Source organism: Mixophyes fleayi, chromosome 2, assembly GCF_038048845.1.
Source record: "Mixophyes fleayi isolate aMixFle1 chromosome 2, aMixFle1.hap1, whole genome shotgun sequence".
Taxonomy (NCBI): Eukaryota; Metazoa; Chordata; class Amphibia; order Anura; family Limnodynastidae; genus Mixophyes; species Mixophyes fleayi.
In genome coordinates this window covers 66,493,747-66,768,893 of record NC_134403.1, presented here as the reverse complement: position 1 = coordinate 66,768,893, position 275,147 = coordinate 66,493,747, and the positions used below count along the sequence as shown (strand labels likewise).

General features: G+C 40.9%; 3 protein-coding genes and 1 long non-coding RNA gene across 8 annotated transcripts; 1 reads left to right on the top strand and 3 right to left on the bottom strand.

The window, feature by feature from the left end:
* Window positions 1-33,987: 33,987 nt before the first annotated feature.
* On the bottom strand, window positions 33,988-66,048 carry ZNF740 (zinc finger protein 740). Of its 2 annotated transcripts, none has more exons than XM_075199162.1 (10): window positions 65,989-66,048; window positions 59,677-59,825; window positions 56,552-56,731; window positions 54,552-54,635; window positions 54,349-54,472; window positions 54,137-54,255; window positions 47,264-47,340; window positions 37,796-37,863; window positions 37,585-37,703; window positions 33,988-35,473 (listed from the first exon to the last, which is right to left on the bottom strand). In XM_075199162.1, the coding sequence occupies exons 2-10, from the start codon at window positions 59,734-59,736 to the stop codon at window positions 35,372-35,374; spliced, it is 933 nt and encodes a 310-aa protein (XP_075055263.1). In that variant the 5' UTR covers window positions 59,737-59,825; window positions 65,989-66,048; the 3' UTR covers window positions 33,988-35,371. The 2 variants fall into 2 exon arrangements, with proteins under 2 accessions (XP_075055263.1, XP_075055264.1); XM_075199163.1 differs by having other exon boundaries at window positions 59,713-59,825.
* Window positions 66,049-97,826: 31,778 nt separating this feature from the next.
* CSAD (cysteine sulfinic acid decarboxylase) lies at window positions 97,827-134,919 on the bottom strand. The gene is made up of 14 exons (XM_075197991.1): window positions 134,712-134,919; window positions 133,993-134,119; window positions 133,817-133,907; window positions 132,593-132,699; window positions 132,372-132,487; window positions 129,505-129,584; window positions 127,613-127,667; window positions 121,421-121,537; window positions 114,710-114,774; window positions 111,342-111,423; window positions 106,799-106,998; window positions 106,028-106,079; window positions 103,389-103,478; window positions 97,827-99,178 (listed from the first exon to the last, which is right to left on the bottom strand). The coding sequence occupies exons 1-14, from the start codon at window positions 134,826-134,828 to the stop codon at window positions 99,005-99,007; spliced, it is 1,473 nt and encodes a 490-aa protein (XP_075054092.1). The 5' UTR covers window positions 134,829-134,919; the 3' UTR covers window positions 97,827-99,004.
* Window positions 134,920-153,696: 18,777 nt separating this feature from the next.
* On the bottom strand, window positions 153,697-270,481 carry SOAT2 (sterol O-acyltransferase 2). Of its 4 annotated transcripts, XM_075199172.1 has the most exons (16): window positions 270,402-270,481; window positions 253,209-253,346; window positions 239,942-239,994; window positions 230,724-230,851; window positions 228,470-228,529; window positions 191,052-191,159; window positions 190,265-190,547; window positions 188,716-188,791; window positions 180,261-180,345; window positions 178,682-178,727; window positions 174,845-174,974; window positions 163,494-163,591; window positions 163,315-163,413; window positions 163,092-163,227; window positions 161,879-162,024; window positions 153,697-154,302 (listed from the first exon to the last, which is right to left on the bottom strand). In XM_075199172.1, exons 1-16 carry the CDS (start codon window positions 270,475-270,477, stop codon window positions 154,252-154,254), a joined length of 1,713 nt encoding a protein of 570 aa, XP_075055273.1. In that variant the 5' UTR covers window positions 270,478-270,481; the 3' UTR covers window positions 153,697-154,251. The 4 variants fall into 4 exon arrangements, with proteins under 4 accessions (XP_075055273.1, XP_075055271.1, XP_075055272.1 ...); XM_075199170.1 differs by lacking the exon at window positions 270,402-270,481 and having other exon boundaries at window positions 253,209-254,529; XM_075199171.1 differs by lacking the exon at window positions 270,402-270,481 and having other exon boundaries at window positions 190,361-190,547; window positions 253,209-254,529.
* On the top strand, window positions 207,986-273,872 carry LOC142141081 (uncharacterized). The gene is made up of 3 exons (XR_012688611.1): window positions 207,986-208,141; window positions 269,539-269,687; window positions 273,689-273,872. It is a non-coding gene; the product is annotated as an uncharacterized LOC142141081 (long non-coding RNA).
* The last annotated feature ends 1,275 nt before the right edge of the window (window positions 273,873-275,147 follow it).

Sequence of the window (275,147 nt, the reverse complement as noted above, 5' to 3'; positions counted from 1 at the left end):
ACTATATGTGCAAGGAGGAAATGTGATGCCTGATACAGACAGGTATTTAGCCAAAGAAGGCAACAGGGCTGGTGTATGTAAATGGTAACTATGAAAAGGTATAGTGTATGCCCAAAAAGATGTATGAGCAAGTATTTATACTTATAATAGATGGCGGTGGCCATCTTGGAACAGGGCAAGAGATACAGCAGTAATGGATTAAAATAGAAATGTGGGCCAATGCTTATACTTATAACAGATGGCGGTGGCCATCTTTAAACAGGGCAAGGAATACAGCAGTAATGGAGAACTTCTGGCATGTAGCCCAAAGTACATAAATAGTAATATAATATAACATATCCACTCATATGTTATTCTAAGGTGGACACAACAGTATTACTACCGTATTCCTTGCCCTGTTTAAAGATGGCCACCGCCATCTGTTATAAGTATAAGCATTGGCCCACATTTCTATTTTAATCCATTACTGCTGTATCTCTTGCCCTGTTCCAAGATGGCAACCGCCATCTATTATAAGTATAAATACTTGCCCATACATCTTTTTGGGCATACACTATACCTTTTCATAGTTACCATTTATATACACCAGCCCTGTTGCCTTCTTTGGCTAAATACCTGTCTGTATCAGGCATCACATTTCCTCCTTGCACATATAGTGCAAGCGCTGAACCGGAAGTCAGCTATGCGCATGCGTGAAATTGCGCTGTACTGTGCATGCGCAAAATGGCGCTCGCCATCGCTATTTAAGACAGCACTTTGTGCTGTTCTATAATATTCCTCCTGATGAAGTCTATATGACGAAACGCGTTGAGGCTGTTCTCCATCATTTACTCCTGGTATGCTTAAGGCTCTACTGTCTACCTGGTCCCTGAGAGTTACCCCATTGAGAACTTCTGTGTGGAGCCCATTGGTGTTTACTTCATATACTATCCAGTGATCTACAGTGTGTAGCAGTATTTCTTTACTACAGGATTACAGATAAGCTTTTAAACCTTTTTTACATTGTGAGTGCGTTTTTTATACGATACATGCTGAATAAATCTTTGTACATAAGTACTACACTATATGGCTTTTTCCTCTCTAAATACACCGAATGAGTGGAGTTTGTGAGCAGTGACTGTGCTGTGGCCTATGTTCCAGTTATTATATACCTGCACAAGTTATCTATACGCCTGTTCCTGACTTTCTAAGCTAATTGGAGCCTACTTCCAAGCACCTCTGATACAGATAAGGGGGTAAATGTATCAAGCTGAGAGTTTTCCAGCGGGTTTGAAAAGTGGAGATGTTGCCTATAGCAACCAATCAGATTCTAGCTGTCATTTTGTAGATGGCACTAAATAAATGATAGCTAAAATCTGATTGGTTTTTCAAACCCGCCGTAAAAAACTCTCAGCTTGATACATTAACCCCAAGCTGTTTATTCATATCTTTTTGGTACGTTACCACCTATTACTTTAAACCGTTTATCACGGATACATCTGATACGTTGTCTTCTGCTTCCTTCTGTCTTTATTTCGGTATATGGTCAGAGTTTATGGAAACTGGTTGATACTGCTTTTACCAGCCTGACATGATGAACATTTCACTCTGTATTTGCATCTTTATATACAGTATATATTGACTGTCTGGATGATTTGTACCAGCTAACACTACCTCATTTGGCACCATTTTTCCCTCTTTATATGTTAACATATATATATATATATGCCTTGCATGAATTAAAATAATAATCAGTGCGACATTATGAATTAAAATAATCCTCTGTGCCCCTGAAAATTAAAACTATAAATATCTGCTACCTTATGATTAACAGTAAAGATGTGTGTCGCATTAGCAATGTATATAAAGTATTAATATGTCTCCTTTTGTATTTTTAATGTTATAATGCCTATATTTTATTCTGTAGTGCAGTAGGCCTAATAAGTACTTGCTTGGGATCTTCTGCTCTTGAACCAATGTAATACCTATTGAATGAAAACAAATACCCATATAGATAACACAGAGCACTCCAGAGGAGCTCCTAGTGCAAAATGAGTTTGGTAAGCCCGCCTACTTAATAGATGAGCAGCCAATCAGGAGAGGTCTGTCATCTCTCACAATCATTAATATTTACACCAAATACAACAGCATGAGGAGAACAGTGGTGATAGCTTGGGCACAGATAATCAGCTGATTGAGACCACTGATACTGTAACCTTCAAGTCTGGCATTTTTTTGGCTACTTTTGAGCCAGAAGCACAGAGTTTCCAGAGGGGAACAAATGGGTAAAGGCAGCAGAGGGGTACAAGAGGTTAGAGTTATCACTGTGGTTAGCCCCATCTGTTCTGTTCAAATTGCTATTGCAGCCAGGGTCGCCATCAGAAATCATGGGGCCCAGTACAAATGACGCGGGACAGGCCCACCCCCCGATGAGCGGCCCCCCATGATGAGCGCCCCCCCCCACCAAACAGAAAAACCTGAAAAAAAATCTTTAAAATATACTTACAGTTTGAGATGTTGCAGCTGCTGCTCGCTGCTCCCTCTTCTTCTGCGGTGGCAGGAACAGTGGTGTGACGTTAGGTCACACCACACAATCAGTGAGAAGGGAAGATCACATGATCGCAGAGGCGGAGCAATGATTCCCCTGCGATCATGATTGACAGCTGCCTGGCTGTCACAGGCAGATCACATGATCGCAGGGGAATGATTCCTCCACCCCTGTGATCGCATTCTGCTGCCTGGCTGTCCCGCTGACAGCCAGGCTGAAGACAGCAACAGACAGCAGCGGAGAGCAGCGGAGACTGGAAGACAGTGGTTTCACACATTACAACTTTAGCAAGCGAGCCAGATATGGAGTAAACCTGTATTAGCCAGACGAGAGTCACTGTCTCTGTATAAACTGTTTGGGTATAAAGTCCGGCAGCCGGATCACCCTGCATATATCTTTATCCCATAACAAGTTAACCCGTGCATGATACTCATGCATTCTAGTCAAATCAAGCTACTTAAGGTCTTAAAAAGGTTCTTGTCATGCATTTGGGCCTAGCCCAGGCCTCCTCAGGGGAAGAGCGTTACTTCCCGACGCAAGCGCCCTTTTTAATGTGTGTTCATGAGGTAAAATTTTCTCACGAAAATGAGTTTGACCCCTCAACTCGTAAATTTTGCCTTTACTACCCCTCCCACGGGGGGAAGGGGGATGATGGAAGTTAACTGACTTCACTATTCTAATTTTTTTGTCAAATAATGTCAGTATACCAAATTTCAGGTCAATTGGATGAGCCCTTTCTGAGAAAATAGTTTTTTCCACACACACTATCACACGCCGCTAGGCTTTTACTTTTATATATTAAATAATGCTAAGAATTTAGTAGGTCAGTGTATAACTCCGCCCAGCAGGTGGCGCTGCAGCTTGTTTGTTTTTTTTCCACACACAGACTAACACACGCCGCTAGGCTTATATATATTAGATATGCAGTAAATGGTATATACTTGGTATCTCACATACAGGACAAGAAGCTGAGTACAATTTGTAGCACATAGCGCCACTTGCAGCCTAGTTAATATTCCATAGCATTACTGAAAAATGTCTGTCCCAAAAATAAATAAATACAAATCACTTGGATACCCAAAGTAACAAGTTATTCTCAATTCAACAGAAATAAAACCAAGATGCAGACAATGGTCTGGTCATGTAGTGGTCAATATGACATATTAATAGATTGAAAAATTTAATTTCGGAAAAGTTACATAATTTAAAACACATTTTTGGACATTTTGACCTTCACCTATTATATATATTCACTATCTTAGCTGCATGAGCCGCTGGTTTTACTTTAGTTACAGCTGACAGAACAAGAAACGTCCAGCATATAATGCTAATCTTACTTATGAGTTATAAACCTGATATCCCCTTACTCTCCTTATTATCACAGTGTAACTTGCCTCACCCAATAGCAGTTAAACAGCTGACTATGTCCTTCTCATTCCCCTCGTTTGTACAATCTGTGCTATGTAATTTCGTCAAAGGTTTCTGGAAGAAGGTAAAGGGCCATGCCATTGAGCTACAAATACATTTGCTGCAGTGAAAGAGAGAACTGGAGCAGGAGTGATAAGACAAAACTGACAAAAACAACTTTAGAATTATTTTGAAAAATGCTTTATTTTATATTTCATAAGATATATGTCAAATATCGTACTTTAGTTCTCCTCTAAAACATGTTTTTAATATTTAACGTACTGTATTTTGAGATTATTGGCTGCATTTACTTTCTGTAGTATTACAAGCTTTTTTGTACAACACTGTTCCTTTTGATATGTTACCTGCTTATGTCTTTCTGTGTGTCCATATTTTCAAGGGTGAAATAAAGAAATACAACCTTTTCAAAAGCATCACGGCTATTTTTTGTCAACTCCATTTTAATCTCGGGTGTTACAGATTTTTATATCAAATCTGACCATGACCCTACATTTCAGTATAGTATGAGACTTAAAACCATTTAGGTGTAATAGAAGGAATTATTTCTAATGATGAGTTAGTTTTGTATTCATTAACAAACCTAAGATTCCAGTATTCTACCAGCTGCAGAAGTTTCCTAAAACTCTCCAAAACACCCCCAGTTATTTTGGCTTTAATTCCTTGAACTTGAACTTATTAAAATTACTTGACTAGTTAGAAAAAACATTAGTCCTCAAGTTGCAGTCTTTTATAAAAGACCCTTTGGAATATCAATCTGTGTGGAAGTTTTAAATGGGAATATGGCCACCTATTGGAAAGTTATGATGTAAAGTCCCTTTATGATATTAGTAACCATTACCATTGCCTAACTGCTGTCAAATGGTACATGTACACCATACTTGACATCTCTGTTTCATAATTACTTTATTATTGCAATGCACATATTTTATCCTCAACAATAATTATGTTCTACAGGCAGCATATCATGTTGCCCCGGAGCACATGTGGCTTTTAGCCTAGCAAATCTAATTATGAGGTTTTGGGAAAATAAATTAAATTGGGACATTAGTCCCTTCCAAGCATCAATTGGTTACTTGGATATATCGATGATGTTCTATTTACATGGAAGGTGGGGAAGGGGCACACATAACTTTGATCAAATTATTACATATTTGAATGATAAAACGTTTAACTTTACCTACACCTATAGTACAAATCCAGAACGTATTAGGGGTTTTTGGACTTTATTATTATGGTTGATATTACTGAAAACCACGTACTTACTAGCATTCATTTTAAAAGGGTAAATGCTAATACATATGTAGTGCCCTACAGGTAAGATAGGGTAAATAAGTGCTATTTAGTCTTAGTCTTAGGTTTTCCTGTGTACGGGTATTAAAATGTAAAATGATAAGATATAATAGGAATAAATTTAAGAAGACAGAGACAGACTCTGGCCTGTGAAAAAGAGAGAACTACTGAGTGTACATAAGACCAAAATGCAGTAACTTGAAGTTCCGGAACAGGACTTACAGAGAGTACTAACATTGCTGGAGGACTGGACATCTTAGGCCTCAATGCCTGTTACGAATACTTACCTCTCCGCATTCCCCCGCCGCTCCGTCGGACCCGGAAGCCGCACTTCCGGATTCGGCGATCACGTGATCGCTACCTAGGGCGGTCCCATGATCGCTACCTAGGGCGAGGAATTCAAAAGTGGACACAGTATAAAAGCATAGCTCTGACACTTGTTGAGTGTCGGAGCAACTTACCAGTTCCTGGCTCCTGATTACTGTGTCCTCCTTGTTCCTGCTTCCTGTGTGTTTGACCTTCTGTTTACCGACCCGGCTTGCTGACCTTTCTGGATTCCGTTTCTCCCATGTACCGACCTGGCTTGCTGACCTTAATGACTGCCTGTGCTCCTGACCCGGATTATCTCACGCCTCACTCACTATACGTTTATCTGCCATTCCTGTGTACCGACCCGGCTAGCTGACCACGCATCTGTTCTTGTGACCCGTGTACCGACCCGGTTTGATTGACCCCAAGATTGCCTTCTGATTCTGTCTGCATTGCCTGCCTGTGTACCTACCCGGCCTGTCCGACTATTCTCATCTTGCTCCTATTCCGCTGTACTACATCTTGGGGCAAACCTGAGGACCGCGACCTGCGACTCCTGGCAGCAAAGCCCATCCCGCCTTGTGGCGGTTCTTGGTGAATACCGGGGAGATCGTTAGACTCCGCACCTCAGGTAAGCCAGCGCTAATCAAGATTAGTAGTGTATCCAGTAATCCGTAACAGTTTGCTCTGACCATGGATCCAGCGGCTAAAGATCTACTGGAGCATTTAGTGGGAAGAATGGACAAACAGGAAGCGAACCAAGAGCAACTTTTAAAATTCCTCCAGAGCTTATCTACTCGGCTGGACGTTGTTCAGAACACCTTAGTGGCCGCCAGACCTCCTGCACCAGTGAGTGCGGCTCCGGACCCTCCTCCTGCAGCAGTAGCTTCTTCCTCCCAATTGCGGATTCCTAATCCGCCTAAGTTTGATGGGGACCCTAAACTTTGCAAAGGATTCTTGAACCAATGCTCCATTCAATTTGAACTGTTACCCGGGAATTTTCCTTCTGAGAAAGCTAAGGTGGCCTACGTAATTTCGCTGCTGTCTGATCAAGCCTTAGCATGGGCGTCTCCGTTGTGGGAGAGAGATGATCCCATCCTGCATAACCTTTCCACCTTCCTGTCCACATTCAAGAAGATCTTTGATGAACCAGGAAGGGTCTCCAACGCAGCTACCGGGTTATTGCGTCTTCGCCAAGGCAACCAGTCTGTGGGTCAGTATGCGGTTCACTTCAGAACTATGGCCTCTGAGCTGCATTGGAACGACAAGGCTCTTGTGGCCACATTCTGGCAGGGTCTTTCCGATCGGATTCAAGATGAGCTGGTGTCCCAAGAACTCCCTACATCTCTGGATGATCTCATCCATCTCTGCGTTATGATTGACTTACGTTTCAAAGAGCGTAATTCCGACAGGGAACAATCTCGACGTAGTATGATCCGTTTGGCTCCTAATTTCCAGACACCTGTTCTTCCTCCCGAGGAACCAATGCAATTGGGGAGGTACCGCCTGTCGGCCGAAGAGAGGGAGAGAAGATTCCGGAACAAGTTATGTTTATATTGTGGAGAGAGCGGTCATCTTCTGAACACTTGTCCCAAACGTCTGGGAAACGACAGGGCCTAACGTGTTCGGGAACTGTGTTGTTAGGCCTCCTTATCCCGTCTCCCTCAGTTCCTTATAGTAATGATTGTGTCACCATTCCCATTTCTTTACAGTCTGGACGATATACTTTTTCTCAGTCCGCACTCCTTGACTCTGGAGCTGCTGGGAATTTCATTTCTGCTGCCTTGGTAAAACAAATCTCCATCCCCACTCAAGCTTTAGAACAATCTGTCTCCCTTTTAGCCATCGATGGGGGAAGAATTCCTGAAGAATCCATCTTTTTACACACAACTCCTCTTCGTCTTCAGATTGGAGTACTTCATCAGGAGAGTATCTCCTTCTTCGTAATCCATAAATCTACTAATCCGGTTATCCTTGGACTTCCGTGGCTTTGTCTCCATTCCCCTAACGTGGACTGGCAGTCCGGCCATATCTTATCTTGCCTATCAAAGGTAGTTCCCAAAGGGGGATCACAAATGCCACATGAGGTTACCCTTGGCACTCCTTCCTGAACCCTACCAAATCTTTTCCGATGTCTTTTGTGAACAGGAGGCCTCGAAACTCCCTCCACACAGAATTTAGGACTGTAACATAGATGTCATTCCTGGCAAACCAGTACCCCGAGGCAGAGTGTATCCACTTTCCGTTCCTGTATCCAAGGCCATGGATGATTATGTCCAAGATAATCTGGGAAAAGGCTTTATCCGACAATCCTTTTCTCCTGCTGAGGCAGGCTTTTTCTTCGTAAAGGAGAAAGACGGGGGCCTCCGCCCTTGTTTTGATTATCAAGGCCTAAATGCCATCACCGTAAAAAATCGGTACCCCTTACCACTAATCTCAGAATTATTTGATCGTATAAAGGGGGCTACCATCTTTTCTAAATTGGACCTCAGAGGAGCCTATAACCTGGTGCGCATTAAGGAGGGGGATGAGTGGAAGATAGCCTTCAACACTCGGGACGGGCACTTTGAATACTTGGTCATGCCTTTTGGGTTGTGCAATGCCCCGGCTGTTTTTCAAGGTTTCATGAACGAACTCTTTCAAGACCTATTATATCAATGCGTGGTCATCTACCTAGATGATATCCTCATCTTCTCCCAAGACTTAGTATCACAGCGCAAACATGTCTTGGAGGTTCTGTCTTGCATTAGAAAGAATCATCTATATTATAAATTAGAAAAATGTATCTTTGAACAGAGACAAGTTCCTTTCTTAGGTTATATCATCTCCGGCACTGGATTGCAAATGGATCCTACCAAGTTAAAAGCCATACTAGATTGGCCTCAACCCTCGGGCCTTAAAGCTACACAACGGTTCCTAGGGTTCTCCAATTACTACCGCCAGTTCATTAAAGGATACTCTACCTTGGTGGCACCCATCACTGCCTTAACCCGTAAGTCTGCGAATGCCAAAGTATGGACTGAAGAGGCCACCCAAGCCTTTGCTACTTTAAAATCTCTCTTTTCCTCAGCACCCATCCTCCAACAACCTGACTGTTCTCGCCCGTTCATTCTAGAGGTGGATGCATCCTCTATAGGTACGGGAGCAATACTCTCTCAACGAGATTCTACCGGTAAACTACATCCATGCGGATTCTTTTTCCTTCGCCTGCTACCTGCTGAAAAGAACTACGGTATCGGTGACAAGGAGCTCCTGGCCATCAATTTGGCTCTTTTTGAATGGAGGCATCTCCTAGAAGGAGCCCAGTTTCCTATCACCATCTATACTGATCACAAGAACTTGCTATATTTACGTACTGCACGCTGCCTAAATCCTCGACAAGCAAGATGGTCCTTATTTTTCTCCCGATTTGACTTCAACATTTCCTTCCGTTCTGGATCTAAAAATATCAAAAGAACCTGTCCTCCAAGCAAGACCTTCATTTCTGCACCTCTTCGCATCAAACTCCTACGATGGGCTCATCGTTCTCTCTTCTCAGGTCATGCTGGCATTCGTAAGACTTGTGCCCTGTTATCTCGCAACTACTGGTGGCCTTTCATATGGGAAGATGTAAAGAGGTTTGTGTCTTCATGTTCCATATGTGCCCAACACAAGACCCCCAGGAGGAGGCCTTATGGTCATTTACTTCCATTACCAGTTCCTGATTACCCGTGGTCACAAATCTCCATGGATTTCATTACGGATCTACCTCCCTCCAAGTCTTGTATGGTGGTCCTAGTGGTCACGTACCGCTTTTCCAAAACTGCCCACTTCATTCCATTGAGAGGTCTTCCATCTTCCTCCTCGTTAGCTGATATTTTCATTAAAGAGATATTCCACCTTCATGGTTGTCCTCATCACATTGTCTCCGATCGAGAATCTCAGTTTATATCTAAATTCTGGAGATCCTTTTGTCACAAATCTGGAATCAAGCTTGATTTTTCCTCTGCATATCACCCCCAGTCTAATGGCCTCACAGAGAGAACCAACCAGGAATTGGAGAAATTCTTAAGAATATTCATTTCTGCCAATCAAGACAACTGGGTGGATCTCCTTCCATGGGCTGAGTTTGCCCATAATAATCATTTTCACGAGGCTCTCTCTAATTCTCCTTTTTTCGTTCTCTATGGCTGTTATCCTAGATTACCCACCTTTTCCCAAATTTCTGCTACTGAAGTCCCAGCAGTGGATTTATTATTTCGAAACATCTCGCATATCTGGGAACAAACCAAATCAGGTCTCAGAAAAGCCATCACTCGTTCTAAGGAAGCCTATGATAGAAGGAGAAGAGCCGGCCCTAATGTCTCCATCGGTGATAAAGTTTGGCTATCTACACAGAACATTTGTCTAAAAGTTCAGAGCAAGAAATTTGCTCCCAGGTTTATTGGTCCTTTTACCATCTCTGAGATCATCAATCCAGTAGCTTTCAGACTAAGCTTACCACGTTCTCTACGTATCCCAGATGTTTTTCATGTGTCATTGCTGAAACCAGTGGTTACTAACAAGTTTACCACCCCTTCTAGGGCTCCTCCTGTTATTATTCAGAATCAGGGTGAATATGAAGTAAAACAAATCCTGAACTCCCGTAAGAACAGAGGTGTCGTACAATTCCTAGTAGACTGGAAAGGATATGTCCAGAGGAACGCTCCTGGGTAAGAGCAGTCAACCTTCATGCCCCCCGTCTACTAAAACTCTTTCATAAAAGATTTCCCTGTAAACCTGTGTAGGTGTCCGGAGTCCACCTTTAAGGTAGGGGGTACTGTTACGAATACTTACCCCTCCATGTTCCCCCGCTGCTCCGTCGGACCCGGAAGCCGCACTTCCGGGTTCGGCAGTCACGTGATCGCTACCTAGGGCGGGGAATTCAAAAGTGGACACAGTATAAAAGCATAGCTCTGACACTTGTTGAGTGTCAGAGCAACTTACCAGTTCCTGGCTCCTGATTGCTGTGTCCTCCTTGTTCCTGCTTCCTGTGTGCTTGACCTCCTGTGTACCGACCTGGCTTGCTGACCCTTCTGGATTCCGTTTCTCCCGTGTACCGACCTGGCTTGCTGACCTTACTGATTGCCTGTGCTCCTGACCCGGATTGTCTCACGCCTCACTCTCTATACGTTTATCTGCCATTCCTGTGTACCGACCCGGCTAGCTGACCACGCATCTGTTCTTGTGACCCGTGTACCGACCCGGTTTGATTGACTCCGAGATTGCCTCCTGATTCTGTCTGCATTGCCTGCCTGTGTACCTACCCGGCCTGTCCGACTATTCTCCTCTTGCTCCTATTCCGCTGTACTACATCTTGGGGCAAACCTGAGGACCGCGACCTGCGACTCCTGGCAGCAAAGCCCATCCCGCCTTGCAGCGGTTGTTGGTGAATACCAAGGAGATCGTTAGACTCCGCACCTCAGGTAAACCAGCGCTAATCAAGATTAGTAGTGTATCCAGTAATCCGTAACAATGCCAGACTCCGTCCGGACAGAAAAGTGTTAATACAATAATTAAACACTGCAGAACATAATTTAACTCACTATCTTTGCAAGTCTTGGCCAGGTGAACAGTACCATAATTATACTTAAATATATTAATTTCACTATTTGGAGCAGAGACTGGCCCAATGTCACAGAGTAAAGAAAGGAAAAGAACACAGAACTATGCAAATACACAGAGTAATTGGACCCAGAGAAGCCTGGAATTTGTGATTTAATATTACCATTTATTTATCAATCTGGTCACTAAGAGTATTAAATGTTTAATCTCAACATATTAAGTTTATCTCTAATGAATAGCATCAGTGATGTTATACTTGGGGTAACCTTATTTATTTGCCACTGTTGGGGTAATTGGAGAGATTTATTATCCTTTATTAAACCTAAGTCTAAATCAGAGTAAACCCCACCAACTAACTTTTCCTTTCTATTGGCTAAAAAGTCTGTAACAAAAAGTGGTCTGGTTCTTGCTGCAAGCGGGGGTTCACATGTCTCTGTTTTGGGGTTCATTAAGCAATTCAAGGAAAAATGGCTATTTCTAAATACTGTGAATCAATCAGTGGATAGTATATGACTTGGCTGTCATCTAAATAAACATAATACACTGGTTGAGGATAATAGTATCCACTTTTATAAGGGGCTTTAATAAAGTTCTCAAGTGGGTTGAGAATATCGTTAAGAAAAACTCGGATATCCTCTTACTGGATCCAATACCACATTCTGTCTTAAAAGATAAAACCTGATTTTATATACAGTAGGGCTGTGAATCTTAATAAACGCATAACCCGTACAATAAGAAATATCCCAAGTGAAGCTATTCAGAACATATGAGAATAATGTCACTCCTCTACATGTGCAATCATTGTACTGATATCAAAAGCACTTTTAATCTTTTATTAATGATAAACTGATGGTTTTAACGATTGCTATTATTTTAATGTCTTTTTTTTTTAAAAAAAATGTGTTTAGGTTACATTTATCATCATCATCAACATTTATTTATATATCGTCACTAATTCCGCAGCACTGTACAGAGAACTCAGTTACATCAGTCCCTGCCTTATTGGGGCTTACAATCTAAATTCCCTAACATATACATACACACACAGACAGAGAGAGACATTTATATTTCATTTTTAGTGTTTTCTTATATACAATTTATAGATATATTCTTACCTGTGTTTTGTCATCTTAAAATTCTCCAAATTAATATGGTAATCTTGTATGGCAATTAGGTATAACAATTCTCCCAATTTAGTGTGGACATTTTTTAAAACATATTCTGAACTCCCATGGCCCCCGTGATCATGTAAATAAGCAATTGTTATCTGGAGCCTTTTGAAGAAATTAATACCTTTTAAATTTGTAAGTTAATATAATTATTACCTGGTCTAATTATTGACAGAGAACAGCCCATTTTTTGTTCCAATGTGCATGATCCATCCACATATAACTTATAAGTGCAATTCAGCATTCAGTCCAAACATTCCACACTGACAAATATTGATTAGGTAAGTCCTGAATTATGCCTGTGATGTACTCTAGTCAGTGGATCTGACAAACATTATTGAGCATTATTGATAAAAACTGGAATTGTGTGGGGGTCAAACTTCTTCAAATTCTAGGCAACAAGGCTTCTAGCCGCTGTAAGTATATGCTCAGCAAGTTTCATCTGTTTAGGGACATCTGGAGGTGGATGAGAGAGCAGATGGAAGGAGAGGTTTGGAGGGAGTTGTAGATGGGTGATCTTGTTTACAAGATCCTCAACTTCTTGCCAGAAGATCTCAATATTCATTATATGTGGGACAGAGGCCCTGCAACTTTGCCAACAGAGGTCTGAGGTAGTCAGATATATTGCTTTTAATTTGGTGGGTACCAAGTACCCACTAAACAAAAGTTTATACAAATTTTCCTTGATCCAAGTGTAGAATGAAGACTTGGAAATAAGGCCTCTGGATGGAGATCTACGTAGACAAAATGTCTCTAGTGGGGGGTTGATAGGCGAATCGTAACTTGATCTTGCTATTATAGAGATGGTGGATCTTCTGATATTGGTAGAGTAAATTGCTATAAAGCCATAAGGGCCTGGAGCAGAAGCATTTTTTGAGAGACTTAATAGTTTGCTTAAGCTCTTCACGGATTTCCGTGTTAAGGGAGGAAACCTGAGCTTCAGAAAGAGAGGGAGGATGACCTTCACCTAGGAAAACTTTAATTCTACCAGTTAGAATAGTATTCTTAGAAGTGTTCCACATTTTTTTGGGGTCATGGATCCGATTATCAGAGTCTTTTATAGAGACTATTCTAATACAAGTTCTGTTGGTCCTTAAATATTAGGCCAGTATAAAGCCTGCGTTGTCGCCCGTCTCATAATATTTCTGGCAAAGCCACTGCAGGGTGTTAGCTGCCTTATTAAGAATTTTATTGAGCTGGCCCTTAAGAGCAAGAAGTTTTAAGTAAATTCATCAAAGAAGCCACTCTGGTCCTCATTGCAGGCGTAGACTGAGGCTATTGTGACAGCTAACTGAGTTATCATCCCAATGAGGATTTTATATCTGCCCTGATCCTCCAGAATTATACAGTCCAGGGTAAAGGGGACTGACTTACACAAGGGCAGATTTGCAACTTAAAGTGGCCCTAGAAAAAAATCTGAAAGTGTCCTCATGTAGGTGGGACCAAATTAATGGTAGTGTGGCCAATACAAAGTAGGTGGAGTTAGAATACCATTAGCCCTTGCCACCTCAGTTTTATGTGAGGCCAATGCAATACACATAGGTAGGCAGAGTCGCAGCAGCAGCAGGTGAGCCTGTCACAGTTATCAGAGCTAGCACACACGTAGGCAAAGCACTGCACTGGTAGGCGAAGCTAACACAAGTAGGTTAGCACATCAGTGGGTGGAGTACACACATCGATTATGTGAGTAGAGCAGCTTAATCCAGCAGCAGGAAGTTCCCAGGGTTAGCATTAATTTAACAGTAGTTGGGTCTCCCACCGGTTCAAAAGTCTCCCTAGAAGTATAAATATATTTTTTTTTTTTAAAAAAACAAAGCAACACATTGCCTCTGCCTACCTGTATGCAAAACTTTAGTGAGTCCAAACCATGGTGGTGTGTGTGCCCTTATCCCCAAAAAGAAGTTCCACCCTGCCAATACCCTCTATTCCTCCCAATGCCCTCTGTGCCTCTTTGTGGGGGTAAGGGTGGTTTACATATAACCGCTTAAATGCAAACACATTAGCATGAACAATTACAAAAATGCTTTTTTTGAATTAAACAAAATATACAATGTAAAGACCATTCTTGTGTCCGCCACAGAATAAAGAGAGAATTCCTATGACTCCATACAATACAGAAGGCATTTCTATGACTGCCATACAATAGAGAGCATTCCTATGACCACCATACAATAGAGAGCACTCCTATGACTGCTATACAATACAGAGAGCCTTCCTATGACCGCCATACAATACAGAGAGCATTCCTATGACCGCCATACAATAGAGAGCATTCCTATGAGCACCATACAATAGAGAGCATTCCTATGACCGCTATACGATACAGAAAGCATTCCTATGACCGCCATACAATACAGAAAGCATTCCTATGACCGCCATACAATACAGATAGCATTCCTATGACTGCCATAAAATACAGAGCGCATTCCTATGACCGCAATAAAATACATAGCGCATTCCTATGACCGCCATAAAATACAGAGCGCATTCCTATGACCGCCATAAAATACAGAGCGCATTCCTATGACTGCCATACAAAACAGAGAGCATCCTAGTGACTTGAAAAAGTGCAAAACTTGATACCCTGTGCTTAGAACTGTAAAGCTAGTGTTTAAAATAAAGTCACCTATTATGTTGTTTTAAATGTTTTGTTTATAATGAGGGGTTGCTAACCAAGCAATAAGGCACTATGAAATAGTTGTCAGACTGATATAGGATGTCTAAAATGAGGCAATATGCTGTGTTTAAACACAGTGTTAACTGGTATGTTTAAAATATAGTCTTGTGAGTAACAAAGTGATACAGATTTTCTCTGTACTATTAATGCATTAAAAAATAAATGCTGCAGCAATGGTATATATGAGGATGCATTAATTACCTATGAAAAAAGGCAGATGGAAGAATTAACTTCCCTATATGCTAAAAAATAGAATTAAAATAAGGAAAGGGAAAAAAAGAAAGTCTTTAAAAAATAATAATGTCCGGTTTGGTAATTCCAGTTTGCAATGAAGAGTTGGCACTTAGATTTGACGTCACTTACAATGCAGGAAGCGAGATTTGGCGTTTTAAAGCAGCAATGCCAGGAGCATAACCATAACCCTAATGGTAACCCTAACCCTTAGATAACTGTCCCACGGCGCTCATTCGGCTTCCATTACTGTCTCTCATTAAGCATACCCCAGCTCTTGGCATTGGATCTGCACATGCGCAGACTTAGTGCCTGTCTGTCCGTTTCAAGTTTCCTATTGGTTCTTGGTTCTGGCTCTAAACTTGAAAAGACACTTCCTCCCTTTCCTTTGGGCCTGTTGATCAAGTTACCTGCCTGATTAGGATTTTGTCTATTCCCTGTGTGTCTACTTGGATCGACAGTGCCTCTGCTGTGTGTTGCTGTTCCATGGCCTATACTGCTCAAGCTGCACCTGTCTCCACTGTGTTGCTGATCCACGGGCTATACCACTCAAGCTGCACCTGTCTTCACTATGTTGCTGTTCCACGGGCTATACCGCTCAAGCTGCACTGGTCTCCACTGTATTGCTGTTCCACGGGCTATACCGCTCAAGCTGCACCTGTCTCTGCTGTGTTGCTGCTCCACGGGCTGTACCGCTCAAGCTACACCTGACTCTGCTGTGTTACTGCTCCACGGGCTGCATTACTCAAGCTACACCTGTCTCCGCTGTGTCGCTGCTCCACGGGCTCCTCTGCTCAAGTCGCACCAATCTCCATTACCGTGCTGTCTGGATCATCTACTCTGCATCCGTCCCTGTGGCCCGGCTGCACTACAGGTTGTATCCCTCAAGCTGCTTGATTTCATCTGCCTCTGTTGGCTGGACTGTTCCTGCTGCATTTGTCTCTATTTGCATAGCTGTGTTACAGGTTATTCCACTCAGGCTGCACTTATCGTTATTACCCTGCTTGCTGGACTGTTATCTGCACCTCTCTTATCGTGCTGCCATATTGTGGTCCCAAATACCTAAGCTGCACTTGTCGCTACTATTCTGCTGCTGGTCTGTTCATGCTACTACTACTCTTAATTATGCCATTATACTGCTAAGCTGTATTTATTCCTGTTATGCTGCTAGTGGAACTGTACACGTTGCAATTACTCTCCTTGTGTCAATATACTACGGACTGTTCTGTTCAAACCTCTAGTCACCATTAAACCACTACTTGCATTGCTCATCCTGCATCTGTCTTCACTCCGTTGCTTGGTTGTAGAGCTTACATCACAATATTTCCAGTGTGTCTGCATACCACTTACACCTACTCCCCTGGGATCTCTTCTAACACTCCTGGTAGGGACCGCGACATGCGGGCGGATGCCACTAAGCCCAAATCACCTTGCGGTGATCCCTGGTGAACACCATCCTCCCGTTAGACTCCACGCCCTGCTCGGAGTAGCGCCAAGTTGGGCAGATCCAAGAGTCCAGAGTATCAAACCGTGACAATAACCTTATCTAGGCGGCGGGTTCTTGCATTGCCGCTTTAAAACCGGAAGTGTCACTTTCTGCATTGTAGGTGACTTCAATTCCAAGTGCCGGCATTTGCTGTGTTTGGAATATATAGGAGGCATGGAGAAGGTGGGTTGCTCATGTGGTCTGTCTTACTGATAGTAAGTCTGCATTTTCTGTATATCGTCATTATTGGAATCGACTTTATTTTATTGTTATACCAAATGTTGGAATTACAAGCTTTGGTATAATGAATACCACACGAACAAACAGGTTAGGTCTTACAATTTTACTGGATTGAGCAACTGCACTTACTCTATATAGAGCAATTAAACTGTGCTGTCCAATGGAAAAAAGCAGAGGATTTCTATCTCCACTTCATAGTAAAATGTCAATAAACAAAACATCGGTCAAGGGAGAGAAGCACAGCTAGTAATACACCATAGACGAAATATGACCTATGTGAGTATACAAACTAATTTTAATTACTATGAAGCTTTAAAGTTTTAAAATATAACGAAGGAAAACATTGATATGTGAACTAAAGAGTCTCATTAAAGGACATTTGTATTTGAATAACAATCTTTCATTTGGATCACATAGTCCCTAAAAGACTCATTTGATAAGCCTATTTTTTTAACCTTCTTTTCAATTGTGTCCTAAAGCATATTATTTTATTATATTATTCTATATTAAATGTATATGTTTTATACTACGTTTTTAATATAGTTTGTAAATAAATTGTATTAAGAGTTGCATCCTAACATCAAACAGGAATTCATTTATACAGCTGACATAAACACTATAAGGGAAAACTGAAACCACCTGGACATTTTGTTTAGTGACATGGGTATTACTGTTTGTTGAGGTTACACCAACCACCTGAGTCAAGAAGTCAGTGTTAAGTAGAGAGCTGCTCTGCAGAACCTGCGAATACAAACTTAGCATAGTGGGTAACAACATAGTCTCTAGATCAATTTGGTATTAAACCTTCTTGGGGGTCAGGCTTTGGACCAGTCAGGAGTCAGCACCTTCTGAGCAGGTGGGAAAGATAGACCCGACAATATGGAAGGACTCAATGGATTTCCAAGATTCTTGAGCATGGTAAGGCCTTCTTCAGGTGTTTTGACTGTATGGACTACTTCATTGGTAACTAGGAGGTGAAATTGATAGTAAAATTGATCAATAGCAGATCCTGTGATTTCTGAGGGCTTTCATGATGTTGATGAGGTTCCTCCTTTTTTGTAAAGTCGAAGGAGCCAAGTTTCAGAACTTGAGATTGTGGTCTGTATAACCAGTGTATATCCTGGTTGAGGTGATGAATTGTTCCTTGATTCTGAAGGAATCAAAACTGCACTGTGCACACGGTCAAGCTGGAAGTCTGAGACTGGCTAGTCAGGACTGCATTTACTGTATTACTGAAATAGACCTTCCAAGTATTGTGGAAGAGTGTCTGTATCTACTGACTCTGGGATTTATTTGAAGCTGATATTATTCCGGCTTCAACGATTTTTGATGTCCTTTGGATTGTCCTTCAAGGCTTTCATTAATTTATGGACATCTGTCAGTTCTTGTATTACTGTTTTCTAGTAACTGTATATGTCATCAACTTTGTGTTTCAAGGAATTCGTTTGAGTCACCACCTCTGATATTAGCTCTTGGATGACTACTCTCATTTCAGTTTGTATCGTGATCTGAATGAGTTTCATCAGCTCTGGAGTTAAGCAGATCATTCCTGAATTGTGGGTCTCATCTAGTTCTATTTCAGGGGAGGGAGAAGCAATTATAATGTAGGTGTCTGGACCAGACTTCTCTTTTCTTTCAAACATGCCAGGTTGCACAGTCTTTTCTTGCCTGCACAACATTGTTGGGGTAGAAGAGCACCCCAACAATGGGGGAGTCTAGGTGGAACTCAGGAGTATGACTGTTTCGCTGCAGTTAGATCACTGGAGATCAGAACGTGTGCACCCAGACCTATCGAACATTCAGATCTGGAGCAACATGATTGAGATGGGTAGATAGAATCTGTTCATTTTTCGGGGGCGCTTACTAAGTTGTGCATATGGTGATGATACTATGACCAAAGACACAGCTGTTATTAGATGTCACTGCGCAATGTATTGGTAATTGCAAACTATATATAAGAATAAAAAGTGAAGTAGTGAGATTCAGTCACCAGGAGGCAGCAAAGCCACACAAATATTTGGCTAATAGGGGAGACAGTGATGAGAGATTGAAATGTTTTATAAAACAGCTCTGGCCCTAGTAGAGCTATGCAGAGTGAGGCTGTACAGGAAGCAATGTCACTCACACTGAGGGGTCTCAAAGGGGACCCCAGCAGAATTAGTAGGGATGTGAATGGATGATGTGATGGGAAAAAATCATTTTATTTCTATTAAGCTCTTAAAGAGATATAGTATGAGCCCAGATTTAACAGAAATGGTGGTGCACGCTCTAAATATTATTTGTTAGAGTTTTTTTGTTACGAGTATTCCTCAGTGAAGTTGTGAAATCTGGGCACTATCATTTGCCTGAGTTAGGTGTTAGAACAGAAGCTTCAGGTCCAAAAATCAGGTGAAATCTGGGCTATACTGCCTATTATAAGGTGACTGTCGAGTTAAGAGTTTCAAGTTAAAAGTTGACATTGATCAGCCGCTCACCTAAATTAAAGTAGAAACATGTAGGCCTCTGGTGCGATAAGCAGGAGCTGACTGTTGTAGTGGGTAGCCGCAGAGGACTAGTGTAGTCCTGCAGTCTGTGGTCGATAAACCATTGTGAGGTCTGATAATCACAAGGAACTGAGCCTATCCAGGACCCACGTGCTGAGGAGCTGCAAGAGCTAAAATGGCGCCTGAGGTCGAGTCCTGGTGGCCTCTGTGAACAAGCAGACAGACCACAGCATTAATTCGTGACCAGAGCTGTGTTGCCAAGGTGATGCAGGGATGGGAAAGGGGCAGAATTTGCCCAATGGAAAGGTAATGGTGTCAGGAAAATCACTGTGGTGGGCGCAGTTCCACTGAAGCATGTTTGGTCTCATTGGTAGTGTTATGTTAGTCTAATTGCTGTCCAATAACAATTGTCCACTTCCAGTGATGTGGTTCCAAAGCACAATTTGATTTATTAACAAAAAATAGCAGAGTAACAAGTGAGAATAAAATAAGTACAGCCGTTACTTATTGCAGGCGCTCTGGATCCAGTGTACAGTCATTCAAGTCTGAAGGCTGGCGGTCAAGTAGACTAGCTACTGGGTCCAGAGCTCCTGCTTATATACAGTCAGTGAATACAGTAAAACAATAGAGATGATGTGGCTTGCTTCCATAGGTCCAGGCTTCAGGAGGGTTCAGTGTAATGTAGGTCATTGGCCAGTTCAAACGAAAATATCCAAGGGTGGGGGTCAGCTCTCCTGGAAATGCATTCCAAGTTTCCCGCCAAGAATCCAATTTAAACTAGTCTATTTACATTACACAGACAATATCATTCTAATCGCTTATTCCCTTCAATATATAACTACCATACGCAATGTGCGTTCTGTTCGGCAATTGAACAGGACGTCTGCGAATAAATTGGGGATTAGAATGATACCAGACATGATATGTTTCCTGTAACCTGAACCCTAGATGTCACTAACATGTATATAACTTATAATATCAACTATATACACTGCTACATTTCGACATAAATAACTATGTGTTGCAACTACATTTAATATGAGCTACTTCCAAATGTGCATGTTCGTGTGAAAGTGTGTAAATGTGTGTAAAACTGTTATTGTCACGTGTTGCGGCTGAATACCCTCCTCCCCACCGTAGCGTGCTATACGCATAATTTCGGAAAAAGACAATCAAGTTGTTAGCTATTAATTGAAATTACTTTATCCAATTAGCTGACTTCGACAGCAGTCAGATCACTCCCTTCCATAAGTGCAATTCTTATTCTATCCTTGTAATAAAAAAAGATTGATCTATCGGAGTTTACCATCTTAAAACAACACCTGGGGCCCCAAGTCAACTAATTTGTTCTGAATTCCACTGTAAAACGTCACATGAGTTAAAGCAAGCAACAGAGGCAGAGGTGGTATAATGTTTATGAGAATGAGAAAACAATGTATATCCTCCATAGGCCCCATTGCATTACCTTAACACATCAACCAACCTGTAAGACTCCAATAATGATGCAATAGTTTTAGTGTAGGAGGATGGGATAAGGTTCCTAGTTGAGTGAGATCAATCTAATGCTAGATTGAATATCAAATAGAAATCTCCACACCACAACGGGTTCTGAAATGATAAAGTAGTTAAGATTGCTGTCATTTTAGTAAATAATTGAGAGGTGTATGTACACATTAGGCAGGTAAGTTGGTCATACTACATGCCCAATAAGGAATGTAGTGGCCTTTCTAGTCAACAATACAATGGTTTACCACAATATTAAAATGTTGGTGCAGCAAGAGGACAACTCCCATTTGTTTTCTAAGATCTGATGATAACTAAATAAATTGTTACTAGGGTGACAGTATTTTGTGGTTGAAATAATGTAAAAATGTATTTCCTGGGTACATACATATTCAACAAGGAGCAGATGTAAAGATATGACTGTTGATGAATAGGGGTATAGGTGCGCTCTGCTCTAACAGACAATATACTGCAGGACACATCCAATCGTTCAATACATATGAGGAATATAAAGTCCCAAAAAATGCGTAGAAAAAATTCAATCAATGTCACCTGTTAATAATAAATTAATAAATGCTTTTATTAGGATGTTATGAATGTCTACTGTACATAAAATACAATTTTACAGTTGCTCCTAATTGCAAACACATGTTCTAGCATGCTTACAACCGTCATCACTAGTAATTAGTATTTACAGCTGAACTGTAGCTGCTGCCAGTGATACAACAAAAAAATACCTTAGAGATGCCCAAAGCATGAAAGGGACGCTGCTGCATCTGCTCAAGCTTTGCATACTCTTATTGTACATTGACTACGTGCATAGGCCCAGTCCACCCCTGAAGTTGTATGATGTAGTAAGGGTCCTTTGTGTTGGAAGATGAATTCGATACACTTGTGTTCTCTGGCGAGTAGTTAATTTCTGTACTTAATTAACCTTTCAGGTTTCTGTATAAAAAATTAACCTTTCAGGTTAATTTTTATAGTGTGGGTGGAAATTTGTCTGTGGATGATATGCAGACGAGAAATTGAGATCTATTCCAAGCTGTTAATTGTGCTTCCCTATCAGATACAATATTCTCAGCCTCGGGGATATGCTAGACAAATAATGGGGCTAACTGGTCAGCAGTGGAGTGTGACTGGATCACTTACAAGTAACTTATGGTATACATTTATTTAAAGGAAATAGCGCAGAGTGCTTATTTATATAATTGCCAATGCACTTATTTTTTTATATTGTGTATATTTTGATATAAGAAATCTTTATTTCTGAGACCAGGGGAAAACATTTGTTTTTTCTGTTTTAACCTTGCTAGAGGAAATTTATTATTTCCGATGTATATATCTAAAACAATAAGCCTTTGTTTAGAAAGTCTTTTGTATATCTTGGTGTAAGGAAATGCCTTGTTTGGGGTTTGGAACTTTTCTTGGGGAATTCTTTTCTTTGGAGGAAATGTGTATTCTGCAACTGTTGGAAGAAAGCACCCATGCTAATCTCATGTTGATTAGACATGTTGATGTGAGTGTCCAATACCCCTTAAGGGAAAGGAAGGGGTAATTAAACTTGCTCTCAGATGTCCACTGTAAGATGCAGAAAATCACAGCAAGGTTTTAGGATATCACAGATAAGCGTAAATATTGTTAGCTTTGTATTGCATATTAATCCATGTTTGGATAAACAAATTGCATCCTGATTCTAAAAATAGCCTGTGAGGCTGTGTCTAAAACTGTATAAAAAGAGAGCCCATGTACACTGAAATGTATCATTCTGATGTTCCATCTGACCTGTCCACTGATACCTTTAATCAGTGGAACTGTCCTTGTCAGGACCCTTGAGCGAAATAAACATCACTATTTGCTTCAAGACCCTGAACTTGACAACTTCTTCAATATTGCTGTAATCCTGTGACCTACAGATTAGACCCTAAATCTAATCCATCCACCGGCTGTTTCTGAGGTTTGAACCCAGCTCTCCAGTACCACCGCTCTACCGCTATCCAGCAGCTCTGGCCAGTGTGATAGGCCAGGAGGGACTCATCCACAGCACCCTGATCCATAGTAAGCAGTCAGGGATACCAGCCCAAGTGTACCAGCACGGGAGTACACTAGCAGCGACAGTTACCCAGAAGGAATGTGGTTCTGGATGCAATGAAGGAGTCCAGTGGTGGCAGCAGGCTCCTCCTACTGCGGCAGGAGGGGTGTATTCGGAATAACGAAAAGGGACAGTGGCAAAGTAAGACCAACCGGTTCCAAGCAACAACAGACAGGGTGGCATAGGCGGTCCATTCTGTCACACTTGAGTTCTCTGGTGAATAGCCGATTTCTGCAATTAATTAGCCTTTCAGGTTAATTTTTACAGTGTGGGTGGAAATGTGTCTGAGGATGATATGCAGATGAGAAATTAAGGTCTATACCAAGCTGTGAATTGTGCTTCCCTATCAGATACAATATTCTCAGGGATGCCGTGGAGCCTCGGGATATGCTGGACAAATATTGGGGCTAACTGGTCAACAGTGGGAAAATGAGACAGAGGTTCAAAGTGGGCCATTTTGCTAAATCTACAACTACCTAAATAACAGTGGAGCCTTTGGAAACTGGAAGAACATTTAAGAAATCCATGGAAATGTGTTTCCATGGACACTAAGGTTAAAGTAATTTATTTAGGAGTCCATATGGTTTGTCAAGTGGAACTTTGTTGCCAGGGCATACCTCACAGGAGAGTGCAAAGTCACAAATGTGTTCAAGGGTGGGCTGGCCCGGGAGGCAGGGGGGCATCGGTCCCCCGGGCCGCTCAGTCTGACCCGTTTGGGCCGCCTCCCACAGTGGATGTCAAATTTCATTATTATTATCGGCGGCCGCATCGCAAAACACGCGATGCGGACGCGTCAGCGGACAGGCGGCCGCATCACATGACACGTCATTGATGACGCGGCCGCATCGCGTGTCATGTGATGCGGCCACCTGTGCGCCCCCCTGGCTGAGACTTGCCAGCCTGCGCCTATATGTGTTGTTGCTAGGTTGGCCATCATACTGATCTAGAATAACAGGGTGTCCAGATAGTCTTTGATCATGGAATTTTGACAGGACTTGTTGTCAGAAACAATCAGGGACAAACAAGAGATTCCCAGGAGCCTCAAGTGGTGCCATGCCTTGGTTGAGTCTCAAAGTCTCAGATAGATGAGGAGTCAGGGAAGCCAGAATTACTGTGTATGGAAGGACTGGGGTGCTATTATGAATGCCCTCATGAGATGACAGGAAGTTCCTAGAGTGAGTCAGCTTTGAGATTTTTGGACTCTGGCCAGTTTGCCATCACAAACTTAAATCAGTGAGGAAGGTTATTCTGTGATTTTTACCATACAACCAGTTCCACCATTCTTCTATATCCCATTTTACTGCTAAAAGCTCTCTGTTGCCCACATTGTAATTATGCTTTTGAAAGAATACACAGAGATAGAGTTTCTGAATGTATGGCACTGCTTGCGAGAGAATAGCTCCAGCTCCCACATCTGACCTAAACAAAGAATCAGGTGACCAGGAGAACAGATCTGCACCTTTATTTGTGAGTTCTGTGATTGGTGCTACTATAGAAGAAAAGACTGGTATGAATCTTCTATAGTATCTAAAGAACCTCAGGAATCTTTGGTTTGCCTTGAGATTAGCAGGCACTGCCCAATCCAATATGGCTTGGACCTTGATGGGAGAGTATAATTGATGAGGTCTGCAGGAGCATTGCAAAGGCCAAATGGCATTATCATGTATTCATAATGTCCTAAATTGGTATTAAAGGCTATTTTCCATCCATCACCAGCTTTTCTTCCAATCAGATTGTAGGCCCCTCAAAGATCAATCTTAGTGAAGATGGTAGCTCACCTAAGCTGGTCGAAAAGTTCAGTAATTAATGGAATTGAATATTGGTTCTTCATAGTTATTTAAGTTCATGGAAGTTGATGCAGGGGGGTAACCCTTCATTTTTCATTGAAACAAAAAAGAATCCGGCTCCAACTAAGCCCCAGGAACAGGTTAAGGGCACATAGATGCACAATCAATATTATGTGGAGGCAGAGTGTAAGCAGTAGAAAAGTGATCAGTTCTGAGTGAAAAATCACAATGTTCACAGTCACAAAAGGAAATATAAACTTGATTGGACTCACAGGAAGAGGTAACCATCCACCTCATTTAAAGAAATGTTGTTCTGTAGAGATAATTACAGAGTCTTAGCTAAATAGTAGTCCAGGGAATGATGTTGTGGTTTCCCAACATCTTATTTTTGTTTGGACAAGAAGAAGCATAATGCCCACCAAGACCAAAGTACAAGCACATTCTTAACGTCCTACACTGGTGCTTCTCTTCTAGAATGAGATGAGATACATCTAATTGTATGGATTTGGAATAATTCATTGGTGTAGGATAAGGAAAAGGTGTAGGAGGTACCCATTGCCTCCTCTCTTGATCTCTCTCTTCCTGAGTCTGTGGTCAATCTTGATGGACAGATTCATGAGTGTGTCTAATGTCTTGAATGGAGGGTATTCCACAAGGACATCCTTTCTCGCATCGGTTAAGCCAACATGGAACTGCCTGTAGAAGGCTGGATCGCTCCAAGAGGTGTACGCTGCCCACCTACGAAACTCTCTACAGTATATTTGTATATTTCGGTACAATTGGCTTGTTTTAGAGCATGTAGTGAAATTTCTGCAGAGAATCTACTACCTGGGTCATCATACATGATGGATAATGCAGAAAAGAATGTCTCCATTGTCTGTAATGCAGGATCATGAGACTTTAATGAAAAAAAAACTAGGGTTGTGGATCTCAATGAAATAGTAAGATAATGACAATGAGCCCCACTCGTTGTTATTCAGCACCAGAGAACACTGATTACAAATGTAAATACAATATGCAACTGTTTATGAAATTATTTCACTGTTGACAGAGTTTGCTTCAGCAATCTGAAAGGTGCATTTCAGGCTCAAGAGGTGTAGTTAGTATAGTAGCGATGCTCTTAACACTGTGGGGGAGCTAAAGTCTGTACTGCTTGTTGTAGTTCCACAATTTGATTTTATTAAAGGTAAATAAGTGGATGTCCGATCAGGTTGTTTTGCAAAAGCACAAAAAAGCGGTTAGAGAATGTCAATGCAAACCAACACGGTTAAGATTTCTACAGATTTCTAATTGTATGAAATCAATCTGAATTACTGGGAAAGGGCCATCTGTAGGAGGGATGTGGGATGGTTTGGTTGGTATTGCTTTCCCTGTATTGTTTCTCAGGCAAGGAAGGCATTAAACAGCTCTCTTACTATGATCAGAGTAGAAACCAGGAGCACACCAGTACACACCTACTAATCTACACATATATTCTTTTCCTAAATGCGTTAACCGATGCTTCCACTTAGCTTGTAAATTATGTTTTCTGAGCTACCAGCCTACCATTCCCATCTTTCAACAGTCCAGCACTTCCTGTCCACATCCCTTCAATTTTCAGAGGGTCTTTTCCTGTTAGGAACACATCTTTGCATGTTAATTAACTTTTGAGTGCGGAGAGCGTGGAACACCATTACATTTGTATTTTCTATGGGTATGTCTAAGTTTAAAATCACAGTCAAAGCTGTAGCTCTCTTAGCAGCTTTGTCTGCTCTTCTATTACCCATAGAAACAGGGTCTTGGTTGTGACACTTGATTACTGCCATTGCCCAAGGTAGTTCTATGGCTGTTAGTAGTCCTTTTATGTGATGTGAGAGTGCTTTGAGTGTACCTGCTGTTGTCAAAGGGATTTTTTAGACTCCATAGATACCCAAAATCATGAATTTCCCCAAAGGCATACTTTGAATCAGTGGAGATGTTCCCTTCCCTTCATCCAATTCCCATGCCCTCTTACGTGTAGTGACCCTAGGGGTTCAGCTTCTATGGTGTCTCTTTCATCTACGCTATAACCGGCAGGGAGGCTAAGCCCTCCCTGCCTTAAATACTCAAAAGGACCAATAATGAAAAAGAGGGGAGGTGAAACTAAATGAGCCCCAGGAGTAATTTGATTAGGTCATTAATTAGCCCACAGGCTATTAAAATTAGAGCACACGCACCCGGCTACCCAGCATTGCCGGGGCGTGGCGCTGACTAGATCAGCGTCCCAGCCATTTCCCTGACAACGACTGGGACACAGGACCCAGAAATGAGGTCCCAGCTGTTGTAGCAGGGGCTTGCTGGAGCCAACGAGAGTCTGGCTATGTTGACTTTAGCCATCATGAATAATTGTGAAATATAAAGTTGTGTTAGTTTGTTGACCTTGCCCTTCAGGCGCAGCCCGTATAAACAGGTAGCTGGTGACTGGAGGCGAACCTCAATTCCAGTTTTTTGAATACAGTGAGTAACCCTGTGCCAGGAAGATTGTATGTGGGGGCACTCCCAGAGAAAATGCCAAAAGCTACCAATTTCTGAGTTACATTTTGGGCAATTGGGAGTGTTGTCAGGGCGGAGTTTTGCCAATCTAATAGGGGTTATGTAAGCCCTATTTAAAATGAAAACTTGCATTTGTTGGAACTTTAAGGATGCTGGGTAACCACTAGCTGTCCAGGAAAATCCCCCAGTCCTTATTGGTTAGAAGACCAATATCTATTTTCCACTGGTTTCTCATGTCATCCAAGTCACCCACTGTGGATTCATATAGGAGATGTTAGTACATGTATGAAGTAAAACTCTTGTACCCAAGAGCCTGTAGTTACATTTTCAGTAGGGCTATAGCAATTACTGGTGTTTCTCCTTTAAATTATATTATAGCATGTCGAAATTAAAGGTAATAGAAGCACATTGTACAAAACTTTATATTTAAGAAAAGAAGCAGTGCTTTATTGGAAAAACAATAATTAAAAGCACATTTAAGGCTTTGTCACTGATGACATCACATAGAACATATCAAACATTAGTAAATTATGGTGTGCTATTCTAAGTCCGCAGTAATACACCAGCTGTACGTCTACCGTCATTTAATAAACAATATTTTATTTGGATGACCTGTTTCATCAATGTAATTGCAAATGTAATCATGTCATAAAGCATGTTGTGTGAGGTCAGCAATGTTCTATGTGATGTCATTTTATTTTGTGAAGTCATCAGAAAATCGTGTGGTGTGCACAGTTTAGGTGCACACACGCTTAACAGCCCACTTTCTTGTGTTTTTCAACAAAACCTTAACTGTGCTTTTAACAATGTTTTTTTTTGTTGTTTTCAATTACTATATAAAATCATAGTTGCAAGCTGGCTCCTGTGTCAAGCACAAAGAAGAGAGAATTATCTAGACTCAGAAATTATATATTTAATTGACATGATTTACGCTACAAGAACATAGAGGTTTTGGCTTATCATCATTTATTTATATAGTGCCACTAATTCCGCATCATTGTACAGAGAACTTATTCACACCAGTCCCTGCCTGCCCCATTGGAGCTTACAGTCTAAAATCTCTAACATACACACATTTATGACATTTAATAAATATATACTGTGCAACAAGTGATGGTGTTTTAGGGATTTTTAAAACCTATGATTACATTCTTGCCTGCCAGTTTAGAGCACATTAAAGTCCAACAGATCTAAATTACTTCATGAAATTTTCCGGGACATCACATTTTGACACATACTAAGTTGTGAATAGGTATGTGTGTTGTCACAGGGATCAATGTAGGCCACCTGCATGATAGAAGCAGATTTAAGATTATTTGGCTGTGAATAATGCACCAGTAGGCAGCTGTCTAATGTAAATATACTTTAACACAGAGGGAGGTGTGAGCTTAAAGGGCACCATTTGCAACCTTTGGTTTAGGTATCAAGGTACCTAATATTGTTCTTGTGTTGCAAATAAACAGGCTGTGGCCAAATGTTCTCACCCAGGGTTCTAAAATGTCTACTTACGGATCTAGTACCTGTTAGGAAACGCAGAAATCTGTCCAATGGGATGACTGATGATATTTCTAGGCAGGAAGCAGGCCATATTGCTGGGCACTATGCTGTGCATTTTTAGGGCACAGTAATGGCCAGCTGGCTGAGCACATTATATGACATTACTGGGCATCTTGCTGGATATAATACTTTGTAATATTACTTGGCATACTACATCTTGTTGTCCATATAACATGTTTTGGAATATTATTGATCATAGTATATTTGCTTGCATATAGTACTCAGCATATATCTTGTTGGTAATACATCCTGCTCTGTATATTAACATAGAACTGTATTGCTGACCTTGTGCTTTATATTGTAGCACTGGACTACTATTCCAGCCATGAAACAGTATATGTTAAGGTATGGGTGTTATGAAAATACACTTCAGATAATAAAAACGATAGAACCGCTTTACATGGTCTTCACCTTCTGCAGCCTCCTTTCTTGTAGAACACCATATGTTTGAAAATACTCAGGACTTAACCCATAGTAGTAGGGGTTTATTAACTTAAGGGTATTTAGGTAATGGACAGGACACAGTAGGAGACCAGCAGTATACAGAATAATTAATAGAGCGGAGGTGGGAACACCACACTGAACGACGCAGGACTCCAAGGTTACTAACAGGCTAAATCCAGAAGTGAGGTCAGTCAGTCAGACAATGGCAGCGGTCAAAACAGAATCATTAAAGAGGCAGAGGTTAGTGGTAGGCAGTGGTCAAGAGCTAAACCAAACAACAGGCTAAGGGCCAAAAGGCAGCAGACAAAGGCCAGTTCCAATAACAATCACAACAGAGAATCAAACTAGAATAGCATAGTATACATCACACAGGGTCAAACTAAACTTTCAGCAGCACAGGCGGTAGAGAGTGGGGGATTAATAACGTCTGAATGAATCAATAACATTTACACACACTACCATAATACTTAATTTTGCCCACGCTTTATTAACACATAGCAGTTGCCTAATAACACTAGGCAACTGACTGAGCGAGTGGTGGTGCCTGCTGACATTAACCCCCTTTGATGAGGGACCAATACTGAGGTTTCTGAGAGTGTAATTTATGAAAGTCCCTCGAGTTTGTTTATATGCAGATTTCTGGCTGGAACCCAAACACCTTTCCTTAGGACCACATCCCTTCCAGTGAACGAGATAACAAACTTGGTCTTGAACTTTTTTGGATGCTAGGATCTTCTCACTTATAAACTGTGGTTGACAATCCACCAGGACTAGAGACATTTTGGCTTTGGTTCTGGACCTGAATATCCTTCTACAGTGCACAGTCTTGAATAATAAACAAAGTTTCTAGGAATCTACAAAAATTGGGGAAGATCCAGTTTGTAGCAGATGGGGTTAATTTTCCTGATCATCTTAGAAGGTAAAATAAATTCAGGTCCAAACTTTACCAATTCAATTTGATATTGTTTGTAGCCAGCCGTATCTTGTCACCGACCTCAAAATTTACCACTCTATTATGTCTATCTAGTTTTAATTGAACGGCTGCACAAAAGTAAGGATCTTGGACATTTTTCCCAAATAACCCTATGCAGAGACATTTTAAGCTCTGTGGAGTCTAGGTAATGGAGTTTAAAAGAGCAGGCCTTTCGAGATTGAACATATATACCGAAAAACGGAGAAACCCCAAATGAGTATTGTTGTAAGCAAACTCTGCCCAAGGAAGTGACCCTGCCCAACTACAATTTTCTTGTAAGTCATTTTTAAAGAACCCTGAACTGTCCATATGTAAGACCGTGTTTTGCAAAGTAGAACTAAAATAGGAACAATCATACTGAATGTATCACATTCAGGGAGTATGACTAGGATCCAGTCAAGAGCGTGGGATGAAAGGTAGAATAATACATTCTATAATATATAAATACATTTTTTTATGTTTAGAGTTTTATCTTAATCATTTTTGACACATTTTATTTAATTTAGGTGTGACATTTTAATTTTTTTGTCAACATTTAAAAGCATGGGCGTAAATGCAATAACATAAGCTCAGCTGTCGGTAGCACTTGTATAGCTCCCCAGCTGGTGTACAGGAACCGCAGACTGTCAGTGACAGAGCAGAGGTGGCACTTTGTTAAAATGGAGCGCAACGTTCTGCTTCCCATCTTGATAGTGGTGTCCCCTATGATCTAGTGAAGAAATGGGGAAGCCTCCAGTTATTCGTATCAGTCTGAGCATGCACAAACAGGAAGTACAGCTGTCAGCAGATACTTCCAGTTACAGTTGAACTGTAAAGACATGATAACTGGAGCTGCATCCTTTTTGCATTCTCTTACACACACATTATATATATATATATATATATATATATATATATATATATATATATATATATATATAGTGACCACAGGCACAAAATATATATGAGCAAAATGTTCTCCGACACAATTACCCACAATATAAGCTTACTACAGTCTGTATATATTAGTGTACTATAATAGTGTTAAGTAAATTAACTGTATAAGCTTGTCTGCTATAGTCAGTATCAACTATGAGCAACTGTATATATCTGTTAGAACAAGTTCTGAAGTAAAATCAACAAATTGGTTAAGTCTAAAAGCTTCTTGTGGTTTAACATCTACCACCAACAATACTGCCACCTATTACATATAACAGCACAAGTACCCCGATAATAGGTTTCTGCCAATACACTTGAATTTAAATAGTGCAAAGGAACAATGAAACAGGCCATACATTTACACTCTGTTGTGTAAAAGACTTCATGATGGCGCAGACAGTCTTTTTTTTTCCTCTTTTAACCTTCTCATGCACAGGGAAAGCACAATGAGTAAACAAAAGCACCTGAAGAGAGACAGTTCAGTTGTATGATGGAATTGTGTGCAGTCAGCATAACAAAGAAATAAAAGCAGGAGCCCTACATCTATATTTAACAGCTTGTAAGAACATTGATTTACTAATTTGATCATTGGTGTTCAAGGGTTAAAACCTATGCATCTTAAAATAACATATGGTAGTCTGAACATTTATATATAAAAAAAACAACTTTATTTAAATATTCTACATACACCGGCAGTAGGAAGCAAAAATAAAATACAACAGACTGCACAGCATTAAAAAACTACAAAATAATCTTATACTCCAAAGCTACTGATAAAAACATAAATGTGAAAATAAACAGATAAAGAAATTATTACAGTAGTTAAATTTAAAGCTTTGGACTAGATCTCTTGAATACACATGGCTTGGGTTCAAAAGACCCATAAAGAAGGATATCGCACACTATTAAAAATAAAATAAAAAATAAAATAAAAATTACTCTTATAGTTATACTGAGGTTGGAGTATAAGAAATAAGTTGTGTAAACTAATTAAAAATGCTCCGTACTTCTGATTTGGGGCCTGGAAGGCTTAAGTCTGGCAGCCGAGGATTAGAGCAATAGTTTCTGAAGGATCTGCCATATTGTAACAGAGGTTGTTATTACAACAATGGAATTTACTGCATAATACAAAAAGAGCAGTTATTGAATTCCTGCGATATTTGATTGAAAGTTAACGTTAATTTCATTGAGTAGTGCCACAACACATATTTAACACAATATCAAAAACCTTGTTAAGTATTAATTAAAAAAAACATTACATTTGTTAAAAAAAAATAAACTAGACATAAAATATTTTCAACATACATTATTGAATTAACACAGGTGCTGACTTCTTATAGGGTAGCTGTGATTAAGCCACTGCTTGTAGACAAAAGGTACACCACCCTTAACCTCATGTGAAAATATGATCATTCATTAACATTGCACAATAAACTAAGTCGCTTACTAAAACCTGCAACATCTTGTTCTTATTGATTTGTTTCAATTCATTCATTTGCAGCTGCAAAAACCTTAAAGTCATATTCACATTCCTGTATGAAATGTGTAAAGGAGAAAATTGCTTTACTGTAAGGTAAAAATTATACTTTGTCCTGTAAAGCAGCTGGGAGTCTAATATGTGTGTTATTGGCAGGACAAAATATAGGTTAATACTACAAATATACTTGAAATGAAACGCAACTTGCATTTATGCCATTTTTGCCCAAATAGATGACTAAATGGCTCAGAAAAGCAAAATAATTAAATAAAAATGTGTTTACAACTGTAGAAATGTATACACCAATGGTGTACAGTAGTATGATTACTCTATTAAACTATATCGTTTAGTTTTATTTACAAAAGTTACTCAAACAAATTCATCTATAACCATAGAAGTGTTAAGACAGGTTAAATGTCTTTTATTGGATTAAAAATAATAATTTTAAAAATACAGTTAATTCTAGCTCAGTTGGCATTTGGTAACACCAGTCTGTTGACCAGACACAAGAACCATTTTATAGTACTAAATAACAGTAACCATTATTAGTTAGCAGCCATGTGTGTGATGGAAGTTCAAAGAATGTTATTTTATGTAAATTATATGGAATAAAACTGCCTGCTAAATTTGTCTTCTCCCACTCATTTGCATAAAATACAACTTAGATAGGAGAAACACAAAATAAAGTAAAAGAGTAAGCTTATTATTTTTATTTTATTAAGATCACAATTGAAAAGGTTAAAATGGGTTATCCAGCATAAGATAACCCATACCATTTAGCACCACCCATCCGTGTAACCCAAAGGTGGAAAAGGAGTACCATTCATATTAAATTCTAATATTAAATTATCCCTGCTCTAGCTAACTCCAGATAATATTGATGCCCAAACAGCAAGAATACATCTAGAAAAACACTGCTTTTCTGTGAAATGTTCATTATACCTTCAGCAGGATTTAAGAGGCTTTTCCATTACTGATTCTTATTAAATATCCGCTCCTGACTATCCTCCCAAGCACACATATACAGCTGGGATATCTGCCGCTACTCTCTCTGGAGCTGGATAGATCAAAAGCAGCAGCTAGAAATAAAAGCCGCCTGCTGATTGGAAGAGCACCTTCTTTAGCTGCAGGTCAGAAAATCAATGGAAGTCAATAGTACACAATTATTTCAAAGATTTTAGGAATCTATAATAGTTACACAAACAAGGAATAAGATTAAGGGCTAGATTTACTAAGCTGCGGGTTTGAATAAGTGGGGTTGTTGCCTATAGCAACCAATCAGATTCTAGCTTTCATTTATTAGTACCTTCTACAAAATGATAGCTAGAATCTGATTGGTTGCTATAGGCAACATCCCCACTTTTTCAAACCCGTATCTTAGTAAATCTAGCCCTAAGTCTTACAAACAACCTCAATTAGTGACATTTTTTTTGTAACCCCTCAAAGTCTTGGTCCCTTCAAGTCTTCCTACATTACTCCCTTCTCATGCTAAATGAGTACTCCCTTTCATGCTAAATGAGTAACATTAACTTCTAAATGTCTGAAAATCTAATTACTGAAATAAAGCATAGTCTAAAGCTTAAAATTATTACATGGTAATAAGAGTTCTAATACAGTTACTAGAAGTGTTTCTCCTCAGTCTTTGCTTCTTTCAACAGTAATGTATCTATAGTCATGTTCAATCACTGCTTCCAAGAACCAGTTATAACAGTAAAAACAAAAAAACAGCTGTAAATGGAAACAGCAGCTCCTTCAGGCGGCTATAATGAGACATTGTACAGAGTTAAAATAAAAACAGAGCATTTACCAGCTATGCTCTTTTTGATGGATCTGCCGGGGTCCCTAATGGGTCTAACCGTCCCACACCACAATCCACTCTCCTCTTCCCACGCGGCCTGTTTGAAACAAAGTGAAGTCATTGTCAATGCTCTCCCCTAAGTACCCCAATTCCAGTAAGCAGGAAGTTAATGTGGGAGGGTCAGCAGGTAGCGGAGGAATAGGAGAATGGAGTGTGACCTGGCACTGTTAGACACATCGTGGACTATGGAAGATCCAGCTAACAGAGCATAGCAGGTAGTTAAGAAATTGTTTTTTTTTTTATTTTGGCTCTTCTTACTGCACCCAAAATGACATTATTCATTTTTTTGTACCTGTCACACAGGTAAGTCAGTATTGAGCTAAACCAATATTAATTAGAATGTAGTCTATAAACCAATATTCATTAGAATGTAGCCTATCACTTCATTATGGGGGTTATTGATGTCAGAGGCACTTTAGTGTATTGGTAGCTTTGTAAATTACGGTGAGGTTAGTGAATGGATAGGCTGCATTATCACAAATATTGTTTTTTTAAAGATGTGTCAGCCAGCAATTGTGAATCTCTTATTTGAATGGTCAGAAAGAGCCCCATAATATATTTAACGAAATCTAATTAATAATAGAAGTATGCTATACTGGACTGGTTATAGATTATTAATTTCATCTTCTCAGAACACATACTTGCAACCTAATTTTGCTAATTTGGGGATTAGAAGTGGTTAAATATGACACCTCTCCATACTGCCAGCCATGTGCCTTCCGGTAAATCTTCCCAGATGTCCAGGATTCTCTAGTACTGGTGGTAATGTCCTGAGTGAAGAGAGAAATGCTGAACACAGTGGTGATAGGAAGCCCTGATGAAATCCACAAGCTACAACACATATTCTATCTCAGGAGCAGTTATGGATCTTTTTGCGTGGCATCCCTGGCAAATTCTTTTATGTTTCAGAAGTCGGTCTGTCCTCGAGAAAGCCTAAAAAAAAAAAGACAGGCCATAAGGAAAATGAGCAAACATGAAAACCATCCGCCCAGCCTAACAAGAATAAATGCAACCGATTGCAACTGTTCTCATTTCAATCAAAGACAGAAATAGAGTCTAAAAATAAGAAGCAATCTCCGGCCCGTAAATGCTTATGAATATAATTTATCGGTAATAGGTCTACATGGTAAGCATTGCATTAGGCTGGGTACACACTACAGAATTTTCTGACCAATGTGTTGTCTACAGCGATTGTACCAACGACTGGGAAGAAAAAAAAATCCAGATCAGTATGCCGATTCCATGTGTACACACTATATATGTTATTAAAGATTTACCCTCAGATCTGTGCTCTTCACCTGTCTTAAACATCGGCTGAAAAGATCACGACTCTGTAAACTCTACGTAGATCCATACATACTGCAGGATTGGAACGAGATTTATAGTTCTGCTGAACAATCAAATCAAACGACAAACGGTACTTTGGAACAACGATTGTTCATTGTTTAAGTATATAGACTAATACAATATTGGCCCAAAAGGCCACTTATTGCTCGATTGACCCAATTGTCAGCTGGAAAAACCTGTAGTGTGTACCTAGCCTTAGACATGTGAAGGGGCACTATGTTTTATCTGTAATCATATTTTTTTTCTATTATAAGGAAGAGGTACAGGAAATATTTCTGGTTACTGATAATCTAAATAGGGTGGGGTGGGAGTTAAGATGCAAAACACAGTAAGAACCTCGTTTACTAGAGATATATTCGTATGCTCCCAGCCAAAGCAGGACTAGAGTAGAAATGTTTGGGAACATGTTGCAGGAGCAGGGTTCTCCTCCCACTGCACAGAGACTAGTATAGACTACTAGCAGGAATAGTAAGACTTCTCCTGTGCTGCTCTCCACTTATGGAATTCTCTACCACGCCCAATCAGGCTCTCTCACAGCCTTCAAATCTTTAGACGTTCTATGAAAATCAATCTCTTTTTTTAGAGCTTACCTTGTCCCTGATGATACTAATACACCCTTACCACTGTCCCAATCTTCACTCTAAGCCACACTCGCTCCTCTTGTTTCACCCGTGCCCTCTTCCACCTAGAATGTAAGCTCTTTAATGAGCAGTGGCCTCCATACCCTTTGTTTTCATGTCTGCGTTTATTTTGTTTGCTTTGAATGCCCATGTTTTATGTGTCCTGTTATGTGTACTGTACGGTGCTGTGGAGCACTGTGACGTCTTACAAATCTACAATAGTAGTAGTATAGGAGCCACAGTTCTGTGATTGACCCTTATATTAAATACCTCTGCAAGAAAGAAGGATCTAATGCAATGTCTGATATAACATAGTCTATTGGTGGTTGTCTAAATCAGGACCTGGCTATCTTTTCAGACAGTACGATGAAACCCCACTTTCCTACAGCAAGAGTGAGATAAAGTACCACAAAAACGATCTTTTCTATGGTGTCCAACCTTTTCCCTTATAGCCAAGAAGATTATACTAAAGAAGCTATAGCATAATTCCACCAACGCAGCTAAAGAGACATTTTACACTTCATACTTCAGCTACTTACTCCTTTAACCTGACCATCAGTTGACAACCCACCCCTTGACCTCAATTCAGTCAAAGAGATTACTAACAAACGTGACTGCAGTTTAAACTGCAGCTACCTGTATTGGCTGCCACACAGCAGCTGCAGCGAGACATATTTGCAGGGTGTGAAAGGGGCAAAATAACTGGAGCGGCTGCTCCAGGTATTTGTCAGATAGCGAGGGAAGAAGGTGGTGAGTGCTACTATTTCTCTATATACTGCCCACAGAAAATAGCTTTTTATTTTAAGTGAAAAAGCACTATGATCTTGATCTTGTCTAAATCAGTAGAATAAACTGCAGAAGCCAACACTAGTTTACTATACAAATCAAACCTTTTAAACTGCTTTCTATAGTACACAACTATTTATTTTTTTATTTGATAATGGTCTGAAACAGGCATTTCTTACAATGTACTAAGTATTTATTTTCCATCACTAAGAATTTTGCAATGAAGCAATTACAAACACTGAAACGGCTAGGAGGGGACTGGAAGAGAACAGAACTTGGGACACTACTCACCTGCTGACATTGCTCACACTGATAAGGTTTCTCCCCACTGTGGACTCGTTTGTGTCTTTCCAGATGATACTTCTGGATGAACTTCATGTCACACATGTCACACTCGTAAGGTCGCTCTCCTACGACATAACAGGCAGCCAGACTAAGGATCTATACATCGAACACAATCAATAATAGTCATTATCTGCAGCATAGTGTGACCATGTCTTACCTGTGTTAGGGAGTATGGCTCTCTCAATACGGAAAGTTGGGGTGTATGAAGGTAAAAGTGTCGGAGACCTAAAATATATATATATTTCATGGTGAGTTTGCAGGAAAACACCCCAATGATACTTTCCCCAGTATGTCAAGTGCCAGTTTCCCTATGTCATGGGGGCTAGAGATTCTAAATATATATATTTTTTGGGGGGAGAAGGGGGGGAGGTATGCAAAACACACAGCATAGTCACTTGGGAGGGTTTATCACCAAACCTGTAAACAGGGCTCAACATTTTTTAAAATAATAATTGGCAGCAAAGGGTTAAAGATCTATTACACATAGGCCTAGATGTGAGCACACAATTTCTTTTAAAATACAGAACTTTTCAAAGTATACTGACATCACTTTATTCGACAGCACAAGTACAGGAAAATATCACAGGAATAAAGTGTTTGGTAGCAGGATCTGAATCGCTTCATTATAGGTAATTGTACCTTGTTGCTCTGTTATGCTTTAATGAAAAGGTAAGGTCTTTTATACACCTATATCATTTATATATAAATGATGACCTGCAAGGCATGAGATATGATTTGTGCTCCTATTGCTTCTGCATTTTCGCTTTTAATCACCTACTTGAATTCAAGTTTGGGATGGTTGAATCATAGACTTGCCAGAGTTTACATTATGCCTTTTGCATTTCATACTACATGTGAACTGTGAATGTTTATTTGGGCATTTTGGAACAAAGATGACCAGATATCTGCTCTATAGCATAATATTCACAGGAAAAGGCTAAAAGGTTTGTTTTGTTTGTTTGTTTTTAAAAAAAAAGGTGTTATTGAAAGTGAAGTGTTAACAGTAAACGGAGACTTCGTGTCTGCAGAGTGATCTGCAGATTAATGTTTACATTCTCATACAGTAAAAGCCAATGATACAATCTAACAAATGACATTCTTATTTGAGAGCATCATTTCATGACGAGATGGTAAGGTGTATTATCTGAAACGCATAGCAGGTATGCAAGTTCAATAATGTATGCTTTCCTTAAGTTTTGGTATTTACTTGAAAAGTATGATTTGCTTATAAGTACTTAAACAATAAAACATTGATAGTGGTCATAAACAAGGTATGTATGGTCCAGAGTAATAAGTCCTCCCTTTCTTCGTTACTCTGTCAGTCGTTTCCAAATCCAGCCCTCAATTCCTCCTAACAATCATCCATCAGAAATCTTCCTTCATCCAGAAAACGAGCAGCTTTCGGTTGGATGCATTAACCTTCAAATCCAATAACTATTCCCCCATCCCTTCTGTATAAACAAAATCGACTGGCTCAGCTTGCAAACGCCAAAATACAGGACTTGTCCAGATGATTGTCTACAGTGTTCTAATAGTCTGACAAATTATTTTACCCAAGCAAAAATGACTTCAATTACTTGCAACAAAGGCTTGAAAAATGTATTTCTTCAATTCTGAGCTGACCGATAGAACCTTTCACATGTTGACTGCTAATCAGTTGTTCAAAGTCCAGTAGTTAAAATGTGTAATACCATCATTATCTTGTTACAAGAATATGTCTTGAACCCTCCAGTCCAGTTTCCTTGGGCTAGATGATGCTTGTTAAGCACACTCCTCCTGATGTGGTCAGACAGATGTGACCATATCCAGTTTATCTGTGCTGCCTAAATTAACAGGTTTGGTTTTTGATTAAGTCTGCCCCCAAAGACTCCGGAAGTCTACCATCAATGGCCCATCTAAGAGCAGTTACTACGGACACTAGAATCCCAATTATAAACAGACACTCACCATGGTTTGTTGTGTGGTGTCAGAATGTTTTTTTGTCAGCTGTCCTTCCTTCTGGCAGGATAAGGTTCCTGTAGATGAGGATGTAAACTGGACTGGGACACTGGTATATAGGATACTTCCCAAATATACAGAAAAATAAAAATTGTGAAGTCCAAGAGAAACACTAGAACTTCGGGGAATCAATTTAGGACAGTTGATGAAACCAAAAGGAAAAGCTGCACAGAAGCATTGCCTGGCACACAAGCGGGCACAAGTCTAGAAAGCAAGAGGTTGGTAAAGTATGGCAAAATGTAACGTGTCAAATGATCTGGTCTCGAGCATCCGAATGTCCTGCATTATAGAACATATTTCCACAGACTTTTGTAGTTTTGAAAAGGTAAGGACAGATGTTTCCATGGCTACCATTTTTTAAACACTACCAAGGGTTGTGCTCGCAGTAGCTCAAACACTTTTACATGTGTGGATTTGGTGTGGGGTTCGTTAGTGTGTAACTTGATTCTTAATCATCTATTCAGAATCAGCCTTTAACCTTAAATTACTTTTTCTTTTTAAATAAAAGGTTAAAAATACAAATACAAGTAATGGGTGCCCACACATATCCCACCATTTGGAGGTTATATATTATGTATAAGACCCCCTACCGAAAATTATATTAGATACATGCCAAATCAGTTGTCACTATATAAAGTAATCTAGATTTTGCCATTTCTTGTCCTTCACATAGCACAGAGGTAAATCACAGTACTGCCTTCATATTTCTACAGCTTGCTTATTTGACCTAAAAAAACAAACAAAAACACTTATTTTTTGTGCCCATTAATGATTGAATGGTAAAAGTGAGGTTTTACATGGCTGTTGCAAAGAACAGGTGCAGTACTTGATGGCTTATGTCCCATCTCAGTTTTCAATCATTAGTGTCTCCTCTGCACATGTTAAAGCAGCACACAACCCGCATCTTTCCATACGTTAGAATTCCATGACCTAGTTTATTTTGAATTCTCCACTGCTGTTTTGTTAAACATATGTAAACTTTAATTATTTCCTTCACATTCTATTCTTACAGCTATGTAGCTTCCCAACAAAAACAAGAAAAATCTGATCTAGGACAACATAGCATGGCTGTCATGCACTTATAGTAACATGATCAGTCCTGACCCTGTGTGTAAATCCACTGATCAACAAACTATAAAGAACATTTAAACAAGGTCATGGTTCTGAACCGTCCCAAAATGAAGATGCAATACCTTCACACAGTTGTATAAAAATGTCAGCATTCTGTAAAATGATATTAGAGGCAGAATTCTAGACAGATTTAAAAGGAGTCTTTTTAACCAACCCTTTAGCCAAGCAAACGCCTGTGTATTCCTTCAGTGTATCATTAACCCCTGGGGGAATCAGATCAGAATAATATGTGCATCTGATACCATACAGAAGACGTGTTACCAGATGCAGCAGACTGAACCTGCGGCAACACTTCAGTTATCGCAGATATTTTATATAGATCAGTAAACAGAAGGTGTTGATATAAACCGGCTTTACTTGTTCTTTGAAGCCAATAAGACTTCTCATAATTCTTCAATGATCTCTAAACACAAACTAATCTATGCACTGCAGAGCCGATATTGCAGCCTGTACTGATCATTGTTATTTACTTATTATGTGTGCCATACTTTCTTACAAATTGTGGACATACTAATAGTATAACTTCATTTAACATCTTTCAAGCAGGTCATTCATGTTATAGTTCAATAACTGTGTTTCAAAGGTTACTTAAATAGATCTTAAAAAAACGCAGCTGAAACAGTGAATATGTATCAAAAATCACAAGTTTATTTAAATATTCTACACACACTGGCAATAGGAAAGGGGGAAAAAAAAGTACAACAGACTGTACAGCGATATAAAACTACACTGATTAAGGGGAAAAATGTTCCTGCTACTGTAATGTTACAAAAAAAAAAATATTAAAAAGGTAAAAAATAAAGTTTAGTAAAAAAAAAAAATCTAGACTCTAATTTAAAACTAGGCAGTCTAACAGCGGAGCAATAGTTTTCAAAGGTTCTGCTAAAATGTAACAATGGAATTGACTAAACAATGAGTAAACAAAGAGCGCAGTTAGGCGAGTGACAACTTGTTAACATTAAGGGCTCCTTCACACTTAACAGCATTTGTGTGCTTCTGACATGTTAATAAACACATTAACGATAGGACAAAGGATTAATGTTGCCTTTCCCACCATTGCATTCTAAAATGTTACCGGGCATTTGAAATGTTACAAAGCAGCATGACCTATTTCACGTGCTGCCAGTGCAATGGATTGTACCAAAGCGCAGCAACAAAGTTTTCTCATTATTCCAGCAATTTGTGTGAATGAGCCCTAGAGCTGGAAAGAAACCCCATTTCACTGGAAAATCTCTTTACAACGGGTTAAAACAAAATACCTTTTCAAAATAATGAACCGGGCATAAAAACCTCTTTACATAAATAACAGATTTAGTAATAATGACTTATTATACAGTACAATGGACACTGTAATTAACCAGCAGCTCCAAGACTTCATTTATCCTTCAAGATTAAATTAGTCCACACATAGTGTCATTTGTAGACTTATAAATCTAAGGTCATTTCTATATTCCTGTATGCAATGTGTATAGGCCTATATAGGGTGACCATCATGGTTATCAAGTCAGTCACCCATCATAGGTTGTACTGTAAATCCGATGGCTGCTCTATAACCAGACTAGAGAAACTACAAGGCAGCTGATATTAGGTCTCGCAAGGAGGGAACTCACTACCCCTAGACTCACATCTGTGCCTTCTTCACCACCCTCGTCTGTTACTTCTCCTCCTGTGTGTATTTTGTATGATTTGTGAATGCCCAGGCTGCAGTTTGGTGGCGCCTTACAAAAAAAATGATACGTAATGCAATTACTTCACCCGCTGTCTGCTATTTATGTATAACCGAGGCAAAATTTAATTTTAAAATGATCAACAAGCACGAGGGGCTCAAGATGTTCACCAGTTATATTAATCACATGAATTTGGCTTTAACAGTTAATTCTATAAAAATTAGAACTCCCAGACAAATGTTAAATATGACTGGATGTACCTGTATATAACTAAAAATTCACTAACGTTGTTTATTTTCATAAACCACAATACTGGGGGCTGTTTGAAAAGAGTATTCATATAATACTTGTAGGATTTATTTTCTTTTCAGTAGTAAAAGACCTAGAAAATCAATACTCTTTATGCTTGGTCTGGCTTCATTATGAAACATACCAATTAAATGACTTATTTACTCTTCATGATACATGACGGGCAAACCTTTTTTGAATAAATAAAAAAAATATTTTTTCTATCCAGATTTTACATAGTGAATCAATAATTATTTAATAGCAATATAAAATATATCTAATTTATGGGCTTTTTAATTTCAGGAGGACAAGCAATAAAGATCAGCCAGAATTGTGGACTATTTTTCAGTTAACCAGATACAGTCAGGTCCATAAATATTGGGACATCGACACAATTCTCATATTTTGGGCTCTATACACCCCCACAATGGATTTGAAATGAAACTAACAAGATGTGCTTTAACTGCAGACTTTCAGCTTTAATTTGAGAGAATTAACATCCAAATCAGGTGAACGGTGTATACAACGGTTTCTATATGTACCTCCCACTTTTTAAGGGACCAAAAGTAATGGGACAAACTAAACAATCCTGCATCAAACTTTCACTTTTTAATACTTTGTTGCAAATCCTTTGCAGTCAATTACAGCCTGAAGTCTGGAAGGCATAGACATCACCAGACACTGGGTTTCATCTCTGGTGATGCTCTGTCAGGCCTCTACTGCAAATGTCTTCAGTTCCTGCTTGTTCTTGGGGCATTTTCCCTTCAGTTTTGTCTTCATCAATTGATGCTCAATCGGATTCAGGTCTGGTGATTGACTTGGTCATTGCATAACATTCCACTTGTTAGCCTTAAAAAACTCTTTGGTTGCTTTTGCAGTATACTTCTGGTTATTGTCCATCTGCACTGTGAAGCGCCATCCAATGAGTTCTGAAGCATTTGACTGAATATGAGCAGATAATATTGACCAAAACAGTTCAGAATTCATCCTGCTGCTTTTGTCTGCAGTAACATCATCAATAAATACAAGGGAACCAGTTCCATTGGCAGCTATACATGCCCACGCCATGACACTACCACCACCATGCTTCACTGATGAGGTGGTATGTTTTGGATCATGAGCAGTTCCTTTCCTTCTCCATACTCTTCTCTTCCCATCACTCTAGTACAAGTTGATCTTTGTCTCATCTGCCCATAGGATGTTGTTCCAGAACTGTAATGGCTTTTTTAGATGTTGTTTGCTAATCTCTAATCTGGTCTTCCTGTTTTTGTGGCTCACAAATGGTTTACATCTTGGGGTGAACCCTCTACATTCACTCTTGTGAAGTCTTCTATTGATTGTTGAATTTGACACATATACACCTACCTTCTGGAGAGTGTTCTTGATTTGGCCAACTGTTGTGAAGGGGTTTTTCTTCACCAGGGAAAAAATTCTTCTGTCATCCACCACAGTTGTTTTCCGTGGTCTTCCGGGTCTTTTGGTGTTGCTGAGCTCTCCGGTGCGTTCTTTCTTTTTAAGAATGTTCCAAACATTTGATTTGGCCACACCTAATGTTTTTGCTATCTCTCTGATGGGTTTGTTTTGATTTTTCAGCCTAATGATGGCTTGCTTCACTGATAGTGACAGCTCTTTGGATCTCATATTGAGAGTCGACAGCAACAGATTACATATGCAAATGTCACACCTAGAATCAACTCCAGACCTTTTACCTGCTTAATTAAAGATGAAATAATGAGGGAATAGCCCACACGTCCATGAAATAGCTTTTGAGTCGATTGTCCCATTACTTTTAGTCCCTTAAAAAGTGTAAGACACCTATAGAAACCGTTGTAATTCCTACACCGTTCACCTGATTTGGATGTAAATACCCTCAAATTAAAGCTAAAAGTCTGCAGTTAAAGCACATCTTGTTAGTTTCATTTCAAATCCATTGTGGTGGTGTATAGAGCCCAAAATATGAGAATTGTGTTGATGTCCCAATATTTATGGACTTGACTGTAGAAAGATTGAAGAATGAAAATGAAGGAGAGCGAGATCAGTATTGTTCACATCTATTGATCCAACCCACTAAAATCAGATAAAATACACATGTAAAAATGGATCATACTGAAGGACATTTACTAACATTGTTCAAAGGTGCAAATCTGCAGCAAAAGCCTAGAAATCAATCCAATTTCTTATGGCAGGTGGCTGTGGTTTTAGTGTAAATTTGCACACTGGAGCACCTTTTACAAATATGTAGGCATTATAGTGCATTGCTTTTCCTATTCAAGGTATACAAAAGCATGATAAAGGTAGACATTTCCGCCCTGCTACAGTGGCATCATTGAATCAAAATGCCTGAGCTTAAGTTTTTTCTAAATGTTATTAGCTTATACAGAAGCCAACAAAAATACAACATAATATTCAGTTGGAGGATTAACAAAACCACATAGATGTGAACAAGCCCCCAGAGAGCTACTCAAGTTTCCTTTGCCGTTTAAATTTAATCTGTCTATGCTGACTAGTTTTGTACCAAACACCTGGAGTAACAGGATGCCACGATCACCAAAGATTCAGATAAGATAAGATTCAGTAAGTAAAAATCACTTGATTGATACAGAGGTTCTTAGGCATGGCTACAGTATGTCATGAATATACTGAGAACAAAAAGTAATACCTCCCCTTTCACATGTTATTGGTCTGCTTAATTGCATGACACACAAACTTTTTTAAAAAAAAACAAATAAAAAAAACATGAAATGTACACTTCAAACACAAAGTAGGATAAGGCCCAGTATAACAAGCATATATTAGCTTGATGTCAGTGAGATTTTGGTTTTTATAATGTTATGAATACTTGGCCCCTTAAAAAGACACAAACCCATTATGAAATGCTCCTACTACAAAATAAAATAAGGAAAGTATTAACTATATAAAAACAAGGTGATCTGTGACTTTAAATATAAAATCTAAAAATTGTAATAAAAATGTTACACAGTGAAACTGTTCTGATACAATGGCACAACAGGGCTAATTGTTCCCAAAACCTAGGATTAAAGTAAACAGACAGAAAATGTTGTAGATTACTTTTTTGATTAGAAAAAATAGGGGGACTCTCATTGCTAGGACACTATTAATGCAAAAATTTTCAATGATTTCTTCCTACAGCCTGTGCCCAAACATATACTGATCAGCCACAACATTAAACCACAAAACATCAAAACCTGTGAAGGTGTCCTATGGTATCTGGTATGTTAACAGCAGATGCTTTAGGTCCTTTAAATTGCTTGGTGAGGCCTCCATGGTTCTGACTTTTTCCAGCACATCCCACATATGCTCGATCGGACTAAAATCTGGAGCATTTGAACTCTGTCATGATCCTCAAACCATTCCTGAAGAATTGTTGCAGTGTGGTAGGGCACATTATTCTGTTGAAAGAGGCCACTGCCATCAGGGAATACCATTGCCATGAAGGGGTGTACTTGGTCTGCAACAATGTTTAGATAGGTGGTACGTTTAATATGCACATTAAAGCAAAAACCCAAGGTTCTCCAGCAGAACATTGACCAGAGCATTACACTGCCTACGTCCGCTTGCCTTCTTCCCACAATATATCCTGGTGCAATCTCTTCCTCTGGTTAACCACACACACACACACACTCGGCCGACCACATGATGTAAAAGAAAACGTGATTCATCAGACAATGCTACCTTCTTCCATTGCCCAGTTCTGGCGCTCACATGACCATTGTAGGTGTAGGTGGACAATGGATCCTTGGGCACACATGACCCTGTCGCCGGTTCACCGGATGTCCTTCCTTGGACCACTTTTGGTAGGTACTAACCAATGAATACCTGGAACACTCCACAAAACCTTCCGTTCTGGAGATGCTCTCACCGAGTCGTCTATCCATCACAATTTGGTCCTTGTGAAAGGCGCTCAGATCCTTACGTATGCCCCTTTTTATTTTTTGCTTCCACCACATCAACTTCAAGAACCGACTTGCTGCCTATTATATCCCAGTCATTGACAGGTGCCATTGTAACGAGATAAATAATGTTATTCACTGCACTTGTCAGTAGTTTTAATGTTGCGGCTGATCGGTGTATAGTTTAGTGAATTGAAAATCAGCTGTAGATAGAAATAGCACTCCTGCAGGATATCAATAACATACTTAAGAACATCACTGAAAATATCTGCAATTAAGTTAACGATATTTCTACAATGTTGCCAGCAGTGGGTTACCCTTTCAAAGAGCCCTTCAATATACATATATATACATATTTATATTTAATGAAATGTGTTTAATCACAGACCCATGTTAATCTGCCGCTGGTCTATTGTATGTGCGACCTTATTTTGTACATTTGGGAAGTAGAAGTGGTTCATTATGAGTAAAGAGTAATCTCTCGCTGTTACCAGTCCTGTGCCTTCAGGTTAATCTTTTCAGATGTTGGAACACCCTAGGACTGAAGATAATTCTGTCTTGAGTGAAAGGAGAAAAGCTGGACACAGATTACAGGACGTCCTACACAAGTGAACAAGCTACAACACATACTCTGTTTCGGCAATTTTGGAGTGGCACCCCTGGCACATCCTCTTATGTTTCAGAAGTCTGTCCGTCCGTGAGAAGGCCTGGTAAAAACAAGTGTTGAGAAACATTAGAAAAAGATGTAATGATATAATTGATCAGTAGAACAAACATAGCTTCTTTGCACAGTATGGTGGATATTATAGACATCATGTTAGTTTAAGTGTAGGATATAATAGGTGGATGCATTTTTCCTTCTGGAACATACATCTTTGCATTGCAACAGAAGGACTCAATCATTGGTATGAATAAAACATTGTGCTGAAACGGTTCTTTTGGTAAAAAATATCTAATGCAATGAAATGCCATGGATGATCTCTGAACCCAGTGAGCACTAGATAGTAGAGTGTGCCGACATGTTATGTTATATGAACCAAACATCTTGCACACAGGATTGGTGAAAGGTCAATTTTGAAGGATTCATTTCTCTTTTCAATCTAACAAACTAAAGTTGAGCCAGAGAAAAACAAAACCTAGTGAAACATTTGACATTTTAGCCTCACAGAATGAAAACAAATCCCTTCGATAACCCTAATATAGAAACTGGATAAATTCCCTAGATTAATTCACCTCCATCTAGGTTTTGTAGGAAATCCATAAATTTTAAATTAAACTTCTGTTTGAATTGTAATCAACACCTCTTGTAGTAAGGAATTTCACAGATTTATCACCCTTACAGTAAAGAACCCTTTCCTATGCCGATGGTGAAACCACCTAATCCCCCCATTTGCTACTGATGACCCCTTGTCGTCTGTATGGTCTTTGGTACAAAAAGATCATTAGACAAATCTTTCTATGGTCCTTGCATATATTTATACATATTAATTTGGTCACATCTTAGGCACCTTTTCCTCCCACAGGAAACAAACCTAATCTTTCTAATCTATCTTCATAATGTAACCCTTACTTAATCTAACCCTTGTTTAAAGAGTGTGCCCACCTCTGAAGCCACAAGTTCATGTTACTGCGAAATACCTCAAACTGTATGCCATGTTCAAGATCTTGTCTAACTAGTGACTTACAAAATACTATTTTGCTTTACCCCTCTTACACATCCTTGGATTGTATTCACCTTTGCAGCTGCTGCCTGGCACTGCCTGTTGCTACTCAGACATCTGTCAGCTACTATTCCAAAATCTTTTACCAACTCTGTTTTTCACAATTGTATTCTATTCAAGGAGCACCTTCAAGTACCATTGTTATTACCACGGAGAAGCATAACACTACATCAATCTATACAAAGCTTAATGTAATGGAAGCCCCTGCGCACAGAACCAAATGCAGCCTCTTTATCCTTTTGGCACAAATCCCCTTCCTGTGCTCAAAGTACTGATACATGCAAAATTAAAAGGAACAAGATGGCGCTATTGGTGCACTATAAAGCACAAGTCCATAAAAAGTCTCATGTAAAAAAGGTCAATGCTGATGAGGTTTTCCACTTTACTTCCAATTCACTTGTTTCTCATATCAGTCCATTGAATATGAAACGAAAAAAACATCCAGAAATAGGGTCTTAGAATAACTTTGATAAAAGCTTTTAACAGTTGCACTCTTTATGGTTCCCCTAATCACCAGTGGAGTATACCATACAACATGCAACACCCCGTGTTGAAAACTGGAAGTTTGAATAAATAAAATGTACACTTACACTCAAAACGGATGAACAAGTCCAGTTAGTGACTTTTTTCTTAAAGTTGCAGTTTTAGTGTACACCGTACCAATATAGAAAAAGGAAGAAAATTCCTCATGTGTAAAAACGTAGATACATTTATTTCAACAATGGGCGCACATCCCGATAAAACAATATAAAACATCTACTGTACAATCCACGACTCTCTTGTGAAGGTGGACTCTTACCCTCACTCAGAGATAAAACGGGCCCGTAAGGAGATGTTTTCTGTCCGGGTCCGGATCACCGGCTCTATCACTCACAGATCCCGCTGTTCCTGGGTAGAGGGGAGTTCCCTTTCACGTTCTGCTTACGTCACCTCCTCCTTGCCAACGCGTTTCGAATACCAAATCTTTATCAAGGCATGATAGGCAGACATTCCCACGATCTTAAATAGTGTTCTCTTAATTGATAATCCATACAATCGCCGCTTCTCACATAGCGGTTTAGTCATATAATATAAGGATACCAATGGTCTTATAAACAGCTCTTATGTACATGAATAATAAAAATACAGACCAAATATAAAAAAATATACAAGCCAAATATAAAATTATATAAAAAATAAAAAATAAAAAATCTATAAATAAAAAAATTCTTTACATTTGTAAAAACATTTAAATAATCTCTGCTATGAATATACATTTGTATCCTAACACTCAGAATTCCTTTTCATATCCCTCTTTAAGAAATGGGCTTAAAATGCCACAAAGTCTATTAACAAACGTCTAAAACTACCATATATGTCTGGATATTGACCATTAAAGTCTCCAGGTTTTATACCTGGAGACTTCTGTCCGGACCCGGACAGAAAACATCTCCTTACGGGCCCGTTTTATCTCTGAGTGAGGGTAAGAGTCCACCTTCACAAGAGAGTCGTGGATTGTACAGTAGATGTTTTATATTGTTTTATCGGGATGTGCGCCCATTGTTGAAATAAATGTATCTACGTTTTTACACATGAGGAATTTTCTTCCTTTTTCTATATTGGTACGGTGTACACTAAAACTGCAACTTTAAGAAAAAAGTCACTAACTGGACTTGTTCATCCGTTTTGAGTGTAAGTGTACATTTTATTTATTCAAACTTCCAGTTTTCAACACGGGGTGTTGCATGTTGTATGGTATACTCCACCGGTGATTAGGGGAACCATAAAGAGTGCAACTGTTAAAAGCTTTTATCAAAGTTATTCTAAGACCCTATTTCTGGATGTTTTTTTCGTTTCATATTCAATGGACTGATATGAGAAACAAGTGAATTGGAAGTAAAGTGGAAAACCTCATCAGCATTGACCTTTTTTACATGAGACTTTTTATGGACTTGTGCTTTATAGTGCACCAATAGCGCCATCTTGTTCCTTTTAATTTTGCATGTATCACTACATCAATCTACATTACATATCAACTGCCATGCCGCGGACCATTCATTTTTATAAATCTTTCTGTAGCAAGTTACTATCCTACTCTACATAGTTTAGTGTCCTCAGAAAATATGGACACCTAACTTTATACACCATCTAGAAGGTCATTAATAAAAACCCTGAAAATAACAGTGCCAAATACTGAACGCTGTAATACACCAATACAAAATTTAGCTCAATCTGAATATTTTAACATTTATAACTACCCTTTCTTTCTTCTAGCCTTCAACCAATTCTCTACCTACAGAAATACTTTATTCTGCCGACTAAGTACTCTCATTTTATCATCCCCAATGTTTGTCAGAGTAACAATCATTCAAAACATATATAAAAAAAGAACAAGTACGCAAGGTTGAATAAGGAGGTGCAGACGTGAGACAGAGGTTAGAAGGGGCCCTGCCCGTAAGAACTTACAGTACAGTCATTTTATGTATCAGATTATTACGTGGAATGGTTTTAAGCAGCTTTGACACTATATACAATAGATCAATTGTATTACATCAATGGACTACTAACATCCGATCTGAAACTTACTTTCTCATCAAACTCACCACATGTTCTCCCCGTATTTGCGTGGGTTTCCTCTGGGTGCTCCGTTTTCCTCCCACACTCCAAAAACATACTGGTAGGTTATTTGGCTGCTGACAAATTGACCCTAGTCTGCGTGTCTGTCTGTGTGTGTTAGGGAATTTAGACTGTAAGCCCCAATGGGGCAGGGACTGATGTGGCGCTTTTTAAATAAATGGTGTTGGTGATGATGGTCAGGCACAAAACCATACTGACACGGCGTTATCAAGATATCAGTAAATCCAGTGTACAGATGACCACTATTTGCCTGTGTCTATGGTCATCTGTCAACAGTAATAACAGGCACGCAATGCGATCAGGCCATTTGGCCTCTGCATATAATGGCTGTACATGTCCAATTCGGCAATCCACTTCTGGTCAAATTGAATAGTTAGCAAATAGGGCTGAGAGGCAGGAGCAGCCTGCGTGTGGCACGCTTAAGAGCTCAACAAAACTTTACAGAGGCAGTAAATGTAATAGCATCACAGAAGATTCTAACCACAGAACCGGCAAATCAATCAAGTTCACTACCTTTAAATGGCGGCAGAGGGGTGGTGTGAACGGGATGACCAACACACGCTACTATCTCTTGACCATGGTTTACGATTGATCCTCCTGCTCACACGACCACATGGTTAAAAAGGTAAAAGAAATTGAGAAGAGCTAGGGCTTTATAAGGTTATATAAAAGGTGGGAATGTAGGTGAGGCAATTGTGCAGGTTCAGATGACAGTAAAACCACACATAGAAATTCACACTAAATAAATTATACAGTGTTAAAGGAAGCATTTTGCAAGAGTAAATAATAGCGATGATGCATCATCTCTTGGCATCAAGATTAATAATGACAATAACACTGTAGTGTTACTTTGCTAACACTGTAGTCATGAATGGTTGGGTCAGTTGAAGTGGTTTCAAAGAGATATGGAATTCCACCATGGTGTCACTTGTTTGCAACAGTCTGAGCAGTTTTTAAAAACTAGTTCTATTTCATCTCAATTCTTTGTTATGGAAAGTCAGTGGCCTAAAATTAGGTCACTAAAACATTTGAGGATAATACATGATTTATGCTAGTAATTCATCATCATCACCATTTTGTTATATCGCCACAAATTTGGCAGCGCTGTACAGAGAATATTTGTCACTCACGCCAGTCCCTGCCCTAATGGAGCTTACAGTCTAAATTCCGCAACACACAGACAGACTAGGAGTAATTTAGTCAGCAGCAAATTAACCTACTAGTATGTCTTTGGAGTGTGGGAGGTAACTGGAGCACCTGGAGATAGACCAGACGCACACACAGGGAGAACATAAAGCCCTATTGGGGAATCAAACTCATGACCCCATCCCTGTGAGGTAGAAGTACTAAGCACTCAGCCACTGTGCTGCTCTCTTTAGTGGAAAATAATATCTGAAAGTTATTACTAAAAACACATTTTTTAATAATTGTTGCTTATCTATCAAATATAGTGTTATATAATTTCATATATATAACCAACAATACTACTGCACTTGAGCAAGGAGGCAGGAAGAGATCTACAGCAGATCTCAGATTAATGAAGATTAAAAGCAAAAAAAACCAACAAAAAAAGTGTACACTCTACAGACATCACTACATGGCCAAACATATGAGGACAGCGGAACATCACATCCGTATGTGCTGTTGAACATCCATTTCAAAACCATGAATATTAATATGGAGTTGGCCCCACCTTTGCTACTGTAACTGCCTCCACTCTCCCTGGAAGGCTTTACACTAGAATTTGGAACATGGCTGCGGTGATTCCCATTCATTCAGCCACAAAAGCATCAGTGAAGTTGGCACTGAGGTTCGGTGATAAGACCTAGCTCACAGTGAGTGTTCCAATTCATCCCAAAAGTCTTAGATGAGGTAGAAGTCAGGGCTCTGTACAGGCCAGTCAAGGCCTTTCACAACAAACTCGGGAAACCATTTTTTCATGGGCCTCACTTTGTGAAGAGGGCATTCTCATGCTGAAACAGGAAAAGGCATTACCCAAACTGTTTCCACAAAGTTGGTAGTACTAGCACACAATTCTCTAGATTGTCGTATTCTGTAACATTAAGATTAAGATTTCCTTTCACTGGAACTAAGGGTCTCAGGCCAAACCATGACAAGCAGCCCAGGACCATTACTCCTCCTCCACCAAACTTTACAGTCGGCCGCATGCATTCAGAAAGAAAGTGTTCTCCTGGCACCTGCCAAACCCAGATTCATCTGTCAGATGATGAAGGACATTTCGTTCCTCCAGAGAAGACATTTCCACTGCTCACCGGTCCAATGCAAGTGTGCTTTACACAACTCCACTCGATGTTTGGCATTGCAAATGGTGATCTGGAGGCTTGTGTGCGGCTGCTTGGCCATGGAAACCCAGTCTATGAAGCTCATCACGAACAGTTCTTGTGCCGATGTTGCTTCCAGAGGCAGTTTGTAACTCAGCAGTGAGTGTTGCAACTAAAGAGATGATTTTCACGCTCTTCAGCATTCGATTGTCCCATTCTGTAAGCTTGTATTGCCTAACGCTTCATGGCTGAGCTGCTATTGCTAATAGACATTTCTTCTTCACAATTATAGCACTTACAGTTGACTGGGGCATCTGAGTGTTGAAAAGGTGGTCTCCTATAACAGTGCCACACTGAGCTCTTCAGTACAGCTCGTTCTACTGTTAATGTCTGACTATGGAGATTGTATGCCTGTAAGCTTCATTTTATGCACAAGTTAGCAATGGCTGCGGCTGAAACAGTCAAACACACTTATTAGATACTAATTAGAAGGAGTGTCCATATACTTTTGGCCATGCAGTGTATATGCAAAGGTAATAGTGTGATCTCCAAGTAATTTTGTTTAAAAAGCAGCAAAATGCTGGAGTAAGTAGAGAATAAACTTCTAGCAGTCTGTCCATGTACATCAGACATAGCAACTTTCTTCAAAGATCATAATTCAATGAATAACACAGAGATGGTGGTAGACCAGGATAGAATAACTGTAGGCTTTGACCTGCAACAGGCTAGATTGTTTTACTTTTTAATATTTTTAACTAATCACTGTTCCAGTAAATAGAACTGCTTCACTGAGACACATAACTCTGAGAAAACGGAGGCTATCCCAAATATCCGAGGCCCGTAGCTGTACTGCTCTAAGAACACATAAATGAAGGACACATTACCTGCTGACATCGCTCACACTGATAAGGTTTCTCTCCACTGTGGACTCGTTTATGTCTGTCCAGATGATACTTCTGGATGAACTTCATGTCACACATGTCACACTCGTAAGGTCGCTCTCCTAAATAAAATATAATACAATGTGAAACCCTACTGAATGGAGACACTTCACAATAATCTTACAGATCTTTTAGACCACGTAAACCGGTCTTACCTGTGTGGATGTACAAATGTCTCTTGAGATGGTAGCTGCTCCTGAAAGCCCCATAACAATGTTCACAGATAAAATTTTTGGGTATATTGAGTGAAAATGGATTGTTCTCCTCTACTAGGACCACCTGCAACACATAAGAACAGTCTAATTAGCCGCAAGACAAATGTACAAGTATTAACACCTCCATTAGAACAGTCTCATACCTTCTTGTGGCTCTTACTGGCTTGAGGAACCAACGAGGCTTGATTTCTAACAAGAATTGGTTTTGTTGTATCTTTATGTGATTCCTACAAAAGAAAAACTTAAATAAAGGAAAAACCCACACTACAGAGGAAGTAATTGGTCACATACATCTCTAGTGATGATAGTGTAGCTCCCTACACAGAGCATTAACGCAGTATAAAATTCATTTTAAAGAGTTACGAAACCTACAACAAAAGTGGAGTATGAAACACAACATAAAAAAATATTTGCATCTTTAGAGGTAAAAGTTCCCATGCTGCGAGTTAAAACCTTTGATATTTTATGTACACTGGTTATTTAGAGGAATCCAATCTATGTAACTTTAATAATCAGTCATTTATGCTTTCATGCTCCAACAAATTGTTTTGAACAGACTAAAGAGGCAGGGAGTCTTCTGTGCATAGGGAACCGTGTACCTGGTAAAAAGTGACTGTGGCACTGTATGGTATAGAAAGGCAACGCAAACACAAAACTGACAAAAGTGCATGCTCCATATTGGAGAGTTTATTTGCTTAAAAGTGATGGAAGATACTAATCAGATCATTATCAGGCACTCTCATAAATCTAGTCTGAAGATGGCCGCTATTGGCCATATAATAATGTATAGTATGTTGGCAGCACGGTTCCTTAGTGGTTAGTGATATGGATAATCAATTCACACAAATGGAAGTTGAATTAAAGCTGATTATAAAATTAAGTTAGGATGCTTAAGAGTTAAGAAAGCTACGTGCATAAAATATAGGTTGACAAATTAAGCTGTTTTACTTCTATAGAAATATTGCTGTATGTGGAGAAACATGTCTAAAAAGTATTGCAGTAACGTATCTAAAAGAAATGTGCCCTCCATTATACATATTAAGGGAATAGGGAAGTTGTGGTACAGTAAGGTACCGTAAGTTAGCGTCTTATAAGATGTGGCAAGATTCATTTGGATTAATGCCTATATCTGGGGGACGAGGGGAAGATATTGATAGTTTCTGATATGTGGAGTGATATTATTGGTTTAAAGTTTTATATGATGCTCTATCTACGTATTAGTTTGTGGTTTTAAGGCATAAAATGCTTGCAGAAGTAATATGAAATTACCATTATTCCTTTTGAATTGAATGGTCTGTATTGTGCATACATAAATAAAGAACATATTCTGAAGAGACTTCGTTTTTGGATTAATTCTATAAAAATCCATATCAGTTAGCACTTCTGCCTCACAGCACTTGGGTCATGAGTTCAATTCCCGACCATGGACCTATCTGTGTGGAGTTTGTATGTTCTCCCCGTGTTTGCGTGGGTTTCCTCCCACACTCAAAAAACATACTGGTAGGTTAATTGGTATTGCTATTAAATTGGCCCTTAGTCTCTCTTGGTCTGTGTGTATGTTAGGAGATTTAGACTGTAAGCCCCAATGGGGCAGGGACTGGTGTGAGCATGTTCTCTGTACAGCGCTGCAGAATTAGTGGCTCTATATAAATAGCTCATGGGTGCAGTCATCTTCCTACTGCACTAGTGATCCTACTGCCCTGTCCATATATGGCCAGCATTAGGAGACATATTTGCACCATATGTCTGGCTAATAAGGTATGACACTGACCCTAAAATAAATGATAATAAAGACGACATTGCAGTGAGGTAGGTAACAATAATCCATTTTAAACCAGTGATGGGTACTCGGATATACTTTGAGGGCCACATATTAGCCTTAATTTCAAAACACCCACTTGCTCCAAAATAATCACCCCGAATGTCGCCACATTTACATGTTTTCAGATGTTTCACATTATATAAACACCATATGTTTTAGGTTTGGCATTCCTTCTACAAATGGTGTTGGATCAGGAGTTTAGATTTAGCCATGCAAATGCATATTGCTCTTTTTATGGAGTCTATTAGAGAAATGCAGCCATGCTGCACAATTACTTAAACCTTTGTAAAATGGGATGGCATATAAATGTGTTTTTCATACCGATGTTGTGCAGCTCAGCTCCTCTGTGTCTGATATTTCAGTTATTTCCTCCACATCGTCGTCTCCTTCATCGCTTCCTATTGTATGTGAAAGGCTGGCACTCAGCATTCCCAACTTCTTACCCGCTGCCGAATGGAGAAGACTCAATCCAGAAATTCCTTCACAGCCCAGCAGACGGCGCTGTTAAAAAAACATTATATCCACATAAATACCACAAGGGAAATATAGTCACGAGGCAAACAAGTCTACAAACACATTTACATATAACAGTGATATTTCTCCTCTGCTTGTTCTGTTATTATACATTAAGGCAAAAGGTGAAGAGAAAGTAACATACAATGTAAGAAGGAAAAAACTCAGAAGCTTTCCTTAAAACATTAAAGAGGTTACCCATCATAAGGTGATAGGGAGGATTTTGATGGAAATCTCTCACCACCCAAAACTACTAAACAGACAGTGGTCTCTTTCACACTCCCAACAATTTGCATATTGAGACTGTCCCATTAGGTGCTGAAACGGCTGCAGGAGCACTTTCTGTGCCTATGGGTCTAGTGCTGTGGGTAAAAGAGGCAGCCCTAGATTGGATGAGTGACATGGCCAATCAATTAGAAGCATTAGACCTGGAAGATCTGCTTCAAGGAAAAATATATACATCTGTCATGGGGCTGCTCGATTACGCAACAGCAGGGAATTATTCAGTTGTGTGATCTTAATAGATTCATTTCATAAATTGCTCCCAATGTACTGTGTCCACCATAAAGCTCAAGTGATTGATCTGCTCCATAGTGTTTAATGTGAGGAGTGATTAATTGCTCCTTCAGGTCTTAAGTGATTATAATAATAATAATTATAATTTCTATAGCACCTTTCTTCCAATAGGACTTAAAGCACTTTAAATTGCTGAAGGTTGAGACAGTCATCTTGGGAGTGCATAGCTGCTATTCTATAGAATCATGCAAATCAGTCCCTACCCCTTTCAAGGATTTCAAAATAAATACATATGTCAGTGAGAGATCCCACAGTTGGTTAGTACATACCCAAACAAGTGCTTCATCAAGAAGAACAACAAATATTCAAAACAAATGCTAGAGAATGACATTGACAAGCACCAATCAGGGGAAGAATATACAAAGGTTTTAGAGATGCAATATTTCCCAGAACAATGTCCACCATAAACAAATAGGCACAACTGTGAATTTGTCCAATACAGGTTCCATGCAAGAAGCACATTTGTTACATAGAACATAAAAGCACTCCGACAGTCCTACAGCGGTAGACACAGGAGAAACTGTCCATGGAACAACAATAACCCAACCACTTTACAGAACTCTACTTTATGGGACAGTGGCAAAAAAGACAATCGTCACTGAAGAAAACTTAAATGAAATCCTGAATGCCAGAAAGCATGTGGCAACCCCACATATCAAGTGAAGGAAGATAATACCAAGATTGAGCCTTGTGGCCTAAACACTAGTCATTATGTTGGAAGAAAAGCTGCCACCTTGCATCAACAAGAATGTTATCCCAACCATCAACCATAGGGTGAGTGACTGTATAATGCTACGGGGATGCTTCTCTGTTTCAGGACTGGAAAACTTGTCAAAAAATAGAGAGTAAAACTGAAGGAAGAAAATACAGATAAATTATGGGAGGCAAAACAGCTACACTCTGCTGGAGATGTAGAGTTTGGGAGAAGATTTGTATACCAGAAAGACAATGACCAAAGGCATAGGGCAAAAACCACAATGGAATGCCAAATCACTTTATTTATTTAGTATAATCAACTGAGATAAAGGTATCACAAAACAAAGACTGCTATGTTGCACTTACTCTTAAAGCCCTCAGGTTTCAGATCCAGGGAATATGCTACATGATAAAATTAACAAGCCAGAAACATAATAAAAACATAAGACATGTCCAGTACAAAGCAGCCCCACAGTGGAGGTTGACAGACCTGGGTACCACATGGGAACAGGAAAGAACAGGGGAAGCCAGTTAGTCACCTCATGAAGAAGTGAGAACAAGCTATAAGCTTCAGTCAGACCAGGCTAGTCAGTAGGAGGAAAGAACCATACCTAACCCCATTTACCTAGTCAACACTAGAAAGGGAAAGGGGTGCCTTGGAGAATCCTCATCAGAACTTTTCACAAAATATCCTAGCCCAAGAAATTGCGGATTGTCACTTGTCCCACCAATTTTCACTAAATATATCACTTTATAATTCAGGCTTCTTATTCTCCTATGCTTTCTAGCTATGTCTCTACATCACCATTGTTTATTTTTGTTGCCCTGCCATACGCTCTACGTTGGATACAGTGCGCAGACAGAATGTTTGTGTCATATCCCAGGACAAAGAAAATAAACATCTCTATTGTAAACACACACGGCTGAAAAGCACAAGAGGAAGCCAGAAAGAAAACAGAATGTATTTATAAAAGTTGCAGGAGGGTATATAAAAGCCCCATAAATTAATTTAATCTGAAGGTGGAAAAACACTTTAAATGCACTAATTAAGAGTACCATACATTTCTCTATGTTTTACAAAATTATCAATATTTTTGTTTTTATGATCAGTCAAAGAATAATAAGATGTTCTGTAAAAATCGAAACTTTTCATTTTAGAAAGATGATGTTACCTCCTGGAAGGCAACACAATCTCCAACAACAAGCACCAGTCAATGAGTAAAGCAACCTAATATTTAATGTTATAGACAGGTTACACATCGCGATCCTGTTAATCATCAAAACTACTGCCCAGCCTGATATGTGGGCAGTTTGACCATGTATAAAGCCAAATTGGACATCTGGTCATTCAGTAGGCAAGCCAACAAATAAGATGGCAACAATGTTTCCTGCCAATGACCCCACTCACAGACCAATATGGGTACTGGCCAAGAAGATTTATATGTCTGCAACCAATGTTATTGGATTCTGACAGCACCAGTTTAACTTTTTTGGCCGACAAATGCTGACTTCGATGTGAGTTGTCCATTTAATTGGGGGGACAGTCTAAGCCAACAAAAAGTTATAGCATTCCTTGCTCTCTTATTTGAAGACTAGCAAACAAAATACAGGCTAAAAAAAGAGATTTGAGATTTCTATAGATAGGTCATGAGGTTCCTCACATCTAGCAGGGAGATGGGAATATAGTGGCTACTAACTGCGTTTCTGTGCAAATGAGCCATCTTCAGTCACTCGGCAATATCCTGTGGAGGGAGTGTGGCCGCAAAGTCTCTGTCCCAATGTCTCTCACCACGATCAATTCATAACAGTCCTAAGGTGAGAAAATAGAGTCAGCTGGGTATGAACTAATTATCTAACAAGCAAAAATAATGTTAATATAAAAGAAATCCAATTTCATGTCAAATTTACTGCAGAAATACCTTACTGTAATTTCAGTCTCAATGCAAATCTACCTTAACTACAATATCTCAAGAGCTAGTTCACACCTATGCATAGGGAAAATAGGTTAAAACGCATGAAAACTCTTTATTGATGCATTTTATGGGCTTTTCATGTGGTGTACTTCAGCCAATACAATCTTTGTACTGGTATCACGTGTTAAGCAATTAGAAATAAGACGTGTTGTGTTCTAGCATTTTTAAACGTGGCATTCAAATTTAAGAATGCATTTCTGGGAAGGCCTTAATTTGTCCTAAATTTAATGTGCTTTTCATGCACTTGTTAACTTGTAAGAAAAAAAAAAAAAAAAAAAGCACAAAAAAGGCAGATACAAGTGCTAAAGAAATTGTTCACTCAATGTTTTATTTAAATAAATATCCTTCAGTTCAGTTGAAAATACAAATACGTGAAATGTTTCAATTATTTTTGTATTTACAAACAAACAGGAAATAACAAGAGAATGAAAAAAAATCAGTAATTTTACATTTCCGTAGACATAACATAGTTAACAGAATATAATTAGGGGATAGGTAAAGGGGTGCTGAAAGAGAAAAAAAGGGAAGGGAGGAAAGGAAGTACTATAGGTAGAGATATACAGTAACATAAACCATCACAGTAAAACACCTCAACACTGTTATTATAGCTTCCACAGGGCCTAGATGCAGGATCAGGTGTGCACGATAGAGGCAATGGAGGAGAGTGCTGAACTGCACCAGGGTGCAGTGTGCAAGTCCTTTATGTATATCACTGGGGTTGGAGACTACTTCAACAAAGGAGTCCAAACTAGATCAAATTTGGCTTCCTTGTCATGTAAATAGTATAATATTTCCTCCACGCCTGCGATGTGCCACATAAAATTTTCATAGGGTGGTTAGCCGCTGCTATTCATTGTGAGCTCCCTTTTAGTTGAAAACAAGATATAAAATGATCAGCTTCTCTGCAGCACTAAGGCTGGTTACCCACTGCCATTAGGTTGAACCACATGTGATGGATAAAAGACTCTACCAAGAGGTCGCCTCTGCAGACAGCGGGTGCTAATGGTTATGGGATCACTGGAACTAATAGGTTCTAGCCCTATGGCAATTTAAATTCTTACTTGTGTTAGAAAACCACAGTAGAAACCCGATTTTAAATGTGGGTGGGCAAGGAGACAAATTATTACTGTTTTATAGAGAGCTTCAACATAACATATTAAATTAAAGGTGTTGCCAGCTATAACCCGACTATCAGAGAGGAGTGGGTAGATTCCCCCTCCACCAGCAGCCCATAAGCAGCTCATTTTTACTGCAGCTCAGTGAAGCCATTGTTCTCCCCACAAAATGTTGCCAGCTGGGTAGCATTAAGAAGCAGCTAGGTGGGGGAAGTGTAATACTTTACAATAATATTGAAAAATGTTGAAGGTTATTGCCCACACCTGCCAGGACTGGTGGTCAGTTGTCCAACACACACTACTGGCTGTAGTGCTAACATGGCCCCTGTTAAAACAGGAGTAACAATGGTTTATTCAATAACAATAGTACTCTATCTCCAAGACCTGGGTGGTAAGTAAAAACAGCCAGGTGAAGCAACCGGGAAATAGGTGCTGGGGAGAACACTGGACGCTCAGTATTACAATTTGTCCAGTATTCTTAAATAGAGCTATATGGAAAATACGCGCTTTACTTTGCAGACTAGTTGTTCAGCCCAATATGACCAAACTGTTCATAGATTCTGTCATTTGGAGATCTGCTAATGGGCACTATAGCAGGCACCCTAAAAGCGGTGCTTAGAGCTAGGTACCAAGGTATTGCAGCTACTTGTTTTTATAAGCAAGCAGTTGTAATGGATACAACTGTAAAAGTTCAAAATACGTGGAGGTTCCATGATGGGGGGTCAGGTCTTCCTCAGACACTAATCTTGTGTTCCTGTGGTTGATTAAGGACTATTTGCACAGTCAAAACTCTTGTTTGCTTTAGTTATCTGTATTTACTTTCTGATAAGACAAGAACATTTATACAATTTTTATAAGAAGAAAAAAAAAATCTGAGCTTTAATTAAGGGTGCACAGAGAAAGCAATTATGTTAGAGTTAATTCGCTCCCAGAGGATTATTTTCAATTTAAATCAACAGAAAATTGTATTGTGGCTATGATACAAACATTCAGCTTAGTGTCCGTTTATGCAATTTGGTCATATGTCTGGCCAACATTTAAGATAAGGGTACTATGTTAATCTTTTTTCACCAACCAACACTCTTTGTGTGGCTTCTAAATAACCACCAAATATGTCTTCCCTTATCTTAAATCACAATTATGATTGTACGGTGTGTTAAATCTGGTGGGTTAATGAGCATGTGTGCATGATGTCATCAGCACAGCATGGAGACCCGAGAAGCTAACCTGTCACCAAATGTAACCAGTGAATGACCAGATCTAACCAATTTGGTTAAAATGTGGTTCTACTTTATGTTGTCAAAATTGAAAGTGCCGGAATGATCAAACTGAATAAAAGCTCATAGTGTATAGCTAGCCTAGCTGTAGCCTACATATTAAAACAGGTAGCTTAGACTGAAACCAGAGGATAGGTCTTGATAAACAGCTATAGCACAGCAAACGGTATTCTCTGTACTGAATTGGACATTGTCGGATACATAGTCACAGGTAAATTAAAGAGGCAGCTGATTCTTTATAGGAATTGCTTTGCCATACTATGTATGTTTGTTTTTAGCAGCTATACCTGGCCCTTCCTCCATCAGTGATGTACAGAACACAATCTGTTTCTGCTCAGCAATAGAACACATGAGTAGGATGAAACTTGAGGATACATTATTGGATTTGACTGTGTAGCACAATTTCCTAATGACCAGAGATGTAGCATTCTGGTAGTATCTATGGGGGTTCAAAAATTGACTAGGATAGCGGGATCCGGCAAGCCCACTTGGAACTTCCTTGTAGCGGTAACAGGGTAATCGATCATACCCCATTTTGAATTGGATTTCAAATTGACAGGATGGTGACCTAATTGGCCATACATGCTACCATTAAGACATAAATGCTGACATTAAGACAATCTTTACTTCCCTGTTTAGGGATAGCTGAAGAAACATTTATAAAAACTGGCGCTAATTTTGACCAATATGTTATCTTCAATGATTGTACCTATGACTGAATTCCGATTCATGCATACACACTATACACGTTTTAAACAATTTTTTCACAATTTTGCGTGCTGGCCGTGTTTTTTGTCTGTCGTAACCACATCTCAACATATTGCAACTCCATACAAACTGAAGCAATATATGGCCTCCCAGCAGCAATAAATTTACATAAAGCACATTATTCCAAATAATTAACATTTTGACACCGCACCACATGGGAGATCATCATCATCATAAATTTAAATATACAGGCCCAGAAAGGAATCGCTCTTTGAGGAACTATCTGCAGTTGGTAGAGCAACCGGTCATAATTTTGTACACACTGCAGGATTGGAACGATTTATAGTTCTGCTGAACAATCAAATGAAACGACGATCGGTACTTTGGAACGACTTTTGTTCATCATGTAAATGTACACACTAATGCAATATTGTCCCAAACTGCCATTTATCAATCGATTTACCCAATAGTCAACTGAAAACACTGTAGTGTGTAGCCAGCCTAACACTATTTACAGATGGCGTTAGCCATTCAATCATATGGGAAGAGCATCGCAGATGAGGGATCCGAAGATCCCTCTCCCAGCAGCAATTCCTGCTCTCCCCTGCGCATGCGTGACCCTAAAATATGACCTACTGCACTTGCGCAGTAAAGATTCTGGGTCATAATCTGAAGATTTGTTTAGGAAAAAATAATCGCTGGGACAGCCTCCTACAGATGCACTGTTCTGACATGACTAATAATAAATTGCCCTATTAATTAATCTGTCATCACTGCAACAAATAGTTAATGGGGCAAAAGTGCAAATAATTGTAACTAGGTCCCTAAGAATGACATTTATAATTGAAAATGCTTTTTCTCACCATTGTGGCATATGCAATAGTCTGCAGATTCTGAGAGCAAGAGGGGACATAAAAGACAATTGTGAGGTGTCGTGACTAAGGATGATTCAATTAGCTACAAACATCCGCAAGACACTTCATGGCATAAATCTCTGCTCATTTCTCGTTGAACCCCATAGATGTGCGGGAGAAAATGAGCGGATGTTTCTACTGCAACTGCCGGCGATGTGCGTGGTGCGATGTCCATGTGCCCCAGCAACGGCAATTGAATCTCCCCCTAAGTGTCATTTATGAAAAAATATGCAAGGTTCAATGCATTTATAGGTGTACAAATGCGCCTCATTATCCACCTCATGCATAACAAGGAGCATTCCTACTACCACCTTCATTACATTTTGGGAACTGTTCTGCAACAAGGACTCTGCATGAGCTTCTGAGGGGTTTTACTGTCTGCCTGTAAATGTGCATGGTAGAAACAGTAAAAACATTACTAAGTCCATCCTAACAACTACCCTAAACCTAGTGCAGTTTATCCCTCCTCTTGCCTCTTATATATACGTTGTTAGTCCTATACTTGCCGTTGCCGAGTATTAGTCAACAACTGAGGTTTCCGAATATAGAGACATCAGCGATTCAACTAGATGGTGGGATGAAGTTTTTGGATAAACTTGTATTGGATTCTGTAGCTTTCTTTAAAAAAAATGTTTACTGCATTATTTTTGTAATAATGTCTCTATATTGTTAACCTGCTGCTGTGGTCTCAGAAGATGGTTACTTTCAATAGGAAAGATTAGGTTATTATGAACTAGTATCAATAAATCATTATTTGTGCCTCAGTAAATGAACACGATTCAAGCAACTCAACACAACAAAAGATTAGGTAGGTAGTCATAAAGGGCTTAAAGAAAGACACTGTGGATAAAAATGCGTTTTCTTAACAGTAACATTCACCATACTATTTATTAAAGATACCAGTTTTCACAATAAGTCCCATTCATTATGTTGCTTGCAATTAATCACATTTCTTTATGTATGTCTGTCTTCAACAGCAAGTGACTTACTGACTTTTTTTCTTTTTTACTAGGTCTGTTTTCTGCTGCTTGCCGTCTTACATCTTACATATAATCATCACATCTTCCATTATGGTCTATGGGTGCAATTTTATTTTTCTCAAAATCATGTGTGATAAAACATAGACACAGCAAGCAGCGAAACATTCAGACTGCGGCTACAGTACAGAATGATGAGATTAATAGAAAAACCCTAGTTTGTGTCAGGTCAAATATGTGAGGATCGGTAATGAGGAGAGACGTAGTATACTTTGCTCTCTACACATTCATTTTGCTAAAAAAAATATCAATAACCCACTAGGGCAATCAATATCAAGTTACCAAATTAAATCACTGTACCACTACCACCATTAATTGTCTGTATGGAAAATTGTAAGTCAGGAAGAAGAAACAAAATCATCTATGCTCTTAAACTGCACACTAAAAAACTGATAAATATGTGAGATGTTGTAACACATCTGCAGCAGGTCAGGTGGAGGGCTCACACACATAACTCTGCATGGCAATGTAAACACACAGCAGTGTCTGGTACAGTACAGATCATACTGAATAGACATAAGACAAAACCTCTACAAACTAAACACGTATACCTCACTGTACAAGACACATAAATATACTTAGCACAGGACAGCCAGTATAACTTGCAGCTAGACTTCCTATTTGTATTTCTATGATGGGGGTGGGTGAGGAGCTCCCAAACTATATAGTTTTATACATTATGAACGATTTCCCTATAGCCTGAGCATCACAAGTATGTCTGTATAAAGATCCTGTGAGCTGTGCAGAGGATGCAGACTTGTGTACAAGGGACACAGCGCTAATACATTACAATAACACGAGTTCTTCGTACCAGCTATTGCATGTTTAATAACCAGAGCCGCCCCCCTCCCCTGTGTCGGCTGTATCCGTTACTACTGCACCTAGAGAAAAGTCTGTGAGACGATACCGTTAATAATGGAAGCATTACTCCCAGGCCCAACTCATATACCTGGCCAGCCGCGACCTGCTTCGTAAACCACTTCTTCCGCTGCCCCGGAAGCTGTCCCGCCAGCTTCCTGTGCAGCGGAGCATGCGCACTGAGAGTGCGGAGGACTGTAGCCGCCATCTTACTAGAGGCTCTACAGCAAAACTACAAGACGTGGAATTACCAGTTTGTACACTTTGCTGCCGTACATAATGCATGTAAGCACCACTTGGTGCAGTAGTAGGACAGTTTCTGACTGTAGGAATGCTAACCGAACATGGTTTATATGTAAATGCAGAGCAGTCAACTTGCAATTGAAAAACATTTGTATGGTGAGATTGTTGGAGTAAGGCAAAGGTGTACAGCTTACTTTGATGGGGCAAAATAATTAAATGTAGTGTTGAACTGGGTCCACCAAATAGTTGTGATGATGCACTGAAGGTTGAGTGGCCAGCTGCCAGAGGTGGTGTGGCAGACACCAGAGAGGCATGGTCATTCACTAAACAGAATGTTAAGGAAAGGAAAATCGCTGCCCCAGTCACTAACTGAGTGATTGTTGCTTCTGGGACAGTTGTGAAACCCTACTGGTCTGGTTTTGTTTAGAGTTGTGAAACCCTGTTGGTCTGGTTTTGTCTAGAGATGTTCACTGACACCCGTGTTTTGGTTTTTGATCTGTATTAACTTCGTGTTTTGGCAAAACCGCCCTTACGTGTTCTGGTTTTGGACCCCAATTTTTTTCTAAAATCCTAATGTTTTTGGTTAAAAATCACATAATTTTGCTTTTTTTTCCCTACATTATTATTAACCTCAATAGCACTAATTTCAAGTCATTTGCAGTCAATTTGGACCATCTCACAGGTCACAATATTATTTTCATATACTTTCAAACAAAGACTGCAGCGCCCTGGCTGGATGCTAAGCAACAGAGCAATGACTCAAACAGGGCAGTTCCTAGCACATCTAGGAAACATTGCCACACAGCAGTGTCACTAAAGAAAAGCGTTGCAAGATGGAATTGTCCTTGGATCATGAAATCAATTATAGATCATTTGATTGCTCCACCCGTTCCTTGGATAACTGTGGTAATTCTACAGCTAATGCATGGCGACGAGCGCTGACTCCAGAATGTGTGCTTTTATCAGACCCAGATCAATCCAGGGTGCCAGACAATGCACTGAAAAGAGCCATTGTAATTCACAGCAAAAAGCAAGTTCACACTGAGCTTCGAATCAGCCCCAATTCACAAAAAATTATCATATAGCTATGCACCTTTGACATAAAGTGCAGGTTATTATTATTATTATTATTATTATCATTTATTTGTTAGGCGCCACAAGGTTTCCGCAGCGCCGTACATAATACAAACAGGAGACCATACAGGGTGACATAGTACAGAACAAAAAACACAAAGTACCAATACTTCAGAACTCCGGGCAGACATATGAGCGAAGATGGAGCAGAAGAACAGGTATGGAGACAGGAGGGGAGAGGGGCCCTGCTCGTACGAGCTCACATCCTAAGGGAGGGTGGACAAACAGGCACAAGAGGGAGCCATTAAAGTAAGGGAGAGAAAGGCGGGGCTGGTGGAGAGAGGGGAGATCGAGAGAAGGAGGTTAGCGAAGGAGCAACAGGTTGCAAACACTTTGTGCAATAGTGATGAAACAGCAGTGGACTGGAAGGTAATACATATACATGTCTATTTAGACATCCATGCTTACATTATTTCTGCAAGCAACGTTGTTCTTTGTTAATAAAACTGTTGTCTTTATACCGTTCAAAAAAATTAAAAATAATCCTCCACGATTTGTTGGTTATTGATAATAGGATCAGGTGGAGTTACAGCAGAGGTGTCACTAATTCTGGTTATTTCTTTTACAGTAGACAAGACCAGATGTCAAAATGTTGTGCTGAGTCATCTGCATCAATGGGTGTCTAAGATTTTTGCAAAGTATACAACAGTATATAGCACATGTAGGTAGCATTGGCACACAGCGGTAGCTGAAAGGAAAAGTGGTGCAAGATGGAATTGTCCTTGGACCCTCCCATCCACCCTTATGTTGGATCTTAAAAAGGACATGCACACTTTAACAAACCAAACATTTCAGCGACAAGGACTGCCACTTTTGAGGCTGATGTGCTTGGTTTTTTGGGCCCCCACAAAACAAGCTAACAATGAGCTTAAGGCACCTAAGGTAACAGTGCTGTTAATGAACTCTACTGTGGCAAGATGTCATCATCCTCAGCTTCATCCTCACTCTCATCAGTGTGTACAGTGTCCTCACACATTATTTATTCATCACAGCTGGAATCCACCATTACAGAAGTCTCTGTATTTTGAAGTAATTGACGAGAAAGGCCATCCTCGTGGAAATTGTAGTTAATTTTTATGAACATCATCTTTTGCATTTTCAGGAAGTAGCCTCCTACGCCGATCACTGACAAGGTTCCCAGCTGTGCTGAAAACTCTGAGTACACACTGTAGGGTGGGAAGCTTAGGCAGTTGGTACATGGATCTTTAAATTCCATTTTTTTCCTCCCAGTATGTAATGGGACTGTCTGATGTGTCTATTTCTATGCTGTCGTGAAAATAATGCTCCACCATCCTGGATGTTGATAGTAGGATCAGGTGGAGTTACGGCAGAGGTGTCACGTTTTTGGTCAATTCTTTTAGACCAGACCAGGGGGTAAATGTATCATACCCCAGTTTTTGCAACTCGCGGGAGATCGGCGTCTTCGCAGCTTAAATTTAAAGCAGCGCTGCCTTGTAAAGGGAATTTACAAGGCAGCGCCGCTTTAAATTTAAGCTGTGAAGACGCCGATCTCCCGCGAGTTGCAAAAACCGGGGTATGATACATTTATCCCCAGATGTCAAAATGTTGTACTGAGTCATCTGCATCATCCCTGGGTCTCTTGCTTGGGAAAGCTAAGTTTTTTCCTAGCAGCAGTTGAGTGAGAAACTGGAGGAGAAGCCGTCCTGTCACGTAACACTTGAGCTGTCATCTTGCTCACCAGGAGCTCCTTGCATCTCTTCAGATCTGGGTCAGTAGGAAACAAAACAAAGAGAAGACATAGCTCTTAAACCAAGGATCAAGCACAGTCGCCAAAATGTAGTGATCCGATGTCAAGATTTTGATGACTCTTGGATCCTGGCGAAGCGAATAAAGAACTTGATCTACAAGTCCGACATACTTGGCGTTATTGCTTTGTTTAATCTCCTCCTTCAGTTTCTCAAGCTGCTTTTCCAAAAGTCTAATTAAGGGAATCACTTGACTCAAGCTAACAGTGTCTGAACTCACTTCACAGGTGACTACTTCGAATGGTTTCCTTTCCCAATGTCATGGCTTGTGGAGTAAGCGTGGATGGCTTTTCCCTGTTCCTCCATTCGCACAAGCATATACAGGGTGTAATTTCACCTTGTCACCACCTTTTGTTTCAGTTGGTAGCAGGGCAAATTAAATTGCTCTTGTAGCTGTTGCAATCTCCTACATGCTGTTGCCGAATGCCGGAAATGTCCAGATATTTTACGGGCCACAGACAGCATTTCCTGCACGTTCCTGTCATTTTTTAAAAAGTTCTGCACCACTAAGTTTATTGTGTGAGCAAAACTAAATGTGATGGAATTCACCCATCTGTAATGCTCTCACAATATTGGTGGTGTTATCAGAAATTACATATCCTGAGGAGAGTCCAAGCAGGATAAGCCATGTTGCAATGACATCCCTTAGTTTTTGTAACAGATTGTCAGCTGTATGCCTCTTAGTGAAGCCGGTGATACATAGAGTAGCCTGTCTCTGAAAAATGTGACATACTTGGGTACATGCTGCTGCTGTTCCTGCTGGTGAAGGTGAATCACCAACCCAGTGGGCTGTAACAGTCATACAATCTTTAGTTTTCCCAGTTCCGCTTGTCCACATATCTGTGGTTAAGTGCACAGTGGGTAAAATGGCATTTTGTAGCCCAATAATTACATTTTTACGAACCCTCTAGAGGTGAGGAATAGCTTTCTAGTAAAATGGTGTTGTGATGGAATTTGGTAACGAGGACACAAGACCTCAAGTAATTGTCTAAAACCAGCTGCATTAATAGTGGATATTGGACGCAGATCTAATACTAACATAGTCGCCATGGTGTCTGTGATCCGCTTTGCGACTGGGTGACAGCTTTCATACTTGCTAGAGATTGTTTATTAGTTAGTTGTTGTAAACTACTAGTAGTCTTCTCCTTGGTCTGCTTCTGGGATGAAGATTCACCCCCAGCAGCAGCAGTGGGACTAAAGCTCAAGAATTCTTCTGAGGAATCGAGGATAGTGAAGTAGTCCTCAAGACTTAGCAACTTGGATGCAGGACTAACGCCGACCGCTACTGAGGATATTGATGAGGATGGTGTTGTGGGTGTAGATTGCAGGCATCGGGATCTAGCTGAGAGAAGGGACCTAGCTGATGATGGACTGCTTGTTTTTTTTTTAGCATGAGTTTCTGATTTTTCCAACAGCTTGCCATAAACTCACTTCAAATTGCGTAACATGGATGAGGTTCCTAGATGGTTAAGGTCCCTACCTCTACTGACTGTGGCTTTACAAACGCTACAAATGGCTAGACAACTGTTGTCAGGATTTGGGTAAAAATAATTCCACACATAAGAGGTTGATTTCTGGTATTCTGCCCAGGCATGACGATGCCCTTCTTCTTATGTGTAAGAACTGCTTCCACTGGTGCAGGACTTACACAAACAACATCATCCTCATCAATTCCTCAGTGCCCTCGTCAGCTACACAAATATCCCCCTCATCCCGGAGTGCTGACATTGGATTGCTGTTTGGAGGCTTCTGGGGTACCTCTTTGGTAAGTTAGCTCTCAATTTAAAAACACATATGTATGGCCCAAATATATGGGACTCTCATTGTTTAGAGTTAAGACCACCCTATTAGCAAAAGCGCCGTGGAGAGGTGGGTGGCTTTAACATTTGCAAATGTGTGCAACTAAGACTTTTGCATTTTTATCTACAGTAGAAATAGCAGATCTGTTGCTGGCTATAGCAGTGTGCTGTGGGTTCTCTGTGTGTTTGTTTCTTTTAGGATAACCCCACCCTTTCATGCACCTGCTATAGCCTATAAATTGATTAAGCAACTTCCATTTCTTTATTTGTCTGAGAGGCATGTTGGTGTCAGTAGCTGAGGGGGAGTGCTGACATTGGATTGCTGTTTGGAGGCTTCTGGGGTACCTCTTTGTTAAGTTAGCTCTCAATTTAAAAACACATATGTATGGCCCTGTCGAAGTAATAATTAACAAAAACCCTATATTACCAATTAGTTCAATAGAATGAACAAATGAACTTGAATTTTGTTTCTGTGTGTTTTTAAGAGAACGTGTTGCTCAATATAGAATTGCATAACAAGAGACCTGCTTTTAGTAATTTTCCATCACTGCACATTCATGAGCAAAACAGATTAAATAATGGTCATATGATTGTATTTAGCAATCATCTCCGGATATGTCCATATAAATGACCGTCCAATAGAACATGTTATTTTAATGATAGAGTGCCAGCAGTGATGTAAGCTGGGAAGGTGTGTTTTAAAGTAAGAAGGAGTTTCATATTCTATAAAAGAATAAGTTAATCAAATATAGGGTGTCAATTGGCATTTGAGACCCTGGGCGTATGTCTGCTTGGACCAGTATGGCTGTATCTATGTATAATACCTTTTTAATAAATTATAGAAGTATTATATTTTGGAAACCTGCTCATCTCATGTATTATTAAAAGAGATGGAAAGAAAATAACTTATACAAGCTGGGGTCGATCATCCTATGAGTATCACATACCACACCTTACTCTCTTCATGACTGCTTCAACAAGGGGAATGACCTACACTCCTCTGCACTGGTGAGTTATCAGATGTGTTTAATATAAATATATCTGTCCTCCGAAGTGTATCAAGGTACCGAGGCAGTGAGTGAAGAGAGGGTGGGGTGGATGCTGACATGTAAAGTAACCTAGGACCTTATTGCTAAATGTGTAGTAGTTAATTTAATGTGTTTCTGCAGAAATTTAGTAACTTAAGAAAATATTATTGGTTTAAATATTGCTAAAATGTGCTTTTTTCCAGTATGGACTGGCCACCCATAAACTGGCAAAAGACATTTTAGTGCTCAACACTGTATATCTGAATGCAAAGTTAAGAGATGTGACTTGCAAAGTTAATGTGTTAAATGAACTGCTTTTGCAGTATAGGCTGATGACCTATATTTGGCAGAAAGCATTGTGATGTTTTGTGATTTACTCTAGACTTATTTGAGGAAAAAAAATAAGTTATAATATACGAGTAGAAATGCCTGTTTCTCGTGATGGACGCATCCCTGATGAATTGAGACTTTAAGTCTGGATAAAGTCTGCTTTTCATAAGGAGAGAAAGGGCGTGGTCCCCCCCTCGGGTAAATAAGTAAGAGTGCCTATAGAGTTTTAATCCTGATTGCATGAAAACTCTAAGAAGGGGATGCGAGGAAAAAATAACGAAGATGTTATAAAATGTGAACCTAGACGTAACAAGAGATTAAATTCTCTTATAAGAGTAAAGTGAAAAAAAAAAATAAGACGGTTAAAATGTTATTTAATTATTAGTTGTTAATAAATGATATGAGCAGAAAAAAAAATGCATACATTTCAAAGCAGAAATAAATGTATAATTATACAGTCAGCGCAGCGTATATTGTTAATACTGAATGGGTTGAGGTTTTTTTAAATAGTCCTAATGGTTTACAGATGTTGGAAATACATTGAGCTAAGCTTCCAGATGACGGGACTGGTAAGAATCTGTTTAGATGTAAAATACTTCAGCTGTTTTTAGAAGTGCAAACCTTATTTAAGAATACCATTGAAAGGTGAATTTTTTGTTTCATACATCTGTCTCGTACTTTTGTTATCTATACTGATACTCAGCTCTATTGCGGTAAATGCTGGACATTTAATTTTGTGAAGACAATAGGCTAAAGATAGTCTGATTTTTTTGTAGTGCCTGTTAAGACTTGTGTAATGATTATATATGGTTTTAAAGCATAGATAAATGTCCCGTTGCAAGTGTAAGTTTATTTTGTAAGAGTGCATACTAGAGGTTTTTTTTGTGTGATTTCAGTGTGTGTTCAGTGAAGCATCTGGTTTTAATATGCGTAGTCCGTATGAGAAAATGATGTGTTTAATTTTCAGAACGACAGGGAGATAGGAGAATATATATATATATATATATATATATATATATATATATATATATATATTGTCAGAAAATAAGTTGGTTTTATGAATCTGGAAGATGTACAGATTAAATTTTCTATGGAGGTATTAAGTAAATAAATAGTATTTGTCAGTTGTATAGCGAGCAACTGCAAAAGACAGGGTCACACCAAGATTGGAAGGGACTTTGCTGGGTGAATCGGCCGAAAGGCATGAGATGAATATTTAAATAAGGTCTTTAATGTGTGTTAAATAGTGAAATAGTGATTTTGTAGATGAATGTATGTTAAAATATTTTCAGAGTGATTGCATAATATTTTTGGCATGTAGTGTGAACCGAATCTCCGGTTACACATAGAACACAATGTGTGTGTGTTTAAACTTCTTTGCTGTTTTGAAGTAAAATAATTGTTATTTGAAATACGGCAAACAAAATCTGTGTTATGTTAGCTTTATCAGAAAATAGTTGCATTGAAAATGATAGTGGTTTGCTTTGAAAATGGCATCTGTGTAGTGATTTACATAGGGAGATTGAGAAATAATAGCTGTGTCAGTGATCCATTTGTTTTTTTTTGAGATTTCGCCATTTTGCAAAGATGTCTCTTCTCCCATCTTCCTCGTCTTATGGAATGGGGTGGATTACTCATTTTTCATGCCAAGAGGAGGAGTTCAGTGTATGGAAAATTTTCTGTGTTCTGAGCTTGTATCATCGAACAAACAAATGACTGGACCCCGTCCTGCATACCAATGCAGACTTCAGTCATAGATTGCGCAGCTATGATTTTTAATGCTAATAAGAAGTATTCAGAATTTTGTTTTTGCTGTTGCTAACAGGGGGGTTCAATCTTTATAAAGTTTTATAGACAGTTCTAATTATTTGTTATAATGTGTGCAGAATAATTTGCAATCTTTTGTACCCACATAAAACCGGAATATGTGAATGATTTTCTGCAGTGAAGAAACTAAATAATTATTGTGTTTTCTTTCAGAAGTATTCAAGAAGGAGAAAATTAATTTATCTATTAAAAATATTAAATTGTTGGACACCTGGCCAGAGATATTTAGATTTACTAAAGGGTGGTCCTGATATTTGAACACCCTCTACCTCAGAATAATGGGAAAAAAAAGAGAAAGAAATAAAAGCAGTACATTTATTTCTTGATATGTCACAATTCTGGAGCCAGTGAATATTAGGATTTTCAGCCACAGCTGAATGCTAGATGAAGTTGAAAAACATTATCTAGCATACACTCCTTAATACATTGAGGTAGTTGAAGAGATTAAAAGACTCTACCCTGGCATCAGGCATCTAACATTATAAGGAATGTTTTGGGTTTTTTTGTACTGAAGATAACACTGTTTTAAGATATTTAAAAGATAATTAGTATACAATTAGATAGGTCGCAAAAGCATTAACTTCATGTTTAAGGTTTATAGCCATAGGAGCTATTATTGTGGGAAAGACACAGGATATTGTGTTGCAGCGTGAGTTACATTTGTTTGTCCCTCGTGTTGTCACACAACTCCTGAATAATGCACAGACTAGACATGTGTCTGTAGCAAGGTTTATACAATGGGAAATTAAAAAAAAAATTTAATTGCTTTAGTTCTTCTAACATTACAATATGCAAATGTCAGAATCTCAATTTTGCTACATCATTGCCTTAGAAACCTCATATGACAAGGAAGACAATCAGCATTATTGAACTAAGTAAATGTGTAAGTTTTTTTCTGTATTAACAGACATTTCTGAGACTACATTGGAGAATTTAGATTGACGTTTGTTTACTGATGAAAATATTTTATAGATAATCGCATGATAGCTCACTAGTTACAGTGACAGGATGTGCAATCACTATACATAACGAGATTGCAGTTCGCATCTGAACATGTCAGCTAGGTAAAGAAAAATGAGTAAACATTTACAGAGTTACCTTACGCGTAGTAACTAAACGCCATAGTTTATGATTTTGGAATTATTTAAAAATATAGGGGTTACCTAACATCAACAGGAACACCAATATAACATGCACAAATAGTCAAGCAACTAATAAGAGCCTATACAGTTGCCAAAAGAGGTTGAAGCCATTAAGTGCCAGGCACATACCAAACAGACAGGTAAAGTCTTACTAGAAAATAAACTAATAAAATAAAGTGGAAGTTACTCAATCAATTTATAGGGTCTAGCAGGTGTTTGAAAGGGAAGGGTTATTCTGAAAGGAATAAATGCACAGAGAGATCTCCCAGTACACTGCTATAGCAAGCAACAGCTCTGCCCGAAAACAAACTAGCAGACTCAGCAACTCGAGAAAGGGCAGCCACATACCCAATTGATGATTTTTAATGATATCACATTTGAGAACTTACGACAATGTCAGTAAAAGGCTATATTGAATGAAATTAATACATGGAAATTGAAACAAAGGATGAAATTTGGGTAGATATAGAAAATAAACCAGTAGCATTAAAAAAATGTTGTTATTAGCTTTACAGAAAGTGTTCATGGGTTAGTTAGTCTACATGGGATCAGATAACAAGATTAAAATTGTTATATCTTGTTGGAATGCCCAGACATACTGTAGATGCTAAGACTAAATGTGAAATATGTATAATTTGTTTTAAGATTAATGAAGGAAAGATAGTACCTACTAAGGTCAAACAGTTGCCTAATATAACCTTTTCAGAGGTTACAAATTAGTGTATTGATTTTATTTAATTAAGAGAAAAAAGAGTTAAGAGGGTTACAGTATGTGTTAGTTGGTATTGACACGTGTTGGTGGGATGAGGCCTAGTTAACTGCCTCAGACATAGTACAACTTATTGCTAAGAAGATTTTGCCAGAATTTGTATATAGATGTAGTTCACCCATAGAGTGGACTCATTTCAGAAAAAAAGAAAAAGTGTTTTAAAGAATGTGTAATATGATAGGAATATATTCAAACTTTATACACTATATCATTCTCAAGCTTCAGAGAAAGTTGAAATAATAAATGGAGTAATTAAATAATAACTAAGCTTACTAAAGAAACAGGAATGGCACTTCTTTAGTTTATCATGGTATTAGAATCACTTCTAAACCTCTTCTCAATCTCTCTCAATATGAACTGTTATTGGACTCCAGCCAAGATACGTTATTAATCCACAGACTTCAAGCTGCATCATGATCTAACTGCTCAATATGTCATATAGTTGTCTGAACAGTTGCAGAAGGTCCAGAAGAACACTTGAACAAAGACATTCAACTAGAAGCAGCTCTTGGGCCTGCTCACAGAAGAGACAACTTAGACACTATTTTATGGTAAGAAATCTCTTACATTCTGGTTCCCTTACAGATCGATGGGATGGTCCTACTAAAGACAAGTTCTATAACGACTGATACTGCTGTAAAAGTTGCAGAGAAAGACATTTGGATCCATAGTTCCCATTGCAAACAGGTCAAAGACCCAAGCTTAAATGAACCAAAGGACTCAGAACTGAATACAGATAAAGAGACTGAGTTATGTTTAAAAGAACTCTTCAATCAAGCTGGAAGTGATGTATAATCAGCTACAAGGTTATCGACTTATGACGCAAAGAAAGTTCAACCTTGTTGCCTTTCTTATAGGAACAACGATATTTGAAGCCTCAATGTGTTATTTATATATTTTGGAAAGGAATTGAGGAGAAGGTGGTAAGGTGATAGCCCATCTGATATATTAGATGAGGATGATTTTAATAAGACCATTTCTGCTACTTTTCTAAACAGGAAAACCAGAGAATTCAGAAATTGTAAAGGATTACCACCAATTCCAAAATGTATTTGTGAGTATTGTGGTACTCCACCAAAAGAAAGGTGGTTAATATGGTGGTCTGATAATAAGGAATATTGCTAGAGAGAATATCCAGTTGACCGATAGTATGCTATGTTAAGTGAAATGTTAGGAGTTACAAATTGTTGGGCATGTACTAAAACTCTTTTATTGAGTAAAAATATGCCAATGTTACCATTTCCAGTACCTTATGAAGAATGACACACATTAGTCCTAATATAATATGTCACGGACAAAAGTGAGATCTTAGTGATTATGGTCGAATTGTTGAAAATATATATAACTTGACTAAATCTCCGGGTTTAGCACCATATATAACTGAATAATTTTTTTTTATGTTTAATAAAGCAATAAATGAGGTTAAAACGATAACACCTCAGATAAAGGACAGCATCAGGTATATACATTGCTGCCGTAAAACAATAAGTACTTAAAGTGTAAGAATTAGCAAGAATAAGTGTGATACAGTGGTTATAGTGCCCAAACCATATGGGCCCGAATGTAAAGAACCGTGTACGTTTGATGTAGACAGAAGTTTAGAAATTACGTATAATGAAAAAGCTAAATTAAAGATAGAACTTCAAACAGATGTAACTAAGTTTGAACCGTATGCCACCGAAGCACTAAAGAGTAAAATACGGACACCATGCACTTTCTATTAGTATAATTAACTTTTTAAGCATACACTACTAGAACCAGACTCAGGCGAAGAGAAAACGATACTAGATAAGAAATGTCACGTGGTTATGATAATCTCAACCATGGTGTTAGAATATTGTGGTTCATTTCTTTTACCAGGAAACATTTATTATATAAATATATATTGAAAATATGCATTTAAAAGCTTATTAATTAATTATGAATTATGCTGTTTAAGAAGAGTGGTTCCTCAGTTTGATACAGTGTTGTACGATGAGTTGAAAGAGATAGTATTAATAAAAATATGTTCTACTCATTAATAAGTCAGTAAGACATAAAATGGAAATAAATATTGATAATATGTTACTTATGGAAATTATGGATTTATGAAATTGAACGTTTTCCAGGATTTAATTGATAATGAGACTGAAATTTATCATGATAACTTTCATTATGTTGGACTTGAATTACAGGTATTTAAATATAAACTTTTACAACATTGAGTAGTTTTGGACTATTTAGCAGCCCAAACAGGAGGATAAAGTTTAATCCTTGAGACTGAACTTGGAGTCCATTGTTTATTACCTAATCAACGACACTTCCGATCCAGAACCTATAATTATACGTTATATAAACAACGCCCATAATATGAAGAAGGAATTTGATGACAAAATTATTATAAAGACTTTTAAAATGATTCATCATGGACATGGTTATAGCCAAGCATATGGTTCTGTGGACTTGGAAAATGGCTATCAAACCAAATGTATATTTACATGAAATTTATTGTGATAATAATTGTGGCAATATTGTTTCTGTATACTTGTTTAAAGTATGGTTTATATTGTATACAAATATTTGTGAAAGTCAAACCAATCCGAGAGCATCAGTGCTGACAGAAATATATACTCCTATTCAATTAAGTATAGTCACATGAAAAAGTACCTTTTATGGGTATACAAAAGGGTGGAAAACTGTCAAAGTAATAATTAACAAAAACTCTATATTACCATTAGTTCAATAGAATGAACAAATGAACTTGAATTATGTTTGTGTGTTTTTAAGAGAACGTGTTGCTCAATATAGAATTGCATAACAAGAGACCTGCTTTTAGTAATTTTCCATTACTGCACATTCATGAGCAAAACAGATTAGATAATGGTCATATGATTGTATTTAGCAATCCTCTCCGGATATGTCCATATAAATGACCGTCCAATAGAACATGTTATTTTAATGATAGAGTGCCAGCAGTGATGTAAGCTGGGAAGGTGTGTTTTAAAGTAAGAAGGAGTTTCATATCCTATAAAAGAATAAGTTAATCAAATATAGGGTGTCAATTGGCATTTGAGACCCTGGGCGTATGTCTGCTTGGACCAGTATGGCTGTATCTATGTATAATACCTTTTTAATAAATTATAGAAATATTATATTTTGGAAACCTGCTCATCTCATTTATTATTAAAAGAGACGGAAAGAAAATAACTTATACAGCCCAAATATATGGGACTCTCATTGTTTAGAGTTAGGACCACCCTATTAGCAAAAGCACTGTGGAGAGGCGGGTGGCTTTAACATACATTTGCAAATGTGTGCAACTAAGACTTTTGCATTTTTATCTACAGTAGACATAGCAGATCTGTTGCTGGCTATAGCAGTGTGCTGGGGGATCTCTGTGTGTTTGTTCCTTTTAGGATAACCCCACCCTTTCACGCACCTGCTATAGCCTATAAATTGATTGAGAAACTTCCATTTCTTTATTTATGGGTACACTGTCAGACAGGTCAGGATTACACATAGCATTTGTAGATAGACTCTCCTCAGGGATTTGTGTCATTTGTGAATCTGAACATACACTTTCCTCTAATGCCTTACTGTTTTCTTCCAGCTCGGCTTTTACACGTAAAAGTATTTGAACACCTCTTTTTGACTCCGAATGACAAGGTCTTGTATCGTCATGACTGACCTTATAAGTAGATGCCTCACTGACAGTTGCAGAACTAGCACTCGTAGTGAAAGGCGAAGGCCTGATTCTTTCCTTGCCACTGCGTGTGTAGAATGGCAAATTTATGTTTTTCTGCGGTTAACTTTCCCTTAATTAGAGGTATTATTTTCTTTACCAAGGTAAACCCTTTTTCATTTTATTTCTGATTGCCTGATTTAAAACCACTATGCACTGTAACATAAGCTTTAGCAGATGACGTAGAGGGATTAGTATCATCATGACTGGTGCCTGCAGCTGTTTGATGCTCCTGGTCTTTTGTGGACTGATCTGAATCCATATCGATGGCATAGAGCAATGTGACTGGAGAGTTCAAGAACACTGTCTGCTACCCATGTTTCTATGGCACAGAGCAATGTCACTGGAGAAGTTTAAGACCACTGCCACCCTTATTGTTTGTTTCTGTGTGAGCAGTGGCACTGAGGAGACTGTAGACTGATAAAAACACTGCCACCCCTATTGTTTCTGTTTGAGCAATGACACTGAGCAATGGCACTGACACTGTAGACTGCCAAGAAAACTGCCACCCCTCATGTATCTGTGCGAGCTATGGCACAGAGCAATGTCACTAGAGACTGCCAAGAACACTGCCACCCCTATTTGATTCTGTGTGAGCAATGGCAGTGAGGAAACTGTAGACTGATAAACACACTGCCACCCCTATTGTTTCTGTTTGAGCAATAATGCTGAGCAATGACACTGTAGACTGCCAAGTACACTGCCACCCCTTCTTTCTGTGTGAAAGAAGGGGTGTCACTGGAGACTGCCAATGTCACTGGAGACTGCCAAGAACACTGATACCCCTCCTGTTTCTGTTTGTGCAATGACACCTTCCAGCTGCACTGGAGTCTGCCAAGAATTAACCTACCCCTTCTGTGTCTGTCTGTGAAATGGCGCTATGGAGGCGGTACTTGTAGAATCCAGAACTCGCGAGTTCTGACGATGCAACAATGACGTTTTTATTTGGTTTCAGTTCAGAGTGTGCAAAAGTACCGAGCCGGCTCGGCTCAGTACTCGGATCAGTGATGTTCTTGTAGACTCGGTATTCTGAAAGCCGAACCTGAGCATCTCTACTTTTGTCACTTACTTGGGGTGCCCAGTTGTTGTGTGGTATCCCACTTACTGTCGTAAGATGTAAAATTGCTATTTCAATGCACAGACTCCTCACTCCTGCACAGAACTTGTTTCAAAGATGTTACATAAGCAGCTTTTACAGTAATAGTATTACTGAGAGCAGTAGTTTCACATAGCTCTTATATCACAGCCAACAATCATCACCTAACCCAGGCACTCCTTCAATTCTAGTGTCCACGCTCACCATATGGGAGTAGTTTTCAAGGGGGCTCTCCTGATGCTGCACTGTTAATCATTCCACATATCCAGGGACTCTCTTTCTCACAGCAGCACAGTTCCTGGCATGGCTCTTCTCATAATGAGGGTCATCCATACTTCTACCCTTACATCTATCCCAATATCCAGGGACTTTCCTACTGCAGCTACACTGCTCTACACAACACTCTCCTCACTAAGGGTAACTTCTCTCCACTTGCACGACTTTATAGATGGAACTTTACAACTGACTCCTCACTACTGTAACTTGTAAAACATTCCCCGCATTAAGAGTTGTACATGTGAAAACTCTTCACTTGGAGACTTAGTTGTTGGAGACCATTTCTTTCCCTTCTGGTGCTGCTTCGCAGTGTACTCCTGATGGTGGAGATTCCCCTTTATGTATGCTTCTCTTTTTCTTGGGGCTTAATAGCGGTGTGGTCTTTAGACTCCCTTATAGCGATTACCAATTTGCAGTACCCCTTTTGACATTGGGACTTTTCCTCTCCCAATCTCTGTTTGGATAATTTAGACCTCGTGGCTACTGATCATGCACCCGCTCCCCAACACACTGGGGAGCCTGGGACCATCTCCTCACCCGTCCTGGGTCCCCAACAATTTGGCCGCTTCCCTAATAGTGAAAAAGTTTTAGACTCTTGTCCCCACCTGAGACTAACATTGCCAGCGCTGGCACTTTTGCGCCCCACTCCCTAATCTTGTAATGATGCGGCTCTTCGCGCTCTCAGTGCATGCCTGCCCGTGTGTCTTCATTCTACAATCCTTGCCTGCTGTCACCATAGGCATTACACAGAGTTAGAGGGAATGAAGATTAACTCACGTCACCATCTTAATTCCTTTTCATATACTTTAAAGCCACGTCCCTAAAGTGGGCATACCATCATGCAAGGGACGTATCTATCATTTTAGCAAGTGCGGTGCTTCTCTCCAACCCCTTCCCATCCACTTAATATACACTGGCATTGTTGCGTGCGCTGTGAGGTGCATTGGTTTAAATTAACTTAGAGTTCCTGTCACCAGGGGTACCTTAGATCGATGTAAACTTCAGTTCAAAAGAAAAGTTATGTATTAGTATTTGGGAAACACTGGGGGCTAGATTTACTAAGCTGCGGGTTTGAAAAAGTGGGGATGTTGCCTATAGCAACCAATCAGATTCTAGCTGTCATTTTGTAGAATGCACTAAATAAATGAAAGCTAGAATCTGATTGGTTGCTATAGGCAACATCCCCACTTTTTCAAACCCGCAGCTTAGTAAATATAGACCTGGGTGTTCTTATTATACAAAAATCTCAGGAGCTGCTTGGTAAGAAACAAATGTAGAAACCCTGTTACTTTGGCTTGCTGGATAGGGTCCTAATTTTACTGAATTAACTTTACAGTTCTAAAGTAATCTTATACATATTAAAAAGCTGAGACTGCAGAGTGATTCTGGAAGTGTATCAGTCACTATTCCACTACTCTGTTATAAAAGCATCTCACTATAACATGGCAACTTGTTGCAGAACGGTGTAAGGGAGCATAGTGAACACATTTTGTTAAGTATAGACATCTTAATTATTTTATGTATATTATTCAGTGTAGTAATACACAGCCATTCATATACTGTATATATTACTATTAAAGAGTTGGCCTGATTCATAAAGGAAAGAAAATAAAATCAGTAACTTTGCATCTTGGCAAAACCATGTTGCATTGGAGGGGGAGGTAAATTTAAAATGTGGGGACAGATTTATAGTTGGGGTAGGGCATGTCCTAGATCAACTTTAAATATCAGTGTAAAAATAAAGCTATCAAGTATTTCTGTGCTTCATAAAAAGAAACCAGTATTTAAATTGTGTGCAAAATAATAAACTAATATACACCTCTTGTATTGTAACATAGGTTCATCAAGGAGAAAACTTACTCATTTGTTTACCTTACTTTCCTTAATGAATCAGGCCCAGTGTGTTTACATGCTCTTTGTGACCGGATGGGCTTACTTCGCCAACCAGTCACTTGAGGGAGATGAAGAATGAAGGGATGTTCTTTCTGCACAGTTTATCTGAATTTGCCTCTCGCCGTCAGTAACCACTGTTACTGACCACTCCTACTGGTGTCACCTTGCCACCAGACACTTGCTAAATGCGAATGCCAACTGCTCAATATTTGTAGGAGAATTCGGTGCCATCATTAGGATCCTTCAACGACACCTAGAATCGTTTACTTCTGGGTAGCTGGTATAGCTGCTGCAGTGCCTTTTTCCTGTGGCCTAGCTGGCACTTCCTGACAGCTTTCTACGGATCAGGACTGCTAGGTAGTGGGCAGAGTGTAGACACAGAGATGCTGGGTTCAACACAGGACAGTCGGGGAACGGATTAGAGTACAAGCTTTTTTCTGTTGGCGCCAGGATACAGCAGGTGAATGTTTTAGGCAGAATATTCAAACAGTGATGTTTTATTGCTCAAGAGTACCAACAATGACCACACTAGTTTGAGATACTACATGGTCAAACAGAACTCTTTATATACAGTTTCTGACACACATGTTGGCAGAGGGTAAACCAGCCCCCATTTCCTAACTGGCACCACAAAGCCTGAAATATTGCATTCAATGATTAGCATCAAGATGTTATATAGTCTCTTCATCTTGGATTTAACAAAATTCACATCACATCTGTGATTTCCTAAATTACTTTCTGTTAGGGTTCCTATCTCTCTAAGACACAGGATGCTAGTCTAACTACCCCCTCCTCTGCATTCAGGCTAAAGCAAATTAAATCTAATTTAAATACATTTCTACAATAATTTATTTCTACATGATCCAGCCACACTCTTAAACTAGAATAGGCCTCTACTGGGACAGTAGAACTATGTAATTAAACTGGGAAAAGCAAAGCTCAGGATGGTGTTACCTGCCTTTTTCAATGGGATCAAGCTTAGCCTCTCCAGCTTTGCTGGATCTCTTCCTGGAAAAAACGTTATGTGCATGTGCACAGTACTTCCTCCATTCACTGGCAGAGTTATAATGTCGGTGAACAGAGAAAAGTCTTTGCAGAAGAGGGGGGTCAACATTGGGGCTCCCAGAGCAGCTCTGGCATGATAAATTACAGCAATGTTTCATTATGCATCGCTGCAATGAGAAGGCAGTGCAATGGCGAGGTGATAAGTTCTTGCACAACATTATTTACTCCATCCAACTAAGTCAGGTTATATTATAACCAGCATGAGAATGTCTACAACAAGGAGCAAAAAAAAATAGCTTTTGTGAGATCACTAAAGATTTACATGTAAAGGACTCAATAGATCAAACAACTGGACAAGTTATTGATGTTTCTAAAACTAAAGAAAATGCTTTCAAATCATCCATTGCCAGGACCCAAAACTACCAAGTTGATATTGAGTCAGCTACTCTGTAGTCTGTTATTCTGTATTGATCCGAGAGCATTATTATGTCTGCCTCCCAATTGTTTTTACTATTTGGATATGTCCCTTTGGTACCCACTGGTAAGTGGTAGAGATCAGAAAAAATGGAAAATAGAAAATGTATTCAGATTTATTGAGTTTCCTTTCTTGGACTGGAGACATGGCAGTGGGCATACATTTATCACCTTATTTATTTGCCATATTTGGAACAAAATAGAAACTGTAGAGTATAAGGAAGAGAAATATATGGCGTAACACTGCTTGCAATTTACTGTTCTTACTGCAGGGAGGTTGATCAATTGGTGCTCACTGCTATGCCTGCAGTCCAGGAAAATGACATTTACCATGAATAGCTCTATAGAACAATTTGTTTTAAAAGAAAAAATACAAAATAACTAAAGTAGGTTAAATCTGAATGACACTCATCCAATATCATCATAATCATCATCATCAAGCAATAGTTTTCCGCATCTTTAGATAAAAGACATCTCTTGTAATGTATCACATCTTTAGCTGCCATCTTTACTAGCCTTTAGTTCAATTTTCTATCTAAAAAGGGATCTCCCAATGTTTTCAGACAAACCTATCTCACCATTTCATGCTCTTTCACTATGAAACAAAGAATTTGACAGCAAAATAAAATCCATTAATCCTTTTAATACTTCTAGAATTTGTTGAAATATTTGTGTCAATAATGATAAATGTTGGATTTCACATGAATGTTCTACTGTACTGTTAAGAAGCGTTGTTTTGGAATTGAAATCAAGAAACTTATCTAGATGCACCTGCATATACCCATTGATTTCAATGACCTGTGCTATGAATTGCAGATCATTAAAACTGTCCAGCCAGTAGGGCAAGATATAAAGTGTAAATCTCATATTTCAGTTCCAAGCAGGGGTAAAGGAAAAATGCATAGTAAGGAACAATCTTATAGTCCTCTCCCTACCGTGTGTTAGACGCTAACAAGATTGTCACCCTGTGACACTCTGGCTATGCAGGATGCAGATTCTGAATGCCTGTTGCACCGATACAGAATCTGCATCCTGTACAGCCAGGTTCAGGCATTGCACAATTATTTATCACTGTACACTGAGCTGGGAGGGCAAGTCATATTCTATTTGTGTTTCATTTTTGAGTAAATTTTCACTGCTTAATGCACCCCACTTTATCCAATAGAAGGATGTACCAGGGTAAGGTAACTGAGAAATTTTGAGACAAGCCAAAAGATGCATGTTGATACAGGTTTGATAATGGCTTTGTATGTTCATAGAAGTTAGAAATTAGATTCTGTAAAGTACAGACAATCAATATAGGGTCAGGCAGAGCAGAGAGGCAGTAGAACCAAAAAAAAAATTTAAAGAAAAGATTAATCCAGTTACTGCATTCTTGGATTGTAGGATTGAGTGGTTGGTTCAGGGAAAGCCAGTAAGGTCAATGTGTGAAATATTGAGTGCATGAAATAAAGTTTTTTCATGCGAGATAATTCTGGAGATCCTTCTTATATATGTTCATACCTCCACAATTTTGTCAGCATAGTCATGATTTGCAGGCTCTGTCCCGCCTTCTCAGTAGGGAAAGCTTTGTCCCGATCAGTGGGAAAGTTGAAAGGTATTCTCTTCAAGGCAGAGCAGCCATAATTGGGTACCATGCGTACTAGAGATTAGCGCACTCGGATTTATGAAATCCGAGCCCACCCGAACGTTGCCGATCCGAGTCGGATCCGAGACAGATCCGGGTATTGGCGCCAAATTCAAATCTGAAACTGAGGCTCTGACTCATAATCCCGTTGTCGGATCTCGCGATACTCGGATCCTATAAATTCCCCGCTAGTCGCCGCCATCTTCACTCGGGCATTGATCAGGGTAGAGGGAGGGTGTGTTAGGTGGTCCTCTGTCCTGCTATATCTCGTGCTGTTCAGTGCTGTGCTGTCCTGTGCTGTGCTCAGTCCAGTGGTGCTGTGTCCTGTGCTCTGTCCTGCTGAGTTCTGTAGTGCTGCTGGGTCCTGTGCTGTGTCCTGTTCAGTCCAGTGGTGCTGTGTCCTGTGCTCTGTGCTTCTAAGGGCATAGTTATTTCCCCAATATTCCCCTGTGTTTAAAAAAATAAAAAAAAGTTATTTAAAAAAATACCAAAAACTAATTAAATTTTTTTTTAATTACCACAAAATTTGCACAACCAATCCTGCAGTATAAGCCCATTGGTACTGCAATATTACCAAGTTCACACATTCAGCAGTAAAAGTCCAGTGGTACTGCAATATTACAAAGTTCACACATTCTGCAGTATCAGTCCAGTGGTGCTGTGTCCTGTACTCTGTCCTGCTGAGTTCCGTAGTGCTGCTGGGTCCTGTGCTGTGTCCTGTTCAGTCCAGTGGTGCTGTGTCCTGTGCTCTGTGCTTCTAAGGGCATAGTTATTTCCCCATTATTCCCAAGTTTTTCAAAAATCAAAAAAAAGGTATAAAAAATATTAAAATAATTTTTTTTTTTTTAAAAAAAAGTAATTATAACCAAATTTGCAAAACCAATCCAGCAGTATAAATCCATTGGTACTGCAATATTACCAAGTTCACACATTCTGCAGTATCTTGTGCTACATATAATGGAGACCAAAAATTTGGCGGATAAAGTAGGGAAAGATCAAGACCCACTTCCTCCTAATGCTGAAGCTGCTGCCACTAGTCATGACATAGACGATGAAATGCCATCAACGTCGTCTTCCAAGCCCGATGCCCAATCTCGTAGTACCGGGCATGTAAAATCCAAAAAGCCCAAGTTAAGAAAAAGTAGCAAAAAGAGAAGCTTAAAATCATCTGAGGAGAAACGTAAAGTTGCCAATATGCCATTTACGACACGGAGTGGCAAGGAACGGCTTAGGCCCTGGCCCGTGTTCATGACTAGTGGTTCAGCTTCACCCACGGATCTTAGCCCTCCTCCTCCTCCCCCCCACTACAAAAAATTGAAGAGAGTTATGCTGTCAGCAACAAAACAGGAAACAACTCTGCCTACTAAAGAGAAATTATCACAAATCCCCAAGGCGAGTCCAAGGATGTTGGTGGTTGTCAAGCCTGACCTTCCCATCACTGTACGGGAAGAGGTGGCTCGGGAGGAGCCTATTGATGATGTAGCTGGCGCTGTGGAGGAACTTGATGATGAGGATGGTGATGTGGTTATTGTAAATTAGGCACCAGGGGGGGAAACAGCTGATGTCCATGGGATGAAAAAGCCCATCGTCATGCCTGGTCAGAAGACCAAAATATGCACCTCTTCGGTCTGGAGTTATTTTTATCCAAATCCAGACAACCAATGTATGGCCATATGTAGCTTATGTAAAGCTCAAATAAGCAGGGGTAAGGATCTTGCCCACCTAGGAACATCCTCCCTTATACGTCACCTGAATAACCTTCATAGTTCAGTGGTTAGTTCAGGAACTGGGGCTAGGACCCTCATCGGTACAGGGACACCTAAATCCCGTGGTCCGGTTGGATACACACCAGCAACACCCTCCTCGTCAACTTCCTCCACAATCTCCATCAGATTCAGTCCTGCAGCCCAAGTCAGCAGCCAGACTGAGTCCTCCTCAATACGGGATTCATCCGAGGAATCCTGCAGCGGTACGCCTACTACTGCCACTGCTGCTGTTGCTGCTGTTAGTCGGTCATCTTCCCAGAAGGGAAGTCGTAAGACCGCTAAGTCTTTCACAAAACAATTGACCGTCCAACAGTCGTTTGCCATGACCACAAAATACGATAGTAGTCACCCTATTGCAAAGCGTATAACTGCGGCTGTAACTGCAATGTTGGTGTTAGACGTGCGCCCGGTGTCCGCCATCAGTGGAGTGGGATTTAGAGGGTTGATGGAGGTATTGTGTCCCCGGTACCAAATCCCGTCGAGATTCCACTTCACTAGGCAGGCGATACCAAAAATGTACAGAGAAGTACGATCAAGTGTCCTCAGTGCTCTAAAAAATGCGGTTGTACCCACTGTCCACTTAACCACGGACATGTGGACAAGTGGTTCTGGGCAAACGGAGGACTATATGACTGTGACAGCCCACTGGGTAGATGCATCCCCTTCCGCAGCAACAGCAACAGCTGCATCAGTAGCAGCAACTACAAAATGGCTGCTCGTGCAAAGGCAGGCAACATTGTGTATTACAGGCTTTAATAAGAGGCACAACGCTGACAACATATTAGAGAAACTGAGGGAAATTATCTCCCAGTGGCTTACCCCACTTAGACTCTCATGGGGATTTGTGGTGTCAGACAATGCCAGTAACATTGTGCGGGCATTAAATATGGGCAATTTCCAGCACGTCCCATGTTTTGCCCACACCATTAATTTGGTGGTGCAGCATTACCTCAAGAGTGACAAGGGTGTGCAGGAGATGCTTGCGGTGGCGCGCAAAATTGCTGGACACTTTCGGCATTCAGCCAGTGCCTACCGCAGACTAGAGGTACATCAAAAAAGCATGAACCTGCCCTGCCATCACCTCAAACAAGAGGTTGTGATGCGCTGGAACTCCACCCTCTATATGCTGCAGAGGATGGAGGAGCAGCAAAAGGCCATTCAGGCCTACACAGCCACCTACGACATAGGCAAAGGAGTGGGGATGCGCCTCAGTCAAGCGCAGTGGAGACTGATTTCCGTGTTGTGCAAGGTTCTGCAGCCATTTGAACTTGCCCCACGAGAAGTCAGTTCCGACACTGCCAGCTTGAGTCAGGTCATTCCGCTGATCAGGCTGTTGCAGAAGCAGCTGGAGAAAGTGAGGGAGGAGCTGGTAAGCCATTGCGATTACACCAAGCATGTAGCTCTTGTGGATGTAGCCCTTCGTACGCTTTGCCAGGATCCGAGGGTGGTCACTCTTTTAAAGTCAGAGGAATACATTCTGGCCACCGTGCTCGATCCTCGGTTTAAAGCGTATGTTGTGTCTCTGTTTCCGGCGGACACAAGTCTACAGCGGTGCAAAGACCTGCTGGTCAGGAGATTGTCCTCTGAAGAGGACCATGACATGCCAACAGCTCCACCCTCATTTTCTTCCACATCTATGGCTGCGAGGAAAAAGCTCAGTTTTCCCAAAAGAGGCGCTGGCGGGGATGCTGATAACATCTGGTCCGGACTGAAGGACCTGCCAACCATTGCAGACATGTCTACTCTCGCTGCATTGGATGCTGTCACAATAGAAACAATTGTGGATGATTACTTTGCTGACACCATCCAAGTAGACATGTCAGACAGTCCATATTGTTACTGGCAGGAAAAAAAGGCAGTTTGGAAGCCCCTGTACAAACTGGCTCTATTTTACCTGAGTTGTCCCCCCTCCAGTGTGTACTCGGAAAGAGTTTTTAGTGCAGCGGGGAACCTGGTCAGTGAGCGGCGAAGGAGGTTGCTTCCTCATAACGTTGAAAAAATGATGTTTATAAAAATGAATAATCAATTCCTCAATGAAGTACAGCACTGCCCTCCAGATACTACAGAGGGACCTGTGGTTGTGGAGTCCAGCGGGGACGAATTGATAATGTGTGATGAGGAGGAAGTACACACTGTAGGGGGAGAGGAATCAGAGGTTGAGGATGAGGACGACATCTTGCCTCAGTAGAGCCTGTTTAGTCTGTACAGGGAGAGATGAATAGCTTTTTTGGTGTGGGGGCCCAAACAAACCAATCATTTCAGCCAAAGTTGTTTGGTAGGCCCTGTCGCTGAAATGATTGGTTTGTTAAAGTGTGCATGTCCTATTTCAACAACATAAGGGTGGGTGTGAGGGCCCAAGGACAATTCCATCTTGGAACTTTTTTTTTTGCATTATATGACCAATCAACAGTCGTTTGCCATGCTCAAAAAGTAAAACCAAATTTAAACAAATTCAAGAAATTAAACCAAAAGTAAAATGCCCTGTCATAATTTAAAACAAGAGGTATTGACGTGCTCTAAAACTTCTGTATTGTTGTTTATATTTTATAAACACTACACTTGAAAGCTTGAGTCTTTCAATAAAAAAGTAACTGTCAAATTGTGTACCGGGGCCACCACACTACGCAGTCAAGATAGATAGATGCGTATAATAGATAAAGTACATTCAGTGGTGTGGGGCAAATTGAAAAATATTCAAAATGCACTGACATTATCAAAAACAAGAGGTTTTCACACGCTGAAACTCCAACATGTATATGATGGAGAGGATGGAGGAGCAGCCGTATGTGCAGTGTAATGCAGACCTGTTGAAGGTTTTTTATATATTTTATTGTGGTGCCCAGTGCCCACTACTCTACGCAGTCCAGATACTATTTTTGGGTGTAATTCTGACCTGTCGAAGGTTTTCTATATATTATATTGTGGTGGCCAGTGGCCAGTCCTCTATGCAGTCCAGATACTATTTTTGGGTGTAATTCTGACCTGTTGAAGGTTTTCTATATATTTTTTATTGTGGTGCCCAGTGCCCACTACTCTACGCAGTCCAGATACTATTTTTGGGTGTAATGCAGACCTGTTGAAGGTTTTCTATATATTTTTTATTGTGGTGCCCAGTGCCCACTACTCTACGCAGTCCAGATACTATTTTTGGGTGTAATGCAGACCTGTTGAAGGTTTTCTATATATTATATTGTGGTGGCCAGTGGCCAGTCCTCTATGCAGCCCAGATACTATTTTTGGGTGTAATTCAGACCTGTTGAAGGTTTTCTGTATATTATATTTTGGTGGCCAGTGGCCAGTCCTCTATGCAGTCCAGATACTATTTTTGGGTGTAATTCAGACCTGTTGAAGGATTTCTATACATTTTTTATTGTGGTGCCCAGTGCCCACTACTCTACGCAGTCCAGGTACATTTATTGGTGCGAATCATACAAGTTGATGGTTTTCTTATTATATATATTGTGGTGACCCACTCCTCTACGCAGTCCAGGTACATTTATTGGTGCGAATCATACAAGTTGATGGTTTTCTTATTATATATATTGTGGTGACCCACTCCTCTACGCAGTCCAGGTACATTTATTGGTGCGAATCATACAAGTTGATGGTTTTCTTATTATATATATTGTGGTGACCCACTCCTCTACGCAGTCCAGGTACATTTATTGCTGCGAATCATACAAGTTCAGGGTTTTTAATATATATTGTAGTGACCCACTCCTCTACGCAGTCCAGGTACATTTATTGGTGCGAATCATACAAGTTGATGGTTTTCTTATTATATATATTGTGGTGACCCACTCCTCTACGCAGTCCAGGTACATTTATTGGTGCGAATCATACAAGTTGATGGTTTTCTTATTATATATATTGTGGTGACCCACTCCTCTACGCAGTCCAGGTACATTTATTGCTGCGAATCATACAAGTTCAGGGTTTTTAATATATATTGTGGTGACCCACTCCTCTACGCAGTCCAGGTACATTTATTGCTGCGAATCATACAAGTTCAGGGTTTTTAATATATATTGTGGTGACCCACTCCTCTACGCAGTCCAGGTACATTTATTGGTGCGAATCATACAAGTTGATGGTTTTCTTATTATATATATTGTAGTGACCCACTCCTCTACGCAGTCCAGGTACATTTATTGGTGCGAATCATACAAGTTGATGGTTTTCTTATTATATATATTGTGGTGACCCACTCCTCTACGCAGTCCAGGTACATTTATTGGTGCGAATCATACAAGTTGATGGTTTTCTTATTATATATATTGTGGTGACCCACTCCTCTACGCAGTCCAGGTACATTTATTGGTGCGAATCATACAAGTTGATGGTTTTCTTATTATATATATTGTGGTGACCCACTCCTCTACGCAGTCCAGGTACATTTATTGGTGCAAATCATACAAGTTGATGGTTTTCTTATTATATATATTGTGGTGACCCACTCCTCTACGCAGTCCAGGTACATTTATTGCTGCGAATCATACAAGTTCAGGGTTTTTAATATATATTGTGGTGACCCACTCCTCTACGCAGTCCAGGTACATTTATTGCTGCGAATCATACAAGTTCAGGGTTTTTAATATATATTGTGGTGACCCACTCCTCTGCGCAGTCCAGGTACATTTATTGGTGCGAATCATACAAGTTGATGGTTTTCTTATTATATATATTGTGGTGACCCACTCCTCTACGCAGTCCAGGTACATTTATTGGTGCGAATCATACAAGTTGATGGTTTTCTTATTATATATATTGTGGTGACCCACTCCTCTACGCAGTCCAGGTACATTTATTGGTGCGAATCATACAAGTTGATGGTTTTCTTATTATATATATTGTGGTGACCCACTCCTCTACGCAGTCCAGGTACATTTATTGGTGCGAATCATACAAGTTGATGGTTTTCTTATTATATATATTGTGGTGACCCACTCCTCTACGCAGTCCAGGTACATTTATTGCTGCGAATCATACAAGTTCAGGGTTTTTAATATATATTGTAGTGACCCACTCCTCTACGCAGTCCAGGTACATTTATTGGTGCGAATCATACAAGTTGATGGTTTTCTTATTATATATATTGTGGTGACCCACTCCTCTACGCAGTCCAGGTACATTTATTGGTGCGAATCATACAAGTTGATGGTTTTCTTATTATATATATTGTGGTGACCCACTCCTCTATGCAGTCCAGGTACATTTATTGCTGCGAATCATACAAGTTCAGGGTTTTTAATATATATTGTGGTGACCCACTCCTCTACGCAGTCCAGGTACATTTATTGCTGCGAATCATACAAGTTCAGGGTTTTTAATATATATTGTGGTGACCCACTCCTCTACGCAGTCCAGGTACATTTATTGGTGCGAATCATACAAGTTGATGGTTTTCTTATTATACATATTGTAGTGACCCACTCCTCTACGCAGTCCAGGTACATTTATTGGTGCGAATCATACAAGTTGATGGTTTTCTTATTATATATATTGTGGTGACCCACTCCTCTACGCAGTCCAGGTACATTTATTGGTGCGAATCATACAAGTTGATGGTTTTCTTATTATATATATTGTGGTGACCCACTCCTCTACGCAGTCCAGATACATTAATTGGTGCGAATCATACAAGTTCACGGTTTTCTTATTATATATATTGTGGTGACCCACTCCTCTACGCAGTCCAGGTACATTTATTGGTGCGAATCATACAAGTTCAGGGTTTTTAATATATATTGTGGTGACCCACTCCTCTACGCAGTCCAGGTACATTTATTGGTGCGAATCATACAAGTTGATGGTTTTCTTATTATATATATTGTGGTGACCCACTCTTCTACGCAGTCCAGGTACATTTATTGGTGCGAATCATACAAGTTGATGGTTTTCTTATTATATATATTGTGGTGACCCACTCCTCTACGCAGTCCAGGTACATTTATTGCTGCGAATCCTACAAGTTCAGGGTTTTTAATATATATTGTGGTAACCCACTCCTCTACGCAGTCCAGGTACATTTATTGCTGCGAATCATACAAGTTCAGGGTTTTTAATATATTTTGTGGTGACCCACTCCTCTACGCAGTCCAGGTACATTTATTGGTGCGAATCATACAAGTTGATGGTTTTCTTATTATATATATTGTGGTGACCCACTCCTCTACGCAGTCCAGGTACATTTATTGGTGCGAATCATACAAGTTGATGGTTTTCTTATTATATATATTGTGGTGACCCACTCCTCTACGCAGTCCAGGTACATTTATTGCTGCGAATCATACAAGTTCAGGGTTTTTAATATATATTGTAGTGACCCACTCCTCTACGCAGTCCAGGTACATTTATTGGTGCGAATCATACAAGTTGATGGTTTTCTTATTATATATATTGTGGTGACCCACTCCTCTACGCAGTCCAGGTACATTTATTGCTGCGAATCATACAAGTTCAGGGTTTTTAATATATATTGTGGTGACCCACTCCTCTACGCAGTCCAGGTACATTTATTGCTGCGAATCATACAAGTTCAGGGTTTTTAATATATATTGTGGTGACCCACTCCTCTACGCAGTCCAGGTACATTTATTGGTGCGAATCATACAAGTTGATGGTTTTCTTATTATATATATTGTAGTGACCCACTCCTCTACGCAGTCCAGGTACATTTATTGGTGCGAATCATACAAGTTGATGGTTTTCTTATTATATATATTGTGGTGACCCACTCCTCTACGCAGTCCAGGTACATTTATTGGTGCGAATCATACAAGTTGATGGTTTTCTTATTATATATATTGTGGTGACCCACTCCTCTACGCAGTCCAGGTACATTTATTGGTGCGAATCATACAAGTTGATGGTTTTCTTATTATATATATTGTGGTGACCCACTCCTCTACGCAGTCCAGGTACATTTATTGGTGCAAATCATACAAGTTGATGGTTTTCTTATTATATATATTGTGGTGACCCACTCCTCTACGCAGTCCAGGTACATTTATTGCTGCGAATCATACAAGTTCAGGGTTTTTAATATATATTGTGGTGACCCACTCCTCTACGCAGTCCAGGTACATTTATTGCTGCGAATCATACAAGTTCAGGGTTTTTAATATATATTGTGGTGACCCACTCCTCTGCGCAGTCCAGGTACATTTATTGGTGCGAATCATACAAGTTGATGGTTTTCTTATTATATATATTGTGGTGACCCACTCCTCTACGCAGTCCAGGTACATTTATTGGTGCGAATCATACAAGTTGATGGTTTTCTTATTATATATATTGTGGTGACCCACTCCTCTACGCAGTCCAGGTACATTTATTGGTGCGAATCATACAAGTTGATGGTTTTCTTATTATATATATTGTGGTGACCCACTCCTCTACGCAGTCCAGGTACATTTATTGGTGCGAATCATACAAGTTGATGGTTTTCTTATTATATATATTGTGGTGACCCACTCCTCTACGCAGTCCAGGTACATTTATTGCTGCGAATCATACAAGTTCAGGGTTTTTAATATATATTGTAGTGACCCACTCCTCTACGCAGTCCAGGTACATTTATTGGTGCGAATCATACAAGTTGATGGTTTTCTTATTATATATATTGTGGTGACCCACTCCTCTACGCAGTCCAGGTACATTTATTGGTGCGAATCATACAAGTTGATGGTTTTCTTATTATATATATTGTGGTGACCCACTCCTCTATGCAGTCCAGGTACATTTATTGCTGCGAATCATACAAGTTCAGGGTTTTTAATATATATTGTGGTGACCCACTCCTCTACGCAGTCCAGGTACATTTATTGCTGCGAATCATACAAGTTCAGGGTTTTTAATATATATTGTGGTGACCCACTCCTCTACGCAGTCCAGGTACATTTATTGGTGCGAATCATACAAGTTGATGGTTTTCTTATTATATATATTGTAGTGACCCACTCCTCTACGCAGTCCAGGTACATTTATTGGTGCGAATCATACAAGTTGATGGTTTTCTTATTATATATATTGTGGTGACCCACTCCTCTACGCAGTCCAGGTACATTTATTGGTGCGAATCATACAAGTTGATGGTTTTCTTATTATATATATTGTGGTGACCCACTCCTCTACGCAGTCCAGATACATTAATTGGTGCGAATCATACAAGTTCAGGGTTTTCTTATTATATATATTGTGGTGACCCACTCCTCTACGCAGTCCAGGTACATTTATTGGTGCGAATCATACAAGTTCAGGGTTTTTAATATATATTGTGGTGACCCACTCCTCTACGCAGTCCAGGTACATTTATTGGTGCGAATCATACAAGTTGATGGTTTTCTTATTATATATATTGTGGTGACCCACTCTTCTACGCAGTCCAGGTACATTTATTGGTGCGAATCATACAAGTTGATGGTTTTCTTATTATATATATTGTGGTGACCCACTCCTCTACGCAGTCCAGGTACATTTATTGCTGCGAATCCTACAAGTTCAGGGTTTTTAATTTATATTGTGGTAACCCACTCCTCTACGCAGTCCAGGTACATTTATTGCTGCGAATCATACAAGTTCAGGGTTTTTAATATATTTTGTGGTGACCCACTCCTCTACGCAGTCCAGGTACATTTATTGCTGCGAATCATACAAGTTGATGGTTTTCTTATTATATATATTGTGGTGACCCACTCCTCTACGCAGTCCAGAAAGATACCTCGTTGCAACGTTTTGGACTAATAACTATATTGTGAGGTGTTCAGAATACACTGTAAATTAGTGGAAATGCTTGTTATTGAATGTTATTGAGGTTAATAATAGCGTAGGAGTGAAAATAAGCCTAAAAACTTGATTTTTAAACTTTTTATGTTTTTTTAAAAAAAAATCCGAATCCAAAACCTTAAATCCGAACCGAGACCTTTCGTCAAGTGTTTTGCGAGACAAATCCGAACCCCAAAAATAATGAAAATCCGGATCCAAAACACAAAACACGAGACCTCAAAAGTCGCCGGTGCAGATCCCTAATGCGTACTGGTGGGCATGACGATGAAGAGGTTTGGAGGGCAGAACAGGGCAGCCTAGCGCTTCAAAACCATCTGACCAAGCCCATGGCCACAACCCCATTGAGACGCAAAACTTGAATGTATAAAAAAAATAATTTATAAATCTGAAAAGGACTAAAATAAATACTTTTTTTGTAGTTCATATTTGTTGCCAATAAAAGGGCAATGATAGTATAATTAAATGCAACACTGATCACTGACTACTTGCCTGTGCCTAAAACAATGATGTGTTTTGTAGAATTGTGAGCACGTCTTAGACTGGGAACACACTACAAAAACATCTACCGATGTGATATCATTAATGATTTTACTAACGACTGAAAGTCCCGACCAGCATGCCAATTCATGTGTAGACACTAAACACATTTTACAAGATTTACATTCAGATCTGTGCTCTTTATCTGCCATAACCACCTGCTGAAAAGATCATGGCTCTATAAACGCTATGGAGATCCTGCACACACACTGCAGAATTGGAATGACATTGTTCCATCATTGAACAATAATTTTAGTCTGATTATAAAATAAAATCAAATTATACAATGTGCTTGTGAAACGATAACTCAAATAAGAACATACAGTGATCAGTAAAAGTATCTTGAATCTGAACCTCCTGTGTGACTTGGACCTGAGTAATGTTGTAAATGTGTTATTTCGGATTCATGAGACCCTCTGTCTTCTATGTTACTTATAATTTATTTTTAGACATTTATACACTCAAATAATATGTCAGTTAAAATGGTGGTTGTCAGTAAATACTCATATAATTAAAAGTTGATGTTTGTTTTTAAGTTTCACAACCGAGTGTTCCAGGCAAGGAACGGACACACAAACTAACAAATGCACAAAGAAAGCAACATACAAAGAGAACAAAACAAGTTATACAACATGAAGATGCTTTAAGAGCTCAATCACTTTAAATTATTTAGATGATAGGTACACTATAAGTACATGAGGCATAAAGGTCAGATTCTCTTATTTTATTGTGATCATGGGAATTAGTGCTCTGGGAGGTGAAATAGGAAAATTACAGAATAAAATAAAGTTATAAAATGTACAACATAAAATTACAATGTATGAAATCAAAACTGTACATTCCTCTGTGTCTTAGAGAAGTGTATTGCAATAACAGATTTTATCACTCACCAGAGATAATTACAGAAGAATGATATATGTTTTCCTGTGGTTTCCTTTTTTGAACAAAATACACGCTGTCCTCTTAATTTTATCTTGAGGTAAACAAAAATATATTTTTTTAGTTAATGGCTTCTTCCTTTGAGACATTGTAACTGGAAACTATATGTATTTGTTTATAATTTACCTTCCTAGGTGAATGTCTAAAAATATCTGATATATTTACTCCTGCTGTCCTGGCTACAAGAATGAGAGGTAATAGTTATAACAACAATTATAAGTTCATGCGAAATAAGCTAATGACGACTTGGTGGTCTCCGGTGGAGGTATGGCAGAAGAGCTGGTATTAGTAGACCCATGTCCGGCACCACCACTTCTCGTGTGTACAATAACAGGCTATATGGAGGAGGAATGTAACTAATCATGATTGGCCAAGTGGTTAGCACTTCTGCCTCACAGCAATGGGGTCATGAGTTCAATTCCTGACCATGGTCTTATCTGTGAGGAGTTTGTGTGTTCTCCCCGTGTTTGCGTGGGTTTCCTCCGGGTGCTCCGGTTTCCTCCCACGCTCCAAAAACATACTGGTAGGTTAATTGGCTGCTGACAAATTGACCCTAGTCTGTCTGTCTGTCTGTCTGTCTGTGTGTGTGTTAGGAAATTTAGATTGTAAACCCCAATGGGGCATGGACTGGTGTGAATGAGTTCTCTGTACAGCGCTGCAGAATCAGTGGCGCTATATAAATAAATGATGATGATGATTGTGACTATTTCTGCTCCTGTAGTTTAACCTACATTGGTTACGCTACTAATTGCATCAAGAGCAATAGTAAAGGTTGCCTTGTCCTTTCTATGCCAACCCTCACGTGGAAAGTAAGAGTGGCCACTGAGATAATCCCCCCCATCCTCTTGCCAGCCCTCCCATTGTGTTCTTTTGCTCATCTGGAAGAAAAAATGTTTCTATCTATTTATATGACCAATATGTATTTCCAGGACATACTGGAACAGACACTCATAGATCTTCTGCCAGTTTTTCTATTTCATCCAAGAAGAAGTCCAGATCTTCTTTAGTCACTTCAGGATTAACCACAATCTGTCTGAAGAAATTGACCCTGTTCCCATTAGGCTGATATCCGACCATCATTGAGCCTTTCTTCATCATTCTCTCCTTTATGATGGGCGCTACCTGGAAGGAAATTGTTTTCATCATAGGAACTGCAATTTTTAATGCAATATAGATGATAAATGCTGATATAGGTGTCCTGCTTAATATATACTGTAAATAATAATTATAACAATAATTTGTGTTTTATGACATTATTTGAGTGTCTTATTTGCAGCTTTCTGAGAAATAGAAGGGTTCAGGTTATCCTTATCTACCACCATAGTAAATATTTCTAATATTCACTTTTCTCCTCAAAACTGGAACATTTTTTCAATGATAACCTTTTACAGTGACCACCAGGGGTGCAACAGTGCATCGTCAGGCCCCATAGTAAAATATGGGTAGGGGCCCAAAGATGGTGCTCTAGGCTCCCAGTCCCAAAGCAGGGCCTCTTCTGAGCATGAGCAGTCTAATGCATGTGCCCAGGAGGTGAGGGGCATGGAGGAGTGACTGAACAATGCCTATCATTCCAGGATCCACTGTGAATGTCCCAGCAGCTGTGTACACATGTCAAATATCGCCACCTATCCATCCCTGCGTGTAAGTTGCACTTATTATATAGCCACATGCAAATATGAAACTTAGATTTGCAGGACTGGATTATTTAAATGACATTCAAGGAGTTAAGGAAATAGAGCATTCCTTAAATAAAAGGGTCGCAGAGCATCATCCTCCCTACAAAAGAACTCTTTTTTTTTCATGTCCTTGAAAGGTTTGGAAGCCAAATGTCAGTATATACTTTCAATGCTATGCCTTTTGCAATATGCCAATATTTCTTTAGTTCACTTCTACCATAAAAGTGATACATGTAATAAGGACATTCCCCCCACTCTCATTATTTATAGAAAGGACAGAAATTATGCTAATACAAGTAGTATTTTTTAGGAAAAAACAAACTGCTAAAAGGGAGCACTTACTCTTTCCCAGTGTTCATTTCCAGTTCCATCCACAAACTAGCAAAAGTAGATGCAGATAGATTTTCTGTCTGTTCCAAAAACTGGAATGTGGGTGTGCAATTATGTGTGCGTGAGTGTTACGAGTGCCCAGCCGCCGCGACTCCCCTACTTCCGTCCCGGCCGTCGCTATGACGACCGGGACGTCACTTCCGGGGGCTCGTCTCGGCCGTTGCCTAGGCAACGGTCAGGACGCTGAGTGAGAGAGCGCCGCGTCCCAGCAAGGAGAACTGCTGGGCGCGTGCGCAACTAGGTAGCCTGTGGGCTAATTAATGCAGGGGGCTGTATTCTTGCAGAGCTAGGCTCTGATTGGTTGGGGTCAGTATTTAAGGCAATGAGGTCTGCTACCTCATTGCCGGTTATAGCTTCTGCTTCCCAGTCTGCTGACCTGCTCTGTTCCTGGTTCTATCTATTTGAACTTCTGCTGACCTCCCGTGTATGACCCCTGTCTTGGATTTGGACTTCGCTTGTGTATCCCGTGACCCTGACCTCTGGCCTGTTTACCGTTTCTCCTGTCTGCCTGTGACCCTTGACTCCGGCTTGTTAACTGGTATTGCGACCTGCTGCCGGCCCTTGACCTCTGCGTGGACCTCACTCCGCTTGCCTGGGTTCTCCCCAGCCGGTACACACTTCACGACCCTCTGCCAGTCTGCAGCCCAGTCTGTCCCCACCACCAGGGGCTCCAGTGAACACCTGATTGGCAGAGTAGACTCCGGGTTGTGTTGTGTCGGCTGGAGGGATTCCTAACAGTGAAGAGGGTAAATAAGTGCGCTTGCACAAAGAGTAATGCTCTGCCTTGCTGCATGTTTAGCAGATTTGGCAGTGCTCTCTTCTGATTGTGGTGATTTAGGTATTATTCATTAGCTTCCTACAGTCTACAAGGGACAATACTGTTATTGTTTTTTACAGAGATATTTTATATGGTAATCTGCCATGCAAATTATAAGACTATATCACACTCCTTAAAAGAAAAAGTGGCTTAGTCACTATACTGTAGCATTTTCTGATTCAAAATTGCATTTATAGTAGACGTAACATCATATTAATCATTTTCCTTTTTAAATTCTTAATCTTTCTTCTTTGTCATCAACCTGTCCTTACAGGCGATGTAAACCCAGTCAAACGTCACAATATAGTGATTGGCCAAGGAGCTAGACATCAGCTGAAGTGCTGGGCCAGACAATCAAAATGTCATTTGGGCCACCTGGTGGTCCAGTGGGAATGCGGTGCCAATGCAGTCTGTGCAGAGGCAGCTGCATCGCATACTATTCAATGCCGCGTTATCCATTGATAGAATATTGTACTACAGCTTGTAGGAAAATATTCTATTAAAGGATAATGCGGCCGCATTGAGTAGTATGTGATGTGGCCGCCTATGCACAGGCTGCATAGGATGCCTGCACCGTATTTCTGTAATGACAGTGCTACAGGGCTCCTCCCCTAGACTACGGAAGCCCTATAGCACCAAATTAATGTATGCGAGTGACGCGGCTGTGCGGCCACTATCACTACAGTGCAGACGGGCCATGGTGTCAGATTGACACCCAATGCCCTGCCTCTGTTTCTCAATGACTGCCAGGCGTGACATCATCATGTCCCGACACCAGGACCACCATCCATCTGTCTGGGCCCCCTGGACAGTCCATGCCCCTCAGTCTGACCGACCGGCCCCCTTTGCCATTGCGATGCGGCACTCCCTGACACTGACAGACTAGAAGCATGCAGTGCGGTGATGTCATCACTGTGTGCGTCGCTCCCAGTCTCCAGGAGCCATCGCATAGCTTCATATACTGTGATTGGGGGAGAAGAGGGGAACATTTACTGTGATTGGGGGGGGGGAAGGGGAACATTTACTGTGATTGGGGGGGAAGGGAACATTTACTTTTACTGTGAGTGGGGGCGGAACATTTACTGTGATAGGATGGGAGAGATGGGTACATTTACTGTGATGGGGAGAGGGGAACATTTACTGCGATTTGGGAAGGAGAGGGGAATATTTACTATTACTGGTGGGGGACATTTACTGTTATGGGATGGGGAAACTGCCAGATTAAATTGTACTGGGCCCCACGGTTTCTGATGACAGCCCTGCCCAACACTGTCAGTGAGGAGATTCGCTGAGAGGAGCGGCTGCAGAAGAGAAGACGACAGAAGGTAATTTAAGACTTGTATTTATGCAGGGAGATAGTGTGATGAGGAGCACAGTATTGAGGGGGAACAGTGTCATGAGGGGCACAGTAATGGGCACAATGTGATGCAGGTGGACAGTAATTAGGGGCACTGTAATGAGGGGGACAGTGTGATGAGGAGGGGCAGTGTAATGAGAGACACAGTGTGTTGCAGGGGGGACAGTAATGAGGGGCACAGTAATGTGGGGGACAGTAATGAGGAGCACAGTAATAAGGGGGACAATGTAATAAGGGGCACAGTGTAATGAGGGACACAGTGTAATGAGGGGCACCATGTGATGACAGGAATAGTGTGATGAGGGAACGTAGTGTGATGAAGGGGTGTAGTGTGATGAAAGGAACAGTGTTGTGAGTGGGACAGTGTAATGCAGGGGGACAGTGTGATGAGGGGGAGAGTGTGATGAGGGGCACAGTAATGAGCGAGACAGTGTAATGAGGGGCACAGTGTGATGTAGGGGGAGAGTGTGATGAGGGGCACAGTGTGATGAAGGGACAGCTGTGTGAGGAAAGGGCAATAGTGTGATGAAGGGGGCAGAAGTGTGATGATGGGACAGACATATTTGTTGCTCTTATTGTTATAGCTATATAGTATTTTATATACCCCATTATAATCAGTCAGGTATGTAAAAAAAAGTGTTGTAGGGACAAGATATAAAAATGAGGTTTGTTTTTTTGTTATATTATTTTCATTATTTAAGATTTATCATTTCTAATAATAATAAAGTATCACTGGGTTGAGCAACACTAAAATAGCCTCTTTTTATATTGTACCGAAAACGATGGGCCACTACTTATGGGCCAGTGCTGTGTGATTGCCCCCTGGGCTTAAGTGTGTCAGCCAGCCTCTGGATGAGAGCTTCCCAAGATTGGATGTTATTATCAAGTGATCACAGTCACACACATTCAATCCTGAAATACCCTCTTTGGCCATGTATGTAACCAGAGTATCATACATATTGCATGCAGCTGGGGGTTCCATCCCCTTTAAGCATTTTACCTTATGTAGGTAAATTTTGATGTTTTATTCAACCAAAAATGTTAATTCAAGAACACAATAAATGTAAGATTAATCAATGAGTGTCAAAATACCTTTCCAAGTCTGTCCCAGAAATTTGGGGAAGTCTCTTGGTTTCGAAGGCTTGGTGGCACATACCAAAAACATAGGTTCACAAACTGTGGCTGTAAAATAAAGATTAGAATGAGCAGTTAGCAAAAGTATCATGCTTGTTGACTGCTGTCAAGCCCTCTCCCTGAAAACTAAATAAGTAGCATAATGTGGAACAAGTGTACATGTTGACCAGGGGGACTCCTACAGACTCCCTCATTGCATAGACCTCAGGGTAGTGCCACTTTATTCAGTCCCTGTCATTGCACAGATCCCTAATGACATACCTTTTCAGGTTCTTGTTAACCTCACCTTTCACCTTACATTTTGCAGTGAAATAATACTCCAATACTGCTTTTCACACTCATTTTCCAGTTGCACTCACATGGACTGAGTTAATTATCTGATGTTATAAGTATTTGTAAACAACAGAAGTGCAATTTCAAGTTCAATTGCAGTCTGAGGTCACACCAGAACTGTTGGTATAGACCAATTATTCCTTATATCCCTCTTTTGAGGTCGTGTGGAAGGGGCATTGAAATAGTACCTGTGTGAATAAGTCCTCCACCTTTGCATTGACTCATATTGTTTAAAAAATAAGGTAATATTAAAAATTGCTGCTGTGGCTGAGAGATTAGTGATGACCACAAATGCCACAGTGAAGAGAGTCCAGAATCTGCATGATCTCATAAAATATAAAATGTACAATTATACTCTATGCTATTTGGGTGCTGCAGATACGATAAGCCGCATGAGTTGGATGCAATTCCGTTTTTTTCCTCGTACAAATATATATATATCATACAATATAAATGTATTTTTCTGAAGAATGTTCTACGTTGGATGATACTAACTCATTCATTCTTGTTGTTTATCCACTCAAACATAAGCATACAAAATTATAATATCGTGCAGTATTTAGTAACCAAAATGCACCATCACATTTCAGCTGAATACATGATTTAATTAATTCAATGGGGCAGCACGGTGGCTCAGTGGTTAGCACTTCTGCCTCACAGCACTGGGGTCATGAGTTTGATTCCCAACCATGGCCTTATCTGTGTGGAGTTTGTATGCTCTCCCCGTGTTTGCGTGGGTTTCCTCCGGGTGCTCCGATTTCCTCCCACAATCCGAAAACATACTGGTAGGTTAATTGGCTACTAGCAAAATTGACTCTAGTCTCTCTCGGTCTGTATGTGTATGTTAGGGAATTTAGACTGTAAGTTCCTATGGGGCAGGGACTGATGTGAGTGAGTTCTCTGTACAGCGCTGTGGAATCAGTGGCACTTTATAAATAAATGATGATGATGAAAATGATGATGATTAAAACATGAATGCCGTATTAACAGTGAATTTCCAAATATTACTTCATCTTAGACATGCACTAATGTAAATAACTTCAACAAACCATTTGGTGAAAAAATATAACTATGTATCTATTTTATCTATTATATATATTGTACCCGACTCTGAGTGATAAATGAGTTCACAAACTATATTGTTTCCAATATGAGACCAAATACCGCCCTCTTGTGGCTGCACTTAGTTTCCAATAAAGAAATGCTTTGCTTTTCAGTAAGTTGTATCAATCATCTGCAAGTGTTTTTCCTTATATCTCTATAATAATTGCACATTTATGCAGAAGAGAAAAAAATAAAAAGGAAAACTAGTGCACACATTTTAAACACTTAAAATCCCCACTTATTAAATACTACTTGCAAAAAAAAGTTAAATTCTTAGTAATAATTTGCAACTATTATTGGACATATAAACTTGTACTGATGAAGGTGACTGAAGCATTTCCTTACTGGAATATCTCATATTAGTCTCATATTGGAAATAGTAATGTCAGTAAAGTATGTAATATATAAAAAAATATATATATTGTTTCACCTTTTGTTCACCAAATGTAGAAGTTATTCATATTAGAGCACATCTATCATGAAGTGTAATGTGAGGGTGCATCCACTTCTTTCTTCAAGTTTTACATCCATTTGGACAAACTGCTCCCTCTGGAGCCACAACGCTAATGACAGGCGAAGCCACTTACCAGCTTCTACTGAGTACAGTGCAGCTTCTCTCTGATTGGTGAGAGAGTGATAAAGCTGCTCTGTATTTATTAGTAGTGGTGAGAGCTATATTGATAAATTATTATTATTACTATAGTGTCACCAGCCCAGCCTATCATAGCCTAGTGATGGTAGCAACGTTTTCGGGGGGACCCTGATGATTTTGGTTGGCGTCTCTCTACTGCTTCATATCCTTAAATCGTATCATACACTTTAAACATACGTAATTGCATGTTTTTTTGGACGCAATTTATATCTGCATTTCTTAAGTAAAATGCATCCAACTCCCCATGAAGCCCAATGGGGCATATTTAATTAGCTTTGCCGTCCACGATTACGCGCAGCTGCGCGTGTAAAGTGACAATACGGTACCGCGGATTTCCCTTCAAAACCTTATGGGATGCGCACGGAAATCCACAACGTTGCTGTAACGGGACTTGTGCAGCCACGAATAATCGAAAACCGCAAAACTAAGTGAATATGCCCCAATGTGTTTAATGCTGTCATCAGATTTTATTGCATAACATGATAAATGAAATGAGAACCAAACATGCCTCCATAACAAGAATGAACCCTGTCCTCCTCTTCATCTCCTCTGCCAGGTACCTGAAGGAAGGAATGGAGTGCTGTAAGTAAGGCTTTGAACACAAAAAGGTTTATATCAAAACTACAACAGACCTTTTAGTCAGGAAGAAATGCTAGTCCTTACGTCTTAGTAGAGGTAGTATGGATTAATAATATTGTGTAAAAGTTGTGCTACACCAGACGAGAAATGCATACAAGTATAAATGAGCGATGTGGTATAATTGTAATTGTGCACCTGACTTGCTCACCCTCCCCTTACCCAACACCCTCTACTTCATTATTTAACTGGGATGAATAGGGGTTAGTAGAGATGAAGAAAATTAAATCTACGAAGTAAAGAAAAAAACATTTCCGTGCTGCTATCTGCAGTGTTACCTAGGTACCGACCTGGGGGTAAATGTATCAAGCTGAGAATTTTCCGGCGGGTCTGAAAAACCAATCAGATTCTAGCTATCATTTATTTAGTACATACTACAAAATGACAGCTAGGGGTAAATGTATCAATGTCCGGATTCTTCAACTCCGGCAAGATCGGCGTCTTCAGCCCTTAAATTTAAAGCGGCCGGACATTGATACATTTACCCCCTAGAATCTGATTGGTTGCTATAGGCAACATCTCCACTTTTCAAACCCGCCGGAAAAATCTCAGCTTTATACATTAACCCCCTGGTGTGTTAGTTGTGGCCTTATGTAACAAATTATGTGGCATTGCTTTGTCTACGGAAGTGGTCATCTTTTACCTAGTGTTCTCCAGTGCTCCATCCACCCGCTTCTCCAGCCCTTCGGATCCAAGTGCCTTCCACATTAGCCAGAGTTTGAGACAGTCTACCTTGCGCCCACATTGGATAGATTTATCTCCAGTGTCGTACTTCAGGTCATAAAATTTGTCCGTTTGGAATAGGTAGGTGGCATTAGCTGCGTGGCATCGCTCCAATAATCCCTGCAATGAAGGTGAGAGTCCGTTAAGCACTCCCACAACCCTTAGATTGTAGGTTCCTGAAGACGAGGTCTTCTTTACCTTATGTCTCATCTCACTGTATGTGTAGAATGACCTCCTCAATGTACAGCCCTGCGTAATATGCCTTTGCTTAACACATAAAATAATAATGATATTTGTTACACTGCTTCACACCAGAGGCTGCCAAGAGCTTTCTCTAATGTACATAGAACATGATTTCAGTTATTGTTTTGCATATGTAGAAGCAGCAGCCACCTCATACATACTACATTCACTGTTATGCAAAAATTAAGCTTTTATTGTATATATATATATATTTGAATACTATTTAGATAAACATACATTACAAAAAAAACCAATGTGATAAATCCAGTGGATATAACCGTAATAAAATTTATTTTGTGTTTTATGCTTACATCCAACAACTATTGCCCTTTTTATGGCAAATTAATTTAATCTTCAGAGTAACAGATGTAGCACTATGTAGTTGGTCATTATAGATATTGTCAGGGAATAGGATCAGATGTGATTTAAATAATACCACTAATAAAACTTTTATCCAAGAAATCTTTTTTATTATTGTGACCCCAGAAAGACCTTTTGTATGTGCTCGTGTGAATTCCAATGACAGTGTTTTGGTTTAGTATATTTGTTTGAAAGTGTGGATTACAACTGTCAGGGACATCACCGTTTTGTGTGCAATGATTGTGGAAGCAAACTTCATCTACCATCTTACATTGCATTCATGACTGTAGTACTACACAGTATCTGTATCCCCCTGTGATATCACTAGCTGACCAGGGGCCTGGTAGGATAGTTGCAGGGAAGGTAACACGGATTTGAAGTTCCCTGAGGAGGCCATATAACACTAAGGTGGCTTATTGGTGTCTGGTAACAAGAGCAACCAAACTGAAAAGGATAAGTCCAGGGTGTCAGACATTGCGGTGACTTCTAAAGTAAAGTTCGGAAGTACAGTTTTGTTCTGACAATTATGTATATCTACTAACTGTTCTGACTGGAAAACCAGGCCAAATTAGGCTATGCTTTCAAGCTACCCAAACCATGTTGAATTGTTGGAGATCAGGCATCCAGCAAAAATGAGGACTGTATAAAAGGTATGAATATATATGTCTTATAGATTTGATGACCAATTGTCTGAAAACGTCAATTGAAAATAACTTGCTGCCTTTATACAGTACAGTAAATCATTATTGGGCTGTATCAGGGCAGCCTATTAGTCCACTAGGAACTCTACTTTGTATTTGACATGAATTAATTCCAATTTAATGCAACTGAATCATGCTGACAAAATTTGCCAACAGGAGAGGTGGACACACGTATATCACCTTCATACTAGGTCCTGGGGGTAAATTTATCAAGCTGCAGGTTTGAAAAAGTGGAGATGTTACCTATAGCAACCAATCAGATTCTAGTTATCATTTATTTAGTACATTCTACAAAATGACAGGTAGAATCTGATTTGTTGCTATAGGCAACATCTCCACTCTTTCAAACTCTCAAACTCGCAGTTTGATACATTTACCCCCTAAAGTCTTACAGTAAGTTAAATGATGTATTTCCCTTTATTGCAGTGAACCTCTATGGAATATCATTCATAGTTCCAGCTCCAAAGACGACTGGTAAGTCGCATAGTGCTTACCCGGTGAGGGATCCAGCAAAGATGGATTCCATTGAAAATTACTTGGGTGCAAAAAACTTAGCTTTTTGCATCTTAATAAACTAACAAATACTGCTGTCCCAATAGAGGTCGATGGGGACAGCGGTACACACCAATAAATAGGTAAATCCCATAGAAAATACACCTACGCAACCCTTGACACTGGCATTTTGGCTCTTCACTGCTTCTTAAATAGACCCCTTAGAGGGAACTTGGCAGATGGACTTATTAGTGAAACTATTCACTCAAAAGGAATGCAGCAAAATTTTTTGTAGTTCAAATGTGAATACCCCCTGCTCTGAAAGCAAATCTAGGGCTCTAAACCTGGATAAAGTTACCCACCAAGAAAATTTCCTCAGACCAGAATGCAGTGAGAATGAGGTTGAACCAAGAAATGAAAAGAGATATCTGCAGGAGTATGAATGGGTCCTACAGGACTTTCACTATTTTAATGAAAACGTAACCGCACAAGGTCAAAAAATTATGGTACTTCAATGGGGGATCATAACAAGATGCTCACTGAGAAAGAGTTTGTTAACATGCTTTCCAATGAACCCACCATAGATTCTGGGGAGGATAATGATCCCAGAACTTAACTGTGAGCGACCTTGTAATATAAATGCAGATTAAGGACAGAACCTACCCTACCAGCACAGTTAATGGTTAGAAGAGTGTTCTGTCCCTAATTCTATGAAACCTTTTATGCCATATAAAGTCTAGCACTGCAGTCTGTATTTTATCAATAGCCTGCTTAAAGACCCAAACAGGGAGAGCTCTCAAATAATAGTAGAGAAAACAAGGCAAAAAGGTATTTATTTTATTTGTTATCTGAACAACCAAGTAATAGGGAACTCAGACCAGATCTCCGGGTCTTAAAAAGGTTGCTTAAACAAAGTAAAGTAATTAATATCATGTGATATTGAGTTGGATTGGGAAACTTTATTATCTAAATATTACACAGATGTTATCTTCCAAATCAAAGAAAATTAGGATTGCAAATGGACCAATAAGGTGTGTTGGACACAAATTTCCAGAGCCTCTGACTTCTTTAAGCTGACCTGTAGACCAGAAGTATGGTAAAAAGAAAATGGCAGCTTCAAAAGATTAGGGATGGATACCCTAGACTAGAGTTCAACACCTTGAAGGCCAAATCATCCGCATAGGTTGAGATTTTATATTCTTAATTGCTAATACAAATAACAGGGCCAGCAGGGAGAAGTCCTGTCTTGTGCCTCTTTGAATTATCTTATCCAACGTATATGAAAACTATTTTATTTGAACTTCCTGGCTTAGGGATAACTTATTTTTGCACAAAGTAACTCATAGGGAAGTACATATTCAGGAAAGATAGCATGAAATAGGCCAACTAAATGGGGTATTAAAACTGCACTACCACTTACGCAGTCAATCTTACTAAGCTTCTCCATATCTTTAATACCTTAACCGGAGTCCCGGGAGCTGCTCTATGCAGCTGTTTTACCCAGAGCTCCTCATGTTCTGAAATACAGACCTAGCAAATGAATTATGTACACCACAATACAAGGGAGTAGGAGGGTTAATCATCAGCCTGAATCTCTTGATTGAAGCATGTGATTGGTCTTCCTGCTCACACCCCCAGGTTTTGGCTGGGGCTGTGAGAACAAGTGAAGGATCTCAAGAAGGACAGCCGCATACAGTAGCTCCCTGATCTCCAGCTGGGTTAGGGAGAAGCTTACTAAAATTTACTTAGTAGATGGTAATGTAGCTTTAATATCAGTACAAAAGTTATGTTGCAAGAACCCAAAAGCCCATCTGGTCCTTGTGTTTATCCTGTCTTCAGTGACCTGATTGCCTCAAAGTCCTGATTTGCCCTGATCTCCGTGTTAAGGGATTCCAATTCTGTTTGGGGTCATTTGGGAAACTTGAGACTTGTAAAAAAGGAATCTAAGCAAAAAAGAAAGGTCAGGCTACCATGGTGTGTACAATTTAGCATTGTAGCAGTGAAATTCTCTAAGAATACCTGAAATGAGTTGTTTGTGTTACAGAAATCATTATATCCGCGTGAATGGTGGGAACGCTGAGAGAATTAATTAACGTTATAGCAAAACTCTTTTTGTTCTCTCAAAAGAATTTGTATAATATTGCATAAACTATCTCACAGCATGTTCAGCTTTCTGCAATGACAAAAAAGTTAAATCTCCTTTCACGTTTGTTAATACACAGTGTGACACCCAGTCTAAGTCTTCTGATTTCCTAGTCTCACAGCAGACTAATCAGGAGTTGCACCTGTAAGATGCTGACAAAAACCTGCTAGGCAGTTTCCTCCATCTCTCAGACCTGGGGACGAGGTTGGCTGCCTCCTGAGAGACTCTGCAAATAGTGAACAATTACCTCTATGTTTTGTATGCATGTGAGACACAAGGTCTTTCACAGGAGAGAGGGTCTTTCTGTGTGTTTAGTGCCGGATAGGCAAGTTGTTTAGTTTAAAGTCTTCTTTGTTTTTCTGCTTAATTAAACTGGCTGAGGCCAGTTGTAGTTAAAACCCTGGAAAAAAGAAATAACTGGAAATGTGTTGAACAAATGCAATGACAACCGCAAAACATATGCAAGATGGGCCAGATCTTCAGTTTGCAGAGTAAACATAAGGTACATAGCTACTTATACTCACTGTTGTGTCCTGAAGGAGAAAAGCAGAACACTGCAAACCCACTCCGAGTAATTTGTGAGGATTCCAGGTCACAGAATCAGCCCTGTAACAATGACAAGAGAACAGAGAATACAGCAGCTGTCACTTGGTGCAGATTGGGATGAAAATGGTTTATAATGATACACTAAAAGGAAGCCTATAGTAAAATAAAAGTGAATGCATTCCTAAAATATATACATTTTCAAAACATATATATATATATATATATATATATATATATATATATATATATATATATATATTCAATTAAGGGGCTTATTTATGAAAGACTTACATTTCAAATATAGTTTTTGTTCATTTGTAAAACCTGTTTATAAATTTGGAAACCACTCAACAGTGAAAGTGATGTGGATTGTAATACAGTGTAAAGTCAGTTCTCAGCTGTATAAACATATTATCATACATTCAGCAGAAGGCACTTGAACAAGATTACACAGCTGGAACAGGTAACTAAATACTTGCAAGACACCCAGCCAGCTGATTTGTCAGCAAACATGGCAGCTACTGAGTGCCATCCAGTAGGGAGTTCAAGTCAGGTGAGAGCACATAGCACATATATGTTCTCTAAACTTTTACTACTACTCTATAATTGTTGGGCAACTGACAGGAAATCTTTAAAATGGCACTTTCCGTGCAATTCTGATAATTTCCTGACTTCCCCTCCAGTTTCAGTAAGCTCATGACACTGATGTAAGCCAGGCCATGAGAGTGTTTAGTGATTGGGTCTTACTGGCCTAATACTTTCCTAATACTGACCACACAAGCAGCAATATCAGCAAAATTACCTAATATCACTGTGTGTGTAGAACAAAATGATCATCATACCTGAGAATGATCTTGTATCAATCATTTTCAGGTCCTTGAGTAACTGTATTAACAGATCTGAGTATTGTTGTATTGTATTCAGATGCGGAACTAGCGAGCTGTGGGCCCCGAAACAGGGAGGCGAGTAGGAACGAACGTTATGTCCATGGGCCCCGGTGCATGGAGGCGGGGAGGAGGGAACTTTATCTCCATGGGCCCCGATGCAGGGAGGCGGGTAGGAGGGAACGTTATGTCCATGGGCCCCGGTGCATGGAGGCAGGGAGGAGGGAACTTTATCTCCATGGGCCCCGATGCAGGGAGGCGGGGAGAAGGGAACATTATCTCCATGGGCCCTGGTGCAGGGAGGCGAGGAGGAGGGAACGTTATGTCCATGGGCCCCGGTGCATGGAGGCGGGGAGGAGGTAACATTATCTCCATGGGCCCCGATGCAGGGAGGCGGGGAGGAGGGAACATTATCTCCATGGGCCCTGGTGCAGGGAGGCGGGGAGAAGGGAACATTATCTCCATGGGCCCCGATGCAGGGAGGCGGGGAGAAGGGAACATTATCTCCATGGGCCCTGGTGCAGGGAGGCGAGGAGGAGGGAACGTTATCTCCATGGGCCCCGATGCAGGGAAGTGGGGAGAAGGGAACATTATCTCCATGGGCCCCGGTGCAGGGAGGCGGGGAGAAGGGAACGTTATCTCCATGGGCCCCGGTGCAGGGAGGTGGGGAGGAGGGAACATTATCTCCATGGGCCCTGGTGCAGGGAGGCGGGGAGAAGGGAACGTTATCTCCATGGGCCCCGGTGCAGGGAGGTGGGGAGGAGGGAAAGTTATCTCCATGGGCCCGGTGCAGGGAGGCGGGGAGGAGGGAACATTATCTCCATGGGCCCCGGTGCAGGGAGAAGGGGAGAAGGGAACGTTATCTCCATGGGCCCCGGTGCAGGGAGACGGGGAGGAGGGAACTTTATTTCCATGGGCCCCGGAGCAGTGAAACAGGGTGGAGGGAACATTATCTCCATGGGACCCGGTGCAGGGAGGCGGGGAGGATGGAATGTTATCTCCATGGGCCCCGGTGCAGGGAGGCAGGGAGGAGGGAACATTATCTCCATGGGCCCCGAAGCAGGGAGGCGGGGAAGAGGGAACATTATCTCCATGGGCCCTGGTGAACGGCTCCTGCCGCACCAATCATAGTTCCACCACTGGCTGTATTGTACCCTGCAGATAACCTTCAGTAAAGGAGAAAAAACTAAATCTACAAAGGGTATAGCCCTACTTTAAGCCTCTGAAAAGAATTGCACAATCTACAAGTTTTATAAGAAGGCACACTGTACAATAACTAACAGAGTACATGGATAAAAGACTGCTGAATGTGTACATCTACATTACTAAAAATCATTAATACACATAAATAAACAATAAAATAATGTATTTACAAATATATCACTAAATATAATGAAAATGATCTAAGCAAAGATGTACTAATCATATAACTGAAACTTAAGCGGAAATAGAACACTAATAACTTGCAACAGGATAAATGGATACGGCCTCCTTCTACATGCTGGAAACTGCAACTGCATCTATACGCATTTGCAAGTGCATGCGAACATATAAACCATGGGTATACCACAAGAGAACCAAAGCATCCCCTGAGGCACATGGACCTGCACTGAATAAAGTTATACATTTAATCAATACATAATTTTTTCGGTGGTCTCTTCCTATTAAACCCATCCCCTACAGACCGTCCCTGAATCTTTTCGTTACCTAACATGTGGCCAGCAAATTCAGGTGATAATAATTAATTTCCCACAATAGTATACCTCCCAACTGTCCTGATTTTGTAAACAGTCCTGATTTTAGGCCTTTGTCCTACTGTTCGCCCCTTGTCTGTCCCACGGGTGGGAACGTTGGGAGGTATCTGCTGTTAACATCTTCTCTGCACACCAGAGCACCAGTGAGCGGTGCTGCACAGCAGATACTGCAGTGTTTGCAGGTGAAGGGAGACTTTTAATGGGCTAGGAAGCTTTATGGGGACGTGGTCACTACCTCATCACGATGTGAATATGCCCCTTGTCCCACTGCCAAAGACTGAAATGTTGGGAGGTATGTAACAGAAAATTGATTTGAATAGGATTTTTCACACTTATCTTATACTTTCTATGGGGAATTAACATAGGCACGAAAAGTCTTTTTTTGGGTTCAATCAGTGGTCAAAGTGGGGTGTATATGGTGGTACGCCATACCGCCACTTCTCCACTTCATTGTAAAACTATAAAATTCCATTGACTTACATTCCAACTGCATTGTTTATACTTCATACCACCACTTCTATATTTTCACTTCGACCACTGGGTACAATGGTGCAAAAAGGTGAAGAACAGAAAGGCGTGCAGCTATAAATGTATGGCGGTTTCATCCATGAAGCATTATCACTCACAGAAACAGCAAACTGAATTTTCCCTTTAGGCTGCATAGAACTCTGTGCTATCAATCACAACTATCGACAGTAGATCACCGACCTCTCTATGCCGTTCAGCAGATGCCTGTGCGTACTGGATAACAGGGCGCTACCTCCCCATGCAGCCTGCAGGATAAAACAAGAAAGTCAGCAACTCTCTAAAGCTGTTGTTGTAGGTGATCTAGAAATCAATAATAATAGTATCTGCATATTTGTAGACCAACATATGTAAAATAAGACATTCTCTCTGAAGTATCAATCCAAACATTATTATTACTAGGGATGTGCACCGGCGACTTTTGAGGTCTCGTGTTTTGTGTTTTGGATCCGGATTTTCATTATTTTTGGGGTTCGGATTTGTCTCGCAAAACACTTGACGAAAGGTCTCGGTTCGGATTTAAGGTTTTGGATTCGGATTTTTTTTGGAAAAAACATAAAAAGTTTAAAAATCAAGTTTTTGGGCTTATTTTCACTCCTATGCTATTAGTAACCTCAATAACATTCAATAACAAGCATTTCCACTAATTTACAGTGTATTCTGAACACCTCACAATATAGTTATTAGTCCAAAACGTTGCAACGAGGTATCTTTCTGGACTGCGTAGAGGAGTGGGTCACCACAATATATATTAAAAACCCTGAACTTTTATGATTCGCACCAATAAATGTACCTGGACTGCGTAGAGGAGTGGGTCACCACAATATATATTAAAAACCCTGCACTTTTATGAATCGCACCAATAAATGTACCTGGACTGCGTAGAGGAGTGGGTCACCACAATATATATTAAAAACCCTGAACTTTTATGAATCGCACCAATAAATATACCTGGACTGCGTAGAGGAGTGGGTCACCACAATATTATTAAAAAACCCTACACAGGTCTGAATTCCACCCAAAAAGTTTATGGACTGCGTAGTGTAGTGTTCCCCACAATATTATTTAAAATTTTTGCAGCAACAGTCAACGTTGTTTAATATCTGATACACCTCTATCTGGACTGCATAGTGGAGTGGCCCCGGTACCCAATTTGGTACCGGGGCCACAATACCTCCTCCAAACATGGTACAGACAATTCGTCATTGAGATCCCATCAAGTATGTTAAAGACAGACAGGGTCGAAGTGTTATTGGTTGACTTTGTAAACCAAAAAACTGTCCCTGTTGCACATAGTCGTGCAATGAAGACTGATTTTTTCATTTAAAGGCACCATCTTTCAAGTGTAGTGTTTGTAAGTCTAAGTCATATTATACTTTTGGTAAAATTGGTTTATTTTGTTCCTCTTTATGGTAACTACTAATAGAAATAAAGTATTAAATAGAAGCGGCAGTTCCTCTTTATGGTAATTAGTAATAGAATTAAAGTATTAAATAGAATTAAAGTATTAAATAGAGTGGTATAGAGTTGTAGTGTGGTATAGATAGAGTGGTCCCCACAATATAATAATAAAACCCTCAACTGGTCTGAATTCCACCAAACAAGTATCTGGACTGCGTAGTGGGGTGGCCCCGGTACCCATTTTGATACCGGGGCCACAATAAAATAAATACACCCTCAACTGGTCTGAATTCCACCAAACAAGTATCTGGACTGCGTAGTGGTGTGGCCCCGGTACCCAATTTAATACCGGGGCCACAATAAAATAAATACACCCTCAACTGGTCTGAATTCCACCAAACAAGTATCTGGACTGCGTAGTGGGGTGGCCCCGGTACCCAATTTGATACCGGGGCCACATTACCTCCTCCAATTTCCAAGTGTAGTGTTTATAACATCTTAACACTACACTAATTCTAGCACGTCAAAACCTCTTGTTTTAAATAATGACAGGGCATTAAACTTTTGATTTAATTTATTGAATTTGTTGGCATTTTCTTTTACTTTTTGAACATGGCAAACGACTGTTGAATGGTCACATAATGCCAAAAAAAAAGTTGCAAGATGGAATTGTCCTTGGGCCCTCCCACCCACCCTTATGTTGTTGAAATAGGACATGCACACTTTAACAAACCAATCATTTCAGCGACAGGGCCTACCAAACAACTGTGGCTGAAATGATTGGTTTGTTTGGGCCCCCACACCAATAAAACAATTCATCTCTCCCTGTACAAACTAAACAGGCTCTACTGAGGAAAGATGTCGTCCTCATCCTCAACCTCTGATTCCTCTCCCCCTAAAGTGTGTACTTCCTCCTCCTCACACATTATCAATTCGTCCCCGCTGGACTCCACAACCACAGTCCCTCTGTACTGTCTGGAGGGCAGTGCTGTACTTCATTGAGGAATTGATTATTCATTTTTATAAACATCATTTTTTCAACGTTGTGAGGAAGCAACCTCCTTCGCCGCTCACTGACCAGGTTCCCCGCTGCACTAAAAACTCTTTCCGAGTACACACTGGAGGGGGGACAACTCAGTTAAAAAATAGAGCCAGTTTGTACAGGGGCTTCCAAACTGCCTTTTGGAGTTCTACCACGTCACTACCTCTAGTTAATTTAGATTGCAAGGCTTGTAAATATAAATACTTTGAAGATAAAAAAAGCAGGCTGCACAGACTGAGGAGCAAGAAAGTGAAATTAAATGGACCACGTTACTTTGGTGGCTATCTATGCCCCCCCCCCCCCCCCGCCCTACACTTGTAGTTGAATATAAATAAAGCAGCCTGCATAGACTGTAGAACTAGAAATTCAAATATACAAAGAAATGGACAAAGGCAGTTTGGTATCTGTCTGCATCAGATCCCCTCTCCACTAGGAGTAAAACAGAAAACTTTTCAGCCGTTATATAATCTAGAATATAAATAGAAATTGAGAAAGGCAATTTGGTATCTGTCTGCATCATAATCATCAACATCCTCCTCAGCGCCAGCTACATCAATATCCTCCTCCCAGTGTACAACATTCACACCTTCATTAGCCAAATCTGTAACTGGACTGTGGGTGATCCTTCCAGCATATGCAGAGGGCGTGCTGCAAATGCTGGATGGAGTCACCTCTTCCCGTACAGTGATGGGAAGGTCAGGGTTCACAACCAACAACACCCTTGGACTCGCCTTGGGGATTTGTGATGTCATCTGTTTAGAAGGCAGAGTTCTTTGCTGTTTTGTTGTTGTTGCTGACAGCATAACTCTCTTAAATTTTTTGTAGGGGGGGGAGGAGGGCTTAGATCCTTGGGTGAAGCTGGACCACTAGTCATGAACACGAGCCAGGGCCTAAGCCGTTCCTTGCCACTACGTGTCGTAAATGGCATATTGCCAACTTTACGTTTCTCCTCAGATGATTTTAAGTTTCTCTTTTTGCTGTTTTTTGAGAACTTGGGCTTTTTGGATTTTACATGCCCTGTACTAGGAGATTGGGCATCGTGCTTGCCAGACGACGTTGATGGCATTTCATCGTCTATGTCATGACTAGTGGCAGCAGCTTCAGCATTAGGAGGAAGTGGGTCTTGATCTTTCCCTACTTTATCCTCCAAATTTTTGGTCTCCATTATATGTAGCACAAGATACTACAGAATGTGTGAACTTGGTAATATTGCAGTACCAATGGACTTATACTGCTGGATTGGTTTTGCAAATTTGGTTATAATTATATATATTTTTTTTAATTTTTAATTTTTAATTTTTTTTTACTTTTTTTTTATTTTTTAAAAACTTGGGAATAATGGGGAAATAACTATGCCCTTAGAAGCACAGAGCACAGGACACAGCACCACTGGACTGAACAGGACACGGCACAGGACCCAGCAGCACTACGGAACTCAGCAGGACAGAGCACAGGACACAGCACCACTGGACTGATACTGCAGAATGTGTGAACTTTGTAATATTGCAGTACCAATGGACTTATACTGCTGGATTGGTTTTGCAAATTTGGTTATAATTATATATATTTTTTTTAATTTTTAATTTTTTTTTACTTTTTTTTTATTTTTTAAAAACTTGGGAATAATGGGGAAATAACTATGCCCTTAGAAGCACAGAGCACAGGACACAGCACCACTGGACTGAACAGGACACGGCACAGGACCCAGCAGCACTACGGAACTCAGCAGGACAGAGCACAGGACACAGCACCACTGGACTGATACTGCAGAATGTGTGAACGTTGTAATATATATTGCAGTACCACTGGACTTTTACTGCTGAATGTGTGAACTTGGTAATATTGCAGTACCAATGGGCTTATACTGCAGGATTGGTTGTGCAAATTTTGTGGTAATTGAAAAAAATTTAATTAGTTTTTGGTATTTTTTAAAATAACTTTTTTTTACTTTTTTAAACACAGGGGAATATTGGGGAAATAACTATGCCCTTAGAAGCACAGAGCACAGGACACAGCACCACTGGACTGAACAGGACACAGCACAGGACCCAGCAGCACCACTGACCTCAGAAGGACAGAGCACAGCACACAGCACCACTGGACTGATACTGCAGAACACAGCACAGCACAGCACAGCACAGAACTAAACAGCACAGCACAGAACTAAACAGCACAGAACTAAACAGCACAGAACTAAACAGCACAGCACAGAACTAAACAGCACAGCACGAGATCTACCAGGACAGAGGACCACCTAACACATCCTCCCTCTACCCTGATCAATGCCCGAGTGAAGATGGCGGCGACTAGCGGGGAATTTATAGGATCCGAGTATCGCGAGATCCGACAACGGGATTATGAGTCAGAGCCTCAGTTTCAGATTTGAATTTGGCGCCAATACCCGGATCTGTCTCGGATCCGACTCGGATCGGCAACGTTCGGGTGGGCTCGGATTTCATAAATCCGAGTGCGCTCATCCCTAATTATTACTAGAAAACTGTCTGCAGACCTCAGTAGTTGTTCCCCTTCTGCTTAACAAACCACAAGGGTTAACTTGCAGCTGTATAAGATGTTTCACAAATCATGGTTCTGTTCCTCACAATTCCATCTCTAGTTTACACAATAGAAGAAGTACGAGCAGTGCACACAGTCAGCTCTCGCAAGGTTTATATAAAGCCATTCCACTGGTTATAAGAATACATTCCCTGTAACCTCCATCAGTTTAGAGATTGATCTCTCTAAATTGTATAATTTTCAGGAATTTATCTTTTATGTCTTTTACAATAATCAATTTGAAGAGCTTCTATCAATTGTTTGCGTGACATCGCATGTAGCTCTAGCTCTCAGCTGGCCAAATTGGGGCATATTAATAGTTCAAAATGATGTGAAAAATGTGTTAAGCACCATCTCTGGAAGAGGTTGTCAGAAGAGCGAAACCCTACTGGTCCTAGTAAGTGTAATTGTCCCTTTAGCTTCGTTTATAAGATTTGAAGTCTTAAAATAAATGTTCCCAGATTTAGGAAATAATTTTTCTAAATTAAAGAATGATGCGGATAAACATAGAGTCATCTCAAGGGTTCATTAATTTGTTTGATTGTACGTGCTTATATGTTGCACTAGTTGCTATGACTACATAACCTCATCCCTTAAATGACTGGTCATAATTAACGAGAGCTAAGTGGACACACTCATGAAATTACTGGGAATAAACTGGACGTTGATGGCAATGGTAATAAAATGACTCATGGTTTGTGTCACTCTATTAATAACAACCTCATTTACGGCAAATTTGTACAGAGTGCTTAAATATATTAAACCCGAGATCTGGAGAGTCTTACATTTTCATTAAAGGTTATCTATTACTAAATAGCACCCCAGTTGGTTTGTATAATGTATACTTGTTTTTTTGAAATAGTAGTGTTCTGTTTTAGTAGCTTTAGAATAGAAGATGATAATATAACATATGAGAACATGAAACAATGATAGCATATGATAGCACGTTTAACCAAAACTAGTACTGGATATCATATGATGGAATAACAATTAGTGTATTATAACAGATAATATTAAATAGAGTGGGGGAGGAAGTAATAAAAGTAATACACAAAGGGGTAAATGTATTAACCTCCGGTTTCTTCTCGGGGGTTGAAGAAACCGGAGGTTAATACATTTACCCCCAAGAGTTCCACATGTAATGCTGGGGACAAGCATCTAAAGAAAATCTATCCAAAGAAAACTGGTGCAAAAGGAAAAAGTTGGTGTCACCAAGGGTGTGTCTAGCTATATTATAGCCTGAGGCACCCCTTATACAAACTACCATAAACATGTGCATACAAAGTGTGTTGACTTTAAAAGAAACATATTGTAATACTTATTATAAGATCTACTACGAAGGTAAATACTGTTAATTTAGCATCAAGAAAATTGTCATTTTTTAAATCAATTCCTCATATTTTGCTGCTCACCAAAACCCGCTGCCTCAGGTGACCTAAAGCAACCAAACAGATTTTAGCTGTCATTTTCCCAGCGCTGCCCTATGCAATGTGCATGAATACCTCTACAGTCGTACTTGTGCTGCCCGACACTGCTGTGATAGTTGTTAAAGATCAAGTAAAAAATAAAACAATTTCAACATTGCCCCCTGAACAGTGCTGCATGTGCCTAGATTGCCTATATGGTGATTATACTCCAGCCAAAGAGTTGACATTGGTGAGGAATTATGTGACATGCCAACCTGTAGAATGAGACAGGAATGGTGAAGACAATAGTACGATAGTATGAGGTGTGAAGCAGATATGCAGTGTGGATGTGTCATACGTGAATTCATGTAACGTTTATGTATAGTGTGAATACAAGATCATTACATACTGCCCTTGGCCCAAAAATTTACCAAATTATATCTGCAACTATGGACACGGATACGAATAATAGTGCATATGAACTGAACTTACATCAACATGCAGCCAAACACCATGCCGTTCACACACGTCTGCAATGCCTTGTAGGGGATCAAATGCCCCAAGGACAGTGGTCCCACAGGTTGTGCTAACCATAAGAGGAACAGAACCCTAAGAACAAGAGAAAAACTGTGTGATCACTTGGGACTGATAATAATACAAATATTCATATTATGTATAGATTGTATATAGATTAGAGATGGGCGGGTCCGGTTCTCCGAGAACCGAACCCACCCGAACTTTGGGTATCCGAGTACCGAGCTGAGCAGCTCGGTACTCTCCCGCCCATTCCGAATCCAAATCGAGGCCGAACGTCATTGTGACGTCGTCGGATCTCGGGACTCGGTTCTCGCGATACTTCAACTTTATAAATACACGCCTCCACAGCAATCCATCGCCATTTGACAGAGGGAGAGAGCAGGGTGTAGTCATAGGCTAATTAGAGCAGGGACAGAGAATACCATATTGTTCTTGCAATTGCTCTAACCAAAATCGCTAGTGCAGAGAGGAGGATAGAGGTTTATTATTTTTTCTTCATATTTGGCACTCCCCAGCGCTTTTGGGGTGTCCCCCATAATTGTGCATTAATATTTCTGGCTGTCAAAAGTCATATCTGTCAGCAGTATCTACTAAATAATTTGTAGCACACCTCAGTGTTTTTGGGGTGTCCTCCCTAATTGTGCATTAATATTTCTGGCTGTCAAAAGTCATATCTGTCAGCAGTATCTACTCAATAATTTTTAGCACTCCTCAGTGTTTTTGGGGTGTCCTCCCTAATTGTGCATTAATATTTCTGGCTGTCAAAAGTCATATCTGTCAGCAGTATCTACTAAATAATTTGTAGCACACCTCAGTGTTTTTGGGGTGTCCTCCCTAATTGTGCATTAATATTTCTGGCTGTCAAAAGTCATATCTGTCAGCAGTATCTACTCAATAATTTTTAGCACTCCTCAGTGTTTTTGGGGTGTCCTCCCTAATTGTGCATTAATATTTCTGGCTGTCAAAAGTCATATCTGTCAGCAGTATCTACTCAATAATTTTTAGCACTCCTCAGTGTTTTTGGGGTGTCCTCCCTAATTGTGCATTAATATTTCTGGCTGTCAAAAGTCATATCTGTCAGCAGTATCTACTCAATAATTTGTAGCACACCTCAGTGTTTTTGGGGTGTCCTCCCTAATTGTGCATTAATATTTCTGGCTGTCAAAAGTCATATCTGTCAGCAGTATCTACTCAATAATTTGTAGCACACCTCAGTGTTTTTGGGTGTCCTCCCTAATTGTGCATTAATATTTCTGGCTGTCAAAAGTCATATCTGTCAGCAGTATCTACTCAATAATTTTTAGCACTCCTCAGTGTTTTTGGGGTGTCCTCCCTAATTGTGCATTAATATTTCTGGCTGTCAAAAGTCATATCTGTCAGCAGTATCTACTCAATAATTTTTAGCACTCCTCAGTGTTTTTGGGGTGTCCTCCCTAATTGTGCATTAATATTTCTGGCTGTCAAAAGTCATATCTGTCAGCAGTATCTACTCAATAATTTTTAGCACTCCTCAGTGTTTTTGGGGTGTCCTCCCTAATTGTGCATTAATATTTCTGGCTGTCAAAAGTCATATCTGTCAGCAGTATCTACTCAATAATTTTTAGCACTCCTCAGTGTTTTTGGGGTGTCCTCCCTAATTGTGCATTAATATTTCTGGCTGTCAAAAGTCATATCTGTCAGCAGTATCTACTCAATAATTTTTAGCACTCCTCAGTGTTTTTGGGGTGTCCTCCCTAATTGTGCATTAATATTTCTGGCTGTCAAAAGTCATATCTGTCAGCAGTATCTACTCAATAATTTTTAGCACTCCTCAGTGTTTTTGGGGTGTCCTCCCTAATTGTGCATTAATATTTCTGGCTGTCAAAAGTCATATCTGTCAGCAGTATCTACTCAATAATTTTTAGCACTCCTCAGTGGTTTGCGCTCAGAATGGATTCAAAGCAGTCCACATATGATCTAAATGAGCAACCAGGTTCTGTCACCAGTCCTGATGTTAGTGTTCCCAGTACGTCATCTGGCCAAGGCGATGTCAAACAACAGAGTGTTTTCAAATTAGTGCAAAAAACAAAAACCAAAAAAAAATTTACTGTATTGAAGCGAAAAAGAAGTGTAACTGAGCAAAAGTTAAGTGACGATAAAAAAAAAATTGCAAGCATGCCATTCTACACACGCAGTGGCAAAGAGAGAATGAGGCCTTCACCTTTGGCTATTAGTGGCAGATCCCAAAAAGTTACCCAGGCTACAATTGGTGCACAACTACTGTTACGCGTCAAAGCTGAGCTGCAAGATACCAGTGAGGCATTACAGGAGAATATTTGCTCTGATTCACAAATGACAACAATCCCTGTGGAGAGTCCATCCAACAGTGGGATGTCTAATCGTGAGCATTCTGCTGATGTGTGCCTTAATAGCCCGAGTGTAGCCGGTGATACCCAAATTGAGGATGCCACTTTGGAATTAGAAGAGGATGAGGGGGAGATTTGTGTAGGCGACGAGGGCGCTAATGAGGATGTTGATGAGGATGAGGTTGTTTGTGTAAGTCCTGCACCAGTGGCAGCAGTTCTGGCACGTGACAAGAAAAAGGCCATTGTCATGCCTGGGCATAAAACAAAAAAATCCACTTCTTATGTGTGGAATTATTTCTACCCAAATCCAGACAACAATTGTATAGCCATTTGTAGTGTATGTGAAGCCACAGTCAGTCGAGGGAGGGACCTTAACCATCTTGGAACCTCGTCTATGTTACGCCATCTAACGAGAGTTCATGGCAAAGTGTTGGGAAAAGCTGAAAGTTCTTCCCAAAAGAATACAAGCACTCCCTCATCAGCTAAGACCCTCCGCTCACCGACATACCGACGGCTACAAAATACACCCACCACACCATCCTCATCAATATCCTCAGTAGCGCTCGGAGTTAGCCCGGCATCCCACTTAAGGCTGGATGACTCCGGCACTATTATTGATTCCTCTGAAGAAAGCGTTAGTCCTGCTGCTGCTGTTGCTGCTGCTGGGGGTGAATCGTCATCCCAGAGGCAGGTGAATAAAATGAGCAGTCCTACATTTCAGCAATTAACTGTGAAACAATCATTTGCGAGGGGAAGCAAATATGACAGCAGTCACCCAGTCGCCAAGCGAATCACAGACGCCATGGCTGCAATGTTAGTGTTAGATCTGCGTCCAATCTCCACAATAAACGCAGCTGGTTTTTCACAGTTAATTGAGGTTTTGTGTCCGCGTTACAGAATTCCATCGCGACACCATTTCTCCCGTAAAGCTATTCCACAACTATACCAAAAAGTGTGTAAAAATGTAGAGATTGCGCTGAAAAATGCCATTCTGCCCACTGTTCACTTAACCACAGATATGTGGACAAGTGGAAGTGGCCAAACCAAAGACTATATGACTGTGACAGCCCACTGGGTTGGTCATTCACCTTCACCAGCAGGAACAGCAGCAGCATGTACACCACTACGTAACATTTGTCACAGGCAGGCCACTCTTTGTATCACCGGCTTCACTAACAGGCATACGGCTGACAATTTGTTACGCAAACTGAGAGATGTGATTGATGCATGGCTTATACCACTCGGACTCTCCCCAGGGTATGTCATTTCAGATAACGCCAACAATATAGTGCGAGCATTACAGCTGGGTGATTTCCAACATATTCCCTGTTTTGCTCACACCATCAACTTGGTGGTGCAGAGCTTCCTACGAAATAACCGTGAGGTGCAGGAGATGCTTTCGGTGGCCCGTAAAATTTCAGGCCATTTCAGGCATTCAGCCACAGCATGTAGGAGATTACAGCAGCTCCAAGAGCAGTTTAACTTGCCCTGCCACCAACTTAAGCAAGAGGTGGTAACTCGGTGGAATTCCACCCTGTACATGCTTCAGAGGATGGAGGAACAGCGCAAAGCCATCCAAGCATATTGCACAAGTCATGACATTGGGAAAGGAGGGGGGATGTATTTCACTCTTGCACAGTGGGGAATCCTTTCAGTGCTGTGCAAGGTGCTGAAACCATTTGAAGTTGTGACATGTGAGGTCAGTGCAGACTCTGCTAGTTTGAGCCAAGTCATTCCTTTAATTAGACTATTGGAAAAGCAGCTTGAGAAAATGAAGGAGGAGCTGAAAGCAAGCAATTCAGCAAAGTATGTTGGCCTTGTCGATCAAGTACTTAATTCGCTTCACAATGATCCTCGAGTTATTAAGATCTTGAACTCGGATCAGTACGTTTTGGCCACTGTGCTTGATCCAAGGTTTAAAACCTACATTGAGTCTTTACTTGTAAATGAGCGAGATGTGAACTTTTGCAAGGAGCTATTGCTCAGCAAGTTGGCCGCTGAACTGGGCCTCGGCTTGACGACGTGTCCTCCTTCACTTTCTCAAGCTGTTGCTCGTAAAAAATTAAATTTCCAAAAAAGAAGCAGGGAAGACACAGGGGGCAGACGAGAACAATTTAACATCTGGGCTGGTTTGAAGGATTTTTCAAAAAAATGTGTCACTTTGCCCATAAGTCCATCCAATATGAGTATAAACATGCAAAGGATGGTGGAGGATTACTTTCAAGAGGTAGTTGATATGGAAATGTCAGACAGTCCCTTTCCTTACTGGGAAGAAAAGCAGGCCATTTGGAAACCCATGTACAAACTTGCTTTGCAATACCTAAGCTGCCCACCCTCCAGTGTGTACTCTGAACGAGTGTTCAGCACAGCAGGGAACTTAGTCAGTGATCGCCGTAGAAGGTTACTTCCCAAAAATGTGGAGAAAATGATGTTTATAAAAATGAACTACATCTTCCACGAGGAAGGCCTTCACCATCCAAGACATCCAAGCACTGACTGTTCTCTAATGGCGGATTCAAGCGGCGATGAATTGATAGTCTGTGATGATGACGTACACACTGATGAGGGTGAGGATGAAGCTGAAGATGATGCCGATAACATCTTTTTAAAACTTTCTATGTAAGTGTAGGGTGCAATCTACCCCCAAAGAGGAAAGGGACTTGTGGCATTTCCATATCACATACCATCTTGAAAGGCTGCTGTTAGGGCAATTTATCCTTAAGGGTAGGGTGTTATAGACAGAGTGACCCTAAACTGGCTTTGTCCATTTTTCATAATATTGTACAGTCTATAATGGCTGAATTTTTTAGTATTTTATACAAGTGGAGGGGGGCCTAGAGAGACAGAGTGACCCCAAACTGTCTTTCTCCATGTCAATTAATATTGTACAGTCTATAATGGCTGAATTTTTTAGTATTTTATACAAGTGGAGGGGGGCCTAGAGAGACAGAAACCAAACTGGCTTTCTCCATGTCAATTAATATTGTACAGTCTATAATGGCTGAATTTTTTGGTATTTTATACAAGTGGAGGGGGGCCTAGAGAGACAGAGTGACCCCAAACTGTCTTTCTCCATGTCAATTAATATTGTACAGTCTATAATGGCTGAATTTTTTAGTATTTTATACAAGTGGAGGGGGGCCTAGAGAGACAGAAACCAAACTGGCTTTCTCCATGTCAATTAATATTGTACAGTCTATAATGGCTGAATTTTTTGCTATTTTATACAAGTGGAGGGGGGCCTTGAGAGACAGAAACCAAACTGGCTTTTTCCATTTCTTTACATATTTAACTATAAGTGTAGGGTGTAATATACATTCAAAGACGATGGCTGCATTGCCAATATGCATAGATGGAGAGGAAGACAATCTGTTTTGTGTGTAGAATAGGCCTACCAACGAAGAATTAAACTGTTTTTTTGGATGATTTATTACCTCAACAATTAGATTACTTGTCTCTAAAACAGTTGGAGCACTAAATTGGGTTAATTTAGGCCCAAAAACATGGATTTTCCCAAAAAATAGCAAAACAAAACCAAACAAAACCAAAACCAAAACCAAAACACGCAATGGCGGTTTTGCAAAACCAAAACCAAAACCAAAACACGACGGTAATCCAGATCCAAAACCGAATCCAAAACCAAAACACGGGGGTCAGTGACCATCTCTAATATAGATCCACTTACTGAGCACTTTCTGTAATTGGCTAATCGACGCAATGTAATTTCAGAATTATTGTCACATTGATATCAGAACTTTGGCTATATATCACATACCAGCCAGTGTCCCCTACGCCAGATTACCTCAGATTTTACTGTCTGTATTTTGTACTCCAAATCTTCTGGCATCATTTCCCCCCTGCATTCAAATAGAGATAAAGAAAACAGATAAAATGTCAATGATGAAATCTGTGTGTGGAAAATACAGGTATCCCTGATTTTATCACGTGTTTAGCATCAGAGTATGAAGGTCAACATGTGACCAGTATCAGAGTATGATGCTGATCATGTGACCAGTATCAGTGTATGAAGCTCATCATGTGACCAGTATCATAGTATAAAGCTGATCATGTGACCAGTATCAGAGTATGTAGCTGATCGTGTGACCAGTATCAGAGTATGTAGCTGATCATGTGACCAGTATCAGAGTATGTAGCTAATCATGTGGCCAGTATCAGAGTATGAAGCTCATCATGTGACCAGTATCAGAGTATGAAGCTCATCATGTGAATACCATCAAAGTATGTAGCAGGGGCAGTAGAGTGCCGGGCCCTATTGCCAAACTTGGGTATGGGACTGAAGATGCCACTGTAGCCTCCTGGGATTTCAAACTGATTTACACCCTGTACACTGTGGCAGAACTACTATGGGTGTAGGGGGTGCAGCTGTTGCGGGGGTCTCAGAGGGAGGAACGATCCAGCATTACCAGTCCCCCTCATCTTCAGGCCCCATAGTGGCCGCATGTCCTGCACCCACGGTAGTACCAGCACTGGTATTACGTGAGAAGCTGCTACCAGCAGAGACTACCAAACTGATACAGATACACATAGTTGCCAAATATCTGTCATTTCCAGTGACAGTCCCAGGTCTTGAAGATTTAACCCTGAAAATATATTTTTCAAAATCTACTCTCAAGGCTTCAAGTGTGCCCTTAAAACTAATTTCTTTATTCAAGCCTATCAGACCTCCTCCTAACTCCTTGGCCTCAGCTATCACCGTCACTTCCCCACTCGGTACCACCTTATTTGTGTCTTCCACTTCCCTTTAGGATGTCAGCTCTTATGAGCAAGTCCCTCTTTCCTCATGTTCACCTTCTACTATTGTATCACCCTCTGTACCTCTAGGTCTGCTTCACTAGCCCTGTTTTCTTGAGTCCAGGCCTACTTCATGTTGGACATTACCATCACTCTCGCTCACTGTCCTGTAAATAACTTGATCTGCATTACCAAATTATGTTTGTGAAAGCTGTTAATCGGTGGATGTCTGGTCTTTGTAGTTATGTTTAGTTTATTAGTGTATTATGTAATGTATTATAGTTTGTTGTGTCTATGTATTGTATATTACTGTAAACTTCATGTATGGCACTGCGCCTTATTAATAAAATATAGTAATAATAATAATAATAACAACCATATTTGTAGACAATATAATAATGTAATGAAGTATCATACACAGAAGAAAGATACATTCTCAATATAAATTGTAATTAAATGCAGATGCAAATACAAATTAAAATTAAAGTTGAATTAGTTAAATTTAGTTAAATTAAATAACATCTGTTGGCTTCCCTTTTAAAGATGAAATAGAAATCTTCTTTCCTGCAGTATTCCAAGTGGTCATTTCAATTAAGTAATGTGAAGACATATATATATATATATATATATATATATATATATAAAATTTTGAATGAGCCACAACCCTAATGATTTAGATATAACATATTAACTCTAGGCTTCAATATGCAATCAGAAAAAGGTGCATATGCGGATGAATCTGCATCTAATTGTGTTGTAATTATGTGAACACGCTCTTATAGAATTCAGTCTATTCTTGTCCAACCCTGCTGGCCATCGTTCCACCTCCACAGGCGTAAAGAGACACTGTCACTGATATGCAATCATATATACATTTTTGGTTCATGTGTGTTATGCAAAATGTATGCACAAAATCCACCTTTTGTAAACATTTATTGTTACCTGTCATTTATCTGCACAAGGATTACATTATCAGTTCCAATGCCCAGGAATGCTGCCCCCTTCTGGATAGAATAGTGACTCTATAGAAAAGAGATGACATGTTAGCAGTAAGAAAAGTGGCTAAAACATTGGAGTAACATCAGAAAACTCAAATGATGAAATTTCGGGAAGTTATTAAAATCAAGGCTGATTTTAGACTAAATGGGGCCCTGAATGGAAAGAATGGTGGGGCCCTTAATATGGCGATTGCTAGACCGGCAGCATTTTCTTCAGATACCTGTTTAATATATAAGTGACAGGCCCTTTGTAAAATCATTTCTAATATACGGTTCCTCTACAACAGTGGTCAGGGAACTTGTTTACCTTTTACCCCAAAATATATTTAGATATGCCGATGCTACACAGCTCTTCCTAATGCGTTACTGCATGCTACCAGTACAACAGATTATATTGATGCATATCATGAAAATCTAATGGAAAATGTGTTAAAAAAACAAAGTGTGAGCATTTTTACATATTTCCCCAGCGAATATGTGTGAATGAAGCATGAGGCAAGAGGTATGTTATGCCTCCTTCTTTTGGATGTCACTAGCTCCTGAAGATTGGTTTAGTCCACAAACTGGCTGTCCCCATAGTGGAGGGTTACATATTAAAATAAAACCATTTCCAGATGTTGAAATTAGTACAAGTCCCTCTAGGAGGCTCTCAAGATCCAGATGACTTAACAGCAGCAGATGCAGCGTGTCCGTCTTGCAGCCAAAACATTTTAATATCTTTATCTTCAAATTGCAATCAGGATAGAAAAATTAATATTAATAATATGATCGCTGAGTAAACAGAACATTGAGTACATTCTTCAAATAAATATCACCATGTTCCAAAATGTATTTAATGATAGTTCAAATGCTTGCTACATAGCTTATTGTTCAAAGCAAAATAGTAACATGTGGGGGATATTATTTTCTGGAGTCAGAAGATGAGGACGAAGCAAATGCAACTTTCACACATGAAACACCAGCAATTACCCACGCCCGTATTCAAGTGCAAGAGGATCTCAAGAAACCTTTCCATTTGAACACGGGTATAAGCACAGTCTAGCTATATGGTACCTGCTGTATGCAGACAGACAGTGCAGGATACACACAATACATATGTACATTATAAAGTCTTTTTAGAACACATGGGGGGAAAAAGAAATACATTAGCACTTCTTAATACTATGTTAAAAAATTTTTTTTTTTTTACATGAAATACATATATTGGGATCTTCTTAATGCCTACTGTACATAAAATGTATTTGTACAGTTTCTGTTACTTGCAAACACAAGCATACGTGTCTGTCATCACTATCAATTAGCACTGAAAACTCCTGTTTTTGCAGGATTTAGGGCTTATCTGCTTTCAATAAATAGACCCCTTATTTTTATAGACATGGTCTATTCTCAATTTATCTTTTTATATGCTCAGTAAATAACAAGGTTTTTGAAGGGGAATTAAACATAAATGTTAGGTAATTATTCCTCATTGCCCCACCTTAGCAGACCTGTGGAGGTCCTATGCATATAATTGCTTCTGTAAAGATGATCAACCTTTAGGAACCTTTATCTCAACACATAAGAGTCTACAGACATTTGAAAAAAATACAGCTCAGTAGAAGGTTGTCAATGTTGCTAATTGGACAGCTGCTGTGCCTTGTCCAATCAGCTGCATTGACAATGTTCTATTGAGCAAAGTTTTCTTTCAAACCTTTCAAGGCTGTTATATCTAGAGAAACAGTAACTACAGGAGCCAAAGTGGGTATCTCTCAAATTGCTTGGTGTCAGGATCTGCCTTCGCCTGTACTGCAGCATCGCATCAGTATGCTGCTTAGTCTCGACAGCTCCTGTCTCCTATATTACATTGGACTTGGTGTTATTTATATGTGCCTTGCAGTACCTCTCACTCACCAGAGATGCTGCTACTGATCCCTTGTCTCTTCTCCTTGTAGCAGGGTTTAACCTGCTGCTCCCATTAATTACTGCACCAGTTCTCTACCTATTTATGCCTGCCTCCCTCAGTTCACCTTTGTTGGTCATTGATGTTGCTGCTTCTCGTATGGTTGTTCTCATTTGTTACTTCTCCTGTTCCCTGGGACTACTGTAAGCTGCTAGCTGACATCCTGGTTTCTTTCAACTCAGCCTGTTCACCTGCACCAGCCATATTCTTGTTGTAACCTGCTTTCAGCCACACTCAGAGATCCATTGTTCAGTGTCTGCAATATTCGGTTTGTACTATTTTCCGCACTATCTGGATCATATTTGCTCAATAAATGTTATATGCTTTCACCATACTCCGGGCTCCATAGCTGTCATTTCCAGCTCTCAGCATAGAAGTGTAACACTGGGTACCCAACCATGGATACCCTGAAGTTCTTTTGTGTCAGAAGAACAGTGATCATTATGCACAAATGATGTTTTATAGAGTTTTCTTTTTAAAGTTATTATGCATATAGAACCATATTTCAATATGGGTATAAAAGCTATTAGCACCAAAAGCTACTGCTGTTTAAAGGCCTTCCAATTATCAACCCATTCTTCTACTTTTCACACCTGAGCCTTGACCACTCAGACCAACCTTGATAATATATCCAAAAAAACATGGATCCCAATATGGGACAAAAATTATCTGTAGTCTCAAAAATATTTTAATGTGGGATGGCATATGAACATACAATTTCAGTGGTAGGTCTCTAAAGCCAATATAAATTCTTGTCAAACTCATAAGGATTCAAAGAATTAGAGACTTAAACTGAAATATTAAGATACTGGAACATTCTCTGTGAAATAAGATTAGTAATACCAAACAAGGTAGTGCTACTATCATCTTACCTCTTGTGAAGTAAATACTGTCAGCCTGGGCAGTGCATGCAGACCCTTCTCTTTGCAGTGCGGAAACTGTTGAAAACGAGCCACATTCAGGGCATACATGTTAGAGATTGAGCCTCCTACAAAAAGAAGAGTTTAGAAGTCAAGCAGCATGTGTACATGTTTTTTAAAGACACTGGTGAGAGAAATGAGGTACAGCACTGATATCTGTGTGCTCACAATACCTGGGCAAAATATCCCATCTCCTGTTTTCCAGCCAATGATGCTTCTCAATGTTCTAAGTATTTCATCTTCCATCAGGACAAAAACAGGAGCAACCTCATAGGTGTATCTGTGGGATGTATATATACAGGACTGTAATGAACAAACACTGACAAGACTTCTAGCCACATAAACACCTGTATATTTTGTCAAAGGTGAAACACAGCAGCTCCATAGCAAAATCTGGGGTACAACCCGACAATTCTGGTCCACTCAACTGAGGTCCCCACTTGGCTCATCTGAGCATGTGCAGTGATGTCCCCTACCCCAGCCTAGTTGATTGAGCAGCAAGCATTGCTTGGGTATGTCAACACTGAGAACCCTCTTCTACCCTGGCTTTCAGAATTGGTATTACATGTCTGCAGTCCAGTGAAGCACAGACCCCCAAGTCTAGAACCAGACCAAAGAGTAATATTGGAGATGTCCCTAATTAACAGGGGTTATCCAAAGGTGGAGAACCCCTTTGTAATACATGCTTGTATTTCTACTAGAAGGCAGTAAAACAACTAATATACAATCATCTAATCAGGCATATCAATTTTTTTTTTTTTTTTTTAAAATATGTGTGGAATTCCATGTTAAGATTATGGGGTAGATTTATCAAGCCTTCTAAAATGGAAAAGTGGAGGTGTTGCCTATAACAACCAATCAGATTCTAGCTATCATATATTATTATTACATTCTAGAAAATGAAAGCTAGCATCTAATTGGCTGCTATGGGCAGCACATTCACTTTTCCATTTTAGAAGTTTTGCTTCATCTACCGCTATGACTCCCACCATTTATAAACAAAATCTACAGGGGAAACATTTTTTCCATAGAACTGCGTATGTCTACATGTTTTACCGTATATTTGCATGTATTTAGTTACACATAATTTCCCTTATATCCTTGGCCAGAAATGATTGCATGGGGCAGACATATGAGATGTCCTTAAGAGTGAAAGTAATTTGAGGTGGGATGAGGAGATAACACCAAATAAGATACATTTTAACCAGCAGTTTGACCTGATGTCTGAAATCTTTCGTAGATGGACAATGACGAGTTACATCCTATGCATAGTATGAATGTGTGACCTCATCCAACCTAGAACTCTTCATTCTTCATTTTATTAACATTAAAAGACATTTCAGTGACACAATTAGAAATCAAATATGCGACACAAAGGAAATTTGGGGGGTACTTACTGGCTAGTGTTCAAGGTTTCACTTATGATCCTACCAGTCAGAGCATGACGATCTAACCCTGAGAAGAGTTGGTTGAAGAAGCGTGGGTGTCCTAGGTATGTGAACATATATGCTATCATTACCAATGCACCATCCATTCACATTACAGAACCACAGAACATGAGTAATTAATAGACCTGTTTTGACGCTCAGTCTGATGATGTCTCTGCAGTAACCCAACAATACATCCTGAGATTCCCCATGACTCCGGAGATTTAAATCCAGAACCCTCCGCAGCTGCTCTGGTTCCATCCATTCACAGACCTAGGATGCTTCCAAAAGTTAGAGCATTGGTAGGCTGCAACAATGCTGACATAACAAGCTCAGCACACTGAAACTATCATGTGAGTGGGACAAGATCAGTGCAATAGATCACTGCTCACAAATAATAGTAACAATTTTAAATAAATATCTTGATAGATAACATTATTGGCTCTCAAAAACAGACAATATTTTGTCAAGCAATTTAGTCATATTGTTGGCCATACATTGCTGTTTGTGAGGACCCAAAATGACCACCAACCCAGATTAAAATCCATTTTATTGTAGATGATGAAAAACCTAGTTTACCTTTTATGCAAAGCATTACGTGTGTGTGGTCATCGACTAATTGTGCTCCATGTGATCTGGCTATTTGGACTTGGCGTATTTTACCAGTATGGCTAACCACATGCATGCATCTAACTGTCTATCATTCAAGCTAATTGACTGGATTGGCTCAAGTTTGAGCAGCTCCCTTGCTTAGGGCAACATTAAAAATAATGTAATATGTCATCCAACTGTTGTTTAGTACTTTAAAGTAGGACAATGAGAACTTGGCATCAGTGGGCCAACTGTAGAAGAATGTTTGGCTCACCTTATGACTCCTATCCGTGGCGTTCTGCACAGCTTCCTCCATTACTATCTTGAACGCCTCTTTTAGGAATTCATCTCCTGTGACATCATTTTGTACGGAAGAATCTTTTTCCGACATCAGAGTACTTACTGGAAGACCTGGGTGTTACATTCTTAAAATTTAGTACTTTTTCACCACTTTAGGAAAATATAAACTGCAGGTAGTAGAAAGTAAGTGTATCTGGTAAAGGTGACATTTAAAGAGTATCTATCACCTGCACAACACCAAGGCAGATCACTGTGGGTTGAACCAATATTTATTAGAATAAATATTATCAATTTATCAATTCGCTAGGAACTTCTATTCATAAAGCCTGTCTAATATATTCATGAAAAACTGATGCATATTGAATGGACAGGGTGCATTTTTATGAATATTTGTACAGTACATACAAATTAGAAGTTGCTCAATCAATTTATAGGTTCATAGCATGTGAAAGAGTGGCATTATCCTGAAGGGAACAAACACAGAAAAAAAAATCCCCCGCCACACTGCTATAACCAGCAAATGAGCAGCTATTTATACTTGCACATAAAAATGCAGAACTCTCAGTTGCACCCATTTGCAAATGTATTGAAAGCCACCCGCCCCGTCAAGGCACTTCTGCTAATAGGGTGGTCCTAACTCTAAACAGTGAGAGTCCCTATATTTGGACCATACATATGTGTTTTTAAATTGAGAGCTAACTTACCAAGAGGTACCACAGAAAGCCTCCAATGCAATACAGCGTCAGCACTCCCCATCAGCTATTGATACCAATATGCCTCTCATGCAAACAATACAAAAGTGGAAGTTGCTCAATCAATTTATAGGTTCATAGCAGTTGCTTGAAACATTTAAAAAGTATCTATCACCTGCACAAAGTGAAGGCAGATCATTGTGGGTTGAACCAATATTTATTAGAAATAAATATTATCAATTCATTAGGATCTTATGTTCCTAAAGCATGTCTAATATCCATGAGAAATTAAACTATATCGAATGGACAGGGTATATTTTTATGAATATTTGTACAGTCCACAACATTTCTTCTTTCTCTGTGTGTGACAGTTGCACTTTTTGTTATTTATTCTTTAAATTAAAGAGAATATGTCCAAAGGTTACAGGAATTCTACCAGCTTCTCCATTTATACATGTAAATTCTTGTAAAATAACACCCTTATCCCAATGACATCAGGAGCCAAACATTCAAAGCAAGGTTGCAACTGACAGGAGCCAGTAAATTCCTTTACCTTGTGTATCACAGGCACTGTAATAGCCATGGTAAACGATTTTATTCACCGGCTGCAAGTCTTGCTAGCCACCTATTGCTTCCTATTGTTTCCAAGGAGAAGGAAGTTAAAAGAGATCCAGTGCACACTGGGAGGGATTCCAGGTGCCCAGAAGCTTCTAGGACCCTCATAGTTAGTGCAGCATTAAAAAAAACTATAAAACTTTGTCTAACGTTTCAGAATCATTTTTATAAATATCTGCCTATGTTTTAATGAACATTGGCCTTAACAAACTAGCCACCATCACTGATCTTACTTAATTTTTTGTCTCTAGTTTATTAATTTTACTTGTGTTTTGGATCTTGTGCTCTGCTATTTTTCTGATATATAAATAGTAATGGGTCTATTTATCAATGTTTGGCGATAACAATGATTTTCTAGAAAATCTGTGATCACTGCAATGTACCATTAAGATTTTGCTGAGGTGGCTAAGCGATACTGGCCAGAAGCGGTAAGGCTTAGCTGTACCTTCCCATTCTCTGGGCGCATGTGCGACCCAGATAGTTACTTTGCACATGTGCAGTGCAACTGAAGGCAAGACTAATAAAAAAATAAATAATAATAATAAAAAATATTTTTTAGAAAAAAGAAAACATTGAAAAAAAAAATATTTGACGATAGATGATATAGCTCACCCTTCCTGGTAACTAGAAAGTTACTTTTTTACAGCACGCAGGTAGCATCCTTTAGTAACAGACATGGTAAAAGAGGAACCACCTCTCCCACCACCCTCTTAACTTGAGATGAGGTCAATTAAAAAGAGCAAACTTTTGCTGAACACTGCAAAAGCAGTCTTGGACCTGCTGAGCTCCTTGATTTGCGCAGGAACAGAAGTTTTCACAGCCAGCGGAGAGGAGTTGGATGGAGAGAAGGTAGTACTGAGTAGACACACTAAAGCACCATGTATTGCGGAGCAGGGCAGAAACAAGATTTCCTTTTGATTTGCAAAAATATTGTAATGAGATAGAGAGTAAAGAGAGTGCATTTTGGGGGCATTCTTTGATGTGTCCAGGGGTGCATGGCCATTTCCACTCCACTAAAGTATTCCAGATTATATAGTCAAATAATAGAAATATAGTTATATGGCCCAAATAACTTCAAATTTCCTAGTTGCAAACTGTACAACTGGGCAGGCCAGGAGACATGTAAATAAGTACAAACTGAGTCCATAAAATCAAAACCAATCTAACATTTAATAATAAATAAGCACGACTACATAAATAACTTGTTTTACTTTTATGGACTCAGTTTGTTTCATAGATATTGTATGACAACAGACCATCTCCAGTGCTGTGAATTGATTATATTCTTATCGTTTTCTCTATTGCAGAAGCTCACAGTCTCCTTCACAGCTGCAGGAGAGAGCCAGGAGTCAGCGGAATATTGTTATCACTTTTAAGAAATGTATATAACAAAATGTATGTAAATATTTATTGCTTGATTAACTCTGCCACGCAAGTCTTTTTCTTTGTTGCTGAACAACATTTCTTCATTCCACATTTGTCACGTAAGGTTTTAGACCTGACTACTAGCTTAAAAAGCTGGGGTGGTATATAATATACTCTATGCAGCATAAAATCTCTGGCAGGCAATTCTTCCACGAGATAGAGGCCATGTTAGGAAGACAGAGAACTTCCTCCCAATCATCTTCTTCCAGTAGGCCCACATCCTGCTCCTATCTGGCACTGCATATACAAAGATGGCAGCATAAAAGCGTAATAACCAGGTGTAGGCAAAGGACAACTTATGTTTCTGTTTCCTTTTTTCAGATCTATTTTAAGACCAGAGTCCCCATAACAAAATTTTGGGTCGATGTCCAGCAATGACACTCTAGACCTTTGGAGTCTCTTCTCTCTAAACTGGCTAATTGCGCTTTTTACCTTTAGCAGCTGAAGAGAGCTGAACGTGCTGAAGAGAGCTGAAAGTACTCACCAATAAAGCTGAATGTGCGGAAGAGAGCTGAACGTAGTCACCAGTAGTATAACTGGCACAGGAAGAGTTTGGAAACAAGATACAGAACTAGATCTGGAATAAGTACAGGTAGGCTAAGTAAAACAGCCATGCACTGGTAGAAGAGCCTAGGCCATTTGTTTGTGTTTGCTCCCAGGGCCAAAAGTCACCTGCCAGCCCATGACAGAGACCATGACGCTCTGGGTGTAATCGCACTAACTAAGCCAAGGGATTGGTCACTATAGCATATATAGTGCTAGGAAGAGTTTATCCTGTGTGTATCTCCGTGTCCTTGATTATTGCAGTACTACAGTGGCTCGTAGAGTTTGTCACTATTAGACTTAGAATGTGGCTCAGCAGCTTGCAGACAAAAATCAGCAAGAAAATCTATATTTAATCACTATTTAAGTGCTACTTTGACTTTGTCATTGACTAGATTATAAGTAGAGATGGGCGGGTCTGGTTCTCCGAGAACCGAACCCACCCGAACTTTGGGTATCCGAGTACCGAGCTGAGCAGCTCGGTACTCTCCCGCCCATTCCGAATCCAAATCGAGGCCGAACGTCATTGTGACGTCGTCGGATCTCGGGGCTCGGTTCTCGCGTTACTTCAACTTTATAAATACACGCCTCCACAGCAATCCATCGCCATTTGACAGAGGGAGAGAGCAGGGTGTAGTCATAGGCTAATTAGAGCAGGGACAGAGAATACAATATTGTTCTTGCAATTGCTCTAACCAAAATCGCTAGTGCAGAGAGGAGGATAGAGGTTTATTATTTTTTCTTCATATTTGGCACTCCCCAGCACTTTTGGGGTGTCCCCCATAATTGTGCATAAATATTTCTGGCTGTCAAAAGTCATATCTGTCAGCAGTATCTACTAAATAATTTTTAGCACTCCTCAGTGCTTTTGGGGTGTCCTCCCTAATTGTGCATTAATATTTCTGGCTGTCAAAAGTCATATCTGTCAGCAGTATCTACTAAATAATTTTTAGCACTCCTCAGTGCTTTTGGGGTGTCCTCCCTAATTGTGCATTAATATTTCTGGCTGTCAAAAGTCATATCTGTCAGCAGTATCTACTAAATAATTTTTAGCACTCCTCAGTGCTTTTGGGGTGACCTCCCTAATTGTGCATTAATATTTCTGGCTGTCAAAAGTCATATCTGTCAGCAGTATCTACTAAATAATTTTTAGCACTCCCCAGTGGTTTGCGCTCAGAATGGATTCAAAGCAGTCCACATATGATCTGAATGAGCAACCAGGTTCAGTCACCAGTCCTGATGTTAGTGTTCCCAGTACGTCATCTGGCCAAGGCGATGTCAAACAACAGAGTGTTTTCAAATTAGTGCAAAAAACAAAAACCAAAAAAAAATTTACTGTATTGAAGCGAAAAAGAAGTGTAACTGAGCAAAAGTTAAGTGACGATAAAAAAAAAATTGCAAGCATGCCATTCTACACACGCAGTGGCAAAGAGAGAATGAGGCCTTCACCTTTGGCTATTAGTGGCTACTGTTACGCGTCAAAGCCGAGCTGCAAGATAACAGTGAGGCATTACAGGAGAATATTTGCTCTGATTCACAAATGACAACAATCCCTGTGGAGAGTCCATCCAACAGTGGGATGTCTAATCGTGAGCATTCTGCTGATGTGTGCCTTAATAGCCCGAGTGTAGCCGGTGATACCCAAATTGAGGATGCCACTTTGGAATTAGAAGAGGATGAGGGGGAGATTTGTCTAGGCGATGAGGGCGCTAATGAGGATGTTGATGAGGATGAGGTTGTTTGTGTAAGTCCTGCACCAGTGGCAGCAGTTTTGGCACGTGACAAGAAAAAGGCCATTGTCATGCCTGGGCATAAAACAAAAAAATCCACTTCTTATGTGTGGAATTATTTCTACCCAAATCCAGACAACAATTGTATAGCCATTTGTAGTGTAGGTGAGGTCAGTGCAGACTCTGCTAGTTTGAGCCAAGTCATTCCTTTAATTAGACTATTGGAAAAGCAGCTTGAGAAAATGAAGGAGGAGCTGAAAGCAAGCAATTCAGCAAAGTATGTTGGCCTTGTCGATCAAGTACTTAATTCGCTTCACAATGATCCTCGAGTTATTAAGATCTTGAACTCGGATCAGTACGTTTTGGCCACTGTGCTTGATCCAAGGTTTAAAACCTACATTGAGTCTTTACTTGTAAATGAGCGAGATGTGAACTTTTGCAAGGAGCTATTGCTCAGCAAGTTGGCCGCTGAACTGTGCCTCGGCTTGACGACGTGTCCTCCTTCACTTTCTCAAGCTGTTGCTCGTAAAAAATTAAATTTCCAAAAAAGAAGCAGGGAAGACACAGGGGGCAGACCAGAACAATTTAACATCTGGGCTGGTTTGAAGGATTTTTCAAAAAAATGTGTCACTTTGCCCATAACTCCATCCAATATGAGTATAAACATGCAAAGGATGGTGGAGGATTACTTTCAAGAGGTAGTTGATATGGAAATGTCAGACAGTCCCTTTCCTTACTGGGAAGAAAAGCAGGCCATTTGGAAACCCATGTACAAACTTGCTTTGCAATACCTCAGCTGCCCACCCTCCAGTGTGTACTCTGAACGAGTGTTCAGCACAGCAGGGAACTTAGTCAGTGATCGCCGTAGAAGGTTACTTCCCAAAAATGTGGAGAAAATGATGTTTATAAAAATGAACTACATCTTCCACGAGGAAGGCCTTCACCATCCAAGACATCCAAGCACTGACTGTTCTCTAATGGCGGATTCAAGCGGCGATGAATTGATAGTCTGTGATGATGACGTACACACTGATGAGGGTGAGGATTAAGCTGAAGATGATGCCGATAACATCTTTTTAAAACTTTCTATGTAAGTGTAGGGTGCAATCTACCCCCAAAGAGGAAAGGGACTTGTGGCATTTCCATATCACATACCATCTTGAAAGGCTGCTGTTAGGGCAATTTATCCTTAAGGGTAGGGTGTCATAGACAGAGTGACCCTAAACTGGCTTTGTCCATTTTTCATAATATTGTACAGTCTATAATGGCTGAATTTTTGGGTATTTTATACAAGTGGAGGGGGGCCTAGAGAGACAGAAACCAAACTGGCTTTTTCCATGTCAATTAATATTGTACAGTCTATAATGGCTGAATTTTTTGGTATTTTATACAAGTGGAGGGGGGCCTAGAGAGACAGAGTGACCCCAAACTGTCTTTCTCCATGTCAATTAATATTGTACAGTCTATAATGGCTGAATTTTTTGGTATTTTATACAAGTGGAGGGGGGCATTGAGAGACAGAAACCAAACTGGCTTTTTCCATTTCTTTACATATTTAACTATAAGTGTAGGGTGTAATATACATTCAAAGACGATGGCTGCATTGCCAATATGCATAGATGGAGAGGAAGACAATCTGTTTTGTGTGTAGAATAGGCCTACCAACGAAGAATTAAACTGTTTTTTTGGATGATTTATTACCTCAACAATTAGATTACTTGTCTCTAAAACAGTTGGAGCACTAAATTGGGTTAATTTAGGCCCAAAAACATGGATTTTCCAAAAAAATAGCAAAACAAAACCAAACAAAACCAAAACCAAAACCAAAACACGCAATGGCGGTTTTGCAAAACCAAAACCAAAACCAAAACACGACGGTAATCCAGATCCAAAACCGAATCCAAAACCAAAACACGGGGGTCAGTGACCATCTCTAATTATAAGGCCACTCGAACTAGGACAGGACAAAACATTATAAAAATTACATAGACCGTGAATAAGTGTACACTCAGCATATGGCTTTAAACCCGTACACTAACAGCTTTTATATTGCGCTCATTCATTTAATATGATGATTGATACATTGTATTAATGTATATTTAATTAAGGTTATATTTTATTTTATTTTGGTGCATAGTAGTCTATTTAATTAATAAAACAATTTTATAACAATATATTAATTGTTCAAGAGCACTGCATTCATTAACTCATTATCTTCATCATCATCTTGAACAATAACTAATCTCCTGGTTGTCTTGGTCTGGTTATTATAGTTGCAGTGGTTCATCCTGTGAGCCTCAAGCCTATAACATGTTTCATACTAGTCAAACCTGAGAAATGGTTATTTTTGCCCTCTGACTTTAAAAAATCATATTGAACATTATATTGTACCTATAGTATAACATTTTATTTACAACATCTTCAACTTCATGACCATTTGTTACATTGTGCTCAAAAAGTGTCTTAGAAAAAAAACATCTCAACATTAAACTAAATCCTGACTCATTAATAATAAATGAATAATAAATGTATGGGATGGCATTTTGTGCCTGTGCGAACTTCAGGTCACAGGAGTGTCCTGGTCCTTTATCATTGGATGACCTATCCTTCCTGCATGTGGGATTACTGTAAGAATTACAACTCCATGTATAATGTGTGATTTTAGAAATGTACTTAAAAGGGAATTGTGACAACACTTGGTACTGTGGCTCGGCCAGTAGAGAGCCAACTATGACATTACTGGTCTTATTGAGAGAAGCTGTCTAAGTTAATATGAACTGAAGAGCTCAAACATAGGGCTGGTGAAATGAGGTTTTCAACCAATCAGATCCTAGCTCTGATTTTTCCGAATGTACTAGATAAATGATAGCTAGAATCTGATTGGTTGCTATAGGCAAAACCTCCTCTTTTCAACTTAGAAGCTGTAGTGAATCTACCCCTTAAAGTTGTTAGAAACAGGAAAAGAAAGAGGACATGCATGTTTTTATATAGGACAGAAGATTCAATAAACTAAGTTGAAAAGTGTTTAAGATTGACGTAGAATAATAACAAGCATGAGAGTTTGTGACATATGGCTAACAAAGTGTAACAATAAGCAGAGACGGCTTCAATAAGAAAAGGTTTACCTGTTTGTAGAAGTGACGGTGTAATCTGCAAGAGAAAATGCAGCCGACATACAGAAAGGAGCAAAGTACAACTGCATTATAGGGCCTAATTGGTTAGCAGAGTCCAGATGATCAAAATATCTGATATGTCTGTAAATGTTCACCAAAGCTTGTATTGCTGATTTATAAAGTATTAACAAAACATACGTTCATTTATATCAGTGGCCAGTAACAGGAGGTTTACATGTTACTGTAGAGAACTTCCCTTTTCCTAGTGAATGTGATATCAAACTCCAAGCAATGAGTATTCACACAGTGGAAACTGCAGGTTATCTGTTATCAGATGGTGATATCGTCTAACACTGTCTGACCAGCTAATTGATCAACTTCCTCCGTGAGCTGTGAGAATAAAGCTAGCACTCTGGTGTCATAATGTCAGGAATAGTGTGACGTGCTCATGGTGGTGCAGTTAAAAACTATATCTATTTATAAAGTAATAAAATATTCTGTTTGCTATGGGGCCCAACAACACCCAGAAAATGTGTCTGCAAGGTGTGCATACTGATTTAGCCAGCACACTAATTTGGCAGCCTAGGAGGACAGTCAAATGCATATATTAGTTAGCCAGTTACGTTAGATGCATTTTATGTATGGTATTGTATTGTGCATTGAAGCAGATCAGCCTGGGTGAGTGTATTTTTAGTAATGGAGTTTAGAATGGCCCTTCTACATATTTACTTGGAGGCCCAGTAATTTGTAATTAACCCATTGATAACTACAGTGAGACAAGAGAGATTTGTCTCACTGTTGCTAGCAATGGTAGTTTAGAACAATGAAAGAACAATCAGCGGAGCAGGATGGAGGGGGTATTGTGTGACTTGCACCTATGGTTTGCTGACCATTCTCTTTGCAATGACCCAAATGATTGTGAGAATGTTTCTTCCCCAACCCCTTTTTTGTCAAATCTCCTGCAGTCCGATCTCTGTGAAATACATATACCAAGCATTACGCTGGGAGAGTAGAGAAGCTCTCCAACATCTCAAGCAAAGTTTTCCATTTATGTTCCACTTCAAACGTGCAGTAATTTATTTTAGCTATGGGGAATTCACGATATATGAAATCGCCTATCCCACAAAAGGTGCAATTACTACAAACAACCCTGATGAAGGAGTATGCATCTTTATGTGATATAGCTGCAATTCTCTTACGCAAATGTCAGTTAAAATTTACCATTCAGTTAGACTATTCATAGACAAGTAGATGCCTGCTGAGTCAGCCTTCTCTATCTCAACTTTATAAAAATGCATTGACCTTAAAGAGGTGATGAAGGCAAAGAGGAGACAAATGGCAGATAATTAGTACTGTGATGCCTGTAAACTGTTTTTGAAGTATCTTTGATTGGGCCGCCATATATCCCCTGAAGAAGAAATCTTCCCTCCACAATGGTGGACCCAATGCGCAGTGCTGGTCATTCCATCACAAATATTAAGGAGCCACATAACACTGCATGCCAGTACTGGGTACATTTTAGGTGTACTTGCAACAAACCACATAATATAGTAATATTTTATTGCAGCCAAGGCTGATAATAGTTGTAGTATATGTGTGGCTATTTATGTTATTAAAGTAATTCTATCGTTTTCAAATAAGCATTGCCCAATCAATTGTATGTGTTTCCAAAGCACATGGTGGTTTATTTTAGCAGATGGAAATAGTCAACAATTCAATACATTATTATATTATAATAAAGTACAGTACAGCCAATACCAAAAGATAAGTACATACCAATGCTATCGCATGCGCTCGCTGCGCACCCACGGGACCCGGTGGACAGTATATCTGTTAGATTACTGTGTCAGAGTTGACTGAGGTCTGGATGCACAGCTATGAATATATATACAGTCAGTGTTTCATTGTGAACAATAGAGATGACGTAGCTTGCTTCTATAGGTCCAGACACAGGGTGGCTCCAGGGTAAACAGTTCATAGGCTGATTCAATCTAAGGAATCCAAAGGAGGGGGTCGTCTCTCCAGGGGGGCTGCTCCTTTCATAGCCAGCATCATACAAAAGGTTTATTCCCTAATATCAATAACTAAAGTATGCAATGTGCGATCACTTCGCTGACTGCACCGGACAGCTACTGATGAATAGGGCTTCAATATGATATCAGGAATGACACCTTTCCTATAACCTAAACCTTTTAATAACACTGAAGTGTACATATAATCAATGTCTATATATATATATATATATATATATATATATATATATATATATATATAAACTAATAATAAATCAATTGCTATCTGCTCATAAATTACAGTGTAACGGAACCAATATGAATATGAATTGTATAAATAACTAAATGTTGTAATGCTAGTGTGTGCGTGCGTATTTTACCATGCAATCGCATCGCGCCACGTGTTACGTGGCGTACGCTTCGCAATAAGCACGGCAAACCAATATTAAACCAATATACTTTCGTTCATCCAATTATACGACTTCGACAATGTCATGTTAGCAGATATGACAACTTTCCCATGTGCTGCAGAAGTTTTCCCTATTTGTTGCCCCTATCTCTAGCATAACAAGGTTCTATCAGTGGCTCATAACGTACAACATTCTACTGAACTTATTAGCTGTCAGCTGTCAGTCAGGGAACGGAAATGGAATTACATTCATCCAATATAACGGGAAAGCAGACATGAGGGGAGAGTGGTTGAAGGCAAGTAAACTTCCACTATCCACTGAGGAATGGGTTCTGCATTGTACACTGGACCACCAGTGGCTGGACTGTATAGGTCACAGATGACCACCATTAGATGGACTCTATATTGTACATCAGTCTGAACATCCTTGTATGTTTCCTTAACTGCCTTGAAAAAGATGTGTTTGGATAAAATAGGAATGACTTGGGCAGGACAGGATATCATTTGGTTGAATGTTCTGTGTTGTAAGAAAATTCAGATGATTCTTCCACATACAAACTTACAAAATAAACAGGAATTTAACTTTTTTCCAAAAATGTCATTGCAGTGTAACAACATTACATTCTTCTACTTTGGAATGTGGGTCAAGTCTCTTGTAAACATGCGAGCCAGGCAGATTGCAATACGTGTTATTCTCCAGAATGAGATCACTTTGGGCCAGAAATTAGGAGCTCTATCATTCTAAAGAAAAAAAACAAAAAGTGTTTTATGTTTTATACAGCGTACACCTAGTCCATGTTGTGCCCACACATGATTCAATGGTTTATGGGACACAAATATTTGTAAAAATGATTTGGTAAGATACTGTGATTTATTGTTTATTGTTATAAAGTTGGGCAGCAGTGGTGGATCCTTGTTTGAGGACAGAAGGCCAGCTGCAGCAGCTACCTTGGCACTGCAAGGGAGTGTCCTCAGGCCTGTGAAACAGATGGTGGAAGCAGAGTAGAGGCAATCCGGGGACAGGTGTTGGTGTCCTTGAAGAGCCTACCAATGAAAGTTGCCTTGGCCCAGGGGTTAGGCATACTCAGATCATAGGGCACAGTGGTGAGGCCAGCATGTCCAGGTAGCTCCCAGGCACAGCATTCTATTACTTACAAAGGGGGGGGGGCAGGTGTGTATGAGACTAAGGGGAGAAAATTACCTAATGTTATTAATACAAGGGGTAATAAGTGCATACTCCTGTGCTTCCCTTGTGGCTTCATAGAGTGTGTAGTACATTACAACTCAGTGGCCTCTTCAGCAGTCAATCTAGTAGAAATTTCAAGGGCCACCTCAGTGGCAGCATGTACCCCATCCCTCATGAGCACATGGTTACAAATGGCCCCAGTAGCGTTAGGCCATCAGGGGTCGTGTAGTTAGCATAGGGGGCATGTTGGTACAATAGATGGGAGGGAGTGGGGGCACTGGTGGGGAGACTGCCCTGGGTACAAGCTTGGAGGTACCTATATTGGTGAATCTGGGTAACTACGGTATCCAAGAGGAGGCTATGAGTGTGTTCCGAAACCAGGCTTGGGGCCAAACGCAAACAGGAAGATAAGAAAAGGATTTGATGAGACAAGTATTAGGAAAAATTTTCCTTATTCCCATTGGAATGATTTAGTCTAGACCAAATGGGAAAGGATGAAAGCTTGAGAGAGGAGGATGATAAGATTAATTATAAAATAATTCCCCAGATTTTGTGATTATGGCATAATCGGGGGTTAAGAAAAGAAAATATGAATGGTAACATGTGAACTCACTGGGCCCAATGCAGAGTTGAATTTACACCACTCTGCATGGCATCAATTTCACAAATTTACACTGCGCATGGCCACAAAGGAAAAGGACACATATGTGTCAATGCAAATGGGATTCAGGCAGCCATGCAGAGACACGCATATATGTCTGTTAAGAGGCACATCTTTTTCACCTGCTAAAGTGTGGGCCGAAGATAATGCTTAAAATATAATGTATCAATCTAGTATTGAGGATATGATTCATATTCCTGCTTTCTCTGACAACAGAGTATAGGAAATTACGTGAGTTTCTGTGATATTTTGCATCTACTTTTTATTTTAAGAACCTTGTTTGCATAATTGTATATTACTGTGTGTCATTTTCTTTTACCTTTTTTTAGATCTTCAGTATTGCAACATTTTTCACCATATTAAACTCCATTCAATAATGTTCTGTATTTGTGTTCTTAAGGGCTATTTTGGCTAGTGTGATTGGGGAAACATAAGGCAGAAATTTGCTTGGCTCTTTTTGGCTATTTGAATAACATTCTGAAGGCCTATAGGAATTTCAGGTGTTAGGACTATTTGCAATATGATGAGCAGTTCAGGTTAAAAAAAAATATCACACATCGCACCTTTCTATCTCCATGTTGGACTGTACGGTGTTCCTCCTCAACTCTATGGCCAACTTGCCTGTACTGCTGCACATGTGCAGTCCTGGCACTTTTCAAACTTCTCCTGGATCCACATTGGCTGATTACAGGCCTGTTCCTATTTTTAACAGCTTCCTCCTATCTCCCATTGTCAGATCTTCAGGTCGCCTACCTCTCTGGGCAGCACGGTGGCTAAGTGGTTAGTACTTCTGCCTCACAGCACTGGAGTCATGAGTTCAATTCCAGACCATCATCATCATCATCATCATTTATTTATATAGCGCCACTAATTCCGCAGCGCTGTACCGAGAACTCACTCACATCAGTCCCTGCCCCATTTGGGCTTACAGTCTAAATTCCCTAACACACACACACACACACACACACACAGACAGACTAGAGTCAATTTTTTTTAGCAGCCAATTAACCTACCAGTATATTTTTGGAGTGTGGGAGGAAACCGGAGCACCCGGAGGAAACCCACGCAAACACGTGGAGAACATACAAACTCCTCACAGATAAGGCCATGGTCGGGAATTGAACTCATGACCCCAGCGCTGTAAGGCAGAAGTGCTAACCACTATGCCACCGTGCTGCCCATGGCCTTATCTGTGTGCAGTTTGTATGTTCTCCCCGTGTTTGCGTGGGTTTCCTCCGGGTGCTCTGGTTTCCTCCCACACTCCAAAAACATACTAGTAGGTTAATTGGCTGCTATCAAAACAAAACGACTCTAGTCTGTCTCTGTGTGTATGTGCTCTGGTTTCCTCCCACATTCTAAAAACATAAAGGTAGGTTAATTGACTGCTAATAAAATTGACCCTAGTCTGTATGTCTGTGTGTGTGTATGTTAGGGAATTTAGACTGTAAGCTCCAATGGGGCAGGGACTAATGTGGATGAGTTCTCTGTGCAGCGCTGCGGAATCAGTGACGCTATATAAATAGATGATGATGATGATGTTTCCTGCTTGCACTCTGACTCCTGATCGCATCCACGCATCCCTGCCTGCTGATTCCTGTGACATCTGTATCATCATCATGATCCACGGCTGTATTGCTGGTACATCGTGTCTTACCATCGGCCCTGTTCCTAGGCTATAAGCCTCACAGAGATCTCAGCGCCTCTGTCCTGTGCAGGACATCGTCCTCCTGGTTCTAACCGGTGTCACCCGTTCCATGATCAGATCAGTGGATATATTGCAGTGCCTCGTGCCTTACCATCAGTCCTGTATATAGGCTATCCAGTCTCACAGGGATCTCAGTGATCAGTCATCTGCTACTCATTGTGTCCTCGTTGCTCATGCCTGTTCTAATTTAAGGCCAGTGATAATACTGCTGAGTATTGCATCTCATCATTGATCCTGCTCTGGACTATTCTGCCCACCGTGATCTCAGCACACAGTTCTCTACAGTTTATCACTCTCACTACTGTTCCTATGTCATCTGTTCCTCAGTACATCTTCATGTTAAGCCAGCATTATATCGCACCTCATCATTGATCCTGAATCAAGCCTTCGCTACCCATCTTGGACCTCAGTGCTCTTACCTGCTGTAGTGTGTTCCACAGTTTACCTGAAGGGTAACTACAAGGCATCAGGCATCATCATAGGTCCTGTCTTTGGGTAACCGGCTCTTAGGGATTTCAGCCCTCCTGTATATTGCTGCTCAGCACAGACACCTCTCAGAGTCGTGGGTGGTCTGCTGACTATAGATCATCTGCTTCTCTATAGGTCATCTGCTTCTCTGTCGTATTCTCCTGACTCACCTGCCACTCTCCAAGACCTTTATACTTACCCTCCTGCAGTCCAGCATAGCTACTTGTCTCCACTGACTCCGGGTTCCTTCTTAGTCTGCTCTGCCATCCCCCTAGAGGACCACAACCTGTGGTTGAAGAGCAGCCAAGTCCATATCTCCTTGCGGGAATCCCTGGTGAATACCTCTCCTTCCATTAGACTCCACACCTCTCGGGGGGTAGTCATTGAGTAGCAGGCTTCAAGGCCCATCCTGAGCCTGCACAACTTGACAGTACGTGACAAAAATCTTGGGTTAGGATTGGCATAACTTAGATATTATGGATGATAACATGGATGAGGTTTGGATTTCCCTCAAAGCCTAGCAGTGACCTCTGCCTTCTTCTTCTGGAATAGGTGGAGCGTTGGCAGTTTAATGACAATTATTCTAAGTGGGGGCCCCTTGAGCAAATTTAGAGACATATGCTCTGGTTGTGGTGGGGGTCACCTGCTTGTAAAATGTTTCAAAGGGAAAGACAAAGCAGGCACGGGAAAACTGCAGGAAAAGGACATGACACCAGTGGAAATAGACATAATGCCCCTTGGCTTAGGAGCTAGACAGTGAGGAAACAATATTATTGGAAAAAGTGGTTGGTTCTTGAATCTCATAAAGGGGACCCAAGGTTTGAAGGGAACTTGACATTAGCTAGGGATTACCCAGAAGTGGATAGGGATATAAATGATGATGGAGGTGGACTTGGGGCAGATGGAGGTCCCTGCGACTAGCCATCTTTGGTAGGGCTGTGTATCTCCCTAATCTGAAAAGTTTAAAATGAGTGCTCATTCCAACAAGGGAACTTGATGAATGATTAACAATGATTATCCTGTGTCATACACTTCACTTTATTCAGCAATTTGGAGGTTTAGTCATTGGGGCAGAGTGCAGTACTAGCAAATGCAGATACAGAATGTTTCCACTTTGACCCCTGCAGCCACAGGGCTACAACAAAATGGTGCAGATTTTAGTGATCTACCTGCATTTCCCAGCAGTCTAGGCTGCTGGAGGAGGAGGAAACTGAGGAGAAAGGCGGGGCAGCCTGAGGAGCAGAGGGGAGGATAGAAATAGGAGCTTGAACAGAGAGAACGGGTAGCCATCTCAGGAGAGTGTGGAGAAGCTGCAGGAGGAGAAGTATGTGCTAGAAGTGTTGGAGCAGGGCAGACAGTCTAGTCTGAGCTCATACATAGAGGAGGGTTGGAGAGACTTGGAGAGTCTGATCCCTTCTGAGCTTGGTGGGTGTACATTGTGTATTGAACATTTTACAAGGGACCTCCGAGCGAGCCCTGTAAAGAATTGTTACTGTAGGCACACAAAGCTAGCCCCTGGCCAGAGAGAGTCTTCCGATCTGGGTGAATCGCCTATGATCAAAGAGGACCGCAAGCAGGAGGAGGTTTAGTCCCAGTGGATTGCTGCAGCAGCCTGCCCCTGCCACCAAGGTGACAAATAAGTAAAATCATTCATGTTAGGCAGATATGCACATGTTGCAGGGGCAGGCTGCGCTGGGGGGCAGGGGAGCATCTGCCCCCCGGTCCGGTCCCATAGTGGGCTGCCTTGGGCTGGGTCACTGCATCACCTGCATTTTTTTCCTTTAAATTGTTCCTAGTAAGCTACTGAGTCGAGTGTTGCCCCCCGGGCTAACATTTGCCAGCCCTCCCCTGACATGCTGCAAAGAAACTGGTAGTGCAATTTTCTCGGGCTACTACAGACTCATCTAATTGTATCATATAAATTTACTGATAAGCTTATTAATTGCTACTTCATGTGCAGATAAGTGTGGAAGTAATCACAACTGTCCATATACATTAAAAATTTTCACATAACCCAGGCTATGCAACAAGTGCCCCAACGTTACCCAACTTTTTCATTATATTAAAGGGATTATTTGCTCTAGCTAGCTGAGTGCAAGAACTGTTTCATGAGGGATTGCTGTTGATATTCTTTGCTCACATTTATTATTATCTGTCAAATATATTATATGCTAGTATTTACTGACATCTGCATTGTTCTTTCTTTTAGATAATTAGTGATAGAGGTTTATATCCCAGCATTTACTGGCTGAGCTATTACAGTCATTCAGTTTGTGTTATTTGAGAGGTTTGTATATTTATCTGATTGTTCTAGCTAAGTATATTTGGTCTTTGAGTCTATTCCTATTGTCAGTGTAATGTTTATTCAATGCTATTGCAGCAATTTAATACTTTGTCTATTTGGCTATACCAGCGTGCAGTTAAAGTCTGTCAGGCAACCAGGTTTGACTTGTTTGTGTGTTATTAAAATGTGGTAAGCCTGTAGGTACATACAATCTATGTGAGACACATGTTTCAGATTTAGAGGTGTAGTCTCATTGTAATTGAGAGTAGTATTGGAGATGAAACTCGTATTACAATTCATAGGTTACTTGTGCTTACTTACCACATGCTTAATTACATTTATTGTTTTCAAGCACCCTGTCCTCTAATAATCGTTTGTATATAGATGCTGTGTTTCTGTTATCCATGAGAGGTCTGTGTGGATTCATGGGGGTCTCCAAAGTCGTCCCCTGGTTAGTCAAGGTACCTACACCCTCACAGAGAGCAGCTAGAAGACTTAGGTAGAAGCACTGCATTGAGAAGTGAGTACAGCAGACACAACATATCAGCAACATTCCACTACCGATTTGGGGTGTTTATACTTGTCAGTAATGTGAGTCTGAATAAAAGATTTGAATGGATATGAAAATGCTTTTGGTTTTTCACTGTCACATGCTTTTATGAAGCCTTCAGCGCCTTTTTAGAGTGGGTTCTAAGAGAGGAAACAGAGATTTTCCACTACCTGGATAGTATTGTTTTCATGCGTCTCAGTGACTATTCTGAATGCGCAGTACTGGTTAGTTCAATAGAGCCGTTGGCAGAGTATTTCAGGATTTAATTACACAGGTCAAGACACATCACAGGTTTCAGGGACTACTATGCAGTGGTCCTGTAGAGACTTGGTTTATATGGGTTACGCGTTCATTGGTAAGGTTAAAGTTATTCCCGAGGGTTCATCCAAGGGTGAGGTCCTGAGGAGATGATGGTGTTGGTGTGACTGACCACAAATGGTGGCATGGAGCAGTTCATGGGGCTGGTTAGAAACACTGCTCTAATGCCTTCACACCCTTGGGGCAGTTAGTAGTAAGAAAAATAATTATGTTAGATTACATTATAAATGGGTAATGTAAATTAGATTTAAAGTTATTTATATACAAGGTTATACATTTATGGTTATAGGCGTGTTGCTAGCTGAATATTGTTACATTTATTTGATCAATAAATCTTGGCTAATTTGCATTCACACAAGTGACTTACAGGTATGTCTTCATGTGAGTATAAGAGAAGGGGGTGTCAACAAGGTACAAGAGGGAAACATTCTTCAGAAGAACAGAAGTATTAGAACATGAGGACAAGTACTGAAACTGGAGGGAAGTCGGTTCAGAGGAAATTTTAGGAAAAATTACTTCACAGAAAGGGTAGTGGATAAGCGGAATATCATTCAATTAGAGGTGGTAGAGACTAATACAGTGGTAGAGACTAATACAGTAGAGCAATTTAAACATGCTAGGGATAGACATAAGGATATCCTTACAAAGATTAAAGGATCAAACAGGATTTCAGGTTATCATATGTTAATAAAAAGAATGGCCAGACTAGATGGGCCAAGCGGTTCTTATCTGCTGTCAAATTCTATGTTCCTATGATGCTGCACAACCACACTCAAAATGCACTGATGCAGTTACAAGCAGTGATATGCCACACATTTGTTTCACCGTATCTATGTTTTAATAAATGTGCCCAATGATAGATAGATAGATAGATAGATAGATAGATAGATAGATAAATAGATAATGGCACACATTCCAAAATATTTTAGCAACATTAAAATTTAAAGTCATACCAACTAACATTCCCGATGGAAATTCAAAATAGGTCATAACCACTACTGACCCAAATCATGCCCATTTCAGACAGGACTATGAACCGTTTCCAACACCCGCCACACCCCTTTTGGTCATTAGGTAGCATTCTTGACAATATTTGCCCGTCACAAAAATTACCTCCTTCCAGTGTGTAGGTGACAGGTACAATTTTGGCAAAATATTCTCTTACATCACAACTTTATATGACTGAGCAGTTGAAGAAGATTATAGATTACACTACAATATAGTAAAAGATCAAAACATGTCCATGTATCTGGTATCTTGTAACATGACAATCAACAAATTACAATTTTATTGAAAAGGAGGTTAAGAACTCTGAGCACCATTTAGTAAGAATGAGCCACTGGGCACTGGATGTTGTTTGTGCATGAGCACATGAGAGCGTGTACTTTAGAGTGCTTCCAGGATATACAATTGAGGCATAAATCATGTGCTAAACCGATGTTGTGTTCTATGCTATTGGGATGTTTGTCTTGGCAGATATTGCATCTTATCTAATGTTAATAATTTATGTGTGCTAACCCAACCTTCTCTGGGGTGAATGATGTATTTGTTCTTACATTAGCTTACCATTTATGTTATCTGGTATTTTATTGACATTATATACTTTCAGAAAGTTCTAAAACCCGAGAGAAAAATACATATGTGTTTGTTGAATATTTTTTTTTTTGATCTCTCAAATTTCCTTAGAGGATGAAGTCCTTAAATCAGGAAACACAGGTTGCTAGTACATGCTGTAGCCTTTTCTATCCACGGGTAGTCATTGGGTGGCACATTATACATTAGCTCAGTCTCATGGTTTATCAGTCACCAGTTGCAGGACCATGAGCGAGGGGTGATCAGTCCCAAAAATGTTTTCTGTGAAAAAAAAAATAGATGATGAAAATCAGCTCAGTTGTCTAAATAAATTTACATTCCATTGACATGATGGCTATTTAAATGGATCCAGCTAGCAGCAGTCTATTTCAGGCTTGGACTGGTCATTAAAGATGCCAAAGGAAAAGCTTAAAAAAAATAAGAAAACATGAGTATACTTCATGTCCTAACATCATTCCCAAAATATATTCATATTGAATATCAACATTTACTATTGTTTAGTATAAAATTTGTGTGCTAACGTTATTACATTAGTTACAGTTCAACAATGACCCCTTATAGCTAAACTTTTAGGAGGGCCCTTTATAACTTAATCACACACTGGCCTCCTCTCTTCATACAGTATCCTATTGTATAACTATTGTTATTTTTTTTATATAATTTAAAACAATCCAGAGCATTCATTGCTTTTACACTGTATTTCTTTGTTATAATTTTTGATATACTACACAACATAGGTGCACAGATTTGTATCTCTAGGGACACATGCCAACCAGGGGCCCAATTCATTAAGGATCTTAACTTAAGAAACTTCTTATTTCAGTCTCCTGGACAAAACCATGTTACAATGCAAGGGGTGCAAATTAGTATTCTGTTTTGCACATTAGTTAAATACTGACTGTTTTTTCATGTAGCACACAAATACTTGATAGCTTATTTGTACACTGAAATTTAAAGTTGATATTTGTGTGCTACATGAAAAAACAGTCAGTATTTAACTTATGCGCAAAACAGAATACTAATTTGCACCCCTTGCATTGTAACTAGGGATGAGCGCGCTCGGATTTCTGAAATCCGAGCCCACCCGAACGTTGCGGATCCGAGTCGGATCCGAGACAGATCCGGGTATTGGCGCCAAATTCAAAAGTGAAACTGAGGCTCTGACTCATAATCCCGTTGTCGGATCTCGCGATACTCGGATCCTATAAATTCCCCGCTAGTCGCCGCCATCTTCACTCGGGCATTGATCAGGGTAGAGGGAGGGTGTGTTAGGTGGTCCTCTGTGCTGTTTAGTTCTGTGCTGTTTAGTTCTGTGCTGTTTAGTTCTGTGCTGTTTAGTTCTGTGCTGTTTAGTGCTGTGCTGTTTAGTGCTGTGCTGTTTAGTGCTGTGCTGTGCTGTGCTGTGCTGTGCTGTGTTCTGCAGTATCAGTCCAGTGGTGCTGTGTGCTGTGCTCTGTCCTTCTGAGGTCAGTGGTGCTGCTGGGTCCTGTGCTGTGTCCTGTTCAGTCCAGTGGTGCTGTGTCCTGTGCTCTGTGCTTCTAAGGGCATAGTTATTTCCCCAATATTCCCCTGTGTTTAAAAAAATAAAAAAAAGTTTTTTTTATAAAATACCAAAAACTACTTTAATATTTTTTAATTACCACAAAATTTTCACAACCAATCCTGCAGTATAAGCCCATTGGTACTGCAATATTACCAAGTTCACACATTCAGCAGTAAAAGTCCAGTGGTACTGCAATATTACAAAGTTTACACATTCTGCAGTATCAGTCCAGTGGTGCTGTGTCCTGTGCTCTGTCCTGCTGAGTTCCGTAGTGCTGCTGGGTCCTGTGCCGTGTCCTGTTCAGTCCAGTGGTGCTGTGTCCTGTGCTCTGTGCTTCTAAGGGCATAGTTATTTCCCCATTATTCCCAAGTTTGTAAAAAATAAAAAAAAAGAAAAAAAAAGAAAAAATTAAAAAAAAAAAAATATATATAATAATTATAACCAAATTTGCAAAACCAATCCAGCATTATAAGTCCATTGGTACTGCAATATTACCAAGTTCACACATTCAGCAGTAAAAGTCCAGTGGTACTGCAATATTACAAAGTTTACACATTCTGCAGTATCAGTCCAGTGGTGCTGTGTCCTGTGCTCTGTCCTGCTGAGTTCCGTAGTGCTGCTGGGTCCTGTGCCGTGTCCTGTTCAGTCCAGTGGTGCTGTGTCCTGTGCTCTGTGCTTCTAAGGGCATAGTTATTTCCCCATTATTCCCAAGTTTGTAAAAAATAAAAAAAAATAAAAAAAAAATAAAAAATTAAAAAAAAAAAAATATATATAATAATTATAACCAAATTTGCAAAACCAATCCAGCATTATAAGTCCATTGGTACTGCAATATTACCAAGTTCACACATTCTGCAGTATCTTGTGCTACATATAATGGAGAGCAAAAATTTGGAGGATAAAGTAGGGAAAGATCAAGACCCACTTCCTCCTAATGCTGAAGCTGCTGCCACTAGTCATGACATAGACGATGAAATGCCATCAACGTCGTCTGGCAAGCCCGATGCCCAATCTCCTAGTACAGGGCATGTAAAATCCAAAAAGCCCAAGTTCTCAAAAAACAGCAAAAAAAGAAAATTAAAATCATCTGAGGAGAAACGTAAAGTTGGCAATATGCCAATTACGACAAGTAGTGGCAAGGAACGGCTTAGGCCCTGTCCCGTGTTCATGACTAGTGGTCCAACCTCACCCAAGGATCAAAGCCCTCCTCCCCCCCCCTACAAAAAATTTAAGAGAGTTATGCTGTCAGCAACAACAACAAAACAGCAAAGAACTCTGCCTTCTAAACAGATGACATCACAAATCCCCAAGGCGAGTCCAAGGGTGTTGTTGGTTGTGAACCCTGACCTTCCCATCACTGTACGGGAAGAGGTGACTCCATCCAGCATTTGCAGCACGCCCTCTGCATATGCTGGAAGGATCACCCACAGTCCAGTTACAGATTTGGCTAATGAAGGTGTGAATGTTGTGCACTGGGAGGAGGATATTGATGTAGCTGGCGCTGAGGAGGATGTTGATGATTATGATGCAGACAGATACCAAATTGCATTTCTCAATTTCTATTTATATTCTAGATTATATAACGGCTGAAAAGTTTTCTGTTTTACTCCTAGTGGAGAGGGGATCTGATGCAGACAGATACCAAACTGCCTTTGTCCATTTCTTTGTATATTTGAATTGCTAGTTCGACAGTCTATGCAGGCTGCTTTATTTATATTCAACTACAAGTGTAGGGCGGGGGGGGGGGGCATAGATAGCCACCAAAGTAACGTGGTCCATTTAATTTCACTTTCTAGCTCCACAGTCTGTGCAGCCTGCTTTTTTTTATCTTCAAAGTATTTATATTTACAAGCCTTGCAATCTAAATTAACTAGAGGTAGTGACGTGGTAGAACTCCAAAAGGCAGTTTGGAAGCCCCTGTACAAACTGGCTCTATTTTTTAACTGAGTTGTCCCCCCTCCAGTGTGTACTCGGAAAGAGTTTTTAGTGCAGCGGGGAACCTGGTCAGTGAGCGGCGAAGGAGGTTGCTTCCTCACAACGTTGAAAAAATGATGTTTATAAAAATGAATAATCAATTCCTCAATGAAGTACAGCACTGCCCTCCAGATACTACAGAGGGACCTGTGGTTGTGGAGTCCAGCGGGGACGAATTGATAATGTGTGATGAGGAGGAAGTAGACACTGTAGGGGGAGAGGAATCAGAGGTTGAGGATGAGGACGACATCTTGCCTCAGTAGAGCCTGTTTAGTCTGTACAGGGAGAGATGAATAGCTTTTTTGGTGTGGGGGCCCAAACAAACCAATCATTTCAGTCAAAGTTGTTTGGTAGGCCCTGTCGCTGAAATGATTGGTTTGTTAAAGTGTGCATGTCCTATTTCAACAGCAGACCTCTCAACTGCAGCTCATCCCTCCTCTGCGGGGATAATGTCTCCTGTGCTCTGACATGTCACTCTGTGTACTCTCAGCCTCAGGATCTGACACTACAGCTACCATGCCTCTTGTAGCAGCCCTCACTCCAGGGCCTCTTCCATGTGCAGTGTCCCCCTCTCTCTTGGGTTCACTATAGTGGCATGGAGTTCTCCCCCTCATCCAGGGCACACATTCCTTGCCCTGGCTCAGTCACCACGCTCAGACTTCCAGGCAATGCTGGGGGAGCCTGGGAGCTTCCACCCCAGGTCCCCAGCTACAACTCTCCTCTCCTGTGTCTTCTCTCTCTTTCTGACACTTGAAAGATCGTGCCTTTAAATGAAAAAGTCAGTCTTGATTGCACGACTATGTGCAAGTGCAACAGGGACATTTTTTTGGGTTTACAAAGTCAAACAGTAACACTACGACCCTGTCTGTCTGGGGTCTGTCAATGACGAATTGTCTGGAGCATGTTTTGAGGAGGTATTGTGGCCCCGGTATCAAATTGGGTACCGGGGCCACCCCACTATGCAGTCCAGATACTTGTTTGGTGGAATTCCGACACGTGGAGGGTTTTTTAATTATATTGTGGCCTCGGTACCAAATTGTGTACCGGGGCCACCACACTACGCAGTCAAGATACTTGTTTGGTGGAATTCAGACCAGTTGAGGGTTTTATTATTATATTGTGTGGACCACTCTATCTATACCACACTACAACTCTATACCACTCTATTTCCTACTTTAATTCTATTTAATTCTATTTCCTACTTTAATTCTATTACTAATTAATTAACATAAAGAGGAACCAAAAAAACCAATTTTACCAAAAGTATAATATGACTTAGACTTACAAACACTACACTTGAAAGATCGTGCCTTTAAATGAAAAAGTAAGTCTTCATTGCACGACTATGTGCAACAGGGACAGTTTTTTTCTTTACAAAGTCAACTAATAACACTTGGACCCTGTCTGTCTTTAACATACTTAATGGGATCTCAATGACGAATTGTCTGTAGCATGTTTGGAGGAGGTATTGTGGCCCCGGTATCAAGTTGGGTACCGGGGCCACCCCACTACGCAGTCCAGATACTTGTTTGGTGGAATTCTGACACGTGGAGGGTGTATTTATTTTATTGTGGCCCCGGTATCAAGTTGGGTACCGGGGCCACCCCACTACGCAGTCCAGATACTTGTTTGGTGGAATTCTGACACGTGGAGGGTGTATTTATTTTATTGTGGCCCCGGTATCAAGTTGGGTACCGGGGCCACCCCACTACGCAGTCCAGATACTTGTTTGGTGGAATTCTGACACGTGGAGGGTGTATTTATTTTATTGTGGCCCCGGTATCAAGTTGGGTACCGGGGCCACCCCACTACGCAGTCCAGATACTTGTTTGGTGGAATTCTGACACGTGGAGGGTGTATTTATTTTATTGTGGCCCCGGTACCAAATTGTGTACCGGGGCCACCACACTACGCAGTCAAGATAGATAGATGCGTATCATAGATAAAGTACATTCAGTGGTGTGGGGCAAATTGAAAAATATTCAAAATGCACTGACATTATCAAAAACAAGAGGTTGTCACACGCTAAAACTCCAACATGTATATGATGGAGAGGATGGAGGAGCAGCCGTATGTGTAGTGTAATGCAGACCTGTTGAAGGTTTTTTATATATTTTATTGTGGTGCCCAGTGCCCACTCCTCTACGCAGTCCAGGTACATTTATTGGTGCGAATCAAACAAGTTGATGGTTTTCTTATTATATATATTGTGGTGACCCACTCCTCTACGCAGTCCAGGTACATTTATTGGTGCGATTCATAAAAGTTCAGGGTTTTTAATATATTGTGGTGACCCACTCCTCTACGCAGTCCAGGTACATTTATTGGTGCGATTCATAAAAGTTCAGGGTTTTTAATATATTGTGGTGACCCACTCCTCTACGCAGTCCAGGTACATTTATTGGTGCGAATCAAACAAGTTGATGGTTTTCTTATTATATATATTGTGGTGACCCACTCCTCTACGCAGTCCAGGTACATTTATTGGTGCGATTCATAAAAGTTCAGGGTTTTTAATATATTGTGGTGACCCACTCCTCTACGCAGTCCAGGTACATTTATTGGTGCGAATCAAACCAGTTGATGGTTTTCTTATTATATATATTGTGGTGACCCACTCCTCTACGCAGTCCAGGTACATTTATTGGTGCGATTCATAAAAGTTCAGGGTTTTTAATATATTGTGGTGACCCACTCCTCTACGCAGTCCAGGTACATTTATTGGTGCGAATCAAACAAGTTGATGGTTTTCTTATTATATATATTGTGGTGACCCACTCCTCTACGCAGTCCAGGTACATTTATTGGTGCGATTCATAAAAGTTCAGGGTTTTTAATATATTGTGGTGACCCACTCCTCTACGCAGTCCAGGTACATTTATTGGTGCGATTCATAAAAGTTCAGGGTTTTTAAGATATTGTGGTGACCCACTCCTCTACGCAGTCCAGGTACATTTATTGGTGCGAATCAAACCAGTTGATGGTTTTCTTATTATATATATTGTGGTGACCCACTCCTCTACGCAGTCCAGGTACATTTATTGGTGCGATTCATAAAAGTTCAGGGTTTTTAATATATTGTGGTGACCCACTCCTCTACGCAGTCCAGGTACATTTATTGGTGCGAATCAAACAAGTTGATGGTTTTCTTATTATATATATTGTGGTGACCCACTCCTCTACGCAGTCCAGGTACATTTATTGGTGCGATTCATAAAAGTTCAGGGTTTTTAATATATTGTGGTGACCCACTCCTCTACGCAGTCCAGGTACATTTATTGGTGCGATTCATAAAAGTTCAGGGTTTTTAAGATATTGTGGTGACCCACTCCTCTACGCAGTCCAGGTACATTTATTGGTGCGAATCAAACCAGTTGATGGTTTTCTTATTATATATATTGTGGTGACCCACTCCTCTACGCAGTCCAGGTACATTTATTGGTGCGAATCATAAAAGTTCAGGGTTTTTAATATAAATTGTGGTGACCCACTCCTCTACGCAGTCCAGGTACATTTATTGGTGCGATTCATAAAAGTTCAGGGTTTTTAATATATATTGTGGTGACCCACTCCTCTACGCAGTCCAGGTACATTTATTGGTGCGAATCATAAAAGTTCAGGGTTTTTAATATATATTGTGGTGACCCACTCCTCTACGCAGTCCAGAAAGATACCTTGTTGCAACGTTTTGGACTAATAACTATATTGTGAGGTGTTCAGAATACACTGTAAATTAGTGGAAATGCTTGTTATTGAATGTTATTGAGGTTAATAATAGCCTAGGAGTGAAAATAAGCCCAAAAACTTGATTTTTAAACTTTTTATGTTTTTTTCAAAAAAAATCCGAATCCAATACCTTAAATCCGAACCGAGACCTTTCGTCAAGTGTTTTGCGAGACAAATCCGAACCTCAAAAATAACGAAAATCCGGATCCAAAACACAAAACACGAGACCTCAAAAGTCGCCGGTGCACATCCTTAATTGTAACATGGTTTTGTCCAGGAGATGAAATAAGAAGTTTCTTAAGTTAAGATCCTTAATGAATCAGGCCCCAGATTATCTGTATACCCTGATCACAGATGTGTCAAATCAATGAAATTTGTTTTACTGGGATTAATTAGCAATAACCAGAAAATCTGGCCTGTATCTGTCTCCTAATGCCTGCAGATGTGCAACCTTGGACTAGAGTCATATTTGCAAGCTGAATAACCTGCAAAGTAAGTTAAAATATGTTTATATATAGTTCTTGATATACTAGATAGATATCATATTGAATTATACACTGTATTGCTTCATTAACACACACAGGCCATTAGTACCTCAGTGATTGGGCAGTGGATTTGTGCATACCACTCCTGACAATACAAGCACAGCTGGATGCCCTGACCAATGAACAGGAAGATCCACACCATCACATTCCATATTGGGCTGGTCCATTTATCACTCATCGTGAAATTAAATATGACTGCATGACACATGGAGCATGAGGGAGAAAAGTGTTACTCATAGTACAAATACCTTAATATAAAATATACAAACCAGTAAAAACACTGTTAATTATAACCACCCCAAAATCTAACCATGATCTCTTGGACTTTTCAATGACAAGGCGAGTCAGGCAATTACCTTGTGCTGCCCACACACTATGCAATCTGATTATTGTTGAACAACTGAATCTGTAGCCTATTTGGTGACATATGGATCGCCAAATTGGGCAGATTGGTTGTTCAGCCTGACCCCAAATGACCCAAGTTCTCATTAGTTAATAACTACACATGACATGATAGGGACCATATTTTCAGCTCTACCCAAACAAATCTGATTGCATTTTAATCATTTAGGATGATTAGAACATGTATGTTCATCAATAGGGCTCAAGGCAAAGAAAGTCCTTTTAAATGTAAAACTATAATTCCTACTGTTATTTATATGTTGTGGGTCATGTTAGGTGATGGCAGGATCATAGTTCTTGACAAAATCTTTGCTTTGATTTTTGTTTTTGTGCGATTAACTGTGTGACTGGAGCCATAAAACAACTGAATGTACTGTGTAAGAGAGATACGACTTGTAGAAGATGCTTTTGTGAAATCTGGTCTGTAAAGCAATGTTTATTATATTTGTTGTATGGGCTGGTCGACAGTACTGCTCTTGTTATACTTGCAGTACGTGCCACTCAGTATTCTATTATACGGTTCTATTATACAAGCTTTGAAAACGTGTTAGTAGGCAAAGTAGCCACTCTCTATGGCAGTGATGGCTAACCTGTGACACTCCAGGTGTTGTGAAACTACAAGTCCCAGCATGCTCTGCCAGCTATCAGCTAGTTATCTACTGGCAAAGCATGCTGGGGCTTGTAGTTTTACAACACCTGGAGTATCACAGGTTAGCCATCACTGCTCTATGGTATATGTTGAGTTACACTATCAGGATTTCACTTCATTTCTGCCTTATGTTGAGCTGCCCTATATAGCCCTCATATATATTCCGATATTGTGTCCTAAATGATATGTAATAAGCGAAAAAGGTCTATACCTCCAAAAAAAGCAAAGAGGCTGAACATGACCGGGTAAAAGTAGCCAAGAGACAATGTGAAGACATATTCATGAACAGAGGCTGAGATAAGGAATACAGCCAGCATCACTCCTGCACGAAACCGCTGGTTGAACAACTGAAAGTAAAGAAGCATTTCACTTAATAAGTGAACACAAGCTTGGTTTTCACAGATGTTGTGATTATCTCATCACTGAACCCTTACCCATAGCAGATCCTGGTACACATAATGATACAACCAGTCGTGAACGACCAAATTCCACGTGCGGTAATAGTTTGAGAACGAGGTGGAATTCCACCAGTCCTGTGGAAAATAAAACAGGGTTAATATGAAGTAGTAAAATGCACAATGTGGTTATGTAAGAAGAGGCGGGGTTCTGTCACCTTATAAAACATGCGATCAGCAAAGCGGAGCATCTCAGCAAAGGCATTCAACCAACAGTGCAAGAAGGCAAAGAATGTGAGTAGCAACACAAAGATACCTGAGAAACAAAAGATCAGATAGACATTATAAAATGGACAACAAGGTTTCTATCTTAAACATCAAATCCACCTTTGCATGAAGCCCCCACACCCCCAACTCCTCTCTGTCACTCTACTTTTTGTTTTAATAGCTCTAGGGCTGAAAGGGTTTCCCCATGGTTTCTAGATTAACCTTTATCCTCATTGACATGTTATCTCCCAACAGCACTAAATTCCCAAAATATATACTTTTCTATACTGGAAGCTACAGGGGTTACTCACATGCATACAAGTATGTATTTTCTCCTTTAGAAAACTAGTGGTTAAGGTCTATACTGCTAGAAGCCAGACTTGCTGGTTTCCATGATTTGTTATAATTGATTGCAATAAGGATCAATTACTACCACCACTATTAATTCTGTGTATATGCACCTTTTTGACTGCTGAGCACATAACTAGGAGCATATCCACTTCCTGCTGCTCTGCATAACCAATTGCGAGATTGCAGGCTAAGATGGGAATGTCTAGAATGTCTAATGTCTAGATTCCAGGATGATTCATCTAGATTATGTGTATTGCAAGTAATTTGGATGCTTTGTGATTATGATGTGTCCACTTGTATTGGATTTTATTTTTTATGTTATATTTTTTATTATTTATTTTTAGTAGTTCCTATGTCGATATTATTTTATGACAAGTAAAAAACAAGCAATCTTGTTTTAACAATGGTTGTATTACTATTATTAATTTTTATTTGTTCATGTATTATGGTGTTTGTTCTGTGGATCATGTTAGGTTTAATCTATAAATCTATTAAATGAGAGGTACATCTTTAGATTTATATTGTTGTTTTATCCTTTAAGAAGATCGTTTACCTGATATTCTATTCATATGAATAAGAAATGTACCTCCCGGTCATGTGATTTGGAATACATGAGATCGGACATTTCCGAAGTGAATGGTATGCTGTCGGATAATTCCGGGCGGTCAACTGATGATCATGTGATCACTTTTATCCATTTAAATAAGCACTGTTGGATCTTTCAAGTTTACCTACCTCTGATGAAGCGGCGGAACGCTGAGAAACGCGTCAGATATACATGCAATTTATACCCACCAGGTGTTGGCCAACCCGGGGTTAATCTGGATTGTTGGTAACACAGCACGTCTCAGGTTTTCCACCTGCACTATACCGGAAGTATTGTATCAGGACTGATTGTGGTAGTTTGGATTCCACAGGCTCACCAAGAGAAGATAAGTACCTGTTTGTTATCATTTGGTGCTAATTGCACCTACTGGTGTATGTACTATCTGGACACCTATACAGGGGATATATTCATCTGTTATCGATTGAGTCAGAAGAGGATCAATACCACTCATATTTTCAGTCCGTGCTATGGATATTTGCAACGGCAGTGTATTTTTTCTATATATGGTACCATATTGTATTTTTTGGCCATAACTCCTGGTGAAATTGTCTGACTTATCAAAAGTCTGAAAATTTAACAGCTGTTGATTATTTTATCAATATTGATTCCAATTTAATGGTTTATATTTTCTATCCAAAACTGCTATTATGATTGATAATATATGTATTTAATAAATTGTTTACTTTTATACTATACTTGATGCTTTGCGCTCTCCTTTTCTGTATGTTTTCCTTAAGATGGGAATGTGCATGTGAAAAAAAAAGTAAAAAACTACTTCAAATGCCTGACTATGTTCACCCCTTTAATTAATTTAAACCTTTAAAGTTTTCCTTCTAAAATATTACTTGTTCACGTCTCAGTATGTCATGAGCGCAATGGATATCAGGACAGTTTTTATTACAGGTGTCGCATTTCTACATTTGAATGTCTCTATTACATTGATATTTGCATGCATAAAAAGGTGCTCTCATATAAAGCACACGTGACTGGAGGGAACAGTGTCTCATCCATTATAGGCTGACCCCAAGCTCCACGTTCACTACCCCTATGCTTGTAGAGAAAGATTATTGAAAGAAAAAGTTTATGTTGAGGGCGTGTTTTTAATAGAGATGTTCACTGACCCCCTGTTCTGGTTTCGGTTTTGGCAAAACCCGCCCTTGCGTGTTTTGGTTTTGCTTTTGTCCGATTTTTTTCTAAAATCCCTATTTTTTTTTGCTAAAATCACATATTTTTGCTTTTTTTGCCCCCCTACATTATTATTAACCTCAATAACACTAATTTCAAGTCATTTGCAGTCAATTTTGACCACCTCACAGGTCACAATATTATTTTCATACACTTTCAAACAAAGACTGCAGTGACCTGGCTGGATGCTTAGTGACAGAGCAATGACATAAACACACGGCAGTTCCTAGCACATCTAGGACACATTGCCACACAGCACCAGACCAATCCAGGGTGCCAGACAATCCACTAAAAAGAGCCATTGTAATTCACAGCAAAAAGCCAGTTCATCACTGAGCTTCGAATCAGCCCCAATTCCCCAAAAATGATAATATAGATAGGTATCTTTGACGTAAAGTGCAGATTACACTTTGTGCAATACTGATGAAACAGCAGCAAAGTGGAAGGCAATACATACACAGGTCTATTTAGACATTCATGCTTACATTACTGTGGCTTTACAAACGCTACAAATGGCTAGACAACTGTTGTCAGGATTTGGGTAAAAATAATTCCACACATAAGAGGTGGATTTTTTGGTCTTATGTCCAGGCACGTGCCAGAACTGATTCCACCGGTGCAGGACTTACACAAACAACATCATCCTCATCAACATCCTCATTAGCGCCCTTGCCAGCTACACAAATATCCCCCTCATCCTGTTGCAATTCCAAAGTGGCATCCTCAATTTGTGTATCACCGGCTACACTTGGGCTGTTCATGCACACATCTGCAGAAATGCTGAAATGGGCCTTCTTTATGGGTACACTATCAGACAGGTCAGGATTACACACAGCACTTGTGGAAAGACTCTCCTCAGGGATTTGTGTCATTTCTGAATCAGAATATACATTTTCCTCTAATGCCTTACTGTTTTCTTCTAGCTCAGCTTTTACACGTAAAAGTATTTTGACACCACTTTTGAAGTCCGAATGACAAGGTCAGGCTTGATTATGACTGACCTTACAAGAAGATGCTTCAGTGACAGTTGCAGAACTAGCACTCATAGAGAAAAGCGAAGGCCTCATTCTTTGTTGGCAATTTAATTTTTTTCTGCAGATAACTTTGCCTGGATTACAGGTCTTTTTTTCTTGACCAAGGTAAAAGGTGTTTTTTTACATTTTTGTATCCCTGACCTAAAAACACTATGCACTTTAACATAGGCTTTAGCAGTTGACGTAGTGGGATTACTATCATCATGATTGGTGCCAGCCAGAGCCGGATTTAGACCTCATAGGGCCCTAGGCAGGATACTGTTTTTGGGCCCCCTCCCTGAAACAATCCATAGCACTATATTTTTGCAGCCTACCATATACCCCTATAGTTACGTAGATATGAAAGCATGTGCCGCCGCGCAGCGGCGGCACGCCGCCAAAGGAGGTGAGGGCGTGGCTTGCATCTTTGGGGGCGTACCTAACATGTGAAAAGAGCAAGGCCACCCTGCTGCAGAAAAAGGCACCCCTAAATAATTACCAAGCAGTCCCGTTTTTTTAAGTAGTTGGGTCAAAACAACATAATAAATATTGAAGTCAGGGCAGAAATACTTACTTAAGTTGTTTGCAAAAATAATACGCATAAATCCAAGTATGTGCTCTTGTCACTTTTGTCCCTCTATCATCACACTGTGCCCCTTCATTGTCACTTTTGCCCCTTCACAATATCACATGTGCCCTTTCCCCCTCACCTCTGTGCCCATCACCATCCCCACCTCTGTGCCAATCACCATCACCACCTCTGTGCCAATCACCATCACCACCTCTGTGCCCATTACCACCTCTGTGCCCTTCACCATCTCCACCTCTGTGCCAATCACCACCACCACCAATGTGCCAATCACCATCACCACCTCTGTGCCCATTACCACCTCTGTGCCCTTCACCATCACCACTTCTGTGCCAATCACCATCACCACTTCTGTGCCCCTTCACCACCTCTGTGCCTCTTCACCATCACCACCTCTGTGCCCTTCACCATCACCACTTCTGTGCCAATCACCATCACCACCTCTGTGCCCTTCACCATCACCACCTCTGTGCCCATCACCACCTCTGTGCCTCTTCACCATCACCACCTCTGTGCCCATCACCACTTCTGTGCCAATCACCATCACCACTTCTGTGCCAATCACCATCACCACTTCTGTGCCAATCACCATCTCTGTGCCCTTCACCATCACCACTTCTGTGCCAATCACCATCACCACTTCTGTGCCCCTTCACTACCTCTGTGCCCCTTCACCATCACCACTTCTGTGCCCCTTCACCATCACCACTTCTGTGTTTTACTTACCTTTCTATTGCGCGCTGCTCCTCCTCCGTCAGTCCAGATGTAAAGAAAAAAAAAAAAAAAAAAAAAAAAGAAAGAAAGAGTCACGTGATCGCTCGTCGGGTCCCGGCAGCCTCTCCTCCTCTCTCTATCACTGAGACACTGAGAGGAGAAGAGGCTGCCGGGACCCGATTCGCGGCACCCCCCCCCTCCCCCGACTCGCGGCACCCCCCCCCACAAGTCGCGCGGGGGGGGGGGGGTGCCGCGAGTCGGGGGAGGGGCCGATTTTTTTTTTTTTTTCATTTTTTTAAAAATTACTCCTATCCCCCCCAGCTGTGCCCCCCGAGAGCCGCTAGGCCCTAGGCAGGTGCCTAGGTTGCCTAGCGGTAAATCCGGCCCTGGTGCCAGCAGCTGCTTGGTGCTCATGGTCTTCTGTGTACTGCTGTGAATCTATTTTGATAACACAGTACAATGTGACTGCAGATTAAGAACAATCCGAGTACCAACCTGCTAAGTTCAGGTGTGTTCGGTTCTCGGGGAACCGAGCCTGAGCATCTCTAGGGACATTTCCTGAGGTGCGGAGGGGCGCATGGCCTCTATAACTGTACTAAAGGACTTGATTTAGCACCAGTTCAAAACTGGTGACTTACTTTGTGCTTCCGCAGAGAGGCAGATTTCTAGGTGCACTCTGTGCAATGTAATAACAGCTTGCCTATTCTCTATATGTACTTTATTAGTGCATCCACTATATGGACATATTAACCCTTATCAAACAACAGCTATTGCACTTGTTCTTTTCTGTCTTTCTTTCCAATGAGCCGCTGCACTCGCACACACAAAAGTGCCACATATAATAAAGACAGTCCGCATGTACCCGCATTCTCATGATTCATTTAATTTAATAATAAATTAGGTTAAGCTGAGCAGTGTTTTAGGAAGAAATTATTTTTTTCATGAAAGAGATGGTTCTAAAGTGTTAGGATGTTGGACTTTACCGTGATTACATGCTTACAGAATTGCACAGTGTGTGTTTTTCGTGTTGTTCTGCCTCTCCATAAATGCACCGACGTAAACTCAATTATTTACTGCACTTATCATTAGCTACATAAGTTTCAAAACATCCATTCAATGAATTGCCACTTCACCATTGTTTTTGTACCATGCAAAAAACACAATTTGTTTCTGTAGAAATACTTTGGCAATCCATTTGTTAAAACAAACTGACTGCCACAAACACATTTTTTTTGCTGTACAAATCACTAGTCAGCTTTTTTATTAAAACTCTGATTTAAGGCGAAGTGACAGTATCCAACTTACTTGTACTGAGGATCAGTTACACATGTTTCAAACATGCACTTTTAATGCCAACGCCTTTCCAGCAGTTAATAGAGCTCAATTTCTCCCTGACACAGTGAAGTGAATGGGAACGCTCCTCTGCTGTCACAAGGGAGAGATGATTCTCGGGTCCTCCCTTCCCTGCAATGTGTTAGCAAGTGATTTATAGCATTCTATTAATGCCAGCTCTTTTCCAGCTGGCAAAGTGTTGGTGTTAAAAGTGCCCCTCGGCATCTCCTGGTCATTCATAGAGGGAGTGCTTCGAGCGATGGGATTTACAGATAGATGTTTGACAGGTATTTTAGCCCTCTATCGGTCCCCGTCAGCTACTGTGTCTGCTAATGGCCTGACCTCGACACCCTTTCAGATCACGAATTGCACTCGCCAGGGATGTCCCCTCTCCCCACTTATATTCGCTCTTGTTATTGAGCCTCTGGCAGCTAGAATCCAAAATAATCGCGAAATATCAGGCATTCAGGTGGGCCCCTCTACACATAAGATCACTCTGTATGCGGACGACGTCCTACTGTCTATTACTAACCCCAATACTTCGGTGCCCCCTCTCTTAGATGAGCTAGACCTTTATGGCTATTTTTCGGGCTATAGGATTAATCCAGACAAGACAGAGGTACTGGACTTTAACATACCGGCTACAGACAAGCTGCTACTGAAGCGCTCCTTCCCTTTTCAATGGGGTCGCCACAAAATCAAATACCTGGGTGTCTTTATCACTAAACACTATCGCCTTCTTTTTCAAGCTAATTTTCCTCACCTACTCGACCAAGTAAAAACAGACCTTACGTCGTGGTCTCAGCTCTATATCTCCTAGATTGGCCGTATTAATGCCATCAAAATGAATATCCTTCCAAGGCTGCTGTACTTTTTTCAGACTCTTCCCATCCGCATCCCACCATATGTTTTTAAATTTCTGCAATTCCACGTCTCTAGATTTGTCTGGTTGGGTAGAAGGCCCAGAGTCCGACTCAAGGTGCTACAGAGGTCCCCGCGGGGAGGAGGCTTGGGGATTCCTGACTTCCGAAGATATTATCTCTCTGCCCAGCTCGCTCAATGTGTCTTGTGGTCCGGTCAGACGGAAGCCAGAGTTTGGTCCAAAATCGAGGCTGAGGGTCTGGGAATGCTCTCTTTATCTTCTCTCCTATGGCTCCCAAGATCTCGTTGCCCTAAACGATTGTTGCTTCATCCAGTAGTCGCACATTCTCTATCCACTTGGGATTCGTCATCCCAGAAATTTGCCTTGTCTCCCCATCCCTCCCCGGTTATTTCGTTATTCAACTCTCTGGAATTTCCCCCAGGTATTCATTATAGCTCATTCCAGCCATGGTACTCGCAGGGAGTCACTTACCTTAATCATTTATCCACATCTGCAACTTTTCCTCAGTTTTCTGAAATTCAATCACATATCCACATCTCCTCAAAACACTTCTATCAGTTCTTGCAACTCCACCACTTTCATAGTGTTGTTAAAGATCGTCTTCTTTCCCGACCTCCCTCCACATTTGATGCCATCTGTCTACGCCAATCCTCAACCAAAGGGCTAATTTCAACGCTCTACTACGAACTTGCTCCTTCCTCTTCAACTTCTAGGGCCTCTCATGAACGGGCTTGGGAGCGGGACCTTGGTGAGGAGCTCTCGGAGGAGGAATGGTCTGACATATACGAAAATGCCGCTACTAGTTCCATCTGCGTTAGAATCAAGGAGAACGTCTATAAAGTGTTATACCGATGGTACTATGTGCCTTCGCGTCTAAGCAGAATTCTCCATGACTCATCTGATCGGTTTTGGCGAGGGTGCTCCCAAGAAGGCACATCCCTCCACATATGGTGGTCGTGCCCAAAATTATCGGGCTTCTGGGTTGAGATTAGAAGCCTGATTAGTGCAATTCTTCAGGTGGACATTCCCCTAGAGCCCAAATTCTTTCTACTCCCTCTGGGGGCTCCCTCGGCACCCCGACATCAGAACAAACTGATTGGGCACATTGTTTCAGCAGCTACTTGCCAAATAGCGGCAGACTGGCGTATGCAATCTCCTCCCTCCATGCAGTCTATAATTGATAGAGTTTGGCAGATTCAACAGATGGAGTATATGACCAGCATTATTCAGAACACTTCGAGAGCTTTCACCAAGGTTTGGGATCCATGGCTAGCCTTCTTTCAGGTGTGTCCACCTTTTACTTAACCCAGTTCTAATATCTCACTTCTCTTTTGGACTTCTCCCCTTCTACAATGGATCTAGTCACCTCTTACCATTCTTCCTTTTCTACCATTTCTATCGCTCCTTTCTTCCTCTATTCCCTCTCTTTCCTTCTTTCCTCTTTCAACAAAAACTTTGAATCATTCAATACTACTACATTTAAAGGTTCGTTTCACTTAGTGTTTCGCATGTTCGATGCTGATCATTGATTTGATTACTTTTTCTCTATTTGTTATAACTGTATTCATTTTGTCAATCGTCTCTTGTTGTTATATTGACCTTGCACAACAAAACTTTAAAAAAAAAGTGCCCCTCGGACAGCACCCTCACTCTCAGACTCCCAATGACTTGGGGCTGTCTGCTGCTACCTACAGTTGTTAAATGATTTACAGGAAGCTTTGGAATGAAAACTGAGAAGGGTGTATGAATTTAAAAACACAAATTTCACCCTGACACAAACATTTTGAGCTGCAATCTGCTAGAGTTGCACCAAACAGAATTTCTAGTGTCTTATACACCCATATACCTTTTTTATTTATTTATTTATTTATTTAACACTTTTTTGGATCTGAAAGTATGTGATGATGGGAGTTTAATGGACGGAGCAAATGTCAGGCTCTTACCGTAATGGGGATGGGGGCTGGCCTGTTAATTGAATTGTGAGGTGGGAGATATTAATTTATCAGAAGGGACTATTTGATGGTGGTGGCTATTAAATGTAATATTGGGGTCATGGCAGTGCCTATTCATTTAAAGTGGAGCGATGCAACCAATTATTGAATGCTGGGATAGTTTGGTGGCTATGAATTGAATGTGGGGCTGAGTTCGGGGAGGAGGGCTGTTTATAAAATGTGAATACTAATTATTCAATGATGCGGCAGTATTGGGGAAAATGAGTTTAATTATTAAATGTGAATGCCATTAATTTAATGTTGGACTATTTGAGAGGGGGGTAGATCTATATTTTTAATGTGAATACTAATTAGCTAAGGTCAGGATTATTTTGGGGGGAAATAGGTGTTTTTATTAAATGTGAATACTATAAAATTGATGGCAGTATATGTTGGGGAAGGTCTATTTATTAACTCTAAATGCTATTAATTTAATGTTGGGGCTGATTGGAAGAAATAGGTCTATTTATTAAATGTAAATGATATTAATTTTATGTCAGTTACAGGGAGAGATGATTATTAAATGTGGGTTCTATTGATTTAACGTCAGGCTAGCTGGGAGGAGGGAAGCCTAGAGAGATCACTCATTACTGGTGTGACTGGATCACTTATAAATAACTTATGGTATAAATTTATTTAAAGGAAATAGCACAGGGTGCTTATTTAAATAATTGCAAATGTACTTATTTTTGATATTGTGTGCATTTTGGTAAAGGATATATCTTTATTTTTGAGACCAGGGGAAGAAATTTGTTTTTTGTTTTAACTTTGCTAGAGGAAAGGTATTATTTCTGAGGTATATACCTGATGCAATAAGCCTTTGTTGAGGAAGTCTTTTGTGTATTTTGGTAGGGAAATAACTTATTTGGGGTTTTGTAACTATGCTTTGGGAATGTGTATTCTGCAACTGTCTGAAGAAAGGACCCATGTTAATCTCATGTTAATTAGACCGTTTGATGTGTGAGGATCCAGCACCTGAAGGCACAGGAAGGTTTAATTAGACTTGCTGTTAGATTTCCTGTGTCTAAAACAAGATGCAGTAAATCACAGCAAGTTTTAGAATATCACAGACAAGTGTTAATATTGTTAGCTTTGCATTGCATGTAAATCCATGTTTGGGTAAACACATTGCATCCTGATTCTAAAAATAGCTCAGACCTCAGGGGACTGGCTTACTCTGTGAGGCTGTGTCCAAAAACTGTATAAAAAGCACTGTTTTTTATTGAAAGTTGTTCTTTTGTTTCATCTGACCTGCTCACTGGTACCTTCAACCAGGGTGAGCAAACAAACATCACTTGCTTTAAAGATCTGCTTGGAATCTTATCTATCCCTGTGACCTACAAATTAGACCCAACTCTAATCCGTTCCCGTCTGTTCTGAGATTTGGACCCAGCTTTCCGGTACCACCGCTCTGCCCGCTACCCAGCAGCTCTGGCCAGTGTGATAGGCCAGGGGATATCCATCCAGAGCAACCCTGATCCATAGGAAGAGGTCAGGGGTACCAGTCCAGGTACACCAGTAACGGGGTACACTAGCAGCGTCAGTTACCCAGAAGAAACCCGGTACTGGATGCCAGTGAGGAGTCCAGTGGTGGCAACATTTGTAAGCCCCTCCTATTGCGGTTAGAGGGCACATTTGGTATAACGAAAGGGAACGGTGCAAAGTAAGCCCAGGCGGTTCCCAGCAACAACAGACAGGGTGGCGTAGGCAGTCCATCCTGTCACAATTAGACTTTCCACATTTCATGTACCTATCCTTTTTCCAAACAGGGCTCTAACATTCCAGGATCCAGACAAGCAGCAACTGAGCTTAAGACACCATCAGCCAAAAGTAATGAAATCTGCAACAAGAGGTAGGAGAGAGGACAAGTACTAACTTAGAAAATATAGCTCAGTCCGGACTCTGTCCTTACTGCAATGATAGTTGGGAGGTATGTCCTGCTTCATACTGCATTGCTCATGAAGGGGGAGCTGCATGCACCAAACAGAAGTGCATGCCACATTGAAGTGGATGGGAAGGGATCAGAGAGCTGCCTATTACTCTCTAAAATGATAGCACAATATGGAAATCCCCCTTTAGAAATCCTGTGTTTGTACCTGAAGTCAATGAACCTTGCTGTAGTACTGTGATAACTATAACCATACCCATTTAATATGTACTGTATTGCTTCTATATGGGCTGCTATGAAAACACATTACCATGTTTTACTTTATGAAGTATTGGACAATTTAGTATAGATGGAGAGGGAAGACAAGAATCAGGTTCCACGCACCAATCTATTTCCCCAGTGCAAAAGTAGTTACAAAAATGTCACCACTGCAAAACATAGTTCAAATAAATAATTTAAACATAAAAACATGGAAGACTAATAGGTCCTTGTCATACATATGGTGGAATTTTGGAGCAAGTGAGGGGCTTGTGGATGGATTTTGGGATGAGGGATATGGGTGTGCTGCAGTCATTTTCACAGTTGGGAGAGGGACCCTGCCTGTTGCATTTGTACTAGACCCCACAATTTCTGAGGGTATGCCTCGGTGCAATATGTCTTCTACACCTTCGGAGCCTAAATACATTGTAATGGCCCATCAGACATGCGACTCAGTGCAGTAAATAGATGTAACCCGTGCTTTCTCTTACCCGGCACTGTGGAATTGAAGATTGAAAGCACCATGGTCTTCGTATTGAATGGTTGCTTGCTCATGTTTTTGAATACTGGAATGCACATGTTGACCAGGATAAAGTATCCGAAAAACAGACAGCCCAGGAACTATCAGTGTTAAACAGAAAATTAGTACACAAATATTTACATGACACACTACACTATATATAATTTTACAAATAGAACACAATGCGCTATATATTACAAGCTGATAGCTCTTTGTATTAACAAAAAAATATAACATTTATTCTCCTTAGGGTTCTGTCAATGATCTTTTCTCAACACACAAAAAAACAGCAATATAAAATAATATAAATCATAATACAATAATAAAATAGTATTTAAGGAAGCTGGGTAAATTAGTGTTTTGGTAATTCTGCATAGTAATATTTAATCTTCATTACCCTTATTATTATTATTATTATTATTATTATTATTATTATTATTATTATTATTATCTCTGCCCTCCCTATATGCTTACACATAGAAGGCAAAGTAACACTGACACACTCTATGATTTTGAAATTGTGTGTCAGGTGATGGCTATCAAAATGAGACACTCTGCAAATGTCAGGGAGGATGATTTGTAGTGTAAACTTGATTAATTTACTTTAATTTTGCACTTGAAGTTGCAGGATAATAGATAATACCCTGCATATCAGTTTATAACAGTACAAGCTATCACACCAGTATGGTTTGCATTAATTCTGATTTTTACTGATTTGTAAAGCCCCAGAACGCTCCAGTTCAATCCCAAGGTATTATTTTTTTAAACTTATTTACCTGGCAACCAATTTATCATTAAAGCCCCACTTCTTATAGTGGTAAAAGTTGTGGTATGCTTTTTCTGCTTCTTGTTCCATTTCCAAGCATTCAGTGCGCCTCAGCGCAGCTGAAAAAGTCCACTCTGTCTGTTGTCACCTGTCAAGTTTTGTAGCACCCAGCTTGTTTTTTGAAAACACTATAGAAGTGATCTATCAGAAAGCGCATTCTGCTCCTACCAAAGCCTATCCCATCATATCTTCACTTGCAGTTATTGCTCTGCAGTGACAGCTGATTTATAGAGTAGTGTGCAGCTATACACAGTAAACTGCGCAAGCCCATAAACGGACATTACGCCAATGAGCGCAATTGCAGGCAATTCATATCACAACTGGCAGAACGGGTAATGGAAGGGTGGACTAATGTAGGTCATGTACAGCAAGGCTGTACAGATGCAGTCGACTCAAGTCCTGTGTTTGTCGTACGCCACATTGAAGTGGATAGGAAGGGATCAGAGAGCTGCCTGTTTTCAGCAGTATCTATTACATCCACTACAGGGCAGGTGCAATAGGGCGATATTGAAGACTGACACATCATAGTTTTTGCATTACAAATGACACATACATTCGTGTCAGTAGCAACTGTATGCAACTAAAATATACTATATCTAAATGTAGCGTACATATTGTAGGCATTGTGGTCATGTTTATTTGTGTAAATAATGTAAAACAAAAATAAAAAATGATATTTGAAAATAAATAATTTTTTAGAATTATTATACTATTAACAGTTGTTATTTTAATTTGTGATAAAATAAAAGCTAGGCGTTCTAATGTGAACTTTTATTGTACATATGTGCGTATACAGCAGTCTGTTATGTTTGTCTATGTTCAGCAAATAATGTATAGACAAAGCATATTTCCACCCATATTCAAATCGTAACGTATCTTGAGATATACTTGGATTTGAATACGGGGGAACTATGCACATTTTCCGTGCTCTATTTAAACAAATACCTTACATCCAAGTTGCGTTCGGACATGAATCAGACCCACAGTGTCTCCTGAATTCTCTACTGTTCCTGCTCCTCTATACTGTCTGTATTGCCCATTATTGTGTTATTACTGTTTTTGTTCACAATTGTAAAGCACTACTGAATTTGCTGGCGCTATATAAATAAATGTTGATGACAATCCCTCCCTACCTCCACTGAAAGGATAATGGGGCTGATTTATGAAAGGGCGAAAAGCCCTATTGTACGTTTCAACAGCCTTCTCCAAAGCCTATTTAATAAGTATCACGCCAGTGATAATAGATTAAAATAATTTTACAAATATATATTTTATTAATTTTTTTTAAAAAGTTTAATCTATTTTTAAAATGTTTACATTTTTACCCACATTATTGGAACGGAATGCCTTAATCTGAACTGGGTGGAGGTAATATAGTCTAAGTAGGACATTCTGATATGAAGTTACACCAGTGTAAAGAAACATTGACTTGAATGCTGTTTGAAAAGAGGTCATGAAAAACTAATTTGCATTTACACAGACTTTCTAGTTCTGACATCACAGGAAGGGGTGTGGATACCTGCAGCATATTTAAAATGTCTTGTAAATTTAATATATATGTTCACTTTTGGGAGTCAATTTCATATTGAGAAGTGCCCCATTATCATCTTCCTTTAGGCAGAAAACAGATCATTTGTGACTTTATCATTTCTGTTGTTTATTCCTTTTTCCTTTTAAGAAACTATTGTATTATATCTTTGGCACTTTGTTAATTGTTTTTCATCTTAAGCATTGTGGATTTGTTTTCCATATTAATTTACATTTAATAAGTTCAGGTATCTGTGTACTTATGAGTTCACGTGTCAGTCTTTGCTTGATTTCAGTTGAAACAGAAGAGATCATTTAGTGTATGATAAATCTGGGTCTGTGGAGATCATTTGGTTTATGATAACTCTGATGAAATTAAATTGTGATAGCTTAGTATAAAAGGGAGAACTGAAGGCTTCCTAAGTAAGAGTGCCAGCTCTTCAAAAAAAAAGCCTTAGTGATGGCATAATTGGCAAGGCAAAGTAAGTTTGTGTGTGACAGACAGTAAGAGGGTTAATCATTTTTAAACAGACCAGGAGGTATATTTACTAAATCAGATTCTAGCTGTCATTTTGTAGAATGTACTAAATAAATGATACCTAGAATCTGATTGGTTGCTATAGGAAACATCTCCACATTTTCAAACCTGCAGTTTAGTAAATACACCCCCAGGCGGTTGTTTTTTATGAACCTTTTATCACACACACATCACGCAGGTTCATGCGGTTGTTTTTTTATAAACCTTTTATCACACACACATCATGCAGGTTCAGGTGAGTACTGGATTGTAGCAGGGGTGTCCAGTTTGAAGTGAAAATCTTAGTACTATATTGGATACAGATCCAGTTGGTTGGTGATCAAATTGTACAACTTGTCTGCCAATGAGCCACATTAGATTTTGATAGGTTAGTGGAAAATAAATAATGAACATTTAGAGCGGATTATTGTACATAAATTAAATACAGGCTTAAGTCACTGAATGAGACATTAACAGATCTTATATATGTGTATAAGCAGCAAAAATTATACCGGACATGCATGTAATATACACATATCCGCGTATCAGCTGCACATTTTATAACTTGTTGGTTGGAATATTTCATACAATTTGCTTATATTATTGATTTATTTTATAGCGTACATTTACATAAGAGAAAATCATCATCCCGTAGATTGTAAGCTTGCGAGCAGGGCCTTCATACCTCTCTGTCTGTATTACCCAGTATTGTTTTATTACTGTGTTTGCTCCCAATTGTAAATTGCTACAGAATTACAAATAAATGTTGATGATGATGATCATCCATTTTTTAAAAAGCAAACACGGTGCGACAGATACTCATTAACAAACACTCGTTTGTAAAGTTTTATAGGTTTTGCTATAGACTGTGTGACTCTTCTATACATAACAAATTTCATTGTGAAAGAGCTCTCTTAATCACATTGTAGATTTCATACCTGGGCAAGATTCTTAGCCACGAATTTCCACCTGATGTACGGAGTTCTGAATGGAGACAAGAATAATAGTAACTCCTCAATGTCCTAATCACAACTAACCATCTTAATGAACAAAATATTGCAGTTGGAATAGTACATCAATGCATATTTAGAAGTTTGTATAACATACTGAGACATAACTGGAGATAAAGAGACTGAACACAATTTGTGGCCTGAACTATTACGTGGTTATGTTGAGTATCGTAATTTATAAAACCATCATAGATAAGAACTTGTTCCTTACAGATCCACAAAGCGAATGACAAGGCAGGGCCAGACCGCAAGTATCCAATCAAGAGCAACTTCATTCTGATTGGTGAGAGTGCAAGAAAGATGGTCTGATTGGCTAATTGCATATAAACCCCACGTGGGCTATCAATGAAGTTCATTGACAAATTTTATGAGTAAACCTCATTGATACTATGAAGTTAATTCATAATCTACATTGGGTCTATGAGGATTTTTTTTTAACCATTGGAGTGCCATAAAAGATTATGGTAAAGAAGAAGAAAGATCCTTTACTATTTAAGGGTATATACATGTAGAAAATTAAGAATTGGGGGAATGTTTATTTAAACAGTACTTTATAGTACTTTACTATATGGCACTACAGATCCCATCAGGACCCTGAATGCCAGGGCATGCCAGTTCTTGTAGTTCTACAAGCGCCAGCATATCAAGTCTAAGTACACCAAGGCACACTTCTAGTTTCTCAAGGCATTTCCCAGTAATGTAGAGTAGACATGGTTCTTCCTATGCACACACCATCTAAGCACATGCGTGCCAAATAATACTGTTTTGCGACATAAATGAGTTCCAGAAAACACTAATTTATAAAAATACAGAATGGAGACTGGGGCATACAGAATGCACACATACTTAAAATTGATTCTACTGAACAATTGTCATTATACAACACTTCCAAATGTAAGAGGTCACAGAAATGGGTGGGGCAACTTCCCATGATATACTTGCCAACATTTTGGAAAGTAGTCCCTGGGCTCTCTGAAACATGGTCCATGTTAGAAGCAGGATTTATTTTCCTTAAAGAACCAATTGGCCCCAAAATTGAAATGTTCAGATATGGACAATGAAGGTAAAATACATTGTTCAGTATTAAGGTGAATATCCACTGCAGCGAAGCATTACCTCCTAATCCATTACAAATAGTTTACACCCTCACACCTCTTTAGGACAGAGTCAATGTTGGGATGTGAATTAGTTCATAAAGTTGAAAATGTAGAGACATGTGAGGTGATATCACCCTGTGGTATTAATCCACATAATGCATTTCTGCAAAGCAAGTAAGCCAATCCGTCAGTCTCTCTGGCTGCTCAGTTATATAAGTATCTTCCTCTTACCTAACCAGATTCACAGAGGTAAAAGAGAACATGATAGACATATTTGTTTAAATATTAACATGCAAATGATTTCAGTTATATTACTCAGCTCAGTAACAACAGCAAGATAGATAGATAGATAGATAGATAGATAGATAGATAGCTTTACTTAATTAACTAGTCCTTCAAATGGATCCTACCTGGGATAGTTGTCTCTATAAAGCAGAGTCGGAGAGAAGAGAAAATACAGATAACTGGAAAGCTTTGGCAGCTGGACCTCTTTCTCTGCAAGACGGATACGGAGAACAATGTGTAAACACATATGCAGAACATGATGGTGACATCAGCATGGTGCAGGTGGGCAAACGTTTTCAGTGGGAGGAGTTAGGCAGATCAGGACATAAGTTCAGAAAAGGTGCAAGAGTCCTAAATTTACACTTATATGGAAAGATTTCATTTTGCAGGAGGGGATTATTTAAATGAGGTGTAAAAGGCACAATTAGGGAGGTATTAGTCATTACATGGGTGTGCGTACAGCTTTTTCCTTCCTATAAAGCAGATAAATTATCATGTAGGGCAGGCGTGCTGGGAACCTAACCTCACGCCTATACTATTACTGGCATACATTTTGCACTTCAGGGATCTTAATCCCTGCCCATCTCCATCCCATCAACACCTCTTGACCAATCCCAACATTTTTGAACTATGGATAACCCATGGGGTGTGATTCCCAGTGTGAGAAATTTGGACACCATAAAAAGGCCTGCAGGGGAGATGTCAGGATTCCCTGAGCTTTGTGTTAAGTTCTTCCTCTCACCAGCTCCATCATGATTCCTGCATCTGATACTGAGTCCGATGCACAACTACTCTACCCATTTTACTGCCAAGAATCTCTGTTCCATCTGGAATTGCTCATGGAAATGTTCGCATGGTGGTTCTGCTGGAACAGGGGGATTGGGGTTTAGATCCCTACCAAGCTGAAACCAGCAAGAATGTAAAGTGTCACTGAGACAGCTTAGCCGGGCATTATTATATCAGTCTATGGACTAACACCATGGACGGGACATTGCATTGGGGTCTATGAGAGGCACAGCTTGACCAGGGAATTCATTGTTTAGAGGGATTCGAAACATCCGAAGGCTCTGTTACTATAGTAACTACCTCAGGAACACTGACATTGGCTTCAGCTTGACCAGGGACTGTTTAATAAGAGACTGTGGACCATTATGGGAATAGGAACAACAGCATCGGCCCAGACCATAGACACACCCTGCATACAAGTGTATCACTGATGAATCCCTATGACACCTGCATCAGAAGCATTGGCCCAGAGTTTCAATTAACATCTTGGCTGGAAGCCTTCTCCCATTGACTGATAGAGATTATTTTTATTATTATTATTATTATTATTATCATTTATTTATATAGCACCACTAATTATTCAGCGCTGTACAGAGGTCACATCAGTCCCTGCCCCATTGGGGCTTACAGTCTAAATTCCCTAACACAGACACAGACAGACAGAGACAGACACAGACAGACTAGGGTGAATTTGTTGGCAGCCAATTAACCTACCAGTATGTTTTTGGAGTGTGGGGAAAGTGGAGCACCCTGAGGAAACCCATGCAAACACGGGGAGAACGTACAAACTCCTTACAGATAAGGCCATGGTCGGGAATTGAACTCATGACCCCAGTGCTGTAAGGCAGAAGTGCTAACCACTTAGCCACCATGCTGCCCATCTGCCCAGAGATCTTCACCTATTGCAGTTTATTAATTTAGGGAACTGAAGCAGCTTGTCCGGGCACCACCACAGTGCTCTCAACGTACTGGTGTACCTTCCTTGAGGTTGTCCCGGCAACTGCATCAGGACCACTTCTGCCTTGTGTCTCACAGCCGCCGCGGCTCGCTTCCTGTCTGCCCCAGCGTTCCAGCCGTCACTATGACGACCGGGACGTCACTTCCCTCCAACTCCCGACCGTTGCCAGGGCAACGGCCGGACGCTTTACTCTGTAGCGCCGCGTCCCGGCAACTGAGGACAGCCAGGCGCGTGCGCAGTTCTAAGTAATAGCCTGCAGGCTATTTGAGGTTAATTTATTTATTACCAGGGTCCTGTGGGTATTTTCAGAGCTAGGCTCTGATTGGCTGGCTGCAGTATTTAGGGCAGTGAGGACTGAGCCTCACTGCCGGTTATAGCTTCTGCTTCCCAGTCTGCTGACCTGCTTTGTTCCTGTTCCTGTTTATTGAACTTCTGCTGACCTCCCGTGTCTGACCTTTGGCTTGGATTTGGACTTCGCATGTGTATCCTGTGACCCTGACCTCTGGCCTGTTTACTATTTCTTCTGTCTGCTTGTGACCCTTGACCCCGGCTCGTTAACGTGGACCTCACTCCGCTTGCCTGGGATCTCCCCAGCCGGTACACACTTCACGACCCTCTGTCAGTCTGCAGCCCAGTCTGTCCCCACCACCAGGGGCTCCAGTGAACACCTGATTGGCAGAGTAGACTCCGGGTTGTGTTGTGCCGGCTGGAGGGGTTCCTAACACCTTGCAGCTTAGCTGGAGAAGCATATATCTACAACGTTGAACAGTCAAAGACTTTGCTATTCTTTATATAGTAGTTGGGAGTAATTGAACACTGTAGTGCTAATAATTGAAGTTTGGTGAGCTTTTGGGTGCAGTTTTAGTTATTGTTACAGATAAAAAGCTATTGCTTGCAGTTATATTTTACATACTGTACTAAAGATACTGTTGTTTCCAAGTCCTTTCTTTGACTGTTTGATATAAAGAATCATAAGGTGCAAGAGTCACCTATGAGCTCCGGCTCTAACACAATATTTTTGAATATGTGTATACAACTTTATTTGTTCCCGGTCAAACAAAACAAACAATGAGAGCAGCATTGGTGCAAATCTAATAGATAAGAGATAAAGTGTAAAGCCTGTTTTTTTTTTTCTTTGTTATTGTGGTAACCGATTCAAACTACGAAAGACCCAGGAGTGTGTCTAGAATTGGCCTCTATCATAACACAGACTACCATAAATATTTATATAAAAGTACAGTACACTAGAAAAGAATACTAATTACCTTTTATCATACAAAAGGGCCAATTTACTTCGGCCTCGGAAATCTAGGATTAACGTGACGCAAGTACTATTAATTTTAATACAGTAATTTTAACCCGGATATTTGGTCGTGGCCCTGAGAGGTGCGAGTAAGAATCAGTGTTAAATAAGGATGAGCGCACTCGGATTCCTGGAATCCGAGCCCCCCCGAACATTGCGTATCCGAGTCAGATCCGAGCACTGTCCGGGTATTCCCGCCGATTCCGAAACTTAAAACGAGGCTCTGAGTCATAATCCCGCTGTCGGATCTCGCGATACTCGGAACCTTTAAATTCCCCGCTTGCCGCCGCCATCTTCACTCGGGCATTGATCAGGGAAGAGGGAGGGTGTGTTAGGTGGTCCTCTGTCCTGCTATTTCTCGTGCTGTGCTGTGCTGTGCTCTGTCCTGCTGAGTCCAGTGGTGCTTTTGGCAGTGCTCTGTCCTGCTGAGTCCAGTGGTGCATCAGTCCAGTGCTCTGTCCTTGCTGAGTCCAGCGGTGCGTTTTGTCCTGTGCTTTGTTCTGCAAAGTGCATATTTCTTTCAAAAGTATTAAAAACTCTTCCATAAAAAGAAAAAAAAAGAAAAATTCTACAAAAATCCTTTTAAATTAATATAAAAAAAAAAAAAAAAAAAAGTCCTTGCTGAGTCCAGTGGTGCATCAGTCCAGTGCTGTGTCCTTGCTGAGTCCAGTGGTGCATCAGTCCAGTGCTCTGTCCTTGCTGAGTCCAGTGCTGCATCAGTCCAGTGCTCTGTCCTTGCTGAGTCCAGCGGTGCTTTTGTCCTGTGCTTTGTTTTGCTAAATGCATCTTTATTTTAAAAGTATTAAAAAATCTTCCAAAAAAATTATAATTCGACAAAAATCCTTTTAAAAAAATATAAAAAAATATTCTAAAAAGTCTAAAAAAAATTATTGCAGTCCCTTAACATTAATACTGCAATCTATTAAAAATTGTTCACTGTTCTTGCAGTATTTAAAAAATAGTACTGTAATACAACGTGTGCTGCATATAATGGAGTACCAAAATTTGGGGGATAAAGTAGGGAAAGACCAAGACCCACTTCCTCCTAATGCTGAAGCTGCTGCCACTAGTCATGACATAGACGATGAAATGCCATCAATGTCGTCTGCCAAGGCCGATGCCCAATCTCCTAGTAGAGGGCATGTAAAATCCAAAAAGCAAAAGTTCACTAAAATTAGTAAAAAAAGAAAATTGAAAACATCTGAGGAGAAACGTAAACTTGCCAATATGCCCTTTACGACACGGAGTGGCAAGTAACGGCTTAGGCCCTGGCCCGTGTTCAGCACTAGTGGTTCAGCTTCACCCAAGGATCTAAGCCCTCCTCCTCACCCCCCTCCAAAAAATTTAAAAGAGTTATGCTGTCAGCAACAACACAGCAAACAACTCTGCCTTCTAAACAGATGACATCACAAATCCCCAAGGCGAGTCCAAGGGTGTTGGTGGTTGCGAAGCCTGACCTTCCCATCACTGTACGGGAAGAGGTGACTCCATCCACCATTTGCAGCACACCCTCTGCATATGCTGGAATGATGACCCACAGTGTCGCTCCAGATTTGGATAATCAAGGTGTCAAGGAGGCTATTGATGTAGCTGGCGTTGTGGAGGAACTTGATGAGGAGGATGCTGATGTGGTTATATTAAATGAGGCACCAGGGGGGAAAAAAGTGGATGTCCATGGGATGAAAAAGCCCATCGTCATGCCTGTTAAGAAGACCAAGAAATGCACCTCTTCTGTCTGGAGTTATTTTTACCCCAATCCGGATAACAAATGTCTGGCCATATGTAGCTTATGTAAAGCTCAAATAAGCAGGGGTAAGGATCTTGGCCACCTAGGGACATCCTCCCTTATACGTCACCTGAATAACCTTCATAGTTCAGTGGTTAGTTCAGGAACTGGGGCTAGGACCGTCATCAGTCCAGGGACACCTAAATCCCTTGGTCCTGTTGGATACACACCACCAACACCCTCCTCGTCAACTTCCTCCACAATCTCCATCAGATTTAGTCCTGCAGGCCATGTCACCAGCCAGACTGAGTCCTCTTCAATACGGGATTCATCTGAGGAATCCTGCATCGGTACGCCTACTACTGCCGCTGCTGCTGTTGCTGCTGGTAGTCGGTCATCTTCCCAGAGGGGAAGTCGCAAGACCGCTACGTCTTTCACCAAACAGTTGACCGTCCAAAAACCGTTTGCCATGAGCACCAAGTACGACACTAGTCATCCTATGGCAAAGCGGATAACTGCGTCAATAACAGCAATCTTGGTGTTAGACGTGCGTCCGGTGTCCACCATCAGTAGAGTGGGATTTAGGTATTGTGTCCCCGGTACCAAATCCCGTCAAGATTCCACTTCACTAGGCAGGCGATACCAAAGATGTACAGAGAAGTACGAACAAGTGTCCTCAGTGCTCTTAAAAATGCGGTGGTACCCACTATCCACTTAACCACGGACATGTGGACAAGTGGTTCAGGGCAAACGAAGGACTATATGACTGTGACAGCCCACTGGGTAGATGCATCGCCTTCCGCAGCAACAGCAGCAGCTGCATCAGTAGCAGCATCTCCACAACGGCTGCTCGTGCCAAGGCAGGCAACATTGTGTATCACAGGTTTTAATAAGAGGCACAACGCTGACAGCCTCTTAGAGAACTGAGGGAAATCATCTCACTGTGGCTTATCCCACTTAGACTCTCCTGGGGATTTGTGGTGTCAGACAACGCCAGTAACATTGTGCGGGCATTACATATGGGCAATTTCCAGCACGTCCCATGTTTTGCCCACACCGTTAATTTGGTGGTGCAGCATTACCTCAAGAGTGACAGGGGTGTGCAGGAGATGCTTGCGGTGGCCCGCAAAATTGCTGGACACTTTAGGCATTCTGCCAGTGCCTACCGCAGACTCGAGATACATCAAAAAAGTCTGAACCTGCCCTGCCATCACCTTAAACAAGAGATTGTGATGCGCTGGAACTCCACCCTCTATATGCTGCAGAGGATGGAGGAGCAGCAAAAGGCCATTCAAGCCTATACAGCCACCTACGACATAGGAAAAGGAGTGGGGATGCGTCTGAGTCAAGCGCACTGGAGACTGATTTCCGTGTTGTGCAAGGTTCTGCAGCCATTTGAACTTGCCACACGAGAAGTCAGTTCCGACACTGCCAGCTTGAGTCAGGTGATTCCCCTGATCAGCCTGTTGCAGAAGCAGCTGGAGAAAGTGAGGGAGGAGCTGGTAAACCATTGCAATTCAACAAAGCATGTAGCTCTTGTTGATGAAGCCCTTCGTATGCTTTGCCAGGATCCGAGGGTGGTCACTCTTTTAAGGTCAGAGGAATACATTATGGCCACCGTGCTGGATCCTCGGTTTAAAGCGTATGTTGTGTCTCTGTTTCCGGCGGACACAAGTCTACAGCGGTGCAAAGACCTTGTCACAATTGAAAAAATGGTGGAGGATTACTTTGCTGACACCATCAAAATAGACATGTCAGACAGTCCATATTGTTAATGGCAGGAAAAAAAGCCAGTTTGGAAGCCCCTGTACAAACTGGCTCTATTTTACCTGAGTTGTCCTCCCTCCAGTGTTTACTCCGAAAGAGTTTTTAGTGCAGCGGGGAACCTAGTCAGTGAGCGGCGAAGGAGGTTGCTTCCTCAGAACGTTGAAAAAATGATGTTCATAAAAATGAATTATCAAGTCCTCAATCAAGCACAGCAGTGCCCTCAAGATAATACAGAGGGACCTGTGATTGTGGAGTCCAGCGGGGACGAATTGATAATGTGTGAGGATGAGGAAGTACACACTGAAGGGGGCCAGGAATCAGAGGATGAGGATGAGGACGACATCTTGCCTCAGTAGAGCCAGTTTAGTTTGTAGAGGGAGAGATGAATAGCTTTGTTTGTGTGGGGGCCCAAACAAACCAATCACTTCAGCCACAGTTTTTAATATTTTCATTCTATATGAAGTTCCCAAAAAGAGGAACTGCCACTTCTATTGAATACTTTAATTGTATATGTAGTTCCCAAAAAGAGGAACTGCCACTTCTATTTAATACTTTAATTGTATATGTAGTTCCCAAAAAGAGGAACTGCCACTTCTATTGAATACTTTAATTGTATATGTAGTTCCCAAAAAGAGGAACTGCCACTTCTATTGAATACTTTAATTGTATATGTAGTTCCCAAAAAGAGGAACTGCCACTTCTATTTAATACTTTAATTGCATATGTAGTTCCCAAAAAGAGGAACTGCCATTTCTATTACTACTTTCTTTCTTTCTGTATTTCAAAAAAAGAGGAACTGCCCTTTCTATTACTACTTTCTTTCTTTCTTTCTGTATTTCCAAAAAAGAGGAACTGCCATTTTTATTGCTACGTTTTTGTTTTTTTTGCAGCTCCAAAAAAAAATAACTGCGGCCTTAACTGCTATGTTGGTGTTAGACGTTCATCCGGTGTCCGCCATCTGTGCAGTGGTATTCAGACCAGTTGAGGGTTTTATATTGTGGCCCCGGTACCAAATTGGGTACCGGGGCCACTCCACTACGCAGTCCAGACAGATGCGTATCAGATATTAAACTACATTCAATGTTGGGGCCAAATCCAAAATTAATTAAAATGACCTGTCATCGTCAAAAACAAGAGGTTTTGACGCGTTAGAACTACACCCTGTATATGCTGCAGAGGATGTAGGATCCGCCATCTGTAGAGTGAAAATCTGACCAGTTAAGGTTTTTTTATTGTGGCCCCGGTACCAAATTGTGTACCGGGGCCACTACACTACGCAGTCCAGATAGCTGTGCAGTGGAATTGAGACCAGTTTTTAATTTTTATTATGGCCCCGGTACCAAATTGGGTACCAGGGACACTCCACTACGCAGTCCAGAAAGCTACCTTGGTCCAACGATTTGGACTAAAAACAATATTGGGAAGTGTGAGGTGTTCCAAATACACTGGAAATTAGTAGAAATGATTGTTATTGAATGTTATTGAGGTTAATAATAGCGTATGAGTGAAAAACCAACAAAAAACTAGATTTTAGCACTTTTTATGCTTTTTTAACAATAAATCAGAACCCAACACCATAAATCAGAACCAAAACCTTTCGTCAGGTGTTTTGGCAAAACAAATCAGAACCCAAAACCTCAAGCTAATCAGAACCCAAAACCCAAAACACTAAAAGTGCCCGATGCACACCCTTAGTGTTAAAATTACTGTACTAACAGTAATACTGTGCACTTTTACCGTAGTAACGGTCATTCCTAGAATAACGCAGCGGAATTGAATTAGCCCAAATGTATAAAACACTTAGATTTTTGAGTAACAAAATTATAAGCTATTCTTTGTTTCAATAATAAAAAAACTCCTCTCTGAGACACAACATTAGGTTCACCAATGAAAAAAACCTTTGCTAAAAGTAACATTTCTTGGCTTAGGGGAAGAATTTATAGGCATTTTACATCAACAATGTAACTATAGTAGTAGCAAGAGATGAGATTTCTATATTGGTCAGTACAACAGGGAGTCATACCCCCATCCTTTACTTACTTTCCTTACTTTCCTGCTGTAGGATGCTTGGAACTGTCTCTCTAAGAAATGAGTAACTCTTCATAAGTAAGCGGATCTGTAGGGAAAAAAGATGATGTTGCAGCAGATGTACTAATACTATACGCTTAACGCTATAAATGCATTCAAGGGAAACCTTGTATGAATAAATGTGGTCCGACTAAGAGCTGACACTGTGATAGTATAGCAGTAGCCAAGTATGACAGGAAACGGTATCTAGGGGCAGGAGTCACCTAAATAATGTAGACTAACACATTAATGAATCAGGAATGCACAATTACCTCACTAGTTAGTAATGGCAGCAGAACACAGGTTAGGGTGCTGGCGGTAAAAATTGTTTTTTTTTCTGCCATAAGATTCTCACTGTGTCTTATGCAATAGAACCTTTGGCTACATGCCCATGAGCATTACTTAATTCCATCTCTCATCCTTCTCACTTCTGGCAGGTGACTGGAAAATAGTTGGAGCTCGTATAGACATTGTATGTCTTTTTGGAGAGATGCCGGTAATGTGAACACAGCAGTCTTTCCAAGGCAGACAACACAGTGACAAGAAGAACATGACCTACTTTCCTCCATCCCAGCTTAATCACTCCCTGCACCTACAAGTTATTCCCAGAGTACATGTAATGTGAAGACCTGGGTCTTTAACTGCAATATGAAGACAAAAACATACATTTTGAGACAACCTGTAATGAAATTAAAAGAAAGTAACAATCACTTCAGCATATGGAGGATTAATACCCTGTGTTACGCAAACACTAATAATTACTATTCAATGACGTTAAAGATGTTAGGTATCATTGGGAGAAGAGTCCTGTCCATGTACAAATGAGTATGTATTATAGAGTGACCAACATTTACCAAGACTCCAAATCAAGCTGACAATTAATGTGGTGAGCGCTAAAGAGACTAATGTTTTGCTGCTCAACGCTTGACCAGCTTTCATTGGGAGATGCTTTCATCTTCTAAATATTCAGGGAATCACCCTGAATCCATGAACTGGTTTGTTTCTTAAAATGCCAAAATGTGACAAACTTCTGGGGTCAACTTTACCCAATTGTTTGGCAGACAGTAGGTATCACCTATTGAAATGCAGAAGGCTGCAGAATATACTGGGTTTTAGGGATTGGTCTATTACAGGAAAAGGGAGAGCTTAGCACTAGGCTATATAATTAGTTCTTCATTCAACTTTGTGTGTCCCTGTGTCTTTGACTTTTAATTAAATGGGGGTAGTTTTACTGGTTTGAGGTGATGGATACATGTTGCCCTATAGTCTTACTCATTACTAAAAGATACCATAGCTACTTCTTGTTTGTTCAGCCATGATATAAAATGATCAAAAACACAGATTTAAACCATAATCTACCAGCTAAATTTATACGCCAATCTAAAAATAGCAAATTTCCAGAAGCAAAACATAATACATAACTATATCTGGTTGACTAGATTTTCAAGGACATGCTACGAATATCCTTAGATTCACTACATATTTATCTTTAATTCTCCCATTAGCTTTTAACTGAACTCACCTGTTCCAGGATGACAATGAAACATGATGCCGGAGGCAACTGGTAATGTTTTACCACATAGATGGGGAAAACAAAGAGTATGCACATCTGACTCACAAGCAGGAAGGCGCCCATAAAGGCAGACAGCAGGATTTTGTGGTTGGATTTTGGATAGAGAGACCCCCAGAAAGTCAAAACTTTGAAGGGCACCAGAAGAGTGTATATAAACAGACAAATCCATGACCATGCCACAATGTCAAGTTGTCCGAAGGTGTAGAACAGAAGATCAAACTCCAAAACCAACCTTTAGAAAGGAAACAAAGGTTCAGATTATTGAAGAATAGACAGCAAATGACTGCTTTGTAAATTTGACACGAAATAGTAATAACATGTGTTGTGAAGAAAATTAGATAAAAAAGATACATGACTAAACATTGTCACATTAAGTTATAACCCATCAAGTTATAACATACTACTGGTAGCCATAGGTGGCAGATATGCTCATGTCTAGAGGTGCCCGTGCTAGAAGATCCGCCATCTATCTATGGTGGGAGAATCCCTTTGACTGACAGTTCAGAATGGAAAAACCTACTAGGGTGTGATTTCTTGATTCACAATGCATTTTGAAAGCGGACTGAAAAACAAATTTCAGACTAGGACAAAATTAAGTATATTCATATTTTACCAACTCAAACCAATTATGAGTAAAAAGAGAAATGGTCTAAGAAAGGTCTACACATGTTGAGTAAATAGAATAAAATAAATATTTTAAATAATGTTAGAGGTTTTTTTTGGAGTATCCACTCACCTTCCCTGGTCAATGATATCCACAGCTACTGTGCTAATGAAAAATACGCAGAGGGCAGCCACAAACATGTGGTAGATTGTTCGGAAGTGCTCTACCTCCATAAGTTCACTGTGGACAGAGCAACAATGGTGACAGCTGAGTCATTAAGAAATATTTCCAAACATGATAATGATGGGGATTGTACATCATTGGATAGAGAGGGGCTGCCAAGACAATGAAGCACAGTTTTACATATTAAACTTTCAGCGATTCCCTTGTGGCCTGTGTAACCTCAGAAAATGATCACTCAGGTCACCTAAATGGCAATTGTATTTTGTCATCTCATTCTAAAACAGTAGGTCAAACCATTTACACCCACCCAGCATGTTTTACAGTGGGCTGGTGTATGCGTTTTTGCAAGCCACTGTTTTTATCTAGGAGAATAGAAATGGTGGCTGCATACACAGAAGCAGACTGTGATTGAGAGCCCAAGACCGCAGAGAGAATGGAGTTACTCCTGGTCATATAAATACTTCTACACCTTGTTCAATAGAAGGAGAAAAGAACAAATCCTGACTTCTAGCTATAGCTTTCCCTAAATGGGAACACATTTTTAGACATGCCCCTGGGGCTAAGCACATTTTATATCTAATTTATTTTATCTAATCCTAAGAAATAAATTAATTCTATGTGTCAGAAAAAAACCCATAAAATACATTCAGATAACACTGGTCAGCAGCCAAAATGTTTAGGCAATGAAATCAGTCAATTTTGACAAATTTTCGCATTCTAAATAAGAATGACAGATAAAATGAATTATTAGCTCTTGTTTTCATGATACAGACCATGGACCAAGATGGACCATCATTCAGCAACCTCAAGGACAAATATCATAGACCTAATGAGGCCAAAATAAAGGAAGGTGCTTTCATTTGCTTACAGATTGACAAGTGAGGCTTTTAGGGTGAACGCACTTAAAGGGCAACAGGGTTTGAACACTTACTTGAAGGGTTAACATCGGGTGGGGCCCGACCAATGGTACCTCCTGTGGAAGGGTCCTGGGTTGAATATAGCAGTTGGTACTTCCTGATTTGTCTCACTCTTCAGCAAGAGATCCCACCCACCCACTCCTTGATTAAGGTACTTTACGTTACACGGTTTGCGGTGGGAAGGCACTGCGTTCAGCGGCTGATTAGTGGGCGCAAAGGTAGTTGGCGCAAGTCACTGTCCCCTTAGAGGCACCAGTAACTCCTTTTTGGTCCTTCGGTGAGGAGGGTCCCCTGTCTGGCTCGGTGAGGGAGGGCAGTGTGAGTTTAGAAGGGGGGCAGTCACTCTGACGCCAAATCAGCGCATGATTGTTTGGGATGTGTTCTCCATGGCTAGTGGATGTACGGCGGTATGCGCCAGTTCCACGTTATCTAGTTATATCAGCTTAGGAGCTGTACCACAGTGCCCTTTCTCCGCCACCATAGGTTTAGTTAAATACTAATTTAATAATAAAATGTTCTCCATTTTTAGCAAACTTATACATGACTCTGTGTGTTTATTTTAGATAAATGGTTAAGTATTTTAAGGTTTGTTGTGAAGTTTATGGGGAAATACACAGTGAGCCCTTTAATGAGAGCTTCTCAAAGACGAACACTTTGACCAGATCATCCAGGGTGATGAGAAAATGGCTTTGAGTGGATACAAATTTATACCAACCAACTTTCTGGGAAACAACAGAGCAGATAACTATAAAGAACTTGTGAGTAACCTACTGGTATCTTATTAGAAATTAGGTTGCAACATGTCCTTACAAATATACTTCCTTCACTCTCATCTGGACTTTTTCCCAGACAACAGGGGTGCAGTAAGTGATTAGAATGGCGAGAGATTCCATCGGGTTGTCCAAGCAATGAAGAAGAGTTTCAAGGCAAATGGAACTGTACAATAGTAGCAGACCATTGCTGAACTGTCACAAGAGATGCTCCAGATGTGGAATACAAAAAGCAGGTGAAGAAGAAGCGTAACCTGTGAGTCAAGTAGGACAACGTGACATTTCTTGAAAAATGTGAGTCAAGTAGTCTTTGTCCTACTGCATATAAAAACTAACAAATATTAGGATAATATACTATTTTAATATGTTTTCACAATTTAAGTTCATTTTAATAAAAATAATATTATCAAACTGTTTGGACACTCTTTATTTGCCCCTTTTTACGTTCATGTAACTTAATTTATACAAATTAAGATAGAGTGGGTATTGTTGGTAGTTTAGCAAAATGATTTTTAAAGGTTATTTTTTAACTCACCCCATGCAAATCAATAAAGGAAAAACAAATTCATCAAGGTAAACAAAACAAATGTTTTGGTGACCAGTGTAACCAACCAAATAAAAAGATAATCTTATTTAACAATGCAAAAAAAAAAAAGAAAGAAACTAAAGCTAAAATTGTGTTACAAAGCTACAAAGCAACATGGTCATTAATCTGTAAAAATATATGATTAATGTCCAAGTAAGTAGTGTGAGCAGCGTTGTCAGTGGTGCATTATTGGGAGGGTGGATTGGGCATCTGCCAAGGGGCCAGAGCCAATTCATCAGGCATCCCCCTGAATTGTCTTTGTGTGCTACATGCAGTCCCATGCTGCACCCTAACTTTATATAGATACTAAAAGATGTGAGCACATCCACTTCATAAGCCTCACACACCTACGCGGGTCTGCACGGTCACACACCTCCAGCCATGCCTAGCACGGGCTGTTGCAGAGGTTGCACATGTAGCCCAGGGTGGCCGCACCAGGCTCCAAGAGTTTTCTTGGCAGATACTCCGTTTGGAATCTCCTGAAGGAATCAAAATTGGCACCAGGGACCTCAAACTCACGGCCTTTACCGATGATGTTATGTTGTACCTATCCAACCTGGAAATTTCTCTTCGACCCTTAATGGATAGAATCAAGGAATTTGGCTCGGGTTCGGGATTCATAGTAAATTTTTCTAAGTCTGTGGCTATGTATCTTCGAAAGGGAGCCGTGCGACCATCATGGGCAGGGAACATCACCATCACCTGGGCTAGGTCGACCATGCCAAACTTGGGAGTTCAAATCCCCAAAGACATCTCCTTACTGATTGACCTCAATATCTCCAAGGCAATCAGTGCAGCAGAGCGGGGATTGAAGGGAGGGGACCAACTACGTGTCTTCTATGGGGGCAGAATAAACGTAATCAAAATGATCACGTTTCCCAGGCTCCTGTATCCCCTTTAGGTGCTTCCACTGCTACTGTCCCGCTCTGACTCTGTCTAGATTGGATTCAGCTTTTTAAAAATTTATTTGGAAATCTAGAAAACCACAAATTGGCTTACTTAAATTACAGCAATCTTGGATAAATGGCAGATTCAATCTACCAAATGCAACAAGGTATAACCAGGCAGCTCTGCTGCATCACCTTAGAGACTGGTTACATAATACTGACGCTTATACTTGCACTACACTAGATCAGAACTTCATTTCGGATCTCCATCTCTTAGTGTTTATACATCTTCATGACCAAGAATTACCTGAACACGCTTCGAATATTCCCTTGTTAATGTCAACACGAAAACTTTGGCATCAAATTTGCCACCTGTATCATCTACACATGCCTCCACATATCTTCCCCTGCTCCGCGGGTCCAGGACTGCATGGCTTCCTATCCCTTTGAGAACTTGAGCAAAATGGGCATTAATAAGTATTTGTGTGCTACATGAAAAAACAGTCCATATTTAACTTATGTGCCAAGTAATAAAATAATTTGCACTGCTTGCATTGTAACATGGTTTGTCCCGGAGAACATTTACTCCTTTTTTTGCTTTGCACTCCTTAATGAATCAGGCCCAATGAGTTTTTATATACTCTTTTACATGCATATAAATGTTCTTTGGTAGCTAGTGTCACGCATATATGTAGTTTTTAATACAAAGGCAATGCTCTGACAGTGATCACTATCAATTGACTCTTACACCTGCCCTTTAGCTGGTGCAATGGAAATGGCTAAAAGAACCGTAATTTAGAGAAACCCAGGCCTTGATTCGCCCACATCTGCGTTGGCACCCCTCGGCACACTCTTACTGTACATTGCCTATCTTCATCCATCTCTGCCCTCCACCGTTCTGCCCTTCAACTTGTAAGCAGTTATAAAAACAAAGACAGGGAGCGCAAATTAATAAATCAATGTAAAACATAAGGTGATAATGTTTATACCCCTTTGCGGATATGAGCGATCCAGTATAGATAACCAGTGTTCCTCTCCCTCACTATCCCTATGGCTTACCCTACTCCTTGGTAGTTCAGTGGGGCCGGAGGTAAATAGGCCAGGAAATTCCTCCCGAGAATTCAAGCATGCACGTCCCCTGTAGATTATGACGAACGTTATGCAGACTCCTTCAACGGCAGTTCCTGATGCTACGGTGTGCTGGATGGATCAAAAAGCAGTGAGATCTACGCGTTTCATCCACTAGGGACTTTGTCAAGATACTGCTGCACTGCTCTAGAAGGCGTTTTATCCATTCATGTTTAATCACTTTAATAAAAATGTTAAAAATTTGTTAAAGTATTGAAAATATAATAAGGATACTTTTGCACATATATATATATATATATATATATATATATATATATATATATATATATACATATATATATATATATATATATATATATATATATACATATATATATATACATATATACATATATATACATATATATATATATATATATATATATATATATATATATATATATATATATATATATGTTCCTCATAGTACCATTGCCATCATTGACATAGATAAATATAGATATATATATATATATATATATATATATATATATATATATATATATATATTTATTTTGATTTTGTGCATCTAAGGTGTATATGAAAAATCAAAAAGATCAAAAAAATCAGAAAGACAAAAAAAGTCAAAAAAACCTCCACTTAATAAAATAAAAAAAATAAAAAGACCACCACTTATAAAATCCATTATTGCATTATTCCTCGAAAGGATTTTTCTTCTGTTTAGGTTGTAATGCATGCAAACAGCTTGACATTAAGACCACAAGAAATACAAAAGACGTCAAATCCACCAGCAATTCGCTCTGTTTCCCAATCAAGTCTCACATAACATATGATACTGAAGGAGACATATACGTGCTGGAGTGCCCTTGTGGCCTTCAGTATGTAGGGATGACAAAAAGGAAACTGAAACAAAGGATATCAGAACATATTTATAATATCAAAAGGGGACTTAAAACCCATAGTGTTTTAGATCATTTCTATAGAGTACATAATCAAGATCCGAAGGGCCTAAAATTTCTGGGAATAGAACATATCAGACCGGATTGGAGAGGAGGAGACTATATACAGAAAATTGCCAGGTCTGAATCCAGATGGATTTTCCACATGAAAACATGTGCCCCACATGACTTGAATTTGGTCTTTGAGCTGAGTCAATTTTTATGACGAATATGATCTTTATGAATTTTTATGAATCTTATGCTATTCTGGCCGTTGCAATAATGGATTTTATTAAGTGGTGGTCTTTTTATTTATTTTTTATTTTATTAAGTGTAGGTTTTTTGACTTTTTTGGTTTTCTGATTTTTTTGATCTTTTTGATTTTTCATATACACCTTAGATGCACAAAATCAAAATAAAATACATATGCATATGTATATATATATATATATATATATATATATATATATATATATATATATATATATGTGTGCAGAAGTATCCTTATTATATTTTCAATATTTTAACAGATTTTTAACATTTTTATTAAAGTGATTAAACATGAATGGATAAAAAGCCTTCTAGAGCAGTGCAGCAGTATCTTGACAAAGTCCCTAGTGGACGAAACGCGTAGATCTCACTGCTTTTTGATCCATCCAGCACACCGTAGCATCAGGAACTGCCGTTGTAGGAGTCTGCATAACGTTCGTCGTGTCGAAGTCGTATAATTGGATGAAGGAAAGAATATTGGTTAATATTGTTTTATTGGCCGATCGCACGGTAAAATACGCACACACACACTCGCATGACAACATTTAGTTATTTATGTAATTCATATTCATATTGGATCCATTACACAGTAATTTATGAGCAGACAGTATTTGGTTTATTATTAGTTTATATAATATGATTATATGTGCACTTCAGTGATATATATGGTTCAGATAATAGGAAAGGTGGCATGTCTAGTATCATACTAAAACCCTATTCATCAGCAGCTGTCCGGTGCAGTCGGCGAAGAGATCGCACATTGCATACTTTAGTTATTGATATTAGGGAATAAACCTTTGTATGATGCTGGCTATGAAATGCTCACATCCCCTGGAGAGACGACCCCCACCTTTGGATTCCTTAGATTGAATCAGCCTATGACCTGTTTACCCTGGACCCACCCAACGTCTGGACCTATAGAAACAAGCTACGTCATCTCTATTGTTCACTCTGTAACACTGTACTGTATATATAATCATAGCTGCACCCCCACCTACCTCAGTCTTCACTGATCACAGTATTCAAAGGGTGAATTACTGTGCACTGGGCCCGTGGTTAGCGCAGCGTAGTGCAAACGGTATGTATTTATCTTTTGGTATTGGCTGTACTGTACTGTATCATAATATAATAATGTATTGAATTGTTGACTATTTACATCTGCTAAAATAAATCACTTTGTGCGTTAGAAACACAATACAATCGCCTATGCAATGCTTATTTGAAAACAATAGAATGACTTTAATAATTTGGGGGCTCGGAGGTGAGTTACTTTAACGGCAGGTATGCAACGCTTACGATATTCGGTTCCTCAACAAAGGGTGGGTTGACGGACGCGTCTCATATGGGAAAAAACGCAATGTGTTTAAGACCTGTGGTTCACTTTGTGTTGCGAAACCGAATGTCCATTGTTGCATAGACTGAAGGAAAGCTAATTTGAATCTAGGTACAAGAAAGAAAAATGTTTCTTTTTATTGTCGTTTTGCGTTTTAAAGGGTATTGCATTGCATAGAGTATTTGTATTTCCTGCATTGATTATGTGTACTTCCGGTAATATTGCCACGTGGTTAAACAATCGTTTCAATAGTTGTTATACATGCATAGTATAATCAGTTGTTACCTCTGGAACATTATTACTATTGTTGGGAACTTTTTGATTTTCTGCGCAGAAAAGGTGTATGTCGTGTGATTTGTTGACTTTAAATACACTAAGTTTTTTTGATCTATTGTTAAATAGAGTGTCAGTTGCTGTCTGACGAGGCAGGTGCCCAACTGGTGTACGGTATACAAGGCAGGTATACTGGCGACATGCACCCAAGGGTAATCGCATAGTTTACTGATAATTAGTATCTGTAAGCGTTGCGATTGCACCGCACGGCACGGATATTTCTGGGACCCTATATTGTGGCAGAATAATGAAAGCCGTGATTGCGCCTTGGGAGCAACGGGGAGGAATTACGTGGTAAGGCTGGTAATTGACTTTACCAGATGCTGCCAGGCGTAATAAACTCAACAGATTTTGTTGGAGAGTCAGGGGTAATCGAGGAGCTGATAACCCTTTAGTCCACATTGATATTTCTGTATTAGGGGTCCTTGTCTAAAATTGTGTAAACTCATCAGATTTTGTTGGAGAGTCAGGGGTAATCGAGGAGCTGATAACCCTTTAGTCCGCATTGATATTTCTGTATTAGGGGTTTTTGTCTAAGACAAGAGGAAGCGAGTGGACGCGGCTTGTAGCAAATACGTCCACGGGCCAGTAAAATATCTCTAGCGGTAGATTGCGGGTGGCAGAGTGTTGAAAGTAGTGGCAGGATATTATATTCCTGGGACCCAATATTGTGGCAGGATATTATTATATTCCTGGGACCCTATATTGTGGCAGGATAGTGTGATGTTCCTGGAACCCTACTGTTCAACATGGGTGCTAAGCATATGCTAGAGATGGCCAATGTACTGCCTAAAGAAGGCTTTAGGGATTCAGCAAGGTTTCGTATGTGTAATAAATATGGTGCATACGCAACGGCTTATTGCGACACAGGGGTTGAGATGACCAAAGAGTGTGTTAGGCCTTTCCCAACAATAGGGAGTTTTAATGCAGAGGTAATAAATAACGTAAAAGATAAAGTATGGTTGATTAAGCCAACGGAAGTAAAAAATAAACATGATGATTGTTTAAAGTCGTGGCAAATGGAAGGTAACACGTGGCAGAGCAGCAAATGCACAGCGGAAGTAAATGTGGTGAAAAGTGCGCACACAACGGAAATCAGAGTACCGGAAATGAGTGTTCCGGAAGTGTGCGTTGTAAAGCGTGGAGAACTGAGCGCAAGCACGCCCCTGACAAATTCGGTCGGGGCGAAAAGTACAGCCAATACTAAAAATGTGAAAACTGTAACTAGTAACTTGTATGTTGTTTTAAGTAATGTTAAAAGTAATGTTTCAGGACAAGGAAAGGGAACGGTTCCGCCAGCAGGGGCAGCGGCTGAAAGTGGTGAGAATAATGTAAAGGTTATCACAGGGGGAGACATCTATTGTACTGCAGCAGCAATTTCAGCAACTAGTTCAGAACATAGTGATTTGGTAGACTTACATCCTGCCTGCACAACAGCAGTTCCCAATGGGAAAGCGGACAGAGATGGTGACGTTCCCTTAAAACATGTAGCAAAGCATGATCCACGGACTAGGTCTGAAATGTTTTAAATTTTGTCTGATTTCCCTGATCCTAGGAAAGATTTGACCAAATGTCAGAAGTTTATTAGATATTATGGTAATGTGTACGAGCCAACTAATAACGATTGGCGAGTATTATTGAAGACCTGTCTTCCTCTCAATACTGATATACAAAAGTTCATTAAGGATTGTATGTTGGAGGAGGATGAATCCTTAACCGAGGATGATAATCAGGACAATATTGGACATATAATCACACAGTTGACCATATATTTTCCAGTGATAGTGGACTAGAGTAAAATTTTTACTATCAAGCAAAAAGATAGTGAAAATGCAACAGACTATTTTTGCAGGGCTCTGATAACAATGGCCAAATATACTGGGGTATCAGACATAAAAGATAGTGTACCCTACAGAGAGGTTGCCGTTAAAGTTCTAATGGATGGCCTCAGGGAAAACTTGAAAAGAAGGGTGCAACCTTCATTACCATACTGGAGAGGAAGTACTGTAAGTGTTCTCAGGGAGTCAGTTATAGGACATGATAAAAATATATGTTAAGAGGAAAAAGCACAGAGTGATAGGCTAATGATGGTAAGTAACCCAGCACCAGAGGGACTGCATGCACGACCACAGTATAATAACACCTGGTTTAAGGAAAAGAAACAACATGAGTTGAGGAAGTGTTTTCAATGCAATAAAATAGGACACCTAGCAAAAGATTGTGCAGACATGACAAGGACGTGTTTCTACTACCTTAAGAAGGGACACATGAGTAGGAACTGTGTAGAGAGAAAAAGGGATACCTGGGTTGGAAACCACATAGACACCCACAAAGGAGGTATACACAAGTTTCAGAGGTTCCCCAACAATTGATTGCACAGCCCATAGCAACTAATACTTTGGGGGAGAACTATAGCCGACTCTAGAGTTAATCTGTGGTAAGTATTGGTGAGCAGGTTTAGAAAAAAAAAAAACTGATTTAAAAGGTAATCTTTATTGATTTTGTTTGTTTTATGTTGTCAAATGCTTGTTTTCCTAATCGCTGGCCGATGGTGAAGAATGGAAATGTTTGATTTGTTTGCTGTTTTAAGATAACTATCTTGTTTCCCTCTCACAGATAAAGAGTACACAGAAGAAATATAGACATAGTGTTTAAAGGGGTGAGGTAGAGAAATAGAAAGATTACTCTTGAAAGACTAATTAACAATGGATCCTTGGAACACTCTTTGTTTCAGGCTGCAGTGACTCATGATAATTTGTTTGGCTGAGAATCATTATCCAAAAATGAAGTATGTACATACTTTTCTCCAAAAATATCGTTTTATGTATCTCAGATGAGTCATTAAGAGTTAACTTCTATATTTCTCTGCCATAAGTTAGAAAGTCCGTTGAAAAGGTATGTAGTTAATGTGATACCGAGTTCTTAATTAACAAATGACGGACGACACTGGATTGCACAGTTGGTTTAAGACCCCCTAGTCAAGTATGGGGAGGGGTCATAGTTTAGCAAATAGCTAAGGGGATTAGTGGAATGAATACAGCCATTTTCCCATAGAGTCCAATCCAGCTGTCATTTGTGCTGTAAAATCTCCCTTTCTGCATGTATGTTTGTTTTCAAACCTTTGTATTCAAATCTTTGTATTTTTATTATTCATTGCTTTCTTATTTCTCATTCTTTACATCTATGCTAGTACCTCTCTATCTTTCTCTCTCTCTCTCTCTCTCTCTCTCTCTCTCTCTCTCTCTCTCTCTCTGCTCTGGTAGAGATAAAAAAAAACAGACACAGTCTCATCAATGGGGCTAAGACATTTTTTACATAAGACAAATTCAGGGATACACACACTAGATTGACATGAGTTACAGAAACAGTCAGGGGTTTTGTTTTCATGTGTATAGAAACTGCTGATTTTAAGCAGAAAGGTTCTGTTGTGGAAATATGATTCATGTTTTATAGATTGCATATCTGTTTTGTTTTTTCTATTTGTTTTTGGTTCGTGCCTCCTGTACAAAAATGTGCCTTCGTATGGATGCACAAAGGGTGGGGACAGGAGATTGCTAGAGGATAGGCATACAGATATGCATCTCTATGTAGAACATTGGAGTAGGATTTTTACCACAGGATACGACATAATGTGAAACCCTAGAAATTGTAGAATTTTCGTGTTTTATATTTTTCACTGTTAGACAGGCATGTACTGGGTACTGTTATATTTGAAGAAAGTGTTATAGAAATAGACCCCTTTGTCTTTCTCACTTAGTCAAGTAGCTGAATGTGAGGTACTGAGAAGGGCATGTGAGTTGGCAGAGGGAAAATCGATTGATATACATTGGCCTTCAGCATTTTTCTAGTCTAGGGGGCGATGTTGAGTTGACTGAAAAATCTTTTTATAACATTACCAGCATATGAGTAGGACACTACATAGAGGACTTTATACAGTGACACAGTTACCAACTGAAGTAGCTGCTAGTAAAGTCCACACTTACACACACGACCATACATGGCTGTCACACCAGAGCGAACATAGCTGTCAAATAGACAGCAGGGTTTTATGTGACAGCTAACAAATTTATGTTTTGTTTTGTTTTTTGTTGTATTGTTTTAAAATGTGAACACACACACACAAACATGCACACATACACATATTAGTTAATATTGAAGATTGGAGTTACCTGAAGAATTAACTGTCTGGAAAGTGAAGAGATGTGGTGAGGAGTCTGGTGGACTCTGGAGAGATGGACAAGGTAGACCAGTAGCTCCCAAAGTGTATCTTCCAGACCCAGCGGAGGCAGCACATGGTCTGGCTCAGCTGGGTGCAGAAGGTATGTGCAAGCTGGTAAGAGTATATTGGGGTGCACCAGACATTTCGTCTCAAGCTATTAGAACGGCAACGTCCTATCTTGATTAAGAGAATGTCAGGAAAATGATACCAATAGAGCCATCCCATATCCCTCCTGCAGATGGGTTTTCCTTCAGATAAAACAAATCCACGTCATCCAATTACCACCATGCAGGATCCTCAAGTATACACTGGTGTACCAATGAAATATGTCTAGGTAAAGGTGTATTGAAATGTGTCAAATGTATTACTGTGTCGTACTCAAAGCTTTTGTTATTCAATGTGATAGTCCTAGAGTTATAATAGATGATAGGGGTATTCATGTTATTGATAACAGATGTATAATGTTTGAGTAGTGGTAACAAATCACATACTTTCAATTAGCCATAAACCAGTGTGAACATAAAGTAGTGGTACTAGGTAGAACAAATTGAATAGAATAAGAGTTGGAACTTGATTGAAGTGACTGATAGCTTCGGCCACTAGTCCTTCCCCGCTACCAAAAGATCACTCCTGGGCAGCCTCTTAACCTGTCAGTTTTTGAAATGTTCTTGACCCCTCGTGAGATGAGATTGTAACTGGGAGGCTAGGTTAGACCTTGAGAGAAGGTAAATAGTGAGACAGCAACCAAAAATGTCCAAAACACTGTTTTCCTGAAAAGTCACACTAACTGTCAGGATGTTGGATCGGGAGAGTAAGTGGAACAGAAATTTCTTGGGCTCAGGTTATTTGACAGACAGGTACCAGGTGTAGGCTACCAGCATCACGGCTTCAAGGGTAGCAGAGACACACTGGTGCCCATTCCACCCACTGCAGAGGGGCCAACACTCAGAGAAGGGTCCAAGGGCACTCATGAGTCTGTTCTGGAAGACCTCGTATGCAGTTAGTAGGACCTGAGCCAAAGGCTAAGACAGTTGTCCAGCATGAAGTTGTAGTTTTTCCTGTTTTGTGTTCACTCATTTCATTCTCTTCTCAGGACGGTCAATTCTTTTAATTATTAGCAGGTGACAGAGGCTGGTTCAGGTAATGATAATGAGGTATTGGGGATGAAAGAGAAGTTAGTAGCATAATCGGTCCAGCCAATTACTCTATTCAATTCAGGGGTAAAGGAAAATTTGGAAACCTTGGAGCTTGGAGAAAGTGCGAGGGGCTATTGTCTGAGCAGCATTATGTCCGTAAGTGCGGCGACTCCATAGTTAAAAAGAGGTACACCCAGCGATGCCAGTACAGTAATATTCGGACTTGAGCAGGCATCCTTGAGAATGATTATCATTCTTGGGAGGGTAAGGTTTTAGACCAAACAAAGTGCTGGGCGTGCTCTCACGTGCCTCAATGATTTTATCAAGTAGGATTAGTTCTCTTTCCACTAAATATTCTTGAGGTACCCGAATTATGGGTGGGAGGTCACTAGGGAAAAGTACAGCACCTAGGCCCCTTAGTCTGGAGTCTCCCAATAGTTTACAAGCCGATCACTGTTAAATCTGAGTATTGGGAGACTGGGAAGAACGAACAGACAATAGCCCGCCCACAAGTGTTAATGAAAAGAACTGATGACATTATTCGAAGTGTGTATATTAATGCAAGCTGAAGGAGATTGTATATGACATTATTGATAGACATAGGATGATGCTATTGATGAACATGAAGTGTTTAAATGTATTCTGAGCTTAAAGACATGCGTTGGACAGATAAACATGTTAAACTTGAAGAACAGTAGTAGAGTATTCTGTATAGCTGATACATGTTCTATTGTACCTTGTACCTTTCCAAATAATGTATTACGTGTTTTATTGCACCCTTGAAGGGCATACAAAAGGTTATCTCCAAGCTCCAGAAATGTATGGTCTATAGTAAAAGAAGAAATCGTTTTGAGGATTAAGACTCTCTTATGATAACTTGTTTAGATCTACAAACAGCGTGGTCATACCCCAAGGGGGATTTGCATTACATAGCAATGAAACGTGGTACTGAGATCCTGCATATAACATCTTTAAGGTGATAGTTTATTGTACTATCAAAGGGTGGAACTATCGTAGTCGTATAATTGGATGAACGCTACACGTGGCATACAGCGATCGCATGGTAAAATACGCACGCACACACTCGCATGACAACATTTAGTTATTTATGTAATTCATATTCATATTGGATCCATTACACAGTAATTTATGAGCAGACAGTATTTGGTTTATTATTAGTTTATATAATATGATTATATATGCACTTCAGTGATAAATATGGTTCAGATAATAGGAAAGGTGGCATGTCTAGTATCATATTAAACCCTATTCATCAGCAGCAGTCCGGTGCAGTCGGCGAAGAGATCGCACATTGTATACTTTAGTTATTGATATTAGGGAATAAACCTTTGTATGATGCAGGCTATGAAATGCTCACATCCCCTGGAGAGACGACCCCCACCCCAATCCTTAGATTGAATCAGCCTATGACCTGTTTACCCAGGACCCACCCAACGTCTGGACCTATAGAAACAAGCTACGTCATCTCTATTGTTCACTCTGTAACACTGTACTGTATATATAATCATAGCTGCACCCCCACCAACCTCAGTCTTCACTGATCACAGTATTCAAAGGGTGAATTACTGTGCACTGGGCCCGTGGTTAGCGCAGCGTAGCGCAAGCGGTATGTATTTATCTTTTGGTATTGGCTGTACTGTACTGTATCATAATATAATAATGTATTGAATTGTTGACTATTTACATCTGCTAAAATAAATCACTTTGTGCCTTAGAAACACAATACAATCGCCTATGCGATGCTTATTTTAAAACGATAGAATTACTTTAATAGTCGGAATCTACAGGGGACGTGCACGCTTGAATTCTCGGGAGGAATTTCCTGGCCTCTTTACCTCTGGTCCCACGGAACTACCAATGAGTAGGGTAAGCCATAGGGATAGTGAGAAAGAGGAACACTGGTTATCTATGCTGGATCGCTCATATCCGGGTATAAACATTATCACCTTGTGTTTTACATTGATTTATTCATATGCGCTCCCTGTCATTGTTTTTATAATTGATTTACTGTATAGGAGCTGCAGCACTTTCACAAAGAGAGCGCTTACTTTGTCAATATTATTGTAAGCAGTTATGTCATTTGCGTTCTGACATGAATTGCATGCAATTGCGTTCATTGCCATAGGGAACATTTCTGAGCATGCGCAGAGCTATTTCATTGAAGATACGGCACGCAAGGATGAATCAGGCCCACTAACCCCTATTTTTGTACCCCCCAGACATGGCCATCTTGGTTCACAAATCTATGTGCTTCTCTGCAAAAAAAAAAAAGGGGCAATTTGTGCAAAATGAGATGCATGATGTCACGGAAAACAGTATTTGCGTTGGTGGATTGCACTTTTGAGTGCCTAAAGGATTTTTTTACATTCTTTCCCTCTCATGCACAAATCATCTAATATATTTTAGATGCATAACATATTACTGTACACTGTTAGATAGGTAGGGGAAACATTTTAATTTTTCATGTCATGTGATTGTTAGAGAAATGACATTACGGGCCTGATTCATTAAGGAAAGGAAAGCAAAGAAAGGAGTAACTTTGAACCTTGGCAAAAACATGTTACAATGCAAGGGGTGCAAATGTGTTTATTATTTTGCACATAAGGAAAATACTGGCTGTTTTTTCATGTAGAATGCAAATACTTGATAACTTAATTTTTAACTGACATTAAAAGTTGATCTAGAACATGTTCTACCACAATTATAAATCTGTCCTCACATTTTAAATTTACCTCCCCCTCCAATGCAACATGGTTTTGCCAAGGTTCAAAGTTGCTCATTTTTTTTAAAGAAAGTACGGCTAATAAAGGAGTACATTTTCTCTTGGACAAACCATATTACAATGCAAGGGGTGCAAATTAGTTTATTATTTTGCACATAAGTTAAATATTGGCTGTTTTTCCATGTAGCACACAAATATTTGATAGCTTTATTTTTACACTGAAATTTAAAGTTGATCTAGGACATGCCTCACCCCAACTATAAATCTGTCCCCACATTTTAAATTTACCTCCCTCTCCAATGCAACATGGTTTTGAAAAGATGCAAAGTTACTCCTTTTTTTGCGTTACTTTCATAAATGAATCAGGCCCATTATCTCAAATATTAGTCAAACGGTTTTTATGCAAATTTAAAAGGACAATTCATGGCTAATTTAACTTTGCAGGGGCATTTTTTGTTATTTTCATCTGTTAAGTATGCAAAATGTATGTATAAATTTATATAACAGCACAGACTTGCCGGTTACCATTGGCTGCTTCTGCCTTACAGTAGTCACACATGCTTTCCCCAGCAGAAGCGACAATAGTTATTCCACTACCTTTTGTATCAATTGCTCTCTGCAACACTTAGATTGTAAGCACACAGGGACAACTTTACCTTTCTTTTCATGTCATTGTCTATGATTTATATTTAACATAGCACTTTATAAATAACAATGATAATAATAATAATAATAATAATAATAATATTATGGAAGATGTCTTTAACCAGTGTTTTTACCAAAATTCATTGAAATTAATGGATAAGGGGGAATCAATTCATCTATAAAAACTTGAAATATGTAAATAGTATTGTTGCATTAAAAGTATTTACTATAATATAATAAATGTGGACCTGGGTTTTATGATTTAACTGGTAACTATGTAAACTGATAAATGTCTTCTAAATAGTGGTGTATCTACCATGGATGTAGGGTGTGCAGTGCACATGCATCCATGAGTCAAGGGAGCCTGTGACAGCCCATTGACTTATGTGCCCAGTATGTTACAGCCATAATCACAGACTCAACTGTGCAGGGCAGCTCACTGGGAAAAGCAGGACTTCCTGTTACTTAACTGATGACCCCCGCCCCCAGCTTTCCGTTATCTAGCAACACTCACTGAACCTGCCAAGTTCTGCTCATCCCCTCCTGGCTCCTGCATTGTGATGTATGAGCCCTGCCTCCAGCATCCTGGTACCTAGCAGCTGGCATACTGAGTTCTGCTCCTTCCCTCCAGGCTCCTGCATTGTGATGTATGAGCCCCGCCTCCAGCATCCTGGTACCTAGCAGCTGGCATACTGAGTTCTGCTCCTCCCCTCCAGGCTCCTGCATTGTGATGTATGAGCCCCGCCTCCAGCATCCTGGTACCTAGCAGCTGGCATACTGAGTTCTGCTCCTCCCCTCCTGGCTCCTGCTTTGTGATGTATGAGCCCCGTCTCCAGCATCCTGGTACCTAGCAGCTGGCATACTGAGTTCTGCTCCTCCCCTCCAGGCTCCGGCATTGTGATGTATGAGCCCCGCCTCCAGCATCCTGGTACCTAGCACCTGGCATACTGAGTTCTGCTTCTCCCCTCCTGACTCCTGCATTGTGATGTATGAGCCCCGCCTCCAGCATCCTGGTACCTAGCAGCTGGCATACTGAGTTCTGCTTCTCCCCTCCTGACTCCTGTATTGTGATGTATGAGCCCCGCCTCCAGCATCCTGGTACCTAGCAGCTGGCATACTGATATCTGCTCCTCCCCTCCTGCATTGTGTTGTCTCAGCAGCCCCTCCTATAAGGTACAGTGTGTGAGGAGAGTGTATTTTGGAAGATTGATCTGACAGTGACTGGGGTAAATGTTATATTACATGATTCATTATAAGCGGGGGGAGCTTGGAACTGCTAGGATTTCTATGCATTTGATTTTGCTGTGTCACTATTCTATCTTTCTGCTCATTCCCAGAAAACATCTCACATTAATTTATAATTGGTAGAACAAGGTGCTCATACAGGGCCTCATTTAGAGTCAGCACAATGTGCTTCTAAGACGTAGAGGAGTGGGAGTGTGCCGTAGCTTGGTAGGGTATTGTGAGTGGCATGCAACCCCAGTTGCATCCCTACCCTACTGAGCTGCGAGCAGTTCCTGCAGCTAGCTAACTACTTGCGCCACCTAATTCCTGCCGCATAGTTTTAGCCCTTTTATGACTGTGTTGCGTCTTCGTCCAGGATTTACCGATGGGGTCACACCCCCTGTGTCTATATTATACAAGTTCATGCCTTCACAATTCCGTGTTCCGTCCCTTTCCATCGTAGTAAGCCGCAAGCTGTCGCAAGTGTAAATTGTGTCCAAGATGCAGGCGGATATGGTGCTTGCTGCACATGTGTGATAGTGGTTTTGTGGTCGATGCGCCTAAAATGGACTTTGCCTCCGACTCTAAATTGTGCCCACTATCTGTGATTCTGACAGCCTATTAGGTAATTCTTGACTTGCGTCACCTCACCCTCCAGTGAGCTCTGTCTAGGAACCTCAGCATTTTTGCTTTATTTTGTGCTGCCAAGCCTGCTAGATTGGACTTGGGGCTCTACTCTTGCACACAAGCCCACTGCAGTGATGGGCAAAATGCAACCCTCTGAGCCATCATCTATATCCCCCAGCTCCTTCTTGTTTTATTGTCCAATTTGTTTGTTATGGCTTGTTATGGCCTTCTGTTATGTTACTTGAGATAGGTGTCTCTTTGATGAAATGTATTGTTTTAACCTATTACTGAGATAAAGGGTAATGTGTGGTCCTTTTGAAAGTTAGAAGGCCGCATAATGCAGCCCCTAAAGTGTTTCAGGTTGTCCATAACTGCCCTATAGAGCAATAAATTCATAAAATAGCCCTGCTTCTAAAACAATAGCAGTTATTAGCAAAATAATAATAACATCATTAAAGTGGAGGCAGCCATTTTGCTGACTGAACCAATAACAATCTAATATCATAATGTATTATTGAATGTAAACAATTAATCAGAATGCAGTAAATGAGTTCAATAGGAACTAGAGACATGACTTAGGCACCGTCACTGTGCCTCTACAATATCACTTATTGTGCCTCAGTACATCAGAGTCATTTAAACACATTAGTGTGACCAACGTTGACACTAGTGGGCTCCCATTTATATTTGCATTAGCTTACACTACGCTTTATTAAACATCCCAGTTCTAGTACAAAGTCCCTGAAAAATGTTATTTTGTCCCTTTAACAAAATGCCATTATCAAATCATTGCAGGGGTGGGGCCCAAATCACATGATCTAGTATGCAGCGCACTCCCCCCTTCACTCATGCAGCTTGACATCTGTTTTGGGATCTCCTGGAGGGGGGATTCAAATGTTGGTCAGTATGTGCTAAGGACACAATTCGGGGTTATTAACTGATATGTAAAAAGTGCTCATTAAAATGTCATGAAGATTTATAATTTAACTCCATTCAGTCCTAATAAGCAGGCAGGTTGATAAATAACAACTTTGACTAGGATGATTACGTCACTGGCTGACATCATAAAGACCTTTAGTGATGTCACTCAACCTGTGAATAAAGGTTAGTGCTGTGCAGTTATCAGCTGGCTGTGAGTGTGGGCTGCATATAATCACTGTTCATTCCTATGATTATATCGGCTGTTTTTGTCATCACATAGTCTAAGGTAAGATTATATTATAACTAAATTTCCCATTTTTTTTAATTCTTGTTATTGTGTGGTTTATTGTTTTGGCAGCTATACTATGTAATGCTGCCAAAACATGGCTTATGCATTACATCTACTATGTAGATGTAATGCATAAGCTGTCCAGAGTTACTTATCCTTCTGGAGGCCCCCATTCTGCTAACTGGAGGCCCTAATTTGAGTATACCGTTTCACTACTATTACAAAACCAGCAAATTAAATAAAAGCATTTTTTTAAAAAAAACTGTTAATTAAATCGATAGTAATAGATCTACTACAAGTTACATAAACTACTGTTTTAGCCAGCAATAAGACTTTTCGCCCTTTAATAAATTGGTCTTCAGTAATTTAAGTTTTATAAGATATGTAACAATTAATAATTACCACTAGAAACAAATTTTGGATATGAATTAAAAAAATATAATTTTCCTTGCATTTCCATTGGTTATATGGTTTTCTACGTTTTTAGACTTCATTGAAGCAGTATGAGACCTTTGTTAGGACTTAAACTTGAGTTCAGGTTAAGATTGAGGTTTTGGATAATGTTAGGTCTATTGCGAAAGCTAGAATTAGATAGGTTCAGATTTTGGGCTAATTAATATTAGACAGATGGGTTTAAGTCATTTTAACAGAAACATTCCTCTCAGAGACCTTGAGCAGTGAGGGCCAGAAGTTTCAAAGAGGATTGCCCTCAGGTTCCAGAAATGAGTGCTCTTGGAGTTTCCAGAAATGACTACAAAGCATCCTGAGGTTCCAAAGAGGATTGCCCTGGACCCTAAGAATTCAGTGAGTACTGACTGCCCTGTGCATTGAGTTTTTAGAGAGGACTACAAAGAATCTCAAGGTTAAGAATAGGATTGATCTATGCACGTATGATCAAGTGGCACTATTTCTTGTTTTTCTAGAGAGACTTGCCCTCTGCTCTAAGGTTGCAGACAAAACTGCTCTCCCTCCTGAGGTTCAAATGGGGACTGGCCATGATCCTTTATAGAAGCCTGCGCTTCACCCTGACATTCCAGAAACTGACTGCCCTGCACCCAGAGGTTCAAGAAAGGACTTTACTGTTTCCTTAATTTCCAGAAGATGTCCTCTCAGAGAACTCAAAAGGACAGTACAGATTCTCCAGAGAGGCTTGCACAGTGCTCTAAGGTTCCAGAGAGGACTACAGTGCACCCGGAGATTTTAGAGAGGTCTGCTTCAGGACTTCTGTCCTGAGTTTAAAGAGATATCTACTCTGTTTACTAAGGTTCTGGAGAGGATTACCCTGCACTTTAAGATTCCAGACAGAATGACTATGCGCCCTTAGATTCCAGAGAGGAATACCAAGCTTCCAGAGGTTAAAGAGAGGATTGGCCTGTACCCCTAGGTTCAAGAGGTAGTCTTCTCTGAGACCTGGGGCAGATCAATTTCAAGGTTCCAGGGACGACTGCTCCACACCCAGATTATCCATAAGGAACTACAAAGCATCCAGACATACCAGAGAGCACTGCAACTATGCCTTGAGTTTCAACAGAGGACTACCAATCATGTCAAGCTTAAGGATAAGAATGATCTGAGTCTGGATTTTCAAGAGGCAGTCCTCTCTGAGACCTGGGGCAGATCAGTCCCAAGAGCTCAGAAAGGACTGACCTATGTCCTGATTTTCTAGAGAGGTATGTCCTGTGCCCAAAGGTTCCAGACAAGACTGCCCTCCGTCCTGAGGTTCAAGAGACGCCTGCCCGGCATCCTCGGGTACCAGAATTCTTTGTTGCTCTTCTTTTTCTTTATAGTTAGTATGCTAATTTTATATTCAATCATTCTTTGTTAGCATTTGTTGAATTTTAAATGCTAATATTCACAGCTAGTTAGTAATACTCCTATTTAAGTGTATGTGTTGTCTTACTTTTGAAGGCACCCCCTACCCACAAGAAGAGGAACAGAGGGCATTGGGAGGGTGGATCATCTTCTTGGGGGAAGGGCATGTCCTTAACCATGGCTCTTTTTAGAGGCCTGTGCTTTTTCCTGATAAACCAGAAATTGACTAGCCTGCACTCAAACGTTCAAGAGAGGACTTTACTGCCTCCAGTAATTCCAGAAGAAGTCCTCTCAGAGACCTCATGAAGAACAGTACAGATTCTCTAGAGAGGCTTGCACAGTGCTCTAATGTTTAAGAGAGGACTCTTCTGTGGTCTGCAGTTCCAGAGAGGACTTCTGTGCACCCTGAGATTTCAGAGAGGTCTGCCTTCTGTCCTGAGTTTAAAGAGATATCTACCCTGTTCTCTAACTTTCTGGAGAGGTATACCCTGCACTTTAAAGTTCCAGAGATGATGACTGTGCGCCCTTAGATTCCAGAGAGGACTACAAGCTTCCAGAGGTTGAAGAGAGGATTGGTCTGCACCACTATGTTCAAGAGGCAGTCTTCTCTGAGACCTGGGGCAGATCAGTTTCAAGGTTCCAGAGAGGACTGCCTATCTCCTAAAATTTCAGAAAGGTCTGCCTTGTACTCAACGGTCCCGGAGAGAACTGCTCCACACCCAGATAATCCATAAGGAACTACAAAGCATCCAAACATACCAGAGAGCACTGCAACTATGTCTTGAGTTTCAACAGAGGACTACCAATCATGTCAAGTTTAAGGATAAGACTGATCTGAGTCTGTATGTTCAAGAGGCAGTCCTCTCTGAGACCTGGGGCAGAACAGTCCCAAGAGTCCAGAGAGGACTGACCTATGTCCTGATTTTCTAGAGAGGTCTGTCCTGTGCCCAAAAGTTCCCAGACAAGACTGCCCTCCGCCCTGAGGATCAAGAGACGCCTGCCCGGCATCCTCAGGTACCAGAATTTTTTGTTGCTCTTTTTTTTCTTTAAAGTTAGTATGCTATATTTTATATTTAATAATTCTTTGTTATCATTTGTTGAATTTTAAATGCGAATATTCACAGGTAGTTAGTAATACTTTTCTATAAGTGTATGTGTTGTCTTCTTTTGAAGACACCCCCTGTACAACTCTCCTTGCTTGCATGTATATCTATTAACTTTCTTTTGAATCCTGTTTCCATTTAACTTTCTGTATCTAAGTAGCCTCAGGAATGTTTGCTAATTGCATCACAATGAATTTACCTGACCACATGCCACTCTCTCTGCTATCTTATATCTTTCTCTCTTTCTTTTAATCTTTCTTTATTACTACATATATATGTATATATTACTTACCTGCAACTTCTAATCCCATCCCCCATCTTTCAAGACCACATGGCATACACACATGCATCCTTAAAACACATTCATTCTCTGTCTCTATACACACAACATGATTGAGCAATACTGATGAAATACTCACTCATATACATTTCTCTTACAGCATATACCGGCGGTTCCCAAAGTGTGCGCCGCGGCTCCCAGGGGTGCCGCGGGCCAGACATAAAAAAAAAGAGAAGACAGAAACTCACCAATCAGCGCGGCGCCGGGACCCAAGCAGCCTCCTCTCTCCCGCAGCAGCTTGTCACTGACGTCTATATTCAGTGACAGCTGCGGGAGAGAGGAGGCTGCTGGGTCCCGGCGCCGCGCTGATTGGTAAGTTTCTGTCTTCTCTTTTATTTATGTCTGGCGTGGGGCAGAGTGAAAAGGATGGTGGCACCGGAGGGGGACAGTGTGGAAGCGGAGGGGGACGGTGTGGAAGCGGAGGGGGACAGTGTGGAAGCGGAGGGGGACAGTGTGGAAGCGGAGGGGGACAGTGTGGACAGCGGAGGGGGACAGTGTGGACAGCGGAGGGGGACAGTGGACAGCGGAGGGGGACAGTGTGACAGCAGAGGGGGACAGTGTGACAGCGGAGGGGGACAGTGTGACAGCGGAGGGGGACAGTGTGGAAGCGGAGGGGGACAGTGTGACAGCGGAGGAGGACAGTGGACAGCAGAGGGGGACAGGGTGACAGCGGAGGGGGACAGGTGGCAGCAGAGGGGGACAGTGGACAGCAGAGGGGGACAGTGTGGCAGCAGAGGGGGACAGTGGAGGGGGACAGGTGGCAGCAGAGGGGGACAGTGGGGCAGCAGAGGGGGACAGTGGGGCAGCAGAGGGGGACAGTGTGACAGCGGAGGGGGACAGTGTGACAGCGGAGGGGGACAGTGTGACAGCGGAGGGGTGCAGCAGAGGGGGACAGCGGGCTGCAGAGGGGGCAGCGTGCCTGGGGGTAGAGGAGGGGGACAGCGTGGCAGAGGGCAGAGGAGGGGACAGCGTGATAGAGGGCAGAGGAGGGGACAGCGTGACAGAGGGCAGAGGAGGGGGACAGCGTGAGTGCCTGGATGCAGAGGGGGCAGAGTGCCTGGATGCAGAGGGGGCAGAGTGCCTGGATGCAGAGGGGGCAGAGTGCCTGGATGCAGAGGGGGCAGAGTGCCTGGATGCAGAGGGGCAGAGTGCCTGGATGCAGAGGGGGCAGTGTGCCTGGATGCAGAGGGGGCAGTGTGCCTGGATGCAGAGGGGCATTTTTGCATACAACTAATTAAGTATTTTTGTCGTGACCTAAATACTTATTACAATTTTTTGACCCAACTACTTCTAAAACAGGACTGCTCAGTAATTATTTTGGAGGGGTGCCTTGAAAAAATTTGGAGACTCTAAGTGCCGCGAACTGCAAAATTTTGGGAACCACTGGCATATACACTAGTAAATATACACACACACACAACAGAATAGGATATTATGTACTTACTTCTGAAGTTGTAGCATTGTCTGTTTAATCTATAATGTATTATCTGTATTGTATGTATGCATTTATGTTGTAAAGTAAAAGACTTGTATCCTTATGCCTGTTTTGTATGTTTAGATAACTGGAATGAATAGGATGAATGGATGTTTATATAGATAATGCAGTATAGTGAGGTAAATGATAGATTGGTATTTGTTTAGCGATTAACACATAATTGTGGGATATCTGTGTAATATTTAGGCGAGATGTATATATATATATATATATATATATATATAGCCTTGTCAAACACAGGAATCGCGTAAGTCTATGGATTTCTAGTAGGGATGCGCAAGCATAACAACTGGGACACCTTGTTTATGGTTGCCATGGTATTAGGCGAAACCTCAAAAGGTTGAGTGAAATAATGCCTCTAAAGTACATCTGAGATGTCATGGGTGCGTTTTATTCGATGTGACTAAAATAGCGAAAAAGACGCAAATTGCATTATATCCCAATAATTAATGAGATTGGTTATTAATAAGGTCAAAGGCATTGTATCATTATTATGGCGGATCCCAGGATCCTATAACACTCTTCTTTTTCTTTAAAGTTAGTATGCTATATTTTATATTCAATCATTCTTTGTGGCATATTGTCGGCGGAAACGCCGAAAATCTTGCACTCGACGCACTATTACCGTTAATACGGTAATAGTGCGTGTAAAAACAGTTAATACGGTAATTTTCTCGCTGGATTTACGCTCGCAGCTCTCTGAGCCGCGAGCTGAAATCCAGCTACCTATTACCGTATTAACGGTACTAGTTTTTCCGTGGCGCGGAAAACTCACAATTGAGTATGCCCCTTTGTTAGCATTTGTTGATTTTTAAATGCTAATATTCACAGCTAGTTAGTAATACTCCTATTTAAGTGTATGTGTTGTCTTACTTTTAAAGACACCCCCTACCCCCAAGAAGAGGAACAGAGGGCATTGGGAGGGTGGATCCTCTTTTTGGGGGAAGGGCATGTCCTTAACCATGGCTCTTTTTAGAGGCCTGTGCTTTTTCCTGACAAACCAGAAATGGACTGCCCTGCACTCAAACGTTCAAGAGAGGACTTTACTGCCTCCAGTAATTCCAGAAGAAGTACTCTCAGAGACCTCATGAAGAACAGTACAGATTCTCCAGAGAGCCTTGCACAGTGCTCTAAGGTTTAAGAGAGGACTCTTCTGTGGTCTGCAGTTCCAGAGAGGACTTTTGTGCACCCTGAGATTTCAGAGAGGTCTGCCTTCTGTCCTGAGTTTAAAGAGATGTCTACTCTGTTCTCTAATGTTGTGGAGAGGACTATCCTGCACTTTAAGGTTCAGGAAAGGATGGCTTTGTGCCTTTAGATTCCATAGAGGACTACCAAGCTTTCAGGGGTTAAAGGGAGATTTGGTCTGCGCCCATAGGTTCAAGAGACAGTCTTCTCTGAGACCTGGGGCAGATCAGTCTAAAGGTTCCAGAGAGGACTGCCTATCTCCTGAGATTCCAGAAAGGTCTGCCTTGTGCTTGACGGTTCCGAAGAGAACTGCCCCAGACCCAGAGTGTCCAGAAGAAACTACAAAGCATCCAGAGGTACCAGAGAGCACTGCAACTATGCCTTGAGCTTCAACAGAGGACTTTCAAGCATGCCAAGGTTATGGATAAGACTGATCTATGTCTGGATGTCCAAGAGGCAGACCTACCTCCTGATTTTTTAGAGAGGTCTGTCCTGTGCCCAAATGTTCCAGACAAGACTGTCCGTCCTGAGGTTCAAGAGACGCCTGCCCGGCGTCCCCTGGTACAAGAATTCTTTGTTGCTCTTCTTTCTCTTTAAAGTTGATATGCTATATTTTATATTCAATCATTCTTTGTTTGCTTTTGTTGAATTTTAAATGGTAATATTCATAGGTAGTTAGTAATACTCCTATTTAAGTGGAGAATACTTTTCGTGCTGTGCAAGGTGCTGAAACCATTCAAAGTAGTCACCTGTGGAGTGAATTCAGACACTGCTAGCTTGAGTTAAGTGATTCCCTTAATTAGACTTTTGGAAAAGCAGCTTGAGAAACTGAAGGAGATTAAACAAAGCAATTATGCTAAGTGTGTCGGACTTGTAAATCAAGTACTTTATTCGCTTTGTCAGAATCCAAGTGTTATCAAAATTTTGAAATCGGATCACTACATTTTGGCGACTGTGTCAGTTTAAGAGATATGTTTTCTATTTGTTTACAACTGACCCAGATCTGTAGAGATGCAAGGAGGTCCTGGTCAGCAAGATGACAGCTCAAGTGTTATGTGACAGGATGGCATCTCCTCCTTCAGTTTCTCAGTCAACTGCTGCTAGGAAAAAACTTAGCTTTCCCAAGAGACCCAGGGATGATGCAGATGACTCAGCACAACATTTTGACATCTGGTCTGGTCTAAAAGAATTGACCAAAAAAACGTGACACCTCTGCCGTAACTCCACCTGATCCTACTATCAACATCCAAAGGATGGTGGAGGATGATTTTCACGACAGCATAGAAATAGGCACATCAGACAGTCTCTTTACATACTGGGAGGAAAAAAAGGGAATTTGGAGACCCATGTACCAACTCGATTTGCACTGCCTAAGCTGCCCACCCTTCAGTGTGTTATCGGAAAGAGTTTTCGGCACATCCAGGAACCTTGACAGTGATTGGCGTAGGAGGCTACTTCCTCAAAATGTGGAAAAGATGATTTTCATAAAAATGAACTTCAAGTTCAACGAGGAAGGCCTTTCCTGCCAATTACATCAAAATACTGAGAGTTCTGTAATGGTGGATTCCAGCGGTGATGAATTAATAATGTGTGAGGATGATGAGGGTGAGGATGAGGCTGAGGATGATGACAAAAATATCTTGCCACAGTAGAGTTCATTAACAGCACTGTTACCTTAGGTGCCTTAAGGCGATTGTTAGCTTGTTTTGTGGGGACCCAAACAAACCAAGCACATCAGTGCTTGGTTTGTTAAAGTGTGCATGTCCATTTTAAAATCCAACATAAGGGTGGGTGCGAGGGCCCAAGGACAATTCAATCTTGCACCACTCTTCCTTTCAACTACCGCTGTGTGCCAATGTTACCTACATGTGCAATATACTGTTGTGTGCTTTGCAAAAATCTTAGACACCCATTGATGATGCAGATGGCTCAGCACAACATTTTGACATCTGTTTTTTTCTACTGTAAAAGAATTGACCAGAATTAGTGACACCTCTGCTGTAACTCCACCTGATCCTACTATCAACTATCAACATCCAAAGAATGGTGGAGGATTATTTTTAATTTTTTTGAAGGTATAAAGACAACAGTTTTATTAACAAAGAACAACGAGCCTGATTCATTAAGGAAAGTTAAGTCAAAAAACTTAGTAAATAGTCTCCTGGACAAAACCATATTACAATGCAGGGGGTGCAAATTAGTTTTCTATTTTGCACATAAGTTAATTACTGTCTGTTTTTTTCATGTAGCACACAAACATCAACTTTAAATTTCAGTGTACAAATAAGCTATCAAGTATTTGTGTGCTACATGAAAAAAACAGACAGTATTTAACTTATGTGCAAAATAGAAAACTAATTTGCACCCCCTGCATTGTAACATGGTTTTGTCCAGGAGACTACTTACTCAATTTTTTTTAATTAACTTCCCTTAATGAATCAGGCCCAACATTGCTTGCAGAAGTAATGTAAGCATGGATGTCTAAATAGACGTGTATATGCATTACCTTCCACATTGCTGCTGTTTCATCAGTATTGTACAAAGTGTTTGTAATCTGCACTTTACGTCAAAGGTACCTAACTATATTATAATTTTTGGGAAATTGGGGCTGATTTGAAGCTCAGTGATGAACTTGCTTTTTGCTGTGAATTACAATGGCTCTTTTTAGTGCATCGTCTGCCACCCTGGACTGGTCTGGGTCTGATAAAAGCACACATCCCTAGGAGGGGGGGGGGGGGGGGGGTGGAACGCTCGTCGGCATGTATTAGCTGTAGAATTACCACAGTTATCCAAGGAACGGGTGGAGCGATCAAATGAACCATAACTGATTTCATGATCCAAGGACAATTCCATTTTGCAGCAATTTTCTTTACTGACACTGCTGTGTGGCATTGTGTCCTAGATGTGCTAGGAACTTCCGTGTGTTTGAGTCATTGCTCTGTCGCTTAGTATCTAGCCAGGTTGCTGCAGTCTTTGTTTGAAAGTGTATGAAAATAATATTGTGACCTGTGAGGTGGTCAAAATTGACTGCAAAATTAGTGTTATTTAGGTTAATAATAATGTAAGGGGAAAAAAAGCAAAAATATGTGATTTTAACAAAAAAATAGGGATTTTAGAAAAAAAATCGGGATCCAAAACCAAAACACACAAGGGCGGTTTTGCCAAAAAACAAAACCATATATATATATATATATATATATATATATATATATATATATATATATATATATATTGTAACAAAAGGAGGCATTTAGATGGCAATATGCAGAGAAAGCAGGGAAGTAGAGTAAAACATTGGCACAGTTATGTCCTGTCCTGTACCTAAGTCATAAGTTGCTTCCAAGGGAACAAAAATATGCCACTGTGGAAAAAGAATGTCTCGCCATAAAATGGGCTACAGAAGCTCTGCGCTATTATCTCCTAGGCAGAGAGTTCACCCTAATAACAGACCATGCACCATTAAGATGGATGCAGAACAACCGGGAGGTAAATGCCAAGGTAACCCGCTGGTTCTTGGCACTACAACCTTTCAAGTTCTCAGTAGAACATAGACCTGGGATTCTACACAAAAATGCAGATGCGTTGTCACGAAAATATGCGCTCCTCACGAAGTCCGCGTCCCCCTACTTGGAGACGCTAGGGGGAGGGATATGTAACAAAAAGAGGCATTTAGCTGGCAATATGCAGAGAAAGCAGGGAAGTAGAGTAAAACATTGGCACAGTTATGTACCTAGGTGGAGATTAAACCAGGTAAAAACATATGTGTAGTTTAAAATTGGTTTACTTACATGATTTAACAGCTGCTTCCTCTCAGCAAACAGACAGGGTGGGTCTGATAGTCTAAACAGAGCCAGGGATGGGCCTTTCCTTTTAAAGAGAAGGTGGGTGTGTCACCTGTCCATCAAGCTAGGCCTGTGGGAGGAGTGTCAGGTATAAAACCCTGCTTGTTTAATTGTTCAGGGAGATCAATGCTGGGCTAGCTGGCTGATCTGGACAGAGAGCTGGACTATGTATAGTAAGCGTTGAGGGTCTCCATAATTGCTGTGCAAGTATACGGTGTCAAAACATTATTACCATCCTGACAATAAAGAACCATAAAAAGGAAGAAGTTGTACGCGTGTGCTTCTGCAGTAGCGGGCTCTTGCCACAAATGGTGTCAGGAGTGGGATGCTCCGGGAAGAAAGTTTCCGCTACCCAACCCGCGCAGACATCAACATGGAGGAAGTACTGAGAACCCTCGTGAATGTGGCCGCTGCGCAGCAACAGCAGCAAGCTCAGATGCTACAAGTCGCCGAGGCACAGGTGGAAAACATAAGGCTCTTAAGAGAAGAGTTAAGCCACATGACAGAAATGAACCACCTGGTCCTGTTCTCCAGAAAATGTCACCAGCTGATGACGTAGAAGCATATCTGGTGTCTTTCGAGAGACTTGCAAAAAGGGCAAAATGGTCTCCTAAAGATTGGGCTGAGAGACTGGCGCCATATCTGACTGGTGAAGCTCAGCGAGCTTATATGGATCTAGATGAGGAACGGGCCTCTAATTATCTGTGTCTAAAGTCTGAGATATTGGCTCGCATTGGAGTTTCCGGGCCAGACAGAGCCCAGCGCTATCACCAATGGCGCTATGATAAAGAAAAACCGGTCAGAGCGCAAGTGGCTGAGCTTTCTAAAATCTTAAAGAAGTGGCTGCAGCCTGAGGAGAATTCGCCTTCTCGGATTATTGAAGTTCTGGCAATAGATCACTGCATTCGGGGGCTGAAACGCGATTTGCAAAGGTGGGTTCTGCAATCAGACCCACAAACTTATGAAGAGCTTGCCACCGTGGTAGAAAGGTTTTGTGCGCTACAGCAAATGACTAAAGAACCTGCATTTGTGCCTAAGCCGCTGCCACGCCAAAAGCCAGGTTTGACAATCCTTTCCACAGGGCCCAATGGCAAAACTGCTACGGACAGAGGGCCAGGTGCAAAGCTGTCTAATCTAAAGTGTGTTCAATGTGGTGAGCCAGGCCACTTTAAGGCAGAGTGTCCTAAACTACAGGAACCCATGGACTATTCTGTAGCACATATTGGACCTGCATTTCCAAGCTCTTTTACCATGAGTCCCTTATCAGGAAGTCCTTGTTTGTTCCAGGTGACTGTGCTAAACAACCAAAATCTTGTTCTGGCCTTGGTTGACTTGAGGAGTGAACTCTCATTGGTTTCCAGCTCTGCTTTACCCGAAACCATAACTTCTCGGTTGCCCAAAGTGAAAGTTCTTTGCGTACATGGCACAACAGAGGAGTATGAGAGAACAATACTACCAGTCACACTCAAAGACAAAACTGTTATGGTGGTAGCTGCCATGGCACCTAAACTCCCATATCCACTCATTTTGGGGCGAGACTTCCCACTGTTTAATGATGTCCTCGGTGAGCAGATCCGGCCGGACATGCCGGCAACTGATGCAACGGTCGGAAGCCCGGTCTTAAAGGAACCGCCTAAGAATGCAAAACATCTGGACATCGATCTTTGGGAACCGCCAAACCAGAATGCCATCCTGGGAGTCACAGCAGGAGTTCCACAAAAGCATCCAACTGTGGGGAAACATGGACAGTCCAAACTAGCATTGGTCGGTGATGTCGCAGATGAGCCCACCCCGTCTGTCAGTGAGGATATGGACTGGTCCGCAATACCAATTTTGTTTCCTTTGCAGGACTTTGCTCGAGACCAACTTAATGATGCCACTTTGGAACATGCCTTTAAAAGTGTGACTGAGGTAAATGGGGTAGCGAAAGCCGCCCAGCCTGCAGAAGGTATACCATATTTTATTGTTAAAAATAATTTCCTGTATAGAGTTGCTAATGTACAGGGGGAAAAAGTAGAACAATTAATGGTTCCTCTGGTCCATGTAACCCTAGTGTTAAAAGCAGCACATACACATGTCTGTGGGGGGACACCTAGGGGAGGATAAAACACGGGAACGAGTTCTGCTTAGGTTTTACTGGTCCGGTGTACACATGGCAGTGAAAAAGTATTGCCGGTCCTGTCCCATTTGTCAGAGAACCTGTCCCAAACCCATGTACAGGGCACCTCTCATTCCAATACCAATAGTACAAGTTCCCTTTGAACGGATAGCTATGGACCTTGTGGGGCCCCTGGAAAAATCTGCACGTGGGCACCAATATATACTAGTGGTGCTTGACTATGCAACCAGGTATCCAGAGGCAATTCCCCTTCGAAACATAAAGTCCAGCACCATAGCTAAAGAACTTGTATTGATGTTTACACGCTTGGGAATACCCAAAGAAATTCTCACAGATCAGGTTACTCTATTCATGTCTAAACTGATGAAGGACATGTGCCAGTTGCTAGGGGTTACGGCGCTTCACACCTCTGTATACCATCCACAAACAGATGGCTTGGTGGAACGCTTTAACCGCACATTAAAGCACATGCTCAGGAAAGCAGTGGCTCAAGAGAAAAAATATTGGGACACTCTTATTCCCTATTTGATGTTTGCCATCCATGAGGTACCTCAAGCTTCAACAGGGTTTAGTCCCTTTGAGTTATTGTTTGGGAGACAGCCCAGGAGTATCTTGGATATGTTAAATGAAGGGTGGGAGCAGCAAGGTCCCAGGGAGCCAAATCTGGTACAATTTGTGTCCCAAATGTATGAGAGGCTAGGAAAGATAGGGCCCATTGTGCAGCAACATGTAAAAGAGGCTCAGGAACGACAGAAGAAAAGTTATGACAAAAGTGCTGTTGTTCGATCTTTCAAGCCTGGGGACAAGGTCCTAGTCCTGGTTCCTACCCAGGAAAGCAAACTTTTCGCCCATTGGCAGGGTCCATATGAAGTTCTAGAGGCTGTCAATTACAGAGTCCACCAGTTAGGTAGGAGAAGGGAGGAGCAAATATATCATGTGAACCTCCTTAAAACCTGGCATGATGAGGAAACCTCTCCTCAGGTAGTGAGTACTGCCATTGAAAAGTCTGAAGTGCCCATAGAGCCAGCCTTGTCCATTCAGCAGAGACAACAGACTGAAGAAATGATTCGCCGGACCAGGGATGTCTTTCCTTCCATTCCTGGGCGCACTACCTTAATCGAACATGACATTGTCACTGAGCCAGTAGTCATTATCAAGCAGAAGCCATATCGTATTCCAGAAGCCAGACGGATGGACGTGAGAAAGGAGGTCGAGAAGATGCTCCAGTTAGATGTAATTGTAGAGTCCACTAGTGAATGGAATAGTCCCATTGTGCTTGTCCCGAAACCCAATGGGACAATTAGGTTCTGCAATGACTTTAGGCGCCTAAACAGTATGTCGCAGTTTGATGCCTATCCGATGCCACGTGTGGATGAACTAGTGGAAAAACTTGCTGGTAGCAATTATTTAACAACCCTTGATCTAACAAAGGGTTATTGGCAAGTTCCCCTGACTTCCACGGCCAAGCCAAAGACTGCATTTTCCACCCTGATGGTCTCTATCAATATAAAGTCCTACCCTTTGGGTTGCATGGGGCACCTGCCACCTTCCAAAGGGCTATGAATAAATTGCTATGACCTCACACAGCTTATGCAGCTGCTTACTTGGACAATATAGTGATTTATACCCCAGACTGGGGATCACATTTAGCCAAAGTTGAGGCGGTCTTAGCTTCATTACGGTCCGCAGGGTTAACAGCTAACCCGGAGAAATGTGCCATAGCCATGAGAGAAGCCAAATATTTGGGGTACATTGTTGGTCGAGGGCATGTAAAACCCCAGCTAGACAAAGTGGAGGCAGTCAAAAATTGGACAAGACCAGAGAAAAAGTCACAGTTAAGAACCTTTTTAGGCTTAGTAGGTTACTACAGGCAGTTTGTAAGCCACTTCGCCACTAGAGCTGCTCCACTTACGGACACGTTAAAAAAAAGTTGTCCAGATAGATTAACCTGGTCTGACTCTGCAGAAACCGCCTGGTCTGATCTTCGGTTAGCTCTTTGTTCCTCTCAAGTTCTACAAGCACCAGATTTTACCCAGAGGTTCTTCCTCCAAACTGATGCTTCTGGTGTTGGCTTAGGTGCAGTCTTGTCACAGGAGAAGAATGGAGTAGAAAATCCTGTCCTGTACCTAAGTCATAAGTTGCTTCCAAGGGAACAAAAATATGCCACTGTGGAAAAAGAATGTCTCGCCATAAAATGGGCTAGAGAAGCTCTGCGCTATTATCTCCTAGGCAGAGAGTTCACCCTAATAACAGACCATGCACCATTAAGATGGATGCAGAACAACCGTGAGGTAAATGCCAAGGTAACCCGCTGGTTCTTGGCACTACGACCTTTCAAGTTCTCAGTAGAACATAGGCCTGGGATTCTACACAAAAATGCAGATGCGTTGTCACGAAAATATGCGCTCCTCGCGAAGTCCGCGTCCCCCTACTTGGAGACGCTAGGGGGAGGGATATGTAACAAAAAGAGGCATTTAGCTGGCAATATGCAGAGAAAGCAGGGAAGTAGAGTAAAACATTGGCACAGTTATGTACCTAGGTGGAGATTAAACCAGGTAAAAACATATGTGTAGTTTAAAATTGGTTTACTTACATGATTTAACAGCTGCTTCCTCTCAGCAAACAGACAGGGTGGGTCTGATAGTCTAAACAGAGCCAAGGATGGGCCTTTCCTTTTAAAGAGAAGGTGGGTGTGTCACCTGTCCATCAAGCTAGGCCTGTGGGAGGAGTGTCAGGTATAAAACCCTGCTTGTTTCATTGTTCAGGGAGATCAACGCTGGGCTAGCTGGCTGATCTGGACAGAGAGCTGGACTATGTATAGTAAGCGTTGAGGGTCTCCATAATTGCTGTGCAAGTATACGGTGTCAAAACATTATTACCATCCTGAAAATAAAGAACCATAAAAAGGAAGAAGTTGTACGCGTGTGCTTCTGCAGTAGCGGGCTCTTGCCACAATATATATATATATATATATTGTAACAAAGGGAGGCATTTATCTGACAAGATGCAGAGAAAGCATACAAGCAGAATAAAACATTGGCGCAGTTATGCACCTAGATTGAGGTTAAACCAGGTGAAGACTTATGTGTAGTTTAAAGTTTGGTTAACTTACATGATTTGAAAGCTCCTTCCTCTCAGCAAACAGACAGGGTGTGTCTGTTAGTGCAAACAGAGCCAGTGATGGGAGTTTCCTCTTAAAGAGAAGGTGGGTGTGTCATCTGCCCATCAAGCTAAGGCTGGGGGAGGAGTATCATGTATAAAAGCTTGATTGTGTCATTTGTTCACTGAGACCAACGCTGGGGAAGCTGGCTAGTCTTTAGAGAGCTGGTCTATGTCTAGCTAGCGTTTAGGGTCTCCATAATTGCTGTGAAAGTCATTCGGTGTCAAATACATTTTAACCATCCTGACAATAACGCTGCATAAAAAGAAGAAGTTGTTTGCGTGTGCTTCATCAGTAGCGGGCTCTTGCCACAATATATATATATATATATATATATCTCTACTATATAAAAGCCTAGTGGCGTGTGTCTGTGTGTGGGGAAAAAAAACCCAAGCTGCAGCGCCACCTGCTGGGCGAAGTTATACACTGACCTACTAAATTCTTAGTGTGTGTGAAAAAAAAACTCAGAAAGGGCTGAAATTTGCTGCAGCTCCACCTGCTGGGCGGAGTTATACACTGACCTACTAAATTCTTAGTGTGTGTGGAAAAAAAACTCAGAAAGGGCTGAAATTTTGTATACTAAGATGTTTTTAATTTGTTAATTTAATTTGTTAATTGTTAAAAGTGTTTATAAAGATTTTAAATATATATATATATATATTTCTTGAAGGAGAAGTGACAGTTGGGAGTGGTTGGTGGTTGCCGGGGGTGACAGTGGGGAGTGGTTGGTGGTTGCCGGGGGTGACAGAGCGAGAGGAGTGTGATACTCAGGACCGCTGAGAGAGATCCCTGTGTCTGGATAGACATCTGGATAGATGTGGCGATAAAGATGAAGGATGAAGGGATGGAGAAAAATGATGAGGTGGTGACATGTGGACAAAACCACGTTAAAAAAGGGCGCTTACGTCGGGAAGTAACACTCTTCCCCTGAGGAGGCCTGGGCTAGGCCCAAATGCATGACAAGAACCTTTTTAACACCTTAAGTAGCTTGATTTGACTAGAATGCATGAGTATCATGCACAGGTTAACTTGTGTATATATATATATATATATATATATATATATACACACACAGACACCTACTAATCTGCTTTCCATTTAAAAATAAAATAAGAAACTTCTTTCCTGCAGTAGTCGAAATGGAGAAGTAATGTGAGGCTGTAACTTCATATATTATGGTGAGTAACAATTTAACTACCAGTGATGGAGGTGTCATTATGCAATCTGCCAATCAGAAGTTGGTAGATAGTGTAGCTGAAAGTTATCACACAATATGCCATTCAATATCTCCTAAAAGGCATATGTGACGATTTGACCACATCAATTTGTATCCTACTGATGTGTACACACCCACTGGGGCAGGTAGGGCTGGAGGGCAGGGGGTTATCTGCCACCCGGGCCGGTCACATCCACTGTGGTCTACCTTGGGCTTGGTCACTGGGCCATCTGCATTTTTTCCTTTAAAATGTTCCTAATAGGCTGCTAGGTCGAGTCTTGCCCCTCGGGCTAAAATTTGCCAGCCCTCCCCTGCACACCCATATTTTGCTCTTGTCCGCCCCTGTCCACCATCATACCACATCTCTAAGCTTAAGAAGACGCAAATCAACAAAATACAAAAATCTATATATGGACGCACATGCCTGCATTTGTTGTGCACATGCACAGTATGGAAATGCATATCTTATGCAAAAGAATTAACTTACACCCAACTCTATATTGTCAGTATTTTGAATTTCAATGACTGGAAATTGGTGTCCTTAATAACAACATCTTAGATTTGTGTCTAGCAGACACCATAGAAGTGCAATAATAACTAAGAAATAAAAATATCCTCCTTAATAGATTGGTATGATTATGTAAAACGGTGCACTAAGGCAGCTTCAAACTACATGCAGGGACGGGGGAGGGGAGGCTGGGATTTCTGCTTGTACAATAATCATTAATACACCATTATGTAACACACAAACGAACAGAAGATAATAACAAATCCATTTTAATCCTTGTACATACTAATGTTATACTTTAAATGAAATTTTTAATAAATTGCTTATTTATCAGGGCCTGTTTAAGAGTGCAGGCCACCCTAGGCTAGTATACTTGTGGCTCCCTCTCGCCTTCAACACCAAGCTAATATGCAACAGGTAGAAACAAATTTGTCCTTAATTTGAAATCTGACTTCCATCATCCCAATTCCTCACAGCACTCATCTTCATTTGTTTTCGAAACTCAGCTCCGCTTCACTTTTTAAAAACGTCATAGCAATCTTTGTTACTAATTTTATTTTCATTAAAATCAGAACTCTGTTGAAGAATGGAATGAAGGCATGAACAGGTGCTACTAAAGGTTAAGACATACTTGCCAACTCTCCTGGAATGTCCAGGAGACTCCCGAAATTCGGGTCAGTCTCACGGACTCCTGGGAGAGCTAGCAAATCTCCCACATCCCGCTACTGCCGTCACAAAATGACGGCAGCAGCGGCAAAAATTACGCCCCCGCGACAAAACGACAATTTTTAACGTGGGGGCGGGGCCAAAATGACACATTTGGCCGCGTCACGTCCCCTACCGCCACCCCCCCTCCCGGAAAGAACTTGCCCAAAGTAGGCAAGTATGGGTTAAGATTTGAAGATTTGAAGATGATGGGGAGCGGGCTGTCACGTCTGCAGCTGTAGCCATCCTTGTCTCTCCTACTGGCTTATCCTCAACAATGAATGACTCATTGTCTTCAGCCTTTACCATAGGAATACGTCAAGATTAATACCATACTACATTTTTCTTTTATTTCTTTCATTTTACTTTGGGGAACAATTATTCTCTGATAATTTAAAATTAAATTCAGTTGATACATTTCTCTGTCACAATTTTGCACCCTCAAAAACTTCACACCCTAGGGTGCAGCCTAGTCAGCCTGTTAATCAGGCCCTGTTATTCATTCCTCCAGCTATACGTAAAATACAAACTGTTCTTACTTTGCTGAGGTTTGTGTCATATTGACTAAGGAACCAAGTAGTTTGATATTTTGGTGTAAAGAATCATGCTCATGTATATGGGATCTGGGGTTTGTGCATAAGGTTTTTTCTACAATAAAATATACTAAATTAAATATAAAATGTGGCCCTGCTTTTCCCACATTGCCATAGCAGTGGTCTTTACACTGTCCTCTTGTCTGTGCAATTATCCTCGCTCTGCAGCAATTATTTACCTATTTTTTCTGCCTTAAAGATGTTTCTGGATTATGCCATACCTGTATTTTAATCACATTTAAACAGTTAGTAAGCATGGTGCCTGAATATTCAGCAGCACTACTGCGAAAGAATAAGAGGCTGAACTGCATTGAAAAAAAATCTAAAATAAAGAGGCCGACAAAGTAGCAATTTACACTTACTCCAGCAGTGACGCACGGTGCAGAAACACCTTCTTCCTTTCTGATACTGGGCCATGGTGTCTAAAGAAAGCAAAAACAACCGGATACAAAACAATTAGAGAGTATGTGTCAGTAACTAAATGAAGATGATCATATATGATATTTTTCTCATGTAACATGTGGAAATTAACATTTACAATATAATTCCACGTGTCTCTCTTTTAGGATTATATTCCTCCAAAGTGCTCCTCTTACCTACCTCCCAACATTCTATGCCTAATAGAGGGCATGACAGAGTCGTGCTGGGGACATGGTCATCCTAGCAGGCATACCTAGCACTTAAAGTGCTGGCCCGTTTCCTAACTATCACCCTCTAAATACACCCTGCACCAACAACTTGTGTGGCGGACATACCTCCCAAATTTTTTTGTAAGTTGGGGCAAAGGTCCTGACTGGCAGGACGGTGAATAATTGAGTGCACTAAATCAGGACAGTTATGTTCTTATGTATATAAGGAGTATGGAAAAAGTCATCAATGGCCTGATAATGTACTTCCTGAACTCAATGTAATAGCATTAGAGTTGAGTATCTTTCCAGGTTAAAATCATTATCAAAAGATATTTCATAACATTATTTATTTAGCGCTGGCCAAGACGAGACAATCCACTACTGACACAAAGGATTTGTGATTTTAACACGCTCATTGTTCATATTCCCTTTTGTTTTTCGTACATTTACTGACAGTTTAGGATATTATTCAATACTCTCCCGTTCCTTCTTAGAATTGGAGATTAAAGTTGTACTTCTGCCATTGACTTTAACGTTAATTCACCACTCCCATGCATGGGACTGGCTGCAGTGGCAGATTATAATAGGGGCGGATGTCTAATTTTTTTGTTTTGTTAATTTAAGAACCAGTTGTCCAGGGACTGAGACCATGGCACATAACTATTCCCTCCTTTACTAGAATCTTCAGCACCTCTTATAGCTGCACCATGATATAGGTGGTCTCTGCACAGACCACCCACCTCCTGAAATAGCAGCATGACATAAGTGTCAAGGAGAGAGTGGAGGGGGAGCATATGTAACAAAGAGAGTGGCATACCACGCAGGAGGGTGGACCGGCTTTATCGGTCTCCCACAGCTTTGGATTCTGTAGCAGCCACTACACGTCCTACAATTTTGATAGTTCTCTCAATGGACTTAAATGCATCAAGATCATTGTTCTCCGGAAGCTTTCCAGTAAAATGTGAATCCTGTTGTGGTTGGTGGTATGTTTGGCGCTTTATCATTTAAATAAAGTGTGTCTCAAAAATTGCTTTCTGGTGATAACATTGGAGGGAATTCAGTTAGCCAAAAACGTCCGTGAGACACTTCGCGGTGGAACTTTAACAGATATCACCACTCATTTTTCCTCGTAACTCTATGGGGTCTACCGTAATTGCCGGCAATTTACGCTGTGCGATGTCTGCAAACCACATTGTTGGCTATTGAATTGCCCCCATTGTCTCTTTACCTTTCTGAACCAATGTGGCTTTACCTGCCTGAACCATTGTCTCTTCACCTGCCTGAGCCAATGTGTCTTCACCAGCCTGAGACATTGTATCTTCCCTGTCTGAGCCATTGTGTCTTCATCTGCCTGAGCCATTGTGTCTTCCCTGCCTGAGCCATTATGTCTTCCCTGTCTGAGCCATTGTGTCTTTACCTGCCTGAGCCTTTGTGTCTTCACCTGTCTGAACCATTGTGTCTTCACCTGCCTGAGCCATTGTGTCTTCCGTGCCCGAGCCATTGTGTCCTCCCTGCCTGAGCCATTGTGTCCTCCCTGCCTGAGCCATTGTGTCTTTACTGCCTGAGCCATTGTGTCTTCACCTGCCTGAGCCATTGTGTCTTTCCTGCCCGAGCCATTGGGTCTACCCTGCCCGAGCCATTGTGTCTTCCCTGCCTGAGCCATTGTGTCTTCTGCCTGAGCCATTGTGTCTTCACCTGCCTGAGCCATTGTGTCTTCACCTGCCTGAGCCATTGTATCTTCACCTGCCTGAGCCATTGTGTCTTCCCTGCCTGAGCCATTGTGTCTTCCCTGCCCGAGCCATTGTGTCTTCCCTGCCCGAGCCATTGTGTCTTCACCTGCCTGAGCCATTGTGTCTTCACCTGCCTGAGCCATTGTGTCTTCCCTGCCCGAGCCATTGTGTCTTCCCTGCCTGAGCCATTGTGTCTTTCCTGCCTGAGTCATTGTGTCTTCTCTTCCCCGACTCATTTCCCAATTGTTTCACCTCACCTCTCATCTTCTCCAGATGTCACAGTCTTATCCTCTTTTCTGTATGATTGCACAGCTTCTGTCACAGCTTTATCAAGAAGAATTCTCAGGTGATCACTCATGTCCTCCACAAGTTCTGCCGTCACCCCCTAAAACCAGCATAGGTAAACAACTGTAAGTGATACAATGCTCTAGTTACAGGTATTTCCAGCCCATGTGGTCTGAATGCTCTCATTATATGCAAGGTGGTGTAAAATCCTTTTAATATTCTAAAGGTTGGCTACAGGTTGGTTTTAGTCACACCCACTTCAAAGTTGTTTACATGCAGACATCGGCAAGAAATACAATAGATTGTAAGCTTGTAAGCAAGGCCCTCTTATCACTTTGTTTTCTGTTAATACCCAGGCCCCTATTTATTACTCTGTGAGAAAAAAATATATTTTCTATCGCCACTTATCACACCAAAAGAAAACTTGTTATCGACTCAAACTATTATTAAAATATTGTGTTAAGGCTTCCCTTTACTTATAGTTGCCAACTCTCCCGGAATGTCTGGGAGACTCCCAAGAGAAGGGCAAACTCCCAGATCCTGGACTCTTTGTTGGGGAAGTGGGTGGGGCGGGGCTAATCTCGTCATCCTGGCCCACACCCTGTAGTAAGTGCACAAAATTGGAATGGTCCGGCGGGGGCGGGGCCTAAAGACGTGATTTGCATGGCCAAGCCCCCATGAGGAAGCAAGGAGATCTCCCAAAGTAGGCAAGTATGGCTTTACCAGTCCAATCTCAGAACATATGTGCATGCTTGACCTTGCTAGCTGGCTCCCGCATACCCAGTGGAACTGAAATCTCAGTCTTTTAGGTGAAGATAAAAAAATAAATAAATTAGAAACAAAATTGTATAAAAATATATATTAGTAAATACAAATTTCCTATTGGACAAAAATGTTTTTTTTTTTAAATAATAAAGTATTTTTTTCATTTATAGCCATACATAGTGTCCGATATGCATCAAGACCCTGCTGCCCTACAGTGTGTACTGTATTGCTCTGTTTATAGTATTAGACAGTTTCATGGAAGCAACCATATAAACTGTAAGCCCAGCATACACATATATTTCTACTGACAAACAACTGTGCAAGAGAACATGGCTATTCTCAGACACATGTCTTTGCTTGTATAGTCCTGCAGAGAGTCATATCTGGAGTGTATGCAAGTACACAGAAGCTGAATTACAACACAAAGAAGAGAGAGCTCAGCAGTTTCCAGGACTAGTATTACCTTCTGAGATGGCGATAGGGAAAGGAGGGTTGCGTCAGTTCATGTACCGCCGCAGTGTTTGTTAAATAGCCTTGGCAGTGCTTTGCATGGAGAAGCATAGCTACGGAGATAGCAGTGCAATCGCTGGTGTTAAGACTTTGTAAGATATGGAGGAGCCATATCTTCAGGGAAAAACACACCAGTTTTCACAAGAGATAGGGCTTTTCTCTCTTTGATTAATAGGCCGCCCAGTCTTGTTTTATTATGTCCCCATTTGTAAAGCTCTATGGAGTATGGTGGCGCTATATAAATAAATATTAATAAATGAAAAACAAATTTAATACATACTCAAACCATAGTGCACACAGAACAGAGACAGAACAATATACACATTTAGAGAGAGAAAAAAGAAAAAAGTTTACTTCATATTTTTATGAATTAGGTAGGAGAAAGGATATAAAAATGAAGGTTTTAAGTGGGGGTTTGGGAGGAGGGATATCATTTTTTATATCAGGTGAAGTATAATTGTCTGGAAACTCTCCCAGACCCATCAGCATAATATTGCATTGTGTTTGCCCAAAGTGTGCCTGGAGCCTGATATATACTAGATTATTATTGGGCATGTTGGTAAATGTGGTGAGAAGATGTGGTTATTTTCCAACTGCACTAATGGGAATCTGGGAAAACTGCACTAATGGGAATCTGGGAATAAAGAACTGGATGGCCAGATCTCGTACAATTTGGTTATCCACTTTTTGGCCAAATTGGACATGGTTTCTGTCACACAGGGTATGGGTCAAGTGGCTGGATTGGCCAGTCTGTATCCAGCTTTACACATGTTGTTGTGCGTTTCCCTAGCTTGTCAAATGCAAGACAAAGACTTTTATACATCCTTGTGACAAGCAGACATCTTCACCAGCAGTGACTGATCTCCAAGCTCACATAAAAAATAAGCAGGGAATGACCTTCCTCACAGCTAGATTCAATGACCCAATGGACAGTCTCAGAAGAATACAATTTGACTAAATTATAGTTAAAGTACTAACTATTCTTGCTTTGTTATATGTTATTGTTTTGTATTGCAAACATGCAAGAGACTGATTTCTCTACTGTAAATGATCTTCTTAATTTGATACCCCAAATGTATCCACCAATTGACTGTATGAATAATTGCTTTTCCCGTTATCATGTGTTAATATTTATTATACTATATGTTTCTTCTTCTGCTTACTAGTTCAAAGCCATTTAAAACTATGTAAAAAAAATTAGATTAAGATCAAGTTGGACCCTTTTTTGATAACGGTTAAATTCTGTGTATCATTTATCCCCCGAAGGTGGAATCAACTACCGGCTCCAAAAAATCAATTAAAGGGCTCACTGTGTATGTCCCCATAAACCTCACATCACCCTTTAAAATTCTAAACATTTGCATGCAAATAAACACACGGAGACTTGGATAAGTTATTAAAAAATTGCCAGAACTTTTATTATGAGTTTAACTAAACCTATGGTGGCGGAGAAAGGGCACTGCGAAACAGCTCTTAAGCTGGTAACAATATATCACAAGTGGATTGGCGCAAACCGTCGTACGTCCACAACCACAGGGGAACAAATCCCATCAAAACTTGCGCTGAGTTGGCGTCAGAGTGACTGCCCCTTTAAAACTCACTCTGCCCTCCCTCACCGAGCCGGACAGGGACCCTCCTCACCGAAGGACCAAAAAGGAGTTACTGGTGCCTCCTAGGGAACAGTGACCTATGACCAACTACCTGTACGCCCACAAAACAGCCGCTGAACGCAGTGCCTTCCTACCACAACATTAGCCCAAAATGTACCTCGAGGAGTGGGTGGGTGGGATCTAGTGCTGTGGAATGAGGCATTCCAGGAAGTGCAGCCAACTATATCCCTCAAGGTCCCTCCCCCTGGAGCTACCATTGGTCGGGCCCAACCCAAAGTTAACTCCTTCAGGTTAGTGTTCAGCTTATTACAAAACCTGTCGCCCTTTAAGTGCGTTCGTCCCATGAAGCCTCACTTGTCATTCTAGTTCACAAATAGACACAAATGCTAAAGCACGACTAATCGATCTTATGTTGTCAAAGAAATGTTTTGAATGTTCATGCTGTCCTTTTACTAAGTGCTCCATAATAGGGGCAGACCTTATTGAACCCAATTTGACTTTACCCTTGTGGTAGCATTGATTGAATAGTTTGTCAGATGGCTGCTAAGTCGGAAAATGCTTAGTGTGGCAAAATTTACGAATACTGTTCATGGGACCAAGTTACCGACATCAGGAATGGCGTGGCAAGTTGTTTGCTGATTTTGTAGGCATTGACGTGATATGACCTCTGTCCTGTTCACTCTTCAATTGTTCGATTCTGATGGACAATTTTTCCTCACCATATTTGCATGGTGAGGACAATCACGTTTGCCTTCTCTTTGGTCATCAGTCATAGTTTGTTGTCAGGCTTTATCCCGCTCTACCCTTCATCTTTTTGCTGCTTCTTGCTGTGCAGTTACTCTCACAGCAGACATTTGCCTTTTAGGTGGCATTGCAGTTACACTTTGTTGCTTAAATTTGTATATCGCTATTAATTTAACATTAAGTGCAAATAAAACGAATGGATAGAGAATTGAGTCAATTTGGAATAGCGAAGCCCATTATGAATGGTAACTGCTGTTACGGAATTAGCAGCCACTGGCTGGTATTGGCGCAACTGAACAGAGAGGCACGGAGTCTAATGCATCCCGAGTATTCACCAGGGACCCCCGCAAGGGAGTTTGGTCTTTGACGAAAAGGGTGCACAGTACGGGGTTCTCCGAGACAGTCACCAGTGTAGTGACAGCCGTAGTCAAACAATCCAGGTCAGAACAAGCCAGGCAGAACAATACACGGGGAGAATCAGGAGAATAGTCAGGACAAGCCATAAGTCAAAACGAAACTGAGCAATAAAACACCAGGGGGTAAATGTATCAAACTGCGAGTTTGCCAGCGCGTTTAAATCGCGGCAAATCGCGTTGTTTTTTTTAAAAAAACTGGAAATGTATTAAGCTGCGATTTTGAGACTCATGTTCAAAATCGCTGGTCATCTCTGGCGATTTTGAGTGATGTAAACACTGACGAGTTTAGCAAACTCTCCTGTGTTTGGCAAACTCTCCTGTGTTTGGCAAACTCGCCTGTGTTGTAACAGTGAGTTGTCAACACATCACTGTTACACTGCCCTGGCAGTGGTAAAAAGTAAAAGAACAGATAAAAGTTTTAAAAAAACAAAAAGCGTGAGGTCCCCCCACTATTTATGCTTAACCCTAGTGCTGCCTGACTAGTGCTGGTCCCGTGAAAATTGGGGAAAAATTTTGCGTGGGGTTCCCCCGATTTTCACGTTACCAGCACTAGGCAAACCAGCCAGGGTTGGCGGCACTATAGCAGGGGGACGCGCGGCAGGGGTCCCCCTGCCATAATGACTAACCAACCCTAGGCTGTGCAGCGCTGGGCTGGATTCCCTAGGGAGTGGGGTCCGCTGAAAAAAGTGCTGATAGCACTAGGGCTCTTCCTACTACCCCTGGGCTGTGGGTAGTAGGGTAATACGGTGGTAAATAGTAGAAAAAAATAAACTGACACCAATTTTGTTTGTGGAACTACAGGGCCCAGCAAGCCAGGAATGTCAGGGCATGTTGGCACTTGTGGTTCTCCAAGTGCCAACATGCCCTGGCTGCCGTGGGTATGCTGGTGCTTGTAGTTATACAAGCAGCAGCATGGCCACAGTTTTTAGGGCAACCTGGCTGGCTGGGACTTGTAGTTCCACAAACAAAATTGGTGTCAGTTTATTCTTTTCTACTATTTACCGCCGTATTACCCTACTACCCACAGCCCAGGGGTAGTAGGAAGAGCCCTAGTGCTATCAGCACTGGGCTTTCTTTCTAGGGGGGGGACCCGCTCGTTTTTTTCAGCGGACCCCACTCCCTAGGGAATCCAGCCCAGCGCTGAACAGTCTAGGGTTGGTTAGTCATTATGGCAGGGGGACCCCTGCCGCGCGTCCCCCTGCTATAGTGCCGCCAACCCTGGCTGGTTTGCCTAGTGCTGGTAAAGTGAAGATCGGGGGAACCCCACGCAAAATTTTTCCCCGATTTTCACGGGACCAGCACTAGTCAGGCAGCACTAGGGTTAAGCATAAATAGTGGGGGGACCTCACGCTTTTTTTTTTTTTATCTTTTATCTGTTCTTTCACTTTTTAACACTGCCAGGGCAGTGTAACAGTGATGTGTTGATACAACACGCTGCTATCAAGCAGCGTGTTGTATCTGGCGTGTTTAGAAGCAAACTCTCCTGAGTTTGCTAACTCGCAGCTTCATACATTGGAGACTTGTATAGCTGCAGTGGCAAACAGTGGTGAGTTTGATCTCTGGCGATTTTGCAAGTAGCGATTTTGACAGAAGCAGAACTCTGGCGATTTTGTATGAAAACTCAGCTTCATACATCGGCGAGTTTCAACTCTCCCGAGAAAATCGCTGGAGTTGCAAAATCGCAGCTTGATACATTTACCCCCAGATCGTAAAGCAGGAGAATAGTAGAGGAAGCAAGCCGACTCAGAACCAATGTATGCAGGAGTCAGGAACCACAAGTAAGTGCTGGAGCAGGTAGCGAACAAATTCTTTGGCACCCTAGTGGTGCCAGAGGCTCCTATATATGCAGCAAGGTAAGCCCTGATAGGGTGAGGGAATTCCAGCAACAGACACAGCTGACCGCCCACAGGTGAGTGCCTGGCAACTGAACGGTACTTTCCCTCACCTGTCGGTGAGGTCCTCCGCATGCGTGCCCAAAAGAGACAAGGAAATGTGGCTGTCGAGGAAAGACAGGAGGCCGTCTCCTGCACCTAGCGTCAGTGCAGGGATGGCGAATGACAACTGCCACGTAAAAAATCTAAATAAACCTAACAAAATTAGCACAATAAATGAGAAAAATCTAGTCAGTAGGAATAGTCAAGTATACAAAAAAGTAATTTGAAAACATTTTAACAAACCTGTTTATGTGTTTTGTGTGTGTATTTATTAGAGATGGGCGGGACCGGTACTCTCCCGCCCGTTCGGTTTTAAAATCGAGGCAAAACGTCATCGTTTTTTTGAGCTCAGATCTCGCGAGATTTGAAAAGCATAAATACCAGCCTCCACAGCAATCCATCGCCATTTGACAGAGGGAGAAAGCAGGGTTAGGTCACACTGGCTATATCAGCGCAGGGACAGTGATTAATTGTATTCAATACCATTGAAAGCTTAATACCAGTTGTTACAGCAGTAAGAGGAGAAGAGAGGAGGGTTTTTGTTCAGTTTCTGGCACTCCAAGTGCTGTTGGGGTGTCCCCCATTCTTTTGCAGAAATTTATCTGGCTGTGAAAAAAAAGTACTATTTAGCAGCACTGTAAAAACAATATATTTAGCACTTCCATTTGCTTTTGGGGTGTCCCCCATTCTCTTGCAGAAATTTTTCTGCCTGTCAAAAAAGTCCTATTTGGCAGCAGTGTCAAAAACAATTTGTAGAACTACAAGTGCTTTGGGCTCAGAATGGATTCAAAGCAGTCTACATATGAGCATAATCAGCAACCAAGTTCTGTCACCAGTCCTGATGGTAGTGTTCCCAGTATGTCATCTGGGAAAGGCGATGTCAAACTACACCGTCTTTTGAAATCAGACAAAAAAACACACACCCCAAAAATTTTTACCGTGTTGAAGCGAAAAAGAAGTGTAACTGAGGAAAAGTTATCTGCCGATAAAAAAAAAATTGCCAACATGCCATTCTACACACGCAGTGGCAAAGAGAGAATGAGGCCTTCGCCTTTCTCTATTAGTGGCAGATCCAAAAATGTTACTGAGCCTACAAGTGGTGCACAACTACTGTTACGTGTCAAAGCCGAGCTGCAAGATAACAGTAAGGCATTAGAGGATAATGTTTGCTCTGAATCAGAAATGACACCAATCCCTGTGGAGAGTCCATCCAACAGTTGGATGTCTAATCGTGAGCATTCTGTTAGTGTACCCATAAAGAAGGGTCCTTTAAGCAGTTCTGCTGATGTGTGCCTGAACAGCCCGAGTGTAGCCGGTAATACACCAAGTGAGGATGACACTTTGTCTTTAGAAGAGGATGTGGGGGAGATTTGGCTATCCGACGATGAGGATGCGGTTGATTGTGTAAGTCCTGCTGCAGTGTGGCACCAGTGGTAGCAGTTCTGGCATGTGAGGTTCTGGCACCAATATGCACTTTCCAAACACAAGCAGGGATGACGCAGGGGGCAGAGCACAACAGATTAACATCTGGGCTGGTTTAAAAGATTTTTTTAAAAAATGTGTGACCTTGACCATAACTCCAACCAATCCTATTAACTATTAACATGCAAAGGATGGTGGAGGGCCTATCAGGGATTAAACTGTATTTTTACTAATTTGCACTCATAAGGTTTGGGTGTAATATACACCCAAAGATGAGTGTTCAATTGCTAAGAGTCATTGATGAAGAGGAAGACAAGCAGGCTTGTCTATAGTATTTGCAAGACCAAGTAATTAGAATTCCAAAAGTGGTGCACAACTACTGTTACGTGTGAAAGCTGAGCTGCAAGAAAACACTAAGGCCAGTCCCTGTGGAGAGTCCATGTCTAATCGTGAGTATTCTGATAATGTACCCATAAAGAAGGGCCCTTTCAGCACTTCTGCTGATGTGTGCCTGAACAGCCCGAGTGTAGCCGGTGATACACAAAATGAGGATGCCACTTTGGAAATAGAAGAGGATGAGGGGGAGATTTGTTTAGGTGACGAATGCACTAATGATGATGTTGATGATTATGATGCAGACAGATACCAAATTGCCTTTCTCAATTTCTATTTATATTCTAGATTATTTAACGGCTGAATAGTTTTCTATTTTACTCCTAGTGGAGAGGGGATCTGATGCAGACAGATACCAAACTGCCTTTGTCCATTTCTTTGTATATTCTAGTTCTACAGTCTATGCAGGCTGCTTTTTTTTCTATTCAACTACAAGTGGAGGGCGGGGGGGTCATAGACAGCCACCAAACTACCTTGGTCTATTTATTTGTATATTCTAGTTCTACAGTCTATGCAGGCTGCTTTTTTTCTATTCAACTACAAGTGGAGGGTGGGGGGTCATAGACAGCCACCAAACTACCTTGGTCTATTTATTTGTATATTCTAGTTCTACAGTCTATGCAGGCTGCTTTTTTTCTATTCAACTACAAATCAGACAGCCACCAAACTACCTTGGTCCATTTATTTGTATATTCTAGTTCTACAGTCTATGCAGGCTGCTTTTTTTCTATTCAACTACAAGTGAAGGGCGGGGGGGTCATAGACAGCCACAAAACTACCTTGATCCATTTATTTTTTATATTCAGTCTATCCAGGCTGCTTTTTTCCTATTCAACTACAAGTGGAGGGCGGGGAGGGGGGGGGGGGGAACCTATAGAGACAGAAACCAAACTGCCTTGGTCCATTTCTTTAGATATTTAACTATAAGTGCCAATATGCATAGATGGGGAGGAAGACAATCTGGTTTGTGTGTAGAATTAATGAAGGCCTACCTACCAGGAATTAAACTGTATTTTTGATAATTTATTAGCTTTACAATTACATTACAATTACATTACTTATCCAAGAAACAAGTGGGGCACTAAATTTGGTTATTTTATGCCCAAAAACATTGATTTTCCAACAAAATAGCAAAACAAAACCAAACAAAACCAAAACACGACGGTAATCCAGATCCAAAAACAAAAACAAAACACGGGGGTCAGTGACCATCTCTAGTATTTATAAAGGTAAGGAGCAGCATTAGCCTTGTATATATATATATATATTTATTATACCTTTATCATTTATTGTGAAATATCTGAACATGTACAAATGAAGTATATATAAGATATTAGATGTACATTAACTTATATTCAAAAGTACACTTAACAGTACTGTTTGCCAAGCCACCTACCTCCATGTGTCTTTTCCATTCTATTAGGTCTTTTATGTGATTAGATACACCATCTAAAAGGAAATTAATAGAATGGTCAATGCAGGAATCTATTTCTGATCTGGTTTATTATTTACTTCCCCATTTTACACGCAATAATATTACCAAACATTGAAATATTCAGATAAATTAACGATTATGGGCAGGATAATGTACAACCATGTTCAAGCAAGCAGTTTGTCTAAAAGTATTGTTTCTTTTTATTCATTACTGTCCAATAACTACTAATTTAGAGAATATTGCCATGGCTACCATGCTTTGCTATGCAAGCTATTTGCATTTAGAGGAAATGTGCGATGCATTTTTTTATTACAGCGGAGTAGGATTTACGGTGTGTCAGCAGGGGCACCGAGAGGGGCGCCGAGAGGGTGACAGGGGCACTGGCCTGCCTGTGTAGTGGGAGGGGCCACCAACCTGGTTTTACCTCCCCCCTTCACTTACAATGGAAGGGGCCCCAAAAACTTGATGTACCAGGGCCCCAAATTTTACTTGGTGTCCCTGTGTGCCAGTGCAGATTCCTAGACCCTTACGTTATGTAGAACTAGAGATTGCACTTTTTTGTTTAAATCTGCAAAAAGTTTTTCTTAAGTTTAGTGAACTATGTCATATAATGCCGAACAGCGATGTAGCTATCCCCAATACTACATCTGAGCTGGGGCCCCATAACTTTCTGGTTGCTCCTGTTGTGTCCTTGATCTGTAAATATCCATGATCTATAAATCTCTATTACTACATGTCTCCAATCTTTTTCTCCAATCTTCCTGATTTCTCTCTGAGGTCCCTCCTGTCTTCTCTCCCTTCCTTTTACCCATTGTTATTCTCTCCCTTAACCCTCGTCATGCTGTGCATATTGCCTATACTTTTCCTTGGGACCTCTGTATAGTGCTATTTCACTTAATCAACTCCAGTGTGGTATATTTGACAGTGATCACATGATAAATCTTCACACAAACAATGTGAGATGATATCAGAAGATAAATCCCTATATGAATGCCTCCACTAGTTGTTGAACAAGTCACACTGAAGCTGAATAAGTTTGACAGCTTCTACAGTCTCCTATAGTTCAAGCATATCAGTTTAACTCTAATAGAAACGGTTTTACCTTATAATTCTCTATTGCTCATTGTAGAAAGAGAATGTGACTTAGATTTAAATGGGTTCAGTCTGTGCAGAGTGGCACCAAACTGCATCCCAATCCACAGCAACTTCAAGTATTTGCATAGGGCACCTATAACATGAATCGGTTTGAAACAGTTGACGCCTTTTTATGTAGAACAATATTAAATGTATGTAGACACAATAATAACATTACTATGATAAAATATTCATTCTATAAACTATTCCCAGTTAGTGCAAGACCTTTGCCATACTATTAAATGGTTATACAACTAGATTTTTGTATTTAAAGGTACTCTAACCTATGCAGAACAATAGTAAATTATGTAAATACAATAATAACATTAATATGATAAAATATTAATTTTACGTTTTAAAAGCATCTATAAACAAACACAAAAAACAACATCCTTGTATTGTTGCATATAATGTTTTTTCAACCGTGGCATAACCCCAAGCGCTACGCCACAGCTTTACTGATGTGAAGATGCTTTTTTTCAATTTTGATAGAATCTTATCAGGCATCATAGTAATTTGGGCGTCTTACACACATTTGAGTCGTTTGCAAAATATTGGTTGCAATATTGCAGCGTGTGGCTATCTTAAAGGCTAACAAGGTATTGGGCCCTCTCCTTGGCTGCACCATCGCTTCCTCTTCTCTGTGCCAACATTGACATGTGACAGTCCCGGTGCCCACAGAAACTATGCCAAAACCTTCACATGTCAGAACATTGTTGTGCTGCAGCAGGACAATAAGACGTGACACATCTCTAGGTTGCAGCTACATATCAGGTTAGGTTCACCATTGTGGCACTAAGTAAGAGGATTTGGTATTCAGGCAAATCATAAAATGTAAGATCAGCATATCCACAGTCATGGAAGGTTGGTTGTCAGTTCTTTGTTAGAGGATAGTAGGACGAGCTCAGTCCATGTTTATATTAGGGATGTGCACCGGCGACTTTTGAGGTCTCGTGTTTTGTGTTTTGGATTCGGATTTTCGTGATGTTTTGGGTTCGGATTTGTTTCACAAAACACCTGCCGAAAGGTTTTGGTTCGGATTTAAGGTTTTGGATTCGGATTTTTTTTGAAAAAAGCATAAAAAGTTAAAAAATCAAGTTTTTGGGCTTATTTTCACTCCTACGCTATTATTAACCTCAATAACATTCATTAACAAGCATTTTCACTAATTTACAGTGTATTCTGAACACCTCACAATATAGTTATTAGTCCAAAACGTTGCAACGAAGTATCTTTCTGGACTGCGTGGTGGAGTGGTCCCCACAATATAATAAGAAAACCATCAACTGGTCTTAATCGCACCAAAAAATGTACCTGGACTGCGTAGAGGAGTGGGTCACCACAATATAATTTAAAAACCCTCCACGGCTCTGAATTTCCCCCAAAAAAATTCTGGATTGTGTAGTGGGGTGGCCCCGGTACTAAATTTGTTACCGGGGACACAATACCTCCATCAACCCTCTAAATCCCACTCCACTGATGGCGGACACCAGGCGCACGTCTAACACCAACATTGCAGTTACAGCCGCAGTTATATGCTTTGCAATAGGGTGACTACTATCGTATTTTGTGGTCATGGCAAACGACTGTTGGATGGTCAATTGTTTTGTGAAAGACTTAGCGGCCTTACGACTTCCCCTCTGGGAAGATGACCGACTAACAGCAGCAACAGCAGCAGTGGCAGTAGTAGGCGTACCGCTGCAGGATTCCTCGGATGAATCCCGTATTGGAGAGGACTCAGTCTGGCTGCTGACTTGGGCTGCAGGACTTAATCTGATGGAGATCATGGAGGAAGTTGACGAGGAGGGTGTTGCTGGTGTGTATCCAACTGGACCATGGGATTTAGGTGTCCCTGTACCGATGACGGTCCTAGCCCCAGTTCCTGAACTAACCACTGAACTATGAAGGTTATTCAGGTGACGTATAAGGGAGGATGTCCCTAGGTGGGCAAGATCCTTACCCCTGCTTATTTGAGCTTTACATAAGCTACATATGGCCATACATTGGTTGTCCGGACTTGGATAAAAATAACTCCAGACCGAAGAGGTGCATTTTTTGGTCTTCTGACCAGGCATGACGATGGGCTTTTTCATCCCATGGACATCAGCTGTTTCCCCCCCTGGTGCCTCATTTACAATAACCACATCACCATCCTCATCATCAAGTTCCTCCACAGCGCCAGCTACATCCTCAATAGCCTCCTCCCGAGCCACCTCTTCCCGTACAGTGATGGGAAGGTCAGGCTTGACAACCACCAACACCCTTGGACTCGCCTTGGGGATTTGTGATAATTTCTCTTTAGAAGGCAGAGTTGTTTGCTGTTTTGTTGCTGACAGCATAACTCTCTTCAATTTTTTGTACGGGGGGAGGAGGAGGAGGGCTAAGATCCTTGGGTGAAGATGGACCACTAGTCATGAACACGGGCCAGGGCCTAAGCCGTTCCTTGCCACTATGTGTCGTAAATGGCATATTGCCAACTTTACGTTTCTCCTCAGATGATTTTAAGTTTCTCTTTTTGCTTTTTTTTGAGAACTTGGGCTTTTTGGATTTTACATACCCTGTACTAGGAGATTGGGCATCGGGCTTGGAAGACGACGTTGATGGCATTTCATCGTCTATGTTATGACTAGTGGCAGCAGCTTCAGCATTAGGAGGAAGTGGGTCTTGATCTTTCCCTACTTTATCCTCCAAATTTTTGCTCTCCATTATATGTAGCACAAGATACTGCAGAATGTGTGAACTTGGTAATATTGCAGTACCAATGGGCTTATACTGCAGGATTGGTTTGGCAAATTTTGTTGTAATTAATTTTTTTTTTAATTAGTTTTTTTGTATTTTTTTTTTATTAACTTTTTTTAAACTTTTTAAACACTTTGGAATATTGGGAAAATAACTATGCCCTTAGAAGCACAGAGCACGGGACACAGGACCACTGGACTGAACAGGACACAGCACACAGGACCCAGCAGCACCACTGAACTCAAAATTGACAGAGCACAGCACACAGCACCACTGGACTGATACTGCAGAATGTGTGAACTTTGTAATATTGCAGCAGTACCACTGGACTTTTACTGCTGAATGTGTGAACTTGGTAATATTGCAGTACCAATGGGCTTATACTGCAGGATTGGTTTGGCAAATTTTGTTGTAATTAAAAAAAAATTAAATTATTTTTTTGTATTTTTTTTTATAACTTTTTTTTCAATTTTTTAAACACTTGGGAATAATGGGGAAATAACTATGCTCTTAGATGCACAGACCACAGGACACAGCACGACTGGACTGAACAGGACACAGCACAGGACCCAGCAGCACCACTGAACTCAAAATTAACAGAGCACAGCACACAGCACCACTGGACTGATACTGCAGAACAGAACACAGCACAGCACAGCACAGAACAGCACAGCACAGCACAACACAGCACAGAACTAAACAGCACAGCACGAGATCTACCAGAACAGAGGACCACCTAACACACCCTCCCTCTACCCTGATCAATGCCCGAGTGAAGATGGTGACGACTAGTGGGGAATTTATAGGTTCCGAGTATCGATAGATCCGACAACGGGATTATGACTCGGAGCCTCGCTTTCAAGTTTTCATTTGGCGCTAATACCCGGATCTGTCTCGGATCCGACTCGGATCGGCAACGTTCGGGTGGGCTCGGATTCAGGAAATCCGAGTGCGCTCATCTCTAGTTTATATTACCACCTTGTCACTCCCCTGTAGTTTTATTTCACTGTTTTGGTGCCTTCATGTGTTTTCCTTCCAGACAACATGTGTCAATTGCAACATGCAACATCCATGAAATGACAGACTATGCGTTATGACTGTCTATGCCCTGTGTCCATTTGGCTGTTTCTACCAATAAGCTGATGGAGACCAAGATTCTCCTAATTGACTGCAACCTGTCTTGTGCTCCCTGATTGGATTAAGTCTCTAACTTGATAAATGGGGATATGCGAGTGAATAAAATGGTATTGCTCAAAGCAAGTCTTGGTTAATTGTACAGGATACTTGTACTTAAATAGTGTTTATTAACTTGACTTTTAATGAAAATACTTATATTCACTCAAAACATATATTTAAATATATACAGAAAACAAACTATTCCCAAAATGAAAAATTCTACAAATCACAATGATATGCAGAGGAGCTAGTGCAAGGCTTTCGCCATACTATAAAATGGTTACACAACTAGATTTTTGTATTTAAAGGGACTCTCACCCTATAGTTTGCTTGACTGACAGTCTGGATGGAATACAAATTTATATAACTTTACTAAGAATAACCTAATGCACAACATGAGTGCACAAGCACACTGTATTACAAATACATTTTGCTAAGGAGCATTCACTCTACAGTCATCTAAACTGAAAGGGTTAAGTTAGTCAGCCCCCCTTCCCAATTATAGAGAATGGCAGACAGTCACATTAATGGCAAGCTAAAACATAATCTTTGCAAAGGGATAGTGTTCTCAGACTAAAGATTAGTACAGCTTGGAGTTGTACTGCTTCAGAGATGGATGAAATGACCTTGGATACAGGCCCATCTTAGAATGTTTGTGTTCCCATCCAGCAATAGACACGGAGCTGCAGCTTTCAGATGTTATTTTATAGCTAAAGAAAATATTCGTTTAATCTGGTTTAGATAACAGCTGATTATTTAGTGTAGTGAAAATATAATATGCATTAGCATTTCAGGGGCAAAATCTGCATATTCCTATCTAATTTTCACTGCATTTTTTAATTGAAAGTTTTCCTTTTTATTCAATCTCACAGAAATAGAGAACGGCAGGTAAGAATCACTTGGCCCATCTAGTCTGCATATTTTTTAACCAATGGTAGCCTCCAACCCTATTTAATTCTTATTTCTATTTAAGGATATTCTAAACTATATATGCCATATGTCTTTAACCATGAACTTGAACCATTGACAAACAGTAAACTTATCACTTTAATCAAGAAATAACCACAGGACAACTTTTAAGTTGGCAAAAGTTAATTTGTTTATTTATTTTATTTTAATTTTAATCCTGAACTAAATTGGCGGCGAGAGCAGAGCAGTCAACAGGCAAAGCCAAACAGTGGGAGGTCATACCCTTGCCCACTGGTCCCAGGAGTAAACTCCTTTACGATTGACCTGGGGTTACATTTGGGCTAACGAGGCAGCTGCGCCCCTCCTGGACTCGACATTGACGCCCGCTCAAAGCCTTCCAAGGTGTCCTTCAATAAGGAGGACCATGAGTCATGATTCCTCGGAGTAACACCATCTGCTCATTTACGGCTGACTGCCTGCTTTCCTACCACCGCTGAGGCCTCTAACAGAGTCACAGCCCGCCAACAAATAACCTCACTGCTTTCCTCAACTGTGTGAAAATCTGCCTGATAAAGATCACTGTTCCCTCATCGCTTAGATGGACCCCATCTTGTCTAAATAAATGACCTTGTTCGACCCTTATTAAAGGGTGAGTGATAGACATGCCCCCTATCCCTTTTACGACTATGCCTATGGAACTATTCAATTTTCTCATGATAACGCCCATCTTTTTATTAGGGACCGAAGATCTCCATATCATGCAGGGAATAATATTTGACCACAGCAGAGTCATTGATGGCCACCTTGCTTGAATGACCCCAAAATCTTTGCGTTGTCACGATCGGACTTGAAGATGCCGCTGACTGGTATTGACTCTACTAGGCAGGAAGGCGCCGAGTCTAACGTACCCCCGGTATTCACCAGGGACACCCGCAAGGAGGTATGGGCTTGGCTGCGTGGGGCACGCAGGTCGCGGTCCTTCAAGCTAGTTAACAGTGCAGCGGAAGTTTGCAGGAGTAGTCGTACGGTCCGAGTCGTAGCCAAACAGTAGCGCGGTACAGAAGGGTGATCCAGAAGAATGGTCGGGAGGAAAGCCAAGGGTCAGTATCCAGTAAGCGAGGGAGCCAAATCGTTAGACAGAGAATGGTCAGAGATAAGCCGAAGGTCAAACACCAAAGGTAACTGGAATATGGGAACAGGAACAGGATACTTGCTGGAGAAAGGTGAAACCAATACTCTTGCACCAGGGAAGGAAAAGGAGGAGCCTTATATAGTAGGGGACTGGCCCTGATAGGTAGCCTGTGGTCAGGCCGATATGCTAGGCAACGGGACGCGGCTACTGCGCATGCACGCCCGTCAGAACCCAGAAGTACGTCCCGTTGCTAGGCAACGAGACAGGGGGTCCGTCGGAGAAGACAGGCGCCCGTTCCCGGCACCCGGCATGGTGCGGGAGCGGTGCCTGACACGCATATAGCAATCAGTAAACCTAAAGACTTACCCTTGCCTAAATCATTCCCCCCTAGGTGGATCACTAATATATCTGGTAGCCCCTTCTCAACTTCTTCTTCAATCAAAGGTATAAGATGTTTCCATTGTAAACCTCTCTTCCCTACACACCTGATGTCAACTGGCGAGGGAAAGGAACTCCAATCTTTAGCTAAGTGATGTCTGGCTTCCCAGTACACAAACGAGTGGCCCATAATACAAACCTTGATCTTCGCGGGAGGGACACCTAGGCAAATGAAATGAAGTACTATTTATAACATGACAAATATAATAAAGGAATTTCGTAAACGGGAAAGTGGGGGGGGGTTTAATGGAAGAGCATGTTGACCCAAACGAAGGTAAAAACCCAAAGAAACCCTGGAGGCACTCCACTAATCAGGCCTTTATCAAAGGATCAATGGAAGAAAATCCCTTTGTGCTCGGCTAAAAGTGGCGAGCGGACTAGCCCTGGGTTAACAACTTGATGACCGGGATTCACTTTTGGGGTCTAATGTAGCTCTTGTAAGCTGCGGACTTCCAACGCCCCAGCTGTTTAATGGCCTCAGAAGGAGCTCCCAGCTTGGCCGCAGCAGTAGCTGCCCCAATTCTAAATGAGTGAGTGCCGTATAATTTAGGATCAAACCCCAAACGACTCAGGGATAACTTCATCAGTGCGCTAAATTGAAACTTTTTAAGGGGAGAACCATTAGCATGTACCAACCATAAATCTGCCCCATGGGGACATGGAGGTTTTTGAAGTGCCATCAGTATACTTAGACCACCTTGGACCATCTTGCACACAGGGCCACAGGATATATACTCTGGTCATTACGGGCCGATAAAAACACCCACTGTCCTTTACCCATTTGGTCCGTATTGGACTTCACCACTTTGCAATGCACGTGCGAATCAGTACTAACCATGTTCCTAGCTAGCAAAGCTGTGCCATAACTAAATCTGGACTGAGCAACTAACTCGCAAACTCGAAAAGCCCCATGGAAAGCAAGGGAAAAAGCCATGCTAAAAAGGAGGGTCTCAAATGAATCAGTTGTTATGTTTGGCAATATGCCTATCATTTTCCTAAGTTTACCACTATCAATGGGTCTTCTGCTATCAGGAACAACGGGATGCAATTTGGCCCACCCTTTAATGGCTTTGGATATGATGAATGATTTAGTGGGATCAAAACTACCGTATAATTGTGACATAAAAGAAATTCCCGCTAGTACCGTGGACATGGAGGTTTTTGAAGCGCCACTAGTATACTTAGACCACATGAAATTACAGATTTCACCTTGCTGTTGTTGTGGGGAACTCCCCCCCCCCCTATCACCTAACCAATTCACCCATTGGCTACATGCTGCACGATATGCCTTCTTGGTTGTGTTGACCAGGGACGCCTCCGCCAGTCTCCTTATGCCGGCTCGACCATCTGCCAAACATAAGAAGGGCAAGGAGTACCAGTTAATTTTGCGTGTGCAGCTAACTCTCTAAAGCACCGCCAGTTGAACCGTGAAAGGGTGTCCGCAATGTTATTTTTCACTCCAGGGACATGACGTGCATGAAATGTGATATCCTGAGTAAGGCACCATAGTATCAATTTTCGCAGTAAGTTAATCGCCAGAAGGGAGATAGCGGTTTGGCTGTTGATCTCTTGCACCTCCCCGAGGTTGTCACACCAGAAATCCACGTTTCTGCCCCGAAACCTATCCGACCACAACTCCAGTGAGATCACTATGGGGAATAACTCTAAAACTAACAAGTTCTTTACCAGATCTTTGTCCACCCAAGATTCCGGCCAATGGGCGGCACACCAGTCCCCTTGGAAAAAGGCTCCGAATCCGATGGCACCAGAAGCATCCGTGTGCAAATCAAGTGATGGGCTAGCAATAACCGGGGCTGGCCATATTCGGATCCCGTTAAAGCTCTGAAAAAACTCTAACCAAATCCGCATATCCTGTTTTAACTCCTTTGCGAGGCCAACCCTAGCATGTGGTTTCGACAGGCCGGCTGTGGCCAACTGGAGCTTCCGACAGAATATTCTACCTAGTGGTATTATGCGACAGGCAAAATTAAAGGAACCTAACAGGGACTGAATACAGCGAAGCGGCTTCATAGGGGCTGAAGTAACCTCCAATATTAAATCCAAAAGTTTTTTGACCTTATCCATAGGTAACCTACTGCCACTGTTTTCACGATGACTGAATACGGGTGCGCACCCACAGGACATGTGATCGCTACATCATCGGAACGTCTGCGTGTGAGACAGTGGCAGAGCCGCGAATATTTCACTGAATACATGTGCAGAGTTCCTAGTGATTTGTCCGGAGACCATCAGCACTTTTTAAGTGCACAGGTACTTTTATCTACAGACTGCAGTGTTATATTTTGGGATAATCTCCCTCTATACTCTACTTGGATTGGCGTTTGCAGGTTCTGGCTTGATTACACATGCAAAAATTGTTTTCACTGGGTTTTGAACCATTCCCAGTTTGAGATTATATGGTTGTTGTTCCATATGTCAATCAGTTATTACCATAGTCTCATTGTCATCAGGCTTATCAAGTCTGAGTACATATTTTGTCTCTTCATCCATGCCTTTCTAACTATGGTTATCAGCTTTGTTACATTGGTTTTATATACACAACAATAAATTGTGCTGTTTTATTTCTACATGCCGTTATTTTTATTATTTATTTCCTAACTGTATTCGTGCGCTGTTTTTTTTCCTTTTTGAACCTACAGCACCCGGCTACTGTATCAATCTCAATGTCCAAATAAGACAGGCAGGTTGTGGGCCCTTCCATCTTATCATGAGCGATTGGAACCCCCATTTCCTGGAACAGTGCTTGAGCTGATGATAACGTGTCCCTACAATCCGTGGATAGCACGGGTCCTATGAACAAGAAGTCATCTAGGTAGTGTGCTATCCCATGGTGGCCCGTCCCGGCCTGGATACACCAGTGCAGGAAAGAACTAAACATTTAAAAAAATACGCATGGAATTGAACATCCCATGGGAAGGCGCCTATCTATGTAGAAACCGTCGGGCAGCTTGCCTTAATCACCATCAAATGGAAAGACTCCGGGTGGAGAGGCAGCAGACGAAAAGCGGATTCAATATCCAGCTTTGCCAGCTGCGTTCCTTTCCCAGAACTGTTGGACTAATGACAGGGCTTCGTCAAAAGATTGATAAACCACCGAGCTATTGCAGACCTCGATGGCATCATTTACAGATCGCCCTTGTGGGTGGGAAAGATGCTGAATCAAACGAAATTTACCTGCAATCTTTTTAGGGACTACACCAACCGGTGAAATTACTAAGTTGTCTAAAGGGGGCGATGTAAAAGGACCAACCATGCGTCCCAAACCCACTTCCTTACGGACCTTTTCCAATAGTATCTCTGGCAACTCGTAAGCAGATTTAAGGTTTATGGATGCTACCGCTTTCACCTCCCGACAAGTTGGGATTCGAAAACCTTTGTGAAAGCCTTGTTTCAGGAAATGAGACTGGGATGCATTGGGGAAAAGTCTAAGCCATCTGTTCAAAACCGAAACCTTAATGGGTGACTGAGCCTTGCCCAGAGGGTCCGGGATTGTTGCGACCCCTGCCCATATTTCCGGTGCAACGCTTCGGTCCCGCAGATAGTACCTGTCTCGTTACCTGCATTCCATTCTTCTGGAAACTGCCATGTCCCAGCATCAGACATTCTTCAGTTCATTCATTCAGCTATATTAAGATCTGTGCAGGTGCAAGCCTATTGCACTTCAGGACCTCCTCCCTGTTTTTCATTGGCTAAGCACTTCTGGAGCACTGTTTAAACCTCCTGGATTCACCTGTCTGATGCCTTTTCTTCAAGATCACTTCCTGCAGCCTGTGGTTCTGATTCCTGTTCTCCTCGTGGTTTGCCTGTGTTCCAGTCTGCTCTCAGTTCGTGGCCTGTGCTGAACCATCGCTGCTCCAGTACCTCTCTTACCATCTCCAGTGTACTTCATTGTGGCAGCTCCGGTTCTCTCATCGCTACCACTCAGAGCCGCTATTACACCTGTGACTCCTCAGCTGCTATCACGAGTTATCTCCGCTACTCCTGCCTGCTCTCAGTCTCTGGCCGTGTTGAACTATCGCTGCTCCAGTACCTCTATTACCATCTCCAGTGTACTTCATCGTGACAGATTCAGTTCTCTCATCGCTACCACTCAGAGCCACTAGTACACCTGTGACTCATCAGCTGTTACCCCGAGTTACCTCCGCTACTTCAGTCTACCCTCAGTCTCTGGCCGTGTTGAACTATCGCTGCTCCAGTACCTCTATTACCATCTACAGTGTATTTCATCGTGACAGCTTCAGTTCTTTCATCGCTACCACACAGAGCCGCTACTCTCTCTGTGACTCATCAGCTGTTACTACGATTTACCTCCACTACTCCAGTTTGCTCTCAGCCTGCGGCCGTGTTGAACTATTGCTGTTCCAGTACCTCTATTACCGTCTCCAGTGTACTCTAGTGTGACAGCTCTAGTTCTCTCATCACTACCGTTCAGAGCTGCTATTTCATCTGGGACTCATCAGCTGTTACTACGAGTTACCTCCACCACTCCAGTCAGCCTTCAGCCTCTGGCTGTGTTGAACTATTGCTGCTCCAGTACTTCCATTACCATCTCCAGAGTACTTCATAGTGACAGCTTCTGTCCTCTCATTGTATACCACAGAGCACCTATTCTCCTAGTGACTCATTGGTTGCTGACTATCAGCCTATATTATTGTTGTGCCTATATTTATACCACTCGTCTGTGGACTCCATCGTCTCCATCCACTTCACTGCTCCCCCACATCGTTCTGCTGTACACTCACTCACGGGACTGCGACCTGCAGATTTGGTGCAGCTAAGACCATACCTCCTTGCGGGGATTCCTGTCTGTTAGACTCCGCGCCCGTGGGTGGGCCTAGCCATGTTCAGCAGAGCCTAGGGATCAATTTCCTGTAAGCCAACCGTGACACCTGGGTCCCCTGGGGCAATCTTTTGCCAGGTGACTACCACGGCAGTTCGAGCATGCATGTTGATACTTGCATGCATCTCCCTGGGAACAGGTGGAGGAGTTGAAGGCAAAACAGCGGTTCCTGGAGCTCCGGGGAGGGCCACGCCTTCCCGCTGACTGAAACCTGGTGTCTGTTGTTGCTTGGTTGTCGACTACACTAGGCCGCATAAGCGCCATCCATGTCTCGACATCTTTAAACGCAAAGGGGATTATCCTCTGGCCCGAAACCTTCACCTAAAACTTTCGTCATAACGCCGCCAGATTATAGGCCCGTCGCAAATGGAGAATTTCCGTAATCAGGAGTAAGTATTGCCAAACATTAATGTTAGCCTGAGGTCTAGTCTCTAAATAGCAACCCGCGAACATACAAAATCCTATTAGCCAATTGGGGAAACAACGGAACGCCTCGGAGCCTATACCTCCTTGAAAGCATGATGCTATGGCTTCTTTTCTAGCCTTCTCTGTGAGCAAGAACATGTTAACATAATAACCTTTCCGTATTTTATCCCTTACGTTAGGACGTATTGAAGTCAGCAGTACGGTGTTTTCACATTTCACTAAGGGCCTCCTAACTTTACCGGACTAACCCGGGTCTGGTTGTCTATGTGAACTCTTAGCCCCTTTAAAATGTTTGTTTAGAATTCTAATAAGCTTGCGCGACCCTTGCTCAGAGCCTGGTGAGCCCTCACTCTTTGTCGATCTAGGTGGACTAAGTGTATTTGAAAATTGTGAGTTACGTCTTTCATGCTCACCCGCTTGCCCAGGCTGTCCATCCGCAATAGATTCTTGTGTTGCTGGAGCTGCTGCTGCTACTGGGCCCTGTGAGTTCCCCTCTGTCTGCTCCCGACTGGGCCCAGGCCCCGCTTCTGCATTGCTGTTATCCTGTGAGCCTGGTAAAGAAAGAACATTTGAAATGTCGTGCACAACAGGTAATAAAGGGGCATCCCTATCTTGACATGCATCAGGCAATATTTGTGCATGGGGCTGTGACAGCAGCGGCGTGGGAATGGGAACCGAGGCACCAGAGCTGTGGAAGTACTCGGATAGCCGCTCAACCCGGGGAGGGGGGGGGTGCCTGTTGATCAGGGTAAGGTTGAAACCTAGTCGATGTGAACGGCCTAACTGATGCTGGTACATAACCTGGAAGGGAATCAGGGGGTGGATAGTGGGCAATCCAACCCTGAGCCGAAGTTGCCGGGTAAGGTCTGGAGCTCGGAGGGGACGGATGTGGACCGGGGGCTGAACCTAAGGGCCTGGGCTGATTCTGGAAAGTAGGGGGGGAAAGGCCAGGTTAAGGATGGGTCAAGTGACCTAGGTGACGCCTGGGAACTCTGCGCTACCGGAGGGTGCGGGCCAGCATATGGCATGTTTCCGGCCTGACGGAATAGCTGCGGGGAACCGGCACCACCACCCTGACTAACTGGAAGGGGGGTCGCTCTTGGGAGGGATTGGGACCCGCAGCTTGAGACTCCAGGGAGAAAAGGAGCGGGGAGTCACGATGGGAAAAGTGCTGTCCGGCCTGCTGTGACCAACCCTGTCTTAATGCCCAAGGAGATGGAGGTGGGTCGAAGGTGAGGGACATGAGGGGAGGGGGGCGGGACGATGCCAGCCAGGCAGGGCCACTCACCGCCACTGCAGCTCCGGAGCCGCCCGACCGCAGCGCCGTGCTCTCCTAAGAGGCATCGGGATGTCCTGAGGGGTATCCGCCTACAGGGCCTGGTGGGGGGGAGGGCCTTGGGCAGCGGAGGTGCCGGGAACCATCGGCAATGGCGTGGGAGCGAGGGACTCCTCGCAAAAATGGGTAGGGGTGTGCACGGATCTCCTAGGTCTGGGCATGTTTCAGGGGAAACAAGGGAAAGAGGAGGCAAATGGCGAGCTAATGAGTGAACATGGGGGGTACAATGGCGGGCGAGTGGCGGGGAGGATAAGCGGCTATGGAGACACGGGACCCAGGTTAAAGACAGACAGAGGGACAGAGGATAGAAAAGAAAGAGAGAGAGAAAAACAATGAAAAATAAACAATAAGGAGAGATAATGCTAAGTGATACTGCGCCTGAAAACTCCTGTGCTCTTCCAAACGATGCTGGAACAAAGAGATCGGCCCGCCCACAGGAAGAGGATATAAACTACAATCTCTGCTGCTCCCTGTGTCCTCATTGGCCATATTCTGCATCGTCATCATTAACCCCTTCCCAACGTTTAAGTCCCTGTCAGACCATATACAATTAGTATAGGCTCGTTCAGCCTATTACTTCACTCCTCATTATCTCTATCCCAAGCATGTTTAAATTGCTCTACTGTATTAGTGTCTACCACCTCTGATGGGAAGCTATTCCACTTATCCACTACCCTTTCTGTGGAGTAATTTTTCCTCAAATTTCCTCTGAACCTACTTCCCTCCAGTTTCAGTGCAGGTCATCGTGTACAGTCACGGCCAAATATATTCGGAATTGATTTTATATCACATAAACAGTATAACAACAACAACCAATATACCAGCTCCTGTTACACAATTGCCAATTGTCCCTAATTTTCAGGGACAATCCCAGGCTTTAAATGGTTTACATCTTGAAATGTCACCATTGGCCAACTGCACAATAAAATACCTATCGTTCTACATGTTGTATGTAAATCTGACCATACATTATTATTCTCTGGGGTTTAGAAGATTGTTGAGAAGAAGTATTTGAAATTAAAACAAGTATTATAAATAGTAAGTAAATAGTACACTATTATAATATTCAGTAAACCTGACATGATAGGAATTGTAGTACTCCAAGATCCACCAAGACAGTATCACAGGTAACCTGCATAGATGCATTGTCTCAGCAGTCCAATGTTCCTATGCAAGTTGTATCCTGCAACCCTCCTTATCGCTCTGGTCACTTCACATGTCCCTACTCTTCTTACACTGTCGGTGTCATGTGCAAGCTAATGTTTAGGCATAAATCTGCAAATATATGTTTGTGTATTACTTCCTAGAAATAGTGTGACCTGGTGCTCTTAGAAGCTGTTAGATCAATGGGTTTTGTGGATGTTAAACCACCCAGGGGGGCTGGTATATAAGGATAGCACCTTATACCATTTATGGCAGGATGGCAAATGTGAATGCCTTTGAGGAGATCTCTTGCAAGACAATGAAATCTCACACATGTTTGGGAGGCCCCAGACAGGCCGACTGCAGAGACTGGGTTGTATGTTAATGACAGATTCAAGCTGAATAAGGGCACAGGAAAAGATCATATCATTTTCTCCAATATCATACATACCAGAGGCATGTGTGGTATGCAGATGAAGGGAAACTTAAGACTTGTTGTGTGAAGGTAAAATCATGTTCGTAAACCATACTGTTGAAAAGTTAGGACGGTGTAAAGAAAACTTGACTTAGAGGTATTCAAACAGCAAAGTCATAAGACCCTAATTTGCATTCTCCCCTCCTGTTGGTTCTGACCTCACAGGGAAGGGGGCTGGGGGGCCCTGTAGCTTGACTTTAAAACTGTATTGAAAATGTAACCCTGGGTTCTTCTTCTGAGGGAGTTTAATTGAAGAGGTTCCATTTTTTCCTGCTCCTCCCGGCACCACAAACTTGATTCTAAGTGAGGTATCAATTCTGTGTTTTATCCTTTTTATTTTATAAGAAACAATTGCACTCTATTTGTATGTCATTTTATTATCTTTTTATCTTAAGCATTGTGGATGTATCTTCCATATTAAATTACACTTAATAAGTTCTAGTCTCTGTGTTCTTATGAATTCACGCGACAGTTTGGTCCAGACGCTACCTAATTGAAACTGTGCAAACCTTGTGGTTTAAGTGAACTCTGATTAAAGTAAATTGTGTTGGATTAATGCTAGGGAGAACCGAAGGCTTCCTAAATAAGAGTGTCAGCTCTTATCCGAAACAACCTTGGTGGTGGTAATTAGTATCGCAAAGCTAGTGTGTGGCATAGATAGGGAAGGATTTAATCATTTTAGACAGACCAGGTGGTTGTCTTTGTGGTTGACCCTGGGTCACATATGCGTCACGCAGACTCAGGTGAGTGCTGTTCGTGACAAATTGGTGGCAAGCTTGTGGGATATATTTTTAATTATTTTTTTTAAGAACTTAAGTGAATTAGGGTTGTGTGATCCCTGAGAGAGGAAATACAGACTAATTCACCAGAGACTAAACTCAATGCTTAAAACATTATAAGACATACAGCAATTGTTTCTTTCCCTCCCCTTCTCTTTTTTTTTCTTATCTTTTTTTATTTGGCATTAAACTGAGGAAATGGCTGCTGCATATAAACGTTTGACAAAGGAGGCGCTGATTTCAGATTGTGAGGATGCAGGAATTTCCACCAGTGGCAAAAGTAAGGAGCAATTGATTGAAGCTCTTGTACAGAGGGATGAACATCAACTCACAGTTGTGTCTGAGGAAGAGCATAGCCAGGACTCAGGAGCGGACCTGACTGTGGATATTCCTCAAAACCAGGGACGGTTAATTTCGGATGATTCTAATGGTGCATGTGTGGACACTGCTATGGACGTTTATATGCAAACCGCCCTGAAATATTTGGGCCCAGCGGACATTACAACTAAAATGCAACTCATACAGCAGTTCCAGGAGAAGGAAGCTGCTGACCGTCAGGAGAGAGAGAGACACGCTGCTATGGAGGCAGCAGAGAGGCGCGCTGCTATGGAGGCAGCAGAGAGGCACGCTGCTATGGAGGCAGCAGAGAGGCGCGCTGCTATGGAGGCAGCAGAGAGGCGCGCTGCTATGGAGGCAGCGGAGCGCCAAGCAGAAAGAGAATCTGCCGAGCGAGAGGCAGATAGGAGATATGAGCTGGAGCTTGCCAAGCTCAAACGCCAGTCAGAAGCGAAAGACACTGGTATTAGCAGACCCCGTCCTGAGAATTTCCCTGTATTGGAAAAAGACGGGGATGTAGATGCTTTTTTGCGAGGATTTGAAAAGACTTGCCGACAGTATGGACTGGCCAAAGATCAGTGGGCACAATATTTAACCCCTGGTTTGCGAGGTAAAGCATTAGAGGCCTTTGCAGATCTTCCACCTGAGATGGACGGAAATTATGAGGCAATCAAAAGTGCCCTGTTGCAACGTTTTAACATCACCCCAGAGGCGCATAGGCAGAAATTCAGAGATTTAAAACGCAGTGCCTCTGACACATATTCAGGACTTGTGGCCCAGCTGTGTGCTTCATTCAAACAGTGGGTTGGAGGGCTACAGATCACCACCTTTGATGCTTTGCAAGATTTGATGATCCAGGAGCAGTTTCTGACTTTGTGCCCGGCTGATGTGAAGGAATGGGTAGTGGATCGGGACCCTACATCATCTGCGGAAGCAGCTAGACTGGCTGACAAGTACACTGTCACCCGGGCACCTGCAGCTAAAAGAGGAACTTTTGTGCCAGGGCAGTCGGCCTGGAAAGGGGGCCGGCCAGGAGGATCAACGCCACCCCCCTCACCGCCATCACCCACTGTTTCTTCATCTTTTGGGAGAGTTGGGGCAAAGCCTGCTGTGGGAGACACCCGCAGGTGTTTTGTGTGCAACCAGGTGGGGCACATTAGTACCGCTTGTCCAGAGAAGAAGACCAGTTCACCCTCCGCTGGGGGGGTACCTTCCCTGCAATCTTCACCAGCTGTCCTCTGTGTTGCGGGACCAGAAGGGGGCCGGAAGGACAACCTACAAACAGTCACTGTGGGTGGCAAGGTAACTGTGGGGTTAAGAGACACTGGTGCGGATGTTACGTTAGTTCATTCAGAACTGGTAGGGTTAGAGGACTTCATTCCAGGAAAATGTATTTCTGTGAAAGGGGTTGGTGGAATTCACCTAACTGTACCTGTAGCCAAAGTTTACCTTGATTGGGGTGCTGGAAGAGGTATAAGGGATGTCGGGGTCTCAGATAATATGCCTATAGATGTGTTACTGGGGACAGATTTAGGAAGAATGTTGTCTCAGTATGTCTGTAATGACGATGTCCATGCCACCCCTGTTACTGTGTCAGAATCAACTGAAAGTACCAAAGTTTGTTCCCAGGTAGCAGGAGGTGACAAGGAAAAGGTCTGTTCAATTGCACCTGAAATGTGTAAACCAGGATGTGACAGGGACAGGGAATGTCTTATTATATCTGATGTAGGTAATGATGCTAATGTCACTGTGTTAGAATCAGCTGAGAATACCAACGTTTGTTCCCAGGCAGCAGGATGTGACAGGGAACGGAAATGCCATATTATACCTGAAGTGTGTAATGATTTTAGTGCCGCCCATGTTACAGTACCAGAACCTGCTGAGAGTAACCACGTTTTTTCCCAGGCACCAGGAGGTGACAAGGAAAGAGAATGTATTATTGTACCTAATGCGAATAATGAGGATAATGCCAATAACAGTATTGTGTTAGAATCTAAACCTGTTTTTACACTGACATCTTGTCATGGGATGGGGACAGCGGATACTGTGATTGCAGATATGGGCATTAATACTGGTATAGATAATGTGCTTTCTAGAAAAGGGACAGATGACCATGTGATTAATTCTGTTGTGCTAGAGAAAGACAATGTTTCTACCCAGGTAATATGCTCAGAAGATGTTGTACAAGGTAACTGGCAGGGAGGGCAGAGGGAAGATGTATATTCTGTGCCTGAATCAGCTGCACACAGAGCGGGTGAGCATGTGGGGGAGACACATAGTCCTGACCAACGGGAAGTAGCGAGGGACAGCAATCCTTACATTGCTGCTGGGACCTGTAGTTCGAATGTTCACCACTTAGATCTACATCTGAGTTCTGACCATTCCTCTGAGTTGCCTATAGAGACAGGAGAGTCAGTTGCTAGCCCACACTCACTTATCCAGCTATCTAATGGCTTAGAGGAAATAGATGAGGGACCCAAACTCCCTGTTACACTACACCCCCAGATAGATGAGTCTAAGGGGGAGCGGAGTGTCCTGTTCCTTAGACCCTCAGATCAGAATCACATAGTGTATCCCACAGACGGGGACTTGTGTAACGGGGAAGCAGGGCAGAGTGGACGTAGGTATTCCGCTGTGCCAGGATTGAAGGGTTCCCATTTACAGGAGTTCTTGTGGGAGGGAGATGTTCTCTCAAGCAGCACCCACAAAGACACACAGTCAGTGAAAGGTGCAGAGAGCGTAGGTAAGAATGCAGAGGTTTGCCCACAGCTATTGCAGGACCAGAAGTTCCAGCTGTCTGAGATAGTTAAGCCCTTCTTAACCCCTCCCCCCAGAGAACCTATTGAGGCCCAGCTATCAGCTATTCCATTTGAACCTGGTGGGATCTGTGGGAGATGGCTTGGGCTATGACCTGTCAGTCAATTCCCATGCCATCTCTTAAAAAGGGAAGGTGTCATGTGCAAGCTAATGTTTAGGCATAAATCTGCAAATATATGTTTGTGTATTACTTCCTAGAAATAGTGTGACCTGGTGCTCTTAGAAGCTGTTAGATCAATGGGTTTTGTGGATGTTAAACCACCCAGGGGGGCTGGTATATAAGGATAGCACCTTATACCATTTATGGCAGGATGGCAAATGTGAATGCCTTTGAGGAGATCTCTTGCAAGACAATGAAATCTCACACATGTTTGGGAGGCCCCAGACAGGCCGACTGCAGAGACTGGGTTGTATGTTAATGACAGATTCAAGCTGAATAAGGGCACAGGAAAAGATCATATCATTTTCTCCAATATCATACATACCAGAGGCATGTGTGGTATGCAGATGAAGGGAAACTTAGGACTTGTTGTGTGAAGGTAAAATCATGTTCGTAAACCATACTGTTGAAAAGTTAGGACGGTGTAAAGAAAACTTGACTTAGAGGTATTCAAACAGCAAAGTCATAAGACCCTAATTTGCATTCTCCCCTCCTGTTGGTTCTGACCTCACAGGGAAGGGGGCTGGGGGGCCCTGTAGCTTGACTTTAAAACTGTATTGAAAATGTAACCCTGGGTTCTTCTTCTGAGGGAGTTTAATTGAAGAGGTTCCATTTTTTCCTGCTCCTCCCGGCACCACAAACTTGATTCTAAGTGAGGTATCAATTCTGTGTTTTATCCTTTTTATTTTATAAGAAACAATTGCACTCTATTTGTATGTCATTTTATTATCTTTTTATCTTAAGCATTGTGGATGTATTTTCCATATTAAATTACACTTAATAAGTTCTAGTCTCTGTGTTCTTATGAATTCACGCGACAGTTTGGTCCAGACGCTACCTAATTGAAACTGTGCAAACCTTGTGGTTTAAGTGAACTCTGATTAAAGTAAATTGTGTTGGATTAATGCTAGGGAGAACCGAAGGCTTCCTAAATAAGAGTGTCAGCTCTTATCCGAAACAACCTTGGTGGTGGTAATTAGTATCGCAAAGCTAGTGTGTGGCATAGATAGGGAAGGATTTAATCATTTTAGACAGACCAGGTGGTTGTCTTTGTGGTTGACCCTGGGTCACATATGCGTCACGCAGACTCAGGTGAGTGCTGTTCGTGACAGTCGGTTACTGCAATGATGGCTGGAAGGAGCAGAATAGGTCACCCACCCAGCCTGGGTAGTGGCAGCAGCACTGGAGGTGGTATGGAAAAGGGGTGGGGTAGGTTTTAATCAGGGCCAGACTGGCCATCTGGCACTTCTGGCAAATGCTAGAAGGGCCAGCAGCAGCACTCTGCGTGCTGCTCGGCGGACGGAGAGTCAGTGACCGCCACCTATGCAAGTAATCACCTGGGACGGCACCACGTGACAGGTACTGTCCCATGTGATTACTTGCATAGGTGGCAGTCACTGACTCTCCGTTCACTGACCAGCGAGCAGGAAGGATGTAACAAGGTAAGTGTCTGTGTCTATAGTGTATGTCTGTGTGTCTATAGTGTATGTGTGGCTATAGTGTGTGTATGTCTGTGTGGCTACAGTGTGTGTATGTCTATGTGGCTACAGTGTGTGTGTGTGTCTGTGTGGCTACAGTGTGTGTCTGTGTGTGGCCCCATATTGCTACTGTGTGTGGCTCCATGTGGCTACAGAGTGTGGCCCCATGTGGCTACAGTGTGTGGCCCCATGTGGCTATAGTGTGCGTGTGTGGCCCCATGTGGCTATAGTGTGCATGTGTGGCCCCATGTGGCTATAGTGTGCATGTGTGGCCCCATGTAGCTATAGTGTGCGTGTGTTGCCCTCATGTTGCTGTAGTGTGCGTGTGTGGCCCCATGTTGCTATAGTGTGCGGCCCCATGTTGCTATAGTGTGCATGTGTGGCCCCATATGGCTATAGTGTGCATGTGTGGCCCCATGTAGCTATCGTGTGCATGTGTTGCCCTCATGTTGCTGTAGTGTGCATGTGTTGCCCTCATGTTGCTATAGTGTGCGTGTGTGGCCCCATGTTCCTATAGTGTGTGTGTGTGTGGCCCCATGTTCATATAGTGTGCGTGTGTGGCCCCATGTTCATATAGTGTGTGTGTGTGTTTGGCCCCATGTTCATATAGTGTGCGTGTGTGTGTGGCCCCATGTTCATATAGTGTGCATGTGGCCCCATGTTCATATAGTGTGCGTGTGTGTGTGGCCGCATGTTCATATAGTGTACGTGTTTGGCCATGTTCATATAATGTGCATGTGTGTGTGTGCGCAGTATTTTAATATAATATGTGAGGGAAGGGAGGATCTTAATATAGTGTGGGAGGTATGCTATTTAATGGTGGAGTGTAGGTGGGGGCTAATTATTTAAGGTAAGGTGAAGGAACCTTTAATTTAATGCTGGGGTGGTTTAGGGCTATCAGTTGAATATGGGGCTGATTTTGGGAAGGAGGGCTATTTTTAATGTGAATATGAATTATTGCCGGGGATGGTTGTGGAAAATGGCTATATTTATTAAACTTTAATGCTATTTAATTTATTGCTGGGACTGTTTGGAGGAAGGGAAATATGTTTTGAGTGCATGGGTATACTGTTAATTTAATGTTGGGGCTGGTTGGAGGGAAATAGGTCTACTTATTAAATGTGAATATTATTATTGTGGGGACTGGAGGGAGGCCTAATTATAAAACGTGAGTGCTATTGTTTTAACACCGGGGCTGGTTGGAGTTTTCTAAATCTCATGTTTCCATTTTTTTTCTCAAAATAGGGCATCCAATATTCCAGGATCAAGACAAGAATGAACTGAGCTAAAGAAACCAGCTGCTACAAATGGTGAAAGTGAGCAAGAAAGGTAGAAGAGAGCAGAACAGTCTGCCAACTGTCCTGAATCTGGTGGGACAGTCCTGAATTTGGGTGACTGTCTCACTTAGCCAGGATTTGGTTCCACTGCAATGACAGTTGGGAGGTATGTCCCACTTCACAACGTACTACTTGTTGTCACGAATCCGAATGATATTTAGTGGATCCCTTGTACCTGCCAAAGGGTAGAGATCATTCAGGGGCGCGGAGTCTAACGGGTAGGTGGTTTTCACCAGTGACCCCTGCAATGGATTTCGCTGCTCCTATCCCGCAGGTCGCGGTTCCCTGAATGAGTGTTGGCAGAGTAAGTAGTGGAGCTTGATATAGCAGAGTGGTGACGACAAGTCAGAGAGACACTGAAGGCAATGACGACGGGGTCAGTCTCATAGGAATGCAGAGAAATGATGGTGTAGCGGAAAGTAGCAATGGAGTGGAAAAACTGTAAGTAGTAATTGGAAGCAACAGCAGGAGAGTCACTGGTTCAGCAGTAGTGCAAATGGAAGCAATGCTGAAATAGAATAGCTGAGATGTAGATGGCAAGTCAGGACAACTGCAGATGGATACTGATACAGCGGCAGTTAAATGAGGGCAATAGCGGAATAGAACTAGCTGATCCGTAGTTGATAACTCAGAGCAACAGCAGGTGAATTACTGGTACAGCAACAGTTCCAATAGAGGTGATGATGGAGTAGAACTAGCTGATCCGTAGATGGTAACTCAAAGCACAGCAGGTGAATCCCTGATACAGCGGCAGTTCAAACAAATGCAGTAATGGAGTAGAACTTAGCTGATCAGTAGATGGTAACTCAAAGCAGCAGCAGGTGAATTACTGGTACAGCGGCAGTTCAAATATAGAAGCATTAGTGGAGTAGAACTTAGCTGATCCGTAGATGGTGATTCAGAGCAGCAGCAGGTGAGTACAGGTGCAGCAAGCAGTTCTATTAGCGGCAGTGGCGGAGAGGAATTCAGCTGATCCAGGATGTTCATACAAAGCAACAGCAGGTGAGTCAGACCGAAGGAAGCCAGATCCTTACTGAGAGTGAGTAACTTGAAGAACAGGCATCCGACAGAAGGAAATGGGAGTTTTAAAGAGTGCTACAAAATACTAGAACCAATGGGAACAGGTAGGAAGTCTAATACATAGAAGAGAAAAAAAGAAGGAATAGTACTGAAAGGAGCACTCTTTTTGTCAGATAATAGAATTTTTTATCATTTGTATATATTAAAATGAACAACCTTTATTAGTAAATTTAAAATTAATAAGCGAAATGTTTAAAATACGAGATATGTTGCAAATTGACCTGAATATTGAATCAGTTAAAAAAGGTAGAAAACTACCACGTTGGCCTGTTGCTATGTATATCCCTCTTATTACTTGGTAGAGTATATTAATAATATATAGTAACTCAGGGTAATTATAAACAGGGCTATGATAAACCTTGTTATTGTAAATCCACCAGGGGGCAGGCTTGTGTCCGCCTATTAAATAGACTTAGCTAGTCCACATGACTCATTATTTCCACTTTTTATTCGTTGTTATTATTATAAGGAGTAAGGAAATAACAGATCTAATGATTCATGAGTGAGAAAAGTGATCCCAGTCAGGGTATCACTACTCACTAGTTATAAGGGTAGAGACTAATGTACTATATACATAGTCTAAAGAAAGTCCACTGGTTAGTGTGTTCACCAGCTTGTAGAACCCCTTGGTTCTAGACTGACTCTATAGATTGTTGTAAATTCACCCTAATATCTTCTATTTGGTGTGTTTTAGCGCTGGACTGTCTGGTTGAATACAACGCTACCTATTGGTGTATTATAGCGCTGGATTATCTGGCTGTATATATCGCTGCCTACTGGTAGAGATTCTTAGACTGCTAAACCCTATGATCCATATCATAAATATGGATTAAATAGTGGAGAACATAGATACTCTTATTTTAAACTAATGAGGACATAGCACACAGGCTCAGCGTGAACGCCGACGCGCGTTTCGCTTATGAGCTTTAACGAGGCCTCGTTAAAGCTCATAAGCGAAACGCGCGTCGGCGTTCACGCTGAGCCTGTGTGCTATGTCCTCATTAGTTTAAAATAAGAGTATCTATGTTCTCCACTATTTAATCCATATTTATGATATGGATCATAGGGTTTAGCAGTCTAAGAATCTCTACCAGTAGGCAGCGATATATACAGCCAGATAATCCAGCGCTATAATACACCAATAGGTAGCGTTGTATTCAACCAGACAGTCCAGCGCTAAAACACACCAAATAGAAGATATTAGGGTGAATTTACAACAATCTATAGAGTCAGTCTAGAACCAAGGGGTTCTACAAGCTGGTGAACACACTAACCAGTGGACTTTCTTTAGACTATGTATATAGTACATTAGTCTCTACCCTTATAACTAGTGAGTAGTGATACCCTGACTGGGATCACTTTTCTCACTCATGAATCATTAGATCTGTTATTTCCTTACTCCTTATAATAATAACAACGAATAAAAAGTGGAAATAATGAGTCATGTGGACTAGCTAAGTCTATTTAATAGGCGGACACAAGCCTGCCCCCTGGTGGATTTACAATAACAAGGTTTATCATAGCCCTGTTTATAATTACCCTGAGTTACTATATATTATTAATATACTCTACCAAGTAATAAGAGGGATATACATAGCAACAGGCCAACGTGGTAGTTTTCTACCTTTTTTAACTGATTCAATATTCAGGTCAATTTGCAACATATCTCGTATTTTAAACATTTCGCTTATTAATTTTAAATTTACTAATAAAGGTTGTTCATTTTAATATATACAAATGATAAAAAATTCTATTATCTGACAAAAAGAGTGCTCCTTTCAGTACTATTCCTTCTTTTTTTCTCTTCTATGTATTAATGTTCCCAAACAGTACTGGAGCACCTCCCCGAACTATATTGGATAATAATCATACCTAGTGATACATAAGGGGTTTATAGCCTGGTGCTGAGTACAACCCAAACCTACTAACAGGTAGGAAGTCATAAGAGAGAGAATTTGGTAGCACATGCGCAGAATAAGAGACTAGATGGTGGATGTTGATCCGTAAATGAAGTTAGCACACCCTGATCACCGTTTACAGGAGGAAGGTAACAACGTCGGTACCCGTCCACGGGGCCGGCGTGTGACACTTGTGAAGGCAGAGCTGTGTGCTTCTAACAGTAGTACCTGTGTATTTGTCTAAAATGATAACCATGTTACATAATAGGGGCCCTGCTGTCTTAAATACCCTGTGCCCCCTGAGCCTTAATCCACCTCTGGTTAGGGGAAGGCAACTGATAGCTGCTCCCAGTTCCCAGACAGGACACAGCCTGCAGAGCAAGCCGAGGAGCTCTAAGTATCACAAGATTTGGTAATCTCGTGAGACAAAGAGCTTCCCTGCTCACTCTACAGGAAGCTCCCACCCTTATGGATGTTAGTAGCAACAGAAACATAGATAAGTACAGTGGGCTGGGGGTGTCATAATGTACCTGGGGGGATGGCATGATGTGGTTGGGAGGGCATGATAAATGTAATGTTTTATTATAATGTATGTATCAATGCCCCATGTTGGGCACACCCACAAGACAATGTGGTCACGCCTTCTTCAGCGCCACGGCACATAGTTTCTTTCCTACTGGAACCGAGGTGGGCCTGTGTACTTTAAATGCCAGGGCTGATTTTTAGTCCCAGTCTGGCCTTGGTTTTAATGCAGACAAAAGTTAGAGTGACGTGAAAATTCTGATTATTATGAAAGTGACAAGGAGTAAATATAGTCTTACTATATCATAGACATACCACATTCCCCACAGGTTTTATGGGCAGCACATGTAAATTGCGACTGTGTAAAATCTCTCACGTCAGAATGACATCACTTCCAATGGACAGAGTGAGATTGCCGGTTTTAAGGCAGCAATGGTCGGACCCGCTGCCTGGATTACATTATACAGGATTATACTAGATTACATGTATTTTGTTCAGTAAAATACATGCTAAATGCATAAAAAAACAACCGATATGTACATAATTACATGTATTAATATGAATCAAAAATATATTATTGTTTGTTTTGCAGGCGTAAAAAGAAACATCCACCATTCATCAGAAATAGTACACCTGTTTCTAAAAGAAATCAGTTTTATATAGAACATTACTTTAGTACTGGAACATTTACACAGGATCTGGCAGATACACATAGTAATACCAGGACCGCCGAGAGGAAGTTCTTGGGGCCAGTACAGCAACCTCTTTGGGCCCCTTCCATAGCTGCCGAAGGGTGCGTGACTACAACACATTGGTGGCTCCTCCCACTACACAGGCAGAACAGGGCTCCAAGAAAGGAAGAAAGGACCGGGTCCCGGTACTTTGTACCTGCCCACCCCCCCTCTCGGCACACCTGGGTTATACTAACGCATACTTGCCTTCTCTCGCGAATTCCCGGAACAGCTATGGTGACGTAATGGCGTCACCATGCTCCCCCCCCCAAAGGATAGGCTTGAAAAGTCGTCAAGTAGATGTTAATGGCTTTCTATTCTGTATTGTACTGTAACTCAAACTACAATCAGCCTGGGTTAGCACCATCACTATCCTCTCTAAGGGTGCACGCACACGGGCATTCATCTAGATCTGGTATTCTGCTTCAAAACAGTTAAAAGCAAATAAAATACTTTTTTAATCTATTTTTTTTCTCCATGAAATACATTTATTAGGATGATCTTAATGTCTACTGAACATAAAATACATTTTTACAGTTGCTCCTGATTACAGACACATGTTAAAGCATGCATATGGGACTGTCATCACTAGGACACAAGACTTAGACTTGCCCTGTAGTAAAGTAAAGCTGAAGTAAGACATACGGCAGAAAAACAAGTAACTTTGAGATGCCCAAAGCTTGATTTGGACGTGGCTGCGTGCGCTCGAGTTTGGCGCGCCCTTACTGTACACCAACTATGGGTAACCCCCTCTCCCTTCCCCACCCTTTTCACTCCCAGAAAACATAGGCCGTAGTAAGTGTCCTTTGTGTACATAGAAGCAGTAAACATTGCTGCGTTTATTGGCGTATGTCCGTTTCTGGGCATGCGCAAAGTGATTTTGCGTACGATACACACAATATCGGCAGATATGTGCGTTGATAAATCAGGCCAAGTGTTGGTAATACAGAAAATGATTTATAAACTGCTGACTGGATGCCATCATATTATTTACCAACTTAATAAATAAACAGCATGCTTCAGCTGATTAGTCATGTAATAATGGGTGTTACCGCATTAAGCATTACAACTGTCCATATAGTCATAGTTTATCCAGATTAATTATCCACACCCAATGGAAGAACTTTAATATGCTCTCTTTAATTGGTCTATGAAATTCAAAAGTGCATCAAGTCACATTCAAAAATAAAAGAACATAAGGCCTGGGCTAAACTAGCCACTTGTGTTGCATGTATGTGTTGATCGGATGTCTTTTAGGCACACAGAGGGCCTGATTCATGAAGGCACACAAAATTAAACATAATGTGTGTGTTTTTTGGTTTTTTTAAAAAAATGGACGTAATTCAAGTACACACACTTCTGTATTCACCTAGAAGCGGATCTGAAGAAATGTCTAAGAACGTTCAGCATATACCACACTTGCCATATTGATATACAACACACTGCGGGATATGAACAATACATATGTATGATATAAAGTCCCAGCACAACGTACAGACAAAAAAAATCCAATTATTGTCACATGTTAATAATAGAATCATTAACAAAAAGACATTAAAAAAAATAAAAAAACGTTTATTTTTTGTGCCACCAAATACATTTATGGCGATGTTCTGAATGCATAGTCTATATAAAATTGCAAACAGATGTTGTAGCATCTGCCCTGTAGCTAGGAGAAATTATATGACTGCAAAACATGTACCTTAGTGTTGCCCAAAGCTTGAATCGGACGCTGCTGCATGCACTTGACCTTGTACAGTAATGTACATTGACTATGTGCATACGCCCCTTCCCTCGCCTGTTCCCCACTTTAAATCGTAGGGTGTCGGAAGTGTCCGTTGCATTCGAAGATGAATTGGATGTACTTGTGTGCACTGGCGTATAGTCCTTTTCTGGGCATGTGCAGTGCATTTTTACACAAAATACGACACATATCAGCATTTACGTACCTTAATTAATCATGCCTAGAATATCACTTCTTACATTTATTTAACACTTCCGGTTTCAGACAAATTTAATCTCCCATTAAAGTCGAGGAGATAAACGTGTCCTTGGCATAAAAATGATCCATAGTTGCTACCAATTTAAAGTAGTCCATAGGACTTTGCTGCTAAGCCGACACATTGAAGCAAGTAATGCACCACATCTCCCAGTTGTCCCAAATGTGGCGGGACAGTCCTGATTCGTGGACCACTAAAGGGGCAGAGCTTACACAAAGTTGGTGGAGATTCATCCAAGAATGGGAGCTTCTGGATGTGGTTTGGGTGAAGGGGCAGGGCTTAATTGGTCCTGGTTTCACATGACTAAATGTTGGGAGGTATGCATGCATGATACTGTTGTGTTGAATCTTTGAACATTACAACACCCATAGAGTCATGTTGACTTGAACAAACTTTTTTGCCTTATATGCACATTTTTGCATAAATACACAATATATATTAGCTAAAGTAACAAGACTAGATGGTAAGAATTGCATCTCACATGGCGGAAAAGACAAATTATGCATTTGGTCAATATTGAAAAATAAGGGATAAATCTGTTAGAACTGGGACTGTCCCTATAAATAATGAACAATTGATAACTATAGTGTTCTATTATTTATTTTCATATACCAATTACCAACTGTCCTTTAATATTTTCTACTCCCTTAGCCCTATGGATCGAGTGCTGAAATTCTGACATCACAGTCGTGTGTGGACATAATTGTGACATCTGCCTTGTATACACAGAAATGCTGCAAGCTTGGGATAGAACAAAAAAGTGTTCATCTAGTCACAGCAATAGAAACGGTGATGACCCTGTAGGTAATTGTAACCTGATGACACAGATTTGCAACATTTTTTCCATCTGCACCTTATTTAAGACTTGTCTTGTCATTTTTTTTCGGCTTACACGGCTCATTTTGATACAATTTAAAGTTATGTTTGTGTTTTGTCTTTATACCTTAGAAAACTATTATAAAAGCATCCAAATGGGCATGTATAAACACCAGCACACAGACAAAGACACACTCAGAGGGTTGCAAAGTAAAGCAAAAGTCAATTGCTGGAGTACTTAATAATATACACTGCCGCATCTTATAGCACCAGGCTTGTCAGTAACTAACAAACTGCAACTGTAGCTTAGCCCTGAGTGGGGAAAATTCCCTAAAATTTCCTTTCGAAAGCCAGACATTTGGGCAAAGGACATGGAGCCCCCTACAATCCAACTGAACACATTATTCATAAGCCTGAAAACGACCTAAGCTTATGCCCACACAGGTGCTTATCTGACATGCAGGGAAAATACAGTGGGTAGAAAAGTGAAAAATTATTCACATTATTTTTCACATTCTTTCTACTGCTATTTGCACTCTCAATATATACATCTGTGTGGACGTAGCCTGAAGGGTGTTCACTATACTGCAAGCAACAAATAACCTCATCCAAAACACACACAAATCATCTGTTTTTACTATCTGTCCCAATAGCATGTATTGTTCACACATACATACAAACATACAGTCAGTAACTACCATCGTCTTGGCCTTTGGTGAGCGTCTTCTTTCTCTGCCGCACTGTGGTTTCTTCTGTCTCTTCGGTAGATGCCATGGTGTATCACTGCAGGGATGGAACGCACATTCACACTTTCATAGTTAGAACATGGACAAAGTTCCCCTACACTCCTGTTCAGTGATAGTATGTGTGGCCGGAGCCCCTTGTCCTGTTGTAAATCTCTTTCTCCCCTTCCCCCAAATAGTTAAGAATTCTACTAGGCTAAAACCTGCAAGTGTTCTCCTGACAACTCAAGTATCTGATCTAACCTTTGGAATTAAAGGGAACTTTGATCCATTTATCCAAATTATCTGATTGAAAGAAAAAATATGTACATATGTACATATGGATCATGCTGGTCTTTAAATGCTTATCTTATCTCATCATTAGTGAGCTTTTACTATATGACCTGATACTATGCTACACTTTCTATCTCTGTTAACAAATAGAACATTGTGAAATAATGTTTAAACTACAGAAATAATAGAAATTAATTTTAGAAAACAGAACATTTTTTTATTACATGCAAGTCTGTGAATACAGGTACAATATGAATGGCCAAAAATCCCTCGCACCTGGCTGCCACACAGCACTTCAAGGTATTCATAATCATCATCATCATCCCATTTATTTATATAGCGCCACTAATTCCGCAGCGATGTACAGAGAACTCATTCACATCAGTCCCTGCCCCAATGGAGCTTACAGTCTAAATTCCTTAACACACACACAGATAGACAGACAGAAACACAGACTAAGGTCAATTTGATAGCAGCCAATGAACCTACTAGTATGTTTTTGGAGTGTGGGAGGAAACCGGCGCACCCGGAGGAAACCCCTGCAAACAAGGAGAGAACATACAAACTCTACACAGATAAGGCCATGGTCGGGAATCAAATTCATGACCCCAGTTATATATTCATTCATCAATTTACAAATTGTGCAACAGAATGGCCGATAGCCAATGACTGCTAAATTAGGAAGATTCTGAAAAGCTGCTCTAACCTTTCGGGATCTGGCTTGACACATCTGTTGTGATGGTTCTTATGAATGGCCCTTTTATGAGAATAGCTGATGTATTCTGTAGCTCGTTTGGAAGCAGAGAATCACACAAAAAATGCAAAATGCCAGCAACATGTTACAGTCTTTTACCATTATTCCAGATATTTTTTATTCTTTTCTTATCTGCTTTAGGATTTTTCAGTAGCAGCCTGTCCATTTATTTTGTACTTATTAGGCTTTCCAGTGATTTTGTAGGCATCCTGATTAGTGGCGGAACTACCATTGGTGCAGCAAGTGCGTGCACTGGGTCCCATGGAGATAATGGGGCCCGCTGCAAGGGCCTCAGTTCCTTCCTCCCTGCTTCCCTGCCTTGGGGCCCACAGCTCCCTAGTTCCGACTCTGATCCTGATCATGTGCAGCACTAAAGAAATGTCCGAAAACACAAATAAAAAAGCCTGCAAATACATGTTTCCCCATTGTATTCCTATGCAATATGTAGTAACCTTCCTAAATGAATGCAGACCTTAATTTGAGGGAAAACGCTAAGTAGAAAAAATCCTGCAGTAGAAAGTCAGAAAACAAATGACAATGGGGGCAAACACTGCGGGTATAGGGAACATTTTTCTTGGAGCCTGCACGTCTCTGCTGTTCAGTTTGATTCTGGTCTGCATTCTATACTGCCCCCTAAGTGAGGAGCAGAGGCGTAGTGGAGGGTAAACTGTATTGTCTTTCCTTAAAGTCCAGAACAGTTCTGGTGAATTTGAAGTTGCTGACTACATGCATTCTCAAAACATCATACTCACATTTAATAAACCTTCTGTATCAATTTGCATGTCACACGTGAAATAAATAATCAGAGATGAGCATTTCCTTCATTCTAAAATTTTCCTTGCTGGGCTATTTGGGGCACAACTGTGGACTGTTTACCTGCTAGTGATATAGATCAGTGTTTCTCAAACCCAATCCTCAGGACCCCTAACTGTGCAGGTTTTCCAGGTGACAAGGGAAATAATTATACCACCTGTAGATCTGTTACATTGTATCTGTAGTAATAAATAAACCTGTGCTAAAGCAAGGATATATGTATATCCTGCAGTGTTAGGGGTCCTGAGGACCAGGTTTTTGAAGCATTGGTATTGATGGTGATTTTGCTGGTGGGAGTACATTCATGTATCTGGGAATACTCCTGCCTGCCTGAGCATAATGGCAGGAAATGGAAGTTGGACCCTAGGACAGATAGAAGACAGCCCCATGCCAGACTACTGCGATGACCAAGAACCATCCCCTGGAGAAATACAAAAGGGGCAGTAATATTACTTAATCATCTATAAATATGTTTTCTCAATGATCTTTGGTTATTGAGTGTATTAGTTGTGACTGTTTCAATGAACCGCTGTGTAATATATTATAAATTTGGTTTATTACTCGGTGTGAACTATTATTTCCTGGTGAAGCTTAAGGTACTTCCCAGACGAATCTGAGGAGATCACCAGTGGATCCTGGGGTAGTCCTGTCCCCTGGATACTATGACACACATTAGTACTAAATACATTGCAACCATGCAGTATATCAATTTAAAACTTTGCAGATACAAATAATTTAACTTTTGCCAAGTTTTAACCCCTTTAAAAGAGCTAGTCCACGTTGAATAACCACTTGTAAATCAAACATGTCCCCAATGTATAGCAAATAGCGGGCCTGTAATACACTTATTTTCCCTATTCAGCTCTAGATAACATTGTGAGTAACGCAGTGGGACTAATTTCTTGTGCGCAGCATAGTGGCTTAGTGGTTAGCACTTCTGCCTCACATTACTAGGGTCATGAGTTCAATTCCCAATCATGGCCTTATCTGTGTGGCGTTTGTAAGTTCTCCCCGTGTTTGCGTGGGTTTGCTCCGGTTTCCTCCTAGACTCCAAAAACATATTGATAGGTTAATTGGCTGCTATTAAATTGCCCTTAGTCTCCTTCATCTCCATGTTAGGCAATTTAAATTGTAAGCGCCAATGGGGCAGGGACTGATGTGAATGAGTTCTCTGTACAGCACTGCATAATTAGTGGCGCTATATAAATAAATAGATGATGATGGTAATCTCTATATGCTATACTTGTGAGGAATCATTTTTTAAAAGCATAGAGATATTATACTGGTCATTAAACTATTGACATTTAGCATTCATTTAGACAGACAGTTAATGAACGTTTAGTAAGAATTTGTTTATACAGTGTTTCAGCATACTTGCCAACATTTTGGATTTCCCCTCCAGGAGATCCCAAAGGAAAATCTTGGTGCCGAGTACGCAGGGCATGGTTGGGTGAATTGCATCATTGCGGCCCTAGCAATAAACCCCTGGAATATCAGACATGATCCCAATACCTGTGTGACAAACAAAGCAATTTGCTCACATTGTGTTCCTCGTGGAACTCCGCCTGACTATATTCTTACTTAATATTTATAAGCAACTCAAACTCTCTGTCACTCACCGGACCGTGAGTGCCTCTGCGCTGGTGCGTGGCTCCCTAGCCTTCCTGCCGGCATCTATCCTGAACCGCGGCCGTCCGCCATCCTGATGGTCTGCGCATGCGCAGCTCCCAAGAACTCTTGTGACTGTTGCTTTTAATCCAAATTGGTTGATCAGGCAACTCCCTTTTTAAGGCACCTGTGTGCATTACCTCATTGCCTGATCTTGGAGTCTCATTCCCTGTGAGTCTCTGAAGGTGTCCCCTGTGTTCTACTAGTATCTTCAGTTTCCTGCTGATTCCTGATCTACTCATCACTGGTTTCCATACCCGCTACTATCTCCTGTGTACTACAAGTGTCTTCAGTTCCTGTGGATTCCCTGTGCTACTCATCGCTGGTTTCCATACCTGCTACAGTCTCCTGTTTCCTGCTTGTGTCCTCAGCTGGACTCTGATTACCGGATCTACTCACCTGTGGTTCCTACACACGTCTCTGCCGTCCAGCGTCTCTGCAGTTCCTGCATCTCCCTGTGGACAGACTGTTCTACTGAATAGCGGTATGCATATCTGTTATTGACTTTCTACGTTTTCGCTGCATATCCGCTAGGACAAGTTTCTACGCTCAGCAGCGGTATCCATACCCGCTATAGACTGTTATTGTTACGCTGCATACCTGTTTGGAATTAACCGTACTACTCAGTCGTTATATGCATAACTGTGATTGACTATCCATTATTGGCCTGCATATCTGTGCTGAGAAAGTCTCTACCAAGCAGCGCCACACATAACGTTATATAGACTTTGTTGGATACGATGCATACCTATTGGGATCAAGTTCCTCTGTGCTCTCAGTGTCTGCATCCTATTATCTTTGTATGCTTCCACTCATCAACAGTTGTACACATCCTCACCTATTAAGCAGTGGTACAACTTGCTATACGCAGACCACTGACTTCCCCGCTACCTACCTGCACCTGGACAAGTCTTCTCACCATAAGCAGTGGTACAACTTGCTATACGCAGACCACTGACTTCCCCGCTACCTACCTGCACCTGGACAAGTCTTCTCACCATAAGCAGTGGTACAACTTGCTATACGCAGACCACTGACTTCCCCGCTACCTACCTGCACCTGGACAAGTCTTCTCACCATAAGCAGTGGTACAACTTGCTGTACGCAGACCACTGACTTCCCTGCTACCTCCCTGCATCTACTCACGTCCATCCTGATCTCCGTGTTCAAATCTGCCTTTCCATTATATCAGC

What these genes read in the sequence shown, in the direction of transcription:
- SOAT2 (XM_075199170.1), bottom strand. Translation starts at nt 253,593, where the DNA reads ATGTACCAGCATCAGTTAGGCCGTTCACATCGACTAGGTTTCAACCTT. An exon ending in TGGACAGCCTGGGCAAGCGG is followed by an intron (nt 239,995 to 253,208) that starts GTGAGCATGAAA and finishes ATTTCCTTTTAG; the next exon opens with ATGGTGTATCTAATCACATA. An exon ending in TGTACCAGGATCTGCTATGG is followed by an intron (nt 163,228 to 163,314) that starts GTAAGGGTTCAG and finishes CTTTACTTTCAG; the next exon opens with TTGTTCAACCAGCGGTTTCG.
- ZNF740 (XM_075199162.1), bottom strand. Translation starts at nt 59,736, where the DNA reads ATGGCTCATTTGCACAGAAACGCAGTTAGTAGCCACTATATTCCCATC. An exon ending in AGCTGAGCTGCACAACATCG is followed by an intron (nt 54,636 to 56,551) that starts GTATGAAAAACA and finishes TTTCTTTTGTAG; the next exon opens with GAATCACATAAAGATACAAC. An exon ending in CCAGTAAGAGCCACAAGAAG is followed by an intron (nt 54,473 to 54,551) that starts GTATGAGACTGT and finishes TATGTGTTGCAG; the next exon opens with GTGGTCCTAGTAGAGGAGAA.
- CSAD (XM_075197991.1), bottom strand. Translation starts at nt 134,828, where the DNA reads ATGTCGGAAAAAGATTCTTCCGTACAAAATGATGTCACAGGAGATGAA. An exon ending in CAGTATTTACTTCACAAGAG is followed by an intron (nt 129,585 to 132,371) that starts GTAAGATGATAG and finishes TCTTTTCTATAG; the next exon opens with AGTCACTATTCTATCCAGAA. An exon ending in TTCTCCTTCAGGACACAACA is followed by an intron (nt 106,999 to 111,341) that starts GTGAGTATAAGT and finishes CCTTCATTGCAG; the next exon opens with GGATTATTGGAGCGATGCCA.